This window comes from Mauremys mutica, chromosome 1 (assembly GCF_020497125.1).
Source record: "Mauremys mutica isolate MM-2020 ecotype Southern chromosome 1, ASM2049712v1, whole genome shotgun sequence".
NCBI lineage: Eukaryota > Metazoa > Chordata > Testudines > Geoemydidae > Mauremys > Mauremys mutica.
Window position 1 is genome coordinate 10,687,915 of NC_059072.1, and position 288,358 is coordinate 10,976,272.

Consider the following 288,358-nt stretch of genomic DNA (forward strand, 5'->3'; position numbering starts at 1 on the left):
AAGATTGGTATATCTCCAACGATTTGATAATTTTTTTTTATCTCCAATCCTGTGGCATCACACATAGAAAGCGTTAGTAACACTGGCCACTCTCAGAGCAAATCCAGGCACTATTAGCGAGAGAGCGAAATGGCAACAGACATTTCTAGAACGCGCCAAACCAGACATCCCTTCCATGGTGGGCAGCAATCGCGTCACTCGTCCGTTAATCACTGCAGGTTTCCTTTAAGGACAGGTGTTGCACTCCTGAGCATCAGCCAGAAACACTGCAAAGGCCCCCAACACAGGATTAGAAGAAAACAGACCAAGGCTGTTTTACAGCCCGAAACTGACCTGCTGAAACACACGCTAGCAATGCTCCCCCTGCCATAAGCAGAAGAATGCAACTGGGAACCCCTAAAATCAGTGCCAACCTTAGAGCTGGTCTGAGTGACGTTAGCTAGTCCCACTTCTGGCAGAATTTTGTGCAATCAGTTAATTTGAAAGCTCTGCCCAGCTGCAAAGGAAAAGAGAATTCAGCAATCAGGCTAAACAACAGCTGGCTTCATCAGGGGAGGAGCTCACCCAGTGTCGTATCCGGATCCAGTTGGCATGGGTCAATTTCTGCCAATTCACGCACCCAGTTGAAATCAACAGGTCTCAAAATAGGAAAGGCGAATGGAGGTTGCATCAAGCTCTGAAAGAAAAAGCAACTCCTTGACTTAATATTTAATCTCGAATGTTACAAGAGATACAAACCGCAAAGCCTCAGAGGGGTGTGCATGTAGGATATTTTCTTTAAAATGGGATCAGCCCCGGCAGACCCTCAAGCCCACTGTGCTGCTCACTGAAGATCCCTGGGTGGCTCAGCGCATAGGGCCAGGGTGCTGGCACTGAAGAGCCCATTATCTGCTTCATATGCCAGGGCAGAGCCCCGACAGCCCTTGGGCTGGCAGAATGGCTGGTTAAATCAAAGGGATTTTTGCCTATGTAAAAACTTCAGACCAATGTTTTAAAAAGAAAATCACCCGAAGCCCCGACAATTTATTCTTTTCTCTAAAAAGGACTTGATTTTATTTAGGCTCCAAATTTAGGTGCGTTTTTTTTAAAAAAAGGCTTTCACGGTACAAAACCCCAAATGATACTTCGGTTCTCGCTTTTTAAAAGGGAAACCATTCACTTTAAAAAAGGCATCACACTTCTGGCCCTAAACATTGTCCTCTCCTGTTGCAAGGACCATCTTGTTCATCTTCTGTAATGGAAAGCGATTAGATAATTATTTTTCCTCTGCCTTTTAGGTTTATGGTCAGGTTCAGTTTCCCTGTGTAACCAGCCTCTCTTGTTTTTGTGGGTCTTTAACACAGCAGCAGCAAGAGCATTTTAAAAGATAGGAACCGGATCGTGAAACCACAATAGTTGACAGGAAGTCACATGGGCAGGTGTAGTGGTAATACGTTACTTTAAATCTTTTAACAGTAGGCTCAAGTTGACGGTCTCCCTTTAATTTCATCTGCAATATTGTGAACCCAGAGACTGTTGTGTGCTGGTGCAGGAGATGCAGAAAATGAAAGTAACCTCCTTAATTCGAAGGCAGTGTGGTCCGAGGACAGGGTAATAGACACTAGCCCTGGCTCTGAAACCGAGAGCAAAACTCTTCAGGGTGAATTTTAAAAGGTATTTAGGCACCTAACTCCCATTGAAAGCAGCAAAGAGTCCTGTGGCACCTTATAGACTAACAGACGTTTTGCAGCATGAGCTTTCATGGGTGAATACCCACTTCTTCGGATGCAAGTATTCACCCACGAAAGCTCATGCTGCAAACGTCTGTTAGTCTATAAGGTGCCACAGGATTCTTTGCTGCTTTTACAGAACCAGACTAACACGGCTACCCCTCTGATACTTAACTCCCATTGGTTTCAGTTACAAGTGGGAGCTTGTCCAGGATATCAACAGAAAGTCTCTGAAGCTTGGGCCGTGCTTCCTCAGGTAGGGGAAGTATGTAACCCAGGCCTCCTTGTTGTGTTCTGTCCACTTCTAGTGGCACCGAGACCATCTAGAGATGGATGAGTCTGCTACAGCCTCAGCTAAGAGGCACATGGCTTTTATCTCGTGCAGTAGAGGCTCAGACACTAAGCTTTAGTGGTCCTAGGTTTGATCCCACCCAGGGTCTGTCAGCGTTACACCCACATACCTTTAAAAATCTGGCCCTTAATCTCTGTGCTCTCAACAGGTAAAGTTTCCAGAAGCAGCACCGAAGTCCCATTTTCAAAAGCAAAAGGCACTTAAGGAGCCTTACTATGAGTGAAAGCCAATGGGACAGAGGTGCTTAAGTGTCTGATGTAGAAATATGGGCAAGTGTTACCCAAGATCCTGCTCTGTGAATCGAGGGGAATATTTACTCTCTCGGGTAGAGCGGGTTCAGATTTATGGAGGAAGAGGGCTATGCATGGAGTCTTACGCATTTCCATATCCAGGCTGAGAAAAGTGCAGACCAGCAGGAATGGTGAAAAAGTAACAGACATTTTGGAGTCTCAGGTGTTAATCATCCAAGGTATTCACAGGTTAAAGGTTTGGGGGGAGGGAGGAACAGAGTACCCAGTACAAGGAATAGATAAACTCTCTTACCTAAGGTAACCCTTCCCCCTTCTCTCATACACTGAAAGAGTCTGAAAAGTGTTTAAACTGGTGTATGTTCAATATGTAAATATTACTGCTAGTGGAGCAGCAATGTACGTGGCACACTTTGCATATTTGTGCACTGCCTTGGGGGACGGGGGGAATGAAGGTAAGGTTCAGAGCCCAGTGCTGTGAGAGCAGCCCCCATTGAAGGGCTAGGAGCACTCCCACAGGCAAGGTAGTCTTTGCCTGCAGCAGGGGGATGAGCATCTGATCCAAACTAAAGGGATGAACATTTCAGGCTATAGCTTGCCAACGGGAAACGGCAGATTACCATTTTTGGTAGGCCCAGAAGACTCTTGCTGTGTTCTAAGGTGAAGCGTGATGGTTAAATCTGACCAGCAGTGGCCAAGTGACAGTCCTTGAAGCGTGCTGTTGCATTAGAACAAGCAGCTTTGTTTTCATATTTAAACAGGCTCAACCTGCCATTGTGATGTTACAAAAAGCCTTAAGGAGCTGGTCTCAGCATTTCCAATAACTTTCATAACCACATTGATTCACAATTGTTCTAATGGACAACTCATCCATTTGTAAGCTTGTGCGTCTGCCCCTTTACATAATGTTGAGTCTCTCTGCTTGTTTGTGCCAAGAAATCTTTAATTGCAGGATATTATCATAAAGGCCTCAATTCAGCAAATCATCCCTATTCAGCTAACTTCTACTCTACATATGTTCTTAGACCATGCTCATCACCAGAGTATCGGAGTGCCTTCTGCCATGTGACTAACATCTGTCTCGTTCTCTCACGCGAACCACAGGGGAAAACCACGTTTAAGCATGCTAGGGTGTTTGTTGTGTTTTTTAAATATACACGTTGCTATTTATGTTAGAGGAGGCAAGCTCAAAAAAAAATGTGCCTTGCACTTGGAGCAGAAAGTAGTTCTCAGCTTTAAGCGCATGCTTGAGCCCTATTGAAATCAGGTATATACTTAACTGCATTGCTAAATTGGGTCCAGAGCCCTGATATCACAGATTGGAAGAACACGATGCAGGTCCAGGGCTTGACACTGTGAAATTACAGGTCTTATTCAGAGCAAACATTACTCAGCAAGCAGTGACTGAACATTTGAATGGGAATTGTGAAATGTATTTATTTTTCCATACACCATATTTTTAAACCACAAGAATCTTAAAATATAGATTTTTAGATACAGATTTCCTATGAAAAATTGAAAGTGATACATAGTAGATCATGTTCTTCAAAGTCCGCTAGGAAATAGAACTAGAAAAATGCAACTTTGAGCGTATTTGGCCTTAAAACTTCATAGTATAATGTAGCCATAATTGTGTGTGTTAGACCAAAAAAGATGAAAATCTTCCCCAAAACAATAGCTTTAACGTCAAGACACAATCTCTATTTGTACAGTGTTACCTTTACATTTTGGTAAGAAGTTCTTGCAAGACTTCTATTTTCAGAATCAGAGAAGGAAAGTGTAAATAATGCACATTTTATGCTCATAGTCATATGCCATGGTCCAGCTGACAGTAGGTTTATATTACTGCCACCACAGCAAAATCATACCCAAAACAGACTGTGGGGAGGGAAAATACATGTTTAAAGAAGCTATTTTGTGGTTGAATGTTTCACATGTACACAATACAGCTATCTAGCGTGCTGTAGAGTGGCATCTCTCACAGGGACAGGAGTCTGATTTACACTGGAAATTACTGAGCAACTGGATTGTAGAGATTATAATTCTTGCATTTTCCTACAAAATATATTTTGAAGACACCATGTATTTCTGTCAATAAACATTCTTGTGTGTAAAACGAGACTTAGTTTTTGGTTGGGACGAAGGGGGGGACTGCTTGTGTTAGAGGAACATGGCCACAAATTAAGCATAAATTGCAAGTATATATCCACTATTTAAGATTGCTTTGAGTTAAACATCCCTGCCACAGGATTCGCTCACTGTGAGTGGCGCCTCCTGCTGGCCACCCTGGGAATTAACTTTCAGGCTAGCGCTCTCCCTCCGGTGGTATCTTCTCCCCATCCTGCCTCGCTCTGTAGCCCCCACTCATTCCCAGATCTGCAGTTTCCTCTTCATGGCTTGGCTCTCCAGCCAGATCACGAAGGTCCTCCCCTTCGGGGGAATTCAAAATCCAGACCTGCTGGCTGGCATCTCCAAGCCCTTGCCACTTCCCATTGGCTGGGAGGGAAACCCGGACCTGCCCTCTACACTGTGTTCCAGCCCAGGGACCCTATAACAAGCAGCCACAGTCCCCGTACAGTCCTACCTCTTGCTGGTGTTTCCTTGGGCCTTTTCCTACTTATATGGCTTTTTCCTTCTGTATTTTCCAGCCTCCAACTCCCTCCACTCAAAGAGTGACTGCAGCCCACTTCCCTGCAGCCCTTCCCAGCAACAGCCCCCATCAGCAGCCAGCTACCTGGCTTTATGCAGGCCTCACCTGTTCCTGCACAGGTGAGCCTGTTCCTCTAATTAGGGCTTTCCTCTCAGTGTTTAATCTGGTAGGTTAATTGGCCCATCTGGCTTCCATGAACTCCTCCTAATCCTGTGTGGGATGGACACCTCACCACAATCCCCGTACAGCATCTGAAACCCAGAAACATGCTGGGCTGACTGTTCCATGGAGGGTGGGAGGAGTGTCTCGTGTACATGTCACTGTTTGCATTCTATCCCACCTATGCATCTCCCCCCTTATGCTCTGACTGTAGATCACTTACAAATACAAAAGCTGTGATTGATTGTTAAGCACCAGATCCATGGCCCATGGACACAGCTAAACACTGATTTCACTACTCAGCTCTCTTTGTGGCATATAAGAATGCTAGACAGACTTGCCCCAATTCTTTTTGCGGAAACTGTAATATACATTCAATATGTACCAAAAAGAAATCACAATTTCCATGTGCCCCCTCCAAAAGGTGCATTCAGTTCCTAGGAGAAAATGGTACTGGAATGAACACACAGTAACCAAAATATCACATCCTGTTTGTATATATATTTTTATTAAGAAAAAATGAAAATACATTCTTTCCATATGTACATTACATACAGCGGAATTCTACATTTGTCATTGTTCACCAGCTCACCCATTCATTTATTCACAGAGCACTGCTTACGTATTTATCAACCCAGGAATCATAACATTGCCAAGGGCCAGAGAAGGGAAATTAACATTCCAAGATGGAAAAAAAAAATCTGAGTAGCTGAGGCGATGGGTCAGGAAGAGGTGATAGATGCGGATGGACAATCCTGTCAGTATCTCAGAGCATTCATTATTAACGTGATTTGTATCCTAAGCGCTGTCAGCTCTGTATGAGTATTCAGTACCGACCTCTACCTGCTCATGAAAATGTCGCTGCAACTCACAGGATGCGTCTCTGCAGGACCCTCGTTGAGTCAAATCTTCTCCTGTAACTCACAGTTCAGACCTCCTATGGCAGGGGTTGGGGGTAAGGCAAATGATCAGTGAATGTCCACCTCATATGGGCACAAGTATACTTAGGACTGACCTAGAAATGCAACTAGGCACCATGTCAGCGATCAAAGAGAAATGTAGATGTGCCAAATTCTTGACCAGGGGAAGTTCAGATTTCAAAGCGCCATATGGGAGACAGCTTTTGGGGGCTTAATGTGGGTGGAGGGTAAGGAATGAGGTTCCATTTCAATGACTACTACAACAGTCAAACATATATTCTCTTTATGTGCAGGCACAACTCCTATTAGCATTAATGGGAACCATGCAATGTAAGATTCAACCCCTTTCCCAGATTATGAGGTCTACAAATCATCAATTCATCAGATGCACAAGTGCTAATAACTCAGGATAGTGGGATGGAGTATAGAGGCCCTTTGCCCAAGTGGTATAAGGGGAAAAGTTCATGGTAAGCAGTATTAAAACCTCTGCAGTTACTCTCCAAGGTACTGTAAATGACTATACCCTCTCTATAGACGTAGGGCTTGGTGCATCTCTGTCCCACAACTGTTGGGTGTGGCGATTTTAATGACATCCACTGAGACCACCACAGCTTAGCCCAAGCAGCCAGTGAACCTAGAGATACAAAACTTGCTCTAGGTGTTTTAAGGGGAGAGGGAAAACATTTACAAAGACCTGAGGCCAAGTCACACCTCAAAGTTTGCATGAGTAAAATCCACCTGATAATCATATGCGGAAGTTGCTGGAATGCAATCTCGCAATATCCCACAATGAACTAGAGGGTCCCAGTTAGTTGACTGAATACTCAAACATCAGGCCATTGATTTAAAGCCAGACTCTGCAAACAGTGCACAGAACTCTTATCAGCGTCACTGTGAACTCTGCAGGAACAGTTGGCAAGATTAAGCCCTACCACCAGAGCACAGGGTTGTAGCTGCCTAGAGAATGACACGGGAGATAAGCAAGGTGCTCGCTCTCACCCCAAGGGGGCAACCTTAAGACATTAATCTTCAACAGACCAGGACAAAAATGAAGACATTAGGTTTTCAATGCTATTCTGCCTTTTAAAATATCCTGGTAATAGAAAGAATCATCAAGTACAGTTACAGGATGGAAAGTGTTAAAAAAATCCAGCTTCTTACTCAACATAGCTGCTCCCCATGTTTCACTAAATCTCACATGTAGAGTTTAACCAAAGCAAATGAATGAATTCTGTTCACCACTGCAGCAGAATCAACACCACTGTGGGAGAGCAAGCTGGCTACTCTCCTGTCTCATGCAGCAGCAAAGCTGACAGCAGAAATAGATATCAGAGGTAGAAAACAGCTGGTGTTTAGACCCCAGAATCTCTGCAGTTAGAAGTCATTTTATTTGCTTGTAAATTGAGCAAAGTTTATCAGAGCTGAAGTCGAACACTTTAAAAAAAATCACTTTTCTCTTGCAACAGAGTTAAGTTGTTTCCCAAAGATTTCAAAGATCACCTTCTCCCCTAACACAAGATATTCTGTGAAAAGGCAGCTTTAGCACCCTGCCGTGGTTCTGTGTTTCAAGGAAGTGTGCATCAATTGGTTCAATACCTTGAAGAGCAATGTTTTAGATAATTATACTAAATGAATTTTTAAATCAACATTGAGAAACATGTGCCATTTAGTATCTACAAAGCTTGGAACAGCTTAGGTGCATCAGTGGGAGCTGAGATTTTATAGGTAATAGGTAATAATTGGAGATATACCAATCTCCTAGAACTGGAAGGGACCTTGAAAAGTCATTGAGTCCAGCCCCCTGCCTTCACTAGCAGGAGCAATTTTTGCCCAAGATCCCTAAATGGCCCCCTCAAGGATTGAACTCACAACCCTGGGTTTAGCAGGCCAATGCTCAAACCACTGAGCTATCCCTCCCCCGTTTTGGTATAGACCTTGTCTTCTATTTTCAGTTAAAAGTAGTTCACCTAAGTTAGCCCACTTTGTTAAACTTTAAGTAGAAGGAACCTTATAACATCTTCCAGTTGGCTCTCCCTTGCTTCCAGTTGTCAGATGTATTTTCTAGGTCCTACTTTTCATCTTCCAAGATGGCCGCTTCTGGTGGGTTTGTTGATTATTCTGCATTACATCTGATAGGGCCTAACACGTTCTAAAGAGATTTGCTTCTCTTTGCAGCTGGGCACAGCAAGCGGAAAAGTGTTGTCTAACATTATACATCAATGTAATGCACTCGTGTGGAGACGAGAGGCAGCAAAGCCTGCCTGAAGTGCAGCCCTGGCATTTGGAAGAGGCTGCTTTTGCACTAGTTTCATTTTAAAAAGGGGGCAGGTGGGTGATCTAGGGAATCTGGATAGTGGGAGGACACACTCTTTCCGAATGGTGCAAATTTATAGACTGGAGGTGGAAAGGGAGGGGAGAGGTTTCAAAAATCTTTGCATATGGAACAGCCCACTTAATAAAGCAGTTTATGAGGCCCACCCTCCCTCCTGCCCCTGCTGTTTATATTCCTATTTGCAACAGGGAAGGAGGGCAGAGGAGACTGCAACTTACAATAAACCTGAAAGCTGATAATTAACTGTTTTGACTATTAATATCTACATTACATAGGCAGAAGGGTCCCCCTGCCCTTTTCATAACCCCCAATCCATTATTTAGCTTGTTAACTTCAAGACAAGATCTCTGTCCTCATACTTCTGCAAAGGAGCTAGCACACTGTTGATGCAATATAAAATCATACACCACCCTTGGAATAAGGTCTTATTACAGTCTAGGGCAGAATGTTGGTTGTTTGGAGGGATGTGAATAGCCAGCTCTCTCCTGTGCAGTGCTATAAGGGGCAGAACATAACGCTATTGCTGGGGGGGGGGATCAGCGTGCATGATTTCATGTCCTCTGTTCTTGGGCCAGCAGACCTCGAGGAGAGTGTGGCTCAGGGCTGGCACAATCTGTAGCGACTCCTTATTTTAGGAGTGATGTTGAGGTGCTCTGGACAGAAAGGGTCACAATGATGCCCTGATGGAAGGGAATGAAAGTGATCCACCACAGCCTCCATTCAAGAAGAGTCCCCTTCAGTACATCAGCATCAGGAAATTAGGTGGGCACTAGACCCTGGCGAAGAATGAATAGTCACAATGGAGAAGAACATGCTGAAGAGTAAGGAACTGGGAAGGCGGCCTGGATGATCAACTGCTGTCCATTGGAATGTGCAAAACAAATAGCAGCCGCAAAGATTTTCATCTTCCACATGTGAGACTTTAAAAGGTCAATTGTAAAGCAGTTTATCCTGACCTGCGTTGACTTGGTTAATGAGCTACGATGCCACACCGATGTTGAATGCTGCTAATTAAATTCAAGCGGACCTCAAATAGTTAAACTCCAAACCAATCAATGGAATCTCAGCAGGCTTGTTACAAGGAAACAGATGCAGGACTGTTTCTCCATCTTGCTCTCCCCCTCACTGATATGCCAAAGCCTGAGTTGAAAGTTCTCTTCCTCTGATGCGATAGGTGATGGCATGCCAACACCTACAAGGAAGGAGCTCACTGGGGTTCCAGGTGTTAACTTCAGAAACAGAACCCCAAACTCGGGTCACTGCAGGTAAAAAGAGCTTGGAGGTCACCTGCACCTAGAAACTCGCATCAATGCAAATGTTTACATTTATTTTTTAATCGCAGTGTTTGTGAAGGGTGCTGTACTGGCAACCCTGGAAATTTAAGTCCTCAAGTTAACCTCAGGCACAACATAGGCAACAGCAATACAAGGCTCCTGCACACTACTCACTGTTGGAAAGTCACAGCCCTGTTCTGGAGACCTAGCGGGGGATAATCCAGGCTTCATCTCCATTCAATCCTTTGCCCCTCTGCTGAGAATGTCAACACAGACCATCTGAACTAACTGGAGTACAGGCAAGTCTTACCTTACGGGGGGGGGTTCCGTCCATGGTTAGCGCGTAAAGCGAAAACCGCATATACTCAAAATTATATCCCCAAGCCCTTTAAATCCCACCCGCAGCTCCGGCAGCCGGGCCGGGGTGGCATTTAAAGGGCTCCTCCGGGCTCCCCGCGGCCGGCCGCCGGAGCTGCGGGCGGGATTTAAAGGGCTCTACCGGGCTTCCCGCCGCGGTGGGGAGCCCGGAGGAGCCCTTTAAATCCCGCCTGCAGCTTTGGCAGCCGGGCTGGGACTGGCATTAAAAGGGCCCGGAGCTCCACGGTGGCTGGAGCCTCGGGCCCTTTAGTTTGCCCCAGGGGCTACCAACCACCTCTGCAGCTGGGAGCCCCCTGGGTGATTTAAAGGCCCTGGGACTTCTAGCCACAGCTGGTGCCCCAGGACCTTTAAATCTTGAGGCCATGCCTCTTCTGCTTCAGGCCACGCCCCCAGACTCCCGCCATACAGCATAAAGCTGAAATCGCGCATGTTAAATGCGCGTAAGTTGCGACAGACCTGTCATTTGTATTGGGGTTACTTGAGACGATAGTGAGGACTTCATTAGATGGTACCATAACCATTCTCTGATGGATTTCAATCAGTGTCCTAGAGGTGAAACACTCTGTGCCCCAACTCCTGAGCCACACAGGGTTCTATGCGCCGTTTTAACAGTTTCCCCAAATTATCTTTTTTGGATCATCAGAACACAGGTGGTTTCCAGAGAGCAAAAATCTTGCATAAAAATTCTGATTACCACAACCTGAAAGTTTTTAAAGCAACCCTTTCATGACAGTACAGTGATTAAACACCCACTGTGCCCATGTTAATCAATATTAAAGAACTCCTCACTGTAATATGGCGTTACCACACATTTACACCTATCTAATGCACCAATATTCACAGCTGTGGCATAAGCTACACCACTGTCAAAACTACAGCCAATAGAAACAAGTCATGCACTTCCACTTAGCTTCCCCTCCCCTTCTCTCGGGCATGAGGCCTCTCTCTAGTTCATCACACATGAAAAATAGTTTTGTCAACTGGTCTAATTCTCCATGGACTAAAGAATGGGCTGAAAGGCAGTGTTGTCTAGTGGATGGAGCAATGAACTAGAACTCAGGAGACCTGGGTTCTATTCCCAGCTAGGCCTCTGGCTCGGCCTTGGGCAAGGTAAAATCTCTCTGTGCCTTCCCTATAAAGCACTTTTGAGATCTACCTCTGAAAAGCATTATGTAAGAGCTATTATTACCGAGACTGATTTGAAATAAAGACCATTCCTCAAACTGATTAAATGTAGTTTTCCCATGATTATACTAAGGCAGATCACAACGATAAATATTGGTATAATACGCTTCCACTAACTGCTACTGTGCAGCAAGACAAGTGACTTGAGCACTTCAGAATCCAGACCTGAATCCCCATTTTGCTGTTAAGTACTTATCTCTATAGTGGCCAAACCTGTACCCCAAATCTGAACCACCCACGAACTACAGAGCACGGATTCAAAATTTGTACCTGAGCCTGGATTCACACTGTGTCAACACAGATACTTCTCCACTCTCAACCACATTGCCACCTGGTACCTCTGTAACCGATCATTTCGGCATTTTCCAACAAGAAGAGATGTATTATCTTATAACAGTATTACACAAGCCAACACAGATGCAGGAGATTTAAATTTTTATTCTGTGCAGAGTTAAATATACTAAACAAACTGCATTAAATAAGACCTCTAGAGCAACGTGACTCTCCTTCCCAATTCAGGTCCTATCGTGACATGTAGGATTATAAATAATTCTCTTGGCATGTTCTTGCATCATCTGTAATGACGACTGAATCCCCACCTTATTTTCCTCTTTTAATACTTGCGGAATTACTCAATATGATTTTTGTGGATTTTATGCACTTGGTGCTTTAATTGTTACAACTGAGCTATATATGAGAGAGGTCAGACTTCTGAAAACTACACTAACCTATCACATCCCACCCTTTCTCAGCCTCCCCAAAGGGAACCCTCCTCTGTAAGGGCATGTCTACCTGGGGAAGTTGACTGGACTAAACCCCCACATGGATACTATTCTGGAATAAAACTCATCTTACTCCATAACAATTAGTGCACTTCCAAAGCAGAGTAGTTTTCTGGAACAGAGTGTCCACATGGAGAGCTATTCTGCAACAGCGATACTGGTCAAATTTCCCACTACTGACAAGCCTTAAGACGCCTCTCTGAGGATGACTAACATTTTAACCTCTCCCTTTCAAAGAAACCAAAGAATGGCACCACTAAAAACACATAGGTTAACATGGTGGAGAAGTTGCTGAAAGAGTAGGGCAAGGTCTTATCCCTGGTTGTTTCAGGCCAGTGTCAATGTGTCACCACTTATTTTCAAAGTTTAGCAAACGGACATCCATCAGTACTGTTAGATAGCACAGACTAGCAACAAACGTTATTGGAAGGGAGAAGGAAGAAACGCTGTTTCCTGAACACTTAAGTGGCAAAATGATTAGCCATCAAACCAAGAAATCTTTTAAAAAGACCAGAAACCTGGAAGCGAGTGACCGATTCCTCAAGTGTCATTAGTATTACATGAGCAAAACAGAGCCTACGGCTAGCAACACCAATTTCCAACCAACCAATCCTATTTCTGCAGGTACTTTTAGTGCAGGGGTTCTCAAACTTCATTGCACCACGACCTCCTTCTGACAACAAAATTTACTTCACGACCCCAGGAGGGGGAACTGACGCCTGAGCCCACCCGAGCCCTGCCCCTGGGGGGGTGGCGGCAAAGCCTGAGCCTCACTGCTCTGGGAAGCAGGTCCAACCTGAAGCTCAAGGGCGTCAGCCCCAGGCAGGGGGCCTGCAACTTGAGCCCCAGGACTGACGCCCTCAGGCTTTGGCTCAGGCCCTGGGGAGTGGGGCTCGGGTTTCAGCGACCCACAGTTTGAGAACTGCTGTTTTAGTGTATATACAGAATCCTCATTTACCAATTCAGTGAACTGGCACTAGCCAAGTAAGAGCAATAATTAAATACCTTAAAGCTGATGTCCTCATGCTGCAGACAGTATAAAGCTGCACCCATTAGAGTATCTTCTAAATTCATAGTCACAAAGAAATGAACCACGTCCAGTGGTTTTCAGAGGAAAGTGTTAGCCACTGATAATGCACTTGGCCAACTACGCAGAGCTCAAAAAGTGCTTTAGTAAAAATGACCAAGACTCGGGATTTCAAGGAGGGCACTTTACTGAGCTTTATGATTTATGGCTTCAATACCATATTTTCCTATTATTCTCTATCCCCTTTGTAATGCAGCCCATCATCTTCACTCTTTGGCTCTGAATCAAGCAGAACTTTTTGTTAAGCTGCCACAACACTGGCTAGATCTTTTCCCGGGTACTTTCCGAGTTAGCTGCCACTAGTCTCCATGCACATTAACATTGTCCCTCAGCCAAAAGTTAAAGCTAGTCTCTGCTACTGTGCTACACTGGCACAGCTGCACCACAGTAGCGTGCCTGGGGAAGACGTGCTATGCCGACAGGAGAGCGCTCTCCCAACAGCAGAATTATTCCACCTCAGTGAGAGGCGAAAGCTACGTCGGTGGGAGAGCATCTCCTACCAACCCAGTGCAGTGTGGATACCAACGTAACTTACATTGCTCAGGGAGAAACAATGAGGAGTCCTTGCAGCACCTTAGAGCAGATGTGGGCAAACTACGGCCCGCGGGACTGTCCTGCCTGGCTCCTGAGCTCCCGGTTGGGAAGCCTGGTCCCCGTTGGCCCCCCTACCCCACCGCTGCACAGGCTGCACTCTGGCCCGCTCCTGCTGGGTGGCGTGGGAAGCGCAGCTGGCTCTGGCTGGGTGTCATGGCTGTGAGCTCCTGCTGCTGGTAAGGGGGCGGGAAGCGAGGGGGTTGGGTAAGGGAGTGGTAGGATGGGGAGCAGGGAGGGTTGGGAGTGAGGCCTCTTAGGGGCGAGGATGTGGATGGGGTTGGGAGGGCAGTCAGGGGACAGCGAGCAGAGGGGGTTGGATGAGGGGGGCAGTTAGTGGCAGGGGGTCCCAGGAGGGAGTGGTCAGGGGACGAGGAACAGAGGGCGGTTGGACAGCGGGCGGGAGTCCTGGGCAGGGGCTGTGGATAGGGGTCAGGGCAGTCAGGGGACAGGGGAGTTGCATAGGGGGCAGGGGTCCCAGGAGGGGGCGGTCTGGGGACAAGGAGCAGGGGGAATTGGATGGGTTGGGGGTTATGAGGGGGGAAGTGGGAGGGGGTGGAGGCCAGGCTGTTTGGGGAGGCACAGTCTTCCCTACCCGGCCCTCCATACAGTTGCGCAACTCTGATGTGGTCCTTGGGCCCAAAACAAAAAAAAGAAGTTTGCCCACTCCTGCCTTAGAGACTAACAAATGTATTTGGGCATAAGCTTTCGTGGGCTAGAATCTACTTCATCAGATGCGTGGAGTGGAAAATACAGGAGCAGGTATAAATACAAGAAAAGATGTGATTTGCCTTACCAAGTGTGAGGTCAGTCTAATGAGACAATTCAATTAACAGCAGGATACCAAGGGAGGAAAAATAAAATAACTTTTGTAGTGGTAATGAGAGTGGGTTCGCACCCCTGAGCAATAGAACTTACATTGCCTTAAGCAGTAGCGTAGACAAGCCCTTAGTTGCTTATTCCTGCCTTTCCTGTCTACTCCTAAACCAGTGTTCAGTCTGAGAGCTTCCCCTCCTTCCACTCCATCGTTTTCAAGATTCCTTAGCAGCCTCTTGAAAGTTTTATAAAGGCTTTTGAAGTCCAGATGCAATTATATCCTCCAGGTCTCTCTCATCTGCTATTTTAAACTCCATGCCCCTGAAGGAGCAATCGTCTTTGCTTAATTCAACCCCACTCCACCACGTCTCAATCTCCCCCCACACCCACATCTTGCCTCTGCGTCTCCATGGTCAAGAATAGACGTCGTCTTTGGAGATAACCAGGGCTCAAACCGATGGGAGGAATCTGCTGTAGAGCAGCATCAGGAATTCCCATGTCCCAACACCATATCGGAGAGAACTCCACCCTGTAAAAGAGAGATCCCTCATGGCAGCACACAGCGCTTCCCCTCGGCCACAGAGCTGGCTTTTTTGCATGCGAAGAACAAGGCAACAATACAGTAGCTGGGATTTGATTTCAAACTGTGTAAATAAAGGGTCACCGACCTCAGAATAGTAAAGGAAGTTTACCTATTTTACTCTTTCCCATTTATGCTGACGTAACTTTTCCCACTACACTCAGCTACCCTCAACAATAAAATTGGACTTGGCCATGGAGTATGCACATTCACATAGCAATCAGATTAACTTTCTGGTGCTCCTGCACCAATGCAATGGGTATTTGTTTCCCACATTGCTCGGGTAGTGGGGAGGCATTCAACTAAAAAACCTTTGCACTATAACGCCACCCAAAGTGTATTAATATTAGGATTTGTACATTTCTCATTACACAGCAGTTTTGTTTGATGTAGAAGCTTTTTGACTGTGTACCTTTAAATTACTGTAATCTGCTCAGGTTACACAAGCAGTTTATTCCCTTACACCAAGCCACCTGGTCTAAATTCCTTCGCCAACACCTACTCCCAACTCACTAAAAGACATAGCATTTCTCAGCACTGCAAAACTCTACTTGCCCAATCATCGAGATAAGGCCTGGGGCAGATTACCTAGCACAGGCATGCAGTATATTTTATGACAAATTTTGCCGACAGGAGAAAGCTCTCCCATCAATTACTCCAGGCCCTGCAAGTGGTGGTAGAAGCTCTTCCGCTGACATGACACTGTCCACACCGGTTGATGTAACTTACATTGCTCAGGGGGGTGGCTTATTCACATCCCTGAGTGACATAACTTATACCAACTTAAGTTGTACCGTGTACATAGCCTTTGTCTCTAATCACCTCTGAGTGGAGTTTACACTGGTGCCTGTTCTGTAATGCTTTATTATCTGTGTGGTACTCTAACCCAGCCTACAGAAGGCTATAGCAAATTTATGCCTCGTTTTATACTCCTCATCTCAAGAGAAAACTATCGAAGGAAAAAAACGTTAAGTCAGACATGCAACCTACTACATTAGATATGGGATTCATTCAAGAGCAATGTAAGACTTCCTGATTTTTGTTCCTAGAAGAAACAGGTGAAAAAGAAAACTCTCAATATACCAAGTCTGTTTCCTCCAGCAACTGGTTTTATAAAGTACATTTTTACACACGGGATTACAAATCTTTTTAGCTTCTGGGAAGAAAAAAGGAAAAAGCAATGAACATGAGAGGTGACAATATCTGCCATCCAGAGATAATGGATTCTTTACTGCTATTCGTTCTTAGGAACAGAGCTATGTAAACTTAGAGATGAATTACACTCTGCTCACTAGTTTTCACATTACTGATGTCTCTGGCAAGAAAGATGGTTTCCTCAAGCAACTCCATGCTCAGGGAAAAGAATGTCTAAATTGGATGCCATCTCCGTGTCATAGTCAAAACTATCCTCAAAGAAAGAAATCAGTGCAGAGGCTTTTCTATAGTACATCAAGGCAGATCTACCTAAAGTCTGATCTCCAGGATCTGTTTGCAAACCCTTCGCAACTGTGTCTGCACCCACCCATTTTTCAAAATAAATGCTTCAACATGGGTTTGCAAACAATTCCATACACAGTACCTGTGGCCTTACTCATAAGTTAACCTGCAATTTACACATACACACAGAATCACAGGCAACTTAACAGATCAGTCTTTATTTAAATTTCTACTGTTCCCATCTAAACACTACATATATGGGGTACTGTGCATGGGAGCAAAGGGCAGAATAAGCATATCTTCTGATTACAAGGAAAAAAGAGTTTGGATTATGACCAACTATACATCAAAACTCTCTCAGCAAGCGTCAGGATGTAGCTAGTTTAAATAATTACCACCCTGCAGACAGGTGTAGGCAACATTCATGTCTCACCACTGTAGGAATGCTGCCACTGAGACCTCTCACAACAGGTAAGAGTCAAATGGAATGTTGGTTAATTTGATTTCTTTAAAAAATTATCCAAAAATCTTCCTTTTGTCCCTTGCATTTATATGCCTCATGCAAAATATGTTTAAACGTTTTACAATGGTGCTTTTACCTGAAGATACCATTTTTGAAAGAATCCAAAAAAGATACAGATTTACCTAAAACACACAACAAACATGGACATCTATGGATTTCTGCCTTCTGACCCACTGGCAAGTGGGGTGATACAGAGATTGTTTCCACTCCCCCAAGTTCATGACCCATGTCTAAGATTATACATTCAACTTTGGATTCAGTTTTGGCAATTTGCAGTAGGTAAAGGGCCTTGTTGTCTGAGGAAGATTTATGCACAGCTTCTCAGGAATATTAACATAAAACAAGCTTTGTGTGAACAAAAACTTACCTACTGAACACCATGCCAAGGACCAACATTCTGAAGACCAATATCAGTAGACATTGGCTCAGTGTGTCTCGAAGTCTCTACTAGTTAGAAAGCACTGGGAACAGCAGACATTTAAATTATAGCTTCTGATTCTTCAAATTGTTTGTTCAAAGATTTTTGCCTTAATAGTCTTTGTTTTACAGACTTCAGTTGGTAGAAAGTGTTCACTTAAGCAAACGGGACAAGGTTTACTTTAGAATGCCCAATTCACATTTCCATGTAATGAAGTGGCCTACAGTTGCAATGTGGATAATATGTGGTAGTAAATTTACAAAGTAGATATCATGTATACTACCTGTTCTTCCATGTGCTCCACACCAGGAAGCAGGCTCGGTGTTAGAAAGTGTTTTGAGGCACTATGTAATCAGCAGGATCAAGTACTGAGATGGTATGAAGTAAAGCATGTGTTTACACTTATGCTGTTATCCAGTGAGTGCACTATACAACAAAATGTCTTCTAAAACGACCTTTCCAAACAAGGTGGAGGATCTCTTCTGTTTGGACTTTTGTATTTCCATAATGCTTGGAGCTAATAAGTTCCTGGAATGGCACTCACAGCTTAAGCCCATGCATAATACAACCCCAAAATCTAATATCACAACTGCATTTTAACAGGCTATTACAGGAATTTCTGTACATTCTCAGGAAACTGAGCAATACTTTTTTTATACTATCTATTTTTATCAGCTATACAAGAGATGCAGAGTATACTAGTGCAAAGCACCAATCATATAATTTTGATTATTAACCTTCAAGAGGGCACGGAAGTAGTGGATACCCTTTAGCAAATCCATAGGTTTATTCAAAGTGAGTATTTCCTATCTGGCCACAGGGTGTCTCTATTGCTTCACAAATATACAGCTGCAAATGAATTTGTTGTGTTAGGTTGTACATCAAGCAGTTCTTAAAAAGGAAAGGAGCTGTGGAAATGGCAGCTGGTTAATCACCAGCTGGAAGCAATGAAGTGCACACTGGAGAATTGATAAACTTGTATGTACACAGCAAAGGTATGTCAATATTTGATCTTCTTCAAGTACTCCCATTAGCTTGGGATTGTCAGTCATTGTGTAGGAAGTACTAAGCTAGCAACTTTAACTTTCTGCACTTGCAGGCATCCACAACCTCCTCACCTGCCCGTAGCACAGAGCAGGCTTAAGCCCATGACTGAACATTTGCTGTTGTGTGTCTATCTATATACAACAGAGATAACTTTAAAATTGAGAATTTTAGTCCCAGTAGTTTTCAGCGAAAATCACATGCACACACCCTAGCCAATTATGTTTGCAAATCTCGCATCAGATCACACAAAGATCATGCTTTACTTCAATGAAGTGAGTATGTTGTCACTTAATCACAGCTTGATTTGCAAGATATGCTTCTCAATGCGGTTACTACCCCAAAAACATTTGGTGTTTTTATTAGACCCTCCACTAAATCTACTCTTGGTTACTTTTAATATAATTGCTTCACTTTGGTTCAACTTTATTTAAATAAAAATTAAGTTAAAAGGTAACATGAAAAAAACCCACAAGCTAGAAAAATGAAAATTAGAAGAGTAAATGCTTGGATAAACTGCTTAGAAAGATTTGGGGGGGGGGGAGGGGGAGAGGGAGGGAAACAAAAAAACCACCAAAAACCAAGAATCACCCACTTGACGTTGTGAGCAAGTTTGTTTCTGTGAACAGAATGCATAATCATAGTCCCAACAGCACACAGCATTGTAAACCTCAGTACTTGAGGACTGAAAAATTTAGTTTAGTTACAGAACAGCAGTGCTATGGCACAATGCTAATGGAAGCAACAAGATTAACCTAGCCATTACCTAGCAAAGAACCAGAAGGTTACAACATGCAGTAAAAAAAACTGTGGCATGGCACTTTTTCATGTTACTGGAGAATTTTTTTTTTACATTGTTCCTTTGAAACATTTAACCAGATTGTATTTGCTAAACTATGTATTCCCTTGATTTTTTGATTTGCTACCTGTTAACTACATTAACTTACTTGCCAAACAGTAAGTTAGCGGTAACTTAAAAAAAAAAAAGCTACATCTATAATCCTTTCAAGGAAAAAAAAAGTCAAGTCTAATCACTTAGTTTTTATAGCAAATCCAGCCTCTAATGTACTGTTAATTTCTGGGTGTTTAATAGCTTAATAAGCTAAATATTATTACAAATTTTTTAATCATGATTTCCAGTGTACTGAAACTGGAAACAAAATGTGAGGAAGAAGGGGACTAACTGAATGAACGCACAAGAATACTAGAACTATGAAAAAAATATTCACTGTCATTTCTTTTCATTTAAAAAAAGTCTAATCCATCATCCCTGCACACACAATACTTCCAGTAAATTCAGAGAAAGTTACTCAGACACAGGAAATTCAGGATTCATGTCCTATGGGCTGTTGGCCCTCTAGACATGAATCTCTACAGTCTTTATATAATTTATCAACCAGTTTGAACTGCATGCTTTCTGGCACTGAATTTAAGTATATGCTAACACTAGGTGCATGTGTCCTTCCTTATACTTTACAGACACAGTGCAGCTCCAAGCCGTTAGGCCTACATACAAAGAATGTTTTCTGCAAGGGAGAAAATAAAGTCCACTTACTGGACATATGCATTCAGCTTATTTTAATAAATCCATCCTTTAAATGAGGGGAGAGGCCTTTGTGCACAGAATAATTTTAAGATGCACTTAAATGAGCTGTGCTACATAGGACAAACAAAAAACAAGCTGTTGAGAACAATCCTCATTAAATTTCACATTCACACACAAATATATGCACAGAGCCAACATGTACGTAAACCCAGACATGCTGCTTTGGAAAACTGCATCCAGACTGAAGTGCTGTAGAGGTGCAGCGTGTGCATGGGGGATGTGGAAGACCCAATTCTGTAGAACTCTACAAGGACTTGCAAAGTTTGTCATGAAAGCAGCACAAGAGAGGCACAGACACAAAACCATCCCTGAAGAAATTGTTGTACCAGCACCTCCTGCACTATTTTCAAAGGTTTCTCCGAGGTTCAAACTTGACTGCCAGCTTTAAGTAGAAGGCTTCAGAGAATGGAAGCCAGGCATTTACAGTAGCACCAGCTAAATATTTATGTTCATACTCTATAGCAAATCCAATTTCGCTCTAGTGTTAGTCAGTTTCTCAGACTATAAGAGGGTGGCAAATTTGAGACATACCCTCCTTCACACTGTACATTACAATTACAGGACTCAAGTCAATAAGGACACACATTACCTTAACGTACAGCAGTGTCCTGCTGCCAAGCTACATAACTGCTGTGAATAAAGCCAGTAGGGCAAAGCAAATGTCATGACTAGTTACAATCAAGCAAGATGCATTTAAAAAAAAAAAAAAAAGTAAAACCATCTTCAGTTTCAAGGAGCCTGAAATATCTTAGCATTTCCCCTAAAAGCAAAAAGGATGACTGCATGATTGATTTCTTCTTATTATATTTGCTAACTCAAGTCAAAATCAGAAAATATATATACATACACACACACATATATATATATATATATTTATGTCAGTTACATTTTATTAGCCTAATTCAACAAGGGGAAAAACCTCAGGTATTCATTATACAAGTATAAAGCCCCATTCAAAGACCCAGGGGTCACTATATTACTGCACCCAGCAGTCAATCAATGCAGTAAAAAAAAATTAAAATACTGAAAATGGATGCTTTTTTCTTCTTTCACATGTCCAGTGATTTTTCTGTCACAGTGTGATGAGGTCTACCAGGTTGCCTTTAGGAGGAGTCATGTTGTCAGGAAAGAAATTTACTAACGTATCAAAGAGCTGAGTTCTTTGCGCATAGGTATGGTCAACATCCGAAAATCCTGGGGGAGTGAGAAAGACAGGAAAAAAATAAGTCAAATTTAAAACATGAAATAAATTAAGCAATGAAATATGCCAAGTATATACATTTTAAAGGAATGTGGAATACCTGCAATTGTCTCCTCATCCTCTTTTCTGAAATACACATCACTGCACTGGCTGGGACCAAAAGTCTTTCCCAACCTTGCGTCACACATCAACATTAACAGTCCAGGCTGTTTATTCAGACCTGCTATCCACTGTCACCAGTCTATCCATTATACATACTCTAAACCAGCCTGGAGTTGGTCTGCCCCACATGCAAGCCAACATCACTCAAGGGCAATGGATTTCTAGGTAGGGCCCTATCAAATTCACGGCCATGAAAAACCCGTCACAGACCATGAAATCTGGTCTTTAGTGTGCTTTTACCCTATGCTATACAGATTTCATGGGGAAGACCAGCATTTCTCAAACTGGGATTCCTAACCCAAATGAGAGTTACGCCGGGGGGGGGGGGGGAGAAGAGGGGAGGTGGAGGGAAAAGGTTATTTTAGGGGGGTTGCTGTGTTGCCATCCTTACTTTTGTGCTGCCTTCAGAGTTCGGTGGCCAGAGAGTGGCGGTCGCTGACTGAGGGTCCAGCTCTGCAGGCAGCAGCGCAGAAGTAAGGGTGGTAATACCGTACCATGCCACCCTTACTTCTGCACTGCTGCTGGTGGCGGCTCTGCCTTCAGAGCTGGGCTCCTGGCCAGCAGCCACCGCTCTCCAGCCGCCCAGCTCTGAAGGCAGCGCTGCCACCAGCAGCAGCGCAGAAGTAAGGGTAGCAGTACTGCAACCCCCCCTACAATAACCTTGCAGCCCCACCCCCCATAACTCCTTTTTGGGTCAGGATCCCCTATAATTACAACACCGTGAAATTTCAGATTTAAATCATGAAATTTACCATTTTTAAAATCATATGACGGTGAAATTGACCAATACGGACCATGAATTTGGTAGGGTCCTATTTATATGTACTGGAACGTCCTCTCCAATTTCTATGATTCACACCACTGGTATCCCAAAGGGGTCACTTTTCAATCATAATTAATTCTTACTACATGAATCCAGACTTGTCACATTAAAGGAAAATTCCCCTTGTTTCAGTCAAAAAGATACAGGACACAAAGAAAGGTGCAACATATCCTCATTGTTACAACATAGATATTAATCTTAACAGGATTAAAAAGAAAAATACCTTTGTGTATTACCATAATCATGTACTGCAAAATACTGGAATACCATGTTATCCAATTAAGAAATAAAGACAGTTTTAAAAAAAAATCATAACTTTAGAAAGCATCTAAAGCTGAAATATTGTACATGAACAGGGCAAAATCAAGGGGAAAATGATCTACTAAAATATAATTTAAGTATTCAGTTTCTTTAAAACCATATACACGCTCTTTATGGGAAATCTAACTCTGTGGCTCATACACAGTGAGAATGTTACAGTAGATAATTCCTTGGCACCACTGTGATAAAGGCTAATTTGCCTTGTTACATTAGAACAAAAAAATTGGGAACTCTCAACTGCTGGTGTCAAGGAGTTTTTATTTAAAATTCATCTTAGAAAAATGTAGTATCTGTTGATAATGCTTAAACAAGACCAGCACAACCTCCTCATCCATTTGGACAAACTGTGCAGTCTTTTTTTTCTACCCTATTAATTGTTGAGATGCAAATTGCCAATTTGGCTAATACCAAAATTATCAGTGCTTACATAGTATGAAACCAGGAACTGCTAAGGCAGCACAGAGTTAGAAAAACGAAAGCCAAGTAATGCCTCTGGCCTTCTCATAGGTCAATCTCCAAATTATCGTTCAAATAACTCTGAAAAATATCTTGTTATTGGATGTCAGAGGAAACAAATTATGTTTTGGGATTTCTTGTTTTTGTAAGTTTACAACATGGGACAGAATGTCAAGAATAATAAAGATGACAAAGAGCCAGTTTTGCAAAGAACAACCAACCAAATTGCTCTAGGAACTGCACTGCATTTTCACACCAAACAGAAATCTGTAACCATGCTGCTGGATTCCAAAATGACACGACAAGTTCCTTTCTTTTGACCAAGGCTTCTGCTTATTTGGGTAATGGCACAGCATATGGTGTAACAAGAGCTGCAAAATGATCCACTGATACCTGAATTTGAGACCACTGATGACTGGCTGTTTTAAAAATGGGCTTGGGGCAATAAACACTATTGAATAGAAATGTTCCTTCTCAGATATTTAAAGGCATTTTTCGGAGAAAAGGTGAGCAAGGTAATCTCTTTTACTTTTCTTTTATTATCTGAAGAAGAGCTCTGGGTAAGACTGAAAGCTTGTGTCTGTCTCAAACAAAAGTTGGTCCAATAAAAGAAACTATCACCCATCTTGTCTCTCTAATATCCTGGGACCAACACAGCTGTAACAGTGCATAAAGGCACTTAACCCTTTTACAGTCTGAATGTGCTAACATGTTTGTGGCCTACACCTGTTGCACCTCAACAGCAATAGCAGAAATCTTATCACAGTAATAAACCTGGCTACACTTTGTGGTCTTGGCATAATTCATCTCTGGTTCATTATAATACTCACCCAGAGTGGTGAAATCTGAACCAGACTTGAACAGTGCTGAAGCAAGAAGCTGAAACTGTGGGGAAAAAAACAAGAGCCACACAAATTATCCAGATGTTTACATAAGGCAAACAAAAGCTTCTTAAAACAGCAAATTGCATTAAAGGTGCCTGTGCTGTGTTTACCTAGCACAATGTTCATTCAGATGTATGGTACAGTGGTTGTCGTAACAGAGGCAGGCAGAGCCATACAGGATTTTGCGACTGCATTTTTTTTTTTAAACTATAAATATAGATTTTACATGTGTCCATCCCTCCTTTTCCCTTCGGTTTTAAGTGAATTCGGTGTTTAAAATTTAGCATGAATGTCATGAAAGGCAACAGTCAGAGCCCTAGAGATCAAAGTCCTACTTTTGCAAAGACACATCATAAAGGTAATGCAAGCGCCTCCTGAACTACCCCTCCAGATCATTTCTGTCTTGGAATGGCCCCTTCGAGGTATAAGTTATGAGTGTGACACTGTCTCCAGGCCCATTCAATCCTTGGTTGCCCAGCTGAGACAACTAAGGGTGCCAATTAGCACTGAATGAGACAGATGTTCGTGATGTGCAGAAGGAACTTGACTACAAACCACCAACTTTTGTTCATAGGCCACGCAACCTTTAAATAGTTAATAACTTCTGGTCACTACTAGCCTGGGCCTGATCATCCATATCCCAGTGCCAATTCCCATCCATTCAGTCCCATAAGTTTTGGGTTTTTCATTAAAAGATTCTCAGGCTGGGAGCATGAGACTCAAGAGCGAGAATGTGATAAGAATAAACTTCAATGTAGTAATATCCATCCTTCATGTCTGTACCCTTCAGCTATCGGGAAGCAGCTATGTATAGCAACCCCCCCTTCACCATACCGCTAGTCGCCAATTAGCAGAGCTATACAAACAAACTGAGTAATTAATGTTTCCATAAAGATAATCAGTCCTTTAAGGCCCTTTATCATTTCTATTGACCTTCCTCCTGTTCGCCGGCATCCCTCTGGTACTGAGATGTGCAGATTCCAAAGGAAGGGTGAGGTATAAACATACATAAAACAAAAGTAAATCAATCATTAAGCTTAGTGCGCTTGCAGTGCTAAAGATGAGCTTCACTGCCACTGCAAACGGCAATGTATGAAAGAGTGATTCTGGCCCTGATTCAGCAAGGTACTTATTTATTATTTGTATTATCCATGGCCCTAGGAGCCCCAGTCACGGACCAGGACCTGCTTGTGCTAGGTGCTGCACAAATCGAACAAAGAGAACTTACAATCTAAGTGTAAGACAAGAGTAAACAGACAGATACAGACAGAGGAATATAAGGAAACAATGAGACAATATTGGTCAGTATCAGAGGCTGTGGCCTTAGCCCACCAGCAGCCTAACCACTGTCAAATTTTTTGACGGCATCACTTTTAAGTGGAGTTTAAAGAGGGATCTGAAGGGGAACAATAAAGTGGCTTTGCAAATATTTGCAGGGACCTCTTCCCAAGCTGGAGGAGACCAGCTTTACCCCTGCAGCTCCGGGCATACTCAGTTGCTCTGTGGGGATGGCACGTGTGCAGCCCAGTCATACTTAGGAGCTATGAGAGGCTCAAGCAAGCTCAGTGTGGACGGACTCTTCGATTTTAGCAGCTACCATCTCAGATGTCTCTACTGAGCATGTGCAAACTACAATTTTTCAAAAGTTCTATAACTTAGCAAAAATTGGGCAGATTTTTGTTGAGATTTCAAAAGGCACATCCCTGACACAAGATCACCACCTCCCTGTTACCCAGGCCAAATTCAAGTTCTTGTTCCAAAGCATTGGGGAGCTGGAGCTCTTTAAAGAAAAAGGTCACCAGTATTTATTTTTTTTCCCCCAACATGGGCAAAACATACTTTTCCCTAGCCTTGTTCTCAGAAATGGCTGACCTGTTTCAGTTGGAGTTTTCCCAAAAATTTCTGAGGCAGACAACTGGCACGGAAAATTTCAGCTCAAATGGTTACAGTTTGGCAAAGTTACTCACAATCGAAAAAGTGGTCTTATAATGGGACGTGTCGGGAAATAATTATAAGCAGATCTACCCAGTCCTGCCTATACGTAGCACCGCCTACAGCCTAGCATAAAACATTTCCTTCTTTAGTTACAATGCATTGCTCCTTCCACATCTTCTGAGTGTGACTGATTCTTTTCATTTATACAGTTACCTTGAACCTATTTATAGAGTGATCATGTGTCCGCACTCAAGTTCACTTTCCAGTGTTAGGGAACTTTCACTCTCAATCTTGCCCTACAGGATTATTTTACTCTCCATTCCTTAGATACTTGTGTTCTGTGTTTTCTCTAGGTTTGTTTATATCCTCCTGAACAGTAACATTCCAGGTATAGTCACATTAAAGCTCAAGAAACTACTGCCTCTGGAACATAATAGATGACCTGCTAATGTTTATATGCATTAATAGCACTGGTTTTTTTTGACTCACAGCAGCACCAGACTGGGAGCTTATATTTAGCTTCTAATTTTATCATCCTTAGGTCTGAGTCACTCCTTTTCAGATGCATGAATTTGGGGACAGCTGTGTTGTTTATACGGAATAGGAAAAATATATGTGCACATTTTATTTTTTTTAATCAGTACTAGGAAATTTCAGTATCTGGTATGCCTTTCATCTCATCATTTGCCAGGAAGCCACACCACACACTGTGCAATAATCAACAACTTTCTATTTGCCCTGGAGACCTGCTAGTCACCTCACCTAGGAGCACACCACAACTGTCGGTCTCCAGGCCAGTAAGACAGAGACCCATTTCTATCTGAGAAGCTGATGAACTGCCTGGAGGGATCCACCATGACTTCAAGTGGGATCATCGTTAATCTGCACAAGTCAGAACCACATTACAAATCCGTTGTGTTGGTGAGTGACAGCACAGCTGGGACCTGTACATGGCCCGTGGGGGCAACGTCATGAGCATTCATGTGCTAAATGATGCCAAGAGGTTCTCAGCTACATTCCAGAATTAAAAAAAATAATAAAAAATTCCCTTAACCCGATAAATTCATAACAAATGCTAAAATTCTGGAGGTGCCATGTTGTGTCTCATTCACACTACATTAAACAAAATTAGTTACCAAAGCCAGAGCAAGTTTCTCAAGACCAAATTGTGTTTTCTCTTTGGCACAACTCAAAACAACTGGAAAGATATGAAATGAAGTTTAAAAAATGAAATTACTCCTCCTAAGCTAGGATTGTTTTATGCAGAATTTTATCTTGGTGCAATCCTTTACAGCAATGCTTACAAACCTCTGAAATCTGTGTCAAGTATCAGATGGGTAGCCGTGTTAGTCTGGATCTGTAAAAGCAGCAAAGAGTCCTGTGGCACCTTATAGACTAACAGACGTTTTGGAGCATGAGCTTTCGTGGGTGAATACCCACTTCGTTGGTGGTTCACAACGTGACCACCAACTGACACTGACCACCACAAACAATCACACTACACTATATCAGGGACAAATCCAATCAGTTTGCTGCTTTGCAAAACTGTGACCAGTGAATGCGAGTTGGTTGGAGACAGAGCAGAGATGGGGAAGGTAAAGGAGAGAGGAAAAAGACAGCCGTAAGAGGAGACCTGAAGAGAATCAAACTTAGCAGTCCTACAATGCTGAGCTATATTCAGCACACAGAGTCAACAAGATATACTGCCTTTGCTATGAAATAGACCACATCTCTGTTATAGGTGGTGCCAGGAATTGTACAGGAATCTGTGCTGGGAAACAATGAAACTTCTGCTTCAATTTTGATCCAAAATATGGCATCAGTACAGAGAAGAACACATAGGAGCCATTTGGAGATGTCGTGCCAGTGCCAGAAGCCAACTCAATGAGATAACTGGAAGGGAAACTGACGTCATGGAAATATACCTAGTCAGTATCAGTGCAGTGTGGGCATAAAGCCATCTGACTGGCAGCTCTGTTCTGATACAACAAGCCTATGAGAACTGAAGCTATTGGAACAGAAGAGATTGTAAAGGAAGAAGTTGCAAAAGCTTTTCAGCAGCTGCTCTAACTCTGCTAAACAGTAAATATTGATCTGGCAAAGAGACCCAAGAGGAAAGAGGTCAAAAAATTCAAGCATTAGGCCTGCAAAGAGAGGAGGTGTAGTGAAATTTACAACTATTATCCTGAAAAGCCAGAGAGAGAGAGAGGCTTTGGGCCCTGCACATCAGGATTGAAACCCTTCCCTGGAATCACAGGTTCACATGGTAGCATGGTCAACTCAAACATTTCACGCTTGCAAGGTAGATAAATTGAATAGCATGCAGTTTACTGTGAGAGTATCTTTCAGAGACTTTGTGTAAGTAAGTATTGTGAAATATTTTGGGATCCTCTATGCACTATATGAAATTTAATTCAAATACTTGTCAGGTTGAAAAATAGCAATAATTTCCTGTTATTTTTCTTCCTATTCCTGTCCCAAATGAGAGAAAAGATGTGAAGGTAGCTAGTATGAGTCAATTTCAGTGTGAAACTCATAATTTAGACATGTTGCATGGATGTGTTATCTATTAAATCTGGCAACATAACCTTAGCATGTCAATTATGTTACTGAAAATGAATTGCACTTTATGATAAAGTAATTAAACAACCATTTCCAGGATCCTGATACCAGCAAATTAGTTTCCAAAGCCATGTCACCCTATAACCCCAGCACCATATTGCATATGGCCTTCAGTAACAACCCCACAAAAACAAAGCTTTTAGAGGCTATACTTAGACAATTTCTATTTGCTTAGAACAATTGTATGATCTAGCCAGCACACTAAGGGGCTTTGAGCCAGAGACTCCCCAAGTTCTTATCACAGCTTTAATACTGACTTGACATGTGAACTAGGGCAAGACATTTAGTTACTGAGCCCAATTCTCGTCTCATACCAGCTTTACAAGGGTAACTGTCCACTGACTTCAGTGGAGCTACTTCTCATTTGCACCAGCGTAAGGAAAGTAAGGAACACCCTAACCAGTTAAAATGGGGCAGCTGAGACAGAGTGATAAGGGTTACATGTTTGTACAGCACTTTGAAGGTCCGAAGTACTATACTTAAGTACACATAGAAGCAAAACCCAAAAGCTTATCCTAAACTTCATAAATTCAATAAGTTATATAGGGCTGCTATTAGACTTCCTTAATCCCTTTTGTAAAGTGACATATGTAATGGAGAGAAGCTGTCTGAAATTCCTATCAGCTCTTGGGAACTTATGGCTTCATTTGTGCCGTGGGAACAGACTTACTCCTGGAAAAAACAAATATGTGCACTGAAAAATGTGATAAGGCCATATAAAAGCCTTAGCGATCAACATACATAAAAAAAAAAATCCAGAGTGAGAAATATATATTCTGTAGAAGAGCTCAATTTTTTCCTTCAGAACTATTTAAATATGTACAACCCAAATGAAAAAATATCCTGAGAACATCACCTTCAGGGGTGATGTCTGATATCAGAGTATCCCTTTCACATCTTCTTAATATAACATAATAGCAGCATTTCCTTTTATTGGGTGCAATATAATGCACTTTCCATAGCACAACCAATTAACTATAAGCCTGTGCCATTTTATACAGAGTTTATATTTCATTACAACCCCCAAACACAAGACAGCCCATTAGAATTAAATCTAAGGCCCTCTCTGCATGCAGTTTTTTTACTGATAGTTATTTTGATATGGGGTGTGGACTTTTTTAAAAAATAGCAATAGTTATACTAGTACATCCCCTAGCTTAGATGCAGTTATATTGGCATATTATTACACTGGTGTAGCTATTCCCATATATAAGGGGAATAAGCTATACTGGTATAAGTACCTTCATATCAGTATAACTGCAACTACATTAGGGAGTCGTACTTCTAACTATTCTGTACAGTTAAAGAAATACGTGTGTGTAGATAAGGTCTAAGAAAACCTAAGGTAACTCTAAAAGTTCCACAGTATGAACCTTACATTCTATTTTTAAAAAAAGAGGAGGTAGTTTTCACTCTTACCTCTTTTGTCTCCTCAGGGTCAGAATGATCCACAGTTACATACAAGTCATTCTGTAAGTATTTCAGTGCACCGAGTGGGTCAGTTTGGGCCTTTTCTTCAAACCTGTAAAGTGGAAGGAGATAAGCAACTTGTATGTGATTGTAAGACATGCTCAAAACAAGCACTGTTTTCATTTACTTTGAGCTCAGTTACTAAACACTACTCTTTTATGGGAGCAAAAGTCACACTTGCAAACTGTTCAGTGATAGCTGCTTAAAGCACATGAATTCTATGACAGCTCAGCCCCCTCCTGCTAAAAGTCTGGGTTCAGAAGCAGCATTCTAAGGTGCTCAGGGGAAATCAAAGCTAGTGACTTTGATCCTTTTGCTAAAATAACCAAGTATCTCAAAGCTGTACAAGTTGTTGTTCATAAGGTACTCTGTACTAAAACATTAGGCAAATAAGTGTGGTGTATCCATTTCACAGAGAGATAAACTGAGGCATGAGGAAGTAAAGTCACTTGCCCAAACAGCAGATTCAGAGCTAGAACTCAAAATTTCTAACACCCACTACCTATAATCAAGACACAAAATGTCCAAAACCTGATCTAACTGCCTTTAAAAAACCAATAGCACATTTTCATCCAAAATATTCCCTTAGGAATGAATACAAGGGATGCAAATGTCTTAAACGTATGGTATTCAGGCACCCACCAACCAAAAGGGAATCAACCTAGGACTTCAAGTTGGTCTGACCCAAAGACAACTGAATGGACAAATCGGACAATCTTGCTTTGGAGATTGATTTTCTCAGTTACACAGACTTTTCATTAGGTTGCTTGAAGAATTAGTTTCCCCCCCCCCATGTCATTAACTGAAAGAACCCTCTAGTTCTATGGTTTGTAATATCGATCGAAGCAGCCACTCTCAAATAGACAACATGTTTACAAGTCACAAAAGAAGCTGCTGTGACTCTTCTGTACCAAAAGCACTTAGCAATTGTTATCTACCTTGTTCATTGTGGATCTTGGGAGGTCAGAACTTGGGATAACCTGCTTCAGAAAGCATGGGTCTTTTTAGAAGCTAAATGGAGACTTCACTGTAATAGTAGTAAGGTTTCCTTCTTCTATAGGCCACTCACGCACTTTGACAGGTCTTACATTCCACCCAGTAGAGGGCAGTGATGACACATCAGCCAATACAGTACTCAGTTTAAAAAGATGCCAAATCGAGAATGCCAGCAATTTTTTTTCAAACAGATGCAGTTCTATATCTACATTTTTCAACAGGCTGAACCTCAATGCCAACCCAATTGTGCTATGCTAAGGAGGTCCTTCAGTTTGGTTTAGAGTATCTCTTTTGATCAGGGTGGATAATATTGGTTTAAAATTAAAAAAAAAATCTGTTTCTTTACATTGTATTTTATTTGAATTAAATACATTGGGTTTTTTTAAAATAAATGTATTGGAAATTGTGACAACATATGTTACGGCCTAAATTTACTATGACTTATTAAAATAAATTAAATAATATTTCAAGTATCACATTTGCTGCCAAAGTTTTAAAGAACATCAAACTACTGAACTGATTGAAGTCACTGGATAAGCACCTGGAACCAGAGTTTGCTGAAGTGCACTAGCCACTTCTGCAACTGCAGAGAGAATATTTTTCTTTATTTCAGTTTATTCAATTCAATGACTGGTTCATTCTAAGTTGAGAAACCGATTGCGAGTTGAAGCAAGAAAGCTTGTTCTTCTCTTCCACTCTACAAATAAAAATGAGGTAAGGGGATGAGATCTACTAGTTCTAAAATCTTGAGGGTCATGGTGGCCAGAAACAACCAGTTGAATTCACTAACTACAGATATACTTCCTCTACTTAATCAGTTTTAAAAGCAAAACATGTTTTGACTCTTTCTTATGTATCCAGCACATTTAAGGTAGCTTTATTTAACTAACAGAACAATTTAAAAATACTGTTTTTGTCATGAATAATAATGATAAAAACCCAATAATTAACAAATGCATCGTTCGCCATTTTCTCAAAAGTAAAAATTAAGAAACTGAATACATTTATGTTAAGCAACAACTGCTTAAATAAAACATGCATATTGTATATCCTTTTGGTTAGCAAAACGTCTCAAATTTAGTTGCAAATCAATATGTATTAATGGTTACCAACCAATGAGAATCAACCTCTCTTTACGAAAATAAAGATAAAAATGCAAAACAGGATTATAATAAATTATTTATAATCAAGTTTATGGCTTACTGATTTAAATCAGTAATATAAATGATTTTGGTTTAAATCAAGTCACTCTGTCTTTGATTATCTCCTTGCTTTAAAAAAAGTTCACATCTTTTAGGAAGCTGCATGGATGGTCCAAAGGCAGAAGTTACCATGAATTAGCAGTCAAGGGGTAGGAGAGATTGTTTGATGTAATCTTGACAGTATACCAAATTCACCAGTAAGTGCTGGTTAAGCTTCAGCTCTATTTCATATGACTAGAGGCCTCAGATATTGTACAGTATAAAACAGGACATTCAAGCCCAAATTTTCAAACCTGAGCATGCCTGACTATGCAAATCTACCTCTTCATGCACTGTTTTCTACAGGGCTATTTGAAAAAAAAGCTCTTACTGAAAAGCTAAACGGAAACTTTAGCTAATAGCTGCATGATATGAGCACATACTTCTACTGCACAGTACGACATCAAAGAAATCTCATCCCCACATAAGTACTTGTAGACTTTCATCTACTTTCTTCTTAACCTTTTCTTTGATAAACCAACTAGGTCCATATGAATCCGAGAAACATTTTCACGTGAACCAATAAGGGGGTAAATTTTCAGATGTGCTGGGGAATTTGGACACATGGCCTTGCTAACACCACTGGAAGACATAATTGCCTACTAGAACACTGCTTTAGGAATGTAGAAGCAGCAAAGAATCCTGTGGCACCTTATAGACTAACAGACGTTTTGCAGCATGAGCTTTCGTGGGTGAATACCCACTTCTTCAGTCTTGCATCTGAAGAAGTGGGTATTCACCCACGAAAGCTCATGCTGCAAAACGTCTGTTAGTCTATAAGGTGCCACAGGATTCTTTGCTGCTTCTACAGAACCAGACTAACACGGCTACCCCTCTGATACTTTAGGAATGTGTCATTGACTTCTTTAAGAGACAACAAGAATATCAGGGTTTATTTTGAAAAAAGCAGCAAAAAAATAATAGGGGAACCTATAACAATTTTCAAAGATTCTCCCTATTTTCCCCATTAAAATTCTCTAAAAAGCGTTTGGAAAGGCTACAACTTGTAATTAATCATCTCAAAAGAAGCCATCTCAGCTATTATACCTGTGCTTTCTTATGAGGTATTTGCAGTGTCTCAACAGGTATTCCTTCGAAGGCCGACAGAGCTTCAGTGACCAGAAGTCATCCAGCCTCATCTTTGGAGAGCAGGATTTCCCAGGATTTCCTCCAAACAAATAATGAACCTATATAGGCCAGAGACAGTTTTTAAGTTGATATGTGCACATGTATTAAACATTTACTGTACATTTGGCAAGTCACGTCTCTGAAGATGTTATTCTACTACATATACAGGGGTGGTTTTTTTTGAAACCCTATTCCAAGTTATTACTAGGCTTGCTTCACTCTACTGAATCTGCTGATCAATAAATTGAGAAATAGTAATTCTCCTCAAGCTTACTGTCTAGCACGATGAAAAATATAAGTCTGTGCTGTCAAAGACTAGTATGTGTCTTACTTTAAGATGATATCTTGAAATGAACTCTAATATCCATAAACCATACAACTTCTTTCAAAATGTTCTTTAGGTTACTGTATCTATTGAAGAGAGAAGCCCATATTAATGCAACAGCCCTTCAAAGTGAATATGATAGTGGCTATGTGGAAGTAACAGTAGAAATTCAACCTTTTTATTGTATATCGTCTCCGAACACATTTTGCTCATTAGGCTTTTCTGGCACTGCTGCTCAGAAAGACTTATGGCATAATGACCTCTCGACAGTGACAGATTGCCAATATACTCATAAGAACATAAGAGCATAAGAAAGGCCGTACCGGGTCAGACCAAAGGTCCATCTAGCCCAGTATCTGTCTACCGACAGTGGCCAATGCCAGGTGCCCCAGAGGGAGTGAACCTAACAGGCAATGATCAAGTGATCTCTCTCCTGCCATCCATCTCCATCCTCTGACGAACAGAGGCTAGGGACACCATTCTTACCCATCCTGGCTAATAGCCATTTATGGACTTAGCCACCATGAATTTATCCAGTCCCCTTTTAAACATTGTTATAGTCTTAGCCTTCACAACCTCCTCAGGTAAGGAGTTCCACAAGTTGACTGTGCGCTGCGTGAAGAAGAACTTCCTTTTATTTGTTTTAAACCTGCTGCCTATTAATTTCATTTGGTGACCCCTAGTTCTTGTATTATGGGAATAAGTAAATAACTTTTCCTTATCCACTTTCTCAACATCACTCATGATTTTATATACCTCTATCATGTCCCCCTTAGTCTTCTCTTTTCCAAGCTGAAGAGTCCTAGCCTCTTTAATCTTTCCTCGTATGGGACCCTCTCCAAACCCCTAATCATTTTAGTTGCCCTTTTCTGAACCTTTTCTAGTGCTAGAATATCTTTTTTGAGGTGAGGAGACCACATCTGTACACAGTATTCGAGATGTGGGCGTACCATGGATTTATATAAGGGCAATAATATATTCTCAGTCTTATTCTCTATCCCCTTTTTAATGATTCCTAACATCCTGTTTGCTTTTTTGACCGCCTCTGCACACTGCGTGGACATCTTTAGAGAACTATCCACAATGACGCCAAGATCTTTTTCCTGACTCGTTGTAGCTAAATTAGCCCCCATCATCTCCATTCTTGACCTCCAAGACGCTGACTCTGAAGTAGACAAACAATTATCTGCCAGAGGCAGAAAAACTAGTGTGTGGTAGGGCCAAATTAAAGCATAGCTACTATAGGACCTAGGGCCCAGGGTCCTGGAGTCACATGACAACAGATTCTCTCTTTTGGTTGCAAAGAAAGTCTTGAAAACATAACTTTGCAGACAGCCTGAAACAATGGTGCTCTGACGTACTAACTACCCTAGTCATCCTAATGAGTTAACAACTTGGAAACCCATTACTATGGAAGTGCCATCACCACAGCAGAGGGCATTGGGGGGGATCCTCACTGCTACCATTGAATCACGATTCTGATGGAGAGATGTCAGCAGCTCTCTGGGTTTGTGAGAGCAAAGTCCTCTCTTCTGAGTTACACCCCAACTCATCTGAAGACAAGGACCAGTGTTCTAGGGCAGTGGTTCTCAACCAGGGGTCCAGAGGCCCCTGGGGGGCTGTGATCAGGTTTCAGGGGGTCCGCCAAGCAGGACCAGTGTTAGACTTGTTAGGGCCTAGGGCAGAAAGCCGACCAAAGTCCCACTGCATGGGGCTGAAGCCTGGGGCCCTGAGCCCCGCCACCTGGGGCTGAAGCAGAAGCCTGAGAAATTTAGCTTCGTGGTGTCCCCTGCGGCATGGGCCCTGGGCAATTGCCCTGCTTGCTACCCCCTAACACCAGCCCTGGCTTTTATATGCAGAAAACCAGTTATTGTGGCACAAGTGGGCCATGGAGTTTTTACAGCACGTTTGGGGGGCCTCAGAAAGAAAAAGGTTGAGAATCCCTGTTCTAGGGAGGCCTAAAGAAAGCTCAACGGATAGTGATTGTGGGCTGATCCCAGTCCAGCAGAATGCTTTTAAGAGTAGAGGTGTCAGGAGCTACCCACACAAACAGGGATGGGTCAACAGGGACTGTTAAGGCCCCCGATTGTCTTAATATGACCATAGTATATGGACAAATACTCAAGTAGACTCTGGAAGGACAGATTTGTTTTCATTATCTTATAATACAATAGCCTGGTTATGAGATGTTCTACATGGCGAATTACAAGAGGCTTGTTCACTTCAGCTCCTACCTTAACTGGAGGCAAAGCAAAGAGCTAATGGGATAAAGTGTCAAATTGGAAAGGATGCATCCTGAAATGAACCAGCCCCACCCATGATTTCATAAATGATTGCTATTATTGCACTGGAACAGATAAAGCACCGATGAATATTATAATCCACTGCAAAAGAGAGAAGAATTAATTGCACACAGTCAGTTCTAAGGAGTTGCTATGAAAAAAGGAAGGAAAAGCCAAGACACTGAAAATTAATAGATTTGAGAAAGCCCTTGTTCCCACCTCCCCCTGTTTTTCGTCATTTAGGGATATACAAAAAGATTTATATGTATAAATAACAAGTATGCTGTACAGTTCACATTCTGCTGGTTTGCATCCGGCAGTACCACAAACTCAACGTTACAACTTTTAGTCTCGGACATCAGAAGGCTGTACAGGTAAGTCTTTCTACATACCCAAATTATTAGAAGCTGTGGCACTAATGACCAGTTAAATGATACAGCACTGGTAAATGCATTACAACATCTCTGCTCAAGGCCTCTATTTTTGCCAGCACTAAGGGCAAGTTTTGAAAAATAAAGTCATGTTGTTGAAAGCACTTCAGGATAACTAAGATGTTTCCCTCTAATTATGAGGCTGAGTCCATGACCTCTTTACAACAAGGAGATGTAAAGCAAAAGGAAAGTGGAAAGCAAGTAGTATTGATTTTTTCCCTTTGTTTACTGGATTTTTAAAAAACCCACTTATGACCTGAAAACTCATCTGTTGAATACTAAATATTCCATAGAGGGTTCTGCAATTGCAGAGACTCAAAAATTTCTCCTCCTCCATATATTTATTCCCCCTCTCCTCCCCCCCCCACCAAAAAAATCACTATTTTAGAGTCCATAGAAGGGGGATTCCTCATTTATATCAGGGGAGTCCAAGAAAGGTCATTTGAACAGAAGCTTCTAAAAGTATGTATGGCTTCTCATATAGAGTGAATTCAAGATAGGAGCCATGATTCAGCAATCCTGTAGAATTCTGCTCTCAGTCTTGTATGGTTTAACACATTTAGGATATGTCTACATTGCAATCTAGAGGTGTGATTGCAGCATGGTTAGACACATGCTAGCTTTAACCATGCTAACATGGCTAAAAATAACAGCGTGTATGTAGTGGCACGGGCTTTAATGCAGACTAGCAATGCAAGTAAATATATGGAGATATACCCATCTCAAAACTGGAAGGGACCCTGAAAGGTCATTGAGTCCAGCCCCCTGTCTTCACTAGCAGGACCAAGTACTGATTTTGCCCCAGATCCCTAAGTGGCCCCCTCAAGGACTAAACTCACAACCCTGGGTTTAGCAGGCCAATGCTCAAACCACTGAGCTATCCCTCCCCTGATAATACATACCCAAGGGTCACCAGCATGCTTGAAAGCCTGCGCTGAAGCCTGCAATGCTGCATCCACACTGCTGTTCTTATCCATGCTGCAGCTGAGTTCTGGACTGCAGTACAGACCTATTCTTAAGTGACAGCCGTTGATTTTACTTCACCAGTTGTCTATTCTGCACCAGTATTTTGAATGACAAGTTTCCCCTGCACAAGCAATATTTATGTTTCCTAAATTAATACAAGACTTTAAAGTTTGGAGAATTTGAATTACATGCCCAAAAACTGCCTGTGTCTCACAATGCCATTTGCTGGGAGCCCACAAGATGGGTATGTGAAACGGAAAAGATTGCAACCACCCTCTTTTGTACTATGCAACTGAATATGATAGCATAAGCCAGCCAGCATGTGCTTCTCTGTATGGACTGAGCAGACCAAGACGGAGTGCTGCATGCATGGACTTAGCCTCCATGGGCTTTACCTATGTTTTAAACATCAGAATGATTGTGAGCTAACCTCACTACAGAACTTTATAGGCAGCATTTGTCCCATAGGCTGCATTTGGCTGCCTCTAACTTAGCACTGTCATGCCTATTAATATTATAAAGCAGGGGTCAGCAACCTTTCAGAAGTGGTGTGCCGAGTCTTCATTTATTCACTCTGATTTAAGGTTTCGCATTTTAACCATTTTAGGTCTCTTTCTGTAAGTCTATAATATATAACCAAACTATTGTTGTTTGTAAAGTAAATAAGGTTTTTAACATGTTTAAGACACTTCATTTAAAATTAAATTAAAATGCAGAGCCCCCCAGACTGATGGCCAGGACCCAGTGTGAGTGTTACTGTAAATCAGCTCGCATGCTGCCTTCAGCACGTGTGCCATAGGTTGCCTACCCCTGTTATAAAGGAAGAAGCAGCTCAGTAACTTGTATGTTGAATTGATTCACCATCACCAGCAGATCTTCCCACCACCCATAGGGCCAAACTCAACTATTAGACGAAGCTAAGTGCATTACACCATGTCATAACATCATCAGCTTCTTCTGCTTTATCACAGGCAAAGACACAACCAGCTTATTTTTTAGATCTGCAGTTATGCCCACTAAATACAACTGAAATCTAGCACTCTGAAAATAGACATCCATACCTTGTGCAACTCATCATACACCAGCTGATGGGCAAACCTCGGGCAGGGCTCCTCCTCCTGAAGGCTTTTACTTGGATTATCTTTTGCTGCTTGATCGTTCTTATAGACACAAGACCTGGAACACAGGGTAATATTCAAACATTCTCCCACTAGCAAACGAGAATTAGCTACAGGGTAGAACAAGCAGTTATCGAAAGAGAAGATTGCATAAAATGTGGGTGGTTGATTAAAACTCATATTGTGTGCAAGGTAGGTATCTGGCTCCTTAACAGAGGGCTGTGGGAGACTATCAGAGAAAAGGCAGGCGACAAATGGTCATTCCAGGGAACAGGAGGTCTTAGTTTCAGTTTGCCCCACCTAATCCCAAATAAATGTACCATATAGGAAATGACTTCCTTGTGAACCAGTTTTATAACAACCGGATGGCAACCTTACTTCAAGTCTGGTGTCGTATGAAACACTGTCACTTCCGAAGGGTAATATGTGATACAGCATCAGAATATAATTACATTTGCTTTCCACAACCAACTCTCTGTATAAGTTTTCACAAGTGATGTTCCCAAGTATGCGGATTCTAATATCTAAACTGTATTGTTAAATTTCTTCACCTAAATTTGGGTTATTGCTGATTATGTACTATATGTATTTTGACTTTTAAAACAAACTTTGTATTTCTGGATAATCTAAGCACTATATCCAGATGTACAGACACATTTCTTAACCCGTGTATTATATAATTTTTTTAACATTAGCTTTTTAATTTCTACTGCAGCTACGTTTTGCCTTATGCATGGTAGCTGTTACAGTACTCAGTAGGCAAATGGTTAATTTGAAACTGCTATAACATTTTAATTACATAGGGCAAAATTTTCAAAGTACTTAAGTGACTTAGCAACCCATGACCCATTAATTTCAGTGGGACAAGGACTTCACCCATTAATTTTCTGGGGTGGGGTAGTGGCACCAACTGGTATACATCATACTAAACAGAAGTAAGAGGAGAGATTTGGATCAAATAGGCTATCTGGGAAGCGACCCTGGACCGTACATTTTTAAAGGTCTCGATGGAGGCCAATACCCCACCCACCCAGTAAAACTGCAGGGAAACCAGGTTATCCAACTCAGCAGGATGAAAGCCTGAGTCAACCCTGCCTGCATCTGAAAGTGTTGCAGGGGGAAAGAGGCTTTTTAAATATACTACGTTCCTACCATCCCACAAGTACAAAATGGAATAACCTCCCTAATTTTTAAAAATTAACAACTGCACCTTGCTTTCAGAGAAGCTTTTAATTTACTTACCAACTGTTCCTCACAATGTCATAAATCCAGAAAGAGTTCCTAACATTCTCTTCCCGTTTCTCTTTGTCTTTACTGAGCCCAGACAACACATGTATTTCGTTCAGTTCCGGATCAATGGTGGCTCTCTGAGTGAAACCTGTCATAGGAACTGTTCAGTAAGAGAGAAAGTAAATATTACATCCTAAACAGAACAATGGAAACAGACACCGGAGAAGGCAGAATTGAAGGAATCGGATATATAATATGAAAATAAAATATAACCTGCAACCACAGAGTCTGCTTGTGAGGCATGGGGACCTCTATTTAGCTAGGTATTCCTTATTTGGCAGGGATTGGTTTTCTCTCATGTCCTGTACACTGCTGAGATATACTTGGCATTAAATAAATACTTAAGTAAATCCTTTGATTTACACCAAGAACTTCTTTGCCTTTTAATTCCAAGGTAATAAGGTGCCTCATCTCTGCTAGAGGGAGAAGACTGCAAAGAACTACGGGCAACTGCTTCATTTTGATAAAAAAAATAATTGTGCCCTACTGAATATTATTATTATTTTTTTTTTTTTAAAAGAAGACAAGGCTAAGTGGGTTTTACTACACAGAGTTGCACCAGTTGAAGCTCAAGGTGTGGTTTTAAACAGTTAAAACAGTGCAAAAAGACTGTTTTAAACCAGGCTTATTTTGATTTAGTTTAAATCTATTAGCAACAAGTTTAGGCTACACTGAAATGAATGTGCCTGGACAGGGGGTTCTGCCAGTTCTTCTGTGAACTACGGCTGCTATATCTCAGCAAGTGAGGTACAAGATTCTATAACTGGATACTTTCTTGCTTTAAAGGGTTTGCGTGGGTGACTGTTCCCTTTTAGCAATTCTCTTTGTGGGAATTTTCTTGCTATTTTAAGATATACAGAAAGGTTACGCAGAAGGTATGTGCAGACTCCTTCCCCCCCCTCAATACTATATACACACCTGCAGATAATTTTAGAGACAACCAAAATACGTATAAAAGTCAAATCAACATTCGCAGTTTGTACCTGCATAATAAAGAGATGAAACTTAATGGAGAGGCGAAGGCCATACATAGTAGAAAAAGGGCCTCAAAGATTAAATGTGTAGCAAAGACCTCAAAAGTCTGTACCAAAGAACTAAAAGGCAGCAGTCCCTTTACATTATTCACAGATTTCAAGGCCAGAGAGGACCCCTGTGATTATCTAGTCTAACATCTTATATAAAACAAGCCATAGAACTCCCTCATAATAATTCCTAGAGCATAGATTTCAGAAAAACATTATGTGCTAGTATATCGTGTGTGAAAATGCTAATTACACCTCTTTTGATTAATTTTCTTCTATTTAATATTAAATGTTTGCCTTTTAAAACCATTTAAATCATTTTAAGATGGCACAAAGTAGAAAGAAAGCTGAAAATCATACTAAGCATTCACCTCTTGAAAACGTGTTTTATGACTGGCTCACCGTAATATAGGAGGGTCTGTTGAGGAACCAAGGATATAACCCATTGTTCCTGAGTCCAGGGCCTTAACTACAAGAGCATCCTATACAGCAAATAGCACTTGTTTAATGAAGATTATCATCTGTCTCTCTCTCAACACTTCCTAGAGGCAGGTATGTAGAAGTAGCCTCATTTTACAGAGAGTATGGCCAAGCACATAGCCACTGCCTTAGATATATTAGTGGAAGAGACCGGGATACTTAAGTTCTACTTCCTGCTCTGGCAGCACTGATCTTGCATAATCTTTCAGTTATCTCATCTGTCAAATGGGGCCATATGATACCTGGAGCCTTACTTAATGATAAGGGCTGTGATCCAAACAGTTTAATGGTAGTCAGAAGAGGCGACACTTGAAGTCACGGTCTCATGACTCAGAGACTAATGCACTTAGATAATAGGGGGTAGATAATAGCAGCGGTAGACAATAGGTAGACTGCAGGCCATATCCGGACAGCCAGATGCTGTTGAATGGAGCCAGAAATCTTTTTATTTACTTATTTTTTACTTTTATTTTCTCTGGAGTCTGGACCTGGCCTATACCTCGACCAAGAAATTTGGACCATGACCAGAGGTGAAAGTAAGCCGGTATGGTACGGTACGCCACACCGTGCCAGCAAGAGCCGGTACGTCATGCTGGACTGGACTGGCTTCTCCGATGGTGATTTAAAGGGCCCAGGGCTCCAGCCACTGCGGGGAGCCCCAGACCCTTTAAAGCACTGCTGGAGCTCCGGCAGCCAGGCTCGGGCGGGGATTTAAAGGGCCTGGTGCTCCAGCCCCTGTGAGGAGCCCTGGGCCCTTTAAAGCACTGCCCTAGCCCCGCTGCCGGTGCTCCGGCGGCGCTTTAAAGGGCCCAGGGCTCCCCGCAGGGGCAGGAGTCCCAGGCCTTTAAATCCCCACCCATGCCTGCTGCCAGCTCCAGGAGCCAGGCTCGGGCGGGAATTTAAAGGGCTCAGGGCTCCCCGCAGAGGCTGGAGCCCCAGGCCCTTTAAATCACCACCTGAGACCTGCTGCCACTACCCCAGCGGTGGGCAGGGCTCTGGAGGCGATTTAAAGGACCCGGGGCTCCCTGCACTGGCAGGAGCATTGGGCCCTTTAAACTGCTGCCGGAGCCCCGGGGCTCCTGCAGCTGGGCTCGGGTGGGGATTTAAAGGGCCCAGGGCTCCTGCAACTGCAGGGAGCTCTGGGCCCTTTAAATTCCCGCCCGAGCCCTGCCACCCCGAGGTGGCGGCAGCAGGGCTCCCACAGTGATTTAAAGGGCCTGGAGCTCTGCAGCAGCCAGAGCCCCGGACCCTTTAATTTGCCTCTGAGACCCAGGGCTCCCAGCCACCTCTATAGCTGGTAGCTCCAGGGTGATTTAAAGGCCTGGGGCTCCCAGCCACAGCTGGACCCCACAGCCTTTAAATCTTGTAAGGCCCCGCCTCTTCCAGATGAGGCCACACCTCTTCCTGTTGAGGCCACACCCCCGTTCAGGACTCCGGTGTACCGGTAATTCCTGTAAGTTACTTTCACCCTTGACCATGACAAAAAATAATTGACTGCCCCTGGACAAAAGGGTACTGTGAGGAAGCTGTATTTTTTGCAGTAAGAAAAACTGATATGAACATCAAGGTATTCCTCTCTTTTCTACCTTCAGATTTAGAAACGTGGACATACTGAAGATTCCTGAAGGTTTCATTTTATGTAGTTCCCCGAAACAGCGTCATCAAATTAGCAGTTTGGCAGTCCTAACTGTTTGTTGTGTAATTCTTATTTCCTGTTTCCCCAGGCAACCATCCTTTCAAATGCACTCATAAACCAACACGTGATCTTTGTTTATCGATTCTGTTTGTCTCATTTTTCTTTCTGGGTCAGTTTACAAAGGCTGGTGAAGGTTCCTGGCTCTCAGTCAAGTTGCTTGGCAGGCGAACTCTTAAGGCGCTTACATGTTGCAAATTCTCCCTCCAATTAACTATGAAACTGCATACATGTATATACAATCTTGTTATTCCTTGGAAGGGAAGTCCTGTGCTAACTACTTTTTTACATTATTATTAAATATACAGAATTGCATTTTACAAGCCTGTTAACAACAGACTTTAGTATTATGCTTCACTATTTTCATACACTGGGTCAGGAAAGTAACCTACACTGATTTAAAAAAACTGGACAGTACTCATTTCTCTACAAAAAGACAAAAGCCATTCAGTAAGTCTCATATTCAAATCTGTAGTCAGATAAAAACAGACATATATAATACATCTAGTTCACACTTGAACACGTACAACCCACCAGTGAAACTGCACATTTGAGCACCACTCAAGGTTCTTTCCAGGCTCCAGTTATGCTCCTCAGTGGAAAGCACAAGTCCTTGGAGATCTTTAACTAACCTAGTTTTTCCCCGCTCCTACCCATAGCTTTTGTCTCAATTTCCATGTCACGTTTACGAGTGAAAGGTTGCCTCTAGCTGGCAGCAATGCACATTTGAGCTGTTTCTGGCTTGTGCATCATCTTTAGTGATAAATAGAATTTGGTCAGAAATGTCATCTATACAACACTACTATCTTCTGCCTTGCAACTGAGGGGGAAGTTGGCCCAAAGGCCCAGTACCTCACTCTCCCGTACCTGTGTTGGCTCTGTAGGACTACCCAGAGTAACAAATAGCTAAAAAAATAATGCATATATACATAACAGACTCTGAGGTCAGAGCTGCATTATAGTACAATTGAGAGGAATATGATGCATGTATTATACTATTGTTCATATTGGAAGTATATAGACTTGTTTATAGAGAGGTAGAGTCAGTCAGTAAAATGTGATTTGTGGGGGGGTTAGATATGTTTAAGAATCTCTTACTCTGACATTTCTTTGCTTTTAAGGGCTTATGTGGGTGGCTTTTCCCTTAATAGAAACCAGTTATGGTTGCTTCCAATATTTGTCTTTGTGCGAACATAAATATATTCAGAATAAAAGAGGGTGAGAAAACTGGGATCCTTGAAGAACAGACTATTTAGTTATAGCCTCCCTCTTTAAATGCTGTTGTAAAACACCTGCATTGTCCCTCTGGCCTAGGAGTGATTCTCCGTAATGTATGAAGGATACTATATAAAGTTAGTTTATTGTATTTAAATGAAGAAGAAGAAAATCTTTGAGAAAAGGTCATCCTGTAAGAGCAAAGAAAATACAAAGCTTACTGGCAAAGGTAACGAACAAAAGCGAGTAAGACCAGATGAGATCAACTCAAGGTGAAATTTCAGGGCTCACCTAGAATGAGAATCAAAAATGGATCAAATTCACTCACTCCCCTACCCCCAAGTGTCAGTCAACCACCTCCTGACAAAAGGTTCAAAATGGAGGGAGTTTGGAGATGGATAGGAGTTAGGCCGCTCGCCACAGTATTAGTGTTTTAACATGGGGAAAGAGGTGGAACAGATAACCGCAGAACTAGAACCTCACACCTTGACCACACACACAAGCTGTACTGCTTCAATTCACTCAGCTTAGAAACTGAAGTGGTTAAACACACAAGTTTGTGTTGAGACAAAGCCTTTTACTCAATCCTTTACAGAGGAAGAGAATGAGAAAGTAAAAATATTATTGGAACAGAATGAAAAAAGGCTTGGGACTGAACAAGTTCCTGAAAACAACAAAATTGATCAGACAGCAGTGGAACTGGGGCACACTAATTGGAAGATGCTGGGTAGAGCAATATTTCAGCCTAGAAAACATTAAAACCTTTAAGGGTGTTTACCAGATGTTTGTTTGATTCCTATCAATGAGCACAAAAGCATATAAACCACCAACCTGTACGAAAAACTGTTCCGATAGGAGGTACAACTTCAATATCTACATCTGCAGCACACAATGTATTAAGTACTTGATGGTAATTAAACTATAATGTAGTAACCTCAGTCATTTGAGAAGTATACATGAGTAGTGAGCTTCTGAAAAGATATGTTCTTGGGTATTCAGCCAACAAAAGTCTCTTTAAAAGGACATTTAAAAATGTAAGTGCATGTAAAAATATTAACCCTTACTAAGGCAACGATTACTTGCTTGAGATCTACCATTCTGATGTCTTAGCATAGCACATGATGACCAATATGGGGACAGAGTCTCTCCTGCACCAGAATACATTCAGGATAAGTATCAGAGGGGTAGCCGTGTTAGTCTGGATCTGTAAAAGCAGCAAAGAATCCTGTGGCACCTTATAGACTAACAGACGTTTTGCAGCATGAGCTTTCGTGGGTGAATACCCACTTCGTCGGATGCAAGTAGTGGAAATTTCCAGGGGCAGGTGTGTATATATATGCAAGCAAGAAGCAAAAGAAGCTTCTTGCTTGCATATATATACACACCTGCCCCTGGAAATTTCCACTACTTGCATCCGACAAAGTGGGTATTCACCCACGAAAGCTCATGCTGCAAAACGTCTGTTAGTCTATAAGGTGCCACAGGATTCTTTGCTGCTTATTCAGGATAAAGAGAGTGCGTAGCTGTTCTAATTTACCACAAATGAGTATGATCCCTCAAGGAGTATATACGCTCAGAATTGCTGCTCAGAAGTTCTGTTCCATCGCTCCCTACCTTCCCCCCCACCCCACTACACAGGGTGGGAGGCCGCTGACACTGGAGCAAACTCCAATGGTTTCACACCTGCTGAGAATTCCCCTCAGCCAGTGGTATCCCTCACATGGTCAACTACAGCCAGTTAACATCTCCTCTGAGCCGCTCAGGTGGTCCAAAGGGTACAGAAATAGGGCTCAGGAACTGGCCCATGACGTTTTGTGCCATTCCTTCAGAGAAGCCACTGGGCTCTCAATGCTTAAATCAACACTAAATCAAGGAAATAAGCCCATCTAATAGATGGAGGATGTTTTCATGGATTATCTCCATTATTTGTCAGCTCAGTGTCCAATTGCTCAGAATAAGAATAGAGCAACAGGTGACTGTGATAAAGTTTTACATGTCAGAATTTTCCTCAGAAACTGTTTATAATATTATGGTAAAAACAAATATTAGATTAGCAGCAGCATGTATGGTGCAACCTTCCACATCTCGGAAACTGGCATATTTCTGAAACAGGAGGATGTAACCTGAGCTCTGCTGCAGCGAGCCTTGATGTTCAATGGGAGAGGTACATCAACCTACTGGCAACACAGTGAAATACACTGCGTTATCCATGCAAGATATTCTTTGCGATGAGACGGCCTGGCCTTTGGAATGGCCAGAGATAGCCAAAAATAAATGGGAAGACAGTGAATGGTTTGGTTCTGTTGATGTAGTAAAGTAAGACTCGAGAATCATCCAGTATACATAAACTTCTCTACCAACATATATGTGGCTTCAGAGATATGACAGATACATTAAGAGTCTGATTCAAATGGAACTCAGACCAACTTGGCAAAAGACCTAGTATGCGCTTTCAACATTACCATGTCCCTGTGAAATATTGTGTAGGGAGGTCAGCCATAAATCCTTAGTGCTCACTCATTCTCCTGGCCAAAGTGATAGCAACTATAATAGCCATCTGCAGAGTGAGATGAAGAAAGAAGCATTCTGAAAGAGGTTCAAAAGGAATCACCATGAGTTTCAAGAGGACAATGCTCAAGTCCCAGGGAGGGGCAGGTTTTCTGACCTGTGGATAAATATGTAGCAGACCTTTGAGGAACTTCAATATCATCAGGTGGGAAAAGACTAGCACAACTGCATGGCAGATGGGAACACTGAGAATGTGCGAGGTGAAACTTAGTGAAGCTCAGTGAAGGGTTAGAGTGTTTTACGTGCAGCAAGTCATTCAGGATCTTCAGTATTGTAGCTTGCCGAGGATCCAAGCCATGTTGGGATGCCCACTGAGAGAACTACTTCCATTTTGACAAATCATTTTTCTTGGTGGACATCCCTGCTCTGCACCAGAATTTCCTGAATTTGTCCAGAGCAGTCCCTATCCATGGTACTTAACAAACCAACATCCAGCCTATCAGATGGAGGGCCTTTGGAGCTGGATAGAGTATCTTACCATAGTGTGGTAAAATCAGGTCCAGGTAGTTCTAACACTTGGCATTGTCCTTTGTGATAAACAGATCTATCACAGGAACCCCAGGACATTTATGTGAATTCTCATGTCTTTTGTGAACTAGGTCAGATGCCACACCTGTCCCTGAGGTGTCTGATTAGAGTCTGTCTTCTAATGTTCTTGGGTTCTAGACACCATCCCAGTTCTGCAAGGATGTGAGGTGGCATCAAGTCCTTTCTGTCCATTGGGTGACTGATGGGAGAGAAGACTGACTTGAGCCTGAGTTGCAGGTGAGGTATGGCAAGCAACATCACATATATGCATGCCATCATACGGCCTAACATTCCAAGACAAGTCTACAGTGTAGCCAGGCTTGATTTTATCTTGAGTAATACCAATTATAAGGACAGGAACCTGTTTGGCAAGCACACTCTCTTACCTGCTCTCATTAACTTTCAGGGGGATGAGAAGTGATTTTTCTTAGTTGAGTAGGAGACCCAGCTGGCTGAACAGAGAGAGAGAGAAAGCGTAATCTAGGCTTGTTACAGTCTACTGCTGGAATCTGCCCTGATCAGCCAATCAATTTAAGGGTAGATGTGGATGTCCCATCTCCTCAGGTGCATGCACCACCACCACCACCAGGCACATTTTGCAAAAACTCTCAGGCCAACGGAGTGTCTGAAGGGAAGTACCTTGTACTGATAGTCATTTGGCTGCAGAGTGAATCTCAAGTACTTTCTGTGGGTCAGTGGATGGCAACTTGTAAGTATGTGTCCTACAAGCTGAGAACCATGAACCAGTTTTAAGTCTGCTGAAAAGGAATGGTGGAGGCAACTTTATCATTCTGAATCTCAGGTGGCATATGTATTTATTCATTCTCCTCAGGTCTAGGATAGGAGGAAGACTCCCTCTTCTTCAGGAGAAGGAAATACTAGGAGTAGAAACTTACTCCCCTGTACACCTGAGGTACCAGCTCTATGGCTCTCAGATGCAGCAATGGGGCCACTTTTTGCAATAGGCTCTCATGAGAAGGGACCCTGAAGAGGGCTAGGGAAGCAGGTAGGATAGGGAGTAAGTGTGGAAATGAAGCCAATGGCAGCCATGGGAAATGATGTCCAACATCCAATTTCTGTTGTAAGAGTAGCCCAAGCCCAGTGGAAAGGGGCAAGGCAATAGCAAGCTTCTGATGCAACATCAGAGATCCACATTCCTGTCAAACGTTCTGCCTCTGTGATGTTGCAGGGGGAATGATTGAGGACAACAATGGGTGTCTCCTGCAGTAGTGGGATCTTTTTCTTGGCAGGTACTCTGGCTGTCTGCTCTGGGAGTAGGACTAGATCTTCTGCTGTGATTGACAATTACAGTACTTTCCATAAGAGCCTATATTACATACATATACACACAGGATCATAACATGGCCCTCAAGCCTTTCAGCAAATGGAGCACTTCATCTAAAGAGATGGAAGCTCTTCAGGCATAAGGCATATTGCTATAGAGCTACACCCCTTCAAAGGGAAGATCCTCTTCTGGGATGCCTGATACTAGCTGCCATGAAAAGTTAGTGTCTTATTTAATGTGTTCCTGGCCACTTACAGAGCTGTCCTGGCCCCCATTTGGTCCTCTTATGATCCCCTTCAGTTCCTCCCTGTTCTCTTGTGGGATTTTGGACAGGAAGGGACTTACTCTCTTCTAGGTGAGGACGTTACACTGTATGAACAGCCTGGTAGTTTGCAACACAGAGCTACAATGAAGTGGAGGAATATACTTTGCTGACAAAACTTGTTTGGATCCTTTTGCTTTGGGTTGCCTTTTTGAAGTGAACTTTTCTTGGATTGCCGATGCCATCAGAAACCCAGGATCTGGGCATGCACCAAAGTGACAGAAGTGCTTTGGCAGCAGCAGGGTATCTATTTTCCCCACTTGCTTAGATGCAAAGGCCAGAGTATCCAGGGTCTGTCACAGTCCCTTCACTAGCTTGAATAAGCCCTTGTTGAGTAGAAGGGAGATCCTGGCTGCGTTCGCAGAGCTCACTATATCGAAGAGTTTACAAGACTTCACCTGGATTACTGTGGTTTCAATGGCAGGGGCTCTGCGGTCTGTGAGAGGAGGTCCTGGAAAGCCTTCGAGTTGACCACCTGTGCCAGGGCCACTGCTTCATGTGGTTTCTATGACAATTCCTTCAGTTGGGGCTGGATTTGTTGCTGTCCCTTCATTGTTTGAGTCGGTGGCCTCCCTACTGATGCTGCTGGGGAGCAGAATCTCTTCCTCTTCACTGCGGAACAGCAGGAGGATTTGCTCCAGTACATATAGGATGATAGTCCCCAGTATGGCTAAGGGAGCATGCTATGGGGTACTGGCTAGGTTGAAGTTGGCCAGCCCAGTGCCATTAATATCTTGCTTGAAACAGGGCTTGGCATGGTAGCCCTCCGACAGTAAGAGATAGGAATCCCTACTTGATGCCAGCAAGAACAAATAGGTCACAGAGTGATGAGGCGTATTCTTCCTCAAATGGTAGGGACAGAGTGGTGTTCTCCTGGGGCCAGCAGCTGTTTTGGTGTGGAGCGTGTCTCCAGTTCTTCCTTGAGGTATGACCCTTGACAGGCTCAGCTATTGGTGCAGGTGTCAGCAGTGAGATTGGCACCGGACCAAAAGCCCCTTGCGCCTCACCAGCTGACCAGCTTGCCTCCTCCAATTTCGGAGATGTAAGGAGTTTGGAGGCTGTGTCTTTGGAAGAATGGCATTTAAGTCCTCCTTGAGAGGTGGTTCCATGGGGCGCTTGGAGCCATGTTTATGCTCCATCTGGTCTTGCCTCTTGATGCTGCCCTTTGGTGTGAGGGCACCAGCACGGTCAGGTTCAGTGCTGAGGTAACTCGTGCCATTGCTGAGGCTGCCCATGCCGAGATAGTTGGTGTTGAGGTTGCAATGTTATTGGCATCTTCTTTGATGACTTTTTCTCTCCGGAGGCCCAGAGTACGGTTTCTGCTTCAAGGGAACACTGGCCAAAGATTTTTCAGCTCCAGTCTGGCTGTTGGCAATCTCCTCAGAGTTAACAGTATCCCACAGACTGGTCTATAAGATATAATTTGAGCCAACTGTCCCTGGACTTTTGAGTCCTCGGGGAGAAAGACTGTTACAGAGCACCTATCAGGGTTATGGTGCTCTCCCAAGCTGAAAAGGCATTAGATGTACATTGGGCTAAAAATATAACTGAATTGTAAGACTCTGGGATCTGATCCTACAACTGAAAACCAGGAGCAAAATGAAGTACAATGCATTAAAGATACTAACATGTAAAACAAGCATCCTTAACCACATTTAAAGGGATGAATCAAGTTTATATTACAGTGGCCTGTCACAGAATTATTTTTACTAAACCAGTGCCTCATTACTAAACATTCTCAAAAGGGTTCCAATCCAGACTTGATTTCTTTGACCAAAATAATTCTTTGACAGCATTTGTGGTTTCGAATATAATAGGCCTTTTTTCTGTTCTTGTTAAAAGCAAATAACTAACATTTCCTTTCACAAACAAGGGAAATGTTCAAAGTTGTTTATTTACTTTCTCAGACATGAGGACAGCAAACTGGAAATCTATTCATAAATGATTTCTAATGAGTCATTTAGTCACAGTCTGCTATTCAACATTAAAGGGGCTGGAGGGAGGAGGGAAGAGGGCTAATTATTATGTTCTCATTTGTCTGACTAACTGAAATGTGCAATTAATATACTTGGCCAGAGAAATGTGGCTCATTGTGCTCACTAGTCATAAGACAAGTCTGGTTTCTAAAATCTGAACTCATCACAGGTGTTCATTAAAAAGCCCTCCACCCCCCCTCCAGACCCCCCCCTCCACACACACACACTAAAATGTTTGTCATTTCGATTTTCAAAACTGCAGTTCCCCTCAATAACCAAGTGCTAGCAGACTAGTAAAGGATATTTTCCTTTAAACTGTGGGCAAGGTCTTTTTTTTGGAGGGTGTGGGGGGGGTGTCCTACTGCAGCGCCAAGCACAGAGAGGGCATTTAAATAAGATTGTGAATGGAATGCAATCTGGATCTCCCTCAGGAAGACAGTGAAGAGTAAAAAAAATCACTTTGCAGGAAAAGTATCATGAACTTTTATCCCTTGTTTGAGATTTATTCAATCTTTAGACGACTAAATTAACCCAAGTGAGCAAACTAAATGAGCAAAGAGCAATTTATGAGAGTATGATGGAAATAACCAATAACCAATGTACTTGCCTTAAAAAAAAAAAAGTGATCAAAATAAGGGGTGGAAGCTGTGTGTTTAAACATAAGTGATTTGTTTCCCAAACAAACAGAAGGCAAAATTAGCCACTTGCATAAATGAGAAACTCTTACAAATATACATAATATTCTCAGAGAAATGAAATGGCACACCGCAAAACAACTGTTTTAACTTCCCTGTTGAGGGCTGAATGTGACAGGGAATTTCACAGTTAAATAACAGGCACTAGTTCTAATGAGTTATGGCCCTTCCTTTACTTGGCAAGGAAGACAAAACTGCTGTTTACATACTTTAACACAGTTTGTGCACATACAGAAAATTTCTCCCTTTCATAAAAAGGGAAATGTACATCAGCAATTTTGTAACTTTACCCTAGAGAGGAAAGTAAGTGTCAGAGCGAGAAGATAAAAAATGATTATAGTGTTTCTGATTCTGTTATAATCATTCTTGCATGTAGTGTTGTTGTAGCTGTTTTGGTCCCAGGATATTAGAGACAGAGTGATGTAATATCTTTTACTGAACCAACTTCTTTGGGTCTTTTTCTGAAGCAGAGCTCTGTGTAAGCTTCTCTCTCTCACAAGGTTGGTCCAAAAAAATAAAAATAAAAATAAAGACATTACCTCACCCACCTTCTCTCTCTAATAATCATTAAGTATTTCTGAAAGCACCTGTCAACAACATGGTATTCTTGACAAGGTTTTAGAACCAAAATGATTCTTTATAGATCATAATACAGAGATGGTTGCAAGCCACATGATCCATTCAAACCAATTTGAATTGCAGGATTTCTTCAAGGGAAGGAAGAAAAAAAACTAAGGCAAGACTTACATATGAAGTCTTACTAAAAATTCCTAATAAGGCAGAATGGGCCCAATGCAAAGTTCACTGAGGCCAATGGGAGTCTTTCCATTAACATCAATGAGCAATAAATGCTTTGAGTGTGGAGTGCCACTTTATGTGTAAGTCACTGCCTCAACTGCACCTCTGATGAAATCCTGATCTAGGCCTAAATTTCCTTTTGCCTAGACAACTGCAATTCTTCCCCCCCGCCCCCACTGGCTTCCCTTCAACTCCTTTCTCCACATTGCAAAATACCTGCTACCTGCCTTTCAACAGAGAAAAAGTGCATCAAATCACCCACTGATTCTCACACAATTCCACTTGCTTCCCATTTATTCTATGAACAGTTTTGAACTGATCCCTTCTCCCCGGAAAATTCTACACGGACTTGACCAAGCCTAACTCACAAACCTGTTCTCCTCTACTCCTTTAGTCCCTTCATTTCATTTAGCATAAAATTTCTCTGTCCTATTACAGAAGCTGGCTACTATCAAGCGGCTTGTGCCATCTGGAATACCTTCCCTATATCTCTGCCTCATCAATTCTACAGCTCATTTCTCATCTTGGCTGACTTTATATATCCCCTGGAAGAGAGACGCTTTACTGTTTTGGAATATTCCTTGTATGAAAGACGCTGTAAAAATAAGGGGGTATTACACTTCATTGGTTTATGAAACAAACTATATGTAGAACTTCTTTTGTTTTCAGTATTTGCCAGAGATTGGGACAAAATATTTTAGCAAATACTTTGCTAAGATTCCATTTTTATAGGCTGCAAGGTGATGAGCATTGATCATTTGCTAGAACGAGGGAAATAATATAAGTCGCATAGCTAGAAGGCCATCAAGACTGTGGTGAATGGTAAAACCTAACAAATTGTGATTTACTTGTAAGCCTTAAAAATAGTACTGGTGAAGATGCCAAATTCACAGCCCTGGGGAATTAAGTCAGCCATTTATTTAACTAACAGGTACAGAGTGGGCAAGCTCTAGTTGGATGTCATTATTGTTAACAAGCCATTGTGATCTAACAGGACTTGAGCCTCTATCCTCCGTCACTGAGGTCTTATCTTCTGCTATATACCTTAAGTCTTTCATCTATACCAACAAGACAAAATTACACAGTAAACCTCTTACCCATCCCTGAATCTTTCTTGGTGCCATCTGATATGATATCCACGTGATCACTGTCAACATCATAGCTGAAGAAATCATTCAAATAAGTCTTCGATCTCTGCCCACCAAATACATATAAACAGCGATTTTTCTGGAGAGGAAGGAAAGCAGATGCTTAATTTTTGAACTGTGCTCAAGAAAACAAATTCTTAGCCAACCAGCTCTCAGTAAGCATTTGCAAAAAACATCAATGAATCATGAAAACAAGCAATAGTTCAGGCACATTTTTAGCTGGAGAAGGGAAAATTATTTACATCAGTTTAGCTATTTTGGCATATGGGAAATGTACAAAAAAATATTAAAATTGAGCTCACTATATTTTTTGATTCCTGTCCCCACAAAGATTTCCCCAGAAAAAGCAGTTTATTTAATTTGGCAAATAGTTTGCTCTTAAACAAAACATTTACTGGGGGAACCTTTCAAACACAGTATGCTTACAAATCTACTCATCTTTCAGCCTTTTATGATGCTTGATTACATGGGTAAACTATGAAGACATTCGTTTAAAGAAACTATGAAACTATAAGCCCTAAAACCAGAAGGGACCATAACATCACCTACTCTGACCTTTTGTCTATCACAGGCCATTACATTTTACCCCATACCTGTATATTGAGCCCAATTATTTTAGTTAAACTAAAGCAGTGTTTCCCAAACTTGGACCACCACTTGTGTAGGGAAAGCCCCTGGCGGGCTGGGCCGGTTTGTTTACCTGCCCCGTCCGCAGGTCTGGGCAATCACGGCTCCCACTGGCTGCGGTTCGCTGCTCCAGGCCAATGGGATCTGAGGGAAGCGGTGTGGGCCAAGAAAGATGTTGATAGAGATGTAGAGGGTTCAGAGAAGACCCATGAGAATGATTAAAGGATTGAAGAACATGCCTTGTAGTTACAAGCTAAAGAGACTGAGCTGCTTGAATCTAACGAAGAGAAGGTTAAGAGCGGACTCGATCGCAGTTTATAAGTACCTATATGGCAAACAAAAATTTTATAATGGACTTTTCAACCTAGCAGACAAATGTATAACAATATCCAATGGCTGGAAGTCAAAGCTAGACAAATTCAGCATGGAAATAATGCATATTTTTTTAATGGTGAAGGTAATTAGCCATTGGAACAATTTACCAAAGGTTGGGGCAGACTGTCCAACTCCGGCAATTTTTCAATCATAGCTGGAATGTTTTAAAGGTAGCTTTAATTCAAACATTTATTTCATGGAAATTCTATGGCTTGTGTTACATAGGAGGTCAGAGAAGTTGTCCCTTCTGGCCTTGGAATTTATGAAGTAATCAGGTTTACAAGAGTATTCAGCACCTGCTAACACCTTTCAAGAACAGAAACTTCTGGGTACTGAACATTTTTGACAGTCAGGCCCTTATTTTCTCAATAAACTAAACACAGATATATCTGCAAGTCACCACCTGCTGCCATTAATAATATGCATCATCTATCAGGCCAAAGGATCCCAAAATGCTTTACCAACTTTTAGCAAAGATCACTTGAGACCCCACGGAAATGCAGCATCCCTGAAGGGGGAGGGAGAGGACGGAATGCAACCGTTGTTTAATGGCAGCGCACTTCTGACTACCTTTTCAAACTAAATCACAAGGTGAATTTTAAAAGTATACAAAACACACACATTTCTACCACTGTCTCTTACAAACAGTGCTGGTGTTAATGATTATAAGTGGCTAATATCTGTTTTACTTCTCACCCAAAAGAATAATCTGAAGAAAGATTCATGTGCTCAATGAAGTTAAACAGGTATCGCCTCCTAAAAATCAGGATTTACGACTTAAAATCCAAAGTTAACTCTTACCGAATGGAACAACATGCAGTGTCCTATTCTGGATTGGATGTCCTCAGGTCCAGCATTACACGAATCTTCTCGCAACAGTTTCCATGTCTGACATTGACAGTCAAAAGCAAACAATCCACTAAATTGAGGTTCACTGGCTCTGCTGTCATCTACACTGCCATTACATGTCAAAATCCTACCTCCAAACGTATAGATCATGTGTTTTTCTGAATCCATACACATCTGTAGGAAGCAAGAGATACATGTTAAACTAGATTTGTTTAATCCAGAATACATTAATATCAGCCAATAAAAAAAACCCTTAGCTCATTGAGGTAACCAGTAGAACAGCAGTATTCAGCATGAGTTATCAGCAGCACATCCTCCTTCCTTAATCTGTAGTAAATGAAGCCATTTGCAGCTAACTCCATGGGTAATACAGATGCAGCACACAAAGATAACTGGCCCCTAGTTTACAATGTGACTTGGCTGCCCACATGAAGCAACACTGCATGCCAGGGTCTAGTGTCTCCATTCTCCCCATCTGCGTAAGATGACGGCAACCACAGGCTGCACTTTGGTCACCTCTGAGTATTCAATAGTGTTTTCAAAATTTGATGTATAAGAGTAAAAATGAAGACATCAATGGTTTGCTTTTTTACTCTACTGTTTGCAATAACCTCTGTCATAACATAGAAAAAGCTACTGTCTGATAACGGCGAGGCAGGGGGAAGTCAGGATTACTGATGACTGGCCAAGGACTGCACACACAGCTATCATTAAAATTGCCTCTGGTTTTTGTTACCCCATGCTCAGCTCTGCCCCTCTTCCTCCAACAGCCTTCCTTTTTGTCTCATTTACCTGTTATTTCTAAAACAGCAGGGCCCTGTCCTTGTAAGGTCTCCTAGGTCTTATGGCAATATAGATGTTAAGGGATATGTACTGTTATTAAACAATCTCTAAAGCTTGAAACATAACTGTATTTTACAGCACCCAAAAAGTGCCTCTCAGTACAAAGACGACAATGTGGTCCATGCCTCCAAAAAACTTATTTCAGATATGAAACAACAAACAGAGTTAAGAAAAAGCAGGGGCCGCAGGGAAGGAGGACAGATGAAATTACAAAAGCATTAGGTGGCTCCTCAGCACAGGTTAGGCACAAAAGCTTGGCACAAAGGGTAGCAAAAAGAATCAATTTAATTTTAATTTTTCAAAGTACAATATTCCAAAGAAAATCTGGCAGCCAATTCCATAATGAATTCTTATGCCTGTGAAGTGCATATACGTGTATATACGCACGCACCCACACACACCCCCCATCTTCATTCTTTTTAAGTTAAAGGTAGGCCAAATTCTGATCAAAACCCAAGCTTTTTTTCCCCAATATCTGAACTGTCTCTTGCACTGTTGTCCACAGTAACACCCAACGCTGGCTACAATATGTTTGCGGTTCCACAATCCCAGTGATGAGCAACTGTTACTCACTGACAAGACATCACTGTGCAAGACTAGCTTTCCCAGACATAGCTGCATTGTTTCTTGATCTTTATAGGAGATTACAAGATACTAACAAAAAACTTCATGTTCTTGGGAAAAAAATAGGGTAGGTTTTTCATATTTCAACATTAACATTGCTAATTAGGAGCATACATTTTTTAAAAAAATACATCATATCCATTTCTCCCAATATATATTTTTAGTTGCATTACCCGGTGCACACACTTCTCAATTCTAGTAATGGGCTATGGTAAGAAATGTTGTTTTAATCAGAGCCCAGGAAGTAAAAGTGCACTCAATGTTTATCTCTGCACCTGACCTGATGATCGAACACCAGCTTGGGACCTCCATCTGCTGCAGTGTCTTCACTTAGCAACATCCATGTGTTCGTGTCAATGTCATAACGGTAGAAATCGCTTTTCAGAGATTTACTGTTCCTCACGGAGGAATCCAGGTAACGGCCCAGTGTGTAGATTTGCCTTCGCTGAATATCGATGCACATCTTGTGACAAGATCTGGCACTAGGACCATTCTATTGAAAAAGGAAGTTAAAAAACATTTTAATAGGCACAATACATTTATTAGGGCCCCAGATATTTGTGCAGTCAGGGTAAATAAGTACTCATTCAACAATTATATAGCCTTATAAAAATCTGCTGTGGAGAATACATAAAATTATTGATTTCCATCCCCAGTGATATTCCCTACAGCAGGGGTGGCCAACCTGTGGCTCCGGAGCCATGTGTGGCTCTTCAGAAGTTAATATGCGGCTCCTTGTATAGGCACCAACTTCGGGGTTGGAGCTACAGGCGCCAACATTCCACTGTGCCAGGGGGTGGCTCACTGCTCAACCCCTGGCTCTGCCACAGACCCTGCCCCCACTCCGCCCCTTCCCGTGTCCTCCCCTGAGCCCTGTCGTGCCCTTGCTCCTCCCCCTCTCCCTCAGAGCCTCCTGCACACCATGAAACAGCTGATTGGGCGGTGCGGGGAGGAAGGGCGAGGTGCTAATCCATGGGGCTGCCGGTAGATGGGAGGTGCTGGGACAGGGAGCTGATGGGGGGCTGCTGATGTATTACTGCGGCTCTCTGGCAATGTACATTGATAAATTCTGGCTCCTTCTCAGGCTGGCCACCCCTGCCCTACAGCATGGACAAATGCTATTTATACACTGTAAAGGTCCAGTTCACTTTAGAAAGGCAATGACATTATGACCTATACACGTCTTTTCCAGCTAATTTATGACCTGCAGTCTTTTCAGAACTTTCCTTAAAAGAGTGACAATTTCCAGGTGCATGTGAAATCTACTTAAGCTATTAAAATGACAGTAGTTGATACACTCAATGCACAAGTTCAAATATCATAGTCTATAAATACCTACATGGAAAGATGATGTAATAACAGCGGGCTCCTTAATTAAGCAAGAAGGACATGACAAAATCCAATGACTGGAAGTTGAAACTAGACGAACTGAAAATTAGGTAGCAAAGAGTCTTGTGGCACCTTATAGACTAACAGACGTTTTGGAGCATGAGCTTTCGTGGGTGAATACCCACTTCGTTGGATGCATGTAGTGGAAATTTCCAGGGGCAGGTATATATAAGCAAGCAAGAAGCAGGCTAGAGATAACGAGGTTAGTTCAATCAGGGAGGATGAGGCCCTCTTCTAGCAGCTGAGGTGTGAAAACCAAGAGAGGAGAAACTGGTTTTGTAGTTGACAAGCCATTCACAGTCTTTGAGATGCACTCTCAAAACTACAATATCCGCACAAGGAAATAAGGAAACAGATCAACAGAGCCAGACGTGTACCCAGAAGCCTCCTACTGCAGGACAAACCCAAGAAAGAAACCAACAGGACTCCATTGGCCATCACATACAGTCCCCAGCTAAAACCCCTCCAACGCATCATCAGGGATCTACAACCCATCCTGGACAATGATCCCACACTTTCACAGACCTTGGGTGGCAGGCCAGTCCTTGCCCACAGACAACCTGCCAACCTGAAGCATATTCTCACCAGTAACTGCACACCGCACCATAGTAACTAACTCAGGAACCAATCCATGCAACAAACCTCGGTGCCAACTCTGCCCACATATCTACACCAGCGACACCATCACAGGACCTAACCAGATCAGCCACACCATCACCGGTTCATTCACCTGCACGTCCACCAATGTAATATACGCCATCATATGCCAGCAATGCCCTTCTGCTATGTACATCAGTCAAACTGGACAGTCTCTAAGGAAAAGGATAAATGGACACAAATCAGATATTAGGAATGGCAATATACAAAAACCTGTAGGAGAACACTTCAACCTCCCCGGCCACACAATAGCAGATCTTAAGGTGGCCATCCTGCAGCAAAAAAACTTCAGGACCAGACTTCAAAGAGAAACTGCTGAGTTTCAGTTCATCTGCAAGTTTGACACCATCAGCTCAGGATTAAATAAAGACTGTGAATGGCTTGTCAACTACAAAACCAGTTTCTCCTCTCTTGGTTTTCACACTTCAGCTGCTGGAAGAGGGCCTCATCCTCCCTGATTGAACTAACCTCGTTATCTCTAGCCTGCTTCTTGCTTGCTTATATATAACTGCCCCTGGAAATTTCCACTGCTTGCATCTGAAGAAGTGGGTATTCACCCACGAAAGCTCATGCTGCAAAACGTCTGTTCGTCTATAAGGTGCCACAGGATTTTCAGGCATTGTGGCTTGACCTTGTAAAGACTCAAGCACTGTCACAGTTTCACACCACCTTTTTCTTGCTGAGTTCAAAGACTCAAGCAATGCTATTGCGGTTTCAGGACTTTTGTCGGCTTAATATTGCCGGAAGAGTGCCTTGCCAAAACTGGGAGCCATAGTCCAGCAAAGGAATGAATGCTTTTCTGAAGCCCCTTGCAATGTTCAATTTTGTGGCTGATATTAGACAACCTACAAACGGGTGGTAACAAGCCAGATATGGTGGGATTCGGTTTACCAAGCCCTCTCCAATCACCACATTCCAGCATGGTTCAGGTCTACGTAAATCATGGCCAGGTGGGGTTGGGAAAGTCACTGAACTGACCTTGTGGATGGCACTGGGTAGCCGCTGATGTCACACAAAACAAAGGTCAGGAGTGTAGCATTTCCGCCATTGAGCCAACCTAAATATGCCAGTCAGTCTTCAGTGAAAATGTGGGGCTAGTTACCTTCCTTTGTTCTTTCAATGGCCTAACAATAGAGGGTCATTTAACATAAGTACTCAACCACTGACATTTAATACTCTAGACAACAGACTAGCTCCCAACCAGGAAAACCTAGGTCACCCGGGGAACGAAGTCACCTTGTAAGGGGATCTTTGGTCATGTGTTGAGGCTGATGAGGGAGTCACGTGACAGATGAGACAAAGGTTCTTTACAAAAGGGAGGAACTGATCTATTCAGGGCCATTTTTCTCCAGCTCAAGAGAAGAGGGAAGCAACCCAGCAAGTGAGATCTGGATGAGGCAGGGGACCACAAGGACTCCCCAAGGAAAGGGTGAGCTAGCGAAAGGCATTATGTTGAGGATGTTCACTGTTTTCTAAGTTATCGGTATTCTAATTCCTGTGCTATTAAAGAGAAAGCATGAGTTAGATTTCTCTGCAAAGTCTGTATATTAAGTATTCAGACCTACTAAGTGGCCCCTTGAAGAGGGAAACCAGAAGAGTGGAATGGAGTTTGAGTGGAGTTCTAAGCGAGGGCATGTGTAAGCTACAGAAAAGACTGAAGCATCACTCCTAAGAGCTGGAAGACAGAAGATCTGTGTGCTGAGAGCACACCTAAGGACCCCAAGACTGGGGCAGTGACTGGGTTCAGTTCAGAATCCAGAGGCTTACAACACCCACGGACCCACCACTGGGTTTCCTCGTAGCAGTCTAGCGAGTTGTGAGAGGGGCACTCAACTGGGACCTGTGAAAAGCCTTAAGAAAATTTCAGCAGTACATCTGACATGCAGCAAGGTTCACTACTTTCATGTCAAAGCTTAAATACCCTTCTCTGGACATATTTCTTAATCCTCTTTCCTCACCACACTTTCTGCACTTCTCCCATTCTCATCTTGAGGAAGGACCAGTACTAAAGGGGAAGGAGGGAAAGAAACTCACTACAGCATGATTATCTAGGAGAAACATTGACAACTGTAGCTTCCCAAATGACAACATTTATATTGAAGGGGCGGGTTTTCCAACTCAACAAAACCGAGATTTTATTAGGGCTGTCATAGTTAACTCAAGAGATTAACTCAAAAAATTAATCACGATTAAAATTCATCTCAATTAATCAGTTTTAATAACACTGTTAAACAATGGAATACCAATTGAATTTAAATAAATATTTTTGGATGTTTTTCTACATGTTCAAATATACTTATTTCAATTATAACAGACTACGAAGTGTATAGTGCTCACTTTATATTACTTTTGATTACAAATATTTGCACTGTAAAAATGAAAAAAATAGTATTTCAACTCACCTCATACTAGTTAGTACTGTAGTGCAATCTCTATCGTGAAAGTGCAATTTACAAACATATATACATAGAGAGAGAGAGAGAGAGTTACATAACTGCACTCAAAAACAAAACAATGTAAAACATCCGAGCCTATAAGTCCACTCAGTCCTACTTGTTCAGCCAATCTCTAAGAGAAACAAGTTTGTTTACATTTACGGGAGATAATGCTATCCGCTTCTTATTTACAATATCAACCTGAAAGTGAGAACAGGCATTTGGCATAGCACTTTTGTAGCTGGCATTACAAGGTATTTACGTGCCAGATATTCCAAACGTTCATACACCTCTTCATGCTTCAACCACCATTCCAGAGGACATGCTTCCATGCTGATGATGCTTGTTTAAAAACAAAAAGTTTTAATTAAATTTGTCACTGAACTCCTTGGAGAATTGCATGTCTCCTGCTCCATGGTTTTACCTGCATTCTGCCATGTATTATGGTAGTCTCGGATGACGACCCAGCTCATGGTGTTTGATTTAAGAACGTTTTCATGGCAGATCTGACAAAATACAAAGAAGGTTCCAATACCAGCTTTCTAAAGAAAGCTACAGCACTCGATCCAAGGTTTAAGAATATGAAGCGTCTTCCAAAATCTGAAAGGGATGAGGAGTGAAGCATGCTTTTAGAAGTTTTAAAAGATCAAGACTCTGATGCGGAAACTGCAGAACCCGAACCACCAAAAAAGAAAATCGACCTTCTGTTGGTGGCATCTGACTCAGAAGATGAAAATGAAAATGCGTTGGTCCACATTGCTTTGGATTGTTATCAAGTAGAATCCGTCATCAGAATGTTGGTTGAAGCATGAAGGGATGTATGAATCTTTAGCGCATCTGGCATGCAAATATCTTGCAACGCTGGTACAACAATGCCATGCAAACGCCTGTTCTCACTTTCAGATTACACTGTAAACTAGAAGATAATGCTACTATCTCCTGCAAATGTAAAAAAAACTTGTTTCTCTTAGCGATTGGCTGAACAAGAAGTAGGACTGAGTGGACTTGTAGGCGCTCAAGTTTTACGTTTTATTTTTGAATGTAAGGGTTTTTTGTACATAATTCTACATTTTTAAGTTCAACTTTCATGATAAAGAGATTGCACTACAGTACCTGTATTAAGAGAATTGAAAAATACTGTTTCTTTGGTTTTTTAAAATTCCAATGTTTGTAATAAAAAATAAATATAAAGTGAGCACTGTACATTTTGTATTCTGTGTTGTAACTGAAATCAATATATTTGAAAATGTAGAAAACATTCAAAAATATTTAAATAAATGCATTAAACTGTTTAAAAAAAACTAATTGTGATTAATCATGCTGTAAATCGCTTGCCAGCCCTAGTTTTTAATACTTCTTAGAGGTACCCCCCAGCCTCTTTGGCAGGTCATCCCTGTAACACAAAAGTGAAAGCCCATCTCTCATCACATTTATGGAGTTGTGACACTTACAGATGCTCTTTGGCAAGGGGAACTGTAGAACATTTTATGCTTTGTTAAAGAGGCCATTTAGATGGAATGTTAAGATCAATGTCTGTATTTCAAGTACATGTTTTATGGATCCTCCATTTGTTAGGTCATTGCCCTTGCAAGTGAAATCCTTTTTATACTGAACCTGATGGTTTAAGTGCCATTTTTGTTTTCACATCAAAGGCTTTTGATGTATAGGCTGAACATACTTCGAAAATTCATGCAGTAATTTACACAAGCATCAATGTCATCAAGATATTGTATCAATTTGTAGTTGAGACAACCAATAAAGCTACGTACATAGACACTGACATAGTGGGAGAGTCCCTGGCCTCAAAAGTTTACAGTCTAAAGGTACAAGAGGAAGTATTTATCCTCATTTTACAGACGGTGAATAGAGGGCACTGTTAAGAGTACACAATTTACCCATGGTCACAACGTCTGTGACGGAGCCAGAAACTGAACTCAGATGTTCTAATTTTGAAATTAGTGCTTTGTCCATAAGCCCATCCTTCCTCTCAAGTGATATTTCTCTGAAAAGTAGAAATACCACCAAGGTAGAGGCAAAGTGATCCTTGAAGTCTCATTAAAAATAAATAAATAAATAAAAATTCTGTAGTAAGTACTAACTATATGTGCTGAATTAGCAGCTTCTGGAGACCTAATTCCTCTTTTTATGTATTCAGATAACAGGCACAGCAAGGGTAGTAACAATGAAAGCTTCCCCAGACAGGTCCCTAACAATATTTAATCCCTAACCTGAAGGGTACACCTCTAGGGAAAGGAAGTTAAGTTCCATAGCTTGTTCTATCTTTTCTAGTACAAGCCTTGCCCACCAGAAGAGTGCTTAATTGGTAGCTTATTCAAAAACTCAAATTGTGCATGCATGAAAGCATTAACTACAGTGAAAAGGGGTATAAGGAATCAACTGGAAGCTTCCAGTCACAAAGTCTACCACTTTTTGGTAGCAATGCAAACAACTCCTTTAAAATGGCTTTTATTTTGAAATGTCGTTTATTTTGAAATCGAAACCAGAGTGGAAAGGTCTAAACCTGCACTTGCTTGAGGGTTACTATATTTGTCTACACAGGCCCTTGTAATAGGAACACTTCAGTGGGGGGACACAAGGTCCATTTATGAAGATATGTATAGATGCTCTGGACAAAAGAAAATGAATAAGACACTTTCAGCAACATGTGATGAAATGAATAAAGAGCCTGTGGGCAGTTGAGAATGTTCATCCAAAGAAGTCTACTTCACATAGCTACAATAGCAGGCCTGTTGTCCAGACAAAGGATACAGTCAAACAGCTTGTTATGCAGAGAGTGACCTGACTGAATTCAAATTGGGAACGAGTTTGTTGATTCCGGAAGTGTTTAAAAATCTTGACTCCTTATTTATTTAAGCAACAGGGAAGGAAGAGAGACTGTAGTAGATATAACTTTCCTTTTAACTAGTACTGGAAAAGACCAAATATGGTGAAAGGGCTACAGAATAAATTTTTTCCAGAGCCTCGACTGGCCCAAATTCCATGAGTCAATGTCACAAGACGGCTAGACCCCACTGAGATTATGACCTCTCTTGAATCTGGGCAGAACCATTAAAACTGCAAACTGATTTATTAAGTATTTAGTACTATCACTACACAGACCCACTTTCTATTATGCACATCCATTGATAAAGCGGGACATTTTACACATACTCTCCCCATCTATGAATGGGAGAAGAGAAAAAACTTACTACCGAAAACATGCATACCACACTCTTTGGAAACAGATTTTCCAGTGGAAGACAGCAAGTAAGGCAAATCTTGATTAGATTTTATCCATCACAGCCTCCCACTCAAAACAGAATTGTCAACTAAAAAGGCATCTCTACTGTAAGGAGGCAGTGTGCTCTGGAGAGCAGAGCATGGGACCAAGAGAGACTTTGTGATCCTGGCTCTGCCACCAGCATGGTCTGTGGTCTTGAGAAAAATTTAAGTATCATGGATAAGTAAATAAACAAAGGTGTTTAAGGCTAGCGAAGTAGGTATTAATCCACGAAAGCTTATGCTCCAATACATCTGTTAGTCTATAAGGAGCCACGGGACTCTTTGTTGCTTTCTACTTATCTATTACTTTGGATAGCCGAAGTGCTAATCAATTAGTAGTAAAGGGCATATTTTACATTAAACATTTCCTCTAAATACCTAGATATACAATAGTCTCTTTTAAAAAAGTTATTTGCTCATGTGAATTACAAGCCTTGTTAGGGTAGCTTCAAAAGAACATGTTAGCTAGTTTAACAGAGACATAATTATGAAATAGGCATCTCACTTTTGACTACTTGCCACAGACAGTAACATTTAGTGACTTTCAGCCTACCAACAAATTAACAAATGTTAGCTTTGGGAACCTTTTCCATTTCTCTTCTGAGACTTCTGGTATGCACACAAAGGAACAGACAAGAATCCAAGTAAATTATGTGACAAGGATAAACACCTGTTCAGGAGATGATGTTGTAGCCATCTTGGTCTCAGGATATGCTAGAGACAAGGTGGACAAAGTAACATCTTTTACTGGACCAACTTCTGTTGGTGAAAGAAATAAGCTTCTGAACTCCACAGAGCTCTCCTTCAGGTGTGGGAAAGGCACTCTGCCACGGCAGCACTTTAACATGGATTGTGTAGTCGCAGCACAGCGCTGATAGAGAGAGCTCTCCCAGCACTCTAAAAAACTACCTCCACGAGGGTCGTAGCTACCAGCACTGGGAGCACTGCTCCAGCGCTGGTGCACTGTCTATACTGGCTCATTACAATGCTGAAACTTGCAGCGCTCAGGCGGGTGGTGTGTTTTTTCACACCCCTGAGCAAGAAAGTTGCAGCGCTGTAAAGTGCCTGTGTAAATAGGCCCTCATATAAATTATGCATGAAATTAAGGTACAAGTGAGAGGTACTATGTATTCCTCAAAATAGCCTTGAATTTGATCGGTAAGTGTGCAGATAATATATAAAGAAGATAGTCAGCTCTCCTTCTTCCACATCTGTAGTGGCTCCACAGGGCCAAGAGAAAAGAGAAGTCAAGTCATGTTTTCCTAAGTAAAGCAAGGGGATAATCTGCTGTGACTAAATTTTGAATACGAAAGGAAAATCTCTACACTCGGACCATATCTGCACTTGAAAGGATTAAATATCCTCCAAGACTTGCAAATGAATAATGTTCTCAAGCGATACGGAAGCATTGCCATCAATAGTACTAGAAGAATGGTCTGCTAGCTAGGGCAATAGCCTGGGTCTCAGGAGACATGGCTTCAGTTCTCTGTTATGCCACAGACTCCCTCTGCAATCCTGGACAATTCACAGTCTGTGTTTCAGTCTCCCACCTGTAAAATGGGGTTAATAGCACTGCCCTCACAGTGATGAAAAATTGTAAGGCAGTCAGATACTGCTGTAAAAGGGGCCATGAAAGTATCTAAGATACACAGGGCCTTCAAGCTCACTGTGTCTCCAACAGTGACCAATGCCAGAGACTTTGAGGAATACCAAGAAACCACTCAATACCCAACTGTGCCATGCAATGCTGAATCATTGTATATTTTATGAAAAATATCTTCTGAATATGCACTATACCACATTATAAAATTCAGTGAAGACTTAACTTCATTTAACTTGCAAATATAGAAAGTAATTATCCCACTTAAGGACTAACTTATGAAATATTTTCAAAAGTTCAGCTATTTTTGCTCTCGAGCACCATAGTGGGCAATACCTCTCGAAAATAATTTGCTCCTATGCAAAAAGGAGAAAGGATTGTAACAACTCCTTAGGGTCTGCTCAAATGATTATCTATGCCAGAGTTACTATGCATCATTGTAGCAACACATAGCCCTGGCATACTCCAATAAAGCACAAATTTTTTTTTTTGCACTTTGCATCTTTTAAAAATAAATGTTCACACTAAAATAGATTCCTTGTAAGAAGGCAGGAGAAAACCAATTCGCCTTCCCCTAAAGAAAAGGCAGCTTGGGGAATTTTAGCTGATTTTGGATGTCATAACTTTTTGCTAATAAAGAGTTATAGGCAATGATAATCTGCTGTACATGGATTGAACCAGATGAGAAACCTCAGGAGCAGGTCTGGACATTGTTTAAAAATCGGGGGGGGGGGGGAGGAGGAAACAAACAGCTGACCATTTATCCCTTTTAGGAGCTTTAAAAAAGACTGAATGGAATGTGAACACTGTCTCCAGTATAAAGTTCAGAAATAAGCATCATGAGATAAACACTCTTGTCCTGAAGCGAACTAGGATGAGGACATTTAAAAAAAATAAATCAACTCTGCCTGTATTTCCAAGAGCAGGCTGTGATTCCACAAATACTCCCACCTGTCTGCACTCAGCTGCAGAAATTCATTGTTCTCCATTTCCCTTAACAGATTACAATTCATAAAGACACAGAAGTATAATTTTTTTTCCCCTGGGGACTAGAATGGATAAACCATCCACAAGTGAAATCCTCAGAAAAGAGGAGTGCATACTATTCTTGATGATGCTACCTTCATCCAAATTTATTCTGCTTTACAAAAATATTGTTAGTGTTTAACATGTTGTAACGAGTCAAAAATTAGGACACTGCTGCCCCACAATGCTTATACAATGCAAGATTGATCCAAGACAACAATTTTGGTCAAAAAGGACTTTACTTCCTTCTAGGCCAGTCAATGCTATTCCAGATTCAGCAGGACTAGCTACCATTATAAAACGAGCTCCCATGTGTGACGAATGTGGGAATTTTCTGTAATTTTTTTATGAACTACGTTTATAACTCTGTACCTACGACCTTGACACTGCGTGGGTGCAGAAGGATTAAAATGCTGCTCTTGGGGCAGGAGACATGAGTGGTTTGTGTTACATAACTATCTGGGGTGATATGAACCCAGATAGTCCTCAAGGACTGGCCGGAACCAACACGTATCACTGGAGGATCTGGAAAGATAATGGGAACCCAATGATTGAGCAATGGATACTCAACAACTGAAGGCTCCCAGCAGGTGAACATGTGAATTCAGCATGGCTCCATAGCAGAAGAACAATGGACCAAGAGGCGACCAACCGCACGCTGTGATCAGAACTGGCCTCATGGAGACACAGCAGGTCTCATCTGAGACTGACTGACAGAGACAAAGAAGATGGATTCTGCAGCAGCTTGGCGGAGCCGTGGCGTTGGCCAGTCTGAACACTGTGTTCACCTTTGCTTCTCTATGCTAACCTAAGGACTTCCTGATGCTTCAGTCCAGTTGACTAATAAATCCTACTCTGTTTCGAAAGGCCTGCATAGAGTTTCTGCAGATATTTGCTGAAGTGCATTGATCCTTGAAGGGGGTAAGAGTCTCTGAACAAGGAGTGTTGGAGCATAGAAGCTCAGTCTCTGAGGTAGTGAGGTGCTGCAGCCTCACTTAGTGCAAGACTGCGATCCCTTGGGGGTATGGCACACTAAGGCTATGTCTACACTACAAGCTAGGGGTGTGATTTCCCTGCTTGCGTACATATACTTGTGCTAGGTCTCATAAGGCTAACGCAAGTATAAATAGCAGTGTAACCGCAGTAGAATGTGTAGGGGCAGCAAAGGCACGGCTTAGCCATGCTGAGTACATACCCACTGGTTTCAGGCAGGTTCATATTTGGCACAGAAACTGTACTGCTGCTCCATGCCTACAATGCTATTTATTACTCATACTTGCTAGATCAATGAGAGCTAGTTTGAGTATGTGTACATGAGCTGGGGAATCACACCACCAGCTCATAGTGTAGACATAGTTTCCTGGGACTGCCCCTTGAAGTTATCTGCAGGCCAGGGCATACCACAGATCCTGTACATTCATGACACCATCCCACTCAGCTCAGAAGCTATTTCAAGCCCCTTGAAGCCAAGGATGCTAAAGACCTAGCAGAAGAATTGATGCTGGTGCATCCATATTGCAGCATAGAGCACTTCTATTAGCCCACAAGGCCAAACTACAAAATAAACACAATGGATACATAGGGAAGATTCTGGTCTGTTACAATGGTGTAAGTCAGGAGTAACTTATGTTTTAAGTGGTTTTATAAAAGTGTAAGACAAGAATTCAGCCAAGTTTGTTTTGAACTTGGAAGTTACCCTCGTTACAGCCACAAACATGAACTTTGCAAACATGCCACAGATATGAACGTAAGCAATCAAACACGTGACATCCTTTTGCAACAGTTCAATACCTATAATGATTTCACCCACAAGGTGCTTTTGTCCACCTGGACTTTTAAAAAAAAATTTCAAGTACTGTAGTTTTAGAGGTACTCTAAGCTATGATCTTGTGGTATAAAAAGGGCTGTGAAGTAGCATGTAAACAAGAAGTCTGGCTAAAATTTGTGACATTTAAGGTTCTCTCTACATACTCCTTTGGAAAGAATGCTTCGATGCCATTTCCACAAACCATTTGGGGATTTTTTTAGATTCAGGTACAAAAAGAAAACAAGTACAATTTTTGCAGATAATTGTCCACTGACGCATCTAGTCACAAGTGAGGGGGAAAGGACGAAGAAATATTCTTCATTCAGGCAGCAAATGCAGTACTTTGGCTCTGACTGATATACTTACAAGTACTCTCATATGCAAATAAATAGGTTTAGTCACAGCTAAAGTCCTTTCCGGGCATCTGACTCAGACATACAGGAACAGGATTAAAGTCAGAGGCAGCTTTTAGCATGCAGTTATGATTTGTTTAGCAGCTCTATGATTTAAGATAAAAATTTAAAAAAACAGAGGAAAGCAGTTAGTATGATACAAGAGAACCTATTAGACTTTTTTATTCTGTGTACATACTGAAGTTTCTTTTGAATATTCAAAGTAGGAATGAATGATTTATAGTCTCAGTTATACTCCAATACTACTCCTGGGGGAATTCTGCGCAAATTTTTTTAAAATTCTGCATATATTTGTCAAAAACAACACAATATAATCACAGCAGTTTCATTATTTTGGTAAATTTATTTCAAAATACCTGTCAGCAAATATGTCTGCAACAATACAGGGGAGTCAGGGGTAATGGAGGAGCTGATGGAGAAGGAAAGAGCCTGGGAGTAAACCTGGATCGTTGTTGGGTGTTGGTGGGAGAAATATGGAACAGGTTTTTTTTGGAGGGAAGGGAAGGATTGTTAGGGAGCCTCCTTCATGCAGACCCTGGCCTTGTACATTCAATCAGGCACATCTGCCCCGTCCCCATGTGTCCTTGCACCCCTTGCCCCCATCCCCATGTGTCCCTCCACCCCGACACCGACTCCCCCATTCCCATGTAGCCCTGCATCCCACTTAGCTACTTCCTGTTGCCCTGACCCCTCCCCCGTCCCGATGTGTCCCTGTGCCTTCACTCAGTCACCTCTCTTCCCCCATGTGACCTTGCACTCGCCCGTCCCCAGGTGGCCCAGCACCCCCCTCCTGCACCCATGCGTCTCTCTGCCCCCACTCAGGTACCGCACCTTCCCCATGTGGCTCTGCACTACTTCAGCCAGCCCCCTCCCATCATCCCTGTGTGTCCCTGCACCCCTTCCCCATATCTCTCTGCCCCCATTCAGCCACGATCTTCCTCCTGTGGCCCTGCACTCCCCTCAGCCACCCCACCCCCTGGCCTGCACCCGTATGTCCCTGCACCCCCTCCCCAAGTGGCCCTGTGCCTCCACTCCCATTCAGCCCCTGCCCCAGTCTGTCCTCCCCCAATAACCCTTATGAAGCCCAGTCTGTGACACCACCCCCCGCAACCTGCCCCATGTGCCCCACACTGTCTGTCCCCTCATTTCTCTGGTCTCCTGCCCTGCCGCACCGCAGGGCGCTGAAGGAAGGCAGCGTCTTCTCTTCCCTATCGGCAGCTGGGGCTGCTCTGTTCTAGCGCCACAGCAGCCCCTGGTGCCAAAAGGCAGAACTGCAGTAACTCTCCAACCAAAGTTATTTTCTGCAAAAAAAATAATGTGCATGGGCAGTGGTGTACAATTCCCGCAGGAGTATAATACAAATGACATCACTGCTCATAGATTACACTAAAGACAAAGTCCTACTAGGGCCATCTTTTTCCATCTCCCAGGAGGTAGTGAAGGACTGATCCAGTACAGCTGAGCAAATGTGTTTTATACAATAATATTTGCTAGAATTAAATTAACAGGAGGGTTAGGGGTAATAACCAGCTAAGAATCTGAGTTAACTCAGAAGTGAAGACAATCTACAGTTCAAGAAGGATGTTGATAAGTTGGAAAGGGTTCAGAGAAGAGCCACAAGAATAATTAAAGGATTGGAAACATGTCTTATAGTGATAGATTTAAGGAGCTCAATCTATTTAGCTTAACAAAAAGAAGGTTGAGTGATTTGATTACAATCTATAAGTACCTACACTGGGAACAAATATTTAATAATGGGTTCTTCAATCCAACGAAGATATAACATGACCAAATGGCTGGAAGTTGATGGTAGACAAAATCATACGGGATATAAGGTATACATTTTTACCAGTGAGAGAAATTAACCATTGGAACAATTTATCAAGAGTCCTGGTAGATTCGCCATCACTGGCAATTTTTGAGTGAAGATTGGATTTTTTTTCTAAAGAGATATTCTCTAAGAATTAATTTGGGAAAGTTCTATGGCTTGTATTACACAGGAGGTCAGACTAGACCATCACAATGGTCCCTTTTGGCCTTGGAATCTATATGTCCCATATTTTTGAATATTGCAACAAAATGCTTACAAATCACCTCCAAACCAAGAATCATTTACTAGGTGAAATTAGAACCCTGTGGAAAATGAGAACAATTGCAACCTATACAAACAATCACAACCTATTAACAAAAATTAGGACATGTTTAATAATCTGCTATAAGCCATTTGCCCAGATCCAATTCCAACAATACTGTACAGCACTTTGCCCTGTTAGTTCCATGGCAGTTAGACTGGCAGGTTAGGGACCAAGCATGTGAGCAATCATTGTGATGTTCTCACCATATAGCCACAGTGGCAGTGTGATCATGGGGAGGAGAAAGACAACTGTAGAAATGAGGGAGACACTCTCTCAGAACAAAGAGAGAGAGTGCGCGCACGAGCGCATTGTAAGGGGAGAATGTCCCTTCAATGTGTGACAGTGAGTGGGTACTGGATTAGCAAGGGTGTGGTTTTTCTTTAAGATACCTTTTCTAACCAACTCTAGGGGTCACTACCCAGCCAACCAACTGCATGCATTCGATTGCCACCGTCAAGTGTCACAGAGGGTGAGAAAACACTGCCATCTACAGTAACTCCTCACTTAAAGTGATCCCGCTCAATGTTGTTTCGTTGTTACGTTGCTTATCAATTAGGGAACATGCTCATTTAAAGTTGTGCAATGCTCCACTCTTACATTATTTGGCCGCCTGCTTTCTCCACAGCTGGCAGCCTCCCTACGCCTCCCGCCCGCTGGCAGACCCCGCGGATCAGCACCTTTCCCCTCCTCCCCCCGCCTCCTGCCCGCAGCAATCAGCTGGCTTGGGGTGTTTTGGAGGCGGGGGGGGAGAGGGCAAGGACTCGGCGCACAGGCTCCCCCTCCCTCCCCTGCCTCCCGAACATGGCAAGCCAGCTGATTGCCCAGGGCAGGAGGTCCTTGCTCCTTCCCCCTCTCTCCTGCCTCCTAAATGCCACAAGCCAGCCGATTGCCCTGAGCAAGAGGGAGGGGGGAAGAGCGAGAACTCAGCATGTCTCCCCTCTCCCTCCTCTGCCTCCTGCCGGTGTAAATCAGCTGGCTTGCGGCGTTTTGGAGGCAGGGGGAAAAGGAGGGAGGATGCAGCACGCAGGCTCCCCCTCCCTCCCGAACGTGGCAAGCCAGCTGACTTGCAGCACTTGGAAGGGAGGGGAGAGGAGCCAGGACGCAGCGTGTGAAGTAAAGGGAGAGGAGATGGGGGGGGAGAAGATGCGGGTCAAGGGTGGAGGCTTGGGGGAAGGGGTGGAGTGGGTGGGCTGAGGGTTGAGCCCTGGTGCTTGCAGAGTAGGGGAAGCTGCCCTGGAACTTAAGCCCCCTATTTACGTTAATTCTTATGGGGAAATTGGATTTGTTTAACATCGTTTCACTTAAAGTCACATTTTTCAGGAACATAACTACAAACGTTAAATGAGGAGTTACTGTAGTGGGAATATGGAAGCCCGAGGCTGGGTGGTATGGTTGTGGGGACGTTGAATTCTCAATCTCTGTTATAGCTGGCAAGGAGAGACCAGGTAATAAAATTTGTAAGGAGGTTTAATTTCTGTTCCTTTGGTTTCACCTCAGGAGGTCAAGTTGTCAGGAGACAAGGAACTTGGCCTTCAGTTCACAATTAATGATTGGATGGTGGGAAATTAACCAACCATCTATCATTTATTAAAAGATGAGACCCCCTCCCTGACTTTGTGTACATTACACAAACTTCGGCAGATGCTGCTGCTTGGACAGTTTTAGCATAGCTGTCGTCATAAACCACAGGGAGGAGGGAGAGGGAATTCAGTGGAAAGGAGGTGTGACCATGTTGACCGCAGCAAGCCTTAAATGTAGGAGTTCTTCTCCAAAACTGGATCTAATACAGTGTTTCAACTGACATGAGAGTCAGAGGATGAGATTAACATGGGGCTGGTATGTGTGTATCACTTGCCCCATGGCACTACCAAGTCACTTCGTAAGCCAATGAAATTCCTCATTACAGTGGCATTAGAATGTACAGATTGATGGTTCTCAGCAACTTTGAGAATCTTTTAAGGCAGCTCAGGATTTCCTGGCCACCATGACGACCATGGGGCTATCCCAGATAGGTACGGACCCAATTCATATGGCTGGTCACATTTTGGAACTAGTTTTTGGACTTGGAGTGAAGGTTAGGCAACTGGATCCTAAATCTGTATCATGGACCAACCATTTTATCCTGCATTTTGAGGCTGGGGCTCATCCCTCCTATTGGGGCAAGAGGCTTGTTTTGATTATCTGCTCTGAAAGATTAATGGAACCAGAAACACTCTAGAGAGCTGAGGAAGAATCATGTTCCACAAACAGACCACTCCTTTATTGGGTTGGTAGGATACACATAATACTCCCCTTTTGTCTATCATTGATGGGGTGCCGTCTTGGCCAGCTTCATTTTCACAGGTTACCCTGATTTGCAGATGATCTGCAACAGATGAAGACAGCTAGAGCACTGAAAGTAGAAGGCCAAGGCTGATTGGTTGCAGCATAAAGACTTTTTAAACTCTTACAATGTGGCTGTGTAGGAGACAAAGAAAAACCTTTTCCTCCATCATAGCATCTGCGAAATCTCAGATAGCAAATTTGTTTCAGGTGATAGTCCAGATTTACCAGATTATCTCCATTCAGTAGCTGATCTGAGTCCCTCCCACTGAAGAAATTGTCCGCTTTTTGTGTGGACAAGATTGATCATTTAGGGATTGGCTGTCTGTTTCCGTGATAGCAGAGTAAGGTCTTGAGGGAACAAGGGCCTTCTCTTCTCCAGAGTTTCAACCAGTGATGTTCCATGAGACACTGGAGGTGTTGGAAGAACTTTATCCCACCACCTGCACTTTGGATCCATGTCCTTCCTCGCCAGTGAGGAAGTACTTGCCCACAGTACTTTATTTGTAGAGATTGTCAATGCCTCTCAGAAAGAAGGTAGGTTGCCTGCTGCTTTGAAGGAAGCAATAACGAGGTCTTTCCTTAAAAAGCCATTGCTCTCACTAATCATCAAAAAGTATCACATCTTGCTTTCTGGGTAAGACTGCTGAGAAGGTTGTGAAATAATACCCAGATGCATTTGATCTCTGACTCTTGTCAAATCGGAGTACAGACCTGGCAATAACACAGAGACTGCATTGGCCAATGATCTCCTGGCAATGCACAAAGATGTCCAATGCTGGTATTAAATCCATCAGCTGTTTTCATTACCATGAGTAGGGCTCCGTGTCATGACTTTCCACGACCTCCATGACTTCTGCAGGGGCCAGAGCTCAGGTGGCCCCAGGGACAGCCACACCAGCTGTGGCCCCCGGCCAGCCAGAGCAGCCACAGTCCGTGGCCCCGGGCAGCTGGTGCCCCTGGCCTCAGGCATCCCCCCCAGCAGCTCCCCCCAACCTCCCCCAGCAGCACCCCTCTGATACTCACCCCCAGCAGTGACCCCTTCTACCCCCCCCCCTCAGATTTAATCACAGGTATTTTTAGTATAAGTCATGAACAGTTCAAGGGGCATGATTTTTTTATTTTTGCACATGACCTGTCCATGGACTTTTTAGTAAAAATATCTGTGACTAAATCATAGCCTTAATCATGAGGTGTCACTAACTCACCTGTAGACTCTGGAGGGGCTGATGTTCAGCAACTTAGTTTTCTTCTGAAGGAGAGCTCAATGTGTAGTTGTAGGCAACTGCTCTTCCACTCAAAGAGCTCTCAAGTGTGGGGTGTTACCGGGTCCCGTTCTGTCAACTCTAATGTTCAATATGTATATGGGGCCAGTAGAAAGTTTAATAAGCACAGGGCCGCCCAGAGGATTCAGGGGGTCTGGGGCAAAGCAATTTCGGGGGCCTCTTCCATAAAAAAAAGTTGCAATACTATAGAATATTATATTCTCGTGGGGGGCCCCTGTGGGGTCCAGGGCAAATTGCCCCACTTGCCCTCCCCCCGGGCAGCCCTGAGTAAGCAGGCACAGGGTTTCGAGTTTTGAATAGACTGATGACACCCAACTGTATGTCTCTATCATCTGATTTAGGTAACGCAGTTCAGCACCTCAGACACTATCTAACTGATGCTGGGGCTTGGAGAAGAGTGAGTGGCTGAGGCTCAAAACAGACAAGTCTGAGGTGATGATGGCCAGTTGGGATATGCCGCCGGAGGAGGTAACATCACCCTCTGTGGACTGAAGGAGCATATCCACCATTAGTTAATAGTGTCTAGAAATTTAAGGAGTGATATGATTGTCCAACACTGCCAGGGGGGCTGTGACTCAGTCAGCTTTTTACCATCTGCATCGGGCTAGGAGGCTGCTAGCTTTTCTTTCAGATGTGGACCTTGCCTCTGTTATCCATGCTTTTGTTCCCTCAAGATTAGTCTACTGCAATAAACTCTACATGGGATTACAACTTAAGCCATTTGGAAAGTGACAGTGCAGAACACGGCAGTTCACTTACATAAAGTGGGGCATCTTGCTGGAAACAAATGACACCTGGGCTGCAGTATGTGCACTTGCTGCTCACTGAGTGGAGTTTAAGGTTTTTGTTATGACCTACGAAGCCCTATATGGCCTGGGACTGCCTCTCTCCCGTGCCATACTACCACAGCTGTGGTCAGCATGGGTGCTCAAGCTAGAGCCTCTCATTGTAAATAAGAAAGACTGGCAGGCAAGGTTTCTCCATGAGGGCTCAGACTCTGGAACGTGCTCTCCTCACAATAGTCTGAAATAGCCCCAATCTGGCAACCTTCCAGGCATGCTGCAAAATATAGGTTTGATGGAGCTTTTGGAGACGGCTGATGGTACATTTTCTAGATGAAAAGTAGCTGGCTGGCTGACCAAATTCCTGTGGAACTGATTTTAATGCTGCTGAGGTTTAATCTAATTGTGTTTATTATATGATTACGTTAACATGCCTAGAGCTTTGGGTAGGCATCAATTTTGAAATCTAAACAAATAATTAAAATAAATCAAATAACTGCAAGTTTCATTGCAGATAACCCTAAAAAGTGAACAGAAATGTAAGATCCCTAATCTGGTTCCAAAAACATCAGTTTAGAACCTAAAAATGGAAGGTGACAAGAAGACTCTAGATCACTTGTCTCATATCAAAGTAACCCATCTGCTCAGTCATACAGGCTATCAAGAACATATCACTCCAGTGTTTCACTTTCTTCACTAGCTCTCTATGGAACATCAGGTGAAATTCAAGGTTTCAATCCTCATCTTCAAAGCACTGTTACACAAGTTACCCTCACCAAGCATGATCATGCCCTTCCATGACAGATACATTGCACTGGAACAATGGAGCTATCAACTTAAAGCATTAAACTTTTGCACTCAGGAGACTGTTGTCTCAGAAACTGCTCAGAAGTTTCTAACTCACTCCAGTAAACATCAGAACCACTGTGATCATCAGCACCATCAAGAACAAAATACCACTTCGAACAAGCCTTACCATAACAGCAAACGAATAAAATATCACAAAGTCCTGCTCCCTGAATAAAAATCTAGACACATTTTCATTTAATAATTTCCTTTGGGAACAATTAACTTATTTACCACTGTAAAGATAAAGTTCTAATGATCATGGCAATTACCCCTTTGCCTGCTCTATCTGAAACAGGAGGAGACAAGACACACCGAAGAACCAGACTTGGGGGAGGGGGAAACAAAAGAAAACCACCACCATCCTTGAGGTAAATCAGATTATACTTCAACTCAAAGTGAAGTAACTGGCCATAGCCTAACTAACTTACAGCATGATGAATCATGTACGAAAAATGCAAAACCCTATGAAGATTAGAAACATCCATTTCTAAAACAAGTCAAGAAAGAGATGAGGTAGATTGGATGATCTAATACAGGGGTTCTCAACCTTCTGTCTTTCTTTGCCCTCCCCCCCCCCCCGAAACAAAACTACAAAAACCCCACGGCCCACCTGAGCCACAATAACTGGTTTTCTGCATATATAAGCCAGGGCCGGCATTAAGGGGTAGCAAGCGGGGCAATTGTCCCCACGCCACAGTGAAGCTATGTTGCTCAGCCTTCTGCTTCAGCCCCAGGTGGCAGAGCTCAGGGCACTGGGCTCCAGCCCCATACAATACAGTGGGACTTTGGCTTTCTGCCCTGGGCCCCAGCAAGTCCAACACTGGCCCTGCTTGGCGGACCCCCTGAAACCTGCTCGCGGCCCTCCAGGGGGCCCTGGACCCCTGGTCGAGATCCACTGATCTAACAGATGCTTTTCCACCTCTAACGTCCATGCAATACCACCCCTCCTCTCAAAGAAAAAAGATGTTTTAACAGGTACTACAGTTAATAAACTGTAATAAATAAAGCGAGTTAATAAACTGCAAAAGTGATTAAACATTTAACAGAGGTGTAAATGACCATGACAGTTCACAGAAGGCAAAATATATCCTCTGCCCTCAGGAGCTGAAAAATTTACATATATAAACAGAAGACATTGTAGGGCAAGAATGTAGGAGAGGGAGGGTCTGGGGAATAACTATCAATGACAAGAGAAAGGGGAATTTCCCAAGGAGGAATGCACTGAGCAGAGAGGATGCTCATAGCACTTCCATTTTTCTACACAGTTTGCATGTGTAACTAAGCCAAAATCACAAGAATGTTATGAATAAGTGTTATTTTACCGATTGGGAAGATGTGAAGAGCAGTGAAATCACACAGCAAGTCAGCACAGTACTAGGATTAGAACTCAGGAGTTCATGGCTCCCAACATTAAATTCAAGCCTCTTGGCCCTGTTACTTCTTACGGTGTCTAACCAAATCACATGCTTGCCATGGAACATTCATGGATTAAGCCCTATTAAACATACTGGAGCTCTTTCAAAGCCTAAAAGCCTTGCGGGGGGGGCGGGGGGGATGCAATGCTCTTTCAAGCAGCATTTGCTATAGGGAGATGCCAACAGACTTAAGAAACTGAGTTGGCTGGAACTTTAATACCTCACTAACCACGAACTGAGTATAATAATCTTAATACACAATTATACCCTATCCTGCCAGCAAAGTCACAAGAGATTGAGAAAGAATATTGTTAAATTGAAGGTACATTTCAACAAATTAGCTTAGTATCTGTCTACAGCTCTGAAAATCAATGGTTCCTCCATTTTACCAAATTGGAATTGCTATTAATGTTACTTCTGTCAAATCTCACTGTAATCTGTGCAATTTTAGTTGTTGCATGAGTCCAACACAAAGCCTCTACTAGGTGAGAAGAAATGCAAAGATGACAAACTTTACAGACATATCTGAATGCTGTTTGGAGATACTTTCCCCGACAGGCAAGCAGTGTTTAGTCTGGTTGACTTTTGTTAGTCTTCACATTGGCTTATAGACCACTTATGGTGCTGAAGAAATTTGTTCTCATCAACTGTGCACACACATAACAAGGAAAATAGCCTTTGGCACCTGCCACTACTCAGAACAAGTGCCTATCAATCCTAAAGTTAACATACTAAGATTCCCCTCTAGCAGAAACTGGCAAGACCTGTTCCCCTCTTAAAAATTGCCTAAAATAGCCAGTTGAAAATGCTATAATACTTTTAAAAGAAATCCAAGGGTCTACTGCTCTGCACTAGGAGGCATTTAAAACCATCATGGGGAGGAGTTTCAGTTTATTGCAGAATCCTTAAGATAAACTGGTAAGTGATCTTCCAAATAAGGTCAGAGAACTGGAACAAGACTACTATTCTGTGGTGCCTCATCAGGAACAAACTGTAAGATACAACTAAAAAAGTGGTCTCTGTTAAAAGACAAGCTTTTCAGAGCAATTACACATGCCACATGTGGTGTTACAAACATAAAAGAGTGGCTCTCAATTTAGCATGTCATAACTTATGCTACGACATATCTTTTATGCCACTTGAGTATGCAACCTTAGCCTAGACACAAATGATTGAGCCCTCTCAGAAGACGGGTGATCCGTGTGGAGAACCGGTTCCTTCTCAAGATCTCCCAGGACCAAGGTTTGGGACCCTTCACGGCATGATGCATAACACATTTATTTAAGAATTCTCTTCTCTGTGAAGCTGCTGTGAAACTCTCCATGTTTCAGTGGAAAGATGCTTATTTTGGACATTTGGCATTTTGAAAGTGCCTGAAGTCTGGAATGCTATTATGCAGTTTTATCACGGTCAGAAGTGGGAATTGTAAGTGCAAAGTGATGGAGAGCAGTGGAGTGGAAGTGAATAGCTCTAGGTACTTGTTTGGGCTGGAAGAAGCAGGCGTGAGCTTTTCTTCAATGTTGGAGGGTTAGAAAACAGGGAGGGGTTTATAAAACAGGGAGGGGTTACCAGAAACCACCATAGAGGTTACAAGTAAATAAAAAATAAGCAAGGGCAATAATAAAATTAGGCCCTGATCTTGCAAACAATTGCATGCATGAGTAACTCGTGTGTGTAAAAAGGTATTCACATGCATGTTTGCAGGAATACACTGCCAACTCTCTGGGGCAGTGACCATCTCTCCCTGTGTGTTGGTGTGGTATCTAGCATAACAGGCACCTGATACTAATTGAGGTATGTGTGTGCAAACTGCAATAGAAGTAATACTAGATTATTAAATTATTTTGTTTATTTAGATTTAAAGTCTACAAAAATGCCTACACAAGTTTAATGCACCTTAACAATTAAAAACTCACAATCACAGTAACTCTAATTTGACATGCTTGAAAAAAAGATAGAAAGGCTAATATTAGGGATAGGTTACTTTCCCATATACTGTGAGCAGCATGACTATGAACTTTTCTCTTATAAAAGTTGGTATTGTGCCCATGGTGACAGATACCACAAATGTGTGTGAACAGGATTTCTAGATTTTAAAAGATTACATTAAATCTGTCAGATAGCACAAAGCTGCAGCTGTCTATAAGGCCCCTTTGTGCTAGGCACTGTACAAAGTCATAGCACGAGAAAATCCTTGTCCCAAAGATCTTACTATCTAAATGGAAAAGTAAGACAAAGGTTGGGAGAAAGGGATTACCACCACCTTTGTCATCTCCAATAAGCCTATTCCCATGCTTAGAGTTAGGCGTGTGCCTAAAAATCTTGCTAAAATCAGGACCCTGCTGAGGAATGATGTTCTTATGGTTAAGGTACTAGGCAAGAAGCCCAGAGATCTGGGTTCAGTTGCTCACTTTGCTGCAGACTTCCTGTGCAATTCTCAGTAAATCACTTAGTTCCTCTGAGCCTCAGTTCTCAGTCGTTTGCTTATACATTGCATCCCTTTCTCTTACCCTTTTCCTGTCTTGTCTATTAAGACTGTAAACGTAGGATTTTATTCTTTGTGACAGTACAGCATTTATGACAGTGGAGCTCTGATATCAGTTGGGGTCTCTAGAAGCTACTGTAATACAAATAAATTATTGCAGGAATTATGGTACTATTGATAAAATATCAAAAACAAACTATCATTGTATTCAGTTTGCTGATTTACTTAACAGAGCCACTGGGACTCCCAAAAAAACTTCAGCGTTCTGACCCAATTCAGAGGCTTTGGGATTTCCAGGAAGAGAAAATTTATAAACTTTAGATAATGATCAGCTTACAGCAACTGCAGTCTTTCATACAGCTACCCAATGAGCCAAAGATTTTCGCCTCTAATTACTTTCACTAAATTCATGTATGACCTCTTCCAGGAAAACTAAAATCTGATATTTGAAAGTTATTCGTTACAGTGCCAGTTTCTAAGCAAACGCAAAAACAAGAAACATTTCATACTTATCAATTGATAGTAAAACTAGAGACCAAGTAACATATTGATACTTAATGAAAGAATTAACTGGATATTGAGGGAATGAGGATAAAATGACAGATGTGATAATACAGACTCTAAGACTAGAAAACTTTGAAAATCTGAGAGGATTTGGGTATCAGACTTCCATTAAAATTAATGGGTACTGGGTGCCCTGACTCCCTAGGAAGGTTTGAAAAATCTCAACTTAAAAATGTATTAATGTTAAACATTGTATGGCTGCTAATTATATCGTCAATTGAGTACACTGCCTACAAACACTCACCACAGTTCAACGCAAGACCCATGATAAGGCTTCTTTAAATTCACATATTTTCCTCATGAGGTAACATGTTTGTCAAGTTACCATATATGCAGAGAAGCCTGTTACAGGGGGAGAAGTAAAAGAGGGAATGGATGCTGGGTCTAGGTGGTGATCAGGGGCTCCCCGGAGATGGAGGGATCTGCCTCCACATGGTACTCTCAGAGTGGGAAGATGAGCCATTGGGTCCATGCACTGAATCCATGATAGGAAGAGGGGTAGTTAGCTCAGCCCTGCTCACTCCACTCTGCTTCAGCTGCTCTGGCAACAGCTTGCTTGTCTACTCCCCAAATTCTGAGCACAGCATCATCTGCTGCTGCTGTGTTCCTGTGTGGGTCTAATGCTTTAAAACATTATGTTCTGTTATTTTGTCCAGGCGCCCAAATTTTGCTGACTGCGTCAGCCATAGAAAACAATTTTCAGTTTGTAACTCAGCTAAACATGAATGGAATTTAAAAGGCATTTCTCTAGCCTGACGGCTCTCTCACTAATGAATTTCAAAGGACTGCTGCAAACAACTGAGCCAATACAGCTTCTTAAAAAAAAATTTAAATAAAAAAATACAATCTTTCATAAAAAACACTAGGCAACCTAAAATATATGGACCACTACCGTCTCCCCTATAGTTACACCTCTTTGTCTTAGAACTGGTTACTTTATATTACCCTTGAGATTATACTGGATAAATGGGGATATGTTTATTGCATTCTGCTCATATTTTAGCGTAACAGTTTAATTATTTAGTGTGAATAGCTAACAAGTGCCAAATTAATAAGCACTAAAGGCATAGAAATAAAATACATACATACTACAATTTGAAGAGAAAAGAAGTTCTCTTGGGATCTCTTTGAATATTTTCAGCAATTCCATGTCCGACTATTCCTTATAGCGACTTGTTTATGAATATTCTGACCTTCTTGTTAGAGGAATATCTGGAGTGTTTTCTTTAGCGTACCTATTCAGTTGAGATTCTAACCTTTCCATTTTTCACTCGTTTTACCCAGAGCTCATAAGAAAGAAGGGCATTATTAGCGTGTAAGTACATATAATATATAGTATATACTGACAGTATAGTATATTTGAACTCTGAATATGCCCCATTTCAATAATCAATAAAAGCCCCACACACTGTAAACCTCTCTCTGCCTCAAATTCCCCTCAAGACTTTGTGAAGTCTTCCCAGATTTCCCCATAAAACTACCCTAATGTCTCCTCTCTCCCCCAAGCCATTTGTTCTCCTCTTACTTCTGATTATCCCCTCAAAAACCAGTCACTCCTTTCCAAGATCCATCCTCCTTACACTCCCCCAGTCTCCCCCTTTCCTCAAAATTTACCTGATTCTCTGCTCCTCATCGCCAAACCCTTACTTTTCTCCTCAAACTGTTTTTTGCACCTGTCTCCTTTCCCTCTTCTATATTCTGCCCTGTTTTCCCTTTCCTCAATAGCTGCCCCCCAGCACCGCTAGTGTCTGTCATCTCAACGGTTTCCTAGGGACTGTCCTCCCATAACTATCCCTTAGTACCTTGTCACCACCTAGTGTCCATCATCCATAGCTGTCCTCCTCCTCCATATCAGTGCCCCTCATAGCTCCTCCTGCCTCGCCCGTTAAGGCGAGAAAGGGGAAGTGGAGGAGCACTGGCTAGGGTGGCAGCTTCTATCATTTTCCAGCCAGGCCCCTCCTGCCCTGCAGATGCTCAAAGCTGGCGGGAATGGTGGCCAAACAAAGAAGGAACTGAGCCCAGTGCAAGCATGAACCAGAGCTATGGGCTCCTATTTGTCCAGCAAGAGGACATGGCCTACTTTCCACTCATCCCTTCCTTCCCACAGCACAAGGCAGCAACTGTATCCTGCCTATTGAGCTATTAATAGCTAATCAGCAGCCAGCAGGAGGAAAGAGGGGAGAATTAGAATGCTGAGCACTACTGCAAAAACAACTTCTGAATCTCTTCTCTGCCCCCTCTACTGCTTTCACACCCTCCCCTTTACAGCCCACCAAAAGTTTGGGGTTTTTTTGGCGGCGGGGTGTGGGGGAGATATTCACCAATCCCGCCTGGTATTTATGCAGATGCCTGTGAAACTTCATTATCTTCAGTTGGGTTGCACAAGTATGCGAACCATGATGCACCAGAAGTAACGCATTTCAGTATGGACAAATGGGAAGTTATACCTGTACAAACAAGGACTGCAGGCCATAACTACAGAATGGGGGGCTGTATCCTGGACAACAATGACTCTGAAAAGGATTTAGGAGTTATAATGGGCAAGCTTCTCAACAGGAGCTCTCAGAGCAATGCTATGGCAAACAGAGCTTATGTGATCCTTGGATGTATAAACAAGAAGTTGCGAGTAGGGAGGTGGTGAGACGGATACTAGAGTACTATGTACAGTTCTGGTGTTCATATTTTTTAAAAATATGTTTAAAAATTGTAAAGAGTCCAACTGAGAGCCACGAAATTGATTTCATCGCTGGAAAAAAATGCCTTACAGCAGAAGATTTACAAAAAAATGCAATCTGTTTAGATTATCAAAAAGACAACAGAGGTGACTTCATTACAGTGCATAAGAACCATCACCTGCAGAAAATACTGGGCTAAAGGGATTTTTAGAAAAGACAAAAACAATGGCTGGAAGTTAGAGACAAACAAACTCACATTAGAAACAAGGCATGCATTTTTAGCCATTGGAACAAACAAACAAGGGAAGTGGTGGATTCTCCATCTCTTGATGTCTTCCAATCAACAAATGGATGCCTTTCTGGAAGATACACTTTATCTAAACGCAAATACTTGGGTTTAGTACAGGGTAACTGGGTGAAAGGTAATAGCCTGTGATATACAGGAAGTCAAACTAGATGATCTAAAGGTCCCTTCTGGCCTTGAACTATGAATCTATAAAGCTTTTTGTTGCTTCCTACTAGCCCAAACTGCAGCAGCTCCAAAAGCTTCATGCATCAAATATAAAGCAAAACAGGCTGAAGGTCATGGTACAAGCAAAAACACTAAAGCTCTTAGGATTCCAAAGCCTCTGGCACTCCTCCCTTTTATTTGGGTTCAATTTCCAAGTGTCCGTTTTATTTCTATAGCTGAGAGAAGCTGAAGGAAATAATTTATTTCTGTACTGATGTAGCTTGAGAACCAGTATTCTAATGTGACATTAGGCAGACTGCTTGTTCAGTGCTGTCAAATTATTTCCACACATGCTACCTGCTGAATTCTATCTTTTTGTATGAAGAAGAATTTCTAGACAAAAGGACCACAAAATCATATACACACACACACACACACACACTATAATACATCAATGATGTTTTCATCCACTGGACAGATGACAAACTTCCTCACAGATTTTCACAACTTCAGCAACCACCACCCGTGCATTAAACTCTTCTCTGGAACACTCCAACACCAGCATCAAATTCCTGGACACCACGATCAGCTTCAAGAATGGAACCTTACTGAGAACTATATACGAAAAAATCCCTCAGATCACCTACCTTCACAGACCCAGTAACCACCCTAAAAACAGACCAAGAACTCTTATCTACAGCCAAGCACTCAGATATCACAGAATATGCTCTGAGGAGAAAGTCCAGGATATACACCTAAACATACTCAAAACTACCTTTACCAAACGAGAACACTCCACCAGAGAAGCAGATTGTAACATTGAAGGAGCCACCCAAATACCCTGAAGCCTGGTCTACACTATGGCTTTAGGTCGAATTTAGCAGCATTACCTCAATTTAACCCTGGACCCGTCCACACAACGAAGCCCCCCCCCACCTTTTTTTTTTTTTTTTTTAAACTTAAAGGACACTTTAAATTGATTTCTTTACTCCACCTCCGACGAGGGGATTAGCGCTGAAATCGGCCTTGCCAAGTCAAATTTGGGATAGTGTGGATGCAATTCAATGGTATTGGCCTCCGGGAGCTATCCCAGAGTGCTCCATTGTGACCGCTCTGGACAGCACTCTCAACTCAGATGCACTGGTCAGGTAGACAGGAAAAGGGAGCGAACTTTTGAATTTCATTTCCTGTATGGCCAGCGTGTTTGCAGAGCTCATGAGCATGATGTGCACACTGCCGGGGCACATTGCCCAGCCCATACTTTGTGAGAAGTCTATGACCATGCCCCTCTCGTCACTGCTCTGCTGTCACCCCCTCGCCTGGTTTTGCGCGAAACAATTGTCTGCCGTTGCTCTGACAGAGGGAGGGGCGACTGACGACATGGCTTACAGGGAATTAAAATCAACAAAAGGGGTGGCTTTGCATCAAGGAGAAACACAAACTGTCACACAATGGCCCCCTCAAGGACTGAACTCAAAACCCTGGGTTTAGCAGGCCCTTGATTTCACAAAACAAATCGGGTCAATTTCTTGTTTTGATCCATCTATCTTTTACATCGCAGGCTGGCAGCAGACGGTGCATTACAATTGCCAGCCATCATCATTTCCTGGCTGCTCACCAGAAGATGGTGCAGTATGACTGCTAGCCATCGTCATCTCCTGAGTGCTCGGCAGAAGATGGGAATGACCTGGCTGAGTCACTCCCTTGTCTGCCCAGGCGCCCCGACCGATCTCAGGGAGGTCAGCTAAAAGAGCACCCAGGAATATGACGATGGCTACCAATCATAATGCACCGTCTGCTGCCAAAAGGCAATGGGCTGCTGCTGCGTAGCAATGCAGTCCCACGTCTGCCAGCTCCCAGGAGACGTACGGTGACGGTGAGCTGAGTGGGCTCCATGCTTGCCGTGGTATGACGTCTGCTCAGGTAACCCAGGAAAAAAGGCGCGAAATGATTGTCTGCCGTTGTTTTCACAGAGGAGGGAGGGAGGGAGAGGGGGGCCTGACGACATGTACCCAGAACCACCCCTGACACTGTTTTTGCCCCATCAGGCATTGGGCTCTCAACCCAGAATTAACAATGGGTGGCAGAGACTGCGGGAACTGTGAGTTAGCTACCCACAGTGCAACACTCCAGAAGTCGATGCTAGCCTCGGTACTGTGGACGCAGACCGCCAACTTAATGCACTCAGAGCATTTTGTGTGGGGACACACTATCGACTGTATAAAAATGATTTCTAAAAAAACAACTTCTATAAATTCGACCTAATTTTGTAGTGTAGACATACCCTGAGAGAACCTGCTTCAATACAGACAAAATCCCATCCGAGCGCCCACCCTTAGTTCTCATCTTCCACCCCACACTGGAACCCATACGGATATCATCTAACAACTACAGCCAATATTCAATGGGGACCCTATCCTGAAAGAAATCTTTCCTGAAACCCCACCCTCACCCACCTTTCTGGCCTTCAAACTGTTGAGATGAGTTCCTGTCTGCATCCTGTAAAACTTGCCCATACCAGTATTGCCCTGGCCTCTTCTTTTGTCATTCAGTGTTGAACGCATTCTAAACTAATATGCATTTCCTCACCTTTTGGGGGCGAAGCCAGACTTTAAGGCACCTGCTCCCCTACATGGTGTAAACTTCGCTTGTGCCAATCAGAAACGAACACAAACAGGTTTTGGGCCCCGTCCCCTATGACACTTCTATGATGTCATAGTTGGTACTTTATGGCCTGCCTGCCATGTGCAGGCAGGGAGAGGAGAAAGAAAAACGAATCCTGTGTATACCCGTAACCGAGCCTGATCACCTCGAAGCCTCTCTCTCAGCTCTTGTGTTTCAAACAGAGCTTCTACGTTTGCTGGTCGTTATGCGTTGGTTTGTATTTGTAAGTATCAGTTATTACTAAATGCTGCATCTTTGTTTATAAATATTGTTAGTAGATATTTTAGTCATTGTGTGTTTTAAGTTTCATTAACTCTATTAGCTAATCATACGCTGCTCCCTTACCCCGTGTAATTATCCCCAATAAAACTTTACATTGATTAAGTTTAGTGTGTGTGTGTGTCTGCAGTTTGCATCGTGACCCACACTCTCCTTGCATCCCTTACCAATATAGTCTGTTGCCATGTGCAGCCTGGTAAATAACAGGCCTGCATTTTCTTTCGCCCCTGCGAGTCCGTGGCAATCTACACAAACAACTCCCAACCTCATCATCAAAAGCAAGCTCTCCACAGACCAGGACACACCAGCTCAAAATGGGACCAGACCCTGCCAGAACAGATACAAAACCCACAGACATATCTCCACTGCACAAAGATCAACATCCCCTCCGAACACACTTTTCAAGATCCATAGGTCCTACACATGCCTATCACAACACGTGGTGTACCTCATGCAGTCCACTAAATGCCCCAACAACAACTATGTGGGTGAAATCAGACTCTCTCTATGCTCTCGAATCAACTCGCATAGGAACATGATAAAAGACAAACACCCATCACCTCTGGGTGAACACTTTTCACAAAGCAATCACTTTATATCTGACCTTTATGTCATCCTCAAATGAAACCTGCACAACACTTTCAAAAGATAAGCCTGGGATCTTATTAAAACCATGATTTTGAATTTAAAGACCCTGGATTTACAGATGGTTACAACAATCTGTAGCCTATCAACCCCCCTTTCTGTCCTGTGACTAAAGAGGTGTTAACAGGCCACATCACCTTGAATGGTCCTTTAGCATATATGCTAACTACTTATGCTAAACTATCTGTTTATTTAGCTGTGACACTTGAGTACCTTTCCCAGACCTTAACAAAAGATCTGTGTAATTGGAAAACTTGCTTCTCTCATCAACAGAAGTTGATCCAATACAAGATATTACCTCACCCATCTTGTGTCTCTAACTTGTGGGTTATTCTGCTATTGACAAATAAAACAACCTCTTCCCTCCTCTACTCTGAAAAGTATTTGAGACTGAGAAGCCACTTTATTTCACATTCTCCCAATATAAGCACTTCAAAAGTCAGGTAGAACTTCAGAGTCTGAAATCTGAATCTTAATGCACGCAACATTCTAACACGAGTATTACAGAAGCATGACGAATTTTGTAACTGTAACAGAGGACACATTTAATCAGATACTAGTAATATGAGTGTTTGGGGGAACTTACCTCTTTTTCAGTATCTCTAGATATACAGGTCCACTGGTTTTCCTTCACACTGTATGCCCAGAAGTCAGCCAGATCCTGAGTCCCATCCCAGCCACCAAACAAATAAACAGTTTCTATAAAAAATGAAAGAACATACATGGATTTTAAAAAACACAAAATCAGTTAATTTGAGTGCCTTGAAGAGGCATGATCTTAAAACATACTTATGATCTACCTAGGATGAAAAGGCAGTGCAAATTGATCAATTTGTAAGTCAGTGGACATGGAAACTGGTACTAATTTCAAGCCAGTTCCTTTCTGAATGCAATTCTCTCTCACCTGATAATTGAAGGAGCAATGGAAAGGAGGTGGTTTATCTAATAATTTAGGTTTTCAGAGTGGCTTGACGCAGTCCCCTTAGATATACAGCCAATTTTCTAGGCTATTCAAATTTTATTTATAATGTCTATCTCTATCTCAGAAGGGAGAATCAAATCCAATATTTCACTGTAAAAGTACTGAAAAAAAGGACAAAAATATTCAACCAATATTCATGTTCAGGGTACTGTGAATAAGTACAGCTTGTTCAACAAGGTGTTGGGATTTTGTATGGGATGTGGTGCAGGCTATCAACTAGAACCTGAAACTGGGTTCTATTCTAAGATCTGGCAGGCTTGCTATTCGACACTGACTCAGTTACAAAAGTTCTAGCTTAGTCTGCCCTTTTGTAAAACAGATATGCTTCCCTTAACAGTGAGGTACTGACAATTTATGAAGTGCTCTGAGATTTTTTGACAAGTGAGGAAAGCCACACAAACAAGCTAGTAGCAGAGCCAGAAAATTCCATGACTTCAAGTTCCAAGCCCATTCCTCCAGAGCTTGCTACCCATCAAGAGTTAAATGTCAGCGTATGAGGCATATTAAACCTATGACCCCACCCACCAATTAATGACCAACATAATGGTCTCCAACAGGTGTCCCAGGCAGTCATGCTCAGATATAACAATGTGTGTGAGAGAGAGCCTCTGCACAAAGGAGAAGTGAAAAAGAATCTCCATACTCTGATAAAAAGAGTAGGAAGCATCTAGTGTACTGGCTTGGTAGCTTTGAAGTCTCAGATCTTATCAAAATTTCTTTTGAGTTTAATACCAAAAAGCAAATTGATTAGTGAACTAGAGTTCAAATTTATTTTTCTCAAAATTTAAGAGTGTTTCCGGGGGGGGGGGGGAAATAGTAGGCATCTTTCAAAACCCTTTAAGTATTCACTTAAAGTACTACTTAAAAAATTATGCACTAGTTTACTATAACAACTGTCTGCCAACTTTCAATCCGGTACCAATTAAACAGCACAGTTAAAAATGTGATATAGAATTTAAATGGCTATTGACCCTTGTCTATAATTGTGCTAGTGGGCACCACCATGAAAAGGTTATCCTGGTTCATTAACTTTAATTACCCTTCCTCTTGGGCTCAGGGCTCCCAATGTTCCCTGCGAAGAGCAAGTCCCTTTGTGCTCATAAATTCTCACAGTTCACAAAACCCACATTACCACAACAGCTTCATTGATAGCCGAAAAAAATAAAAGATTTGGCACAGACCACGTATCCTATTGGGTCTCTGCCAAAATGTCATGCCTGCCTATGAAGGCTTTGTTGCGGCAGTTGAAGTTTAATAGCAAACCTGAATAAATCTAATGAAAGCTAAACCTTTTTATCTACCTTAAGAAAACCTGATAAAATGAAATAATCTTGCAAGCATTCAAAAGGAGTGAAATATCATCATAAAGTAAATGCCAACTGTAAGCACCTCAGTGCTTACAAGCGGCAATGAAGAGATAAATGTACATAATGTCAAATTTGCTTTTATTCTTACTGCATAACTACATTCCAGCTCAGCGATAAAGGCTACACCATTACCCAGTCCAGAATGACTGACATTCCTTCCCTTTCTACTGGCTTTTTAGCAGATGCACAAAATAAAACCAAACATCTTTTATTATTTATTGTATTGCCAGCACAATTTATGTACTGTAATTTATTTATTAGAGGATTTTTTTAGGACAGTGGTGTTTCCAAATACAAATTTATCTGCCGCCAAGAGATTCATGGGTTGTTTTTTTTTAAATGGGTTTCTTCTAATGTTTGCAACTATTCTTCCAAGGTTTAAGTAACATGTATTTCTATCCTTCACCACAAATCCAAAGTAACTCAATTTTGCAGCAACAGTTTCACTTCCTAGTCCCCTTTATATATGTGCACTATTCCACCATCAAATTGGGTATCTGTGACATCCTCCATGATGTTCGGCTTGCCATTAAGTCATCAACTTTTATTACATTCACAGTTTCTGCCATACTGCATTTATCTCTGTTCACATCATAACAAAATACCACAATATTTTTAATACCACAGTGTGTTAACAGTTGGTAAATGATGATTATGCTGCATTGGCTGTTCAGAGCAATCACAGTATCTGTTTTCCCTAACCACATTTACACATACAGCTACTAGGCCTATGATTGCAGTGAAAACATTTCAACAGGATCCAAGACTTGAGAGAGAGGACAAGTCTGATGAATGTATTTGGAGTAGTCTGATGGCGATACTGACCCTCTTAGTCTTGGCTTAGGCAACATGTACTTATAGGTAAAGAGGATGCACTTTGAAACTTTCAGTTTACCTCTAGAAAACACAATACTAGTATCCCCCATTTTAAGTAAATGGACTAGCTAGTCAAGACGGGGATCACACGTTCCTCTGGGTATGTCTACACTACGAAATTAGGTTGATTTTATAGAAGTCGATTTTTAGAAATCAATTTTACAGTCAATTGCATACGTCCACACTAAGAACATTAACTCGGTGGAGTGCATCCTCACTATCGTGGCTAGCATCGACTTACAGAGCGGTGCACTGTGGGTAGCTATTCCACAGTTCCCGTAGTCTCCGCCGCCCATTGGAATTCTAGGTTAAGCTCCCAATGTCTGATGGGGCAAAAACATTGTTGCAGGTGGTTTTGGGTACATGTTATCAGTCGCCCCTCCCTCCATAAAAGCAACAGCAGACAATTGTTTTGTGCCTTTTTTCCTGGGTTATCCGTGCAGATGCCATAGCACAGCAAGCATGGAGCCCAGTCAGCTCACCGCTGCTGTTTCGAGCTGGAGGCTTTTGCCTCAGGCTGCTCTCCCAGCTGGCAGCACCGCGCGGTCGCACCTACCCCAGCCTACCCCTTGCTCCCATGGCTCATGAAGGCTGGACAGTAGTAAGGAGCAGTTCAACTATAGGCTAAGCAAGTGCAGAATGGTGGTAGAATGTGCCTTTGGATGTTTAAAAGCTCGCTAGCACTGTTGGTCAGACCTCAGCGCAACCAACATTCCCATTGTTATTGCTTTTTGCTGTGTGCTCCATAATATCTGAGAGAGTAAGGGGGAGACATTTAAGGCAGGGTGGGAGGTTGAGGCAAATCGCCTGGCATCCAATTTTGAGCAGCCAGACACCAGGGCAATTAGAAGAGCACAGCAAGGCACGCTGCACATCAGAGAGGCTTTGAAAACAAGTTATGACTGGCCAGGCTTCGGTGTGACACTTGTGTGCATTTCTCCTGGATGCAAACCCACCCCTCTTTGTTGATTTTAATTCCCTGTAAGCCAACCACCCTCCCTCCTTCGAAATGAAGTAATTATTGTTTTGAATCCATGCATTCTTTCTTTATTAATTTTAAAAAGTGAGATAACAGACAAGGTAGCCCGGGTGGGGTGGGAGAGGAGGGAAGGACAAGGTCACATTGCTTATTGAAGCCACACTAAAAATCAAACTGTTTGAATGACAGCCTTCTGTTGCTTGGCCATCCTCTGGAGTGAAGTGCCGTGGCTGGGTGCCCAGAGCCTCCCCCCGCGTTCTTGGGCATCTGGGTGAGGAGGCTATGGAACATGGGGAGGAGGGCAGGCAGTTATACAGTGGATGCAGCAGGGGTCTGTGCTCTTGACTGCTTTCCTCCAGCTCCATGAGATGCTTCATCATGTCCGTTTGCTCCCCCATTAGCCTCAGCATCGCGCTCACTTAATTCTTTCCTGGCCTCTGCCACTGAATGCCTCCATGCATTAAGCTGTGCCCTATCAGTATGGGAGGACTGCATGAGCTTGGAAAACATGTCATCACGAGTGTGGTTTTTTTCGCCTTCTAATCTGTGATAACCTCAGGGACGGAGATGATAGGGGGAGTGTAGAAACATTCTACGCTCTACGATTCTGGGGGGGACTGCATGGTCACCTGTGCTGCTGAGTGCTGCTAAGTTCGCTACACTGACCAAAGAGGAAATGAAATTCAAAAGTTCCCAGGGCTTTTCCTATGTACCTGGCTAGTGCATCAGAGTTCAAAGTGCTGTCCAGAGCGGTCACAATGGACAATGGTCTCCCGGAGGCCAATACCGTCGATTTGCAGCCGCACTACCCCAAATTCAACCCAGCAAGGTCAATTTTAGCGCTACTCCCCTCATCGGGGAGGAGTACAGAAGTCGATTTTAAGAGCCCTTTAGGTCAACGGAACAGGGTTGGTTGTGTGGACGCAGTCATTTTTAAATCGATCTAACGTGGCTAAATTCGACCTAACGCTGTAGTGTAGACCAGGCTAAGTGTTTGAAGACTGTCTAATGCAATGAGGCTCCAATTCCAATGGACACATCTCGGTAATCTAGTCAATTTAACATTAAAACAGTAAAAAAGGTAACGTGTCCCCTACAAGAACAAAAAGGTAAAAGGAAGCTTCACGTGCAGCCACTGTAGGGAAACAATTCGATCTCACAATGATTTGTGAGACAGAGGGAGAGAAGATAAAATTGATCCATTCCCAGTGGTGCTATTCTGATAATACAAGTTACAATACAGAAGTGCAGGGAGTGGCAAACCTCATTTTCACTCAATTCTTCAGATATTTAAGATACAATTGAGAGTCAGACAGTATTCCAGGACAAGGTCTGCAAGTCTGATGCAGCATTCCAACCTCTGTGTCCAGAAAGGCTCACTGGCAGCCTTATCGTTCTGTCTGACATGATTAAAGATCACTAAAAGTCTTAATTCTAAGATGGTACAAAAGAGTTAAAACTACATATAAGAATAGGAACAAACTCGTCCCAGGCAAGGAACCCTACATTCTCACTTGCTCCCTCAGAACTCTCAAGCAGACCAAATAAACACATAAAATAGCAAATGTCCAAGTTAAAGCTGCTGGTCTTCAATGACAAAGGAGCAAGGCAACTCTTCAAGGTTGCGTGCTGCTTCCATTAGGCTGCTTTTCTAAATATCAAATATCTGTACTCTGATCAAGATGAGTTTTGCATGCAAAAGACGGGAGAGGAAACGTCTGTGTATCTGAGTTAAACAAAAGACTGATGGAATATCAGCTTGTATAGTAGATATTTTTCTACCATGCATCTGAGATGTGAACAATCCTTATTTTTAGTACTATGGTAGCACCAAAAATGTGCTAGACACTGCACAGGGAAATGATCTGTGCCTCACAGATTACAATCTAAAGACTAAAAACAAACAGGGGAGAAAGCAGTAATGTCTTATTCTTTGTGCTCCCATGTCTGTAACCACCTACTGTCTCGTCTTATACTTAGATTGTAAGCTCTTTGGGAAAGGGGCCATCATTTTTCCCCTCTGTGCCTGTACAGCACAATGGGGCCCTGTCATGACTGTGGTGCTCCCACAACACAAATATAACAACGACATACAAGTAAAGTGATCAGAGAGAAGGTAAACAAACCAAATTAGATTTTTTTTTCTTTTAAAATGTCATTTCTTGCAGGCATTGCAATGGGTACTGGAGGACAGATCTGAATGGAGAGGGCAGTGGCCTGGCATGTCAAGGTAATTATATTGTAGTAGCACCCCAAGAGCTCAAATCAAGATCAGGATTCCACTGTGCTACATATTGTAAAAATATACAGGAAAAGACTCTCCCTGCGCCCAATAATATCCATTAGAGGTAATGCTGCATCACTCTCCAACTTCCCACTCAACTCCTCCTTTCCCACTCACGGTCCAAATTTGGAATTTCTCTTCCCAAATCAACCAGTGAACATTTGCAAGAGGCTATAGCACTGTTACATCCATCCAAAGCCCTTGTCAGCTATAATTTGGAGGTCAGAATTCCCTACTGTTTTTGCCATGCCCAAAACTCAAAATTAAAGTATTTCTTAGAAAAACTATATTCAAGAGCACTTCTAAATTGCTTATTCTGGCAAAAAAGCAGTCCCTAAGAGGCCTACTCTGCTCTCCCCTTTCTTCCCTTACTCTCAATACTGTTGCTATCGTCAACAACCCCCCTTTCCCCAAGAGTGAAAGAAGCTGCACTACTCTGTCCATCCTTTACCACCATGCCTCAACCTAGATACTGCTTACCAACTTCTCTCTAAGCTTCCCTTTTTCAGAAGAGTATTTAGTAACCATCTCCCATCACGTGCTACACAACAAATCAGTCAGATTGCCTATCTCCAGAGAACTTGTGCATTTACGCAGCCATTTTCATGTCACTATTAGTCTGCACAAAAGATTACACTCCTCACTGATAGTGTAAATCGAGGGCAATGTAACTAAATCTCATACTAAGATGACTTCGGGTAAAATTTTCAAAAGTTGCTTAAGTCGCTCAGAAATCTAAATCACACTGAATCAATGCGATTTAGGCACTTTAGAAAATTTTACCTTTTTTATTTTACAATATACTGCAGTGCATTTAATAGCACTGGTACATTATGAAGCACAGATCAAATTAAAATTGAACTAGACTTGTCAAAACAAACACTGTAATGAGTTACCCTTGCTCTTTCATTAAATTTGTCACTTAGAATCATAGAATCTCAGGGTTGGAAGGGACCTCAGGAGGTTAAACATGGCTTCTCAGACAGTTTGAATTACCTAGATTCTACCGTACTGAAGAGCAGTCACTAGGTTCACTCATACATCCTAAGATACCAATGAAGTGGTTCCTGCTCCCCCAATTCTCTCAATATGCTTACCAACTTTTCAATAGGGTAGGCTAATATAAACTACCCCAGGTAAATACTTAAACTGACAACTAGGGGGAGGGGGGGAGATTAATGTTTAGTCATATTAATTGTGTTACAGTAATGGAACCAAATGACATGCAAACGATGCTTCTCCCAATACCTTTGATTATACCAGGGGTTCTCAGACTTTTGTACTGGTGACCCCTTTCACAAAGCAAGCCTCTGATTGTGACCCCCTTAAATATATAAACAAGTGTTTTTAATACATAACACCATTATAAATGCTAGAGGCAAAGCAGGGGTTGGGGTGGAGGGTGACAGCTCGCGACCCCCCATGTAATAACCTCGTGACCCCCTGAGGGGTCCCAACCCCCAGTTTGAGAACCCCTGGATTATACCTTGTGCTCCCTTCTTTTCCCTCAACCAAGTAAACTCATGTCTTATTCTCAGCTTTCAGGTAAGCGTCCTGAGACGGAAGCGCTTTTATTTGAGTAAAATCAGCATTTTCTTTCCTTCTTTTCTCAACTTAAGCCTCTCATCTGCCTCCACCGTCCCTACGCCAACCTTGGTGTCATCCTCTGCTACTTTTCCTGTAATGCCATTGTCTGAATCTGACTCACCATCTCTCTGCAGCATTGTCCATGTGTACTGCTGCCTTGATTCCACCTCTGCTGAAATCTTTAACTAGGCCTTCATCTGTGGTCAGCTGACTATCACAACTCCCTTTCCATTGACCTTCCCGCTGCTTAGCTACCTAGTGTAATTTGCCTACCTTCTCCAGTATAAAATTGTGGGCCTTCCTGGAGGCTAGCTTGACTTCATTCCCATGAGAAACAACGGGAGGTGGTATCCATTTTCAAAGAGAGCAGTTCTTTGTGGAATTCTGTGAAGGAGACTGTTCATCTGCTTCTCCATAAAGGAGACGCTTTCACTCAACACCGGGGGTGAGAGGGGGGGGAAAATCACCATTAATCCAAATGTAGCCTATGCATGAGATTTTAGTGAGCTTTAGCTATGCAATGTCAGCAGTCGGTTTTATTTAATTGAGATCATTAGGAATAAAAGTACAGTGATACACAGATAAAATTAATTAAAAATATTTCCATTGTGAAATGTAACTTTAAACCAGTTAATGAATTTACTTGTAAATTATCAGAACATTCATTCTGTACTCAAGAAGCAAGTGCTATAATTTGGGGGACACTACAACGTATGCTTCATATATAAAATGATTGAATCCCTGCTTCTAGTGCAAAACTCAACTCAACCTTAACTATGGGACTGCAAGGAATGATTCCATAACAAAATGTGCATTGTATTCCTGTCAAAGACACGCTATTATTCCTTAAAACCTATGTTTGGCATCCTGACATTAAATAGCAGAATTCATCCGCAATATTTTTTTTTCTGTTTCTATGCTGAACCTGCCTCTCATTTGCTCAATAAAATGGCCTGACAAAGCATGATTACATCATTTTGATAAAGATACCAGCAGTAGATGTCTGAATCCTCTTACAAAATGCATCAAGGCAATGACTCTGCTACTTGCAGCTCTGTTCAGCTGGGAATACAGCACTGAAATCAAAGCCTGCACTCCTCTGTTTAGGTATTTTGCCAGAATCTACATAAGTAAGAAGGTATTGTAGTTCTGTTACAGAACTAGGCAGAGCACTTACCTCTAATGTCCTTGGGTGATGACCCATGTTTCCTTATATTAGAGCTTCCAAACTGCAGTCATAACTTTCTTCCCCTAAAAGGTACAGAAAACTGTCCTGCCTCCCATATAAAGAGTGATTTAAAAATAGGTCCATCTTACAGAAAAAAATGAAAATGGACATTTTAATCTGTATGCACCTGTGGATGTATAAAGTTATTGTCCCTGATCTAAGTCGGGCATGGCCTGGTTAATGAATATACTTCTGTGCAAATATATTGAGTGTTCTGCTCAGGGCCGGCTCTAGGCACCGGCAAAGGAAGCACGTGCTTGGGACGGCACATTTTAAGGGCAGCATTCCGGCCAATCTTGGGGCAGCCGGTCTCAGGGCCGGCTCTAACATTTTTGCTGCCCCAAGGAAAAAAAAAAGTGTAGCATTAGAGCAGTCCAACTAGTTTTAAAAACATTTTTAGTATCATTTGATTACCTTAAAGGAGAGGTAACCTAGTAACCCACAGAATCTTTAATTAACATATTAATGTATTTATCCCCTTTCATCTCCACCCACATAAAAAAAGGTCTATTCCCAGAAATATTTATAAGAGGGCAGAGTTAGTGTTGACTTGTCCTGCATGACTAAATTGTTAGAAGCAACATACCGACATCATACTTGCCCCAACAGAGTAACATAAGCTTTGGTATTCTATTTTAAGCCTGCGGACAGTGATGTCTTTCACTTTTGCTGGCTCATTTTTATTGGAAACTAAGCAAGAGCAGAATTGTATATAAGCTACAAAATACAGTTGAAAGCAGCACAGGTTAGGCCTGGGCATCAGGGAATAGGGGTTTGTTTCTGATACTGACTTACTGTGACACATGGAGAAGTCACTTAACCTTTCCCTACCTCACTTTTCACAGATGGTAATGAGGATAATGCCAATCTTTGAAAGTCACTTAGATCCAATGTTTTGAAAAGTGCTAAGCGCAAATTATTATCCCCTCTCATCCCCAGGATCTATGTGATAACAGTTCAGCAAGTGAGGCAAGACGTATGTTCCTTTTTTTCCTTTTTCCTTTAACATTAGGCATGCGCGAGGCTGCCTAGAGAGACTAGCTTCAGTTTGTAAAATACACCCCAAAGCCATGCCTAGCCAAATCCCCACACCTTTGATAAATGGGCCCAAGCACAAAAGGAAGCTTGAGCAGCCATTAGTACAAGCAGCAGGTTTTACAACACAAACAGTATCAGCAACCTTCCTGGCCTTCTCATGAGCCAAATTAAATACCAGAAACACCCAGAACTTCCTCATGAGCAAAACCACCACCACATAAAATATACTGACTTCGCAGGCCCAAGCAGGCCCTGAAGCAAAACTGAGTACAGCCTCCCAAGAAGCCTACAGGGAATCTCTTCTCCAGAGCTGTAAGAATGATCCAAAGTTACCCTCTGTCACTAGAAGGCATAAAGCTTGGCGGTGAAATTGACTAAAAGAATGGGAGGAAGTTCAGTTCTCCCTGAAAACAAAGTACATCAGTTTAAGAAACTGGAAGACTGACTCCGTTTCCCTGCCTTATTTAATATCAGAATGATCATAGGTCAAAGCCTGAGCTAGTCAGCTTGCTCTGAGTAAGGGAGGAAGAATCACACTTACCAATGCATTCATTCCAAAAATGTTTAATACATTTCATGTCAAAATGCATCTATCCCTCTTACTTCTATCAGCATCACTCCTGCTGCTTTGAAATAAGCACCCGATCTTGAAAAACTATATTCTATAGCCACTAGGGTGCGCTTCACAGCTTTCATTTCACATGGTAGTGCTCCTCTCAACACAATCTCTAACAAGGAAAATTTATCCTCATAGATCTTCCTCAGATTCTTCTACCTCTCTCCGAGAAGAATGTTTGCCAGCCTCATACAAATGGAGTACTTCCTCTCTGGGGCAATAATTATATATTGAGTGACAAAGGTTTAGAACTTTATCAAACCAGGAAACCATAATGGTGAAGAAGCAAGTTATTTTTACGACTGTCAAGTGATTAAAAAAATCAATCATGATTAATTGCACTATTAAACAATAATAGAATACCATTTATTAAAATATTTTTGGATGTTTTCTACATTTTCAAATATACTGTTTTCAATTAAAACACAATATAAGTATACAGTGCTCACTTTATATTTATTTTTATTACAAATATTTACACTGTAAAAAACCCAACAGAAATAGTATTTTTCAAATTCACCTAATCCAAGTACTGTAGTGTAATCTCTATCATGAAAGTTCAATTTACAAATGTAGAATTATGTACAAAAAACTGCATTCAAAAATAAAATGTAAAATTTTAGAGCCAGGAAGTCCACTCAGTCCTACTTCTTGTTAAGCCAAATCGCTCAGACAAAGACGTTTGCTTACATTTGCAGGAGATAATACTGCACAGTTCTTCTTTAGTGTCACCTGACCAGGGCCGCTTCCAGCTTTTTTTGTCGCGCCAAGTGGCAAAGAAAAAAACAAACAGATTGAGCTGCCGCCGAAGAGGAAGAAACAGAGTGAAGGACCCGCCGGCAAATTGCCACTGAAGACTAAAGCGGAGCGTTGGGCTGCTGCCGAAGACCCCGACGTGCCGCCCCTTTCTGTTGGCCGCCCCAGGCACCTGCCTCCTTCGCTGGTGCCTGGAGCCAGCCCTGCACCTGACAGTGAGAACCGGCATTCTCATGGCACTGTTGTAGTCGGAACTGCAAGATATTTATGTGCCAGATGCACTCAAGATTCATATGTCCCTTCATGCTTCAACCACCATTCCAGGGGACAAGCATCCATGCTGATGACTGGTTCTGCTCTATAAGAATCCAAAGCAGTATGGACTGACATGTTCATTTTCATTATCTGAGTCAGATGCCACCAGCAGAAGGTTGATTTTCTTTTTTGGTGGTTCGGGTTCTGTAGTTTCCGCATTGGAGTGTTGCTCTTTTATAACTTCTGAAAACATGCTCTACACCTCGCCCATCTCAGATTTTGGATGGCACTTCAGATTCTTAAACCTTGGGTCGAGTGCTGTAGCTATCTTTAGAACTCTCACATTGGTACCTTCTTGGCGTTTTGTGAAATCTACAGTGAAAGTGTTCTTAAAATGAACAAGATGTGCTGGGTCATCATGCGAGACTGCTATAACATGAAATATATGGCAGAATGCAGGTAAAACAGAGCAGGGGACATACAATTCTCCCCCAAGTAGTTCAATCACAAATTTAATTAACGCATTGTTTTTTAACAAGTGTCATCAGCGTGAAAGCATGTCCTCCAGAATGATGCCCCTTCATGTTTTGGCCATACGAATGTTTAGCATATCTGGCACAGAAATACCTTGCAATGTTGGCTACAAAAATGCCATACAAATGCCTGTTTTCACTTTCTGGTGACATTGTAAATAGGAAGAGGGCAGCTTTATCTCCTGTAAATGTAAACAAACTTGTTTGCCTTAGCGATTGGCTAAACAAGAAGTAGGACTGAGTGGGCTTATAGGCTCTGAAGTTTTACACCGTGTTGTTTTTCAGTGCAGTTATGTAACAAAAACAAAAATCTACATTTGTAAGTTGTACTTTCACAACAAAAAGATTGCACTACAGTACTTGTATGAGGTGAATTGAAGAATGCTATTTCTTCTCACTTTTACAGTGCAAATATTTATAATAAAAAATAATGCACTTATTTCAAATACAACACAGAATACAATATATATGAAAATGTAGAAAAACCATCCAAAATATTTAATAAATGTCAATTGGTATTTTATTGCTTAAGAGTGCAATTAAAACTGATTAATCACAACTATTTTTTTTAATTAATCACGAGTTAACTGCAATTAATCGACAGCCCTGGTTATTTTTAAACATATTCTGTCCTCATGCCCATGCACCTTAACTTGTTACAGCCTTCAACTCCCTATCTATACACCCACAACCAATAAAGCCACCCTGAGCTCCCCCAAATTTTCAATAATAATCCCACATTCCTCCTTGCCCCTCAAGGGGTATCACACTGTAGCTGGGGTATGATTTGCAGCTTGCACGGACATACCCACGGTACCTTTAATCTAGCTAGCCTGCTAAAAATAGTAGTGAAGATGCAGCAGGCAGCATAGGCTTCAGTGCAGGCATCACAAGTGAGTACCTACCCAGAGGGATGAAACAGGCTTGTGCAGCCTGCACTGCCATATCCTCACTGCTATTTTTCACAAGATGGCTAGATTAAAGCTAGTGCACGCACACAAGCTCCAAATTGCAGCCCAACCTGTGGTACAGATGTACCCAAAGGCTTGGCACTTGCCCCTCTCTCCCCACTAACTGTAAGTCACCTTTATTACTGTCATAAACAGTTAGTTAAGGGTTAAGGTTTTTTTCCTACCTGTAAAGGGTTAACAAGCAGTACCTGTGGACACCTGACCAGAGGACCAATCAGGGACAAGATATTTTCAAATCTCTGTGGAGGGAAGCCTTTGTCTGTGTTCTTTGTGTAAGTGTTCGTGCTCTCTTTGGATCTAAGAGAGGCCAGTCATGTCTCCAAGTTCTCCTGGAGTAGTTCCTACTATCCAATAGTGAGTATTAATTAGAAAGGCGGATTAGTCTTATAATTTAATTTCTACATTTGCAATTGTGTGTTTGCTGAAGGAAATTCTTTATTTCTGTTTGCTGTTACTTTGCTTTTACTGAGAAAGAAAGGAGGGGGGATTCTCTCCAGAGATTGATAAGTTTAGACCCTGTGTATTGTTCCATCTTGGTATTACAGAGACAGTTACTTTCTTTTTATTCTTTAATAAATCTTTTCTGTTAAGAACTTGGTTGATCTTTCCTTGGGTGGATTCTCAGGGAAAGGGGAGGAGGGAGGCATCCCTCTGTAGTTGGATCCCAGTATCTCTCCTAGGAAAAGGGAGGGGGGAGGAAGCAGGAGGGAATGGTTTATTTCTCCTAGGTGTAAGAACTCCATGGATTTGGGGCTCTTGGGATCCCCAAGGATTTTGGGGAAGGACTGTGTCCCAATACACGTACATTATTGGGTGGTGGCAGCTTTTACCAGATCTAAACTAGGATTTAAGTTTAGATAAATCCATGCAGGTCCCCATATTGGAACCCAACAGCTCCAAGTGGGGGTGAGACCTATGACAATTACATTGTATTAATCATCTGGGTTAGATGGGGAAAGGGTTAGAAACCATGTTTGTTAGGAGTATTTAAATAAGGAGTTGAGGGCAACACAAAGTCTTCTGACTGGTAACAGCAAGGTTAACCAGCAATTGGAGATAGTGTATGTTATGACATATCAACCTATCAAGATATGGTCAATCAAAACCCTGACCATCCTACTTGTATCCCCCTTTCCTTTATCTTTTGACAGACTAAGTTCGTTGGGGCAGGGACTGTACCATTCTTGTGTGTTTACACAGAACCTAACACTTTTCCCCTCCATAGCAGTGCACACACAGTAGCTACAGGGTAGGGATTTGTATATTTATTACAATTAGACAGCCACAGTGAAAAAGTTGTTACAAGGAGGAAGGAGAAAAATTGTTCTTAACCTCTGAGGACAGGACAAGAAGCAATGTTAAATTGCAAGTTTAGAATGGACATTAGGAAGTTTTTCCTAACTGTCAGGGTGGTTAAGCACTAGAATAAATTGCCTAGAGAGATTGTGGAATCTCCATCATTGCAGATTTTTAAGAGTAGGTTAGACAAACGACCATCAGGGATGGTCCAGATAATACTTAGTCCTGCCATGAGTGCAGGGGACTGGACTAGATGACCTCTCGAGGTCCCTTCCAGTTCTATGATTAGGCAAGTGGGTTTGGGGATTTCCTCTAACGCTTCCCATTCTCCATCCATTGTACTGTAGTTTAAATAAATTACCTAAAAAATTGAAACCAGCATGATTATACTGCATATTTTATTTGTCAAAATAATGCAGAATTTTAAAATGTTGTGCATAGTTTTTAATTTTTTGGTGCAGAATTCCCCCAGGAGTAAGTTCTTAGAAAAGTGGCGCTCATAGCACATGGCCAATCATTTTAAGACGAAGACGAAGAACGGTTTAGTTTTAAAGATCCCCAGGCCCCTTTCTCAGGAAAAAGCCCTGGCTCTTAATCAGAAGGTCTCTAGGTTATCAATGTGAGTTAGGGACCAGTAACACTTGGCTGAGATTGCTTCCAGCCTTCAGACCTGCAGCAGATAGGGGCGGAAAGGGCACCCATAACACACCCTCTCCCAACCAAAAGATCAGATCACCTACGGAAGAAGTCACTCCTGCATCACCAAAACAAGCAGCCTAAAATCTAGAAAAGTGGGCTAGGACTCCACAGAGGGAAAGCAGAACAACAATCTAGATGCACTAAGAGCAGAATTTTGTACCAACACTAATAGAAAAAAAGAATATACAAAGGAACTAAATATGTTTGCATATTTATAGCTGAGCTGGTACCAGCTCAATATAATTAAGTCCCAAAATAAAAATAGGACAGAACTTTCTTCTTAAAGAATAAAATGACCATTCACCTGTCTGTACATCAATGACCATCTGATGGCCTCCTCTCATTCCTGGTCTGCTGTCCTCTCCATCACCTTGTTAAAGACAAAGGAAAGATTTTTCTATTATACATGATTTTCTAAAAAAAATGTAATTCATTCATTCATGCCATATAAGCTGAGCAGAGGCAGCACAACTTAAATAGCCCAGAGTTCTTCAAACATTCAAAATATACATAGCAATTATCTGGAGAACAGTATGTTTATACTCAATGCAACCAAGATTTTTTTTTTTTATTGTCCAATTGCTTTTTGTATCTATCTTCCAGAGAAAAATCATTGTCATGTGTAAATTAGTGAACACAATGCTCTCTATCAGTACAGGGAGTGTCTTGCAAGAGGAGACCTTAACAGTCCCTGGATGTGAAAACATATCCTCAGGTCCATAAAAACTGAGCTTGAACCAACCTTTGCAGCCCCAACAGTGGGGACAGCCAAAGGCTAATTCAGCTCCCAGCATGGTAAAAAGCAGCCCCAGAATTGCTTGAAGACAAGTCAGCTGGAATGGCACCTTAAATGATATTCCACCACCCCAGAAAAGCCATCTTGTATAACTTTTGGTTTAAAGCTATTGTTCTGTGAACGGTTCCTTATTGAACTGTACATTCATGTACATTATTTTAGTATCTGAAGATAAATGCATTGTGCCAGAGTGAAAAGTAAATGACATCAGCTGCACCTGTAAAAAACAAGATTAAGCTGTCTTATAGCCTCCCTTTTATCACCTTCATGCACTGTATTCACCAACTACTATAGTGGCAATTACCAATGCATGGGTAACTTTAAAAAGTGTTTCCATTCAGACTCTTACCTTTGGTACTTTTGGGGATAATCTGACCCCAACGCGGTTTGTATTCCTGCTGACTGATGTACTGATTGAACAAGCCATCTGCAAACACAGAAAAACCAACTTATTGCTGCATGTAATGTTTGCACTTACATTATGCTGTAGCAGAACATTTTCAGATTAAAATAAGATGCTCTCATTCAAACCTAAGTACTACTCTAGAGCTCTCTTTGAACTGTCATATGCATGACAGTTATGAATAACATTTTCGTAAGTCATACCTTATTCAATTTGTATTTTGACAAAATAAAAAGAGTAAACATTAGTCACTACATCAATCAAGAATCAACCTGGCTTGACTGCCATGCCATGCCAGTTATCCATAAATCTCTAGCATGACATGTTTTAATTAAGAATGGGTTCCTATTTCCATTATTTAAACAAGGGAGGAAGTTGCAAGTGCTTATAAATTCAGCCATTTTAGCTCATGTTGAGCTGAAACTGGGTCAGATGGCGTCTCCAGAGCTTCATCTAGGAGAAAAAGGTGAAAGCAGACAGTTGTAAAAGAAAGGAAGAAACAGGCACTGGATCAAAACAGAAAAGTAAATTAGTCTTAAATCCCATCTCTCTCCTCAGTTTACCGGAGAGTGTTTTTGTGTTGGTGGCCCCTTTTTGGGGGGGGGGGGGGAAGAGGAGGGGGCAGAGATGCAAAAAGGGGACTGGGCTGTTGGGATCCCTGATAAAGCAGATTTGTACAGAGTATATACATACATACATACACACACACACTTCCTGAACCACACGATGAAGTTTATAAATCTAAACAAAAAACTAACACCCGCTTGTTCGTAGAGAGTGTGAGTGTGAAGACTGTCAGTCCTAGGAAGAGGGTGAGTACTTTTCCCCATTCAGGAGCCCAGGCATTTGGGGGTAAGGCAGGGACTTTAAAAGTTATGAACTTAGTTGATAGATGTCCACTTCCTAAAAAGACAGCTGCAAATTCAGAAGCGTATTACCCCAGATGCCTCTAAGTGGAAAAGTTAAAATCAAAACTGTATAAGCTCTAAATTACGTGTAGTACATGATGAACTTTCGCCACATCATATTTTTAATTTTCTTCTGGTCTTCATTTGTCAGGACTGAGATCTAGGTTTAATTAAAGGCTTAATTCTGCAAGTCAATGAGTGCTTCCTGGAAGAGGCTGAGCAAAAGGTTCTTAAGTCTGGTCTCCCCAACCAGTACACATCATTTACAAACTCAAACAAGAGTTACGTTGGTCAATTCTAGCTATAAAAGTTTCAAAAGTTTTCAGGCATTTTGATTCGCTCCAGAGATAGAACATATACTGTGCATGTGTTGTTTGACACTAGTAAAAAATTCCACGTTAACAGAATCAGTCCCATTTTACTAGCCACAAACCGGTAGGAAAAAAATAAATCATTCTTTTATGGAACATTAGGATGGTTTGGTCTTCAAGAAAGGAGCTTAACAGCAACATCAATCCCTTTGGCAGCGAACAGATAATTAGACACACAAAACAAGAGGATGAATTGCACCATATGACCTGAAAAGGGTGGTTTAACCTCTCTCCCATACTCAACACCCACGGGCTGCACTTGTCAAGACAGAACACTTCTCCCCTGCTGTGCCTTCAGCTTCTTTTAATAATGCTTCTTTTCTTCCATGGGACACTGGTTTGGAGATATTCCAGCTCTCTTCCCAGAAATGTTTCTTTCAGCTGGGAGCAGTTCCACATTCATTCTACTTGCGCTATAAATCAGCAGGGGCTTGTTTTGGAAGCTGAACCACTCACTAGTGGTTTGGCACATAGGAAGAAGGGGGCCTAGGTGGATTTCCTTCTGGGTATCTGATCTATTTCTAGTACCTTGCTCATAGTTCTTGTTTTATCAGCTAAGCTGACCTGACATGTTTGAAGAAAGAGACAATGTACTGCATAGGCCCGATGGAGGATCAGACCTAGGTCAGATTAGGTTTTTATCATCTGTTTCCAATCAAACAGTAACAGTGGTTTAGAATGATATTTTCAACTCCATCGCAGAAACAATTTTAAGAGCACTTAGTTTTAAAGGAAAAATCAGATTCCAGAGCCCATGAGGCCTTTCACACAGGCCAATGTCCACGTCTACTCTACAATTATGTCCAAAGAAGATGATTCATTATGTATCATTATCTATTAACTCCTTTACACCTACACTGTAATGCATTTTGCATATAGTAACATCCAACTCCTAGAGATCACAAGTTATTCATCAGTGAAGTACAATTTACTAATATTAGAGACTTTATTTTGTAAGCCAGTTCAATGTTATGTAGCAAGAGATTTTACAGAATAACTGAATGAAGGGAGTATGCATGGCTTAGTATTACCCCTCAAAACTGCAGTGTGTCTGAAGCTTCCAGGAAGATTCAACCATTCCCTTCTTATACACCCTAAGCACTTTGAGCACAGTCAACAAATATGATAAGACTTCTGGCTAGTGACTTAGTGGATGATCAAACATCAGATACTGACATGAACAAACAGCCAGATGGAGCACCTCCTTGAAAAAAAGTGAAACCAGAACACTACTTGTAGCTTGCACACAGAAATCTAATCTGTAAGTAGGTTTTGCAGTAGTTTCATGCAGTTCCATTAAGTAACTTGGATTCTGCATTTGCTGTACAGGAATATTAACCAGACTTGTCTGTCAGAGCGTAGGCTGTCTGGAAGATGCAGGAATGAATCCAAATGTGAGGTATGAGCTACATCTGAGAAGCAATGGAGATTTAGGGAACCTTTTAGTTCTGAGAGGAAGTCAGCCAGTTGCCAGAGTTTCAATATGCCCATTTTCTGAGCATAATGCGCATGAGGAAGTCCTAAGAATCTGTGGGAAGAGTGTGACTGCCTGCCAAAAAGTTCTCAAAAGAAATTATCCAGTGAGGTAGGGTGGAAGGCAGTGTTCAGCACTAGCAATACAAAAATCTACTTCTACTTCCACTAATCTTCATTCTCATCCATGCAGACCCATTCTTCCCGTCTAATACGGTGACGGCCTGCAAGAGGTATGGCATGTCACATTTTTAAACCCAGCATTACAAATATTTGCCCCCTTTTTTAAGTCAATTTGTGCTAAACTAACTCTGTGCGGCATCCCTGTTAAAGAAAAATGAAGTGGTGAAATGAGGTTAAGGCCATGAACCTCAAGATCAGCATGAGGTCAAAAGTTCATGTGCCCAGGTTTAAGCTATGTAATGGCCAGGAGAGTTCAGAGTCTCTGAAGGCCTTCAAAGTTAACTGGGCATTTGTATACATTTCTCTTTAAATGTACGTTTGCACAGCACTGGAAGTATACACAACACTATACTGACCAAAACAAACTTTTTTGAAAAGCTAATACATAGGACAAGGGTTCAGGAATGAAAAAGCCCCAAACTCTGCATATGAAGAAATTATTGTAGAAAGGTTTCACAAAAGTTTTAAGCAGCGAACCTGAGGAGAGTGAGGTGTACGAGAAGGCATTTCAAACACAGAAGACAGCATAATAGAGTAAAAAAGAGCATGTTGAGCAGGTAGTGGAGGAAGTCCAGAATGAAACATGGCAGACCAGAATCAAGATGTTTGGCCCTGAAGGCCAATGAAAGGAAGGATAGTCCAGTGGTTCTGGACACTAGCCTGGGACTCTGGAAGTACAGATTCAATTCCCTGCTCTGCCACAGATTTCCTGTGTGACCTCAGGCAAGTCACTTAATGTGCTTCAGGATAATACTACTTCCCTACTTCATAGGGATGTTGTGAGGATAACAACACACAAGTAATGCAGCTACACGAAGAAGGAAAGCTAGATGGCAAGATGGGTGAAAAGTAGGATTAAGGAGCAGCAACCTAATGTGAAAGCCAGGGGAAGCCAGCAAAGGGGTTCAGGGGTAATGTGGTCAAAGCAACAGAAGGGGAAGCAGTAAAGGATAAGCCGTGAGTAATGCAAGTTACACGAAACCAGGAGCTTCAGTTAGCCAGGTACTGGATAATAGGATTATATCGTAAAAGTATTGGTATCAGATTTAGAATACTCCTTCAGAATCAGTGACAGAATGTAGAATAGCATGTGTAAATAAAAATTCATGCTAAGTCATTCAAATAGATTGCTAGTGAAAGGAATAGCTCACTCTATAGTTATAATAAACTGGGACAAGAACAAAGGATGCAATGCCACAAAATGCTTAACATTGCAAGTATCAAGTTAACTACAGCTATGTCTACACTACCACTTATGCTGGTATAACTTATGTCGCTTGGAGTGTGAATCAGCCACCCTGTGAGCAACATAGTTACACTGACCTAAGTGCGGGTGTGGACAGTGCTAAGTCAGTGGGAGAACTTCTCCCATTGATGTAGCTACCATCACTCGTTGGGAATGGATTAATTAAATCGACAGAAAAGCTCTCTCTCATCAGCTTAGAGCAGGTACACTAGAGAGCTTACAGCGGCACAGCTGCATCAGTGCAGCTACGCCACTAAGCTCTCCAGCGTAGCCATAGCCTAACACCAGGTATAGACCAGAAACATTTGCTAACGTCAGTTTACAAAGTCCTTTTTTATTTTAAGCAAATTTCTGTATTGGGTAAAAGCTCTAGTGTAGACGCAATTATACCAACATGAAAGTGCCTTTCCCAGATTAGTTTATTTCACTCAAGGAACCAGTATACACTGCGTCCACTAGGAGCATTTGCCAGTATTGCTATAACAGTAAATCTCTTCTAGTGTAGACCTGGCCTAGAGCTAGACAGCCAGAGTATTTTTGCACATTGCATACGTGCAACTGAAGCAAGCAAGCAAGCAATTGTTCAAGGCCATTGCTCTATGCCAAGAGATGTCAGCAGCCAATGCAAACCTGACATTTAAAACTGTGTCAGGAACTAGGCAGGTTGACTGTTCATCACAAAAAAAAATTAAGCTGGAAAGCAACGGTGATTTGTTAACCAGTGAAATACTGGATCTAGGAATCTGTCATACTTGTCCTTTGCCAATACTTCTATGCCTGGATAAGCGGGAGAACGCTGCAGAAGTTATGAATCATTTGTTCAAGTAAGAAAAAGTACTCAAGTACTTCCTAGAAAAAGCACAAATCTAGAAGTCTGGAGAAAACAGAGCAGTCCCAGAGGAGTGGAAAGTAGCACAGCAAAATCCCACACAGTGAACAGAACATGCTATTTGATATACTTGATTTATAAAGGAGACACAAACTATGAGGCTATCTTTTGTTACCCTTCTTTTCACTCCCATGTACCCCAGGAACCAATCACTACTTTGATAAAAACTGCATTACTGATGTTGCCAGCAGGCACATACACACTTCTGGAAGTTGTGTTTATTAGCAGCTATTACAAAGCAGGAGAGTTTAGCCCAGAAGGACAAAACTCTGGGCTGGACTTGCCATCATGCTACATTGTTATTATGCCACCGAAGTCAAAGGAGTTACCCAAAGATTCTCTTTTTATTATGCCAGTATAAGTTTCACCTAGACAGAGCAAATGAACATAGAGCACAATACTGAGAGTCAGGAATTGCTGAGTTCTAACCATGGCTGTGCTCCAAGCTTGCTGTATAGGGCAAAGACACTTCAACTCTGCTACTCAAGCTCCCTCTGCACTCTAAATAAAGCTCTAAATAAGGGTTAATATTAAATTTATTTATAACAAATCTAGCCGCTGGGCCTCTGCTCCAAACGTCAGAGCCTGTCTCCCACTCTCACCTCAGAGTCTTCCTGTAAGCTGACTCCTATTACAAGGCATATTGTCCCTACACCCATTCACAAAGCCACTGCCTTCATTCAAATCCTTCCCAAAATTTTATTTCTGCTGTGTTGCCCAACTAGGTAGGTTTAAAAAGAACAATCCACTAAATTTAACAAAATCCACCATAATGAAGATATGGCCTTGTTAACTAGGTGAGTCTTACTGAAATCTTGTCATTCCCTTAAACAAAAGAGAAGTTGGGAGGAGTGTATTACCTTCTCTTGTAGTGTTATAACAAGGGAAAATGTTAGTAAGTCTTGTCAAGCTTTGCTAACTCTTCTCACGCAGAGCATAATCATGTGTCCAGCAAGAGCCTACAAGGCATCATGCTTCATATACTAAATAGCTCCCCTTACATAATGCAAAACAAAAGCTATCACAATACAGCTGTGTATATTTTAATGTACATTATGGAAAGAGTTTATACATCAATAGGCTTTCCAGACAAGATGCTGCTTTGGATTCACTTACCATTTACAGCTTTTTCTATCAATTCTTCACAAGCATCAAAGTCTCCTTTCAGCACTAGTTTGTCATGCAGATCTGTCAACATTGGGTGCTCTAGCGCAATCTTGGTTTTCTTCTGCAGTGATTCAAAAGCCTCAGTGTAGTTGTGCTGGCGAAAATGCTTTAGACATAGACGAATGGCTTCCTGTTCACGGTACTACTGGAACACAAGAAAACCTATGAGAAGGGTAGATTTCCCTGGCTGGTACTAGCAGTAATTTCTTACAAATTTGTTGGGATGACAGGGAAGTGGAAGCTCTCATACATATTGCATATGTTAACTGTTCATAGCCTACAAATCTATACTAAACATAATATACTTTCCATGGCATCTGCCTCCCAAGGAGATGAGACAAAAACATTGTGCTATTTCTTTCTTTAAGATAATTTAATTTTTTGATACAGTTACAAGATGTGATTGCACACTTCACCACAAAACCAAATCTTTAAAATCACTGCCATTCCTTTTCTCTCTCTTTGGTCTTACTGCTGCTGAATTCTACGCGAAAATGGAAAAAAGTGGAAAAAACCCTTCACTCCCAAAGTTATGCAAGCGTCATACAATCATAAATTATATAACAGAATACTTTAGAACGGTAAGTAGGTCACAGCTTCTCTAAGCCAAAGAGCATAAGGGAAGAGTATTAAACAGGAATATATACTATATACACACACAATGACCATTAGTCGCCATTACTTGAAAACAAAGACAAAAAGCATGAAAACCCATAGCCTCAAAAGCCCAGCTGTCTTGCATAACTGTATTTGGAAAAAACTGGTGTGCATGCCAAAACTAGCACTGCAGGCTATTCCCTCACACCAATTCCTCATCTCATCCCCCAGTATATCAATGCTGCCCACCTGCCATCCAACAGTGCAGGATTTTGACACTAGGGTCTGGAGGAGATCCAGTGACTTACAGTACCCAAAACTCAAAAAAACAGCATGCAGCATCTGAAAAAGCTACTGTTTTAGTTGTCAGAGAGGGGGAAGATATATCATCATTAGGGCTGTCAAGCGATTAAAAATATGAATCGCGATTAATCGCGCTGTTAAACAATAGAATACTATATAAAAATTGAATGTTTTTCACGTTTTTAAATATATTGATTACAATTACAACACAGAATACAAAGGGATAGCTCAGTGGTTTAAGCATTGGCCTGCTAAACCCAGGGTTGTGAGTTCAATCCTTGAAGGGGCCATTTAGGGACTTGGAGCAAAAATCTGTCTGGGGATTGGTCCTGCTTTGAGCAGGAGGTTGAGCTAGATGACCTCCTGAGGTCCCTTCCAACTCTGATATTCTATGATAACTCACTTTATATTTATTATTATAAATATTTGCACTGTAAAAATAAAATAGTATTTTTAATTCACTTAAGTACTGTAGTGCAATCTCTTTATCATGAAAGTTGAACTTACAAAAGTAGAATGTACAAAAATAACTGCATTCAAAAATAAAACAATGTAAAACTTTCGATCTTACAAGTCCATTCAGTCCTACTTCTTGTTCAGCCAATCATTAAAACAAGTTTGTTTACATTTGCAAAAGATAATGCTGCCTGCTTCTTGTTTACAATGTCACATGAATGTGAGAACAGGCGTTTGCATGGCACTCTTGTAGCCGGCGTCACAAGATATTTACATGCCAGATGCGCTGAAGATTCATGTGTCTCTTGATCCTTCAACCACCATTCCAGAGGACATGAATCCATGTTGATGATGGGTTCTGCTCAATAAGAATCCAAAGCAGTGCGGACTGACGCATGTTCATTTTCATCATTTGAGTCAGATGCCACCAGCACAAGGCTGATTTTCATCTTTGACGATTCGGGTTCTGTAGTTTCCGCATCAGAGTGTTGTTCTTTTAAGACTCCTGAAAGCATGCTCCACACCTTGCCCCTCTCTGGTTTTGGAAGGCACTTCAGATTCTTAAATCTTGGGTCTAATGCTGTAGCTAGCTTTAGAAATCTCACATTGGTACCTTCTTTACATTTTGTCAAATCTTCAGAGAAAGTGTTCTTAAAACGAACAACATGCTGGGTCATCATCCGAGACTGCTATAACATGAAATGTATGGAAGAATGCAGGTAAAACAGAGCAGAGGACATACCATTCCTCCCTCAAGGAGTTCAGTCACAAATTTAATTAACGTATAATTTTTTTTAACGAGCTTCATCAGCATGGAACCATGTCTTCTGGAATGGTGGTCAAAGCATGAAGGGGCATATGAATGTTTAGCATATCTGGCACGTAAATACCTTGCAATGCTAGCTACAAAAGTGCCATGTGAATGTCTGTTCCACTTTTAAGTGACATTGTAAATAAAAAGTGGGCAGCATTATCTCCCATCAATGTAAACAAATTTGTTTCTCTTAGCTAGTGGCTGAACAAGTAGCAGCACTGAGTGGACTTGTAGGCTGTAAAGTTTTACATTGTTTTATTTTTGAGTGCAGCTATGTAACCAAAAACATAAATCTACGTTTGTAAATTGTGTTTTCATGATAGAGAGATTGCGCTGTAGTATTTGTATGAGGTCAACTGAAAAATACTATTTCTTTTGCTGATCAGTGCAAATATTTGTAATAAAAATAATATAAAGTGAACACTGTACCATTTGTATTGTGTTGTAACTGAAATCAATGTATGTAAAAACGTAGAAAAGCACACACAATATTTAATTCATTTCAATTGGCATTCTATTGTTTAACAGTGCAATTAAAACTGCAACTAATCGCAATTAATTTTTAGTTAATCGCATGAGTTAACTGCGATTAATCGACAGCCCTAACTATCATTAGCTTTAAATATGGTAATAGCAATAATTAGATGGAAGGAATTTAGGGTGACATTTTCCAAAGTGTGTAAGCAACTTAGCACACCCACTTTCATTGAACTTGTGCTCCCATCTCTCTTTAATTAGATTACAAGTTTGGTAGTAAGGCATCTGACTAAAGTACCACATGACATTTTGATTAAAAAACTAGAATACAAAATTAACATGGCACACATGAAGTGGATTAAAAGATGGCTAATTAACAGGTCTCAAAATGTAACGGTAAATGAGGACTCATCATAAACAGGTGCATTTCTAATGGGATCATGTAGGGATCAGTTCTTATCCCTACACTATTTAACACAACCTGGAAGAAAAGAAAATCAGAGAGAAAGTTTGCAGATGACACAAAAATTGGGGGAGTAGTAAATAATGAAGAGAACAGATCTCTGATAAAGAGCAATATGGCTCACTTAGTAAGCAGGGCACAAGCAAACAATGCAAGTTTTAATATGGCTAAATGTAAAAGTATACATCTAGGAACAGGAACATACGCCCATACTTACAAGATGGAAGATTCTATCCTGGGAAGCAATGACTCTTAAAAGCTTTGAGAGCTGTGGTGGATAATCAACTGAACATGAGCTCCTGGTGTGATGCTGTGACTAAAGACCTAATAAAATCCTTGGAGACGTAAACAGGGGGATCTCAGGAGTAGAGAGGTTATTTTACCTCTGTATTTGGCAATGGTGCAACTTCTGCTGGAATACTCTGTCCAGTTTTGGTGCCCACATTTCAAGAAAGATATTGATAAATCAGAGAGGGTTTAGAGAAGAGCCATGAAAATGATTGAGGGGCTGGAGAACATGCTTTACAGTGAGACTCAAGGGAACAGTCTCTTTAGCTTAAAGACAAGGGTAAGTAGGGATTTAATCATAATCTATATGTGCCTTTATGGTGAACAAATATTTAATAATGGGCTGTTGAATCAAGCAGAGAAAAATCACAACATGTTCCAATGGCTAGAAGTTGAAATTAGACCAATTCAGATTATAAATAAAGGTGTGATTTTTTTTAAAACTCTCTGATTAACCATTGGAACAATTTACCAAGGGTCACAGTGGGTGCTCCGTCACTGGATATTTTTTAATTCCAATTTAAATTACAGGTATGCTTTTGTTCAAAAAGTAATTATTTTGGTGAAGTCCTATGGCCTGAGTTATACAGGTCAGACTAGAGATCACAATTGTTCCTTCTTACCTTGGAAGCTATGAATAAGTCACATGGGCACTTTTGAACATCCCACTGTTAGCCTTTATTATTGAGAAATATGCCAGCTTTATCGAATTTGATTTGGGTTTTATTCATTCACTATTAAAATTTCACCTTTTTGCCTCTTAAAATGTAGGTATCAAATATTGATAAATTTTATTTTAAACATATTTTCAGTAGGTGAAGTCAGTTTCTGTATTTTAGTATATGTTCAAAATGCCTAGAGTTGGATGAATTTTGACAAATTTTGTGACAAAAGGTTTACAAGTAGAAAGAAAATATCTACAATAGTCATAAGTGCAGTGTTTATCATTCTTAATCCAAAATTATTTGCAACAGTCATCTGTGAACTGGTAGTTACCTGAAAATGTTGGGAGTGAATGTTATCTGTGACTTTAAAAATCAACTACCAGCACATATGTGAAAGAGATTAAGTTGTGTGCTAACAAAAAAACACAGAACACTTACTGGAATATGCAAATAAAGCAAGAAGATCAGCTTCACAATATAGCTGACTGTATGAAAAAACAACATAGAATCATAGAAGATTAGGGTTGGAAGAGACCTCAGGAGTCCATCTAGTCCAACCCCCTGCTCAAAGCAGGACCTACCCCAACTAAACCATCAACTTAAAAACCTCTAAGGATGGAGATTCAACCACCTCTCTAGGTAACCCATTTCAATGCTTCACCATCCTCCCAGTGAAACAGTTTTTCCTAATATCCAACCTAGACCTCCCCCACTGCAACTTGAGACCATTACTCCTTGTTCTGTCATCTGTCACCACTGAGAACAGCCTAGCTCTATCCTCTTTGGAACCCCCTTTCAGGTAGTTGAAGGCTGCTATCAAATCCCCCCTCACTCTTCTGCAGACTAAATAAGCCCAGTTCCCTCAGCCTCTCCTCCTAAGTCATGTGCCCCAGACCCCTAATCATTTTTGTTGCCCTCCGCTGGACTCTCTCTAATTTGTCCACATCCTTTCTGTAGTGGGTGGGCCCTTTCCGGACACAGTACTCCTGATGTGGCTATATATACACACACACCATATAACATATACCATCTTGGTTTCTAAGAGTTATGATATTGTTTAGAACTTTAAAAGTGTTCACTTGTACATCAGTAAAATCTACCTAGTTTTAAAGTGAAACCTATATAGAAAATTCCTAAATTACTCAAGTGATGGAAGGATAAAAAAAGCAGACTGGAGCATATTCAACTCCCTAGTTTAGTCATAAGGCCAAATTCAACCCTGGTGTAACTCCTGAGGGCATGAATACATTTGATGTATTTAGTACATAAAGACTAAAATTAATGTTGGATGCTAATTTTGATGGTCAATATTTACAATGAAATGCCCCTAAGAGCATAAATGGTTATTTTAAAACACCAAGCAGAGTTCCAGCACGGCTTTTATTGGGAAAAGCTATGAGTACATTACACTCTTTATATATTTCATTGTCTCCCACCTTTCATGTTGCTCATTTTCTTAGACTGCAAGATCTTTTATACATGGACAGTGACCACATCTTCACTAGTACAGCAACTAGTATAACAGGGCCCCATTCCTGGTTTGGTCTTTTGGGTACTATTATTAAGACTCTACTTAACTTGCAATATTTGTGGAAATTGTGGATTCCACAATATTAAGCTTCCATCGCAATTTTGTCAGTGGGGGCCCTCGCTCTCAGCCCTGGATGGCCGACAGCGGAAAAAAATAGCTGAAAAATACTAATGACCTTATTATTTGTGGTAATAAAGTCCATTAAGGTCCATTACTACTTTCCTGCAATTTTCCATGGCTTGTCTGCAACTCAGCTGCAATTTTTTTTTGACAATCATCCCACAATTCAAGTAGCGCCTTAATCATTATATAAATAATGAAGACTATTTTTTACACCACTGTCAAGGTTCAAGTAGATGAGCCAGACTATATCTGTAGATTGGGTTTTAATAAACTTCTCATAATTAACAGAACAGGATAGGGAGACAAAAAAAGAAATCATGTTAAAAACAGTCCACTGCAGCTAACCTTAAAGTTTAAGTAGTATCAAAAGTGTTCTACTATTCACTAGCAAATGCAGGAACAAGAACAGGAAGTATACTCAAGCAAAAGCAAACTAGAAAAATGCTCTGATGTTGATGAGTGTGGTTAATTGAACCAGGAATTCTGAAGGGGAGTTTCTATTTATTTTTATTTTTTAAATATAAAACTTCATTTAGAGTCCATAAAAGCAACAGGGTTTGAGGCTGACCTATCAAAGTAAAGTATTATAAAGATGTAATGGCAACATTGAGAATTCAAGAACCTAGTGACAGGAAAAAGGACAGATGAAAGAGGAGGTGAAAAGTTGCATGGATTACTATTGGGATTGACCTTTATCAACCGTTATTGTTTCGGAAAAGAGACGAGGTCTGTGTGCATAAGTGCATGGACGCACACACACACTTTGTTGATGTTTTCTGTGTAAACTGCTCTCTTGTACACAAGACTTCAAATGATCAAATCTCACCATACTGACCAAAGACAAAAGTGTGTATGAAAACGTGTACATCTACACACACACCTTGGTCAGTATGACAAGATTTGATATTACTCTATAAGAGAGCACTTTACATGGGAATGTATATTGAAAACCACCACCAAGATCCTTATATGTTTAAGCTTGAGTGTTTTGTCCTGGAACAACGACTTTTACTATGTTTGCATTATAGCAGTGTCCTAGAACAGCTCACGTAGTCCCTCTCCCACCATGCTGAAGCCTATGCCTACAATTGTCCTGGTATGTGTGAACCATGTGTCACGGAGTGTGGGGGAGTCCGGCCCTGCACCCCTCTTCCCGGTCTCACAGTGACTCTCAGCCAGCGAGTAAAACAGAAGGTTTATTGAACAGGAACACAGGATACAGCCCAGCTTGGGTTCAGAGCCAGGACCCCTCAATCTGGCCTTTCTGGGGGATTCAGGGTGCTTGGATCCCAGCCTAGGATCCCCTGAAACCCCACCACCCAGCTCCCAAAACGAAGACTGACTCCACTCCCCACTTCCCTTTGTCTAGCCCCAGCCAGAGGTGAGACCTCCCCTCCCCCAGGCCAGGCTCATGTTACAGCTGCATACCTGTCTCTCGCCTACCAAGCACACAGAGTCCCTATTCCATCACACCTCTCCCCCCTCCGAGACTGAACTGAGCGGGGTCACTCTGCCCAGTGACCTGGGGAAGTTCAGGGCCTCCTCTCCGGGACAGCGCATCCGCTATCAGGTTGGCACTTCCCTTCACGTGGACCACGTCCATGTCATAGTCCTGCAGGAGCAGGCTCCACCTCAGGAGCTTGGCGTTGGCTCCTTTCATCTGGTGCAGCCAGGTCAGGGGAGAGTGGCTCCAGTTTCTTCAGGGCCCACACCATGGCCAGGCATTCCTTCTCGATGGCCGCGTAGTTCTGCTCCCGGGGTAGCAACTTCTTGCTCAGGTATACGATGGGGTGTCTCTCCCCCTTTTCATCCTCCTGCATCAACACCGCCCCCAGGCCCATGTCTGAGGCGTCGGTAAACACCATAAAGGGCTTGTCAAAGTTTGGGTTTGCCAGAACTGGGCCTCTGAGCAGAGCCTCCTTCAGTGCCTGGAGAGCCTCCTGGCACTGCTCGGTCCAGACCACCTTGTCTGGCTTCCCCTTCTTGCACAGCTCAGTGATGGGGGCGGCTATGGCACTAAAGTGGGGCACAAACCTCCGATAGTACCCCGCCATCCCGATAAAGGCCTGGACCTGCTTTTTGGTCTGGGGAGCGGGCCAGTCTCTGATCACCTCCACCTTGGCCGGTTCCGGCTTTAGGCAGCCGCTCCCCACCCGATGGCCCAGGTAAGATACTTCAGCCATCCCCACCTTACACTTCTCAGCCTTGACGGTTAACCCCGCCTCCCGGAGTCGGTCCAGCACTTGTCTAACCTGGAACACGTGATCCTCCCAGGTCTGGCTGAAGACGCAGATGTCATCAATATACGCCACAGCAAAACTCTCCATCCCCCTCAGTAGCTGATCCACCAGGCGCTGGAAGGTGGCCGGCGCTCCCTTGAGGCCGAAGGGCAGGGTCAGAAACTCAGAGCCCCAGGGGAGTGATGAAGGCCGATTTCAGCCTGGCATCTGCATCCAGCGGCACTTGCCAGTAGCCCTTTGTAAGATCCATGGTGGTGAGGTACCGAGCGCCTCCTAGCTTGTCTAGGAGCTCATCAGGCCTTGGCATGGGGTAGGCATCAGATACAGTGATGGCATTGAGCTTTCGATAGTCCACGCCGAACCGGATCGACCCGTCCTTCTTGGGGACCAGCACCACTGGGGAGGCCCAGGGGCTGGCGGAAAGCTGGATCACCCCTAAAGCCAGCATGTCCCTGACCTCCCTTTCCAGGTCCTGGGCAGTCTTCCCGGTAACCCGAAAAGGGGAGCAGCGTATCGGGGTGTGTGCCCCAGTCTCCACCCGGTGGACGGTCAAATTAGTGCGCCCAGGCTGGTTGGAAAACAACTGTCGGTACAGTTGCAGCACCCCTCTGATCTCAGCATGCTGAGCCGGGGTCAGCTGATCTGAGAGGGGAATCGCCTCCAGGGGGGAACCAGCCTTTGTCCCTGGGAATAGATCCACTAGAGGGTCATCCCCCGGCTCCTCCCAGTGGCCACACACGGCCAACACCATATTCCACCGGTCATAATATGGCTTCATCATATTCACATGGTACACCCGGCGGTGATGAGCCCGGTTCGACAGCTCCACCACATAGTTTACCTCATTTAGTTGCTTGACAACCTTGAAGGGCCCTTCCCAGGCAGCCTGGAGTTTGTTTTTCCTCACGGGGATGAGAACCATCACTTGGTCCCCGGTGGCGAAGGCGCGGGCCCGCGCCGTGTGGTCGTACCAGACCTTCTGCTTCCTCTGGGCTCGGGCCAGATTCTCCCTGGCCAGGCCCATGAGCTCGGTAAGTCTTTCCCGGAAGGTCAGGACATACTCCACCACCGACTCTCCATCGGGAGCTGCCTTCCCCTCCCATTCGTCTCTCAGCAGGTCCAGGGGCCCCCTTACCCGCCTTCCATATAACAGTTCGAAAGGCGAAAACCCAGTAGACTCCTGGGGTACCTCCCTGTACGCAAACAGCAAGTGAGGTAAGTACTTGTCCCAGTCCTGTGGGTGCTGGTGCATGAATGTTTTTAGCATCATCTTTAGCGTCCCGTTGAACCTCTCCACCAGCCCGTTGGTCTGGGGGTGGTACGCTGAGGCCCAGCTGGGTCGGACCCCACATTTCTCCCACAGGGACTGGAGCAGCTCCGACATGAAGTTGGACCCCTGGTCCGTTAAGACTTCCTGGGGGAACCCCACCCAGCTGAAAATGGTCAGCAGCGCATCCGCCACGGTGTCTGCTTCGGTAGAGGACAAGGCCACCGCCTCGGGGTATCGAGTGGCGAAATCTACCACCACCAAGATGTATTTCTTTCCTGACCGGGTCGCCTTGCTGAGAGGTCCCACCATGTCCATGGCCACCTTCTGGAAAGGCTCTTCTATGATGGGCAAAGGCCTCAGAGCTGCTTTCCCCTTGTCCCGGGCCTTCCCCACCCGCTGACAGGGGTCACAGGATTGGCAGTACTGCCGGACATGGGTAAAGACCCCAGGCCAGTAAAAGTTCTGTAGCAGCCTCTGCCTGGTGCGCCGGATTCCCTGGTGTCCTGCGAGGGGGATGTCATGGGCCAGGTACAGGAGCTTGTGGCGAAACTTCTGGGGAACCACCAGCTGCCTCCTAATCCCCCATGACTCCACCTCCCCGGGGGGAGCCCATTCTCGGTACAGGAACCCCTTCTCCCACAGGAACCTCTCCTTGCAACCTCTCCTCATGGTCTGCGCTGCATTGAGGTCAGCCCGGTCCCTGGGCTTCTGCAAGGAGGGATCCTTCTGCACCTCGGCCTGGAACTCAGCAGCTGGGACAGGGATGGGGCCCTGCTCTCTCTCACCGGCTGGGTCTGAGGCCGCAGCCTCTCTGGTTCGTGTCTCTGGGCGTTCCCTCCCCACCAGGCATTCAGGCAGAGTACTTTCCCCGTTGTCAGGGTGCAGAGCCCTGCGCCGACTCTGACTATGGGTCACAATCAGGGTACCCCGGGTATTGCCGGGCCAGGTCTCGAGGTCCCCCCCATTAGCACCTCTGTGGGTAAATGGGGGTGCACCCCCACATCCTTGGGGCCCTCCTTGACCCCCCACTTCAGGTGCACCCTCGCCACGGGCACCTTGAATGGGGTCCCGCTCACGCCCATCAGGGACAGGTAGGTATCAGGCACCATCCGATTTAGGCCCACCACCTCGGGCCGGGCCAGCGTCACCTCTGCGCCTGTGTCCCAGTACCCAGTGACCTTCTTCCCATCCACCTCCAGGGGAACCAGGCACTGTTTCCGGAGGGGCAGCCCCATGGCCACCCTGTAGCAGAACCTTGTGTCCGGAGCATCCAGCTCCCCAGGGGCGCTGACCTGGGGCCCTCCTCCCTCCTTCCCAGGTGGGACGCTGCCAGCCCCCCTCTCTTGGGCAGCTCCACCAGCTCACACTTGCGCTGCGTGGCATACATCTTCCTGCTGGCCACTCGCAGGCCGGGGTGCTCGCCGCTCCCCACAGGTTCCAGGGGGACCCCTAGTGTGCCAGTCCTTCAGGTCACCACCTCTCTGCCAGGGTCGAGCAGCAGCCTCCTCCGCCCCTGGGATCGCTCGCTGTGATCCCCCGGGGGACCCTGTTACTGCAAAGTCCTTCTCTCTGGTCACACTCGCCCAGGGGTGAATCGCCCCTTCGTTTTACTGCTCCCCAGTCACTTACTGCAGGAAGCGCCGTCCGCGGGGTGCAGTCGATCCCACCGCTACCACCAGTTGTCACGGAGTGTGGGGGAGTCCGGCCCTGCACCCCTCTTCCCGGTCTCACAGTGACTCTCAGCCAGCGAGTAAAACAGAAGGTTTATTGAACAACAGGAACACAGGATACAGCCCAGCTTGGGTTCAGAGCCAGGACCCCTCAATCTGGCCTTTCTGGGGGGTTCAGGGTGCTTGGATCCCAGCCTAGGATCCCCTGAAACCCCACCACCCAGCTCCCAAAACGAAGACTGACTCCACTCCCCACTTCCCTTTGTCTAGCCCCAGCCAGAGGTGAGACCTCCCCTCCCCCAGGCCAGGCTCATGTTACAGCTGCATACCTGTCTCTCGCCTACCAAGCACACAGACAGTCCCTATTCCATCACACCATGCTTCACTAGTGAAAACCAAATACAAAAAATAAGTCCACCTACTTCAAATAACCAAGTGTTCAAGTGTATACAAGACCCTTTAAAGAAAGGGTAACATAGGGAAAAAATGTTACTGGAAGAGGGTGTAAGGCAAAAAAGATCACAATTTAACAAATGTGCCTCAAATTCCATAGACTCGCCGGTACACAATAAACCATACAAATTTAAAGCACAGGATAGTTTCAAAAAGTCTGAATTTAAGCTTCCGCACTTGCTTTATATATAATTAAAAAAAAGGAAAAACAAGCTTGTTTAAACAGTTGATATCTGCAGAACAGAAGAGAAATAGTGCAATTCCACAAGAGTAAGTTTTACAGTGTCCTGAGATTGTGTTTGCTTTGAGAGTGGTGCAGTCATTTAAAATGCAGGCCTACCTTGCTGTACCAGTTGAGGCAGGGTTGGACCACATCTGGATCATCAATGCCATTAAGTTCAACATACCAGATACTAAAATTGAAGCTGGGCCCCCATGATAACAGTGGAACTGGAGAGGGGGGGGGAAAAAGAAAGGTACATAAATGTCAAATACTTGTTAGATTATTGATCAAACCTACAACACTGTAGCGAAAGAATGCATTTTTAGCCCAAGAAGAATAATGATTTAACAAGAAAAAAATTCTCTTCCTTTACACACAAATTTCTGGTTATTGATTTTCTGTAAGGTTAGAAAATTTACCAGCCATACATCATATTAAGCTGTGCCTCAAAACAGTTTGCAGGGGAAAAAAAAGATGAAGACAGCAGATCTTCACAGACTAGACCAGGGGTAGGCAACCCATGGCACGGGTGCCGAAGGCGGCACGCGAGCTGATTTTCAGTGGCACTCACACTGCCCGGGTCCTGGCCACCGGTCCGGGGGGCTCTGCATTTTCATTTAATTTTAAATGAAGCATCTTAAACATTTTGAAACCTTATTTACTTTACAATAGTTACTTACTAAACAATAGTTTAGTTATATATTATAGACTTATAGAAAGAGACCTTCTAAAAACGTTAAACGTTTAACAGGGAGTTTCACAAGGGAGTTCTCCAGGTGAAGGAGGAGCTAATACAGCATCTGTGGGGTAAGTGACTGTCTGTAGTGTGTGTTTGTTTGTGTTTGGGGGTTACTTGCTGTGTGCTGAGCTTGTGTTTGTCAGTCTGTTTGTTTGGTTGTTTGAGGGACCGTGTGCTCTGGCTGGCAGTTGGAGGCAGGTTTGAAAGCTCGAAGCCTCTGGTAATTGGCTGAGCCTTAATCAGTGGGCGGGGCATTCAATCAGGCCAGGGCTTTATAAAGCCGCGCACAAGCGACCAGGGGCTGCTAACAGGGAGTTTCGCAAGGGAGTTTAGAAGGGGAGTGGGAAGGGAGCGGGAGTCCCTCGCCGGCCGTAACCCCTTCCCTGTGGCCCCCCCCTAAAATCCTAAAACCTATAAACCAAACTACATTCAAAACCGCTTTCTTTAAACCACCCTTACATTAACTAGGAGACAATGCAGGCAGAAGCCCAGCAGCAGAGTGGGGGCTATCCAGTTTATTCCACTGAGTGTTGCATGTATGATTACCTGCCCTGTGGGCGGGTGGTGTATGTGTGCAGTCGGTGCAAGGAGCTCCTGGCCCTCAGAGACCATGTACGGACTTTGGAGGCCAGGGTGGCGGAACTGGAGGAGATAAGAGAGGCAGAGAGGTATGTTGATGAGGCTTTCCGGGACACTGTAGAATTGTCCCACCTCCGCTCAGACAGCTCCTGTGCTGTTGAGGAGGAAGAAAGGCCCAGGGAAGCAGAGCAGTCAATGGGAGCAGAGGGAAACCTTCCCATAGTTGGGACCCTCCTTCCAGATGGTGCTGGGGTTGCCTCTCGCACTGAGGTTGCCTCTCCGGGGGAGGGAACTCCAGTTTCTAGGAAAAGGCAGGTGTTAGTAATGGGAGATTCAATTATTAGAAATGTAGATAGCTGGGTCTGATGATGACCGGGAGAACCGTATGGTGACTTGCCTGCCTGGTGCGAAGGTTGCGGATCTCTCGAGGCATCTAGATAGACTTATGTGTAGTGCTGGGGAGGAGCCGGTGGTCATGGTACATGTAGGTACCAATGACATAGGGAAGGGTAGGAGAGATGTCCTGGAAGCCAAATTTAGGCTGCTAGGGAAGAGACTGAAATCCATGACCTCTATGGTGGCATTTTCAGAAATGCTCCCAGTCCCATGCGCAGGGCCAGGTAGGCAGGCAGAGCTTCAGAGTCTCAATGCGTGGATGAGACGATGGTGTAGAGAGGAGGGGTTCACGTTCATTAGGAACTGGGGAAACTTCTGGGATGGGAGGAGCCTATACAGGAGAGATGGGCTCCACCTAAACCAAAGTGGAACCAGACTGCTGGCACTAAACATTAAAAAGGTTGTAGAGCAGTTTTTAAACTAGGAGATGGGGGAAAGCCGACTGCTGCAGAGGAGCGTGTGGATCGGACACAGACTTCTCTTAGGGGAGAGTCTGATGATAGAGAATCTCCAGGTTATAGTCAGGAGCAGAGGACTGAAAAGTATAATGTAAGGGCCGGATCAGATGATAAACAGTCACATAAAAAAGAATCTGGCACATCAGAAAAAGGCAGGCTAATAAACAGGGACAAGTTTTTAAAGTGCTTGTACACAAATGCCAGAAGTCTAAATAATAAGATGGGTGAACTAGAGTGTCTTGTGATAAAGGAGGATATAGATATAATAGGCATCACAGAAACCTGGTGGACTGAGAGCAACCAATGGGACACAATCATTCCGGGGTACAAAATATATCGGAAGGACAGGACAGGTCGTGCAGCGGGAGGAGTGGCACTATATGTGAAAGAAAGTGTAGATTCAAATGAAGTAAAAAATCATAAGCGAATCCACAGGTTCCATAGAGTCTCTAAGGATAGAAATTTCATGCTCTAGTAAAAATATAACATTAGGGATCTATTATTGACCTGACCAAGACAGTAATAGTGATGATGAAATGCTAAGGGAAATTAGAGAGGCTATCAAAATTAAGAACCCAATAATAGTGGGGGATTTCAATTATCCCCATATTGACTGGGAACATTTCACTTCAGGACGAAATGCAGAGATAAAATTTCTCGATACTTTAAATGACTGCTTCATGGAGCAGCTGATACAGGAACCCACAAGGGGAGAGGCGACTCTAGATTTAATCCTGAGTGGAGCGCAGGAGCTGGTCCAAGAGGTAACTATAGCAGGACCGCTTGGAAATAGTGACCATAATACAATAGCATTCAACATCCCTGTGGTGGGAAGAACACAACTGCCCAACACTGTGGCATTTAATTTCAAAAGGGGGAACTATACAAAAATGAGGGGGTTAGTTAGACAAAAGTTAAAAGGTACAGTGACTAAAGTGAAATCCCTGCAAGTTGCATGGGCCCTTTTTAAAGACACCATAATAGAGGCCCAACTTCAATGTATACCCCAAATTAAGAAAAACAGTAAAAGAACTAAAAAAGAGCCACCATGGCTTAACAACCATGTAAAAGAAGCAGTGAGAGATAAAAAGACTTCCTTTAAAAAGTGGAAGTCAATTCCTAGTGAGGCAAATAGAAAGGAGCACAAACACTGCCAACTTAAGTGCAAGAGTGTAATAAGAAAAGACAAAGAGGAGTTTGAAGAACGGCTAGCAAAAAACTCCAAAGGTAATAACAAAATGTTTTTTAAGTACATCAGAAGCAGGAAGCCTGCTAAACAACCAGTGGGGCCCCTTGATGATCAAAATACAAAAGGCGCGCTTAAAGACGATAAAGTCATTGCGGAGAAACTAAATGGATTCTTTGCTTCAGTCTTCACGGCTGAGGATGTTAGGGAGATTCCCAAACCTGAGCTGGCTTTTGTAGGTGACAAATCTGAGGAACTGTCACAGATTGAAGTGTCACTAGAGGAGGTTTTGGAATTAATTGATAAACTCAACATTAACAAGTCACCGGGACCAGATGGCATTCACCCAAGAGTTCTGAAAGAACTCAAATGTGAAGTTGCAGAACTATTAACTAAGGTTTGTAACCTGTCCTTTAAATCGGCTTCGGTACCCAATGACTGGAAGTTAGCTAATGTAACGCCAATATTTTAAAAGGGCTCTAGGGGTGATCCCGGCAATTACAGACCGGTAAGTCTAACGTTGGTACCGGGCAAATTAGTTGAAACAATAGTAAAGAATAAAATTGTCAGACACATAGAAAAACAAACTCTTGAGCAATAGTCAACATGATTTCTGTAAAGGGAAATCGTGTCTTACTAACCTATTAGAATTCTTTGAAGGGGTCAACAAACATGAGGACAAGGGGGATCCAGTGGACATAGTGTACTTGGATTTCCAGAAAGCCTTTGACAAGGTCCCTCACCAAAGGCTCTTACGTAAATTAAGCTGTCATGGGATAAAAGGGAAGGTCCTTTCATGGACTGAGAACTGGTTAAAGGACAGGGAACAAAGGGTAGGAATTAATGGTAAATTCTCAGAATGGAGAGGGGTAACTAGTGGTGTTCCCCAAGGGTCAGTCCTCGGACCAATCCTATTCAATTTATTCATAAATGATCTGGAGAAAGGGGTAAACAGTGAGGTGGCCAAGTTTGCAGATGATACTAAACTTCTCAAGATAGTTAAGACCAAAGCAGATTGTGAAGAACTTCAAAAAGATCTCACAAAACTAAGTGATTGGGCAACAAAATGGCAAATGAAATTTAATGTGGATAAATGTAAAGTAATGCACATTGGAAAAAATAACCCCAACTATACATACAACATGATGGGGGCTAATTTAGCTACAACGAGTCAGGAAAAAGATCTTGGCGTCATAGTGGATAGTTCTCTGAAGATGTCCACGCAGTGTGCAGAGGCGGTCAAAAAAGCAAACAGGATGTTAGGAATCATTAAAAGGGGATAGAGAATAAGACTGAGAATATATTGTTGCCCTTATATAAATCCATGGTACGCCCACATCTCGAATACTGTGTACAGATGTGGTCTCCTCACCTCAAAAAAGATATTCTAGCACTAGAAAAGGTTCAGAAAAGGGCAACTAAAATGATTAGGGGTTTAGAGAAGGTCCCATATGAGGAAAGATTAAAGAGACTAGGACTCTTCAGCTTGGAAAAGAGAAGACTAAGGGGGAACATGATAGAGGTATATAAAATCATGAATGATGTTGAGAAAGTGGATAAGGAAAAGTTATTTACTTATTCCCATAATACAAGAACTAGGGGTCACCAAATGAAATTAATAGGCAGCAGGTTTAAAACAAAAGGAAGTTCTTCTTCACGCAGCGCACAGTCAACTTGTGGAACTCCTTACCTGAGGAGGTTGTGAAGGCTAGGACTATAACAATGTTTAAAAGGGGACTGGATAAATTCATGGTGGCTAAGTCCATAAATGGCTATTAGCCAGAATGGGTAAGAATGGTGTCCCTAGCCTCTGTTCGGCAGAGGATGGAGATGGATGGCAGGAGAGAGATCACTTGATCATTGCCTGTTAGATTCACTCCCTCTGGGGCACCTGGCATTGGCCACTGTTGGTAGACAGATACTGGGCTAGATGGACCTTTGGTCTGACCCGGTACGGCCTTTCTTATGTTATGTTATTACTGGCATGTGAGACCTTAAATTAAAGTGAATAAATGAAGACTTGGCACACCATTGCTGAAAGATTGCCGACCCCTGGACTAGACGCTTGCACACAGGTGGAGGAAAGTAGGGTCAGAATGCTGGAATCTGAATACAACAGCTCAAATGGCCAATGGGTTTTGACACTGATGGACATTACATGGGCAAACTGAGGGCAGTACATGATATTTAAAGTGTGTGTAAAAGCAGCAAAGAATCCTGTGGCACCTTATAGACTAACAGACGTTTTGCAGCATGAGCTTTCGTGGGTGAATACCCACTTCTTCGGATGCAAGTAGTGGAAATTTCCAGGGGCAGGTATATATATGCAAGCAAGAAGCAAGCTAGAGATAACGAGATTAGTTCAATCAGGGAGGATGAGGACGTGTTCTAGCAGTAGAGGTGTGAAAACCAAGGGAGGAGAAACTGGTTCTGTAGTTGGCAAGCCATTCACAGTCTTTGTTTAATCCTGAGCTGATGGTGACAAATTTGCAGATGAACTGAAGCTCAGCAGTTTCTCTTTGAAGTCTGGTCCTGAAGTTTTTTTGCTGTAGGATGGCCACTTTAAGATCTGCTATTGTGTGGCCAGGGAGGTTGAAGTGTTCTCCTACAGGTTTTTGTATATTGCCATTCCTAATATCTGATTTGTGTCCATTTATCCTTTTCCTTAGAGACTGCCCAGTTTGGCCGATGTACATAGCAGAGGGGCACTGCTGGCATATGATGGCGTACATTACATTGGTGGACGTGCAGGTGAATGAACCGGTGATGGTGTGGCTGATCTGGTTAGGTCCTGTGATGGTGTCGCTGGTGTACATATGTGCGCAGAGTTGGCATCGAGGTTTGTTGCATGGATTGGTTCCTGAGCTAGAGTTACTATGGTGCGGTGTGCAGTTACTGGTGAGAATATGCTTCAGGTTGGCAGGTTGTCTGTGGGCGAGGACTGGCCTGCCACCCAAGGCCTGTGAAAGTGTGGGATCATTGTCCAGGATGGGTTGTAGATCCCTGATGATGCGTTGGAGGGGTTTTAGCTGGGAACTGTATGTGATGGCCAGTCCTGTTGATTTCTTTCTTGGGTTTGTCTTGCAGTAGGAGGCTTCTGGGTACACATCTGTACTACAGAACCAGTTTCTCCTCCCTTGGTTTTCACACCTCTACTGCTAGAACAGGGCCTCATCCTCCCTGATTGAACTAACGTCGTTATCTCTAGCTTGCTTCTTGCTTGCATATATATACCTGCCCCTGGAAATTTCCACTACTTGCATCCGAAGAAGTGGGTATTCACCCACGAAAGCTCATGCTGCAAAACGTCTGTTCGTCTATAAGGTGCCACAGGATTCTTTGCTGCTTTTACAGATCCAGACTAACACGGCTACCCCACTGATACTTAAAGTGTGTGGTTTATTTCATTTTTGCCAACAGTAGAAACACCATCCCTGGTTAAGGAAGAGGATATCAGATTTGGGTTTTTTTACTTTACATGATTTGCAACATTGTCTTGGAAGGAAAACGTGTTGTGCTTTTTCCAGGTTCACAACTTTCATCCATACATTATTTCTATCTAATTGCAAATGAAACCGATTTGGCTTCCTGGTAGTTTCCTTCCACAACTGTGTACCTCTCTCCCTAAAACTCCCCCCATCAAATATTTATTACTCTTTCCCACCCCATTTCTAACATCAGGGATGTCAGGTTAGCTGGCAGCCTGCTCAAGGCTCCTCTTGTGCCCTCACCCCATGTTTGGGCAAACACCCTGGAGTGACATAACTTCAATGGATGTGGCTTTTCCCTCAACAGCAGGCAGCGCTAGTAAGAACTACTACAGGGGTTCTCAAACTGGGAATTGGGACCCCTCAGGGGGTTGCGAGCTGTCAACCTCCACCCCAAACCCCACTTTGCCTTCAGCATTTATTATGGTGTTAAATGTGTTTTTAATTTATAAGGGGGGGGGGTCACACACAGAGGCTTGGTATGTGAAAGGGGTCACAAGTAAAGTTTGAGAGCCACTGAACTACTACCATAGCAAGTCTAGACCATGACATACTCCTGGGGGAATTCTGTGCCACTGCGCAATGCAGAATGTGCGCAGAGTTCCAGGTTTCCCCTACAGAACTGGGGCTGCAGACCCCCACTAAGGGCCTCTGGACTCTGCAGAGCCCAGCTTGCAGTGAGCAGAGTGCCCAGCATGGCAGGCATGGAGGCTCTGCATGGTCTAGCTACACGGCTTGATCCTCCTCCTCCTCCTCCCAGGGACAGGAGAAGGTCTGGGAGACCCAGCTCTGGCAAAGGGTGAGGAAGGGCAGTCACACCACACCAGATACCCCAGCGGGACAGTAAATAAGGTGGGGGGAGTAAAGGCTCTGGGGGTGCAGGTGTCTGGGCCAGAGTGCACCCCACAACGGGGCTCTGGAGGAGGAGAGGGGAGCAGGTGTCTGGGCCAAAGAGTGCTCCGGGACTGGGCTTTGGGGGATGGAGGGATGTGGGTTTCTGGGCCGGGGCACGCCATGTGGCTGGGCTCTGGGGAAAGGGGAATGCAGATGTCTGGGCTCTGGAGGTGCCATACAACCCCCTCCAAAAACCCCTAACTGGAACTGAATTGTTGTAGGGGTTTCTTTAACTCTCTACTGCTGGGGATTTTTTTTTTGTTATGGTGTTTCTGTTGACATACTTGTTGACAGGTATTTTGAAATAAATTATCAAAATAATTGGAGTGATTATAGTGTGTTATTTTGAAATATAGAATATGAAGAATTTTAAAATATTGTGCTCAGACATTTAAAATGTTTGGTGCAAAATTTTCCCCAGGAGTACACTATGCTCAAGCCCACAGCAGTAGCGACCTGCCAATGAAGGTTAAGGAATAAATAGTACATGCATTTAGAAAACGTGAAGCACAACTCAAACAGTTATGGAACATGGAGAACGTCCTCCTTAATTTTAGAGGTACAATAAGATAGCTTTGGGGTTTAAACTATTTGACAATATCCCTTTAAAAGTGAAAACAGCTATTAAAATGTTACACTTTAAGGAAAAATGACATGCTCTCTCTTAGTAATAGCAAAGGATGCCAAAATTCAGTGCAAAATTTTAACAGACGGTCTGTAGGCAGATCTAATACGAATAAAGTGTAATGCTGTAGATCTATAGCATTTAGCTGGGTTAACTATACAACACAAGCCAAGACAGAGGACTCTACACTGAAGTTGCAGCATAGACCTGAAACTATGGAGAGATACAGGAGGTACAGAAACTCCATCCCAACCAATCATACTAGCGAGTAAAGGTATCATTTTATCTTTCCTGTTACAATCCTAATATCCTCGGACCACTGGTGGTAATTAAAAGTGTCTTATTACACTCTTAAGAACAGGATATTGACACTGATGTCCTAGCCAAATTCCCACTGATAGATATTTAGTTGTGCAATTGTAACTATCTGTAGTTTAAACTGAGACTTCACTTCCTCTCCTAAATAGCTTAGTTTTAAAAAGTGTTTATTGGTAGATACACAAGCTCCATACAGGAAGCCAAATATACCAAGTCAACACAATATATTAGGTTTAGAGTTTGCTGGGAATTTTCTGTCCAAAATCATTGACTGAAAATGTATTTTCTGGAAATTTGGCTTTTTTTTTTTCCTTCTTCCAGTTTTCCTCTAGGAAAAACTGAAACAAGATGTTTAATTTTGGCAGTTCGACACAAGTAAAACTATTCTGGTTTGCTGAACTGCATCTTCCTATACTGCCACGTTGCATCATGGAAGTTGTAATTCAGATGCCCCATGCCCCCATTCTCCCTATGAAGCAGGCTCCCTGACCACACTACATCTCATGATGCAACATGATCTCCCCTGACCACACTGTGTAGTGCATCATGGAAGTCACACATGGAAGTAACACAGAAGCTGTAGTCTGGGCAAGGAGTCTAGTCCACAGGGGAAAGAGGGCATCAGGTACCTGCTCTACAACTCCTATGAGGCAATGCAAAACTATAGGGAAATGATTTTTAATGTTGAATTGACTGAAAGTGATACATTTTGGGTCAGTTAAATAAACTGACATTAAACGTTCCAATTCAAGAATATCCAAGTGTTTTGTTTCAATTTAAAATTTCAAAAGCAAAACACCACCATTTCCAAATCGAGATTATTCCACACAAAAATTCAACATTTTGTCCCAATTCAAGGGGGGGGGGGGGTGAAATTGGCTTTTATTTTGATTACAATGCGATCCATTCCAAAGGAACACCAGAACCAAAGTACCTGATACCATAGCAAATAGCTCTCACAAAAACAAAATCACTGCATGAAAGGGAACAATTGCCAAACAAAGGAGAGGGATGAAAGTGATTGCAGGAAAAGGGCAACCTCTCAAGCGCAGGGAGGGGAGAGAAAATGTCCTTGCCAAAATTAAAATACTCCTTGCTGACTGCCTTTCAAGACATGACAAAAGATGGTTTAGGCTCCGGGGCTATGTCTACACTGCACTACAGCTCAGACATCAAAGGTATGAATTGCAGTGCACAGCAAAGTGCTGAGCAGAACTCCCATGTGGACACTGCAGGCACAAACTAAAAGATTCCTAATTTACTTTAGGACCATATTAATGCGAACTAGGAACCTTTTTATTCACTCCCACATCATCCACATGGAGGAATTTAAGTGCAGTACTTCAGTATTCACACACACCCCTATAGTCCAAACTGTGGGGCAGCATAGATAAGCCGTGGGTTTGCTGGACTAAGGAAGTCCTGGCCCCAGTCCAGATGGATCTCACAGAGAGCAGCAGATTTGTCTCAACTGACTGCCCAGCAGTTGCAGGCTCATTTAAGAATATTTGTATGTGACAAGAAACAAATGATGGGTGCAGTGTGAAAAAACAAAAACAAACTGGATGCAAAGCAACTACTCAAATACGCAATCCCTAGACTTTACTATGTCCTTTCAGAACTTTCCAGATGAAAATTGTTACCCAAGATTCTAGGAATGGCCATCAGAAGATTATTACTTCATAGATTTCTAGGGGAAATCCAGAGGGTCCTCAGCAGGCTCTGATTTTTATTCCACCCTCTCTTTCCCCATTCCTATTATTCACTTCACTGAAACCTTCTCTCTTCACTTACAAAGTCTCAGACTAAATTAGTGACAAAGAGTCCTGTGGCACCTTATAGACTAACAGATGTACTGGAGCATAAGCTTTCATGGGTGAATACTCACTTCGTCAGATGCATGTAGTGGAAATTTCTAGAGGCAGGTATAAATATGCAGGCAAGAATCAGTCTAGAGATAACGAGGCTAGTTCAATCAGGGAGGATGAGGCCCTCTTCTAGCAGTTGAGGTGTGAACACCAAGGGAGGAGAAACTGGTTCTGTAGTTGGCTAGCCATTCACAGTCTTTGTTTAATTCTGAGCTGATGGTGTCAAATTTCCTGCCTCTGGAAATTTCCACTACATGCATCTGATGAAGTGAGTATTCACTCACAAAAGCTTACGCTCCAATACATCTGTTAGTCTATAAGGTGTCACAGGACTCTGTCACTTTTTACAGATCCAGACTAACACTGCTACCCATCTGATACTAGACTAAATTAGGACATTTTCTGAAACATAAAAAAAAGAGGATACCTCCAGAGTCCTGGATACCTTAATGTCCCTCAATTGAACATGTCTTAGTGTGCAAGTGCTTTTCCTAGCTATTGCAAAGGAAAAAAATTTTGCTGCAACATTTGCATATGATGTTCAAATGCTAATCCGTGACACCACTAGTATGGAAAGTGTTACAGAAAACACAATTCTACAACACAAAGTTGAAGATTTTTATACGTGCCTCCAGTCCACTGTTTTTGACTATTTTCATTACCAAAGATGCCCTATTTAAAACTACGAGGAGTCCTTGTGGCATCTTAGAGACTAACTGGGACACAAGGACTCCTCGTTATTTTTGCTGATACAGGCTAACACGGCTACCACTCTGAAACCTATTAAAAACTGTTCTCCTCACTACACTGCCTGGCTCTTAATCTTTGATTTGCCAAATGCTGTGCCTGCAGGATATGTATTATGCCTATTTTATTTTGAAAAATAAACATTCCCATAAAGAACAATTTGTTTTTCATGTCTTCCAAAAACTTTTACAATCTAGACTGTTGGGATGGCTTCCTCCACTCTTTGCTAAACTTGCAAATAAAACCCTAAATCACTTCATAGAGTACAGTCCTCCCCAGCACAATGTTCAGATACTTTGAAAGTTAAAAACCTAGCAAAAATCCAAATAGAGAAGATATTACACAGTTGCTCCCCAATGCAGCACTAGAACCTGCCCCCTACTCCATCTCCTACTCCGAGTGGGGCATACTACAGCAGTATCAAAACTATACTTGCGACCCGATAATTTATTGAATTTGTAACATGTCTGACATAAGCCTTCAGGTCATCTGTTCAAATTCATCAGTTGGGAAGTGACCCACCATCTGATGGCCTTTCAGAGTTCCAAGAGAGTTACTCTCAGTCCAATTCCTAGTGGATAGGTGTCACATCCGGGGAAACCCAAAAAAGATACTGCTTGGTGATGGTTAACACATTCGAGGCAAAAAGGATTGAACAGGCCCTGGAGAGCAGAAGTCCCCTGTAGATAAGGTGATCTTTTCAGGTCAGGACTGATGCACAATGCAGGTGAAAGTTATGCTCCTGCTGTCTTAACTATATTTGTCCTTTGAACAGAGGACTTTAGTAACAGGTCCTGCTCATCAGCAACCACTACTAACATTCTTCTCTTGATTAGAAGTGGATTTAATCCAAGAGCATATATAGCAATTTATCAAATTCTCTCACACACAGATCTGCATGTAAAAAAAATTAAGGGTTAATAAAAGTTTAATATGATTGTTTTCATTTAGTTTCTTCTCTACAAGAAAAAGCATTGTCCCCCACACTACAATTTTAGAGGCTATAAAACACAAAATAAATAGAACCAATAGCACTTAATAGCTTTTAGGATATCTGTCTATCCACCCCAGCCCCCAAAAAGCTTGGAAAGAGAGAGGAAAAAATCAAGTAAGAGTCATGAAGACCTGAAAATGTTAGAACTGGCATACCATTCAGCAACCTCTCTACTAAGCAAGGCAGACCATCAAGAACATTCCACCCCTGAGCATCACCCTCAGAACTAGTTACCTACCCAGTTCCAAGTCCAAGTCCAATCCAAGGCATTAGCGATCATTTGCTAAATGATTAAGGGGCTGTGTCCCATCTATCTCAACAGTTGCCACTTGTCCCTCACACTGAAACATGAGCTGATGGTTGGAAAGCTGTCAGAGCACAAGGTACACCTCACATGGACCGAGACAGAACTTCTCAATGGACAGCCGAAACTGTGGACCTGGCTTCTAGCAAAGATTTAACAGCCCAGGTTTAACACCGGACCCAGGAAAAAGACTTCTCCTTACACAGGTGTTTTAATGGAATAGCAGGTTCCCCACCTCACCCCACTTTAGTCAGTCTTAACGAGTCCTGTGGCACCTTAGCTTTTTACACCTCACCCCACTTTACTTGGAATCATACCCTGAGAGGCCATGAAATGGAGGTTCAGGTTGGACAGCTAAAATCCCATTTAGAGATCATTCTCATCATTTACGTACATGTCCCGATATTAAGGTGACAGGTACTTCAGAAATGTGAACCATGAATACCACAAGGATGCAAGACCACAAACAGCTCAATACCTCTCATTAAACATTCAACAAGGTCTTAGATTTGTTCACAAATAAAACAGAAAAGAGGTGAGCAGTGGTGTTTACACTATCAGAGTTCCATTATGCAGGATCATTCTATTTCACAAGTATTTAAAAACAAGTAGCATTAAAACAGAAGTTATACCACATACGGGAAGGGCAGATGATAGATGCCTTGCTGGGGCTACAAAGCCCAAGAAAATTTCATCAGATATTTTAAAGTTGCTCCAAATAATGAGGGTGGAGAGAAAAAAAGAGTATGAATTGAATGGCTAGATAACCTGTCCTTTAACTCTAATACAAAAGGACATTTTAAGATTCCTTTTCCATCACTCTAAGCACATCTCCTCAGTCTTGAATCTCGCTCTGGCTCCCACTCTTCTACATTAAGGGCAAGCTTCTCATCTTCACTTTCACAGTTTTCTGCCCTCATTTATACAGCTCCTAGAGATGTGCACAGCATTTCGGATAAAGTGTCATATGGTTGGGGTAGCAACCATTTAAATTAGTCATGACATAAGGAGAGACAGACGGTGGGATGCAGTTTGAAAGAGTAGTGAGATTCACACAAAATATGGTCATGGGGGTAACCCTATTTTTGTTATGTATTGAGCTAGTTTTCTTGTAAATTTATTTTATTTGTAATATTTGCAAAAGCAACAAAGTAGCGAGTTTTGAGGAAGGATCTGGAGGAGGAGGTTAATACCTATGCCCCATCTAAGTTCTTTTCCCAACAGTTCCCTTTGTCTCCTTCACCCACCCCGGACTACATCTCTTCTTCTGTGTTGCCCTTCAAGCCTGTAAAATCTTCCCAAGTATTTGAGAAGTAGCCTCTGTAAAAATGAAGTCCAAAGATTTATTCTGCAAGGGTATTCTCACCGCAGTGGTCATGCCCTATTATGTGTATGTTCTGTACTGGATTATGCTAGGCCAGGGGTCTCCAATGCAGTGCCCTCGGGTGACATGGCACCCGCTGAGGCATCGAAGTGCGCCCGCATACTGGCCGCTGGACGAGCATCCGCCGAAATGCCGTCGACAAGCTGCGTCATCCAGCGGCAGCGCCACTGAAATGCCGCCGATTTTCGACAGTATTTCAGCAGTGACGCCTCTGGATGACGCTGTTTGTCTTTGGCGCCGCCTATTGACGTCGCCACTTGGCGGAACTTTGGCGGATGCTTGTCCGCCACCACGGTCCTCCGTGGCTCATCTGGCGCTCGCCAAACGAAAAAGGTTGGGGACCACTGTGCTAGGCACTCCCCTCCTTTTGGGGGTAGAGCTTTAGTTATCTTTGGCTCATACTAGCCACGGTAAAAACCTTCAGAACAGCTCTCTGCTTAAAGATTCTCAGCATATTTTGTTGCTAGTACTACAGCAATCAGTACTGCACATGTAAACAGTTTAGACCAAATGAGTCACTGCTACACAGTAACAAAAAACTGGTGCAGAACAGAAATCAATATACTTTTTGTAGTAGGAAGAGAGCCTGAGGCATAAGCCCTTGTATTAGAGGCCTGGTATGAGGCAGAACCTGCTCACAGAATCTGCAAGAACAGGGCTGATGCTGCAAAAATACACATTCCTAAGAAGTGCTAAGTACAGAGTACTCATGCAGACACATCCCGATATCAAGTGGTACCAGAACATCCAGATAAAAAGGATGGTACAAAAACATTCCCCAAGGATAACAGAAACACACTGACCCCTTCTAAAAGATAAGGTTAGGATGACAGTACGTAACTTGTTTATATCAGGGTATAAAGATGCATCTCAGAGGGAATATCTGTGGCCAGCCCAGGGAGCAGTGGAAAGTCCCGTCATGGACTGAGCTGCGTCCATTATCACAGATACACATGTCTTAGTATCCTCGTAGAGTCTGCCAGGTGCTATTACTGTGCTTCGTCGACAATAAACCTGGCTGGATGCCTTCGCACCTTAACGACTCTTGTGGTCGTTCGGTGGGTCGCTCAAGGTCTGCTGTGCCAACTGTCCACACAGAGCTGCGACAGCACACAGAGAGAACACACACGCAGCCAAACATCTGACCACACTTTTTAACAAGATCAAAAGCAGTGAAGATATTTAGGGCACTTACAAAACATACAGGTATTTTAACTGGCACTAAGGTGCTTTTGTTTTCATAAAATGATGTAAGAACAGGCCTACTGAGGGAGCATGTGATAGAGGATGGAAATAAAAACATCATCCAAAATATTATGACTGGGGAAACGTGAATGAAGTCTGAGTTCATCTATTTCAAATGTAATCTTAAATTATCTACAATTCCTACAGCAACCTCAACTATACCGTTGCAGGCCGACATTATGGTACTTGGCCACACAACATACACGTACAGTAACTCCTCACTTACCGCTGTAGTTATGTTCCTGAAAAATGTTACTTTAAGCGAAATGATGTTAAGCGAATCCGATTTCCCTTTAAGAATTAATGGGGGGCTAGGTTGCAGGGATTTTTTTTTCCGCCAGATAAAAGACTATTTTATATGTATGTACACACTCACAGTCAGTATAAAAGTTTTAAACGAATTTAATACTGTTCACAGCAATGATGATTGTGAAGCTTGGTTGCGGTGGTGGAGTGAGTCCAAGGATGGGATATTTCCCAGGGAATGCCTTACTGCTAAATGATCAACTAGCACTCAGCTGAGCCCTCAAGGATTAAGACGTTGATAATGGAGCCTCACACTCTACAAGGCAGCACAAATGGACAGAGACGGAGACAGCATGGAAGAGAGAGACACAGACACACACCCTGTGTGAGAGAGAGAGAGAGAGATGCACATTGCCCCTTTAAGTACACTGACCCCACTGTAAGTACATTGCCTTTTTAAGTAGATTAGCAAATTGAGAGAGCAGCTTCTGCCAGCAAGCTCCCTCAGTCCTGAGACCTGTAGTGCCCCCCGCAATGGAGATAAGGTACAGGAGATGAGGGTACAGGAGTGGAGGTAGAGGCTGACACCCTGACATTAACACCCCTCCCCCCCTGCACAGCAAGCAGGAGGCTCCTCGGAGCAGTTCCAAGGCAGAGGGCAGGAGCAGCACACAGCAGTGGGGGGAGAGACAGCTGAATTGCCCGGCAATTGATAGCCTGCTGGGCAGCTGCCACACAGGAAACTTAGGGGAGCAGGGAGCTGATAAGAGGGTCTGCCAGTGCACCCTGGATTCTAAGCCCCCACCAGCTAGCTCCAACAGGCTGCTCTTTCTGCAAGCAGTGGACAAAGCAGGTGGCTACCAAACAACCTTACAAGGGAGCATTGCGCAACTTTAAATGAGCATGTTCCCTAATTGATCAGCAACGTAACAATCAAATGTTAACCGAAACAACTTTAAGTGAGGAGTTACTGTATATAGAAACACATGCTACAAGATACAATTTAGATAACATTACAGCCAACTTATTTACAAAAGACTTACCAGAGAAGCAACAGTAAAGCAAGTATAGTTCCATTCCATTATACCAAAGCTTATGGCACATGCGGACTAATTAACTCATGCCAGTTATTAGGTATGTCAGACACTCCTCTTGATAAGTTTTCAGTATAACCACAATCCTCACAACACCCTCAATAAAGAGCTTTCCCCAAGCAAACCTTCCTGAAACCAAGGAAGGCAGAAGGGCCAGAAATTGAAGTGTTGAGATAAGAAATGAATATATGAGCTTTCTATTGGTATATGGAATATCCAAGTAAGCTACTTCCCTCACCCACGCCTAGTCTTTCAATGAACAACCAGGCAAAACAGAGTTTTATTATAAGGGTTAAACATGTCCCACTGCTCTGTTGCATGGCCTATGAAGTCCGAACAATGTCAAGCGGTCAGAATTATAAAATGTAGCTCAACTCTAAAAGATGTTTTTAAAGTTGCCTTCTTAGTCAACAGGTCTACTCCTTTCAAGTTAGGAGCCATGTTTGAACACAAACATAAGGCATTTGGGGGTTTGGTTGAGTTCCCCCCGCCCCTTCCCCACACCGTTTTCCTTCTGCTAACTCTGCAGAGCTCATTCAACTACAGAAGCGGACGTTTGAGTCTTCGTGGCATGCTTAATAGAACTGTTAACCAAATTCCAACCACCGAGCCAAATTAGGTCTTCATTTACACTTGTGCAACCCCACTGATGACAATGGGTGACTTCACTGATGTCAGGATTTTACCCAGTAGGCTCATATAAGAGCAAATTTTGGCTTACAGAATTTTGATTTTTGGTGATGTCACAAGGAACACTGTGCATTCCTATCCCAAGTTAAATTACCATGGCTAGCAAGTAGGGTAAAGTTTACTCGTAAACTGAGCAAATTTGATCCGTAAGCATGAAAGATAACGGATTTCACAATAGCATTTTCACAGTAGAAACACTTTCATGTCACATTATTATATGAACAATGCTGCATAAAACAAAATAGAAAGTATTTTAATAGGTTTCAGTCTAAAAGCCACTTGTAGTTTTTAAATGCCTAATCTTTCCCAAGTGGCTATGTAGACTCTCTTCAATTTTCCACAACCAAAATTTACTTCTGGGCATGCAGAAAGCATAAAAAAATCATCCCAAAAGAGAGAGGAATCAAGAAATTAAGTTACTAAAAAAAGGAGCTTAGAATGGAGAGTCCCATATCAAATCGATGTAGAAGGGTAACAAATGAACATTCTCTGTTTGTAAGGAATCCATTTCAGCAAAAAACTGATGAAGGGGCTTTGGTATTCAGAAGCATTATAGGCAAGGTTGTTCTCATGCTAAGACTTCTAGCTATGCTTTTGCAGTCACTAGTAGTCCAGTAATGAACAGCCTGGCGTACAAAACCAACAGAGACTCATTCCTCTCTCCGATATATTCCATCCAAAGACAGACCAGACCTAACTGTACTTAGTTTTTGCCTACTGCATCTGTTTACAAGTCCAGAACCACACAGACCCATTCTTCTAGGTCAGGTGTAGGCAACTTATGGCACATGTGCCAAAGGCGGCACGTGAGCTGATTTTCAGTGGTACTCACGCTGCCCAGGTCCTGGCCACTGGTTGGGGAGGCTCTGCATTTTAATTTAATTTTAAATGAAGCTTCTTAAACATTTTTAAGACTTTATTTACTTTACATACAACAATAGTTTAATTATATGGTATAGACTTATAGAAAGACCTTCTAAAAACGTTAACATGTATTACTGGCACACGAAACCTTAAATTAGAGTGAATAAATTAAGACTCGGCACACCACTTCTGAAAGGTTGCCGACCCCTGTTCTAGGTTATCCAGCCACTGTTACCTCAGCAGTGACCTCTGACACTCCACAGTTCATTCATTCCCAGGTCCATGCACACTTCTGTTATGTCATTGTTACATATCACTAAAGTAATGAAAAGGTGAAAAGCTGAGAATCGTTGCGAAAAGTAAAATGTTGAGTGTTAATGAGAGCAAAATATTCTCTTTAGAAAAAACAAACACACACTACCTGGTATCAAGGCACACCTCAAAGCTCTTTGACTGGCATGTCCTACGCCTGTGGGAATTCTGCACACAATATTTTAAAATTCTGCATATTTTATAAACAACAGGTCTGTCTCATCTTACGTGGGGGTTCCGTTCTGCGGTTAGCGCGTAAAGCAAAAACCGCGTACAGTCAAAATTACATTGAGTTGAATGGCGGGTGGAATCGCCCGCACTACAGAAACGGTATTTAAATTGTTATTTTTCTCTTTTTTTTTGTTGTTTTTGCCGACCACGTAAAGCTGAAATCGTGCATGTTAAATGCGCGTAAGATGCGACAGACCTGTATCATCATGCTGGTTTCAATTATTTTGGTAATTTATTTCAAAATATCTTTCAGCAAGTTTCTCGGTAACAATACAGATCAAAATAAGATTCTGAAATTTTTTGAGAAATCGATTCTTACTAGGCATATTAGTACAGAACTTGGAGTAATTAATTTAAATTACAATACAGAAGTGTATTTCCTGCACCCGTCAAAACCAGTGCAAAGGCTTGGGGGAGCCAAGAGTAATGGAGGAGCTGTGGGAAAGGAAAGGAGCCTGGAGTGAACCTGGAAGTTTGTTGGGTGTGGGTGGGAGAAGTATGGAAAGGGGGGGGCCCCCGCAGGATTGTTAGGGAGTTCAGAAGCCTCCCCCATGCAGACCCTCGCTGACCCCAAGCCTCTCCCATTCAGTCAGGCACACCTGCCCCTCTTCCTGCACCCCCCATCCTCATATGTCCCTGCAGCCCTCCTTCACCCCTCCCCATATGGCTTTGCACCCCCACTCCTATTCAGCCCCTGGCTCGATGCTGTTACCCCACCAGCCCGAGCCCACACCCTAGTCTGTTCCCTTCACTAGCCATTCTGAACCCTAATCTGTGACACCGCTGCCCCCAGCAGTCCCGTGTGCCCCACTCTGTCTGTCCTAACCTGGCTCCGCAGGCAGGGTACTGTGATTCTACTCCTGGGGGAATCCTACACCATTGCGAATGCACAGAATTTCCCCTCCCCGGCCCCCCCGAAGAAAATACACTATGCCCAAGAAGTGCTGCAGTTCCACCTTTCACCCACCAGAGGCCATTGTGGCACCAGAACAGCCAGCTGCATTCATACTATTGGCTGTTCTGGTGCCACAGCAGCCTCCGGTGGGCAAAAGGAAGAACTGCAGCACTTCTTGGGAAAAATGTGTTTTCTGCAGGGAAAATAAATTCTGCAGGACACACGAATTCTGCGTGTGTGCAGTGGTGCAGAATTCCCCCAGGAGTAATGTCAAATCATCCTACATCTGATCTATGAAAAATGCTGGGAATAAATATTCACTTGTGGGCATTCCAAACCCCTCTCTCTGGTACATGCATAAATTAATGAAGTACACACATTCCACACAACTGTTAGATATTCATAACCTATCAAATCGGTTTCCTTCAACCACAGAAAAGCACACATTCAGAATTAGCTTGCAATTATGTATATCAAGCGTTAATTTTTAAAACTGTCATTTGTAAATCTGAGCTCAAAAAAGCATCTGAACCATTTTCTGAATGGTAAAGCAGCATACATTTAATGCGCCAGTAGCTCAAAAAATGACCAAAAAGTTACTGGCATTACTTTTTTCACCTTCATCACAACAGATGAAAAGTAATACCATAATGTAACATTTTTATCCTGTGACAAAATAAATAGGCCTCAGCATGTTTAAGGGCAATGCAACTTTGCTAATACATTCAAATAGTCTATACTCAATGCAGCATTTGTGCTGCTTTACCTTGCTCTTCTGTCACGAAGTACCTCAGAGCCAAATTTTGCAGATTATATGGCCAAGAAGATCATTGGGGGGAGGTGGGGGCAGTAGTAAACAAAAAAAATTCCCATAAAAGTGTGCAAGTGTATTAGGGCTTCTGGTTATCAAACAAATCACAGATTTAAATTCTTGGGCCTAAGTTCTCACTTCCCTGGGTGCCTACACACAATGGAGACAACATCTTTACAAAACTCTACAGCAGAGGTATGAGTGACAGAGAGAATGGATTCCAAGAGGAGCCTCAGTCAGTCAGTCTCAGCCAAGTCTGGGTGAGCGAGGTAAGATAAAACAGGACCTCAAGATACTCAAGCTATATAATTCATATGCTGTGAGTTGTATTAGTAACCTGTCTCATTCCTCCACTGTTCTGCAAGTATATCCTTGCTGTTTTCCTTTCAAAGGATAGTCACTACTGCAAAGCAAATAAGAACATCAGAATGGCCATTCTGGGTCAGATCAAAGGTCCATCTAGCCCAGTATCAACAGTGGCCAATGCCAGGTACCCCAGAGGGAATGAACAGAACAGGTAATCATCAAGTGATCCATCCCGTCACCCATTCCCAGCTTCCGGCAAACAGAGGCTGCCAAACACCATCCCTGCCCATTCTGGCTAATAGCCATTGATGGAATATCCTCCATAAACTTATCTATTTCTTGACCTGAGGATATGTCTAATACCACAATATAAGACCAGAGGCCAGCTGTGGCTGTGCTGCCGATCAGCCTTATTAGGCTCACGGGACTATAAACTGGCTATGTAAACATTTAGGCTCAGGCTGGAGCCCAGATTCTCTGAGACCCCATGAGAGAGGAGAGTCTGAGCCCTGACTCCAGCCCAAGCCCCAACATCTAAACTGCAATTTTATATCTCCACAGCCCAAGCCCTGAGAGCCAGACTCAACCGATCTGAGACTCAGTGCCGTGAGTTTTTTTAATTGCAGTGTAGACATACACTGAGGGACCAGATAGCTCAGCTAATTGATAAATTGGAATCTTTCACCTCTAGGTCACTCGTTGAAATGCAGCAAAGAAGAACAGTGAACAAATGTTATTGTGCTTGGTGGCCCAGGTGAAATGAGGAAATGACTCGGTCCAGTTCTCAGTGGACAAATGCTCATATCACAAAAACCACCAACACAAGAGGCCCTAATTGATACACCTGTTGACAGAAAGACCAATGACTCAGTACATCACGAGGACTGACCTGCTGTTTCCCTCAGATATTGTCTCTTTATTCAGGGTGGGTCTACCTCAGGGGTGAGCTGGAGCCGGTTCGCGCGAACCCGTTGTTAAATTTAGAAGCGGTTTTAGAACCGCTTGTTAACTAGCTTCCCTGCGAGGGAAGCTTTGATGGGCTCTGCCTGGGAAGCCTGTAATTCCTCCTCCCGGCCGCCGGGGGGCGCTGCGCTGTGCTGCGAGAGCCATGTGAGCTGCCTCCTGGCCCTGTTGCTGCTCCTGCTCTTTGGACCTCTGGCCTCGGGGCTCCTGCTGCTGCTGCCTGGTGAGTCCCCGGCTGCGTCCTGCTGCTCGGGCTGCTCCCCCCTTGCGAGTATCTGCGCCCCTCCCCCGCCTTCCCTGCCCCCAGCCACCCCCTGCCACAGCCACCCCCTGCCACCCCCAGCCAGCCCCTGCCCGCAGCCAGCCCCAGCCTGCCCCTGCCCCCAGCCACTCCCTGCCAGCTCCTGCCCCCTGCCCGCAGCCACCCGCAGCCAGCCCCTGCCCCCAGCCTGCCCCAGCCACCCCCTGCCCCCAGCCTGCCCCAGCCACCCCCTGCCAGCTCCCGCCCTCTGCCCGCAGCCCCCCTCCGCCCGCAGCCCGCCCGTCTGCATCACCTGCCCACAGCCAGCCCGTGTCACTCCCTGCCTCCAGCTAGCCCTGCCCCACGCCCCTATCTGCAGCCAGCCCCACATCCACTGGTGCCCTGCAGTTCCCAGGGCAGTAACCCTGCACACCTGCTTTAATGAGGGGGGGGCAGGGAGCAGCTGGGACCCACACATGTGCACACCCTAGAGTGACCAGACAGCAAGTGTGAAAAATCGGGATGGGGGTGAGGGGTAATAGGAGCCTATATAAGAAAAAGGCCCAAAAATTGAGACTGTCCCTGATCACCACCCACACATGTGAAACGGAGCTCATTTCTAGTTCAGCCCCATCTTTTTAAAAAAAGAACTTTAGGTAGGGTTAAAATACATCTGTATTTTCCTGGACATGTCAGGCTTTTTGGTTCTTAATCACCTCCTGGGAAAATATGGACGTATGGTAACCCTATTGGTACAAAAAATACATGCTGTCGCACATCCCTTAAATCAGAACTTTTTATAGGGAACCCGTTGTTAAGATTTTGGCAGCTCATCACTGGTCTACCTGTTATGGAAGGGGTAAGGAAAGCTTCTGTTCCTGTTAACCATGCTGTATCTGTTTTAGGAATAGAAGAATTCAACCTTGAAGGCTGTCAATGCTCAACTTTTTATCAGCAGTAAACTACCTGATTTTTTTTTTTTAAAGCTCTGTACTGTCATTCATAACAGGACAGTAAGCAGCTTCCCCAGCAATATTACTTGGCTATATGATTACATTTCTTTACGTTTGTATTCTACTTTGCTTGCAGTCCATAGGATTTAAAATATTACACTATTACTCCTTGGTTACAAGGCTTCACTGTGTTCTAGTCTAACCAGTCTAAGGTCATGAAATGGAACAGCTATTTTGGATATTTTGCCTGAGTACAGCATAGTCACAAGTGCCCAAGACTGGCACAAGTATAAGAAGAGATTATTTTCTACTCAGAATGCTGAAAAAATGCATTTACCTATCTTAATGAATCGACAGGGGAACATCTGTTCATCAATTTTATGCTTCAAGGTGAATGTTTCTTTGTTATAATCATTCTTTAAGCCACTGTGGAAAAAATAAATAAAGTTACTAAATCTTACCTTGTATTTTAGAACTAGCTAGTAAATGCAACCTAGGTCATGTCTGAAATGTGATGGTTTCGTTTTACTACTGATTCATAAGTATGCATGCTGGACCAGTGTCTGGACTGCTGTCAGCCACTTTACCTCCCAAGGAGGTAGCATGTCTAGTGATATGAGTAGGGAACTGGAGTCAGGAGACATGGATTCTGTTCCCATCTATGCCGACTCAAAGTGTAACTTTAGGCAAGTCACTTCTCTGCAACTCAGCTTTCCCATTTGTAAGCCATAGACAATACTTGCCTACCTCACAGGAGCATTATGAGAATTGATTGATTTAAAAGTGCTCTGTGATTTCCAGATGAAAAAGTACTACATAAAGTGCAAGGTATCAAGATTCATAATAAATTTTAACTATACTAAAGTCCATTTTTATAAAAAATGATACATGAAGCAATAATTCCTGACAAATTGAGAAGTCAAATGACACTGAAAGACTGCTCAACTATACCAGCAAACTACTAGCATACCTTCCTCCCTATTTCAAACCTTCCCTCTTCCCATCAAGTTGCCCCACAATTCAAGCACTAAGCAATAGCAATTTAAAGTTACTAAATTAGGGTAGCTCAAATTTGAAGATGCTTTTGAAATCCTACAACATGATCCTGCAGGATATCTATGCTAGGTTCTTCATGCCCCATGGTTTCACTTGGTAAGGCAGCACTAGTCTGATTCTTTGATCAAGGAAGAGCAGCCAACGAGTACTGACTACTTCAACAAACTAGCAACACACTCCCTATAACTGGGCTTTCCTGTTGCTGGCCTCCAATTAACATTGGCTCTTGCTGTATGGCTCCTCTGCACTCAAAGTACAGTGACTGATCTAAACATTATCTGTCCCTTTAGGAGGCAGGAGACTTGCTAGGTGGGCTTCTCAAATTTACATTAGTAATTATTCTAAGATCTATGATAAGTCTAAAACTGATAATAGGCTGCCTTCCATAAAATACCTACCACTGGACTACCAAATCAAGTGATTTTAAGACAAAGAAGAAATTAGTTTTGTACTCTGTCCTTTGACAGATCAATCAACATGAAGGTAAAGCAGCTGAGTAGTTCAGACCTGTACTATTACAATGAGTTTCTATACCTATGCAATCGAGAACACTTACTACAGAACTCCTAAAGAGCTATTAGAAGTTTTCCACAACTGTAGTTCAAATTTAGGTGCGAGTCTCAGGTATGCAGAAGAAAGGAATCTCAGCCCACAAGCATTAGCGCCCTGGCTCTTCAAAACCTCCAGGAGTTCACCCTCCACAAATCCTTTGTGGTTAGAACAAGGTAGGGAAGGTTTCCCAGAGCTAAATTTTGACATGTATGCTCCCTGGCCTGACCATATCACATCAGTTATCTGCCCATGGGACCACAGGAGGCACTAGCAGGCTTATACTAGCAGCCTTTTTGCACTGTTAACCAAGTGCCATTTGGGAGAAAAGAGGGAAGGGAAGAACACTGTGGTCCAGTCTTTGATTTAGGATGATTTACAAGTTGTTGAAATCATCTCTTACCTGGATAAAAGGTCTGTCATGTTTTCTTCATTCATCCCACCAAACACTTTAAACTTCTTTAAATTGCAGACATGAGTCTTCTCATATTTGCCAAAGGTGATACTTTGGACTATGGCAGGTCTTTCGAGTTTCAGAATCAAATACTGTGGAAAGAGGGAAAAAAAGAGGATGAATTTTGAGCACAACAATAAATGCTGCAGAGTGTGCACCTAGGAGGAGGAAAATTACAGCCTTCATAGGTAACACCAAGGCTGAAGGACAATGATTAATGTTGGTACTCCAAATTATATGGTCCCTGCCTGTGAATGAGATTAAACAAAGGAAGATGAGGGCTGCATATTAGGAAGTACGGCTTTAAAAGAAATCTACATAACCAGAAAATAAGTCAGACCCCATATGCTCTTCAAGACCTCATGTATTCCTTCTGGGAGTTGGAAGACAGACTTCAGAAGGCACTGCAAGGTATGGCCAGGCTCTGCATAACTGTGACTCTGCTATGCACTAATGCTTGAACTGAAGCTTAACTTTGGAGTACATTCTGTTGATTCAATCTCTCTTAGATGCTAACCTACAACTTCCATTAACTATGTCAGTTCAGAGACTACCTGGTCCTAGAGAGCAAAGTGAGCCACGAAAAGCTTGGCTCATCAGTAATAGGTGAACCAACTGCCTGTAAAGCATATCAAATGATATTTGGCCATTTCATTTGCTATAGGGAGCCTCTCCTAGTCCATAAGGAAACTGATCCGAAGAGTTTGGCTCATGAGGCTCTCCTTTCAGCTGTCCTCTGGGCACAGAGGGGTTGGCATAATCACATTTTCTGGCCTTATCAGTCACCTTAACCAGTCCTGCCTGAGGGAAAGAATCCTACTTCTTAAGTGCCCCTGAAGGGAGATGTTCCTACTGAATAGTCTGGTTGGACGCCAGGAATCAAGACGTTTTAATTTTGCATAGCTGAGAGTAAAAACTCCTCCCTTCTCTCTCAGAGAATCAAAAGAAGGTTTTTTCCCCCAACAAAAGCAGAACAATCTAGAATTTACTCTTGAGTAGCAGATCTTGTTCTGCTCCCAACGTTCACAACAGGGAGATCTACAATAGGATTGTCACACCCACACAACAGAACAAGTAAGAGGTTGAAAAATGTACAATAAACTCAACATGCACTACCTTCCCCTTGATTTTGCCACAAAAACCTCCATAGAAGCTACTGTATGAACAGATATGTACAATATTCTAGAAACCTTTCCACTGCAAACTACATGGGGGAGGTGCCTAGTCCAACCATAAAATGGTGCTGCAGATTCAAACATGATTAGCATTTTAAGTTTAACTATTTTGATAGTAAGTGACAGACTCCATAGAATTTAAATACAAGTGACTGCTTTCAAAGATCCCAGATTAGAGACTGGAGTCTTATCTATCCACAAAGCAGGTACAGCACAGAAAACAGCCATGCAAACTTTGTTGAAACTGCCCTGCGACCATGCCTCAAACTTGACCTAGAATTACAACTTCCAGGGTGATGGAGGAATTTGTTCTCCACAACCAGTCAGACAGACAGACCTTGGTCTTTTTGCTGTGACTCCATCATACAGTCACCTCTAACTGTCCCTAGAAACTGGAATGAGACCAACACCACATTGTACCTAGGGCAGTAAAACTGTGAATTTAGACTAAGTTCTTGAGGACAGGAACAGGCCCTCACTAAGTGTTTATACCGCACCTAGCTCAATGGGACCATGATTTCAATGGGCGCCTCTAAGTCTTACTGTAAAACACATGGGCTAGAAAGAATTAGACAAAATGAAAAAATATTTCCATTAATAATAATTGAAGTCTACAAGTAAGCAGAGTAAGAAAGGAACACAGTTTGATTTAAGGATATTTACTTTGTATATTTTGACATGATGTTGACAATGTATGTTTTAATGTTATAAAAATTTTAATTTTTGAATATCATCTGCTGTCATTAAACAATTATGGTCTGACCTCATACATAATTTCCCACAACTGAAAACTGAAATAGCCAACATTAAGAAAAATGCTTTAAACCCATAATTTTGAAGTAAATTATAAAAAATACAATTGAATGCTGCCAAACGTAAATACACATCATAGCAATAATTATGTATTTTTAAAAACTTACATATCTATGCACTGTGTCACAACACTACTAACACAACAAGAAGCAGCATTCAGGCTAAAGGCATTACTATAAAGCATCTGGTTAATACTAAATGAGGGAATCTTTAAACATGATTGGGTAAGTTATTTTTTAGTTAAATAATAGCATTAAGAGACACAAAACCAAGGAAAATCAATCTTAAAAGTTTATTCACAATTTAGGACAAAAGAGGTATACCAACACTTTGCCAATAGCTAATTACAATGCGAGGTGAGGACAGTGCTTTTCCAGTAGTTCTCTGCAAAGCCTCATATAGCTCAAAGCCATATTTGAACACAAGTCTCTCTCTAGCCACCTGCACATTTTTTATTTTACATGCCTCTTTTCATCAGAGTATCTCAAAGAACTTCACAAACCATATAAATTCAGCAGCACTGAACTCCAACTTCTTCTGGAATCGACAGTGGTCAGCAAGCGGAGCAAACTGGCGTGTGGCATGCTGAAGAACAAAGGAGTAGATGGGGGACTTTTGGCCTAGGACACTAGCACAAATCCCATGTGATCTTATGTTCTTTTCCAAAAATCTCGTACCACAAGTTATATATTACACAGTTTTACCTGAGAAAGCTGAAGGACTGGAACTGACCTTATCAAGATCTGAACTTGTGGTTTCAAGGAAATTAAAAATTCCATATCAGATGCTTAGGTTACTAAGATACACCCTCTGGCAAATATTAATGCCAGATTTTCGGAAGAGCCAAACTCATATGTAGTCTACGTGCTTATTAAATGCTGCAGTTTTTATTATTTTTAGTCCAAAGGAAGGGAGAGAAACAGTGGGGAGAAGACATGGATTTTAGTCAAAACCTGTCTCTGCACAACATGTGCAGGGCATCTTAGTTGGAAGGGCAGAGACCTCTAGAAATGAGGTGTGGTAGTTAGCGGACACGCTTACTAGCTGTATTAGAAGCTATGCAGAAGGTTTCAATTGAGGATGAGCAGGCTTGCAGGTTCCACACACTCACCATCTGAGAGAAGAGCCAAATAGAGCTCACAGGGTGAAAGTTATAAAGAGGAGCTGGAGACAGCCCTGTGGACTCAGTGACTGATCAACACAGGATCGAGAAATGCATCTGCTGTGAAGGCTGCGTTCTAATACCTCTACTGCTTTAGATACAGGCTGCATATTCCTAATCTTGCTGGAAGAGGAAACAGTAGACTATTACCTCAGGGACTGAAATTGCTGCTGATTGTGAAGATCACCTGACTGTTGTGCTGAGAAGGTTCTGAGGTGTTTGGAAGGGAACTGAGGCTCCCATTTTCCTTAGGCTCTGGATGATCCAGGTGACTGACTAACTGACACACACTACACAGAGTGATGCCACCCTACAGAGACTGAAAAAGTCTTAGAGAAGATCAGAGCAGAAAGTATAAAAGGGTATATATATGCTCTGTTGAAACCTTGCACTGAATTATATGTAAAAGTAACGAAGTGGGAGAGTTTGAACAAGGAGCACCAATAGGTTCAGTGCCTAACATTTTTATTAAACCAGTTATTCAAAAGTATTCCAAATGTTTTTGTTTATATTACATGTTTGTTCACTAAGAAAATCATATAGTACTCTCCCTGAGGCTGACTGACAACTGCTAGTAGCACCAACATTCAGGGGATTGCATTATAATTCTGAGGATTAACTCTGTTTAATAATTTTTCTGAGAAGTCCTGAAACCGCAGAAACTTCAGCCTGTGCTTCAGCAGAGAAAAACTGAGGTACAGGGGAAAAGGGAGTGTAACAAAATTATACATATTACCTTAGCAACCGCTACCCAGTCACATAGGCATCAAAAAATGTGACCCCAAGTGTCATAGCGGGAACTGAGTTCTTTTGAAGATCTGGCCCAGGCCACATGTTTAATCTACATGGTGTGTTTACCGCATACAGTTGAACAAGTTTTAACAATATACTTTAAATCACTCCCTGATATGATCTGCACAGCAGGAGCAGAATCAAGAGGTAAAATTTTAAGATTAGGCAGAAGATCAAAATCTTTCTTTACTCTGCAGGGATACAAAAATCTTTTGAACCAGACAACTGTTTATGTACTTGGTAAACTGAAGTTGCCACTTAGGATGCTTTATTTTTTACAAGGATAGAATACTTCTGCTCTGTATTAGCTCCAACTGTGATTTCTCCAGAGCCAATAGGCTGAATCAGACATTAAAAGTCTTATCTACCTAACATTATCCCTGCAATTTGATTCACAACATACTCTGCTAGTTTTTCAACATAAACAAGCAGTTGTCATGATTTCACCCTAGAGGTAAATGCATTTCATTAACACACGAGGTACAGTATATAAAAAACAAATACAAGATCATAAAAAAAAAGTTAAGTCAGGCATAGTGACTGTGGACATAGTTCACTGCATTAAAGGCCTACTTTATGTTTATAACAAGGATTACATCTAAAAACATGTTTTTATATATTAACTGTCATCAACCACCACAGGAATCCATATTGTTGTATGTACACTGCACTAATTCAGAATAGAACCACAGCTAAGATTCTCTTTTATAAAATGAAAGTCTGGTCTCCAATACTATCAATTTTATTACATTTCCTCTGTAAACCTAGAACTAGTAAGAAAAGAGAATATACCAGCTTCTGCTTAAATAGACTACTACATCACAGGTTTACCATTGTACATATCATTTCTGGGTCATTCTATTTCAAGAGTGGATCCAGAAAGTATCCAGTTTAACAAACAGCTGAAGTGTATTTCCTTTTTCTGGCACTCATTCATAATCAACTCGTGGCCTTCAAGGCCACAAGAGCCATTTAATTCTACCATAACCACATAGCTGGAAAACCCCTTTACTAAATATAACCCAAGGGGTAGTATGTCAGATGTTTCAGTTGTATGTTGAGATTTTAGACTTCCACTTTCAATTTCTTTTTCAATGAACAACCTGACTAACACCCTACTGCACCAATCAAATGACATTTAATTTCCCTCCGCTACTCTGCAAATTGGTGGATTTTCTCCCGTTCTACTCAGGTTCTTTATCAAGCCCATCATATGTGCTTTTCAAATGAAGAAGTTTCTTATGGACAATTCTCTCTCTCCAACAACAAGCAGGAGGAAAGAAAAGAAGGAAATGCATGTTTAATTCAACATAAAGAACAATTAAGTGGTGAAGATTCATTGAGCAGCACAGAACCAGTGCCACAAAATGGCATTAGAAAACACTGATTTTGAAGGTGCAGCCGTTCTGAAGAGACAAACCCTACTGGTCAGGACTAGAGCTGGGTGAATAACGAATTTTTCAGTTTGCAGCCAATTTTGAAAAAAAAAAAAAAAGTAATTTGAGGGCAAACCAAAAATGACATGTTTTGACTTGTTGAAAATTTTCAAAAAGTGTAAACATTATTGAAACAAAAAATTGAGTTGAAATATTTCAGTGATGTTGAAAGTAAATGTTTTGTTTAGACTTTCAAGCATTTTGACAAAAAGCAAGCACAGGATTCCCAAAACAGGAAGAAAAGGAAGTAGTACCTTCCTTATAAGCTTTAGCCCAGCGGTTGGAGGCCTCAGCTGGGATATAGGAGGCCTGAGTTCAATTCCCCCCTCCTCCCATATGGAGAAGGGACTTGAACACGGGTCTCTTTCTCCCCCCCCGATTTTCCAGGACAGTGCCCTAACCACTAGCCTATTCTGGAATGGGGCTCTCAATCTCTGCTCTTGAAGCTGCTCCACTTTCTGTAAATAAACATGCACAATAGTTGTAGCCATGATGGTCCAGGGATATTAGAGAGATAAGGTGCGTGAGATATCTTTTATTGGACCAATTTCCATTCAAATTAACAGTTCATAGTCAATTAATAGTCTTTGGGCCAGGGAAAGAGTTTGGGAATGACTCCACAGACTGCTAGTTAGAACACTTACCTAGGACGTGAGAGACCCAAGTCCCTGCTCCAACTATGTTTTATTTAGAGAAAGCAGAGCAGCTTCAAGAGCAAAGATTGAGCAAGCCCCATTCCAGAATAGCCTAGTGGTTAGAACACTCTCCTGCAAAAGTGGAGGGGGAGTCCCAACTTCAAAGCTCTTCTCTATATCAGGGAGCAGGAGGAGCTGAACCCAGGTCTCCCACATGATTACCCTAACTGCTGGGCTAAAGCTTACAACTATGCACCGCCACCGATCCGCTGTTATGTCAATCTTTTACTTGCTTTTGTCAAAATGCCTGAGATTCAAAACAAAATATTTTAATATTGAAACAAAATGTTTCATTTTACACAAGAATGGCCATACTGGGTCAGACCAAAGGTCCATTTAGCCCAGTATCTTATCTACTGACAGTAACCAATGCCAGATGCCCCAGAGGGAGTGAACCGAACAGGATAATGATCAAGCGATCTCTCCCCTGCCATCCATCTCTACCCTCTGACAAACAGAGGCTAGGGACACCATTCCTTACCCATCCTGGCTAATAGCCATTAACGGACTTCACCTCCATGAATTTGTCCAGTTCTCTTTTAAACGCTGTTATAGTCCTAGCCTTCACAGCCTCCTCAGGCAAGGAGTTCCACAAGTTGACTGTGCACTGTGTGAAGAACTTCCTTTTATTTGTTTTAAACCTGCTGCCCATTAATTTCATTTGGTGTCCCCTAGTTCTTGTATTATGGGAATAAGTAAATAACTTTTCCTTATCCACTTTCTCCATATCACTCATGATTTTATATACCTCTATCATATTCCCTCTTAGTCTCCTCTCTTCCAAGCTGAAAAGTCCTAGCCTCTAGTCTCTCCTCATATGGTACCCGTTCCAAACCCCTAATCATTTTAGTTGCCCTTCTCTGAACCTTTTCTAGTGCCAGTATCTCTTTTTTGAGGAGACAACATCTGTACGCAATATTCAAGATGTGGACATACCATCAATTTATATAAAGGCAATAATATATTCTCCTCCTTATTCTCTATCCCCTTTTTAATGATTCCTAACATCCTGTTTGCTTTTTTGACCGCCTCTGCACACTGTGTGGATGGCTTCAGAGAACTATCCACGTTGACTCCAAGACCTTTTTCCTGATTCGTTGTAGCTAAATTAGCCCCCATCACATTGTATGTATAATTGGTTATTTTTTCCAATGTGCATTACTTTACATTTATCCACATTAAATTTAATTTGCCATTTTGTTGCCCAATCACTTAGTTTTGTGAGATCTTTTTGAAGTTCAGTCTGCTTTGGTCTTAACTATCTTGGGCAGTTTATCATCTGCAAACTTTGCCACCTTACTGTTTACCCCTTTCTCCAGATCATTTATGAATAAGTTGAATAGGATTGGTCTGAGGACTGACTTTTGGGGAACACCACTAAAACCCCTCTCCATTCTGAAAATTTACCATTTATTCTTACCCTTTGTTCCCTGTCTTTTAACCAGTTTTCAGTCCATGAAAGGACCTTCCCTTTAATCCCATGACAACTTAATTTATGTAAGAGCCTTTGGTGAGGGACCTTGTGAAAGGCTTTCTGGAAATCTAAATATACTATATCCACTGGATCCCCCTTGTCCACATGTTTGCTGACCCCTTCAAAGAATTCTAATAGATTAGTAAGACACGATTTCCCTTTACAGAAACCATGTTGACTTTTGCCCAACAATTTTTGTTTTTCTATGTGTCTGACAATTTTATTCTTTACTATTGTTTCAACTAATTTGCCCAATACTGATGTTAGACTTACCGGTCTGTAATTGCCGGGATCTCTTCTAGAGCCCTTTTTAAATATTGACGTTACATTAACTATCTTCCAGTCATTGGATACAGAAGCCGATTTAAAGGACAGGTTACAAACCATAGTTAACAGTTCCGCAATTTCACATTTGAGTTCTTTCAGAACTCTTGGGTGAATGCCATCTGGTCCCAGTGACTTGTTAATGTTAAGTTTATCAATTAATTCCAAAACCTCCTCTAGTGACACTTCAATCTGTGACAGTTCCTCAGATTTGTCACCTACAAAAGACGGCTGAGGTTTGGGAATCTCCCTAACATCCTCAGCCGTGAAGACTGAAGCAAAGAATCCATTTAGTTTCTCTGCAATGACTTTATCGTCTTTAAGGGCTCCTTTTGTATCTCGATCATCAAGGGGCCCCACTGCTTGCTCAGCAGGCTTCCTGCTTCTGATGTACTTAAAAAAAACATTTTGTTATTAGCTTTGGAGTTTTTGGCTAGCCATTCTTCACACTCCTCTTTGGCTTTTCTTATTACATTTTTATACTTAATTTGGCAGTGTTTATGCTCCTTTTTATTTACCTCACTAGGATTTGACTTCCACTTTTTAAAAGATGACTTTATCTCTCACCGCTTCTTTTACATGGTTATTAAGCCACGGTGGCTCTTTTTTAGTTTTTACTGTGTTTCTTAATTTGGGGTATACATTTAAGTTGGGCCTCTATTATGGTGTCTTTAAAAAGCGTACATGCAGCTTGCAGGGATTTCACTTTAGTCACTGTAACTTTTAAATTTCTGCTTAACTAACCCCCTCATCTTTGCATAGTTCCCCTTTTTTAAATTAAATGCCACAGTGTTGGGCTGTTGAGATGTTCTTCCCACCACAGGGATGTTAAATGTTATTATATTATGGTCACTGGCATTATTTTGGCATTACTGAAACATGACCTTTTCAGTTTAATTGAAACTATTCAGCATGCATTCACAAATAGTTTCTCAACCCGAAACTGCACTTTTCAGCAACTCAATTACTTATCTAAAAAATTTCACCCAGCTCTAGTCAGGAAGTCAGTTTACTAAATATCCCATGACATTTTTTTAAAATGTGTCAGAGCGGTGTCTGTCTGAACTATAATTAGGGCAAAACAGTAGGACTTATATCACAGAAAGGGAAGCTTTACTTTCACTTTTTAGTTGGGTATAGCATAGTTCACTTCCTGTCCTAAGCAATTTTGGCATTTTGCTATAGTTAAAACTGTGTTCCAACTCAAAAATAGTTGGATTTCAATGGTAGATAAAATGAACCCCATATGTGTGAACTCTAGACTGCTTTAGGAGAATAGATGCTCTACTCACAAACATGCAGGAATACAGGAAGGGGCCTATGAAAAAGGTGCTAAGCCCTCAGTTTACATAGACTTCAACAGGACCTGTTGTGCTCAACACCTTTGAAAAATCAGGCCATAAGACTTCTACTACACTCCCAGTTTCTGTTCCACAATCTACATGCACTTGTTTTTCTTATTTCTATACCCCTTACTACTGTAATATCTAGGCATGGATATAAAATATATTTAGAAATTTCCTCTCCCCAGCTTATCAAAGGCAGGGCTGGTGGGCACCCAGTTAAAGCTGCCCAACACTTTCAATAGAAGACTCTGTTTTTAGTTGCTTATAACTTTGCCAAACTTTAACCGTCTGGGCTGAAGTGTTCCATGCCAGCTGCCTGCCTCCAGCTGAATACTTCAGAAAATTTCAGCCAAAACTGTTTGGCCATTTCTGAGAATGAGGCTAGTGAAAAATAAGTTGTTTGAAAAATCCTAACAAGCTTTTCTTTGAAAAGCTATGGTGCCCCCATGTTATGGAGCAGGGACTTTAAATTTGACAGACAGTCTTTAAATCAAGGATGTGCCTTTTGCCATCCCTGTAAAAATCTACTCAGTAGGAACTCTGATTTTAATAGCTAAATTTCCTTAACATGCTGTCTGTGCTGTGTAGCACTCTCCCTGCAATTGCTAGGCAACTGCAGGTCATACCCGGTCCAAGGGCATGAACTAAAATCAGCAAGTCTTTCCTGTGCTCTCAGTGACCACCCTGCTGGCCCCAAGTAGTAAGCTGCTGAATTCAAATGCAGAGGGAACAAAAGTCAGATTTATAGTGGGAGTAGATTGGGACAAGCATGTTTGTGAGGGGCACAGGGACTGGAGATTGCACATGTAGAAAGGGGGTAGAACAGACCAGATTATGAGCCAAGAGGAGAGACGGGGACCCAACAGAGCAGTGGTGAAGGAGATGACAAGAGATGGATCTGATAAGAAGCTGGGGTGCAGGGGGAGAAGTGGGACTGGCTGGGCAATGACCTGGGTGGATACACATATCTGATGAAGAGCTATCAAAACAAGTTTTTACATTACAGAACATTTACTTCACTAGATTGTGTTTGTCCACAGGAATTTTCTTGCTTTAGACTCTACACAAGAACCTGTTAAATTATTTCTTTTCTGAGAACTGGGCTTATGACTCAGATCCACCATTCCACACTGATAATATATTGGCCGCATGTCTTGAGAGTCCCATGGAATTCAGCCTAGAAACAAACAGAATTCTGATGCCAACATTTATTTCACTACAGGCATATCAAGAGATTCATAGGTTGTCTGCTAAGCATAAGACAAACAGCAGAGTGGAACAAAACTAAGTTTTCCCAGTTCCAAACCATGTCAATCTTTCTCTCACACACGCATGCACCAACCCTCCTCAAGACTTGCACAGAGGGACGTCTATACATAAGGGGTATCCTGATCTTATTAGGAGGTCTGAATAAAAACTATAGTCAAGAGAAAAATATTTTAAATTGACTTAATAGCTGACTTCATAAGAAAAATCAAGCTCACTTCCAACTAATCCACTGTTTTGACAGAGCTTAACAAAATGAAGGCAAAATGTGTCAGAGAAAGAAAAAAAGCTCACTGTAGACCAGAGTGGGCAAACTACAGCCCAGGGACCACATCTGACTCTTCACATGTTTTAATTTGATCCTCGAGCTCCCGCCAGGGAGCGGAGTCCAGGGCTTGCCCCGCTCCAGTACTCCAGCCAGGGAGTGGGGTTGGGGGCTTGACATGCTCTGTGCAGCTCCTGGAAACAGCAGCATGTCCTCTCTCCGGCTCCTATGTGTAGGGGCAGCCAGGGGGCCCCACATGCTGCCCCTGCCCCAAGCACCGTCCCCCCAGCTCCCATTGGCCGGGAATCACAGCCAATGGGAGCTGCAGGAGTGGCGCCTGAGGACAGGGCAGCATGCAGAGAGGCCTGGCCGGGCCCCATGTAGGAGACTTAGGGATGACATGCTGCTGCTTCCAGGAGCTGCTTGAGGAAGTGCCACCTGGAGCCTGCACCTCTGCCCCAACCCCCTGCCCCAGCCCTGATCCTCCTCCCGCCCTCCGAACCCCTCGGCCCCAGCCCAGAGCATCCTCCTGCACCACTAACCCCTTATCCCCACCCCAGAGCCTGCACCCCCAGTCAGAGCCCTCCTCTCTCACACACACATACCCCCTGCCCCAGCCCACACCCTGAAACCTTCATTTCTGGCCCCACCCCAGAACCCGCACACCCAACTGGAGCCCTCACTCCCTTCCACACCACAACCCCCAGTTTCCTGAGCGTTCATGGCCCCCCATACAATTTCCATACCCAGATGTGGCTCTCGGGCCAAAATGTTTGCCCACCCCTGCTGCAGACTATCCCTTCCCCAAACCGGCGATCCCTTTTTACTACCTGTTAGAAAGGCCACCCCTCTGAGAACTATTAGGCATAAAGGAAAATGTCCCTACATTCTTAGTAACCATATTAAGCTTAAGAAATGGTTCTTACTCAGCTGGGTTTCAATTTGACCCTATGGTTAGATTATTACTTCTCAGTGGGTTTTTTTTAAGTGACAGTTATGAAATTAGGAGGCTAAATGTTCAATTTACTGATGTCTGTTCTGAACAAAGGAGAGAGAGTAAACTTCTAATTACCCTTCACAATGAGAATAAAGGTGACCTAAGTCGGTCAAGAACTCTGAAGGATCTGAGCTGTAGAATCAAAGGGAAAAACACCTAAGGGAAAGGAGCTTAATGTCAAACAAACAATTTTTGACCCGAAGCCATGACAGACACAAGAGTCTCCAGTTGCAGAGAACTAGATTCTTGCCAAACAATCTAGGAAAGAAAGTGAGGCTGAATACTCTGAATATACCACATGACATTTCCTTATTAATTGATACTACAAAGTAAGAACATGCTGCCTGCCACAGAGGCTGTAAGGAGGGAGAAAGCAGAAGATGGTTTGCTATCAAGGAAGTTATTTTTCAATCTCAATACTCATTACCCTGTAACCATTCTAGGATGGATTAAGGTTGCTTGGAAGTGGGGAACAAAATAATTTTTTTCTACATTTACAAACCAACACATTTGTGCTGTACAAGATTAAAAAAAACAAGTAATTTTAAACTGACTGAGCAGATGTACTAGCCCTGGGGATCAGAGGAAGTTGGTATGTGAAATATGCATTATTTGGTTTTCCTTGAATCTCTGGCCTTGTGAAGTCAGAAGACAACACAGAGATAACAACCAAATAGGTAAAAAAATAATGCTCCCAAAACCAGAACAGGTGCTCATACTACAGTGATGTGGCCATGTATGTACCTAAATAGCAATCCCCGAACAGAAACCTTGACCAACAGGATCCAAAAGGAGTCATTCTTCATCACAGCTTTTGACAACTGCATACATTGTGAAATGTTTTCTGAACTCCAAAACCTTGTGGTGGGGAAGAGTTCTTGTAGATGAATTTTTGTGCCAATGGAGATCATTGAAAATTCTAGGACCTTTCAGCAAAAGTCTTATACACTTGAGGGCTGGAGACAAGGTATTCACACTGGATGATCTCACCGCTGTAGAATACTGTCAGTCCTGTTCATGTTTGTTAGCCTTCAGACTGAAACAGAACATTCATCTTTCCAGCCACGCATTTGCCCCACACAGTCTAAGTCTTGCAGCATTTTCTCTTTTGATTAATTTTCTGATGTTTCTTGGGTGGGTAAGTGAGGGGTTACTATTGCTGCACATTATGAACATTCATAAACCTCTTTTGTGTGGCAGCAGGTACATTATATACTAAATAAATGAATTTAAAAGCAAATCAAAAACAAAAAAGAGAGAAGTTGTGATCTAGTGAAGTAAAAGTGACAAGGAAGTTTGTAAATAGTACTGGTCCTGGGGGAAAAAAGAAAATCTCTCGTTGCCTAGATCAGGAAAAATGTAAACTCAGAGTAAAACAACCAGGCTAGAAAACCGAGTAAACAAATGCAGCCAAAAGCACCGTGAGGTCATATAAGTAAGGTTAAGATTTTGTCACAGTTATTTTCAGTAAACATCATAGACATGTCACTTTTGTTTACTAAAAGTAACTGACAAAATGTGGTGGAGTTCAGCACCCTCCGCTGCTGTTCCCACAGTGACTAGACAATGTGGGTGGGCATCTCTGCCACCCAACAGCTCCAGTCCCATCACCTTGGGGCTGAAGCAGAAAATGTCATGGAGGTCTCGAAATCACAGATTTTGTGACTTCTGTGACAATCTTAGCCTTATATAAGTAGGACAAAATTTGTGAGCTTAAAGTGGTCCCAGAAGACTGATAAAAAGGAGCACTCTCTACCAATATTACTAGACTGTTTAAGAGGTAAGCGGAATAGCAGATTTTGCAAATGTGCAAATCTATTTGCTCAACAGGAGAGCTTACATTTATTGGAGAAAAAGCCAAACAAATATTTTGAAAGAAAAAAGTGGTAGGATGAACAGATTTTCCTTCTCTCAGAAGTTCCAGAAACCAAAATATCATGGTAGAAAGATGAGTTAGACACAAAAAGTTGTGACATTAAGACAAGTGAACAAGCAGAACCACGTTTTAGCACAGTAATCAGGCGAAAGAAGGGGAAATACAATTTACGGTTTCTAACAGCTTACATGTTTAGAAGTCTGGCAGTGTAAGTGATGAACATGGAGGATATGTGGTCTATTCTAGAGGACAGAATATACTCATTGAAACAAGACTGGCGAGCACAGGAACTCTATCACAGCTCCTCAAGGTGCTGATGAGATGGGGCTTGCATGGCAGATTCCCACCATTAGCTCAATGACAGCAGAACTTGAATCACTTTTAGTTTTATTCTTGAAGTCTGAAATGAAGAATAAAGAGATACCTGCCAAATTCACTTGTGGTAACATGACATTCTGCCCCAAAAAGGAAACGGCTTAAAAAAACAAAAAATCAAGGAGGCAAACATGCCCTAGGTGGAAATGTAAATATTCCTGCCAAGAACAGAGACAGAAAAGATGCAAGAGAGGTAATGTTTTATGTATCAGATCACTCAGATCTATCAGTCAATACCAGCATGAATAACCCAGCTGTTTAGATTAATAATAGTCAAGATGTAATATAAATTGCAATTTAAAATTTGGGCCTTTGGAAGCCACAATAGGGCTGAGGACTAATGTAGAATTAAAATGCTTACCTGGGGAGGGTAGTTGCTTTCTGAAGACCACCTTGAAGACTGATCATTAGGCTTGTCCACTAAAATGTTCCTAAAAAATCAAAAACAAATGTACGTTTACAATACTAATTTTTAAACCCAAAACGGTTAACTCGCAAAGAAAATACTACACTTTAGCCAATAGTTCCTATAGTTTGAACACAAACGCATATGGTCCTGTCAACAATGCATTTATGAAGCTACCTAAGCTGCTAAGCAGTAGTTCTTTTTGAATTTGCTGCATAAATTGTGTGGCAGAATCTAATTCTTTTAAAGTCAAGCCAAGCCTCTAGTGCTTGCGGTTGTGAAGATAATCCCAAAATTGTGAAATAGATGAAAACCAACGCATTTCTGTTTACCCAAGTCTGCTGACAACTTGAAACCTTAACTCAGAGGCATGTACTGTCTCATTCACCTCAACGGGGCATGAATTTTAAAGCCCAGTGAGGTGTTATGATAACATTAACCATTTCACTATCATTTTAGCATAATCTAGCTAAAATATACTTCTATTTGTTAGACACTAAGTACTGGAATGGAGAGCAATGGAGCTGCTAGCTTGCTTTCAAGTTTTGCCACAGTGGGGAAATTAGAAATTCATCTCTCACCCTCAAATTTAAAGTCACCTTCACCCCTGTCAATAGGTCTAGACTGATGCACGGAACACGAAGTCTCATAAAATGCTTAACCTGCATTGCCTTCCCATGCATTAAGAGACACCAGTGACCACTGTGTCTTCCTTTGTAATTTAGCATACTGAACTACTTTGAGCTGAAAGAAAGATATATGAATATGTGATGGTAAGAGGCACAAAGACCAAGTTAGGTGCTTGAACCTCATCCTATTCCATTTTTTCCTTTGCTCAGGTTGGAGACCAGCTGAGTTCTCTGATCTGGGAAGCCCCGAGTAGGCAAAGGAGGAGGATGTAAAAAGATTTATTATCTCTTCATCTGCTATGTAGGAGGAACTGTACACATATTGACTAGTATAAAATATTGGAGAAGGGAAAGTTTATGTAAAAGCTTAAAGGAAAAAAGGTTAATTGAGAAGTTTAACAGGGTCATTCAAGAGTAGCAGCTCTGTCCACATACTAGAAACAGGAAGAAACATCAACATGTAAGGAGTCTCCAGACAGTCCAGTACCAGAGTTATGTTTAGAAAATATGAAGAGGGATGGACTAAGATAGTTGCCTGATGCCTGAGTTTGAGGACATACCAAAGTAATCTGGTTACATCAATTCCCTAAGCCAGAGGTGCTCAACTTAAGGCCTGTGGGCTGTACATGGCCCACGAGAATATCTGAAGCAGGCTGCGGGCCTTATGAATATAATATACTAAGGACCGATTCATCAGTGTTTTGTCACGTTTACATCATTTTAGTATACACAAGTATGTAAATAGACAATACTGTACATAGAAACAACTTATCTGAATACATATGGAACAAGCTGAATTTAAAATATAAATTAATACAGGTGACTTTAGACCTTATTAAATATGCAGAATCTGTAGACTAAGGGGGGGATATGACAGAAGTCTATAAAATCATGACTGGTGTGGAGAAAGTAAATAGGGAAGTTATTTATTCGCCCTCATAACACAAGAGCTAGGGGTCACCATATGAAAATAGGCAGCAAGTTTAAAACAAACAAAAGGAAGTATTTCTTCACACAGTGCACAGTCAACCTGAGGAACTCTTTGCCAGAGGATGTTGTGAAGGCTAAGACTATAACAGGGTTCAAAAAAGAACTAGATAAGTTCATGGAGAATTAGGTCCACCAATGGCTATTAGCCAGGATGGGCAGGGATGGTGTCCCTAGCCTCCGTTTGCCAGAAGCTGGAAATGGGCAACAGGGGATGCATTACTTGATCATTACCTGTTTTGTTCATTCCCTCTGAAGTACCTAGCATTGGCCACTATTGAAAGACAGGACACTGGGTTAGATGGACCATTAGTCTGACCCACTATAGGTGTTCAAAGTTGTGCTGAGGTTTATGTGACCCTCCTGTGATAAGGTTGGGCACCACTGCCCTAAACCCACTGAACTCCCAAGAAAGCAGAGTACATGATTGCACTCGATGGACCCTCCAAAAAACACCTGAAAATTTTAAGAGATACCTCAAAGGAGCGTTTGACTCACAGATTAGGGAGGCCTCTCTGACTCCAAGTGAGGACACGGCAGATCGTCAGGAAGAACCAAAGCCAAAGAAAATCAACTGAGCATCAAGGTGAACAGTAGGGAGTTGATCTGAATTTAAGGCCAAGACAAATGAGCTGATATATATGATTCTAGCAGAAAAAAAGGGAAGTTACAGTGATTCGATCCCTCAAATTAGTGTTAAACTGGCCAAAGAGAAACAATGGAGAGACAGAGCTGCAGAACGGCTTGGCACTGATGGAGCAGAGAGAGAGAGAGAGAGAGAAAAAAACAGATGCAGTTTAAATCTGAAAGAAAATAGGAGAAACATTTGAATTAAGAAGTTGCCTGAAAATACAGAGGGAGAAAACCCAATAAGGGCAGAATATTTTAAACATGTACCTTTCCAGATTAAAGATCAATATCAAGATAAGTAAGGACAGTTTCTTATTAAAGGCACAACTGGCGGAATATTAACAGGGGGCTCAATGTATGCTCCCAATCAAAAGAAAAAAGCTCTAAGCTTTTTAAAGGATTTCTTTAAAATATTACATTTTGGAGAAGGGAAATTATACTTGGAGGAGACTTCTACTGTACACCAAATTCCTTACTGTCCCAGATTTGAAGATGACAATATAGGAGAGAAGGAAACAGGTGCAGCATTAACCTTTCTATAACAACTCAGTTGCTCAGATTGCTGGAGAGAACTGCACCCATAGGAATGAGATTATACATGTTAGTCACACCCTCGTTTATACACTAGAATAGATTTAATATTAATCTCTAAATCAGTGGGTCTCAAACTTTTTTACTGGTGACCCCTTTCATATCACAAGCCTCTGAGTGTGACCCCCCCCAATAAATTAAAAACACCCTTTTTAATATATTTAACACCATTATAAATCCTCAAGGCAAGTGGGGTTTGGGGTGAAGGTTGATAGCTTGCGACCCCCTGAGGGATCGTGACCCCCAGTTTGAGAATCCCTGCTCTAAATCCTTAGTGAAGCAGATATAGTCTGCAGAAATTGGTGCCATTACATGGTCAGCTCATGCCCATTCAAAGTAATATTTGCTAAAAGGGATGGACGGATCCCAAAGATCATTTTTATGGGAAATTAACTGTTTGCTACTCCAGGTCAAAGATCCGGTTGCAGCAATTAAAGAGGATATTGTTGAATACTTTCAAATAAATGATAACGTCAAATATAAAGCGAGGCAGGAAGTAATATTTAAGAGTCAGTTGATGAGCTCTTTCAAATGAGGCTCTGGTTAAGAAAATTTAAAATTAACAGGAGATAAAAAGGTTAAAAGGAATTCATAAAAACTGATTCAAGAAAGCATATTAATCGTGAGGAAACAATGTTTAGACACCACCGAGAAAGATTTTGCTAGAATACAGTGGAACTTTGTTTGAAGACATGTCTCAAAGCATACATTTTATGAAAAAGGAAATAAAGTGATAAGTTATTGGACCAAATGCTTAAAGAGATGAGAGCAATACATTATTTCACCAACTAAGAACAATCAGCAAAAGATGGCTACATACCTTAATGAAACATGTGCAGTTTTTCCTGCTTCTTATAAAAAAGCTATGTTGTAATAAATGAAGGGGGGGAAGTAGCTTCCTTTTATGGACACCCAGCCAGCCAGCTAGCTACAAAATCCCTGTTAGTAGCTGTTCTCTACTTGTTTTACCTGGAAAGGGTTAAAAAAGCCCAGAGGTAAAAGAAAGGGAGTGGGCAACTGTCCAAAAGAACCAATGGAAAGGCTAGAACTTTTTAAAGGGAAAGTTTTTTCCCAAATGTATCTGTCTGTTGTTCTCCGGAGAGAGGAGAGACAGAGCAGCAATGCTGTAAGACGCTTTAAACCACGTATGAAAAAATCATCAAATCATACCTCAAAACTACTTATCTGAAACCCCAGATATGTAAGTAGATCAGGGAATGTCTAGGAAGACAGGTTTATCTCTTATTATCTGTGCTAACACCAGGTGCTTTTGTTTTGCTTGTAACCCTTAAACTGGACCTCAAGAAAACCATTCTTGATGCTAGATTTTAAAAAAGAGCAAATATAATAATTAAGCAATAGCCTATGTTCCAGATATATTTTCTTTGTTTTTTAAATAAAATTTACCTTTTTTAAGAACAGGATTGGGGGTTTGTGTGTCTTAAGAGTTTTGTGCATATGTTGTTTAATTCCTTTGTTTTCTTTCTCAGCTCTTCTCCGGGAGGGGTGGGGAGGGGGGGCGGCTTGAGGGTACCCCACAAGGAAGAATTCCAAGTGCACCTTCCTGGGTCCAAAGGGGTTTTATTGCACTTGGGTGGTGGCAGCATCTACCCATCCAAGGTCAGAGAAAAGCTCTAATCCTGAGAGTTTAATACCAGCCTGGAGTGGCCAGTATTAATTTTTAGACTCCTTGGGGGCCGCCACCTTCTGCACTCAAAGTGCCAGAGTGGGGAATGTGTATGACATATGTACTTCACACACTCCAAGCTATGAAGTGATTCAAGAACATCTGTAAGTAGCTGGTTTGCCAAAGATAAACAAAACAGATAAGCTTTAGATAAAGAAATAACAGAAGTCTTCTTATAAACAAACAATCATAAGTATGAAGAGTGGTAAAACTCCAGAACTTGATGGCTTCCCAGCAGAATTTTTACAAGATATTTAAAGAGGTATCAACAGGTCTGTGGTACCTTTAATGCCATTCTGTTAAGGGAGGAACTTACTCCGTGAAAGAAGCTACTGCTGCTCTCCCTAAAGATGGAAAAGACGTTACCATATGCAGCTCTTTATAGGCCCTTGTCACTGTTGAATCGTGGTAAAGAATTTAGCAAAAATACTAGCTAACCAAATGCAGTCCATGCTCTCAGTTTACATAAACTTGGATCAAACTGGATTAACTGATAGACAAGTGTGATGTAATATTCTCAGAGTATTTGGAATCTTTCATGGTGCCCCACCAAAAGAGATGCATTTCTTGTATCACCTGATGCACAGAAAGCTTTTGATAGAATAAAGTGAAACTTTCTGTTTGAAGTCCTGTACCATAAATTCACAGGCCCCCAGTCCCTTAAATGGATAATCTCTCTTTATACCAGCTATAAAACTGTTAAGTGAATCAATGGGGTTAAATTTTATTTGAATTACATGTAGAAACTAAGCAGGGATGTCCATCGTTTCCTTTATTTTCCGCACTGGCCGTGGAGCCTTTTACACACAGGAAAAGCAACAATGAATTCATCACAGGGATAAAACTTACAGGGACACATCAGAAATTAGCTTTATATTCTGAAGACACAGTATTTTAACTAAATGAAAAATTCCTGGCTTTAAAGTAATTTATGCCAAACCTGAAATGTTAGGTCTATATTCGCTAGGCTCTAAAAAGTCATCCCTCCAGAAAACATTTCAGTACAAATGGACAAGTTCTATAAAATACCCGGGGATTCAAATATAAAACAAAACCAGAAGAGCTGTATAATTTCAATGTCAATCACTACTTTAGCAAATAAAAAAAAATAGAGTGCAGAGAAAATTATACAGTTTCATGGTTAGGTAGAAAAGTCAAAGTCAAAATGACTTTTTTGCCAGAGATATCTTTCTTGTTTCAAAATCTTCCTATAATCGTCTCAGATAAAACTAGCAGAAATGGAAAGAACATTAGAACTTATATGAAATAATAAAAGACCAAGAGTGAGTGGAGATACTTTGTAAGCACCCATTAACAGGGTGTACTAGCTGTTCCAATTATGCGGTAATATCAAACCAGACAACTCAAAGCAACAGTGGTTTAGTGGTGCTCAAACTGTGGGTCAGGACCCCAAAGTGGGTTGCAACCCCATTTTAATGCGGTCGCCAGTGCTGGCATTAGACTTGCTGGGGCCCGGGGCTGAAGCCCAAGCCCCACCGCCCAGGGCCAAAGACCGAGGGCTTCAGCCCGGAGTGGCAGAGCTCAGTCTTCGGTTCCCCACTCCTGGGGTCGCATAGTAATATTTGTTATCAGAAGGGAGTCATGGTGCAATGAAGTCTGAGAACCCCTGCTCCAATTCACCCAAACACTTGATCTTTATTCAGCAAGAAAATTGTGGCAGTGTATGTGTGTGTATGTATATATGTTTATGTACACACACACACACACACACATATATATATACACATATATATATACACATACACACACACACAGCTAGGTTACCAGGGTTTAAATTTAAAAAAAAAAAATTATACCCTCCAGAAAGGTAAAATTATCGCTCTGCAAAGGCTATGCTACGATTTGGGCTAGAACTAGAGAAACAATTCTCTTCACCAATGTTTAACGTTTGCAAATTATCCAGATTTGAACTCAAACCACAAACCATTGAGTTTTAAAGATTAGGAGAGCCAGAAAATACATATTGTTGGCAGGGTGTTCTAAGAATTTTATCTTATTTAGAAATTAAAAACTGGTCTAGATGTTTCATATAGAAAACTAACTTTAGTACAAGCAATGGCTTCTGATCCATTAGGAAACAGAGTTATATATACACCTCTACCCTGATATAACGCTGTCCTCGGGAGCCAAAAAATCTTACCGTGTTATAGGTGAAACCATGTTATACCAAACTTGCTTTGATCCGCTGGAGTACGCAGCCCCGCCCCCCGGAGCACTGCTTTACCGCATTATATCCGAATTCGTGTTATATCGGGGTAGAGGTGTATATAGGCTTAATCATCTCTCATCCGCTAATAACGATGAGACTATTAATAGCATCTCAATGAAAAGGGGGGGGGGGGAGTCCAAAAACAGCGGAATAGTTCCAAAAAAACAACCAAAAATATAGGAGATTGTTATGGAAAAGTTATCAATTATGTACCCAGCAAATTAGAGAGAGGACAAACAAGTACTTCTGTATTTAGACTTTGAGTAGTGAATAAGTGGTAACTACTCTCCTGCAAGACAACAGCACACCTATAAGCAGCGTCAGTAATCTCACTCAGTTTAATAAAAATCACCAGAAACAACATTTCCCGATGGGGTAAAGATGCTCTCTCTGTAATGTTGTAACATCTTGTTAAAGGGATATTTGATATTACTGCATAATGTTTCTCTTAAGAAAAAAACCCTCAGTCATCATGATTATCATTTTGTTTGATATTCACATAGCCAAGATATATAAGGCTGTTAAAACTTCCTAAATAAATAGTTTAAAAAAGGAGTAAAGTCACAAGAAAAAAAGCAATGTTCTTGTATCCCCTCATCTGTCAGAAAGATAACTTTTATATACTGTCTAAAATGGCATAGAAGGATAACAAGAACTGAAGGATGATTAATTCCTGCAATTGTCTAGTGGTGCAATAATTCATTTTTTTTTTAATTTTGGTATTTTTTTTTTTAGTAAATGAACTATTAACTGTTACCCAAAGGCCTTTTTTATAGAGCAGTAAGTAAACCACTATTGGCAAACAGCGATCTATACGTTGGACAAAGAATGCCTGCTCACTCAGGAAACAGGCCATTTGATTTTAAACAGCACTTAGTAAACTTCCAGGCTCGTTAGAACTACCTAAAGACCTGTCATATGGTTGGACAAAAATAATAAATCCTGTGTCAGTCCTGATTATTCTGCATAGCAAGTCATATTTTTAAGTTTCAATGTCCACATTTAATGTTTTGGCCATTTTTACATTCACCTCTACCCATACAGAATGCGACCCGATATAAAACGAATTTGGATCTAACGCGGTAAAGCAGCGGGGAGCCCCGGGCCCTTCAAAGCACCACCCGAGCCCCGCTGCTTTACCACGTTATATCCGAATTCGTGTGGAGCCTGAGGCCCTTTAAATCCCCGCCCGAGCCCCACTGCCAGAGCTCCGTTGGTGATTTAAAGGACCCAGGGCTCCCTGCAGCGGCTGGAGCACCAGGCCTTTTAAATCCCCGCAGGGGAAGCCAGTCCAGTCCAGCACGGCATACTGACTCTTGCCAGTACGCCATACCGGACCGAACCCGATATAACGCAGTCTCACCTATAAAGCGGTGAGATTTTTTGGCTCCCGAGGACCACATTATATCGAGGTAGAGGTGTAGTATCACTCCACCGCCTGACCACTGATTTAAGGGTTGTTTCCCTCAATTTGTAATAAGTCACAAGAAAATAAAATGGTTTCTGCCAAAAAATAAAATGAAGTAAGGGAATGTGTGTGCATGCACATGATACTGTATGAAATGTAAGTGTAATCTAAATATATCCACATTGAGAGGCATCAGTCAGATCACATTTAGTAGCAATGGACAAAGAACCAACTCACTAACTCAAGGAGGTGCAGAAGTTGTGTTAACTGTCTGGTTTCCATACATGGGGAAACTAATTGGGAAGGAGATAACATTAATTAAAATTCTTGCTGGCCGATTCCTATCCAACAGTGATACAATGGTTATAAAAGTCGTACCAAATCCCAAACCAATTTCACAGTAGTACACAGATAGTCAGTCTGACTCTACATAGTTAAACACCTCAGCATCTAGGGAATGAGCTGGTGAAACACTGGATTGTTTGACTGCCATATTGGTGATATTGCAGAAGATTCCAGCATGATCATTTGAAAGCAAAAAGGTTTTGGTTTTTTGCTATATTCCCCTTTACTCAAAAATCCTTTATGTAGCACATTTTCTAATCTGACATTTTTCAGAGTTTAGGAATTCCTGGCACGTAAGGAAAATTGGCTTTAAAATGCTGCAATAGCGCAAATCCATGCCCCGTTTTTCATAATCATTTCACTAATTTAATAGTTATTTCATTTGTGGTAGGACCCAATGATTCTTATTAAGGATTATGGCTCCCTACTGTATCAGACAGTTACAAACAAATCTCTACCTCAGAGAGCTCACAATTTACATTTTTGACAAAAAGCAACAGATGAACAGGCAAATGGCATTTGGGGGAGTACAAGGTAAAACAGGTGTATTTGCGTAAGTTAGCACTTACAGGTGGCTGTTAAACTTTTACAGAAAACAGTCTAATAGAGTCAAACTGTTACTGTTTAACATTTGTAATTTGAGGCCGATATCCATAAAAGCAGTAGCTCCGGAGTCACATGAACCTGTCAATCAATTTTTTTAAATAAATTCTCCTACATTAATAGGCTGCACAAAGTTTGTTTGGGTTTTTTTTTTTTTTAAGATAATTTTCTATAGTTGGCTATGGGAGAATATTCAAAAACTTGGAGAATTTAGTTACCTTCAGCATCTGAATGATTCCTGAATATTGTAAATCCTCACATGGTAATATCTAGCTTTGAGAATTTGATTGCCATTTATTTTTTGTTGTTTTTTATTTTAGATGCTTACCAAAAAACTATTTAATAAGCAAAACTTCTAACAAAAGGGTTTTTTTAAAAATACATACATTCTGAACCACTCTAACTTGGCTCTTTTTAATTTTTAAAGATGTTTGGATCATAGCAATAATGCACCTTATTAGTAAGTTTCTCTTAAAAGTCAAAAATAATTAACATAATCCAATGACAAAATTGACACAGTCACAGATTAATCAGAAGTGGTTTAATTTGGTAACTGGTATCTGTGGTGCTACCCCAAAACTCTCAACAAATTTAAGACTTTCTGTGGTCCCAAACTGGGTTTTTGTTCAAAGTACATTTCTTAGGTGAACCATATCTGCTCATAATATTATGCACTTTTATTATTTCTACTGAGACTGGTCAATTATCAGAAAAACTGAATTCCACTCCTACTAATCCCTAGGAGCTGTTTACTTGGCATCATTTGGACCTGCTTTAAGTTTCTATTTCTCTCAATGGGATGCGTGAATATTATTGCCTATGTCATCTCCAGGGATCCAGTCTGGGTCTTATCTGTATGTTCCTACATTAGGAGCACTATTTTATGGCTCACCATGCCATGTGTATTTAAAGAACTCATTTTTCTGCTTCTAGAGATTCAGCAGCTCTCATTGTTGCATGATTCCCTCTTTGACATTCACCTTTAGCATGTCATCCAGTTTTTTTATTTAATTTGACAAAAAACTGTCACTCACTAGATTTCAACATTTATCCCCTTTTGCCTATTTCTTTTAATAGCCACAATGCCCCCTTCTGTTTCTACTACTCATAACTTTAGGGTTATTTGAAACTCAGCTTTTTTGTTTATTTACAAAATGCAAATACAAAGAAAGTTCTATGGATACATGTACAATGCTTCAGTATTGCACAAGAAAACTGAACATCAGCTCCTCACCCACTCCATTCGGCAAAAGCCTGACAGCAGGTCTTGCTTTCTGCCCAGCAAGGAAAAAAAATTCCAAACTTGAAGACACTCCACTAAGAACATCCTGTCCTTGACCCGCAGACACGCAAATCTAAGCACAAGGAGCTCAAGTACCTCAGATGACTTGAACTGTCACAGCAGTGCAGAGGGAGAGGCTGTTTCAGACAGCCAGGAACCAAGCTAATATGCATTGCAATTATGGCCTTAAAGACATGGGACCTGCCAATTTGAGAAATCACATCCCTCCTTCTGTCATATTACCAAAAGTTGGGTCAGCAGATGTGCACAAGCTGAGGCCTCCTCAATTTAAAAGAAAGGAAGTTATTATTAGCAGCATGCTATCTGGAAGTGGCCCTGAACTCTGAGTTCACTCCTCTCCCTTCGACTTGTCCAAAATAGCCCACATCTGTCCACCTGCAAGGCATGCTGCAAATCCCATTTATTTTCAGAGGGTTTGGGAGAGACGTGGATGGAGTCTGTGCACTGAAGATTGAAATCTCTGGCAGAGGTGGCTTCTCCACTTCCTCTTCTTGACTTCAAGGACTCTGCTGAATTTATTTGTGTAGTTAGTAGTTTGCTTGTATTTTATGGGGCAAAAGCAACTAAAGATCAAGAGATTTTTCTGTTTCATGTATACTTAAATACAAGAAATTAATTCAGTTAGCCAAACAGGACTAGAGATTTACCCTCTATATGGGAAAGCAGTTAGTTAAAGGACTTGTTTCCACTTAAAATGCTAGAGTGGCATAGCTGTGCCACTGTAGCACTTCAGTATAGACACTACCTATGCTGACGGGAAAGTCTCTCCCATCAGAGTAGGTTAGAGCTAGAGGCGGAGCTAAATCAACTGAAGAGTTCTTCTGTCACCCTAGACTATCTACATGGGGAGTTAGGCTGGCTTAAAAACCACAACTCAGGGATATGGATTTTTCACACTCCTGACCAACCTAGTTAAACCAACCTGATTTTCTAGTGTAAACCAAACCAAAGCTTAAAAAATAAAATCACAAATCAAACTCTTGCATCTTAATAGCCACTTATCCCTCAAGTAGTCTTCATTCAGCATTCAACCTGACAGCTTATCCCATCACACTTTCATAAATTAAGAAAACAGGACCAATTTCTGTCAAACTTTGCAACCTACAGAAGTTTGCATTTTCTTGAGCATTCCTGTGAGTACATTATATGACTTGCAAATTTCTTAACACTGTAGGAATTGGAATGGGCAAAGCAGGATCAAAGATTTGCCACAGCAACAGCAGCTAGACTATACACTGAAGAATACAGCATAGTACTTCACCTGTAGCAACTGTGGGTAACATGAATAAAGTGAACATATTAAGGGAATTCTTTACCATATGACAATCATACAAGCTTTGTCTTTACAGACAAAAAGGGAGCATTTTTACCACAGGATAGCAGATGCACATTACCTATTCCACTACAAAATCATAATGGAGATACGGCACTGTTTAGTTTTTACCATCTGGTTGACTTTGGAGTAAAAATGACAGTGCCTTGTCTCCACCAGGATTTTACAGCAGGACTGTTAATGTGAATTTCCTCCCCCGTTAAGATAACTATGGCTACGTATTCGCTGCAAAAAAATGTTAGACTATTCACCATCAAAAATAGGTTGCATTTGGCTTGCAGAGGTATCACTAATTCTATCTTCAAGAATAATATTGATAAATTGGAGAGGGTTCAAAGAAGTGCCACAAAAATGATTAAAGGATTAGAAAACATGCCTTATAGCGAAACTCAAAGAGCACAATATAGCTCATTGAAGAGATAAAGGGTGACTTGATCCCAGTCTATAAATATCTACATGGGGAAGAGAAATTTGATAACAGCGCTGTTCAACCTAGCAGACAAAGGGTACAGCAACATAACAGGGTTCAAAAAAGAACTAGATAAGTTCATAGAGGATAGGTCCATCAATGGCTATTAGCCAGGATGGGCAGGGATGGTGTCCCTAGCATTTGTTTGCCAGAAGCTGGAAACAGGCGACAGGGGATGAATTACCACCTGTTCTGTTCATTCCCTCTGAAGCACCTGGCATTGACCACTGTCAGAAGACAGGACACTGGGCTAGATGAACTTTTGGTCTGACCCGGTATGGCCGTTCTTATTATATGACTGGAAGATGAAGCCAGATAAAAGTTTGGGCTGTATTTCTAGTCTGAATTTATCACTGAGGGAGAATTAACTATTGGAACAACTTACCCAGGGTTGTGGTGGATTCTCCATCACTGGCCATTTTTTAAAATCAAGATTGGATGTTTTACTAAAAGCTATTCTTTAGTTCAAGCACAGCTACTGGACTCGAGGCAGGAACTGACAAGGAAATCCTATGGCATGCGTTATGCAGAAAATCAAACTAGATTTTCACAAACAGTCCCTTCTGGCCTTAAAAATCTATTAATCTATTGAAAGTACCTTTCCACAGTCCTCAAAATGAGAAAAATCTACATCAGCAAATCTACTAGCGGAGCAAAGAATTAGCTGATGCCCCCAAAATATCGACACAAAAGGATGATCACATACATTTCTTCAGTAATCCACTGCTCCTATTTCTCATCTCCACCAACCCAAAATCCAGTTGGGAAGCATGACGTACGTCTACCCTGCCACCCTCCCAGCCTTGCCCCTCAATCATCCAGGATATACAAGAGTGTTGCGATTCTGTTCATAAATGTTTGTAATAAGAGAGATTTAACCATTTCCTCAGCAACTAACTGATATTAAAAGAAAAAAAAAAGATTAGATTAACTCCAAGGTAAAAAAATCCATATTTTAATTAATGGAAAAATACAAGTAAAATAATTACAGACTAAGAAATTTAGTTCAAATATACTTCCCAAGAGTTCCATGAAACAGCAGCACTCACTGTAAGTTGCTAATGACAACATTTAACAAAACAAAGCTAGCACAGTATTTGCTGCTACAGCAACTTCAGTCCAGAATTGCATACAGGCTGCCTCTTATAAAAGAAGTACCGTAAGTTTCTGTACCTTTTAAAACTTGTGTTGTGACCCAATTATGCAGTTTTCTTAATGAAAGAACCAAATTTAGCTTTACAGGGAATTTTATAGGCCCATTTCTAATTTCTTAAGGATATGGAGCAAAACAAATAGGTGGCTTGTATTGCTACAATGTTTTCCATAAACAAACTTGCTGTTCAGAATAGTAGAGCTTGTGCTCACATTGTGCATTACAGCTAAGAGGTTCCCAAGAGCACCTTCAGAGTTAATTCCTCATTAGTTCTTTCTTTTCATGAACCCAAATAAATTTACTATAAATTTATGTAGCTTCAAAGCTGTGATGCACTATTAAACCTATTTACAAGACTTGTTTTATTTTTAAAAGAATTAATCAGATTAATGAGGTTTACATTTTTCTGTGTCACCTTCAGAATAAAGATGAACACAGTATCAAGTTAGACAAAGGGATAACTAGTGTTCTTCCTGACTTACACCAAATGGAGTTACTCCTAATTTACACCAGCAAGAAAGGAGAATCAGGCCCCGAGTCTTTTTTGACTTAAGCTCTATCTCTTGCATTCTCAAACTTCTACTAATAGTTTAGGCTTAACACAGAGTCATGACATATTTAAGACACTACAGGAGCATCTAAGCTACGCATTTCCATTCTTGTGTTTCATCTATACAGAAACCATCTCTTGGTATTGCCAGAAAAACAGAGTAATGCAACAGACAACATACATCTGTGTGAATCTCCGGTCATTCTTTGAATAATTTTGTAAGCTCTCCAAAGAAGTTGGGCAACTGTCAAACAAAAATATCCATAAAGTAAGCTTTTAATGAAAGTTAAGAAAGAATTTTAAGACATTCAGCAGTGATTCTGCAATACTGTAGCTTGCTCTTACACAAGCATCACAATACTATTAACTTTTCACTACATAGGAAGGTGAATTCCTGCTTTCATAAATCTGATTTAAGAGCTGTTCACTTATATACAATCTCTGCCATAACCACACCTGTTAACATATACCAGCCTTATAGCTTCGTTCTTAACTCTCCCAAATACACTGCATGCTCAAGACTTGCCTATAAAGCATTTAGAAATAAACAAGTACAGTAAGACTCATTTACAGAAACTGATCAGTGAAATTCTAAGTACAGTGAAGTCAAATTTAATTCCCCAATGTGCTAAAACGTGCAAACTAATTCTGAATAAAGTGCATTTCCACCTGAGGAAGTTGTTCTGTGAAAACATGATCCTCGCTCTAGGAGTTACCGTATTTAACAATCATATATGCTATTTTAAATAAATTGTTAGTATACAGTTATGTTCAATTACAATGAAATTATGGTTGTGTTTTACTTTGTTCAATTGGATTTTGAACTCAAAAAATTCACCCTGAAAATTAATTTCATACCAGGTTGTCTTCAAAGTGTACTTCGAAAAATTCTGCCACATAGTAAGGTTTTGTTCCACCCCTGTTATTTTTACCTGAAGACAAGTTTTTTTGTGCTTTGAAATCTGCCCTAATAGCTTGAAAAGTCTCTCCCCCCACAACTAGTCAATAGAAAATCATTATTCAGGTAAAACGTAATAACCCAGGGGAAGAAGTTGCAAGATCCCCTGGCATCACAACCCACCTTTAATTTATACTTGACAGTTTTCTTACCAGGTACATCTTCAGAAGTAGTACAGATTAAGGTGATTAATTGATCAAACTCAGCCATGAAAAGCAAATACCTGAAGTAAGTTATCCTTACTCTCACCCAGAACCAGCTTTTCTTACATCTTAATGGTTCTTTTGCATCACCAATGAAGAGATGCTACTAGAAATCCAGCAACTCTAAACTTTGCAGAGTACAATAAAGTAGTGTAAGAATATCTGTGTAATAAGTAAGAGGAAAACATTTTCAAGTATTACATGTGAAAAACAGGAGACCATAATTAATCAGGAGCTGGAAATTCTTCATAAACCCTGCAGGTTTTGAACCCATATTACTAATTTGGTCCCTAAATAATCAGTTGGCATTGTTACCCAGTAGGAAAAGCAGCCATCTTTTTAAGAAAAAAGTGTTTCAATAAAAATTTAACCCCAGAAAAGGCTGATTATCAGACTAACAGAATCATTGGTCCCACCATATTGAATCAGATCAATGTACTAACTGGATCAGTAACTTGTTTCCAACAGCAGCCTGTACCACGTACTTCAGAGAAAAAGCAAGAATCCCATTGCCAATTGGAAAGTTTCTTTATGATCTGGTCACTCAGTGGCTGATTCTATAATGAAGTGTTAGGCTTTTGACTCTAATAATGTAACTGTATATGTCCTCATTATCCAGAAACTGAGCTTTTTTTTTTTAATCTCGCTAAACTCTTGGCCTCAATATACTGCAGCCATGACTGCCAGAGGTTAATTGTTTATTGCCTAAAGTCTAATTTACTTTCATCAGTTTTAAAGTTTCTACTTTTCAATTCCATTGGCTGTCCCCTTGTTCATCCGTTATTGGAAAAGATAAGTAAGAACAATTTTCTTACTTATCTCTAAACCCCAGATTAATTTTGTATATTTCTATCATGTCCCATTTAGTCACCCCCCGTCTTTAAACAGTCCTAATATTTCAATCTCTCCTCATACAAAAGACTCAGTTACATAACCATTTTTGTGACTTTCCTTGGACCCTATCTATTTATACTCTCTTTAGATGGGGTAACCAGAATTGAACACAGCACTCCTGGTGAGAGTTACCTTCAATCTAAATAATGACCATTTTTTTTAATTCCGTTCTTTGTATATCTAAACTTTGTTTGCTTTTTTTGAACACTGCTAAGCATGGAGCAGCTGTTTTTAATCGAGCTGAATACGATACCCAAGTCTTTCCTGTGTGGTTACAGTTAGTTTGGAACATAGTGACGTTTACAGTTTATTTAAATTATTCCTCCTCATGTTGACCTGGCATTTAATCACAATGGATTTTCATTTGCCATAACGTTGTCATTCAGTTAGCTTTGCTAGATCCCCTGAGGTTCTTCTCACATTTCTAATCTTTAATATCCTAAAGAATACTACTAATTTATTTTGCAACAGCATAAAAAAGCCCTAATAGGGATTGCAGTCCCACTGCACTAGGTGATGTATAAACACAGAGAGTCCCTGCCTCAATGAGCCTCAATCTAGGGCTCTGAACCTGTAAGCACTTAGGTTCTTAACCTGGACAGAATGGATAAAGGAATTTTATAGCTGGACTATAGGATGGCTGCTAGTCTTTATAGTCTCAGTAACTGTTTCCATTTGTAGAAACACACTTCGATAATACTTTTTCAACTGGAGAACAATCAAGAATATTTAATTTGAATACAGTTACTTTTTATGTAAATTGTGCAGAAATGACTAGTTTTAACAGTATTATATCAATAATTAACAGATTTTAACACCAGAAGGGACCCACGTATTCTGGCCTCCTGTATGACACAGGACACAGAATATCACTACAGTAATTCCTGGAACAAGTCTAATAAATTGTGATTAAGCTAGAGCGTACATTGTAGTACCCATCATTTTGGAGGAAACCTACCATGTCTCCAGGTTTAAAGAGATCCATCTGGGGATATTTTTAAGAGCTTCCAGTATCATTCACTAGTGTTCCAAGACGATCACATGCATGTAAAAAGACCAAAAAGATAGGGGATTGATAGCAACAATGAAATAGCATCCTGAGAAGTGGGTTACTGACATGAAGGATGACGACCAAGATTGACACACTATCAGGTAGTCATAACTAAAAAGTAGAAATCACTGGCCAGCCACATTGGTCATGAGTTAATGGAAGTGACAATCCTGCTTATTTTCCAAGAGGAGTCTGTTCTAAAGGTGTTGAAATTTCATTTTTTAATTTTGGACTACTTCATCCTAATCTGAGAAACCAACTGGATGTAGAAAATGCAGGGGAGAGGAAAACAGCCTTCCTTTGCTAAGCAATGAACAAAAACGAGGTGGAAGTTTAAATATAAAGATCTAATAAATAAGATATATAGCACTTGCTAATTTATATTAATTAACAATGAAATCTCTGAAGAAGTGTAATTTAGTAAAACACTGATTAAAGAAAGCAGGTATGTGTTACCAGAAAGTATTACAACCTTTCAAGCAGTTAGCTTATACTTTTAATACATCAAATAGGTAAAGACTGTTACAGAAGAGTTAAAAATTGGTTTCTAAAATGTGTACTGATTTGATTTGAAGTCAGTATACTCCAAATACAAAGCTAACGGTGATATAGCTACACAATTAAATGGAACATCAAATAGTGCACTATCTAAGCTGATTCAATTAGGAGTATTGAGGGGGATATTTTCCTAAAACCCCTCCCTATTTCCATTTCTTTTTAACTTCAGCCTTCATCTATGTTAATACTTGGTAAATACATACATATGCATTTAAATGTATACAAAAATACAGTTCCTCGGTGACCCCCTTTTTCTGCAGGCCATTCACTTCTCAAGGTCCACCCACTGCCATCTGCCTTCAGAGATTTGCATCTCCATTAAAGCAAAGTAAGATGTTCACAATAGGGTTCCTGAGATATTGTTGCTCTAACTGCTGCTGCTGCCGCCATTTACTTATTCACAGGGAGAGCCTGCACCTTCCACAGGCCAATTCCCAGAACCACTGGAACACATGTCCCACTTGCTCAGAGATAGGAGAAGGCACTCAGGTTCTGCATCCCACATAGTCCTTTTTCAGATTAAACGAACACCAGCGCATCCAATTCTCTCAGGTTTACAGACAAATAGCACAAGCGCTAACAACAATCAAGTCCATCATATGTGATTGATCTTGGTTCCTCCTGGCTAGTGAAAGATCTCCTGGGGCCCACCAAAAAAGACTAAATATTTCCCTTAAAGAGAAAATGCTACCTCCCACCCTAAAGAAACTGTATTCCAGCTAGTCCTAAAGAAATTAGTACTCTGCACAGGTGACCTTGACTAATTATCACCTTATGTTAAGCCTCACCTTCCTATGGTATCTTCTTGATTAGCTTGCTTAGAATCATCTCCAGACCCACTTAACATCCTTCACAGCCTTGGAGCCACCTCAGTCAGGGTTCAGGCCAAGGCATGGCATAGACACATTACTTGTTTCCCTTGTGAATGATATCCTTCTGTCCACAGAAATGCATACTTAACCTACTGGGCCTATATGTGGCATTCAACACAGCTGATGACCACCACATTCTTCTATCTCCCTTCAAGAAACTATAAGTGTTCATCCTAAAACTGTCAGAATCTTCTCTCAGACCAACCCAGACAGGTGTGATGGGGAACTGTTCCAACACTCCCAGAGGATTCATCTACCAAGTCCAGTAAAGCTCTATCCTGTCCCCCATCTTACTGCAGCAACCGTAACACTTGGGAATCTAGCAAGACCCCACAGTATAAAATGTCAGCAATATGAAGATGATACTCTGCTCAACACATCCTTCAAATCAGATTTAAGCAGCACTATCTCCTAGACTTCCCAATGCCTTGAGAAGACCCACCATCCAGGTTAAAGTGAACCCAGGTAAGGCTGATGTTAGGAAAAAGTGAACACTTTGAAGAATTTGCCTACTCCATAAGAGCCATGGACCAACTGATAATGAAGCTGCTTGCAGCTTTGTGAACCTCCCAGACTCTCCAGTGCTTTTAATTAGTTATTCCATGGATAGGACCTCTCTAACTTTTTTCAATTCCTTGGTTACCCTGACGTATTCATGTAAAGATCTTTAAAATGTTTTTGATGCTATAATCATCAGGTTCCAGCTTCAGTCTGTGACTGAGAACTTTACCAAGTCTAAAACGGAAGTTATTAAAAACACATAGGGTTTTTATATGACTACTAGGAAACAATAAATCAAGTTCTAGAACAGTCTTGTGGGGAAGGGAAATGGGTGGAGTCACTGAAGAAAGAGCAAGGCATGACTAATGGACAGAATCACTTCATTTAGTATTGATTTTACCCTCTTCCTCCTTTTCCTGAACTATTAAAAGCACATGGTTTGGTAGAATCTAGGAACAACTTCAAGGTGGGTTGTGCATCTAATAATGTGATAAAGCTGACATCTTATTTTGCACTAGTCAGTGTCAGAATTCACTCTATGGTTGTTTGATTCCAACAATAAATGTTAAAGCTGATCAATACTGAAAACAGGGATTAACATTAGTGCATAGGGATTAACAAACACTATCAAATAGTGTGAGTTTTTATCTGACTGTTTCCAACGTCTTCCTATGCTTTTAAAACACAATCAACTGAATAAACTAAAGAAATAAAAATAGATAAGTTTTCTAAAGTAAAATGTAAACGTTGACAAAAGCTGTTAAGTAGTAAGATGGAAGAAGTTCATGCTCATATCGAGTAAAAAAAAAAAATAATCAGTTGCTCTGGATAACTCAAGGTCAAATTCATTATTGAAGGAAACTTGTCTATTGACATAGAAGACCAGAACACAGTTTTTTATGACCCAGCAAGGAATATGCCACTATCAAAATATTGCCAGGACAAGTGTCTGGTTCCAAGTTTCCAGTAGCAATTCCATGTCAACTGAATTCAGGAGTGGTCTCTGCTCATCTTCAACACCCAAAAGTACAGTAAAGCTTCATCAGTGATTATGCCATAAAAAAAGGCAGACTTGAACTTCAAGTTGCATCTTTCTTTTATAACGTTTAGAAAAATCCATTTATTTAAATTGTTCAAGCACTTTGCCCTGGATATACTCTTTCAGAATGATTTAAACTTGCTGGTTCACTACTAGCTGCAGCAACAGAAAAGCTAGGGAAAGAACTGAGGAATAAAAGAATCAGGTACACTAATTCATATCACTTGCTGAAATTGAGAATTGACCCAGTAGGTACTATACAATCTCTAAAGGGAAAAAAATGTGTTCCTATTTAATAGAAGTGATTCTATACATTAAAAGGAAAACCTCATTTGCATAGAAGCTGCTGAAGATGCCATCCAAGAATGCAGATAAAAGCATGATACGGTTTCATTTACTTTGAAAATAAAAATGAAATAAGGATGAAAATTTAGGTACAACCATCTAAACTTCTGACATATCAATGGAGAGCACACTTCAGCTCACTGAGAAAGTATTAAGACCTAAAGAAATCTAAAGCACATTGTGGTAGTTCAAACATTCTTCCACAATTGCCATTAGCAGCATAATTGACTGAAAGAGGGCAGACGGATGGATGAAATGCAGAGACTGAGACACTCAGGAAAATTGTTTCTCTACATTTGCATCCAACTGTCATTAAGTATGTTGACATTTGCACTGCGTACAAGGATCAAAATACAGCATGCTTTTTGCCTAATGGACTCTACATAACAGCACTAAACATATACAGTAGAACCTCAGAGTTACGAACACCAGAATTATCATCAACTGACCAGTCAACCACACACCTAATTTGGAACTGGAAGTATGCAATCGGGCAGCAGCAGAAAACAAACAAACAAAAAATAAATACAGTACTGTGTTAAATGTAAACTACTAAAAATATAAAGGGAAAGATTTAAAAAAGATTGTATAAGGTAAGGAAACTGTTTCTCTGTTGATTTCATTTAAATTAAGATGGTTAAAAGCAGCATTTGTCTTCTACATAGTAAACTTTCAAAGCTGTATTAAGTCAATGTTCAGCTGAATACTTTTGAAAAAACACCCATAACATTTTGTTAAGAACATTTCAGAGTTACGAACAACCTCAATTCCAGAGGTGTTCATAGCTCTGAGTTCTACTGTAAAAGCCAACAAAGGCATTTTCAGAGGAACCTGACAGACTGCAATCTGATGACACTACTGTTGCAGTCCAAATAGAAATCTGCTTTCACCTAATTAATAAAGAACTGGAACTACTTAAGGAAAGTCCAAAAACAAGTTTCAGGAACTTTTCATACTTAGTCTTGACTGATCACAAATCAAAGGTTGAGTTCAGAACAAGAAAAAGCTGATTTGTGACTAATGGAACATAAGTGAGTTCCTCCTTTTACCATTTAAAATTAAGATACAACTTTCGACTCAGTCTATGAAGAAGCTTGTTGCATCAGTTGTTTAGAAAAACCGTGGAGATATAATCTCAAAAAACAAGACAGCTGAATTCAGAATGTTACCGGTTTTCAAAAAAAGAAAACAAAATGTCACTCCAGCCAGCTCAGAGTCAATCAAGCACATTCTTAGCACTTTGATTGTTCTGATCAAAACTTTTTAATAGGTTAGATTGTGAAAAAGCAAGTGTATCCACATCTAAGGGTAAATACAAGAATGGTAGATACTAGTTTACTCCTGGGGGGAATTCTGCACCAGAACATTAAAAATTCTGCATATTTTATTTGTCAAAGCAACATAATATAATCATGCCAGTTTCAATTATTTCAAAATACTTGTCAGCAAATATGTCTAACAATACAGGCAACAAAAGAGAGTCAGGAAATGTTTTTTGATGAATAGATTCCTTACTAGGCATATTAATACAGAGCTTTGAGTAATAATTCATTTAAATTACAATACAGAAGCATATTCACCGCACCCCGCAAAAACAGTACAAAGTCTTGGGGGAAGTCAGGGGAAAAGGAGCAACTGAGGGAGAAGGAAGTAATTGCTGGGAAGGAGCCTGGGAGTGAACCTGGAGGGCTGTTGGGTATGTGTGGGGAAAAAAAAATACAGAAAAGTACCTGCTACGGCGGGTGAGCCAGGTACCCTCTGTTCTGGTGCCATCGCAACCCCTGGTGGGCAAGAGGCATAACTGCAGCACCTCTCCAGCAGAATGTATTTTCTGCAGGGAAAAAAAAATCTGCAGGGGACATGTGCAGTGGTGCAGAATTCCCCCAGACTAAAACAATTCTGTACAATTTATGACTGCTAATGGGAAGGGGGTAGGTTTAGAAGATAAAATTTAAAAAAGTTAAAAATCACTTAGAAAAGTTAGATGCCTGCACGTCACCAGGGCCTGATGAAATGCATCCTAGAATACTCAAGGAGCTAACAGAGAAGGTATCTGAGCCTCTAGCTATTATCTTTGGAAAATCATGGGAGATGGGAGAGATTCCAGAAAACTGGAAAAGGGCAAATATAGTGCCCATCTATGAAAAGGGAAATAAAAACAACCCAGGAAACTACAGACCAGTTAGTTTAACTTCTGTGCCAGGGAAGATAACGGAGCAAGTAATCAAGGAAATCATCTGCAAACACTTGGAAGGAGGTAAGGTGATAGGGAATAGCCAGCATGGATTTGTAAAGAACAAATCATGTCAAACCAATCTGATATCCTATCAAAGAAAGCTAACGAGTCTTGTGGATAAGGGAGAAGCGGTGGATGTGGTATACCTAGACTTTAGTAAGGCATTTGATACAGTCTCGCATGATATTCTTATCGATAAACTAGGCAAATACAATTTAGATGGGGCTACTATAAGGTGGGTGCATAACTGGCTGGATAACCGTACTCAGAGTAGTTATTAATGGTTCCCAATCCTGCTGGAAAGGTATAACAAGTGGGGTTCCGCAGGAGTCTGTTTTGGGACCGGCTCTGTTCAATATCTTCATCAACGACTTAGATATTGGCATAGAAAGTACGCTTATTAAGTTTGCGGATGATACCAAACTGGGAGGGATTGCAACTGCTTTGGAGGACAGGGTCATAATTCTAAATGATCTGGACAAATGGTCTAAGGTAAACAGGATGAAGTTTAACAAAGACAAATGCAAAGTGCTCCACTTAGGAACGAAAAATCAGTTTCACATATACAAAATGGGAAGAGACTGTCTAGGAAGGAGTACGGCAGAAAGGGATCTAGGGGTTATAGTGGACCACAAGCTAAATATGAGTCAACAGTGTGATGCTGTTGCAAAAAAAAGCAAACGTGATTCTGGGATGCATTAACAGGTGTGTTGTGAGCAAGACACGAGAAGTCATTCTTCTGCTCTACTCTGCGCTGGTTACGCCTCAACTGGAGTATTGTGTCCAGTTCTGGGCACCGCATTTCAAGAAAGATGTGGAGAAACTGGAGAGGGTCCAGAGAAGAGCAACAAGAAAGCTTAAAGGTCTAGAGAACATGACCAATGAAGGAAAGCTGAAAGAACTGGGTTTGTTTAGTTTGGAAAAGAAAAGAGTGAGAGGGGACATGATAGCAGTTTTCGGGTATCTAAAAAGGTGTCATAAGGAGGAGGGAGAAAACTTGTTCACCTTAGCCTCGAAGGACAGAACAAGAAGCAATGGGCTTAAACTGCAGCAAGGGAGGTTTAGGTTGGACATCAGGAAAAGTTCCTAACTGTCAGGGTGGTTAAACACTGGAATAAATTGCCTAGAGAGGTTGTGGAATCTCCATCTCTGGAGATATTTAAGAGTAGGTTAGATAAATGTCTATCAGGGATGGTCTAGACAGTATTTGGTCCTGCCATGAGGGCAGGGGACTGGACTCGATCTATGACGTTTTATGTCTGAAGAATATACATGCTTATGAAGTGAAACACAGTACACCTTTTCTGTTTCACTTAATAAAAACCCTGAAGGGAATTTCCTAGTTTTATCGCTTTACAGAAAAAAATATGGGATATTTAGTGGTGGAAAAAGTCACAGCAAACTTGTCAGCAACATGAGACAGCCCTTTCTTCCCGGGGGCTGAGCCTGCCAGCTCTTTGGCCAGTCTACAGTGAGTCAGAGCAAGAGATGGAAGGAAAGTCCAGTTTTGATTCTTGTCTTGCAAGCATCAAGCTACTCCAGCACCATAAAACAATGACTAAACTAGGCACTACTGCTTCTTGCTTGCCTATATATACCTGCTCCTGGAAATTTCTACTACATGCATCCGACGAAGTGGGTATTCACCCACGAAAGCTCATGCTCCAATACGTCTGTTAGTCTATAAGGTGCCACAGGACTCTCTGCTGCTTTTACAGATCCAGACTAACACAGCTACCCCTCTGACACTTGAAATACAGTGATCCAGCAATGAGTGTATAAATTTGTTCTAGACTCAATTTACCAGGCAACAACTTTTAACTTTCCCAAGAACCAACAGAATCAATGACATGATTCCTGGATTCTTGACACCCTCGCTGCTGCCCATGGAGTTCTGAATAGCAACAGCAAAAGTGTCCTGAACATCATTAACTTCATTTGACTGCTTGGGAAACTCAGGAAAAGCTGTAAAAGATACTGGAGCTGTCCTTCTGCAAATTCGAGAGAGTACTTCCTTGAGTGATATTTGGAAGGCTATCTATAAGCACAGAGACAAAACCTATTTGTAAAGAGTCTGACTTCAGATTCTGCTAAACTAGTAGTTATTGCAATCACTAACCTCCGCCAAACAAATAAACAAAAAGTCCCCAAAGAAGCTGTCCCTATTGTCACTGCCAAACAGGTGAGTGGACTGCCAACTACTGGCTGTAATTCCAGCCTCCTGGCCCCATCCCCATACTAACAGAAAGCAACCAGAGAGTTATCTGAATGTTACCAATAGGTATTTGTGTAATATTCGGGGAGAATACCTAGAATCATGTTAACTGTTTAAAAATTAAACTTCAGTTCCAAGCCTTCTACATTTTAACCACTTACCAATTTAAGTCAACAATGGACTCACATCCCCACTCGTATTCAAAAAACTGTTGCTAGCAGGGCTCTAACTGGCCAGCAGGGACAAGGATTTTGCATTTCATAATTTTGTTTTACATTTAAAATCATGCTGAGTGCCAAAGGTGAGTCTAAACTGCCAAACAGGTGAGAGGACTGCCAAGTACTGGCTGAATACGTTAGCCTGCAGCCAGGTAAAGGACTGCTCCTTGCCTTTACATTTAGTATCACATTTGTTAGGTCTCCAAACATAGCAGTTATTGTGAAATCATCAAGTGAGGGGTTTTAGTCCATTACCACTAGGAACATTCTCAGCCCAACTATTCAATATTTATCAATGATCTGGAAGAACACATGCAAACTTTAACAGCAATAATTTTATACAACAAAAAAATTATAAGAATGTATGGACGTGTCACCAATACAGAGTAATCCAGATTGCTAGTAATCTGGGCACACTAAAACATACATTTTAATGGGGGCTGTCAATTAATCACAGTTAACTCACATGATTAACTCAAAAAAATTAATCACACTGCTATACAACAGAATACCAATTGAAATGTATTAAATATTTTTGGATTTTTTCTACATTTTCAGGTATATTGATTTCTTACAGCACAAAATACAAAGTGTACATGCTCACTTTATTTTTTTATTACCAATATTTACACTGTAAAAATGATAAACAAAAGAAATAGTAATTTTCAAGTTACCTCAGACAAGTACTGTAGTGCAATCTCAGCCATGAAAGTGTAACTTACAAATGTAGATTATTTGTGTTACATAACTGCAGTCAAAAACAAAACAAAGTCCACTCATTCTCCTTGTTCAACCAAACAAGTTTGTTTACATTTACGGGAGATACTGCTGCCTACTTCTAATTTACAATGTCACCTGAAAGTGAGAACAGTTGTTCGCATAGCACTTCTGTAGCCAGTGTTGCAACGTATTTACATCCCAGATACGCTAAACATTCATATGCCCCTTCATGTTTTGGCCACCATTCCAGAGGTCATGCTTCCATGCTGATGATGCTCGTTAAAAAAATAATGCATTAATTAAGTGTGACTGAACTCCTTGGGGGAAAATTGTATTTCTCCTGTTCTGCATTTTGCCAAATATTTCATGTTATAGCAGTCTCAGATGATGACCCAGCACATGTTGTTCATTTTAAGAACACTTTCACTACAGATTTGACAAAATGCAAAGAAGGTACCATTGTGAGATTTCTAAAAATAGCTATAGCACTGGACCCAAGGTTTAAGAATCTGAAGTGCCATCCAAAATCTGAGAGGGATAAAGTGTGGAACATACTTTCAGAAGTCTTAAAAGAGCAACACTCAGATTTGAAAACTACAGAATCCAAACCACCAAAAAAGAAAAATCAACCTTCTGTCGGTGGCATCTGACTCAGATGATGAAAATGAACATGCATCGGTCCGTTCTGCTTTGGATCGTTATCGAGCAGAACCATCATTAGCATGGATGCATATCCTCTGGAATGGTGGTTGAAGCATAAAGGGACATATGAATCTTTAGCACACCTGGCACGTAAATGTCTTGCAACACCAGCTACAACAGTGCCATGCGAACACCTGTTCTCACTTTCAGCTGACATTGTAAACAAGAAGCGGGCAGCATTGTCTCCTGCAAATTGTAACCAAACTTGTTTGTCTGAGTAATTGGCTGAAGTAGGACTGAGTAGACTCGTAGACTCTAAAGTCGTACATTGTTTTATTTTTAATACCTTTTTTGTACATAATTCTACATTTGTAAGTTCAACTTTCATAATTAAGCTATTGCAATACAATACTTGTATTAGGTTAATTGAACAAATATTATTCCTTTTGTTTTTTTACAGTGCAAATATTTGTAATCAAAAATATAAAGTGAGCACTATACACATTGTATTGTGTTGTAATTGAAATCAAAATATATTTGAAAATGTAGAAAACATCCAAAAATATTTAAATAAATGTTATTCTATTATTAACAGCATGATTAATTGTAACATTAATCGTGATTAATTTTTTGCGCTTGACAGCCCTAATTTTAATACAGTTAATTGTAAGGTGTCACATCCTCAAACACAAGTCATATTTACAGAATGGGAGATTGTATCCTGAAGAGCAGAGACTCTCTAAAAAAAAAAAAAAAAACAGAGCAGCATTGTAGATAGCCTCTAACCAGGAACACCTGATGAGATGCTGTGGCAAAGAGGGCTAAGAGGATGCTTGGCTGTATAAGCAGAACTATTCAATGGGGAGTTTTTGTAAATAGCACTGGTGAGACTACTAGAATACCTTGTCCAGTTCTGGTATCAACCCGGATGCTTCTCAAATCTTTTTAAAGCAAACAACTGCAAGAAAGATTTGAGGTCTGGACAACAAGCCTTACAAAGAGAGAGTTTAGTCTATATGGCTTATCAAAGGAAAGGTGAAGAGATGAGTTGGTCACAGCCTAGGAGTACATACACAAAGAAGATATCTGACACTAAAGGAATCCAGACTTGCAAAGGCATAACCAGATCCAATGGCTGGAAGTTAAAAAAAATGTAAACTTGAAGTAAAACATTTTTTAAGAACATGAGTAATGGTAATTAATCAATGGAAACAGAGGATGAGATGACTGACATCCAGTCTTGACTTAAACTTCAACCAGAATTTAATGGCCTGTTTCATCCAGATGGTCAGATTGCTTACATACAAGAGCACTTTATAGAGAACCATAATGGTCACTCTGACCTTAAAAATCAATGAAAAACTCAAAACTGAACTGGTACACGGTCGACATCACTAAGAATAAATCCAGGTCATAATAGTTTTACGCTACTTATAAAGTTTATTCATTTTACTGTCAACAGCCATCGGAATTTAACAGGTCATAACTAGTGAGCAGTATGACCTAGATTCACATTCACCGAGATTTCACCACTTCGGTATTCATTAACGATGCTATGTGACTACAGTAAAACGCAACTTTGAGCTACTTTCTTCAAGCCTGGATCGAACCTTAAAGCCGACTTACAAACAAACACACACCCACACACACCAAACACACCCCAAACCGAGGAACAGAAAACACTAAACTCCTAACAACAGACAGAGTGTGGCGCGAACAAGCCCTTTACTGCACGGTTGGCAGCATGTCAGCGGCTGGAAGCGCGAGGTGAAATGAGGTAAAGGACGGAGGCCCCCGGAAGAGGAGCGAAGCGGCAGGAATAGGGCACAGGGATGTGACAGTCCCTGGTGTTGTCCCCCGGTGTCAGGTGGGCCGCATGTGACCGACGAAGTGACCAGCTCACCCCCTTCCCCGGGTTAAAGCTAGTTCCCCCCCCCCCCGACCCCGGTGTCCCCTTCCTGCAGCCGCCGCTCATCTGCCATCAGGACACCGGGGTCCGGACCCCCGCGCCGGCCTCTTCTCCCCCCGCTGCCCGGGGCGGGGGCACCGCGCGGCTCCGGGCTGGGAGCGCCCCGGCAGAGCTGACCCCGGGCGGGGGAGGTGGGGAGCGGCCACCCTGCCCCGGGCTCCTCCGCCCGCGGCCCGGCTGGGTCAGCGCCGGAGCCGGAGCCGGGCCCCTCTCAGGAGCCGTGTCCCCAGCCCGCCCTCGCCCTCCGGCCCTGCCCCCGGGGCCCGCGCAGGCCCAGAGCGCGGCGGGGAGCGGACGCCGCGGTCTCGGCGGCGGCTCGGTCGGTCACTCACTCGGGCAGGTAGGTGGAGGAGAAGCTGCTCCAGCGGTGCAGGGTGTAGCCCAGCACCCGGCTCTCGGGCCCGGCCGGACCCGCGGGCCCCGCCGCCGCCGCCATCTTGTCAGCAGCAGCAGCAGTGGCGGAGGGGGGGAGGGGCCGCCGCTCTTAAAGGGGCCGCCGCCCCGCCGAGCCCGAGGGGAGCGGGCCGGGCTGGGAGGCGAGAGGCCCGAGGCCCGCGGTCCGTGTGTCTGTCATTGGCAGAGCGACAGGCGGACCCTGCAGGCGCCGCCGGACCCGCTGCAGAGAGACGGGCGGACGCTGCGGACCAGCCGCCAGACCCGGCCCGCAGACCGGCTGTGACAGCCGGACACACACACACACACACACACACACACACAGAGACGGGCAGACCCGGCCCGCAGACCGGCTGTGACAGCCGGACACACACACACACACACACACACACACACACACACACACACACACAGAGACGGGCAGACCCGGCCCGCAGACCGGCTGTGACAGCCGGACACACACACACACACACACACGGCAGAGAGACGGGCGGACCCGGACTGCAGCCCCCGCGGGCGGCCTCAGGCGCACACCGCGGAAAGGCAGACGGTGCCGACGAGCAGCCAGATGCTGCAGACACAACAAACCAGCAGACAGACCCACACTGCAGGCAGCGATTGTCGATGGGCAGCCAGGCCAGGCCAGGCCGTCCAGGGAGTCTGGCTTTCCTGGCTTGTCTCGCTACCTGCTTATATTGTGCGCTGGCATGTGGGCACCTCCAGACCAGGATGAGGACAAAATTGAACCCTAGGCCTCCTGCCCGGACAGACAGACAGACGGGGGGGCTCACAGACACACGCTGAGATCCAAGCCCAAGTGGTTTCTGGCAGGCCGAGCCCTGCTCCGGCCCTCGTGTCTGCTAGGAGGCCCAGCAATATAGTGAGGAATTGCCTGGCACTGGGCAGTAAAGAAACGAATAAAACAAATAAACCACACAAGCAGGGCTTTGTCCCTTAGGATCATTTCTCATTAGCGTGACCAGACAGCACGTGTGAAAAATCTGAACGGGGGTGGGGGGTAATAGGAGCCTATATAAGAAAAAGACCCAAAAATCGGGACTGTCCCTATAAAATTGGGACATCTGGTCACCCTATTTGTCGTCAGCACCCATTGCTGGTTCATGGCTGCTGTGTGCCATCTCATTTATTTCTGCTGATACCACAGATGTTAGAGATGGAAAGGGCAAGGCCTGTTAGACAATCGAGTCCATCTCCCCTTGGCCACTGTAGGACGCATTTGATAGTGTCTTGTCTAAGATCTTTAGGGCAGGGGTCCTTTTTGTTCAGTGTTTGTACAGCAACTAGCACAATAGGGTTCTGGTCCACGATTGAGGCTCCTATCTGGTGCCACGGTACAAATAATTTTTAAAAGTCCCATGTGAGGGGGTTTCCACCACATCCCTTGGTAGACTTTTCCACAACCTAGTGCACCTCAATGTCAGAGTGATATTCAGCCTAACTTTCCCCTTTCTTAATTTCATATCATTCCTTTACCCACAGCTACTAAACTAAAGAATTCCTCTCCCTCCCTAGTCATCACTTAGCCTGGCTGGGATGATTTACTTCGTGTTGGTCCTTCTTTGAGCAGGGGGTTGGACTAGATGACCTCCTGAGGTCTCTTCCAACCTGATATTCTATGATTCTAAGTAGGACACATTCCGTTCTTTTATTCTTTGCTGATAAGTCAGTCCTTCCAGTGCCAAGATCTTTTTTATTCATCTTCCCTAAATCCCCTCCAGTTATTTAATATATTAATAGTATTTATTATTTATATTATCATAGTACCTAGGATCCTTAGTCATGGACTAACACCCAATTGTGCTAGGCACTGTACAAAGAGAACAAAAAGGACAGTCCCTACCCCAAGGAGCTAAAAATCTCTTTCTGATAATGTGGTGCCTAGAAGTGAATGTATTATTTTAGGTGAGGTTGGTCCACAGCCCTTTAGAGAAGACATTTTACTTCCCTGTTCTTGACTGTTGTTTTTTTCATAAGCAGTCCACCTCAGCATTGGCCTTTTCTTTGTGACCAAATCACCACTGCAAATTCATAGCTAACTTGCTGTGTAGCACCATTACTGTTTTTCAGGTTTCTCCCTTCCATTGAATATCTGTATTTCAAATCCTCCTGCCCCCCCAAAGTTGAAACTAGACAAACTGAGACTGGAAATAAGGCATACATTTTTAATGTTGAGAGTAATTAGAAATTGAAACAAGACTTGTGATAGATTCTCCATCGCTGACAATGTTTAAATCGAGATTGGATGTTTTTCAAAAAGATCGGCCCTGGGAATGATTTGGGGGCAGTTCTATGGCCTCTGCTATACAGGAGGTCAAACTAGATGATCACAGTAGTCCCTTCTGGCCTTGGAATCTATGAAAACATATTAGTCTGCATTTCTGCTGAATTTAACTGCATTGTTTGCTGAACTTCTATCCATTTCTTTAATCCCCCTCTGTGTTATTTCTGAGTGCTCGCCACACTTCCTCACAGTTTAGAGTCAGCTGCAAATTTCATAAGTGTGCAGAGTTGGGCTTGCAGGATGTTTTCGGCAGACACAGAACACAGGCTGGTACTAACTATCTAGGTACTTATATGACCCATGTCACTGTTTGAGCGCCTCACAATCATTAATGGATTTTATCCTCATAACACCCCTGTTAGGTAAGATCCCCAAGATACCCCATTTTACCAAGGTCTCTTGAGTTCCAGTCCAACACCCTATTCACTAGACCAGGGGTCGGCAACCTTTCAGAAGTGCTGTGCCAAGTCTTCATTTATTCACTCTGATTTAAGGTTTCATGTGCCAGTAAGACATTTTAACGTTTCTATAAGTCTAAAATATATAACTAAACTATTGTTGTATGTAAAGTAAATAAGGTTTTTAAAATGTTTAAGAAGCTTCATTTAAAATTAAATTAAAATGCAGAGCCCCCCGAACCGGTGGCCAGGACCCGGGCAGTGTGAGTGACACTGAAAATCAGCTTGCGTGCCGCCTTTGGCACGCGTGCCATAGGTTGCCAACACCTGCACTAGACCTTACTTCCTACATTGACTCTTATCATTCAAGTGTGCTGCAATATATTTCAAGTAGATACGACAGTGAGGAGTATGTGGGGGATAGAGAGAGTGAAATTCATTCTTGCTTCCTCTTCCAGCCGAGACAGCTGCAGCCTCAGATGGTGGGGCCAAAGGAGGCTTTACTCCTTGAGTAAGTTCTTTGGATGTGATCGTGGAGACATATGCAGAAGTCATTGTGCACTGTCTGGTGGATCCCGTGGCGCTATCAGCTGATGTTATGAGCCTTGTTTCTGTGATGCCCCAGTAAAAGTTTATGTTTTATTTAGGGTCTGGAATGATGAATGTAAAGGCACCATTGAACTTATCCAAGTAAATAATACAATGCAACAGCTCCTCCACATATTTTACATTGGTTCTGAGCAGAATTACTGTAGGTCAGGGGTAGTCAATTGTTTTTTGTCAAGGTCCAAATTTATTGGTCAAGATATAGTCAATGTCTAGACTCTAGAGAAAATAATACAAAAATAATAACAACAATAATAATAATAAGTACATAAAAAGATTTCAGGGTCCATTCAAAAGCATCTGGCAGTCTGGATTTGGCTCATGGTCCGCCTATTGACTATCCTTGCTGTAGGTATCCCTGGCAGCTATGCACATGTTTTTCATGTGACCCGACAGAACATTTTAGTGTGGGCTGTGGTGAGGAAGCGCATGTGCTGCTGCTCTAATGCACACAAGACTGAGGATTGCTGGGATTTCATTAGATGCAACATGTGTGGGAAAAGTGGACATGTTCATAGGCAAAGCCTAAAGGCATGGCACAATAGAGAAAAACATCATTCCTAGCCTCAGAATGACCCTTCTTTGCCAGAGGGTCAGAGGATGCCAAACAGCTCTGCAAGGATTGGAGAAAGCCCCATTCTGAGTGGCAAGGCCTTCCTATTTTTGGAGGAAGGACTGACCTTGTACTTTGCTGATACAAGAGTGGGAAGGGGTCAGGGTAAGGGAGTGGGAACCACTGAGAACCAGGACAGTAGAGATGGGACATGAGCACTAGTAAAGTGGGGGACACAATGAGAGATGGCGGGTGGGGGGAGAATAAGAGAAACTGGGGAAGGAAAATCCACAGGCGAAATTTGTTATGCAGGAATCCTAGCCACCGCAGAGGGACTAGCAGGCTATGGGTCTGGCAGACCTGACAGCTGGGGAACAGGATTTGATGTGCTTAACTTCAGGAATAGAAGAGTTTCTTGAAATCACACGTGGAAAGAGAGGCTCCAAGGAGACAGCTGGGCTTACAGTGACTGAGAGTGCCCTACAACTGTCCAATCCACACAGCATTTTCACAGTTCAAACACATAAGTTTTCTGTATTAGGTGCTATTGCAGATGAGGAAGAGCAGAGAGAGGAGTCTGTGGGTGCGTTAAACGTGCATTCATTGAGGGAAAGGGCTATTGGGTCTGAGTTACTTCAGAATGAACTACACCTCTACCCCAATAGAACGCGACCCGATATAACATGAATTCAGATATAATGCGGTAAAGCAGCGCTCTGGGGAAGGGGGAGGGGCTGCGCACTCTGGCGGATCAAAGCAAGTTCGATATAACACAGTTTCACCTATAACGCAGTAAGATTTTTTGGCTCCCGAGAACAGCGTTATATCGGGGTAGAGGTGTATCAGAATTGGGATCAAGATCTGGGGACTCAGGAGGTCTCCCAGTTTGCGAGAAATGAACGAGTCGGCAAGGAAAAAGTGGGTAAAGGAAAAAGAACAAGAGAGGAGGGTAAGTCAGAGGGTTTAATAGCAACGTCAAGGCAGTCAGCTAGATGGGGACCACAAGTAGCTGTGAACCTTTGTTTAGATGATACTGAAAATTGCAATTTAGAACATGTGCCCCATCCCGAGTGTGCACCAGAGGCAAATGATCTCTCAGTTTTGGGATGGGCAGGATTTGGTTCTACTGGGTATCCAGGAAATGAGACTATGTTCTAGGTGTGACGTTTTGTAGCTCAGAGGGACTGGAGGAGAGACCCATCTGATCTGGTCCACCAAGCGAATGGAATAGGGGTAGTTTTATACTTACGTGATATCGGTGCAGAAGGTGGTAGAACTACAGCCAGGAGGGGGTTATTACTGGATTTCTGTTATTGGAGTGTGAAGTATCATTGTGTTACATCTGCGGCCCGCAGCGTTGGAAGCTGAGGAAAGATCTTTTTTTTATAGAGGTTGCTCCTTTTATATTAATGGTTCGACAGTTGTTTTTAATGGGGGATTTTAGTTATTTAGCTGCAGTGGCTGACAGAGCAAAGCAACTCAGAGGATTATGAGCTGTTGAAACTTACAATCAGTGTGTGATTCCATTGACTTGATGTTTTGGGGCATCCTAATTTAAGGAAGAAGGGGGCATTTACATTATTTGGAGGGGAAATGGTTGATTGATTGGACAGGGTGTTTGGGAAAGCTATCTCAGTGAGCGGATGCTGCAGAGTGCAGCCTGTAGACTTTTCTTATCACTGCATTTGGTCTGAGTTAAACTCAGGGAGTACAGAACAGTGAACTTTGGCCATGGTTATTGGAAACTAAATACCTGTTTATTTCATAATGCAGTGGCATGTAGAAAGGTTGAAGGCATCTTTATGGAACAAGAGACAGTTTGCGAGTTTTATGCATCCCAGACAGAAGGGTGGGAACTGACTAAGAGGAGCCTGGTGACCTCTCTACATTCCTTTTCATGATGTCCGTATACATCTGATTACAAGCATTGTTTAGTACTGCAGAGCCATTTGAGAGATCTTCATAGTCGACTGCAAGCTGGGGAACACGTAGATGCAAGGGTCTTAGAGACAATTAAGAAGGAAATGGTTCAGTACTGAAGGAGATGGCTGGAATCAGATACATTTGCAAAGGACTTCAGGACAAAAGGTGTATTTGCGGGATGTGAGGAAAAGAGACTACAGCAGCATATGATGGTGTTATGGAATCCTAGTGCTGGGCATGTCCACAGGGACTCTGCTGGCATGTTGAGGATAGTTCAGGAATATTACAATGAGATCTCTCGGGAACAAACCATTCCTCCTTTCCAGCAGCAGCAGTTTTTGGATAGTATCACAGATTTTCCAACATTGGCAGATAAGGAACAGGACTCACTTGTGAGGCCAATAGAAGAAATTGAGGTTCATGCAGATATCTTGTTAGTGCAGAAGGGAACTGCCCCAGGAGTCGATGATTTGACAGAAGAATTTTATGAGAGGTTTATGGATCCCCCCTCTATGGTACTCTAATGTGCTTTCAGTGACAGATTGGGCATTCTGCGCCAAAAAATAAAAAATTCTGTGCCAAAAAATTAAAAATGATGGCACACAATATTTTAAAATTCTACAAAATTCTGTACGTTTTATTTGTCAATAAATAAATGCGGAGGCTCCAGCATGGCATTGGCTACATGGAGGTGGGAGATCACCCTGAAGGCCCCTGCTACCTCCCGGACAAGGACTCAGCGGTGAGGCTGCACCCAATCCTGACACAGCACAAGGTCTGGGCTTGCCCCAGAAACACCCTGGGGCCCTGCCCCTCTGAGCCAGGGGTACAAGGTGTGGGTAGGCAGACTCAACCAGGTAGGATCCAAGTGTGAAGGTGCTCAGTCGGGGGGGTGTCCAGGTGTGGGGTGAGAGGGTTCTGTGTAAGACAGTCTGGATGCAGGCAGCTCAGTGGGGGGGTCTAGGTTTGGGGGGATCTGGATGCACAGAGGCTTGTTGGGGGCGTTCCAGGTACAGGGGCAATGGGACTCTGCAGGGACTTCCAGGTGAAGGTGGTTCGGGCTCAGCGGGGGAGGGGAGGGTCTGGATGTGGGGGACCCAGCAGGCAGGGGTCTGGGTGCTGGGGGTGGGGGCTTGGTGGGGTGGGAGTCTATTTATAGCTAGTTCAGGATCAGTGGCATGGGAGTCTGGATGTGGGACTCAGGGTGGTGCAGGGGGGTGGAGCTCATCAGGGTGGGGGTTTGAGTGCAGGGAGCTCGGGGGGGGTCTGGAGGCAGGGCATCTGGGTGCAGGGGGGCTCTAGATGCAGGGGTTGAGGTTTAATGGGGTGAGGTTTGGGTATGGCTTGGCGGGGGTGTCTGGGTATGGGAGGTCTGGATGGATGGGGGCTGGGTGGATGGGGGAGCAGCTCCCCATACCATGGCCCCTCCCCCTGCAGCTGAGAAGCAATGGTGGAAAAAAACATGGGAGGATGCTGAGCTTCCTGCAGCTGGGAGAGGTTTCTGGGGGTGGGTCTGACACAGTCCCAGCCACTCCTTTCAGGGGAAGAGGAAGTTCTGTCTTCTCCCACCTCCAGCCCAGCCAGGACTAGCGGCTGATCCCAGCACAGGGTAGGAGCCACTGTCTGAGGTGTCCCCAGGCCCACGGTGATTTACCTCTCTGCCAGCTGCTCCAGGTACCTGAAATGACATACCTGTGTTGCTAGGGATGGGGGTGTGACTGCTCTTGCAGCTTCCCTTTGCTTCCCTGTCAGAAAGCCACTTTTCTGCGAGGAAGCAAAGAAATCTACAGGGGACATGAATTCTGCGCACTCACAGTGGCGCAAAATTTCTCCAGGAGTAATGGCTTGACTAGAAGCACATTGGGCTCTTTTATGAAGCCCTTTTGATTTTTTGGCAAAAAAAAAAAGGATATTTGGAAAATATCAGGAACTGGAGGCCTATTGCCCTTTTGAACATGGATTACAAAATTTTGACTTCTGTTGTAGCCAAGAGATTGGGGAAAATAGCAAGGAAATGACTGTATCCCAGTCAGTCTAAGGCAGTTAAAGGTCATACAGGGGCAGACACTTTGTGTAGTGTGCGAGAAGTATTTGAAACTGGGCGATGGGGAAAATGGCAGGGTTATGTTTTGGCCTTGGATCAGGCCAAAGCTTTTGACAGAGTGAACCTGCCTTAATTATGGTTTGTCCTTCCTCAATATGGCATTCCCTCACAGCTTATTAACTGGCTACAGCTCTTTTATGTTCATGCACTATGAATCCCTTTAGCGAATGACAGGGAAAAGGGGGGCTTTACAGATACTTTCTGGGGTACAGCAAGGTTGTCCCTTGAGTCTGTGGTTATATTGTTTTTATTTGCGCCCTTTGCTGTAGACTGTATTTGGTAACAGGGAATTTAAATGGGTGGATTAAGGGGGAGAAGAATTTCACTCTGTCAATGGCAATTTTTGCCCACGCTGATGATGTCACAGTGCTGGTGGACAGGACAAATGACAGGAATATATTTTTTGACACTTTACTTAATTAACCAGCTGCAGCCAAAACAGCAATTAACATGTAGAAGAGCAGGGCTTTGGGGATGGGGATTAGGGGTTGCTCTTTTGCTCTTCCAGATTCATTGCAGATTGTGATGAGCCCTCCTGGGGCTATGCAGATATTTTGAGACTCACCGTCAGTGGTGAGTCAATAGCTGAGTTGAACTGGGAGAAGCACTTTGCCTCCTGCCAGGGCAGGGTGATGAAGTGTAAGATATGTTTCATTAAAACATTCCTGTTACCCCTTTACATTTATGCATTTATGGGGCTTTTCCAAAGAGGATGGATCTAGACTGTAGCAGAAGACAGAACAAGGAGCAATGGTCTCAAGTTGCAGTGAGGGAGGTTTAGGTTGGATATTAGGAAAAACTTTTTCACTAGGAGGGTGGTGAAGCACTGGAATGGGTTACCTAGGTAAGTGACGGAATCTCCTTCCTGAGAGATTTTTAAGGTCAGGCTTGACAAAGCCCTGGCTGGGATGATTTAGTTGGGGATTGGTCCTGCTTTGAGCAGGGAGGTGGACTAGATGACCTCCTGAGGTCCCTTCCAACCCTGATATTATATGATTCTATGTGTATCCTCCCCCTGGAAAATTGTTGGTTATTTTTTCAGATGCTCTGAGGGAATAAATATAACCTAATGAAGGGAAGCATAGGCTACCTGCCAGCTAAAGAAGGGGGTTTAGGCATGATTTTATACATTTCATAGGGTTTGTGCAGCTAGGGGCAGGGTATGGCCATTAATTTCCAGCGTTACTGGGAAATGTCACAGGGGAAGAAATGGAGTAACTGGTGGGAAAAAGGCAATGCAGCTCACAAAATGGTATTTTCTCCTGTAATAGCCCACTTACATGCAACTTGCTTTAAGAAGTATTTCCCACTGGCAAAGTTAGGCAACAGCATTCCAGCCCAGTGGCTTACAGTTTAGGAGAGTGCTGTACCAGAGGGTGCTTAAAGAACTTTTTCAGAACACCATTTAGCATGACTGAATTGCCCAGAAGATTGTCTCAGTGGGGCATTATTGTACTTTCAAAATAATAGAGTTCCCTTCCAGAACAGGGCTATATGGTGGTGGATATCTTATGTATCAGAGGGGTAGCCATGTTAGTCTGTATCCACAAAAACAAAGAGGAGTCCGGTGGCATCTTAAAGCCTAACAGGTTTATTTGGGGATAAGCTTTTGTGTGTAAAAAACCCACTTCTTCAGATGCTAGAGGTAATGGGGGAAGCATATAGTATATAAAGATTGTCCCCAGGAAGCGTGCTCTGATTCAATAGAGACAACAGAGCACCTTTTATTATTCTGTTCCTTTAGTGTCCACATTTGGGATTTGTTGGCTTCAAAACTGTGAGTCCTGCTGTTGTGTGGCCAGACTTATGTACTGGCTTTTGAACTTTTTCAGACACGAGAGGACTCAGCATCATGCCTCCATCAAGGACAGACATTTGCCACATTTTTTTTATTTGAGACTCTGGCAGTTGACAACACTGGTTTTATACTACTTATGGCAGAGCCGCTGGTCAGCTTGTCTTTGGACACAGAACAACACACTTGAAACTCTGGTGCACATTACTGGTGTGGTTATTTGGTCACTGGCAATGGTGGAGAAAAAAGAATGAGTTTGGTAGAATGGTGGGTGGCACGAAGGCCTATGATATCAGATTGATCTTCATGTTTTCAGGACACAGAGTCTGGAGTGGAGAGGGTTTGGGTGGTTTCTTTGATAATCTGTGATTCTGATTGCGACAGTAATTTGGAGGGTTTGTTTGGAAGTTATTTCAATAAACATGAACAGAGAAAGAAGGTATAAATTCTTCTGTCCTGTTTGGGCACCAGTAGGACAAGGTCATCTGAGTACAGTAGATAATTTATTTCAGATTTATTTATTGATGTGTTTGGGATGGATTGAGTAACACTGAAATATCACTTTTAATTTGGTAATTAAATAATTTTGAACAGATTGAAGGTTTAATTCCAGTCTTACTCCTCTTTCTTTTTGAAAGCATCTGTTTGCATGTTGTAACGTTGCCAGTTTGGGTTGGATGTATTCCTGGAGATTTCATCACATGACATAATCTTTAATTAAAGATTAATCTTTAATTCCTGGAGACTCCAGGCCAATCCTGGAGGGTTGGCAACCATAATGTTGTTTGTTTTTATCCTGCAGCAAATGGATTTGTACATGGATTTAATTATGTCATATGTTTTGCCTTCTGTTCTGTTTTACAATAATTTAAAGTCATAGCTCATGGCGCCAGACTGAGCTAGAGGCTTTTAAAAATATTTTTGCTGGTGTGTAAGTAGGTGAAGGAGCCTGATAAACTGGTGAATACTTCCCTCCTGGACCATAACCTTTGCTGCTGTATCTCGGGGTATGTCAGTGGAGCTATTTGATGTCAGTTTACACCAGCTAAGTTTCTGGCCCCACATTTCTTAATATTTTGTGATCCATGTCAAACTACCTTTCTTTCTTTCTGAGGAGTTGAATGGATTAGAGAACTGTTAGAGAAGAATAGGTACGTCCCTGGCGTAGGTGTTGGAACAAGTTGGAAGTGAATCTGCCTCCTCCTTTTACCCCTCTCTTTAGTCTTTGAAGACATGTGTTTGCATGTTGTTTATTTTTATCCTGCAGTTGATTGATTGGTGCATAGATTTAATTATGTCATATGTTTTGCCAACAGTTCCATTTGGCTGCAGTTGAAAGTTGAGCCTAAATTGCTATAGTAAATCACAAGGTTTTTTTTATGTCTATGAAAAACACAAATATCTGTTCTCATTTTTTGTTGTTGTTTGTCTGTATGTTTATTGATAAGCAACTGTGTTGTGAATGTGTGCCCCGTGGTTTGTATTTTGGGAAGGGATTCAGTATGATTCTTATTATGTATTGTGGCAGATGTATTGTTAGGTAGTATAGTACTTTCCTGTTGAAACTACAGAATAACTTATTGATGTTGCTAACAACACTGATACGTCTGTAGCTTTTTGGATTGAGAACATCATCATATTTCTGGATTGGGATGATAGCTCCTCTGACCATATCTTGGAGAAACATCTGTCATGGAGAATGAGTTTAGACAGTTCTCAGACAGACTTCCAGATTTACACAGTGGTGATTTTCATCGTTTTAGCTGACATATTACCCAGACCACAGGATGTATCAGGTGTAAGTACCTGGAGGCTTTCTTTGAAGTCCTGTGTAGTTAAGTGAATGTCTAGTGGGTTTGGCAATCTTTAATGGATTTTTCTAGGAGAGGTTGTTTTAGAAGTCCGTTTGTTCTGGTGACACAGAGAAGGCGATAGATGGAAGAGAGATGCCCATCAAGGCCTGAGAGATACAGAAGGGGTTTAGGACCTCAACAAGGAAGTTCTAGGGTACATCTGTATTGCAGTAAAACACCCACGGCTGGGCTCCAGCTCCAGCCCAAATGTCTACACTGCAATTTTATAGCCCCACAGCCCACGCCCTGCAAACCCAAGTCAGGTAACACGGGCCAGACATGGGTGTTTTATTGCAGTGAAGACGTTGTACCCCTAGAGGCCTCTGGAATGGAAAAGGGAGACAACTTGGGACAGGACGAGAGGCAAAAGAAACAGACATCTCCTGAAGATGACCAGCTAGAGAAATAGATCTGGTCAGCTAGGCCACAAAGGTGCCTGACTAGATTAGGTTAACACAGAGAGTGTATATTTTAGCTTTATTTTAGGAAAATGAGTCAGAGTGCAGCAACAAAAGCCAATTGAAAAAAACAAAAAAATTCACTCTGCTTCCCTGAAGGCTAAAGAATATTGACCAAGTTTTTGAAAAGTTACTAGTGACTTTGGGGGCCTAATGTGAGACATCGTAAAGAGGCCTGATTTTCTGGCAGAGGGTTCTCGTAGTACCAGGACAGGCAGGCAGCCTGCTTTAGCCCCCCCCCCCCCCGCACCATTGACTGGGAACCGCCTGAGGTAAGCTCATGCCCGAACCCCCTTCCCCAGCCCTGAGCTCCCCCAAAAGCACCCTCCTACACCCCAAACCCCTCATCCCTGGCCCCACCCCAGAGCCCTCACCCCCTCTTTCACCCAACTCCCTGCCTCAACCCGCAGCCCCCTCTCGCACTCTGAATCCCTCAGCCCCAACCCCCAGCCTGGAGCCCCCTCCTGCAGCCCAAATCCCTCATCCCCAGCCCCACCCCAGAGCCCGCACCCCCAGCCAGAGCCCTCCCCCCTCCTGCACCTCAACTCCCTGCCCCAGCCCGGAGCCCCCTCCCGCACCTTGAACCCCTCATTTCTGGCCCCACCCCAGAGCCCTCATCCCCAGTTAGAGCCCTTACCCCCTTCCCACATCCTACCCCCCTACCCCAGCCCAGTGAAAGTGAGTGAGGGTGAGGGAGAGCAAGCCACCGAGGGAGGGGAAATGTCGTGAGTGGAGGCGGGGCCTCAGGGAAGGGGTGGGGCAGGGGCGGGGCATCAGGGAAGGGGCAGGGCTAGGGTGTTCAGTTTTGTGCTACTAGAAAGTTGGCAACCCTAAGTGACAGTAGTTTAGCTAGTAATGCCTTTGTAACTTGTTTATGTTCTCTATATTACAAGAGGAAGGAGTATGTAATATATAGGACTAGGGCAGTATTCCTTTAAATAGTTGGTAAGCCCCCTGGTGGAACTTGCTGTGTTCTATGCTTGAGGAGCCACCAGAACCCACCCAGAGCAGTGCTGGGTATACGTAGCCAAGCCTTGCATACTGTGGATATTCAGTAAGCATAGTTATTTGAGCCCCACTGTGTCCATGTGGTTCCTTCATATTATGTTTGTTGTGTAAAGAGCAAAAGAGACAACATTAATCTAGTCCAGTACTCTATCTCCAGTAGTGGCTAGTTCCAGACGTTTCAGAGGAAGGGGCAAGAAACCCCCAAAAGAACAGCTGTGGAACAACCAGCTGTTAAAAGAAGTTTCTTCCTAAACCTCGTCACTTGATGTTTTGCTTACGTCCCACAGTATGAGTTGGCCCCTGGCTGGACCATAGGGGGCAGGAGAAATGGCATATTCACACTTTGCACCCTCTGCTGCTGGCTGATGAGTGTGGAAACTCCAGATGGTTCCTTCGTGGTGGTCCTATTCATGTCAGGACTTGGGGAGAGTGGTGTATAAAAAAAACTGTTACTCTTAAAGTGATAGCTTGTAATTTTAAGAGTTTTCCTGGTCCTGCTCACAGGCTGGGGGGCTCTGTTGGGAAGTGTGCAATCTAGATCTTCAGCAGTTAGTCTGCAAAGAACCAGCCTGGAGTAAGGTGGGAGTGAGTTATGCCTCTTGATCTTAGGGAGTAGCCTGCTTTGTCTCTCTCTGTTTTAGGTTCTTATATGTTAGGGTTGTGGATTCTAAGAAACAAAGTAGTGTTACACTGCAACCTCCCAGAACCAATATTTTATGTTTTTATCTAACTTCTCTGTGTGAGTGCTGTGAACATAATAGAATCATAGAATCATAGGACTGGAAGGGACCTCGAAAGGTCGTCTAGTCCAGTCCCCTGCACTAAATATTATCTAGACCATCCCTGACAGGGGTTTGTCTAACCAGCTCACTCACTGGTCTCTCAGGCATGGGATGGAGCTGGTGGTGAGGGCCAGAGTGACAGCAAGACATGCCCTCTGCTGGTGAGATGAACATACTGCACCGACACCAGAATCTTGTTTTTCTTAAATATGCTCGAAATCCACTGAGAGCTAGGGGATTTGACAGTTGTTTATGTTTGCCCTTATACAAACATTTTGGCCTTAGTCATAAACTTGCTTATCTTGTCTGCATGTTTTGAGTTTCCTCATGTAAAATGTGTGTGGGTATTTGGATGCGAAAATAAATGACAGAGTGCCAAGTAGTGACAAAACCATTAGGAATACAAACAAACCCATGGCCTGCAGCCACTCCATCTAGGTCTCTGATCCAGCTAGATCTCAAGAGCCACAGAGCTGGTCAGCAGTTGGACTGGAGACCTTCATGGAAAATCTAAGCAGGTGATTCATTACATAGCATTCTTCCCACCAAGTCAGGACTGAACCAAGGATGTTTGGTGGAGCTGTGTTGTTAGAGATACCATCTTTCAGACGAGAAGTAAAACCGAAGTTTTGTAACTAAAGATCCCATGGCACTGTTCATAAAAGTAGAGTATTCTCCTACTCAAACACTGTTGTTATGTGTGATTTGGGTAACTATTTTCTGCCTCACTAGATTCCCTCTGCAAAATCCTTGTCTTGTCTTCAGTGTAAAAGAAAGGGCCCCCCTTTGGAAATGGGGCTTCAGTCAAATAGGAGGTGCAGGCCCATTTGCCTAGAATGAGTGCAGTTTGGAAATGTGCCTTCAAGAGGCCTTGGTCACAGCGGAAAGATGCTATTTTTATATTCCTCTTTGATGGCACTGTTTAAGGGAATTCACACTGGGTGCCTAACACAGTACAGGAGACAATGCAAAATAAAGGTAGATTCCACAGAAAATGCATGATTAACCATCAGGTAATACAACAGGCATTTTGGTTACAAAAGAGAGTTAAGGATATAATACCTACAGTGCATTCTCTGTGGCTGGGACCTCATGGTATTTGCACACTGAGAGGAGGTGAGAGAACAGGTCACATGGCAATACCTCTCTTACCCCTCCTTCATTCCTCTCCTCCTTATCTCTGAGATAGATAGGAACTGGTTGCACCTTCATTCTCATACCATGATAAGCTGCGTTAGCTCATGTAGGCCCTGTCCAGCAATCGGAACCGAATCAGTAAATTATTTAAGCGCAGGCTTATGTCCCGCACACTACACAATGCAGATTCAGAGACTATGTTAAAGTCCTAAATCACTGAAAGATCTCACTGGCAATCACAGGGATTCTGGTGAGGTTGAAAATGCCTCTACATTCATTCCCCTTTCTTCATGTGTGTGTACATACTGAGGGAGTGTTCAAACCAATTTCAAATTGCTGCCTTTTCAAAATGTGACATTAAAAATTAATGCCAGTAACAGCCCTCTTTCACAGACTTCACCTCCATAAACCAATGGGGCTGCACACAATGGAGGGCATGACATGGGGTCAGAAAGCGGATGTTAGCATTTAGAGTATTCAAGCCAAGTATTCTCCGCAGTGTCTTTTTAAACAGGCAGGCAAGATATTCCCAACTGTACTGCAAAGGCAAGACAAAAGAAGCCAAAAATATTAGTATTGTCTGTTCTCCTTCCAATACACTCATGAGTCAGTGCAGCTCACAGGAGCTCACAGGTATGCAGTTCACTGCATACCACCAAGACAGAATATCCCGCTTCACAATTAATCGCTTTAAATGGTTTTCTCTTTAAACACAAAGTATGTGTGTATGGTACGATTATCTGTTGTGAATTACCCAAAGAGGATGCTCTGTCCTACAACTCAGATGTAAAATATGCTAGGTAATTCAATGGTTGCTATAGTGCCATAATTACACATTTGTATGAACTATATTGCTGAGCTCCTTATTAGACCAGAACCAGCCTCAGTCTTTATATTTTAAAGGTTTTCTATTACATTCCTTACTTGTGCACTGAAATGAGTTATGAGTATTTGTCTTTGGTGCCCCTGGGAAATAGCCAAAACGTCTGGCTTTGCTGGTATTCAGACCAGCGGGTTTGGGAAGAAATGTCACAGCTCAGTTTTCTGAGCTGCTGCAGTCCTATAAGGTTCTGAACCTTGGAGACTTCAATATGCAGGTTGATGTTGGCTCAAAAGGAGAGAGAGAGACAGAGAAAGAGAGAGGGTTGTGATCTGAGCACGGGTCTAGGAGCCAGGAACTCCTGAGTCCTAGCCTTGACTATGACACTGTTGCCCTCTATGGCTTTGGACAAGTCACGTCACTTTGTGCCTCAGTTGCTCCATTTGTAAAATGAAGATAAATATTTAATTACCCACTTTGCAGGGAGATAGTGAGGATAAGTAGCTAATCTTTGTGTAATGCTTCTCTTCTTCTAAGCACTATTATTACTGTTATCAGATAGGCCAGCACGTGTCTCCTTGGAAGTGAGGGACTTTGGGAGCTTTATAAGAAGAGCTCCAACAAGACTGGTCATGTGCTTAACTTTGTCATTAGGTCTGATCTAAATATTTCAGATGTTCAGCCTCTGAGTGTTATCATCTAGTTTGTTGACAAAGAAGTAGTTGAGGGCGTATGTGATAGTTGTCTACAAGTATTTGAAAAAGATGAAACCCCACAAAGGGTGAAGAATTGTTTAAAGTGCAAGAGACTAATACTAAGAATAATGGAATGGATTTCAAAAAGAGAAAATGTAGAGTGAATATCAGGGAAAATTTCCTAATAGTGAGCTCTATTTGACTCTCTTGAGAGCAGGGATTATGCATGTGTTGGCAGCATGTCTAGTACAATGAGGCCATGATGCTAAATGAGGCCTTTGGACACTACTGTGATATACATATTAATTAGCAGTAGACTGTGAAATAATCTCCAAAGGGATTTGATGGAAGCCCCATTGCTTGAGACATTTTTTAAATTATATTGGACACAGACAACACACTAGAAAATATACTGTAGAGATTAGTCCAGTTCTGGTCTTTAGGCCTGGGCTACACTATCGGGCGGGGGGGGGGGAGGCGGGATTAGAACTAAGATACAAAACTTCAGCTACACTATTTGCGTAGCTGAAGTCGAAGTATCTTAGTTCGACTTACCTGGCTGTCCTCACGGCAGCGAGTCGACTGCCCGTCGACTCCACTTACTCCTCCTGCCGAGGTGGAGTACGGGCGTTGATTCGCGGATCGATTTATCACATCTAGACGAGATGCAATAAATTGATCCCCGATACATCGAACAATACCCACCTGTAGCGGGGTGGTGACCAGCTCCAGCCCTGACAGGGTTGGAACCAGTCCTGGGAAAGGGCTGGGAGAACAGCCCAGGCTGAGTGGGAAGCAGGCTCAGCTGGGGCCACACCACAATTAGGGCCCAGCTGACCCTATAAAGGCTTGAGCCAGAAGCTCAAGCAAACAGTCTCTCTCTGGCTGTAGAGGGAGAAGGGCCTGGCTGCAGGGAGCTGGACACAGGGTACCTGAGTGGAGCAGGGCTGGGGAAAGGCAGAGGAGCTGGGGAGCTCCAGCCTGGAAAGCCCCAGGCTGCGGCCTAGCCGAGGGCTAACAGGTACTGGGGGTTGCAGAGGGCAGCCTAGGGGTAGGCAAAGGCAGCGGGTCCAAACCCAACCTTGCCAGTGATGAGTAGGCTGACACTGCAGTCTGCCCCAGGGCGCGGGGCTAGACAATGACTGGCAGTAGCCATATACTGAGGCAAGGTGGGGATAGTGGGTGGGGGTTCCCCGGGGAGGGGAGACCCTAAGACTGAGGGGTTACTGCCAGGGGGCAGCGCCCCAGATAACAGGGCACCGGGTCCGGGAGAGACACGGGGGCCAAGCGGTAGCGGGATACCGGCCTGGAGAGGGCGCTCCAAATGGCTGGATAGCTAATTCCCTGAGACCACCAGCAGGAGGTTGGACTAGATGAGCAGGGGGTTGGACTAGATGACCTCCTGAGGTCCCTTCCAACCCTGAGATTCTATGATTCTATGATTCTATGAGGCGCCACAGGGGTGAGTCCGCACGCTTACACCGCCGATCCAGTGGGTAGTATAGACGTACCCCCAGAATGAATGAAGTAGGCTTGACCCAGTAGGAATTTTTCATCTCTGATTTCAATGATTCTGTGAATTATATTACGGATAGAATTTCAATCATTGTCACATCTCCTGATCAGAACAGGTGAGATCTCAGTCATGCTTTCTAGAAGTTAAATATCTCTGAATCACATTGTTTGGTAAGTATGTGCTTCTTAGACCAGTGCATTAACTCTCTTGTGTTCTTTTGTGCTTAATGTAGAATAAGTGCCTTAGAGTGGTGCAATTAAGAAAGCTGATTTTGGGCTTAAGCTTTAGATGCTTTAAAAACACAAGTAAAACATTGGATTTGGTTTACTGTTGCTGGAATGAGAATCTTAAAAAAAAATTCTGAATAGTTGCTATTTATTTTCCTGATTTCCAAACAAATATTCCCCCCGGCCCCCCGTTGTATTTGAAATTAATGGCACATCAGTGCTCTCCCAAAATTGCCTTGGAAAATATCACTGCATTCGCAAATTCCAACTTTGGAAAATCTAGAAATCTAGCCAATATCCCTATCTAAGAGGGAAACTGTTTATGTTTCCCAGTAGCTATTTTAGAATTCAGCCAGTATTCCTCATGCTTTTTTGCGTCCTGGAGACAGTCACAGTCTTAAGGTATGTCTACACTGGCAGAGTTATATCGCCGGCAGTTATAGTGGTGCTTGGAGAACGCTGAAGGGAATCCGCTGTTGTGTGTTCACACCTCCTGGAGGCCAATCGCAGCGCTGTAATCAACCAGGGTATCTACACTGGCACCGCAGTGCTATAGCCCCAGCGCAGAAAGCTCTACGCCTCTCGTCGGGGTGGGTTTTTTACAGTGCTGCAACTGCGCAGTTTCTGCGCACTAAGTGTCTTGGCAGTGTGTACACCTTGGGAGAAACTTGACAATGTAGACAAGGTCTTAGATCCTTTGTGCCACTCTGTACCTCAATGCAGCACCCTGGAATGCCCACATTCACCATTGTCATATACGTATGATATGCTTTGTACAACGTATAACTTGTGAGGTATCATTTAAAAAGTCTTGATCTGTTGAACATTAATATCCTGTAGGACTGTAGGTGCGATCATGGTACATGGAGTTATGACATATTGCTGTATGTGTCACTGAAATATGTTGTGAGGTTGGGAACACCCACAACCAGCCTGTCAGGTACAACAAGGGAGTAGCCATGGATAGCCAGACAGTGTTAATGGCTCATCAACAACCATCAAAGAAAGCATCCACTATCATAGAGCACATATACCATGGAGACTGCTTGACCAAAGGGAACTGCCTGGTCCCCACAGCACAGCAAAAGATTTTTCCAGCAAGCTAGAAGAAACTATAAAAGAGGGGAAGTGACATCATCAGTTGGCCTCTCTCCATCCTCCCTCCCTCCAACTCAACACCTGGAAGAAACATCTGGAGGACAAAGTCTTTGGACTGGGGAGGGTGGTCCAAGGCAGTTCCAGGCTGTGAATTGAGGATCTGTGACCTGTTTTTACCATGCGTCAGGTGATTCAAATCCTGTTTAGTTTATAGAATTCAGATGAAAAATTTATTTTTGTTTTTTAATTAACTAATTTTGATCTCTACGCTTGCTACTTATAATCACTTAAAATCTATCTTCCTGTAGTTAATAATTCTGTTTTATATTTCACCTAAAACAGTGGGGTTTGGTTGAAGTGCTTGGGAAATCTCAGCTCGGTTTACAAAGGCTAGTGTGTGTCCTCTCCATATAGAGGAAGGGGAGGACTGGGTAATGAACTTACATTGGCCAGGCTTCTGACCAGTGTAAGACGGTAGGGTTCTGGGGTGCAAGGCTGGGGGAGAATTGGCTGGAGCCTCTTGGTTGATCATTCTTGAGTGTCTGGGAGATCATTCATGTAACTCAGTTGGGTGTGTCCCTGCCTGTGGATGTCTGTGTAAGTGCAGTACCTGCCAGAGGTTTGTGGCTTGACCCAGCATCAGTGTGAGAGGGATACTCCAGGTTGGTGGGGAAGAGGGTTCAGCAATCCCACAGTCCCAGTTGCACCCTGGGGACCCATTAGACCCATGTGATCCTTTGGTGTTTTCCAGCCTATGTTGCTAGACCCTGGCTATTTCCTGTTCCAGTCAGAGACTAAGTAGTGGCCGCAGGGAGGTCAAGAAACCTGTCATCCCTAGCATTTGCCATCTAGCTGTGCCTTGGGCATGCAAGCTCAGAGCTTCCTAGGTAGCAGTGTGTTGAAGCTGCGTATACACCCTGCCTATGTCCTCTGATAATAGTGTATATTCCCTGAGGATAATAAAAGGCAGTGCATCCCCAATCACCACTCTGTTCCTTCCACTAAATACAAAATATGTTATAAGATTGAAGTACTATAGAGAGGAAGCAGGCTGGGTAGTGTCCATCCAGACTGGCAATCATCTTGAAGAACTTTGAGCATTGGCCTGCTAAACCCAGGGTTGTGAGTTCAATCCCTGAGGGGGCCATTTGGGGATTGGTCCTGCTTTGAGCAGGGGGTTGGACTAGATGATCTCCTGAGGTCCCTTCCAACCCTAATAATCTATGACTCTATGAATCTAAACCATGGTTACTATGGTAAGTAACCGTCCTTTCTTCTCCAAGCATTGCCTGTATGGATCCCCACAGCAGCCCTCAGACCTAAGGGAGTTGGCTCAAAGGAGGAAACCCTGCTAGATCACATAGGAAGTTGATGAGAGCTTTGGCCTGCTACCAAAGGTAGCCAGTTGCCTTTTTCCTGACTGGAAAAAAGGTTGATGTCTGATCTCCTGACTGAGCAAAATGTCTTTGCCATAAATCAGGCACAAAAGAATAAAAAGAGAGCAGTATGATTCTTCAGTGCTTTGCCTGTTGTTTTGAGTTTCCCTAAAATGTAAACAGTTCCAAACATGTTGAATTACAGCCACCCAGTTATAGTATTTCCAGGTGAAGAGGCTAATGTGAACTTTTGTTTTCTGTCTTTGAAGCCTCAGATGATTTTTGGTACTATCTATGCCATATAAATTTGCTTAATGTTTTAGCTACTCCTGGTTTATCCTAAGTAGGTAGGATGTAGGTAGGCACTGCATGGGGATGAATTTCACCCAAAGCGAACAAAATTATTAAATAGTCACATCTGGTGATGAACAAAAGTCCAGTCACCAAACATCTCACGGTACCAATACTTCAGTACTCTAATAGTGGTTCCCAACTAATTCAACAAGGATAAAATCATGTAGCAAGCTACCATATAGCTTGCTTTCGCCTCCCTTTTTATACCAATCTTATGTTTCTGGGAGAGGGAGATTTTCAAGCAATATGATGAAGTTTGCTTGTTGTGTTGAATCTCAAATAAAATTAATCACAACAAAATCAGAATGTCATATATGTCAGAATCTTTACCTTGACTGGGTTAGTCATTAATCAGCAAGACACTGTTTCCTCAAAGTACTTATTTTATGCAAGTAGTTCCACGGACATCAGTTAAGCATGTGAGTAAACCCACTGACATCAATAAGATAACTTGCGTGCTTAAAGTCAAGCACGTGCCTTGGTGACTTGGGCCTAAGGTGAGTTGTGTCCTTGAGTGAGCATGGAAACATCAGTTTAGCCCATTTAGAAGTTTTAGACCAGTGTAAGGATCCAGAGCTAGGAATATCAGAACCATGAGAAAAGAAACGGCTAGAGGAGGACTGTCTGTATAAAGGTTATTGTGAGGGGGTCTACCAGGCCCCTTTTATGCCCCCTCCTGGAGACCTCACAATCCTACCACACCCTGCCCCAGGAAAGGAGCAGTGAAGGTGGATCCTCCAGGTCTGCCTAGAGAGGCGTAGAGAAGCAGCCAATCACAGTGCAGCAGGCCCAGTTTAAAAGCGCTGCAGGGGCTGAATAGGGCAGTTCCTGGGTGGGATTAGAAGGCGGGTAAGGTTGTGAAACTCTCCAGGTGAGGAGGCCTGGGAGAGACCCTGCTCAGGCACAGAACAGACAGAGAACCCTGAAGGGGCTATGTGGGAAGTGGCCCTGGAAATAGCAGTGGATTATTAAAGGAAGCAGCACATGGCTGCTATTTGTAGGGTCCCTGGGTTGGGACGTGGAGTACTGGGCTAGCCTGGGTCCTGCCCCTGGGGAAGTGGCCTAAGCCTGAAGAAAGGGACAAGTTTCATGCAGAAGTCCAAGCACAGGGCTGGAATTTAAAGAGCTCTAGAATGTGACTGAAGATGGTCAACTATTTTGATTAACTTTGTTATGCCCTGGAAGGGGAGTGAATGTGAGAGGTGACTTGGCTGGAGAAGTGGGTCTGTGAGAACTACTGAGGACAAAGATTCTCCTGGGAGAAAGTCTTGGGGGCACTGCTCTTGAACAGGGCAGGGACAAACTTAAAACTACCCCAGAAGGGGCAGAGAACTGAGCCCAGGGACAGGGCTGCAGATACCAACCAGGGCACAGTGAGAGGCCCAGTTGAACCTTTTACCCCAGAAGGGGTTTGTTCATTCATGTTAACTGCATGACTTAGCCAGAAGGCTGAGCCATTGAAAACCCACCTGGTCAGGGCAACAGCTGACATGGGGCACCACAAGCAGAGAGAGAGTGAGTGCAGGTTCACACCCAGCATGAGCACCTCCTGTCTGAGGTGAGTGTACCCTGTCACAGTTATTAATTACATATTTTACAAGTTCCCCTTAACTATATGGAAACTAGTTGATTCTCAGAACAATCAAGGGTTAGATTATCATAGAATTAGTACCACAGTTGTTCCCTGTTAAGTGACTGAAACTAAGCTCATACCACAGACCTAGTAAGAGAGAATGACAACAGTATTTACATATTTTTCCATTTAACAAATAGCATTGCCATTTTAAGTTACGTAACAGCAGTAAATTAATGCAAAAAAGTTCCCTAACATTTGTTTGAGCTAAGTTTTTTCTCTCACTCTTGAATCTCTGCAAATTTCATGATTTTAAACAAAGACTTGGATTCTTTAGAACCTTTTCAAAGTTGTTGGTTATTAGGTATGCATCTTAGCTGCGTAGTTTCCTTGCTGGATTGAATGCAGTTCTCTGCCTCCGTAAAAGGGGAGAATAATCCTGGAGAAACAATAGTATTTCCTGGTTTGAATAAGTGAGCATCTTGTTTCATGCACTACAGAATGGAACGCCTGCTTTTAAAGTAATGGGGACACATAAGTACAGGTTGGGGTGAAGGTCAACACATATAGCCATGTTTTTGTCCACGCAGCTCCCTATGCACATTATAACTTCTCTGAGCTCATCTGCAAGGCCCAATCCTGTCCACACTTAAGTCCTTCTTAAAGGCCTACTTCTGCCATGCTGCCTACAGTGAATCACGTTGATTTATATGTAAGGGATTGATTCTCATTTACATTGGTCCTTTGACACCACTCTGGCAGTGTAAGGGAGCCTTAGAGTGAGTGTAATTAAAATCAACGCCCACTTTAATAAATGAGGATCAGACCCAAAGTTAGGGTTGCCAGGCATCTGGTTTTTGACCTGAACGACCGATCAAAAAGGGACCCTGGAGGCTCCAGTCAGCACCACCAACCGGGATGTTAAAAGTCTGGCCAACGGCACAGCGTGGGACCAGGGCTAAGGCAGGCTCCCTACCTGACCTAGCTCCGCACGGCTCCCAGAAGTGGCTGCCAGGTCCCTGAAGCCCCTACATGCATCGGCAGCCAGGGAGGCTCTGCGCACTCCCTGCACCCTGAGCACCGGCTCTGCAGCTCCCATTGGCTGGGAACTGCGACCAATGGGAGCTGCAGGGGTGGTGCCTGAGGGCACGAGGCAGCATGCGGAGCCTCCCTGGCACTGCGCATGCATCTAGGGGCTGCAGGGACCTGGCAGCCACTTCCCGGGAGTCGTGATAAGCACTTCTGGGACTCCACACCCCAACCCCACTCCTGCACCCTAACTCCTTGCCCGAGCCTGGAGTCCCCTCCCACACCCCAAACCCCTCATCCCTGGCCCCACCCCAGAGCCCAACCCCCCAGCTGGAGCCCTCACCCCACACACCAACCCCCTTCTCTCAGCCTGGTGAAAGTGAGTGAGGGTGGGGGAGAGCGAGTGACGGAGGGAGGGGGGATGGAGCGAGCGGGGGCGGGGCCTCAGGGAAGGGGCGGGGCAGGGATGTTCAGTTTTGTGCAATTAGAAAGTTGGTAACCTGACCCACAGTGCATATAATTTGCCTATTTTTCCCATTCCCTCTGGCCTACTTGTATATCGGTCCTTAACTTGTGAGCTGTTTGGATCAGGCACTGTCTACCTTGAGTGTTTGGAAAGCACTTAGCAGATAGGGCGTGCTGCCGTATAACAATTAAAATCCAGCAGCATGGGACCCTAAAAAGGCACCGCAGTCATGGTACAGCAGACTACACTTCCTCTGACAAAAAGAACATACTAAGAAGCAGCAGCCAATGTGGCTCCTCAAAGGGCTATGCAGATCTGAGGATAAAAAAGACATCCTGAAATGGGAAAACACAGAAAGAAGGAAATGAGTCAATTACAGTTTGTATTGAAGAGGTAAAGGTGGAGGGAAAAAGCAGAGGACATTTCCAAAAGGGTACAAGAGCTAAGGGGATGTATAAGTAGATCAGGGCAAGATGTACTAGAGAAAGTACATGCCCAAATCTGAGGTGCTCCAGACTGGTAAAAAGTGACCCAGAGGGCAGCTTTACTTGGGGTAGCTCAGTAACTGGACTGGACACTTTAAGAGACCCTTAGGGCCTTGGGTTGGCACCCAGTGGAGTGGGTGGGCCCAGGTCCCCCTATACTCCTTTGTAGTGACAAGCTCGGGGGGAGCAATCTGAGGATGTAGGGGGTGATTGAGGCAGCAGCTGGGCCCCCCCCGGGACGATTAACATGGCAGAAACTGCAAGGCCACAAGATGACCACTACGCAAGCTGGTCACCAGGCCTTCCTGCTACAATACTATCAGGAAATAACAAACCCTCTTGAATATAGCCAATGATAACAGCAGGCAAAGAAATACTATGAAAAATGTGTGTCTGTATATCTTCTATAAAAATCAGGTGGTCCAGAAGATGTGTGTCCTAAATTGCTAATTGAATAAAAGAATTCAGAGCAATTACTTTTTAATAGTCCTGGAAATCTGGAGAGGCACCAAAGGATTTGGGGAGGAAGAGAGGAAATGCAGTACAGATATTCCATGAAAGGAAAGAACAGTGATCCTGGTAATTGTTGTCCAGTAAATCTAACTTTATACCCAGGTACAATCATGGGAAGAACAGGAAGGGAAAGAAATCTGCAAGCATCTAAAGGCTAAAAGATGCATGATCATTAAGCAGCAGGGGTTTATAAAGTTAGTAGATGACGGGAACCCAGTTGATGTAATATACCAACATGTTAGTAGAGCATTGGATACAGTCTCTTTCAAAAGCTTCCTTTAAACATTAATTCCGATTGGCTTGGGTATGAGCACTGCCATATGGACTGAAAACCAGAGGCTGGGATAACTATGAATCGCAATCTGTCAGACTAGGGAAGTCACAGGGATCAGCCTTAGATGCAAACTGAGGCCTGGTCTACATTGCGGGGGGGAAATCGACTAAGTTACGCAACTTCAGCTATGGTCCGCTGGTCACGCGGATTTAGCAGTGTTTCTGCGGGTGATCTGCTGATCCCACGCCTTCAGTGTACCCACTGCCGAATTGCCGCCGAAGCAGCGGGACCGGCAGACCTCCCGCAGGCATGCCGCCAAAGCCTGCCTGACTGCTGCCCTCACGGCGACCAGCACGCCGTCCCCTGCTGCGCTGGTGCCTGGAGCCGCCCCGGTGAAGGAAAGAATGAGCATAAGAAGATGCATGGTGGATCCCGAATCTCTCAGGCCCCTTTGGGATTCACTCCCCATTTTGATAAAAGGACGGTTTTAAGAGGAACCTCAGTAAGACCAACTGGAACAGCTTGGCTTTATTGCCTTCCACTGACTCTGGGAGGTGAGTGCTGCCGCTGGGAGGGCTTGAACTGTATGGCTTCATGAGAAGCTGGTAAGAGGATATTCTATTCCAATCTGTCTCTCTGCCCAGTGCGAGTTTGTGCTAAGTACTGTGGTTTGATGGCTCCACAATGGATGGCTTCCTTGTAGGTGGAGTTGGCATTAGGTTTTGCACAGCCCTGCAGTAACAGAGACATGTTGTGCCCAGGACACATTCTGGTAAACCACACAGCATATTTCAGTGAAGAGGTTAGCTAGGGCCGGGGGATTGTTGATGCTTGACAGTTGTGGTTTGGGGGTTTCCAGCGAGAAGGTGGGGTTGGACCCGGGGAGCCAGAGAGGATTTCAGCAGAGGCTGGAAAAAGGCATTTGTCACTGGGGTGTGTTAAAAAGGATTTTGCAGTAGCGGGGGCAGGGTGGTGGTTTCAGGAGCTTGTTATTGAGAGGGCAGGGGGAAGTTTGGAAGCTATTGAGGCAGGGTGAACGTCACTAGGGCTAGGGAGACTGAGTCCAAGTTCATCTCAAGATGCAGGGTCACAGCAAGTCAGCAGAGGGGGAAGGCTGTAGGTGCTGAAAGCAGGGTCCCCAAACTCATGAGGCCCTGTGCAGCCACCCACACTGGACACATGCCCAGGGACAACTGTGGATGCAGGATAGCTGAGCTAGGATTAACCACCATTCAGAATGCCCACTGAATCCCTTTTGTAATGGCGCCTTGGTGCTCAGTAGATCCAAATATCTCCCTTGGTGGGAGGGTAAGAAAGCCAGAGGAGGATTCACTCAAGCTTCATGGCTTTAATCTTTTGGCTCTGAGCTCGGCTCAGTGCAAGAGGGAGAGGGGGCTGTGAGCTGTCAGGGTGCTGGTGATGTCTCACTGATTCTGCATTGGCCCAGTGCTAGGGTGAGTTACAGCAACCTAGGGGCTGCTCTGATTTCTGTTACTTGCGTCTGGCCCAAAGGGACCTTATGTAAGTGGAGGATTGGTGCAGTGGAATGTAGCTTTGCCATGCCACAGCCCTGACACCCTGCCCTTTTCATCCCCTAGCACAGACGTGGGCAAACTACGGCCCATGGGCCACATCCAGCCCACGGGACCATCTTGTCTGGCCCCTGAGCTCCTGGCCGGGGGAGCCGACAGGGAGCAGGGGGGTTGGATAGGGGGCGCGGGTCCCGGGAGGAGGCAGTCATGGGACAAGGAGCGGGTGGGGTTGGATGGGTTGGAGGTTCTGAGGGGGGCAGTCAGGGGGCAGGAAGTGGGAGGGGGTGGATAGGGGGCAGGGGCCAGGCTGCTTGGGGAGGCACAGTCTTCCCTACCCGGCCCTCCATACAGTTGCACACCCCGATGTGGCCCTCAGGCCAAAAAGTTTGCCCCCCGCCCCCGCCTAGCATGCTCCCTATAGCACAGTGGTGAGGGTAGCTGGCACAGGAGCCAGCTCTGTTGGCTTTACACCAGAGGGGAGAGCCCTTCTGCCGGGGAAATTCAGTTCTGGCATGTTGTGGCCAGAATCCAATCCCTGTGCATCTCCTGAATGGCACAAATAGGCCCCACTATAACAGAATCTGGCCCTAAAACTGCCTTTCAAGAATGCACCCTCATTAAGAAGCTAAACCACTGTCGTTTGAGGCCATATCTTGTAACAAGACATCCAAGAGTTGATTGTGGTTGTTTTCTGCATTGGCTGCGCTGCATTCCTGGGGAAAGGACACAGCAATTAAAGTATGAATCTCATTATAGCTTAGAAAGTGTTTGGCTTTCTGAGAATCCAATTATCACAAATGTTAAGTAACCACCACAGTCAGCAGTGTGGCTTGTTTTTGGGAGGTTGGAGTGATTTCCCTTGAACCTACAATTAAACGTTAATTCAAATTTTACAAAAGTAGTTGAAAAATTGGAGAGGGTGCAGAAAAGAGCCACAAAAGTTATTTGAGGGCTGGAGAATTTTGCCTTACCGTGACAGACGCAGGGTACTTCTACACTGCGATCAAAGACCTGCAGCCCAGCCCCAGCTGGCCTGGGCCAGGTGACTGGGGCTAACGGGGCTCGGGCTGCAGAATTGTAGGGTAGGCATTTGGGCTCAGGCTCTAGCAGGCTGTGATGGGGAGGGTTCCAGAACCCGGGATCCAGCTCATACCAAATGCCTACAGTGCAGTTTTATAGCCCTGCAGCTTGAGTCCTGCGAGTCCGAGTCAGATGATCCAGGCAAGCCACGGATCTTTTATTGCAGTGTAGACATCCTTAAAGACCTTGATCTGTTTAGCTTATTAAAAAGAAAACTGGGAGGTGACTTAGTTTGTAAGAACCTTGCCAGGGAGAAATACCGCGTACTAAAGGGCTCTTTAATCTAGCCAAGAAAGTCAGAACAAGAACCAGTGGCTGGAAGCGGAGGCCAGACAGTTCAAATGAGAAATTATGCACAATTTTTTAAGTGAGGGTGATTAACATTGGAACAAACAACCAAGGGAAGTAGTGGATTCTCCATGTCTTCAAATCTGGCCTGGGATGTCTTTCTGGAAGATATGCTTTAGCCAAATACAACGTGTGAAATGTATTGGCCTGTGATATACAGGAGATCAGACCAGATGATCTAACTGTCCCTTCGGAACTGGAATTCTATGACTCTCCATAAATCAAAAATGGCCAGCACTCGAGGTTAAAAACATCTGTTGAGTTCATTCAAAGCATTTCTGCCCTGTGCAAATTGATTGATGTTTCCCGCTTCGCTCCAAAAATAAAGATTTTGTTTATTCTGCAAATTGTCAGAAGGAGTTGTCACATGACCCTGCTGCTGTGTCAAGCTAAAGGAGAGTCTAGGCTGCACATGGGATTATGCTACTTTGGATCTGTCATAGTGGGAGGGAATTTCATATAGTGGTTGAAGCAGGCACCTGGAATTAGGGCTGCCAGGTGTCCAGTTTTCGACTGAAATGCCTGGTCAAAAAGGGACTCTGGCAGCTCCGGTCAGCACCGCCAACCAGGCCATTAGAAGTCCGGTCGGCAATGCTGCAGGTCTAAGGCAGGCTAGTCCCTACTTGTCCTGTCTCCGCGCTGCACCTTGGGAGTGGCCAACAGTAGGTCCGGCTCCTAGGCGGGGAGGCCAGGAGGCTCTGCGTGCTCCCCCACCCCGACACTGGCTCTGAACTCCCATTGGCCAGGAGCTGCGCGGCCGGGGGCGGGGGTGTGCCTGCAGGCAAGAGCAGCGTGCAGAGCCTCCTGGCCTCCCTGCCTCGGAGCCAGACCTGCTGCTGGCCCTTCTGGGGTGCAGCACGTTGCCAGGACAGGCAGGGAGCCTGCCTTAGCCCCACTGCGCTGCTGACTGGGAGCCATCCGAGATAAGCCTATGCCCCAACCCCCTGCCCTGAGCCCCCACAACCCAGAACCCTCTCTTACACCCCAAACCCCTCATCCCCAGCCCCACCCCAGAGCCTGCACCCCCAGCTGGAGCCCTCACCCCCACTGCACTCTAACCCCCTGTCCCAGCCCAGATCCCCCTCCCACACTCTGAACCCCTCGGCCCCACCCCAGAGCCTGCACCCCCAGCCCAGAGCCCATACCCCCTCCCACACCCCAACCTCCTGCCTCAACCCGCAGTCCCCTCCCGCACTCCGAATCCCTCAGCCCCATCACTATCCTGGAGCCTTGTCCTGCACCCCAAACCCCTCATCCCCGGCCCTCACCCCAGAGCCCACACCCGCCCTGCACTCCAACTCCCTGCCCCAGCCCAGAGCCCCCTCCCGCACCCTGAACCCCTCATTTCTGGCCATACCCTGGAACCCGCATACCCAATTAGAGCCCTCACCCCCTCCTGCACCCCAACCCCCTGCCCCAGTCCAGTGAAAATGAGTGAGGGCTGGGGAGAGCAAGCCACCGTGGGAGGGGGAATGTAGTGAGTGTGGGGTGGGCCTAGGGAAGGGATGGGGAAGGGACGGGGCTAGGTTGTTCGGTTTTCTACGATTAGAAAGTTGGCAACCCTACCTGGGAACAAGGACTCCTGGGTTTGTTTCCCAGCTAGGCCTCTGGCTCACTCTATGACTGTGCATAAGTCACTTTTTGCCTCATTTTCCTCAGATGTAAATAGGTAGTAAAATAGTAACCTAATACATAGTTGTGCTGGGAGCCTTAATTAAGGTTAGTAAAGAACTGATTTCCTAGGATGAAAGGTGCTATTTAGGTGCAAAATACCATTAAAAAAACCCCTCATAGCACTATACACCATACTTTGCACTTATGTAACTATTTAGCACTTATATAACATTTTACATCTTTAAAGCATTAACTAATTTTATGCACTCAAGCAATTAACCAGCATAAACTCAAAAACATCTGACAGTGACTGATCCTGGTGCTTTTAACTGATTTAGATTTACAGAATTCTCCATGAGAACGCCACAAGATGGGTTGTGAAATTAAGTTTTCAAGAAAAAACAAAAATAAACATGAATGCATTAAAAGAAAATCAGATGGTGCAGGCAAGCCAAAGGAGTGAACAGATGGAAGCAGTGCACTACATTTTAGCAATACAAATGACTGACTATACCAAAACAGGGACTGCAGCGATAAAGTATATTTACATACCCTTTCTTGACCTGTCTCTTTACTAATAGTGAAACTTGTTAAGGAATTCTCATCTTCTCACTTAATGCAAATTAAACACACACTACACTCAAGCACCATCTTGACATTAAAAAAAAATCATAGCTCTAGCACTTAAAAGCAACATTGTTTAAGTTTTAATTCCACATTTCAACTGAGCCGCCTGGCTTGTTTCAATCAGTGTGGTATGTATTTAAAGAGGGGGCAGCTTCCAGTGTGTTTCAGTTTGCTGTTAACATTAGACTTTCTCCCTGTGGTTGTCTCAGGGTGAGCGGGAAACACTGGGGCATGTCTACGCTGCAATCAGACACCCACAGCTGGCCCATGACAGAAGACTGGGGCTCGCATTAAGGGGCTGTTTAATTGCGGTGTAGACATTTGGGCTCAGGCTGGAGCCCAGGCTCTAGGACCCTTTGAGATGGGAGGTCCCAGAGCTCAAGCTGTGCCCCGAGCCGAAATGTCTACACGAAAATTAAACAGCCCTTAGCCCGAGCCCCAAGAGCCTGGTATGGGCAAGCCGCGGGTGGTCTAATTGCAGTGTGCACATACCCATAGAGGCCATTGAGTGGATGGAAAACCCTGCACAACTTTTCTTCCCAGTGATGATTGGCGACCTGACTGCCAAAGAGGAAGTTTGTTTTGGAAGTGAGAAAAATAAAATGAGGTTTAATTCCAGGATAACAGTGAGGATAGCATCTGTACAGCTGGAAGCACTGGATTAGAGAACCAAGCCATCTTCACCACTGCAGCATTCCCAGCAGATCTCCAAGCACTGGTAGAACTTCACAAAGGTCCAGAGGGAGATGGGGTCCAGTGAATATATTGCATTTCCTTTCTCCCCTCAGCCCCATTTCCTAGTTTGTGCGACCAGCATTGCAAATTGCATTCCTGATTAGTGCCTCACATGGGCTCTGATTCTACACCATCAAAGTAAATGAGGGTTTTCCCCTTAGGGTGACCAGACGGCAAATGTGAAAAATCGGGACAGAGGATGGGGCGGTAATAGGAGCCTATATAAGGAAAAGACCCAAAAATCGGGACTGTCCCTATAAAATCGGATGCAAGACTTGCATCCGAAGAAGTGGGTATTCACCCACGAAAGCTCATGCTGCAAAACGTCTGTTAGTCTATAAGGTGCCACAGGATTCTTTGCTGCTTTTACAGAACCAGACTAACACGGCTACCCCTCTGATATAAAATCGGGACATCTGGTCACCCTATTTGCCCTTGACTTCAATGGGAGCAGCATCAAGCCCCAGTGTTTTACGTCTGAATTGTTTTCTCTGTACTTGATTTGGGCTCAGTTCCTGCACATGGAACTGCAGGAGTGGAATGTTGGGTCCAGGCAGAAATCTAATCTACCTATGCAGAGCCAACTTCATGAGCACCGTAAACTCCTTGGAGATGAGGAGTGTCATGTCTGAGTAGCACCAGGCAAAGTGTCTATGCTAAATAAATAACCATGTACTATTTGATGAGCAATGCTAAAGGACACTATTACCGCTTAGTAATAGTCACTACACTATGGCGGGGAAAACAGCCCACCAGCCCACCACAGTAGCATTTAATTTCAGAAAGGGGAACTACACAAAAACGAGGAAGTTAGTTAAACAGAAACTAAAAGGTACAGCACCAAAAGTAAAATCCCTGCAGGCTGCGTGGAACCTTTAAAGGACAGCATAATAGAGGCTCTGTTTAAATGTATACCCCAAATTACAAAACATAGTAAGAGGACCAAAAAAGTGCCACCGTGGCTAAACAAAGGAAAAGAAGTAGTTAGAGGCAAAAAGGCGTCCTTTAAAAAGTGGAAGTTAAATCCTATTGAGGAAAATAGAAAGGAGCATACACTCTGTCAAGTGACGTGTAAAAATATAATTAGAAAGGCCAAAAAAGAATTTGAAGAACTTTTTGAGTCTTTGGCTAACTGTAACAGCAAAAAGTTTTTTAAGTACATCAGAAGCAAGAAGCCTGCTAAACAACCAGTGGGACCATTGGATGGTCGAGATGCTAAAGGAGCAGTCAAGGAAGATAAGGCCATTGTGGAGAATCTAAATGAATTCTTTGCATCGGTCTTCACAGCTGAGGATGTGAGGGAGATTCCCACAGCTGAGCCATTCTTTTTAGGTGACAATCTGAGGAGCTGTCCCAGATTGAGCTGTCATTGGAGGAGGTTTTAGAACAAATTGATAAATTAAACAGTAATAAGTCACTAGAAGCAGATGGTATTCACCCAAGAGTTCTGAAGGAATTCAACATACATAACTACTACATGTGGTATGTAACCTATCCTGACATGCAGGAAGCATGCTCGAGTAGAGAGGGCTGGAAGTCAGGACTCCTGAGATGTAACCCTACCACGGACACACGTCTATGTGCCGCAGTTTCCCCATCTGTAAAATTCTCCCTCATGAGGATTAGGGCCTAGATAGTCAAAGGTATTTTGGTTCCACTGAGTTCAGTAGGAGTTAGGTAGCTACATGCCTTTGGAGATCTGGGGCTAAATGTATAGGAAGTGCTCTAGAAGGGTAAAATATGATCACTGTCAGGAGGGAAGAGAAAAGACGACACTGATGTAATCAGAGAAATATTATAGCTGCCATGATGCCAACCACGGTGCACATGTAATGACAGGTAAACTACCAAATGTTTGAAGTCTTACATAGGATATTTATCCAAGCCTCGTACAATCCTCTTTGGGCTGCCGAACAAGGCTCTAGGGCACTTGGAAACAGGCTGCCTTGGAAGATTTCTGGTGCTTCCTCCCAATGATGGCCTTAAGCCTGTTCCTCCTAAACTATCACAGAGAACTCTGCATGGCCCGGACACTGTTAGGACCAACCTTAGGGACAGGGATGGTGTATCACAAAATGGAGGCCACCTCTAGGAACATTTGACCCAATGCCAGGCAACACTTTTAAGGCAGGCCACTAACACCAAACTAGAATGTGACAGCACAGCCATAAAGCTTCCAATCCCTTGGGTCACGTAGCAGTGTCTGAAGGCATCCATCAGTTTGTTAGGGCTGAATCACAAGAGGGATTCAGGTTTCAGAGTGGGTAGCCGTGTTAGTCTGTATCAGCAAAAAGAACAAGGAGTCCTTGTCGCACCTTAGAGACTAACAAATTTATTTGAGCTTAAGCTTTTGTGGGCTAAAACCCACTTCATCAGATGCATGCAGTGGAAAATACAATAGGAAGAGATATATACACAGAGAACATGAAAAAGTGGGTGTTGCCATACCAGCTATAACAACAGTAATCAATTAAGGTGGGCTATTATCAGCAGGAGAAAAAAAAACTTTTGTAGTGACAATCAGGATGGCCCATTTCCAACAGTTGACAAGAAGGTGTGAGTAACAGTAGGGGAAAAATGAGCATGGGGAAATCATTTTTACTTTGTGTAATGACCCATCCACTCCCAGTCTTTATTCAAGCCTAATTTAATAAATTATGCACAGTCAGAAGAACTGAGGGACTCAAGCCCCCTAGCTAGCAGACCAGGTCCCTTACCAGGCTCTTTAGGGCTACTATCCCGTCCTGCTGCTTCATGACTGCAGTGGGCTCCCTTTCCCCCCGCCCCCCCCCGCTAACCCCCCCACCCTCTGGGCACAGTCCCCTATCACAGGAGAAGACCGGCGCTGTAGACGAATCTAATCAATAACTCTTCAGACAACCTTTCCATATCTACTTCTTACTGAGTGAGAAGCACAGAAAAAGCCTGGAACAATTCAGCAGAGTAAGCAATGGGATCACAGAATGCTGGAAAGCTAATTGGGAGGGAATTAAAAATAATCTAGCAAGCAAGGCGCAGCGGGAGGAAGAATTAAGTCCACTAGTTTGGGAGAAGGCTGGGGGAATCCTAAGCAATGTTATAATCAAGGGGCAACAGACTGAAATTCAGAAGTGTGTCAGAAATAAGAATCAGCCCAGGCAGTTTCCCAGAGGCTGCTCAGAGAGAACAAGAGGAGGTAACCAAGCAAACATATTCCGAATCAGTTACGGCTTTCTGGGAAAAGGGAAGAGAAGCTAAATAGCAAAACCAGTTAATACCAGTCAAAGGAAATAAGAAACTTTTACAAATACATCAAAGGAAAGAAGTTCAGGAGGAAAGTATGAATGTGGAGGGGAATGAAATGAACGACAGCTCAAAAAGAGGGAGATACCAGAATCCTCAACAAGAACAGTTAGAAAGGAAGGAAGATTCTCTACAAATAACGATGTATAAAGAGAAAACAAAGGGATACTTGGAACTAATGTGGACAAATCAGTCTGTCCAGATTACATACATCCTAGGGCATTTGTTCTCAGCCATTATTAAGGAAATTAGCTAATGATTCTAAATGCTTATTTGCTGACAATGAAAATTCACAGACAACTGCATGAGTGGAACCTTGGGTCCACACATAACTCTAATCCACCTGTGCAAATCCAACTCATAGGAAGGTTCGGTGTGACAGGAGAAAGGAAATGCAGTACCAATTGTCAAAAAGAGAGAAACAAACCTGGCAACAACTGTCCTATACGTTTAATCTATCTTCCCAACAAAATACAACAAGCATTATGAGAAAATATAATTAAATATTTAGGGCCCGAGCCTGATCTCACTTACACTGGTGACTTTGCTGAAGTGAATGGCTTACACTTCTCGAAAACTACTGTGAGACCAGAATCAGGCTGCTGGAATGACAGGCACAATTTTGTTAGGGAATTATTTTTTTGAGGGGAGGGGTGCGAGATTGTTTGATAGAATGACAAAACTAGTTGGCAACGGGAAAACAACAGATGTAACATATTTGGGTTTTGGTTAAAGCATTTGCTACTGTGTCTCAAAATCTTACTTGAAAAAAAAAATTCAAATTGGAGTGACCACACACGTAGACTGGAAACTGGGTCAAAGACACTTAGAACAGAATTAATGCTTAATGGCAGAGTGTCAAATCAGGCCCCAAGTATCTAGTGAGGTACAGCAGGAATCAAAGCTAAGAATCAGATTTTTTTCATTAATGATCTGGAAGAAGGATAAACAGTACCCTTAATTAAATTCATATATGATAGTAAATTGGGGAGGAATATGGCAACCTTCCCATGGTCATTCTTGTTAAGTGCTCCAGCACAACCAATGCCATCAATGTCATGACTGAACACCAATCAATGGCCTTGTGGTCTAAACAAGAACTCAAACATTTTCCTGCAGAGGCCTCGGGCATTAGTGCACCTTGGTCCTCCTATTACTCCTGGGGGAATTCTGTGTGCACGCAGAATTCATATCCCCGCAGATTTCTTTGTTTCTCTGCAGAAAAATGACTTTCTGATGGGGAAGCAAAGTGAAGCCACAAGAGCAGTCACGCCCCCCTCCCCAGCAAGGCATGCATGACATTTTGGGTGCCCAGAGCAGCTGGCAGAGAGGTAAATCACAGGAGGGAGGAAAGGGATGCTGAATCCACCCCTTGTCTGACCAACTCCGGTGCATCCAGACCCTCCCAGACCCACCTGCTCAGCCTCACTATCCTGCACCCAGAGCCCCCCCACCAAGCCTCCTGCTCCCGAACCCCCACCCTGATGAACCTTACCCCCTGCATCCAGAGCCCCCCTGCATCCAGTAAAATGTACTGACCAGACACCAAAAGTTGGGTTACTATGGGGCATTAACCTACACCAGCCCCTGCTCAGCCAGGGCTGCCCCCGCCTGCAGACAGGCTCCTTGTCAGGCTGTAGCAGCTCCGATCCCAGCCCTGGAGCAGAGGGAGCCCAGCTGGTGGGGATGAGGGAGACGGAGATGATTCAGTGAATGATGGGAGAAGAGTGGAGAGGAGCGAGCAACGGGGGTGGGGCCTCAGGGTTCCAGTTACCAGCACTTAGAAAAGTGGCAACCCTGGCAACCCTACAGCTGAGCTCCTCACACCCATATCCCCCTCCTACTGAGCCCTATATCCTCCCATACCCAGACCCCTCCACCAAGCCCCAACCAACTTCACCTGGATCCCCCTGCAGAGTCCCATTGCCCTTGCACCCAGAACCCCCCCCCAACGAGCCCCTGTGCATCCAAATCTCCCCTGCACCCAGACCCCGCACTGAGCTGCCTGCCTCTCACCCCACACCTGGATTCCCCCCCACACACACTAAGCCGCTCCACAGTTGGATCCTGCTGAGCTGAGCCTACCTGGCGCGCCTGCCCGGAGTGTGTCTGGGCCAGGCCGGCCCTTGCACTGTGTCGGGGTTGGGTTCAGCCTCACTGCCGAGTCCATGTCTCGGGGGGGCGGGGGGATGAAGGGTGATCTCCCACTCTGTGCAGCCATTGGCTCTGTGCTCCCCACTGCTGGAGCATCCACATTTACTTATTGACAAATAAAATTTGCAAAAAAATTTGGCACAGAATTCCCTCAGGTGTATGTACTCCTATTCTCTGCCTGTGGGACACAACAGTCTGGTCTCCCGCGGGCTGTAATGTTTTGGTCTGGGTTCGGTTGTTGGGTTTAGTGTGTGGGAGCGGGGTGGTGGAGGCCTGGGATCTATAGAAAATCAGACTAAATGATCTGGGGGTCCCTTCTGGCCTTAGCCCCTATGACTCAAGTGAAAATCTCAAGAGAAACGGCCCTTTTCAGGGCAAACACAGAGAGAAACATAGGCTCAGACCTCTGTGCATGGCACCTCAATGTAAAAGGCCATTCTCCTGGGAAATGGGATTACCTGACCAAGCTATTAAGTAGCCAGAAGATTCATGTCTTCACATTACACTCGTTGCATAAGCAAGCAAGGACATGTCACATTTCAGGATACCACTTAGCCCCAAGCCAATAACACAGATTGGAAACAATCCTGAGACAAGCAAACTGGAACACCTGGTATGGGGACTTGAACTCTTCAATACCAGGATGTTGGTGGTCGGGGACTCCCTCTTAAGGGGGACAGAGTCATCCATCTGCCATCCAGACCAGGAATTGCGAGAAGTGTGCTGATTATCTTGGCTTTGTCATGCCAGGAAAGATATGGCTCACAGTGGACTGCATCAGAACCCCACATAGGCGATGCAGTTACCTATTATACAAATGGATATATTTTGTACAAAGTATGTCTTGTGCGGTATCATTCCAAAAGTCTTGATCTGCTAGATGTTAATATCTTGTTGGATTGTATGTGTTATCGTCGTATGTGAAGTTATGAAGTTTGGCTATGTATGAGTTATTTGAAACATGTTGTGAGGTTGAAAATACCCACAAGCAACCTTTCAGGTACAACAGTAAAAAGGCCAACCTATGTTAATGGCTTATTGAGGAAATGCTCACAAGCACAAGGATTACCCCAGAACTGTGTACATTAGAAACCTCTCAGAGAGAGCACTACATAATGGGAACTGTTTGACCCAGGTCACAGCAAAAGAGCTTTCCAGCAAGAAGATATAAAAGGGGGAAATTACATCATGACGGTACCTCACTCTCCCTGCAACAACACATCTGGAAACACCTGAGGGGCAAGGACTGAACTGTGAAAAATGATGGTCCCAGGCTAGAAGGATCTTTAGCCTGCATATGAAAACCTGGGAAAACCAAGGCAACTTGTGCCTTAAGAGTCTACCAGCCTGTTTATCACTCAGGGTGAGAATTTGTTAATTTATATCTACCTATGTTGTGTGTTAAACTCAGTTTGCAGTTTCTGTTTATTTACTAAGATAACCTGCTTTGATCTGTTGGCTAGCCCTTAAAATCTCCTCTTGTACTTAATTAACTTGTTTTTGTTTTAAACCCAGTTTATGTAATTCATGACTGGGGGTGCAAAAAGCTGTTCCTCTCTCTCCACATTGAGGGAGGGGGCGAATTTCAATTAGCTCACGCTGTACACTTCTCAGTGCAGCGCAAGACAATACAATTTGGGGTTCACTCTCCAGAGCGGGAGTGCACTTGAGCGCTGGGCAATCCCTTAGCTGAAAGCCTTCCCGTGCAGTACTGATCTCAGTGTCTGTGTCTTTCTGCAGCTGGGTGTGTCCCTATCTTTGTATGTGCTAAAAAAGGCTTGAGGGACTGGCTCAGCAGAACAGGGTGAGAGGGCCCATGCTGGTGGAACAGGCTGGCTCAGTGGTACCCCAATACACCAGGTAGCTCCCGGAAGGGGGCGCAACCCATGGCAACATGCTCTTGATCATTTTTTACAGCTCTTCCCTAAACCCAATCCTTCTCCTCATTATTAGATAGCTCTTAAAATATAAAGCTTTCTGGATATTATTTATCCCATTTTGCATGGTGTTACTTAGTTCTAATGGCCTTTTCAGACCTAACTGGGATGGATATCAGCTACAGCCTCTTCTGCCTATTTAATATTTACTCCTTTTGTACAGCAGATTTCCAAACCCCCTGTAATCTCACCTCTTCCACCATTTCATCACCAACAGTCAGCTTTTCTGAACTCACATTTTATATTGATTTCTCTAGTACTTATTCTCATTAATAGTATTTCAATCAGTATTGTACATTTATAAAGCACTTTTTACCCTGTGTCGGTTGTTTAACCGTACCCAGCAATGCTGTACAACTGTTCAGAAGAGAGCTGAAGAACACTATAAGCAAGTTAGTTATCCAGACTGGGGTTTGGTAATGGCATTGGGGCTAACCAGGGTGGATAAAAATCAATGATTTAAAAATAAATGTTAAAAAATGGATTTTTTAATTTAAATCGGATTTTTTGATAAAATATTTTTTGAGGAAAAACCCTATCTAAAGATAGTTTTAATTAAGATACATTACAGCTCAAATATCTCTCATCATGGAACAGGGATTATAAATTTGAATTCTATAGTATGAGTCAGTATATTCATGTAATGTTTAAGAAAAGTTTTTTAAATGAGTTCCAATAGTTCATGGATTAGGGACCCAATCTTATAGGGTTCCACAGACTTCTGTATAGATTATTTAGGTTAATCTTTCTATCTACCCAATGGGACTCAGTGATCAGTCTAGAACAGGGGTAGGCAAGGCGGCACGCGAGCTGATTTTCAGTGGCACTCACACTGCCCAGGTCCTGGCCACCAGTCAGGGGAGCTCTGCATTTTAATTTAATTTTTAAAAGAAGCTTCTTAAACATTTTAAAAACCTTATTTACTTTACATACAACAATAGTTTAGTTATATATTATAGACTTAGAGAAAGGGACCTTCTAAAAATGTTAAAATGCATTACTGGCACACGAAACCTTAAATTAGAGTGAATAAATGAAGACTCATCACAGCACTTCTGAAAGGTTGCCGAACCCAGGTCTAGAATCAGAGGGGTAGCCGTGTTAGTCTGGTTCTGTAGAAGCAGCAAAGAATCCTGTGGCACCTTACAGGTCTAGAAGATACCATCAGAGATGCTTAGTTTTGCAGTTCTCAAACTGTAGATTTGTGTCTCCAGAGGTAACATGCTTGTTTACAGCAAAAATGTTTTTAAATAAATAAATTACATATAGAGGTGAGAAATAACAGACCTCAACTCTATTGTCCCTCTGCAAATTTGCGTATACAGAGTCAATTCCCTTACAGCTCTCTAAAAGCGCAATGTTTCAAAAAGTTCAATGAATAGAAGATTGTTGAGGGCAGAATGGATCTGGACAAGAAGTCTGCAGATAAATGTAAGAAGTGAGGGACATATGCTTGTTTTGTTAAAATATTATATGTTTGCTGTTGAAGAAAAAAATCCAGAATACTTAACATTGTTGTTTTAGTTAAAAAAAAACAATTTAAATGTCTGTGTGGTGATGTTCTCTTCCTAATACAGCATGGCAAGAAAATCCTTCAAATATTAATGATTAACCTGTTGAATTGGAGATAGTTCACCTCCCAATGACTTCATAAATATCTGATTCAGTTACCATTGGTAAATGAAATAACCAATCATTCATTTTCTGATATAGCTGTAAAACTAATCTGAAAAGTTTTCAAAATAAATCACTGTTTAAAAATCTATAGTGTGTACCTTCTAAAAATGAAACTTACATCTATGTATTGCTGAGTTGTGAAGAATATGTATGAAGGTTATAACAACCAACAAGAATGCACCCTTAGGTAGAAAACCACGATTAAATCGAGTCTTGCTGACTAGGGGCTATCCATCCTGGGGCTAACACCCTTACCAACAATTTGATCATGGGATGGGCTGTAGGGCCTCAGCCCCACTCATATCACAATGTATTTCTTAAGATTAAAGACAAATTGGCCTTTGACCTTGTCATGTGACAGTGAATCACAGAAACAATCACAGTCTATCACTGAGCAAGGAACTTTATTAGAAAATGAAAACCAGAATTATTTCTGAAGTTATTCTCTCAGCTTCAGCACAGAGCTCCTTCCACCACCACGCTCGGTGGCCTGGCCTCTTGCTACACGTAAAGAAACAACACATGCATCTTCAGAACCTTATGACATGTCATTCAACTAACAGCAAGACAAAGGAGTCTTGTACTAAAACATGTGCTCCTTCCTGACCCAGCCTTCAACAGCGGCCAGCCACATCAGCATCAATTAGATTGGTTATACAAGAACCTTTCAAGGCTTTGGCTTGTTTATGGACCTCTCTGGCATGTCAAACGTTTACTGACCTTTCCTCTCACTTTCTTAGAGGTCTAAAGTAACATCCAAGAATCATCTGACTATCCTGAGAACCACATTCTGCCTGTGGTTGCACATGAAAGATTCCCAAGGATAATCAGGTGGTCCTTGTGATACTACAGATCTCTGGGGCAATCAGGGGAGAGAGATCAGAAAGGGATGGCAGCCTCCTGTATAATGTTTTGTTTCTAAGCACACCGGAAGGACACAGATTGCTCCCAAGTCTATTTTCATGCCTTCCGACCTCTAGTTCCAGCTAAAGCTCATAGGCACAAGTAAAGCAAGCTGGGAATTAAAAAGGTGATGACCTAAATAAAGGAGAGCGGGTGTGTGTGGGGGGAAGTAGGGAAGATCTGGACTCTCTCCTCCTTCACTCCATCTCAGCAGCTGCAAGTGACGGGGAGGGAGGCATTGAGTGGGAAGAGAGAAGTGCCCCCACCTTCCATGAAGTAGCCAGGATGGAAAGGACAGAATGAGAGATGGTCACATTGTGTACTAATAGTGCATCATATGTAACTGCCAAAGCTGTAACATTTTTGAGGGGCAATATTCCACAGCCCCTGGCTTATTTAGAACCAACACACAGACACCAATCCACCAGGGAGCGTGGGTCTCATTCTGGCCCGGTTTTGTGGGATTTTTTTATATGAATACTTAGGACCTCAGAGTTGATAGTTTAAGAACAGCCTGCAAACATGTGCCTTCTCCTTCAGGGCAAAACACCCACCAACTCCTCTGCCCCCCCCCCATGCTGCATTGAGACAATGCATCAGTGAGTGAGGATGCAGCGTCTCAGTGACACACACAGTGATACATGGGGCCTGCATGCAGGGCCGCCCAGAGGGGGGGGCAAAGGGGGCAATTTGCCCCGGGCCCCAGGCTCCGCAGGGGCCCCCAAGAGAACAGCGGAGGCTCCCGCCTCCGCCCCTCTCCTGGAGCCTCAGCGCATCAAGCGCCGAGTCTCCGCCGGGGCCCCTGAGCCCCGCCCCGCTCAGAGCCGCGTGGTGAGGGGGCGGGGCTGCGAGCTCCAATGGGGCCTGAGCTCCCTCCGCTCGGCGTGGAGCTCCCAGCCCCGCCCCCTCACCACGCGGCTCTGAGCGGGACGGAGCTCAGGCCCCGCCGGCCACGCACTGCAGCTGTTCTGGCGAGGCGCTGAGACTCCGGGTGAGGAGGGAGCCGGGGGTAAGAGGCTGGGGCTGGGGCCGGGGCCGGGGCGGGGGGGAAGCGGGACCCGCCGCCGAAGCGCAGCCCGGTCTTCGGCAGCGGGGGGCCCCTTCCGTTCCAGGACCCGCCGCCAAAGTGCCCCGAAGACCCGCGGCGGGGACCCCCCCCCGCCAAATTACCGCCGAAGACCGGGCTGCACTTCAGCGGCGGGTCCCGCTTCGGTGGTAATTCGGCGGCGGGGGGGCCCCCGCCGCGGGTCTTCGGGGCACTTAGGCGGCGGGTCCCGGAATGGAAGGGCCCCCCCGCCGCCGAAGACCCCGGGCCGCCGGAATCCTCTGGGCAGCCCTGCCTGCATGACAGTAACTCTTAAGGGGCGGGTCGGTGAAACACTGCTGGCTACACACATGCACACACACACCAGACTAAAAGAACAGGAGTACTTGTGGCACCTTAGAGACAAACGAATTTATTTGAGCATAAGCTTTTGTGGGCTATGACCCACTTCATCGGATGCATAGAATGGAACATATAGTGAGGAGATATATATACACATACGGAGAACATGAAAAGCTGGGAGTTGCCCTACCAGCTCTAAGAGGCTAATAATTAAGATGAGCTATTAACAGTAGGAGAAAAAAAACTTTTGTAGTGATAATCAAGATAGCATCAATTTAGGCTTAAATAGAGACTGGGAATGGCTGAGCCATTACACACATTGAATCTATTTCCCCATGTTAAGTATCCTCACACCTTCTCGTCAAACTCTGAAATGGGCCCTCTTGATTATCACAATTTTTTTTCTCCTGCTGATAATAGCTCATCTTAATTATTAGCCTCTCAAGAGAGATGTATGAGAGGGGGGGGTAGGGGTGTGTGTGTGTGTGTGTGTGTGTGTGCGTGCTCGTGTCCCCGTGTGGACCCTAAAGCCTTAAAGATAAGGTAAATAAAAAGAATCCAGCAGCACCATATTTCTTTTGAACGGGGCTCAGTCAACTTGAACGTTTGCACTGCATAGTTCTGACTGATTGCAGTTGAGTATGAGTAGTTTTGCCAGGTGTCCCATATTCAGCAGAAGGACATATCGTCACTCCAACCGTGGGGCTGTGGATCAGAGTGGGTGCAAGCAGAGACAGCAGCCTGAAAGATGTCTCTGGCCAGGCTGTGGCTGGATACAAGGGAACCTGCCATAGCAGGAGGCAGCCTAGAAAGGTTTGAAGGGGACTCTCAGGGCAGGAGCACTGATGCAACAGCCCTACAGGGCTCTTAAAGGGGCAGTTGCTGGAGTTAAAACCTATGTCAGGGGATTAGCTGGGCAGGGGGGGAAGTCAGTGTGACCTGACCAGGTGTTGAGTCCAAAGGTAATCCAGACCAGGCTGTAGGGCCTTTCAGCCAAATTTTCACCCACAAGTGGGAACAGGAAACAAGAGGCAAATGTTAGCTCTGATGATAGAAGGAAAATGCCCCAATGAGACAGCAGACTCTGAAGATGAACCTAGCCACTACCTGCATTCAGCTACCTCATTGCCTAGCAGACTGAAGGACTACAAGGGTGTAGCGATGCATGACAGCTCAGTGGTTTGAGCATTGGCCTGCTAAACCCAGGGTTGTGAGTTCAATCCTTGAGGGGGCCATTTGGGGGTTGGTCCTGCTTTGAGCAGGGGGTTGGACTAGATGATCTCTTAAGGTCCCTTCCAACCCTAATAATCTATGATTCTATGACTCACTGCTGCGGCACCTCCTGCTGGTGTCCTGGGAATTAGCTCATTTCCAGCCTTGGAGCACCCTCTGCAGGCCAGTGTCCCACTGCTGCTGGGCCCCCACATCCCTCCCTGGACTCCAGTGCGCCCCATTATGTGGGGTGCTGCCCCCTGGCAGTAGCCCCTCACTCTCAGGGTCTCCCCAGGGAACCCCCCCCAATCATCACCTTGCCTCAGTCATAGGCTACTGCCAGTCACCAACTAGCCCCTGCTCATTGGGGCTGACTGCAGTATAAGCCACTCATCACAGGCAAGGTTGGGTTTAGGCCTTCTGCCTAGCCTTGGGCTGTCCCCTGCAACCCCAGTACCTGTTTGGCCTTATACTAGGCCGCAGCCTGGGGGGTTTCCAGGTCAGAGCTCCCCAGCTCCCTTGGCCTTCCCTCCAGCTCTGCTCCACTCCAGATACCTTCTCTAGCTCCCAGGAGCCAGGCCCATCCCTCTCTCCAGACAGACTGTATCTGTGCCTGGCTTCACGGGACTTTATAGGGCCAGCTGGACCTATTTGGGCATGGCCCAGCTGCAGGTGCTTCCCCAATCAGCCTAATAGCTGCTTTCTCCTGCCACAGCCCTCTCCCAGGGCTGTTTTTAACCCCTCTGGGCAGGAGTAGGGTACTCCAGTTGCTAGGTCTCAGGGTCCCCCCTGGGACAAAGTAAACCTTGTACTCTTCTACTGGACTTCCCCCTGTAGTTGAAAGAGCCTGAAACATAAGACCTTGTTTCAGAGGCCTGGTGTGAGGCTTAAGGCCTGAACTAAAGTAGTGGTCAAGCTTTGCTGATATAAAGCAAAGAAGTAAAGTGAGGAGAAGTGAGGCTGTGCCTGCTTGCAAGCTCACAGAATCTGGCAAGAACGGGGCTGATATTGCAGAAACACACATTCCTATTAATTGCTAGGTACAGAATACTCCTGCAAACACATTCCAGGAGGACAGTACCAGAACACCCAGACACTAAGAATGGTACAGGTACACTCCCCAGAGATAAGAGGGAGACACTGACCCATCTTAAAGATAAGGTCAGGCCGACAGTATTATGGATAGAGTGGCTTTGATCGAACCAACAAGTACAAGGCAATGGGTGGTAGCTAGCCACGTCAAAGGGTGGCACCTAACCATGTCAGAGGGGTAATATGTAACTTGTTTGTATTGGGGTATAAAGAGGTATCGCTGAGGAGGTGTCAGGGTCAGTGGGAAATCCTGCCACTAACTGAGCCAGTCCATTGTCCCGAGCATACATGTGTTAGTGTACCTGTAACCACTGAGCCAGGGTGTTAGCACTGTGCTTCTGGCAATAAACTGGCCAAGTTTCTTTGCTGAAAACCTAATCTATGGATTCATTGGGCAGTTCAACCAAAGTCTGATGTCTCCATTATCTGCGCAGAGCTGGGGCAGCACACAGAGAGAACACATGCACTCAGCCAAACATCTGATGACACCTCTTGCAGACCAAGTCAGAAATTGCTGTGTTTGTCTCGCTCTAACTGACTCAGTCATACTGGGGGTATTTATGTGCTTTCCTTTCTCCCAGCCCTAGTATATAATCTTGTCACTGTGAACCAGCCAGGGACTAGAGCCAATAGCATCTAGGGAGTCAAGTGACAACATCGCTTGCCCACCTACCTGAGCAATTCCATTAGGCAGGGCCAATTATAAATGCTTCATGACACAATACCACTGCAGCAGGGGGTGAAAAAGCAGACATGTGTTCCATGACTCTGCCTCCCTGCCAGCACTAATCCTACCACAAAAGTGAGTCTCCCAAGCCGAGGGCAGTTCAGGAGAGAGAATCATAAATGAGCTAGCAGTTGTTATGCTAGTGACAACAGCGCCTCCTCGAACACTGTGTATGCATCTGAGGACAGGATTGGCCTTTATTTTCTTTAGCTTCTATCCAGTTGCTCTACAGCCTGAGTCAAAATATCTACAGCTATCGATAGTTTTTGTCCAAAGACTTTGCAGGCCAAATTCTTCCCTGAGTTGCATTCATGGCCATTGGAAACAGGTGCACATAAAGCACCGCAGAGTTTGGTTCTGTATCATGCCTCACCAATGTATTATCCCTCCCCTCATTTATGACATCCATCATTTCCATAAACTCTGCTTTCTGAAAGCCACTGCTTAAAAGTACCTTAAAATAGATACATTAGAGAGGTAGACATTTGAATTCCCCATCATTAAGCTAGTTTGACTACCCATCTGTTACTCCGCTAATATGAAACAGACCCATTGCTGACCTGGAAAGTGAAATTTTCAATCATTCTCCTGGCATCTGTATGGAAGATACCTTTCCTCTCATAGTCCCCACTTTTTCACCATCCCTTATAATATCAAAGGGATCACTGAGGCACAGATTCTCCCTTGGATCCATAGAGATAGTTCATGGTCAACGATTCCATACTCTGCCATACACCAGTTGTTAACCTGATCATAGCAAATCGTATAAGTTAGAGATGGGAAAGACCTAACGACAGACCATCCTATGATTCTGTCCCTTCTTCCTGAAAATACAGGACTGTTCCGTCTAGCGCTTTTTCTAATATTTTCTTCAATCTGATTTTAAAAGTCCCACATTATGGAGCTTCCATCTCTTTCCCAAGGAGGCTCTTCTAATTGACCTTACGGTCAGGAAGTTTTTCCTGGAACTCATCCTAATTTATTTCTTTTTTTAATTTTGTCCCCTTAATTATATCCCTTGTATCAGCCTAACGATGTCCTCTCCTTTCTTGGTATTTGCCACCTTTGCCTATTTATGGGCTTAGTCACTTAGCCAACCTGTACTTATTTCATTTGTTTAATTTTCCCCATAATTATTCTTGCTGTTCTTTTCTGAACACCCCAGCTCCCATTTGACCACATCTTTTTGGTAATGTGTTACTCAGAACTGATGCCATATCAGAGGTGCAGTTGAACCAGATCTGCGTGGAGAGAGACTCCTCTCATGTACTCTGTGATGAGAGGACTCTGGATATGCATCCCTAAACTCTGTGGGACTTCTTTCCCCAGCCATCTCCTATTGCAAATGCATATCCATGGTTACTCCTCATTCTTTTTCAGTATTTTCAATTCATTGATAGAGGTTACATTTCTCCAAGCTGAATCTCATTTTCTTATTTTATGCCCATGTTTCTAATCTTTCTAGGTCGCTTTCCATTATTTCCCTTGCCTCACTGTTGCTTGCAAATCCTCCCAGTTTAATATCATCTGGAGCGCCGTTAACCTGAAGTATGTAGGAAGGGATTAGTGGCTAACATCTGTGAGGATGAACCTGTATTCTTCAGTGCCTGGGCTACCATTGGCTGAAACAAGCCACAAGGCTAGTTATTCTGTTCTTAGAAAGTCCATCAATATACGACATTGGACAAACACCAAGAAATAAGCCCAGATGTCACTTGTGTTAACTCAGAAAGACCCTGATCACCGAGTGTCCCTGCCAAGCAGTGTGGTGTTGGGTTGGTGATGTGGGTGGCAGGGTGGGAAGTGTAAAACATGTCTGTGTTGTGGCCTAGCATCAATTCACTTTCTTGTAACTGATTTCAGATAGTATATAATTAGTTTCACATCTAGTGGGTACTTATCATGCCTCCATATCAGCACATTCAGTGAAAAGTTCATAAACCAAGTGCTCTCAAGAAGCCTTCTGCTCTGACAAAATAGCAAACATTTCCACAAACACACTGATCCCCAAGTGGCTGGGCAGCAGCAATTAATTATAACCATCTTTCTGTTTATTTGAGGTTTCTTAGGTCAGTGGGAATTAATGTTCTAATTGGATTTCCAAGAAATAGTATAGGTTGGCATAGCTTCTGTTTGCCAGAAATTATAAGCCAGCAAATTTAACCGCTCTGTGAAACCTAGTGTACTAGAGAACTGGATGTGGAAGAAACAAGAGACCCAGGATCTGAAAAATTAGTGATAGAAAAGACCTTTTAGGTTACATAGGGAACAATCCTTGGAAGATGGACAATGTTGTATTCGCCAGTCGAGTTGTAAAGGACTCCACCAATTCTACTGAGAAACCATCATAAACTGTACTAGATCTGACTGCCAGAGAACACCTCATTGTCTGGACAGATTCATTAAGGAACACCCTGAGGAGGTGCTGAAAAAAAAAGTGCATTAAAAAAATCTATTTGTTCAAAATACAACAAAGCTCACTCAAAACAATAATCTCCCAAAGACAATCAATACATTGTCACTCAGGACAAATATGCTGGAGGCAGTAGGCTAATAATAAATAAGACTGTAGTGATGTCTTAATCATGGCTTATTGAGTAATCTTTCCTATGGTCATGAATAATCAGTTTCTTTAAGAGGAGGGCTCTCTAGCATTTCAGTTACAAGAGACAAGTTACTGGAAGAAACGTAAGCAGACTGAGAAATGGTGGGATGCCAAGAAAGAAGAATTTATCCGTCATGCTGCCTCACAATTTAGGAAGACAATTAGAGCTGCCAAACCTTAATAGTAAAAAATCATCAAGGTCTAAAAATGATCCGGATGACAACGAGAAGATGAAATGTAAAAGCGCCCTTTAGCCTACAGGAGATAAGGACATTTGGAAATGATTCATCCAGACATGGAGAAGCAAATGGTAGGAAGGTGACGTTGCTCAGGATATATCTCCTTAGAATGATCATTCTTTGTTCCTCTTTATAGCTTGAGAAGCAGGAGAGACAGGTTGTCCTAATCTTGATCCACTCAAATTCAAAGGTCTAGAAGTAATTTTTGGTCATCTAAGTCACTCCTGGGAGGGTCTTAAAACTCTTTCCTTCTCCAACCCTTTTCATTCTTGATTCATCTCCCCCTCCCCACCCAAAAAAAACCAAAACCAAAACCAAAAACAACAACAACAAAAAAACAGTTCAGTTGTAAGAGCAAAATTCTCCTCTCAAAGCCACGTGGCAGCTCTTGGCTGCAATGTTTTAGTCTCCTCTCTGGGAGGTCAGTGCCTGAAGGGAAGGCAGAAAAACCAGAGTTTAGATCCATTGTGTTGCGCAAAGAGGAGAATTTACCCTAGCCAGCTCTCATTTGGCTGGGTTAGTAACAGAATATTATTAGCACCTGGCATAAAGAATTGCTGCTGAGTGCCCTTGTAGCTTTCAAAACACAAAGAAAAATAAGAGGGAATGCATGGATGCTTGTGTGCCATTGTACGCACAATATCCTTGAATAATCTGACTCACTGTATTAGAAGTAACCTCGTTACACAGAAAGGCAACTATGAATTGAAACAAACCCTCCTCCCAGCTATTTTTATTGAAATCCCTCAGATTGAGGGACATGCTACTGCAGCAGCGATACAGGCTGTTATGCTGCAATCCAGAGCAGACCAAGGGAGAGGCAGGCGCTTCCGCTGCTAGGAAACAAGGCTGAAAGAGATCCAGCGGATAACAAGGAGAGAGATTCAAAGTTCAGCTAATGAGCAAGATGACTCACTGGCTCAATAAGACAAAGTTGAGAATGGAAAATTTAAATCCTCACTCAGAGGAGCATTGCTAGCGGGGATGTTAAAGGAGGAGCTGTGAGGCTGGAGACGCAGTGTTATTCTGAACACAATGGAAATCATTGAGCCTTAAAACAGGGCAGGGGGCATAAAGGGAAGGGGTAATAACTGTGAAACAGAGCTGGTGCTCTCCAGAGGGTGGCCTAGCAAAGCTGTGTTAGTGCCAGAAGCAGCCAGGCCCTGCTTGTGGGGCGGCCTGTGCCTTCCTGGAGAGTCATTTGTCAGACCTGATGTCCCTTCTCTCAGATGAACAGGTTGTTCTTTTTTATGTAGAAAGTAGCTGTTCTCACACTGGGGCATGGAGCAGCAAGAGAATACAGGGATTCTCTTCCCTCACCTTCCTACAGCAGCCTGAATGGACGGCCAGCTAGCACATCTGGTAGTGCTCTGCTGCAAAGGGGCATGGCCAGCCCTGTTCAGGGAGTGGCCAATCCCCATCACGGCTAGCATCTGGCAGGAGGCCTAGAGCGAGAAGGCTTGTGGGGGGAGAAGAACGAAAGATCCACACCCTTTAAAGGAGGTGCAGTGAGTACTGGGCATTGCACTGAATCCAGTCCTCTGATCCCATCCAGGCGTTCTACCTGTGTCTGTGTAAGGGGAAAAACTCAGTGGGGGTGTTCTGGTTGGCTGCCAAAAGAAAGGGGAAGGGTCAATGGGAAATCAGGATCCTGAGACTGACAGTTCCCAGGAACAATGGGGAAAGGCCAATGCTCCAGGTCAGCCTGATTGGCAGGGCGGGCAGGCTAATCAGGGAGTCAGGCGGACCTCCATGAGAGGTGGAATTGCCTGGGTCGGACGGAGTGGAGCCCAGCTAAGGAGAAAGCAGGGGCCCGAGCTGAGCTAGGGAACAGAATTGGGCCAGCCAGAGGGGCCAGAAAAGCAGCCCAGGGAGCAGGTCAGTGCTGGGAGCAGAGTCACAGAAGCAGCCCACAGAGCAGACCTGTGCTGGGAGCAGAGCTGCAGCAACCAGAGCCAGAGGGGCCAGAGGAGCAGCCCAGGGAGCTGGAGGTAGAGCAGCAGCAGCCGTGCTGAGGCAGAGTGGAGCCGGGGCTGGGTGCAGTGAGCAGCTGGGGAGAGCAAGGGCGACCGTGGCAGGGAGATGCCCCCAGCCAAGAGGTCTCGCAGGCCAGACTTGGAGGGGGATCGTAACCCCAACAGGGAGGGGGCGACTCTGGGAAGAAGGGTCCTGCCACCTAGAGCCTGAGGACGTGTGGCCACTGCCAGAGCAAGTGTCCAACCTGCAGCCTACCTGCAGCACAGCCAGGGCCTGGGCCGTGTGAGGAACAGACTGAACTTCCCTTACATTCCAGAGGTGCTGGTTGTGGTGTCCCCGTGCCACAGAGCGGGGTGACGTGTTTTCCTTTAACCTGTCCCGTTTTTTCCTTATTTTTTTTTAAATCAATTGCTGTTTAATAAATTGTATTTGCTTTGAACTGTATGCGATGATCAGTGGGTCAGGGAAGCATCCAGTGCAGAGAGAGCATCCTGGAGTGGGGACACCCTAGCCCCTGCCATAAGTGACCATGACAAGGTTGGGGGGGGGGTCAAGCCCTCCAGGAATCCTGGGCCCAGCCTTGTGGGGGTTACGAGGACTCTGCCACACAGGAGACTGGAAGGGGACTCCTCTAAGTCAGGCAAGGCTCCGGGTAAATGGATTGGGAGCGGGGACTCAGATCCTTTCGCTAGCCAATTTCACCTGGGTACTGTATAAGCCAGGAAAGTTCCACACAATAGCAATGCGCAGGTAGGATGCCTTAGGCCACTTCCACCTATGTACCACAGCCCCACTGAACAGCGCTCAAGAACACAATTCAGCCCAGAGCTTCCATGTAGCGCTTTTTATCGTGAAGGGTCCACTCCGTATGCAAGAATCACTTCTACAGCCGGGCAAATAATGGAGTTTTTGGTTTGCTGGCTATTCCAACTTTTTTTTAAAAAAATCATTTCAGGTCAAACAAAAAATGAGTTTGTTTTTTTAAATTAAATTTTCAGTGAATTGAGCAGGAGTCAAAAAAATTCTTTTTGTTTGTTCAACCCAAAACAAAACCCCATTTTATTTTGATTTGGGCCATTTTTTGTTTTTCACATTTAAAATAAAACGTTTTAAAAATGAAATATTTAAATTTTAGAATTTTTTTTGTGTTTTCCCCAATTGAAACAATTTGCTAAAAATCGGCACAAGTTCACAAAACATTTCAGTGTCGCTGAATCTGTTTTTTTAGTTTTTGTCAAAAAATCTCACCCAGCTCTAATCCCTTCTCCTGCCTCCAAAACTGAGCCACTTCTTGGGGGGAACACAGCAGCTGTTTAAGAGTGCAGAGAAACACTGTGCAACAGTTTATGGCAGAAAATGAGGAAGAAGAATGTCTCCAATCTGAAGTGCAGAGGGAATTTTAGGGGCAGGAAGTGTGTCTATCTGAACTGGAATCTGTCCAGGATATTGTGGTTCACATCCTTGCTTCAGTGAAAGGTGTCATGGACATAAGTGGGGGCAGAATATGGCGCCTCCTGCAACACAACACTGCCTACCTGACAACAGAGCTGTTTCCCTTCCCTTTGTTTATCTTGTTTATTTAGATTATAAACTCTTTGGGGCAGAAACTGTCTCTTATAATGTGTTTGTATAGTGCATAGCAGAGTGGGGCTTTGATCACGGTTGGGGCCTCTAGGCACCACAGCCAGGCAAATGACAAAAATAGCAATGAATAAATAACAAATCCCTGGCACCACTTCTCCAGAACCCTGAGTTTTCTCTAAAGGTCTCAGCTTGTGACATCAGACAAGCTCACGGCCCAGGGTGATGTATCTAACCTTCACTGCTAGGCTCTAAGTAGGATTTAATTTGCTGTTGTCTTTTCTTAGCCACCATGGGAGATCTAGTCACACACTGGGGAGACTTCCTGGAGATCAGCCAAAGTGAGATTCCTATTGACATTAACTCAAGAGGCACCTGATCATGGATTTGTACATGTTACTCATCGGGGGAGCATTAGCCCACTTCATGTATTTCCTTGCTAAATTCTTGCTGCTCAGCAATGAGGAAGAGAAACAGTCAAAGCAAACTTTACATCCAGATCCAAATTGCCCCACAATTCAAGGGTGTTCAGATCCAAGTTTGTCTGGACCATTAATAAAATTGTTAAAACATTTTTATTATGGTAGCACCCAAATTCTTGAGTCAAGATCATACTCTGTTGGGTGCTATACCAATAGATAAAGAAACCATCCCTCCCCTAGATGATTTACAATCTAAAAGGCACAAACAGGCAAAACAGTTGTGGGCATGGATATAACATACAAGCAAATGAATCTAGTGAGGAATAGATGCAGCTTTGTTAGTTACATTTTGTTTTGTTTGTGGTGGTTTCTTTGTTTCTGGATCCTTTATTATACTCATAGGGGCAAGTCTAGATTTGGATCCAAGTTTCCCTCAAGTATGAGGGTGCTTGGTTCTGGCCCATTTCTTCTGTAAGTCACAGCTAATGAGCCATTTTTATATAGGTGGTTTCCAGCTCTGTCAAGGAACAAATTAACTCTGACGTTCAGTTAAAATCATCCACTATTTCAGTTTTAAAAAGCATCATAACAAACAAGAGGGTAGTTTGCCTGTCCCCTGGATGATCTCTCAGTGGGAAACAGCTGCTGGAGTAATTGCTTCTGGTAGACCTAGCTGTCTGTTTGCATTCAGCCCTGGCTGAGATCTTACTACAGGCATCTCAGAATTCTCTGTTGAACTCCTTCAGATCAGAGTAGAGATTGCACGTGAACTGATAAATGGATGGATTAGGATGAATTCTTTTCCCCCTGGAAAGATGAGCAAAATTCAGATGTGTGCACTGAGCTTTTTATAGAGAAGGTAATGGAGAAGGTGAAAGGGGAGAGAAGAGCATGGGGAGAGGACTGAAGAGGGAGGATGATGCAGAGTTTGAGAGTGGTTGCAAAATGGACAAGATAGGAGCTAATGGGAGAACCAGTGTGTTCTTCACCTCCAATTTAATAGGAAAGCTCTTATTAGAGAAAAGGTTTGGTTTTCGTATTCATTTTTCTGTCTCTTCACCTGGAAGACTGGGTTTGCTTTAGTTATTACAAGTTTGATAATCTGAGGCAGCCCCATGCTGTCAATGTGTTTCTTCTAAAATGGTCTGGAAAACCGTGTGGCATAAATGAAAATATGTGAGCAGCCTGCTCGCCTGCAGTGGGCTGGGAATCGGAAACCTTGCTCTCTGTTCCCAGCCCTGATTTTGACTCCGCACAGGTAGAATCACTTGATTTGTCTGTGCTTCACTTTCCCCAGCTGGAAAATGGGGGAAAACAGTCTTCACCTTTGTGAAGTGCTCTGAGATCCTGGGGTAAAAGACACTTGTACCTGCACCCATAGAGCATTATTGTGACTAGAGCTCATTGGAGACCATCCACATAACAGTCTCCTGGCTCCACTCCTACACACCACTCGGGAGCTCTCCCTTAATGTATTTGACAAAGCGTATTAGGCTGGTCTGTGTCTGCTCTATATTTAAGTGATATCATCACTACCTTTCTATTTCACAAGGCAATAATACAATTCCTGAGTGGATAAACTATGATGTTCCTTATAGTTTATCACAGTGAGGGTTCATACAGAGGAAAGCAAGGGAGTAAAGCAAGTAATAATTCAATAGCACTTACATCGTGTTCATACGCTTCAAATTGCTTTTACAGGCATTAACTAATCACTTACCATTATTATTGCTATAATTAATCAAATTAACTCTAGTACTGCTATTGTAATAAAGTTGTAGGGCTCACTTGTGGCCAGCTCTCCACTGATGCATGTCGCTCTTACAAAAAAGTGCCCCATTTGCTCTTGAATGTCTGTGCAAAACAGACAGGACGAATTTCAACTGAGATCTTTTAAAAAAAAAAGTTTACATAGTAAATGGCATATAAGTAAATATCTGGAAAAAAATCTTTTATCGTGAGCAGTTCTTGGCTAAGAATGGACTATGTGTGAGAGGCCATTAAGGTTAAAAAGGGATATAGAAACTATATTACCCAGAGATATTCACTGGTAATGCATTTCCCTGCACTACTATATTACTGACATTCAACTATGTAGCATGTGTGGATTCCAAGATATTATGCCCTTTGTGTTTAGCGCTTACAACAAATCTCTGTATTACAGGGCTCTTTAGTGGAAAATTAATGTAAGATTTACCTATTGAATGCTACATCTTGGTGTCAGTAATGACACCTTAAATTGCAGCAATGAACATCAGAGTAATTTATACAGCAAGTATAAGTTACATTTAATCAGTCACAGGAAGATGGGGAAACAATCATATCAGTCAAGGACAGTACATCCTTCGATTCAGTTTACTTACAGGAAACAAAGGGCCAAACCCTGCTCTTATTTGCACCCAAGCAGCTCTCACTGAAGGCAATGGGAACTGCTCAGATGCTAGTAAGAGCAGAACTTGGCCAAGGAATGTTATTTTAGAGGCAAGACCATGACTGAGAACTAACTGATCCAAAGACCTATGAAGTCAATGGGTCTCTATGGATTTCAATCGGCCTTGGATCAGACATCCTTCGGCCCGCGTCGCTTCCCGCAGCCCCCATTAGCCTGGAGCGGCAAACTGCAGTCAGTGGGAGCCGCGATCGGCTGAGCCTGCGGATGCGGCAGGTAAACAAACCGGCCCAGCCGGGGCTTTCCCTGAACAAGCGGCGGACTGGCTTTGAGAACCACTGTTTTAAAGTAAATCAACACTCCTCTGTACTGTTTCCAACCTCCATATCAAACCACTTAGCTAGTCAGAATCAGAAAGTGAAACTGACTGACTATAATCCAAAATAAAACTGACCAATTTGTTTGGTCTAAGCAGAAAGATTTAAAAAAATGCTTCCAGATTTAATTATCTAAGATGCCATTAGTATGATAGTTAAGATAATGTGTTCACCAAAATCACAGGATGTCTCTTTAAAAGCACTGCTTGGAAGTATGCTGAGTCAGAAGAATTACCTTCCTCAGTGGAAAATTTGCCTGTTTTGAGGACTGCAGGATTGGGCCCAGACTGCCATGAAACAAGATTTTTGTTGCATTAAAAACAAACAAAACTGCATGACTTGATTGGTGTTTACAAGGTGTAAGTGCAGCTAAAGGCAAACTCCAAATACAGAATTTGCTGTTACAACTAAAAATCCTGTAAACGAATCCATCCCCTCAAAGTAACAGTGCTGAATATGGGGGAGTTATAGCATATATATATAGCATATGGGGGAGTTATAGCATATATATATATATAGCATATCGGAGGAGATTCAAAAAACCTCCAGTCATGTCCTCCAGTACACTCATACTGTTGAAGTTGAGTTTTTAAAATCAGTTGTAGAGCTAGGATAATAGAGGAGGCCTGAATTCTAAAGCAATCTAAGGACTCATATAAACGTAAAAGTTGTACTGCTTTAATTATATCGGTTTAGGAAACTGAAAAACCCTCCTAGTGTGGAGACAGAAATACCTGTATAAATGTGTTTATAAACAAAATATCTTCTAATATGGAAAGGAGAATAAGCTATACCACTTTAATGCACCTTTATTCCAGTATAATCGTGCCCAAACTAGGAGTTCTACTGGTGTAACGATTTTAGTAAACACCCACCTTACCTACCTCTAACCAAAATCGGTTAGGCCTGTACAGAATCTCTGTACACACCAGGCCTAAAAAGATCAGCCACACCTGCAACCAAAACAAAAGCACCGCATGTGTCTATGTCCTTGTTAATTCTAGGTTAATCTGTTCCCACTGCAGCACTGAGGAGCTTTTTAATTCTATGAGACTGAAATGCTGAAAAAATGTCCTGTTTACTTTTTTCTGCCAGTCTGAGATGCATGTATTTAAAAGTAAAACCAATGAAACTCCTGCAAAAGTCAATAGAGCAAAGTCATCAAAAGCTTTTGATGTGTACAGCGGGGTGCTTGAAATCATATCATACTCACTTCCTAATTGAGAAGTCCCCAGGGGCACCAAAGAAACTCATTAAAGCTTTGAATAAAGTATGCCACTTATGATGCCATTAAATGCAAATGGTTTTTTGTTTCTACAGTCAGAACAAAACTGTAAAGAGAAACAAATAGGATGAACTGGCTTATTTTAAAACACTGATTTATGTAGTGCATAACTAAACTTTTGGAGGTGAAATCCTGGCCCAGTGAAGTCAATGGAGTTTTGCCACGGAGTTTGATGGAACCAGTATTTCACGCTGTATAATGTTGACAATCACATCCTCTCTGTCATCCAATCACATTGGAGGATGGACTGATTTAGGACAGATTAAAAGAGCTAAATGTGTTTAGTCTGGCTAAGCAAAGGTTTAGTGAAGAGGAGAGAAGGCCCAGCATTTTTATCTATTTCACAAGCACACAGCTCATCCTTAGTCAGCTCATGCTCCTGGAAACATTAATTTACACTGGCAATGCTCAAAGGCTTAACAGAGGTATTAGTTCATCATTCCCTGTTATTGTGAGCATCTCATTTGCACATTCCCAGTCTGTTAACTTGATACTTATTCTTACAACGTGATGTAGGTGATAAATGGGACTAGTGGGATAAAATTAAGAAAGGAAACTTAATTAATTTAGGCTGAGTAGCTCTCTCCAGAGAGTGAGATCAATTGAGCTGTGGAATATTCTCCTCGAGAAATTGTGGAAGCCATATTGCTTGGAACGTTTATAACTAGTGTGACAAAGTTCCTCCTCTACCTTGGTGGGTCCTGCGCTTATTGGTAGATTTGTTCACCTCAGAGATCTTCCCCTCTGGTGGAACCCACAGTCTGGGTCAACTCCTCCTGTGTTGGAAGTTGTAAGGTTTGGGGGGAACCCAGGTCCTCCCTCTACTCCGGGTTCCAGCCCAGGGCCCTGTGGATTGCAGCTGTCTATAGTGCCTCCTGTAACAGCTATATGACAGCTACAACTCCTGGGCTACTTCCCTATGGCCTCCTCCAAACACCTTCTTTATCCTCACCACAGGACCTTCCTCCTGGTGTCTGATAACACTTGTACTCCTTAGCCCTCCAGCAGCACACCCTCACCCTCTCCGCTCCTTGCGCCTCTTGCTCCCAGCTCCTCACACGTGCACCCACAAACTGAAGTGAGCTCCTTTTTAAACCCAGGTGCCCTGATTAGCCTGCCTTGATTGGCTGGAGGTGATCTAATCAGCCTGTCTGCCTTAATTGGTTCTAGCAGGTTCCTGATTATTCAAGTGCAGCCCCTGCTCTGGTCACTCAGGGAACAGAAAACTACTCATCCAGTGACCAGTATATTTGCCCTCTACCAGACTCCTGTACCCCACTGGTCTGGGTCTGTCACACTAGACAGGACGGAGCACTGGAAAATATAAAGACCAATCCCATATTGGCAAGGATACGGACTGGGTGACTTATTAGATCACTTTAATCTCTGAGCTGTATGCTGAATGTGCGATGACTTCATGCCCTGAAGAGTTTGCAGTCTAATGGCTTTAATCTGACTGTAAACCATCTATTTTAAGCACGTATAGGCCCCCCATTACCGTAGTATCTGAAAACCTTACAATCTTTTTAAGGTACTTATTCTGTGAAGTAAGTCAGTGCTATTATACTCGTTTTACACATAAGAGTATAAAAATGGCCATACTAGGTCCCGTATAGTCCATATAGTCCAGTATTCACCAGTGGTCAGTACCAAATGCTTAAGAATGAGCAGAACAGGACAACTATTGAGTGATCCATCCCTTGTCATCCACTCCCAGCTTCCGGCAGTCTGAGGCTTAGGGACACCCAGAGTGTGGGGTTGCATCCCTGATCACCGTGACTAATAGCCATTGATGGATCTACCCTCCATCAATGGATCTAATTCCTTTTTTGAACCAAGTTATACTTTTGGCCTTCACAACATCCTCTGGCAACAAGTTCCACAGGTTGACTGTGCATTGTATGAAGAAGTACGTCCTTGTGTTTGTTTTAAGCTTGATGCCTATTAATTTAATTGGGTGACCCCTGGCCCTTGTGTTATGGTCACTTTCTCCACACCATTCATGATTTTATAGACCTCTATCACATTCCTCCCTTAGTCGTCTCTTTTTAAGATGACCAGTCCCAGTCTTTTTAATCTCTTCTGATAGGGAAGCTATTTCATCCCCCTAGTCATTTTTGTACCTTTCCCAGTTCTAATATACACAGGGGGAACTGAGGCACAAAGAGGCCAACTGACTTTCTCAAGGTCTGGGGCGGAGCAAGGAACTCTACCCAAGTCTCAGGTAACTGCTATATCCTTCCTCTGACTCAGTAGTGCACTGTTGTTGATACACAACTATTATTCTGTAAACTCCTGTATCCAATTCCCGCCTGGAAATGGTCTTCCTCTAGCCTTGGGGACGTCACCTAAATATTCTGTTAGATGGGCATTATCATTTAATTTTAGGCATTTCTATGGTAGCCATCAGCTTACAGGTCTGGTGTGATGATTAATTATTGTTTCTAAAGAGCTTTGAAGAATAAAAATCCTAGACAGACACTTAGGGAATCTCTACACAGCAAAGAAACCTGCAGTAGCAAGTCTTGGAGCCTGGGTCTACAGACTTAGGCTCCCACAGTTTACAATACAGAGCTAAAAACAGCCATGGAGATGTTCCATCTCAGGCTCTAAAGTCCAGGGAGGGGGTTGATTTTTGTCTGTGCTACCTTAATTTGGGCTTCTTGGATGTATAAATTAGGATACAATTTGTAGTTACACGATTACTCTACTTTTTCCACAGGAACACTGCCTCATTCGGTACATAGGATGGACAGTGCTTACTTCATGAGTACATATTCAATATTTTATCTTCTCATCACTGTTCAGTGTGTGGGCCCAGGCCTTACATACTGCATGCTATTCAAATCTTGCTGTCAAGATAGAATTATTAATTCCCTCATAGGTTTTTCTATGGCACTTATCACTCCAGAATCTAATTTATCATCACAATAATGAAATGAAGGGGTGGTGATATCCCTGCTCTACAGATGGGGGAGCTGAGGCACCAAGAAATTAAGGCCAAAAGGCATTTACTAATTTTGGGTGCTCCATTTAAAATCCCGAGGGCCTGATTTTTCAGAGTACTTGCATTATATAGCACTGAATATGTTCACAGCACAGCTCCCACTGATTTCAGTTGCAGCTGTGAGCACTCAGCACTTCCACAAATTGGACTCCAGAATCTCAAGTCAGGTACCCAGAAAATAAGGAGCACACAATTGTGTTCCTGTGGAAACTTTGGTTTAAGTATCTTCCCAGCATCACATGGGAACTCTGTGGCAGAGGCAGGGATAGAATCCAATTCTTCAGTGTAGTATGCAACTGTCTTAACCCTGAGATCATTCTCTCTTCCTGCAAGTCCCTGACTCATTCAGCACTCTCCTTCCAACAGGTAGAGTTCCTCTGGGCAGTGTCCACTGGCTTTGAGGAGACGCAGATGCTGTCTGTGGTTCTTTGTTTGGTGTCTCCTTCCAGCCATCTGATTTTCACCCTATGACCTTCACTCCTGCTTCTGGTTTCTCATTTGCCATCCCCAGTATTCAGTTGTGACCTGGGTTCACAGCCCCCCCCCTCCTCCCAGCTAAGAGGGAGGGCCTTAAGCTTTGAGTGGGCTTAGACTCATCTCACAGAACCACAAATAGGTACTCTCCTTCCAACTTCTGTAACAATGAAGCAGGGGTCCTACAGACAACAGCCTCCTGGACTACATAATCCTGATTCATCTCCAGATCAGATCCATCCTGTGCACTGAATGAGGCAGGGGTCCTGTGGGAAAAAAAATATCGGATCATGTAGTTAATGACTGTCATAATGCATACGCACAAGGGGGCTGAATTCAGGTTGAGTGAAGAAGGTTTCCTAACTTACTGCCTACCTTTTGACTGCTTGACTTTGCAACCTTTGTAATGTTCTTTTAATGCAGTGCTTTCTGTGTAATTCGTATTTATGCTGCTGGGTGATTGGTGTGGTGAGTCTAATTATTCTCAGAGAGCTAGGAGCTCCTGTGGTTTTTTTAAAGTGTTAAATGTAAAGAGAGGATGACAACAATTATTAGTAAGTAGCAAAAGTAATTGATTCCCCCTTCCTCATACTGTCCAAAATATTCTGAGAGAGAGGACAACTGCATATGTCTGAAGCAAAAGGAGCTGCTGTTGGTGACACCCCAGGTATTACATTGCAGGGTGAGGTTTCACATTCAGAGCAGGTGCTGATAAATACCCACTATTCCTATAGCCTGTACTCTGGAATAGGCCTGGGGAAGATTCTGGACTAGCCTAACCACATCAGTCCCAGTGACACATCCTTAACACCAGCCCGACCACAGGCTAATGCTGCTCTGTTTGTTTTTCAAGTCTCTCCGCTATGTCACAGGTAATTTCATTAGAAACCGTTTCCCCCAGTAACAAGCTGATGTGAAAGTGCAGCAACAGTGGTGCCGTCAGCAAGTGCTTACTCATTGCGGGTGAGGTAAAGTTGCTATCAGTGGTGACACCATTCCCTTTCCCTGAAGGCAGATCTCTTCTTTATCCTCTCACTCATGTTTTCCTGGCAGGCTCCCCGTTTCTGGGATATGCTAATCTCCCAAATGGCATCAGACAAGACTATCAACTGAAGCAGGAATGCCTCCTCTGCAGTATTCAGTTTGCTGAGCATGGTGCACGATTTACAGATGAAACCCAACAAAGCAGGCTGGAGAGGATTTTTTACTGTATCTGGACTCTCTTCTTGCTTCTCAACCAGTCCCACCCTGCCTCGTCCTTTCCCTCTCCCACACTCTGTCAGCATCATTCAGGGCTCTGTCTTGGGCCTCACTTCTCTTTACCACTGCACAGCCTCATCTACTCACATGACTTCTGTCACCAGCTCCGGGCCTTGCCTTGTGAGGCGACAAGCCCCACTTCAGAGGCACTGAGATACAGTAATTCCCAGAGAATCAGGGGTCCTGTGCTGCCAGGAGCTCTCTCTCGTCCATTTTTGTTTTGTGGGTTTTTACGAAGAAGCAGGAGGTAGCTCAGAAGTCAGCAACACAACCCCAGGAAGGACTCCAGACTGAAGGCTGGTGTTTGGTCCCTCCCTCCCTCTCAGAGCAGCACCAAGCTTTGCACAGTCCTTTTGCTCACTATAACTTTGGGAGCACAGGGACAACGCATCCATCCCAGTACTCTGCAGTGAGTAGTGACCCCATCTGGCTGGTACAAGGCACTGAAAATTGCATCAGGATTGCCTCACTGGGAGGGAGGGTCTTGGGTAGTAGATGAGGGGAAGTAAAAAAAAAAAGAAAAAAGAAGGAGGAAATGCAGGATGGCTGGAGGAATGAAGATTCCTGAGGACAAGCTGGGGGAACCAGCCACTCCATGGGGATTGCTGAGGTCTTATCTTACCCTTACCATTGGTTGATGTTGAAGTGCTTTAACAAAGGAAGTATCACAATCCCCAGGTTTCAGATGAGAGAAGCTAAGAGAGATGAACTGACTCTCCCAAGGTATATGGCAGAGTCTCCTGCCTCCTAGCCCAGCACCATATGCACTGGACCATGATGCCTACAATATGTTAGGTAAAATAAGGGAAAAAACCTAGCTATGTGTTTTTCATTGTATGTTTCAGTGTTGCCAACTCACGATTTTGTTGTGAGTCTTGAGTTATTTGGTGTCTTTCTTAAAGTCCCAGCTCCTAGGGCATGTGAGTTTGTGAGAATCTCGGCTTTTATAAAAAAGTAAGTTTCCAGCATCCTGGTTGTGGGGTGGGGGAGGGGGAGAGAGAGATTGAAAACATGCCCCCTAAAGCAAACAGCCAAAAACCCCTCAATATTTATTATTGTTTTTAACATCTCATGATTTTTAAGCCAATCTCATGATCTGTTGACGCTTGAGTCAGGCTTCCCAAATGCCTGGGGTTTGGAACACAGATCTCTGCAGCTTCCAGGCTGTTCCCTGAAATGTGGAAATCCCCCTTGCACAAACAATGCCATTGTTAGACTTGACAAATCTCCACAAGCACAAAAACATGTTTGTTTTCATAAATAACCCACTGGGGGAGTTTCCTTGCTGATGTAGGGTTTGAGATCTTTTTTTTTTTGCCCTCTAAAAGCTATGTTGCCAGCTTCCAAGAATCTTTATAAACCTACAATTACTGAGATTGCGAGTGTTATGTGATCAGCTTGTAACACAGCAACAAACTCGGATTCACAGAATGATAGAAATTGGAGATGAAAAAAAACAGCTAAACTAGATCAAATTGATCCCTCTGACCGTGTAGAATCAAGTATCTTTAGATAAACCCACCTTCTCTCTGGACAGTAGCTGTTCCTTTAATAGGACAGTGCTGTTAACATTTGATCTTGTACAGTGCAGTTGCAGAGAGTTGCCCACAGAAGGGCAAAGTAAAATGAGATGGATGGGGCAAATTGATTCTGCATTAATGAGACACTACTGTGTGGTTGTTGGATTACTCCTGCCTAGGACCAGGAATGAGGCTTAGGAGAGCAGGTAGATAAGTGCCTCATTTAGCAAGAGGAAGAGCATACCTGAACCCATGTCTCTGCCGGACATGCCTTATGGTCACTGCTATTGGCTGAACTTTATAGAGTGCTATTTCACCACAGGAACATTGCATCATGGTTTAGGCTGGGCAGTGGAATTGTATGTACAGGAGGGCACAATGCAATTAATTGTGCAGATTGTAATTTGGGCAGGTCACCAGGGTTAATATCCTATCCTTGCAAGAAGTGCCATGGAGTCTTTGGTGACACATAGAGGGTTGTGTGTTGGGGTTGCGACTCACCTGGGACACAATGCCCTTTAGTATTGGGTTGGAGTACTGGTTTAGTACTAATGCAGTGGGAAAAGCATCACCAATTGAATCATCAGCACCTGTTCCAGCAGCACCCTCTGTTTCCTTAGCAGTTTTCCATCCCGCCACTAATGCAGTTCTACCCTGAGTCCCTTGCGCAACAACACTTAGTCAGATCTCAGACCCAGATGGTATGGCAGTGTGCCATTTAAGGATGGGAAGTTCTGATGTGGTTGATTGGTAGTTTTCTGTGCCAAACAGGACAAGGCACTTGGACACCAGACTGATGGACCTGGTATTTTTAACCTAGACACAGAGAATATACACTAAGATGACAATTTGAGGAAGCCCAATAGTCCAGTAGCCAAGTAATTTTCTCCTGTACAGGAGATCTAAATACAGTTCCTGACCTCCTGGGACACTGGAGGCCGGGAGTATTGAAGAGGCATCCCCTTTCTCTGGGAAAGCTAAGGGCACAGGTGGAGTTTCCAAGCTCATCTTCCACTGAGGTAGTAAAGACCGCATCATAGAATATCAGGGTTGGAAGGGACCTCAGGAGGTATCTAGTCCAACCTCCTGCTCAAAGCAGGACCAATCCCCAACTAAATCATCCCAGCCAGGGCTTTGTCAAGCCTGACCTTAAAAACCTCTAAGGAGGGAGATTCCACCACCTCCCTAGCTAACCCATTCCAGTGCTTCACCACCCTCCTAGTGAAAAAGGTTTTCCTAATATCCAGCCTAAACCTTCCCCACTGCAACTTGAGACCATTACTCCTTGTTCTGTCATCTGCTACCACTGAGAACAGTGTAGATCCATCCTCTTTGGAACCCCCTTTCAGGTAGTTGAAAACAGCTATCAAATCCCCCCTCATTCTTCTCTTTTGCAAACTAAACAATCCCAGTTCCCTCAGCCTCTCCTCATAAGTCATGTGCTCCAGCCCCCTAATCATTTTTGTTGCCCTCAATTTAGTTCCTCGTCGCTGCCAGCCACCACAGCAACTCAGCACTTCTGTTGAAAGACGGTGATTGTTATCTCATTGTCTGAGAACAGGTAAGCCGTTCTGCTCCCGATGCTCCCCGGAGACCCAGCAGCTGCTGGGGTTTTAATAATGCTCCTTTTCATTTGAGCAAGAGCAACAACATAGCCAGCTATTACATCCATCAGAAGCTCCCGTCCAAGGGGCTAGTAATAAGGCACAGAACCCTTTGCCTCTAGCTTGTTGGTTCAAACTGAGCCTCAATCCGGCTGACAGTGAGACGCCAACAGCTGCTACAATCGGACAGCTCTTCAATGGCCTATGAGAAAGGAAGTACTGGCCAGCATCCAGTTACTAGTGGCCTGGTGTTTATATTGAAGAAATCGTCACCACAACTATGTGCTGGCAGCTTCATCAGTGAACCCTGGAGACTGAACTCCCCACATTCCCGGAGGAAGGGAGGAGGCGCACTGGGGCATCTCCAGGTCAACCCTGAGCACATTTGATGGGACAGCTTGTACTGCAGCTGCCTGTATTGTTCCTGTTGGTAATTAGAAGACTTGGATCTCTAGGGCTGTCAAGTCAGCACTAAACTTAGTTTAGAGAAAGAAAACACCATCTCAGTTATTGTCCCCCCCCGAGCTGCTCGAGTTCTGAGTTCTACATGGCACACTAATCTATACCACTCTGTTTATGTGAGTGGAGTGGGGATGTAGATAGATTGGAGAAATGGGGTGGTTTACAAGACAGGAATTTTGTCTTGTAAATTATTCAGGTCACAGGAGATAATCTATATTTGAAGTCTGAGCCTGGGGTGGTATGTCGGGGTCACTCACCACACTGGCTCCTCCTACAATTAGCTCTGATCGGCAGATATGCCCTCTGGTGGTGGTAGCTCTCCCGTCCTTGTCTCTGCCTGCAGACCCACTGCAGTTCCAGTCTCACTGCCTCTGCTTCATGGCACAGCTCTCCAGCTGTGTCACAATCCAGGTTCCCCTCTTCCAGGGAACTCCTTCTGCAGCAGTGCAGCTGCTCCTCGCAGCGGCTTGGCAGTCCATAGCCTGGCCATTTCTTCAGTGGCGAGGGGAGAGGGGAGAACACAGGCCCACCCACTACTCTGGGTCCCAGCCCAGGGACCCTGTGAACAAAAGCTTCCCACTGCCCCTCCTTTCTTTCTCCATCAATCTGTCAATTCCCTGGGCCATTTCCCTGCAACCCCAGCACCTTCAGCTCCTGACTCTGGCTCCTCCCCCGGCCTCTTCCCAGGGCCTCAGGCCTGCAAGTCTTAGCAGTCCTGTTCACTGGCTGGTCTCTGCAGCCCTCTAGGAAGCCAGTCCTCTCCCTTGGACTTCCTGCAGCAGACTGCCCTGCTCTGGCCTGCAGCTTCCTTTTATATGGGCCGGCTGGGCCCTGATTGGCTGGTCCAACCGCTGCCCTAATCGGCTGTTTCCTTGCAGCCCTCCAGGCTGGGTTTTAACCCTATCAGGGCCAGTGCCGGGCAGATGCCCTGTCAGAGGTGGAGTGAAACAAGTTCTACTGTGTAGCATGGTGACTGTCAAAGGTACACAAACCTTGAATATCTATAAGGACACTTGTTTGTGTGTCTTCTTTCAGCATTTAACACAGTTCATCTTCAGAGCACTGTACACACATCCAGTGAGTATATAGTATAGTACTAGAATGCACTTGTGAGCATTATTATTATTACCACTTTATAGCTGGGGAAACAGACACAGGGGTTAGCAACTTGCCCAAAGCAATAAAAGGAGCCGGTATCAGAGAAAGGATTAAATCATAGAGTTTTCAGGCTCCCAGTCCTGTACTTACACCAGTAGTTCATACCTTCCCCCTTTCTTTTCAGTATTTCCTTGTTTTAACTGCTATTACTTTACACCATTTTACTTTACACCACTTGCTGTACTGTAAAATTGGAAAACACCTGTTTATAGCTCCTTGTTTTTTCCTCTTCTACTGCCTTGCACAGTACATCTTTAAAAAAATAAAATAACCCCCCCTCAAAGCATTTAAATAAAAGGAACAGCAAAATGTACTTTTAAAACCAGACTGAACAAAGCCCTGGAGAGGATACTGTGGTGAACAATCTTCCACTGTCTGAGAGATGGGCTAGAAATAGCCTAAAAATAGAGTTAAGTGAATAATTCATAAGAAATAACTTATTTAACAAATTTAGCATCTAGTGCTGTTGAAATATAAAGAACAAATTTCTTCCAGTGTGTTCACTGTTCAATTAAATGTTTTGCAATGTTGTCTTTATTCTAAATGTTTCACTGTAAAAAAAATATTTAAAAAAAACACTCTATGAACCTTTCTGCCTCTGATACACCATATTTGGGTGGCTTACTTATAATTGATCAGATAGAGTGACATGCTGCTGTTTGTTTCCTGATTGGATAAGCATGCAAACACTTTCAGCCCAAATGCAAATCCCATTTTTGTGAATATTCATGCTCATAGGGTTGAAATTCACTTTTCACAAATGTTTGTGCTAGTAAAGCTTGACTTGAACTAGTAAAACTCTTAACAAGTCAGAAACAGGCCCAAATACCATTGTAGCAAATTTGATTAAATAGACGAGTGAATGCATATAGAAAGACGTTGCTGCTATTTGCCCAGCTCTTTCCAACAGGCCTTCTCCAGCTCTAGTTTCTGTGATCCATATGGCTCACTACATACTAGATTTAACAGACAGTCCTAAAAAGTGCTATTCAGACCCAGAAGCATCCCCAAATAGCCCCCAAAGTGCTGCTGTTTGCTGCTTTGTCAGAGACACTGATTCTGTCACAGCCCCTGCCCTCTCCTGGGTGTACTGTATGAGAACTAGAGATCGGCAAAACTGGGGGATTGTTTTTGTTTAGCAACTCGAGGCTATTTCCACAAAGGGACTTAGGCACCTGACACGGGAGCCTCTACTCACCACTAGGTGACGCCTGCTCCTGGCTGCTTTGGGAATTAGTCCTTTCAGCCCAGTGCCCACTTCTTGCAGTTCCTCAGCCTGTTGTCTCAGTCTGTGGCCTCCTTCTATGCTCAGCTGTGGGGCTTTATACAGGCCCCTCCTGCTCCTGTCCACCTGAGCTTCCTCTGTAATTAATCCTTACTGAGCCCTGGCTCCACCTCCAGGTGCAGCCTATACAGTTAATTGGCCCATCTGGCCTCCTTAACCCCTTCAGGCCTTGTGTGGCATGGACACCTCATCACATACCATTCCCCTCAAGCCTGAATTCTCGGGGGTAGAGATGCCTCCTGTCCTGCATTTGCCTGAGCTCGGCCTGCAGGTCAACCCTTTCCTGTTCCAGGCCCCTCCCCCCATGAGGAGCAGTCTGTCTTTCTCCTCCATGGCGACCCAGTTCGCTCTTCACTGCAGTTGTAGGTCCGCTGCAGCTTCTTGCAAGGCCTACTGTAGCACCTTTACCGGCTCCAGGACTCCCTCAGCCCCTTTCCCCAGAGTCTGAGCTCCACCTGTAGCCCACTTCAGTGTTAGTTCCTTTGTCTGTCTGGGCCTTCTCCCTCCCAGTCATTTTATCTTCTAACTCCTTACTACCCACGACTGGGTGCAGGCGCTGACCCCCTGTAAGGTCCATAGTCATCACTACCACTTCTACCATGCTGGTCTCTGCCATACTTCTGTCTCCTGTCCTACTGGGGTCCAGGCCATTCCCTCTGCTACACCACGATTCTTAAGAGGGAAGTGCTTTTTTACATGTCTGGCCTCTTGGCACCCAAAACAAACCCTCTTCCTTGTCTTGCTAGTAAGCCATGTTTCAGCCTCCTCCCGCCTAGCCCCCTCCCCTGGGCTAGCCTTCTCCTCACAGTTCATATAAGGGCACCCCCTCCTTACCTGCCCTTGTCAACCAGAGGCAAAACACGCCCCTTCCTTTCATGTTCTCCCAACAGGTTGGACTCTTTGGGGCTATCTTATTTTCCTGCCTCCCAAGTAAGGCTTCTCAACCCCACACAGGTAGGGGCTCTCCCTTTTTAGGTGTCCTTTCTGCCCGCAGGTAGGCTGACCAGACAGCAAGTGTGAAAAATCGGGATGGGAGTCGGGGGGTAATAGGAGCCTATATAAGAAAAAATCCCCAAATATCAGGACTGTCCCTTTAAAATGAGGACATCTGGTCACCCTACCTGCAGGCTTAATACTCCTTTGGCTGGGCTTTTGGCCTCCTGGGCCCGATATCTCCTTCCCAGTCTCGATCTCTGCAGCTTCTGCTACTTCCCTTTTGCAGAAACCCGTATAAATACCGCTGCTGGTCAGACAGCTTCAGCAAATATTTGTGCAGCTCCATCCCTGTTTCCTACTGTCTTTGCTGGCTCTCCAGCATCAACCTTAGTAGGGCCTGGTCCCGTTCCAGTTGTTTGTCAGCCCCCCCCTGTGTGGGGGGCAACTCCAGGGTCCAGCCTGGGAAGGCATAATTGCTGTCCAGCTAAGCTTCCTCTTTAATTAATCCTTATTGCTCCCTGGCTCCTCCTTCTGGTGCAGCCTGTGCAGTTAATTGGCCCACCTGTCCACTTCAACCCCTTTGGGCCTTGTGTGGGATGGACACCCCATGATAGCACCAAGCTGCCTCAGTTCAGCACTTAGGTGTCACTAAGATCCTCAAAACCCCTGCGAAGGTCCTGGAGGTGCCTAAAGTCCCTAGTCCACTGCTGGGGATGTGCAAAGCTGCCTGAGGCCTGACCCCGCCTAGCAGCTCGGTGCCTAAGCCCCAGCAGGATTCACAAACAAAGCATTCCCTTGCCCACCTCGCCCGTGGGGCCCAACCCGAAGGCATTTCAGAGCACGCCTAACCTACAAATAAAGAAAACCAGGCAGAGGAGGCAATGAATAGCATCATCAGGGCACTCTCCTGGGAAGTGTGGGAGACTGAGATTTGAATTCCTGCTAGGGCTGATTTGGAGCAGGGATTAAACAGACCTCTCCCACATCACAGGTGAGGGCCCTAACCACCGGGATATCTGGTATTCTGGGGTGGAGCACTCCTAATCTCTCCTTTTGACGCTGTTCCACTTTGTATATTCCTTGCAGCAACAACTGGAACGCAGGTCTCCAGGGACACGCCTTAATCCCCAGGCTATAAGGCCGTTCTCACGCTCTCTCTGGCCCAGTTAATGAATTTTTCACAAGAAAAGACTGAACTGGCTTAGGCACCTACCTTCCTGAGGGGTGGGGTTTAACCCTGCCTCTCTCCTCAGCATTTCCCATTGGTTCATCTAGGCAGCTCCATATTGCTCAGCGTGCTGGCTCTTATGAATCCCATTCTTAGGCGCCTTGTATAGGGAGCCTGGGTGCCTAACTCAGAGCTGTGGATTCCACTGGGTGACAGGACACCTAAACGTAAGGTTTGTAATACCTGCATCCCTTTGTCCATCTAGCCTTCCCAGACCAGAGAGTTCGGGTCTGAGTCCCTCTTCAAGTGAAACCTGAGTGCATTTGGATTATACATGAATGGAAAGCAAAATCTCAGATCGTATCTGTGTAACAGAAACTAAAATCTCTCCCCTGGACACTCCTGAAACAGAGGGCATGAAATTCAGAGCCTGATGCTCAGACTCGGCTGATCACGAAGATAGGTTTGAACTGTGTTGCATGTTTGTGATTTAAATAAAGGCTTTTTGACTTGGGCCCATCTCACGTTTGCATACACAATGCTGAATTCAGCTTGTCTCTAAGGAGGAGTGAATAACTCAGGCAACCCTGCAGCAGCAGCAGTAGCCAGTTAATAATAAAAAGATGTCACAAGTATACATCAGTCTGCTGCAGCTTGTGTAGGGCTCTTTGCACAGCCTCTTCCCTGCAGAACCACCAAAACCAAATCAACCAGGGCCTGCACTGGTGAGGCCACACCTGGAGTATTGCGTCCAGTTTTGGGCCCCCCACTATAGAAAGGATGTGGACAAATTGGAGAGAGTCCAGCGGAGGGCAACAAAAATGATTAGGGGGGCGGGGCACATGATTTACGAGGCGAGGCTGAGGGAACTGGGATTGTTTAGTCTGCAGAAGAGAAGAGTGAGGGGGGATTGATAGCAGCCTTCAACTACCTGAAAGGGGGTTCCAAAGAGGATGGAACTCGGCTGGTCTCAGTGGTGGCAGATGGCAGAACAAGGAGCAATGGTCTCAAGTTGCAGAGTGGGAGGTCTAGGTTGGATATTAGGAAAAACTATTTCACTAGGAGGGTGGTGAAGCACTGGAATGGGTTCCCTAGGGAGGTGGTGGAATCTCCATACTTAGAGGTTTTTAAGGCCCAGCTTGACAAAGCCCTGGCTGGGATGATTTAGTTGGTGTTGGTCCTTCTTTGAGCAGGGGGTTGGAGTAGATGACTTCCTGAGGTCTCTTCCAACCCTAATATTCTAGGATTCCTGTTGAAGTCAATGGCTAAACTATCTATTGAGCTAAAGTCACCCTCTGTTGCAGTCTCTGGATTCAGCAGCTTGTTCTGCCCTGCAAAACACCCAGGCCCATTGATTTCACTGAAGAGAACACTCTGTGGGCCAAGGGGTCCACCCTGCTAAACAAGTTATAGTAGAGCACTGGGCTGGGATTCAGGAGACCTGGGTTCTGTTCCCATCTCTGCCACAGGCAGGCTTAGTGACCTTGAGCAACTCACAGCCCCTCTTTGTGCCTCAGTTTCCCCATCTGTAAAATGGGGATAATGATACCAACCTCTTAAAAGTGCTTTGAGAGCTACTAATGAAAAACACTATTATATAAGCACTAGGTATTAATTATTATTATTAACCTCCTTGGGGACCGTCACCTTGTTGTGGTGAAGGGGCTTCTGTGTTCCAATGATCCTCAGAGCTAATTTGTCTGGAGCTTCATGTTCCTGGTAGGGTCTCCCAAGTCGAACAGGTCTGAGGGGAGATCCCAGACAAAGCACGGTCCAATCCCCCGAGTCCTGAATGGTGGATCAGGCAGAAGAGGGTCTTCATGTGGAACCAGATGAAGGCTGCAGTAAGTGGAAATCTCCAGTTGTCTTGGACTTTCCCTGCCACTGGGCCCCAGACCTCTAACTTGTCATAATCGTATGGTCGCTGTAGGCGCACCAGTTTCCCCACATTAAAAGAAATCACATGCAGGCTTCTACCACGGGAAATAACATCTTTCTGCAGGCGGATTTTCAGTTCCAGGATCGGACTCCTGAGTCATCTCAGGACCCATATGTAAATCCATGGTAGAAATCATCCTTGCATCGAGGGATCACCCATCAATCATTATTATTAAATTAGATTGCCATGATTCCCTAGTGGATTGACTTCCCTGGGGGAAAAGGATTGCACCCCAAACAGGCCTAAAGAAAGCCCCATCTCTCTTGTTACCCCTAGTTACCAATATCCTCCCAGTCTCTGACCATACTAGATTAAGAAGCCCTATTGTAAGGGACAAAACTGTGTCTTTGCTCATCTGGCCCCATTTTGCTTAAGAATCTGACTGATGTATCATCAGTACAGTAGCTTATTCCAGCTGGAAGGGCTTTGAAGATCTAATTTAATTTTCACTCTCTGTGAAGTTTGTTTTCTATGGATTTTTCCTCTGGTTGCACAACAGAATTTCCATTCTGGGTCTAGTCACTCACTTGTTCAGGTTCTCACACACTGACAACTTGCTGCAACATCCTAGTTGTGAACAGGGCAAGGGAATCTTTAAACTCCCGCAAAAACCTGTTTTAATTTAATTTTTTTAAACATTTGCCATCATGTTAGGATTTCTAAAAACGCTTTTTTCTAATTAAACCTAAATCTATTGGGCAACGCTTCTTTAAACAGCCCCATACTGCACTGTACGCTAAAGGCGGCCAAACTCTTGCACTGAGATACTGCAAAAGGGAACACATCCCTGAAGGGCTGCCACTAAGGGCTTGTCTTCACGGTTGAAGTATAGACGTTTGGGCTCAGTCAGGAGCCTGGGCTCTGAAACCTTGCGGGGAGGGGGAATCTCAAAGCCCGGGCTCCAGCCTGAGCATCTACACTATTTTTTGCCCTACACCCTGTGCTCTGTGAGCCCAAGTCAGGTGATCTGGGCTCTGAGACTCAGTGCCGCAGGTTTTTATTTTGTAGATCTGCCCTTAGAGTCTTACTCCACTCCCATCCACACAGAAAAACCTCTCACCCAAGTGTGATGGTGCTTTGAAGCTGAATGAGCTGGCTTGTCCTGGGGTATAGACTAAAGCCCGAGGGCTGCTTATACTTGGGCTGGAATCACCACTTTGCAATGCGGACACAGGCTAATCCATTTGAGTGCTAATAGTCCTCCAATGCCTTCCCACAATTCCCCCTGTGTGCCCAAAAGGAGAGAGAAATTATCCCACAAGTCGTAGGGCTCACAGGAGTGAGTTCAGCACAGCATGAAGTCAAGTCAAGTTGAGTCTGGCTTTCCAGTGTGATTGCTCGCACGAGCTAGGCGAATCAGGGTGGTCAGACCTGAGTGAGGATCATGCAAGTTAACCCTGGAGTGAAGCCAGACCCTGAGAATGGTCTGCCGCCTGCCCTAGGGTTGCCAGGTGTCCGGTTTTCGACCGGAACGCCCGCTCACAAAGGGACCCTGACGGTTCCAGTCAGCAGCGCAGCAGGGGCCTGGGGCTAAGGCAGGCTCCCTGCCTGCCCTAGCTCCACGTGGCTCCCTGAAGCAGCTGCCAGGTTCCTGCAGCCCCTAGATGCATGGGCAGCCAGAGAGGCTCTGCATGCTGCCCCCGCCCCAAGGTCTAGCTCCGCAACTGTGTGTTTCACAGTTGAAGACAGACAGACTCATCCCAGCTGATCATCTCTGAGGCCTACAGACGGAGAGAGATTCTTTTTGTTAGCTGGGACCCAAAGCATTCCTGGCTTTAGAGATCAGAGTCTGTATTGTGACATGCACACACACAAACGAACAGGGAGCCTGTGCAGTTCCTTCATATTTAAAATTTTTATGAAAGCTAATGTTAAAACTATATAATATTCAGGTTAAGAAAAGAGTGTCCCTGGGTATAGTCCTTATATTATCCAAAAATACAAAGTTTGTTTTAAAAGTCATAAGATACATATAGTACATAATCTGAAATAACCCAAATTTAGGTAACTAAATTTAACAATACAGTTAAGATATTAGCATCCAAATATTCAGGGACATCACTCATGAAAAGTTATACCAGGAGTTGGTTATAGAAAGCAATTATAGCAATGAGTGTAGATTGTCCCTCAGTAATTGAGCATGTAGGATAGGTTGTCCCTCAGTAAATACAGTCCATCAGAGAAGTAGTCCAGTTACTTTTCTGATTTCATTTCTCAATGGCTCTCCAGCTCATCTCTCCTGGTATTGACGGTGTCCGGTGATATGTTCTAGATGGACACTATTGGGTGGTCTGACACCATGAGTTGCCACATCAGCCGAGCTTAGTGTTGACCGATTCCACATTCTCTCAGCATTCCCTCGTTGCTGGGGTCCCATGCGCCCAGGGCTCCAACAATCAGCGTGTGAGTTTGAACCTCCCAGCCTCTAGGTCTCAAGGTGTCGTCCAGAGGGGTGTATTTCTCCAGCTTTTGAGATCGGGCACTGCAGAAGGCCGAGGTCCTGGTTTCAAAGGGAACTGTGTATTGCATTCAAGAAAAGTAGCTCTGCCTCCAGTCTGTTTGCCTTGCTGACCTCCTCCTCACTATGAGCCTCTTTCCAAAACTGCTGACAATTCCCTCATATATTTTGTGACACTGAGATCTTTGTTCAGACTTCCAGTCGGTATTGCTGATAACAAGACCAAAGGCTCATGTGATGTTGAATTGTACGGTTCCGAAGAGCTGTACTGATTGTTTGACAGGGCCCAGGCAGATCCTCCCCTTTTGCTCCTTGGCTATTTACACTAACAGCACCAAAAAGCTACATCCTCCCAGAGATATGAATCTGTGGCTGTCTGCAGTTCTTTGCGAGTAGTTATCACTCTCCTTTGAAATATGCCTGACGGCTATTGTTTAGTAGAAATACAGGTCCTCATCTCTGTTGGCTTGGTAGACACATTACAGGTGCCTTAGTCATCCCCGTGTGTTCTTTCTCTGATCCCTTTACCTTCCTTTGGGCTTCTTATTTTCACACTATTGCCATGTATGTGAACTGATTTTTTTTAAGTGAATTGAAAAAAAAATCCCCCAAAATATAAAACAAAAATAATCCCCACCAGCCTGAATAGCTGATAACTGTAGAATGTATTAAAAAATTTCCTTCATGGAAATTCCCTAGCACAGCACAGAGATTTCCTGGCATATTAGAGCCTCTTCTGTTTTTCAAGGCTGTAAGCAAAGAATGGAAATTTACAATTACTGCATCAAAGGCTGCTGCTCTTCTGACAGTCTACTTAGCTGGGGTCATCTGTTCCTGTAGAACATCAAACAGTGCAAGGTAGGGACAGGGAGGATTTGATCAGCTGCACCATTTCCTGGACAAAACACAAGTGTTTCCTTTCCTGCTTGGGGAAGGGGACGGAGTCTAACGGACAGAGCAGGAGACTGGGAGTCAGGACTCCTAGGTCGTGATTCTCCATTGTGTGCAAGCTAGGGTGACCAGACGTCCTGATTTTATCAGGACTGTCCCAATATTTACTTGTTTGTCCTGCGTCCCGACCGAACATTGGTCAGGATGCAAATTGTCCCGATATTTTGCTCTCTGGCGCACAGCAGAGGGGGCTCGCGCCCCCCCCCGCCCCAACTCCACCCCGGCCCTGCACCTCCCTCCCCCATTGGATCCCTCCCCAAATCCCCGCCCTGGCCCTGCCTCTTCCCCAAGCATGCCGCATTGCTCCTCCTCACCCCTCCCTCCCAGGCTTGCACTAATCAGCCGTATGGCGGCGCAAGTGCTGGAGGGATGGGGGTAGAAGCAGGACGCGGCAGCCAGCTCAGGGGAGGTGGAGGCAGAGCGAAGGCGAGCTGGTGTGGGGGCGGGGCGGGGCGTGAAACTGCCAGTGGGTGCTCAGCCCCCACCAATTTTTTCTATGCTCCGGTGGCTCTTGGTGGGTGTTTTTTTTTGTTGTTGCTCCGCCGGCACCACCTCTTCCCCGCCCCACCCCCCACGTCCCGATATTTCACGTCTCTCGTCTGGCCACCCTAGTCCAAGCAGAACTCAGATGGAGTGGAGAATGGGGACTGCAGGGTGCCATGGATGGTCTAGAAGATAATACTTAATCCTGCCTCAGTGCAGGGGACTGGACTAAATGACCCATTGCGGTCCCTTCCCATCCTACATTTCTATGATTCCCTGATCTGGAGCTGTACAGCTCTGGGACAAGTTATATGGGGCCCAGGAAATTTAGACTAATTGAGGATTGGGCATAGCAAAGTTCCACTCCACCAAACAACCTTTCTGCCCCTGACATGTTCCCCCTCCTCCCCTTACACTGGGCTGTGTGTGGTAGTGGTGGTGGGATGTGGCACAGGAGGGGATTAGGCCACTTTCTCCACCTGGATACTAGTGGAGAGTTCCCTTTTAAAGGGGGAATTCTTTGCTAGCCGTCTCCAGCCGCTTTAAGGTTACTTTGTGCCACTTAACACGAAGTGGTCTTAGCAGACTGCAGAATCCTGCCTCTACTTCCAATTCCCAGCTCTGCACCACTGATTTGCTGCATGACGCTGCACAAATCACATAAATTCTGTGTGCTTCAGTTTCCCCATCTGGTAAAGGTGGATGGATGATAGCTCCTACCAGGCAGTGTGCTGTGGGGTTTAATAAAGTCATGCCTGGAAAGTGGTTTGGAATTCTGAGATGGAAGGTGCAGCATGAAAGTGCAAAGTAATATTGTTGTTGCAAGGGTAAGTTTCTTTGACAAGTCTTGATTCTGCATTGTGAGAAACATACACAATGATGCAGTTAATAGTAGCTAGCTCATCTGCCTTGACGTAGGCAGGGGGATTTAAATAGCTACAATCTAAACACACATGAATCTTAGCTTTTCCAAGATTTGGATTTGGATCTGATGTTTGCAGACTGGGTCTTTATCCTTATTCATAAATCTAACTCTGTGGTATTTTCATAGGGTGACCAGATGTCCCAATTTTATAGGGACAGTCCTGATTTTGGGGTCTTTTTCTTATATAGGCACCTATTCCCCTTCTCCCCTCCCCCACACCCTGTCCTGATTTTTTACACTTGCTATCTGGTCACCCTTTATTTTCAGAGGACCTCTTATGGTAGTATCTATTCTGCATTCTGCTATCTACATAGTGTAGATACATAGTATCTATTGTGGGTTCTGATCCATTACAGAAATAATGTTAGCCATTACGTTTGGATCTGGAACCAGATCAGAATGTCACAAGACCCTGCCAAAACAACAAATGCAAAATCTTCAGACATATCTCCACTGCTACGATGATCAATACCCCCCACAACACATCTTTCAACAGCTATGGTTTCTACACACACCTATCACAACACGTGGTGTACCTAATCCAGTGCATCAAATGCCCCAACAACAACTATGTGGATGAAACCAATCATTATGCTCGCAAATGAACTCACACAGGAAAATTACCTGTGCACCAACACTTTTCACAAAGTGATCACTCCATAACTGACCTCTCGGTCCTCATCCTCAAAGGAAACCCACACAACACCTTCAAATACGAGCTTGGGCACTTAAATTCAGAACTCTGCCAGACACTAAAAAACCATGGACTCAGAGACACTGCTTTTATGGCTCATTACAACAATTTATAATACATCCTATTACCTGATAACCCTTAATTGCCCACTTCATTTTAAGTGATCTCCTATAGCTTGTGTGAACCCCTTTTGCTTAACAATCTAACCCTCAACTGTCTGCTTCATTTTAAGTGGGCTCTGACAGCATGTGCGAACCCCTTATGCTTGACAATCTGTCCCAACTTGCATTTAGCTCAGATGCTCTGGTTACCTTTCCCAGAGCTGCAGAAGAGCTCTATGAAGTTTTCAGGCTTGTTCCTTCCACCAATAGAAGTTGGTCCAATAAAAAAAAAACAACAATTACCTCACCTACCGTATCTCTCTCATACGGGACCAACATGGCTACCACAACAGTGCTAACAATCTCTAACAACAACACTATGTATTTCCATATTCTCTTTCATCCAAGAATCTCAAAACATTTTACGAAGAGGAGTCAGTGTCACCAGTCTCATTTTAGAAAGGGGAAAATTAAAGCCAACCAAGGTAATGTGACTTGCCCCAAACTCAGAGAGTAAATTGGTGGTAGAGGACGGATTAGAACCCAGGTCTTCTGGCAATTTGCTCATATTACTCACAACACTGCCTTGCTTCCACAGCAAGCTTGTTTATGAATCCCCTCTTCCTGCTAGCTTGAGCTGTGAGTTTGCAGACTGAACTGGGCAATCAGTTATTCCTCCCTTAAGCCAAGTGTGCCGTGATTGCTTCTGAAACCAGCTCAAGTGTTTTAGGCTCCTTTTTCGACTTTGTCGTCCTGGGTGATGCTTCTCTGACAGCAACCCGACTCACAGCTCCACATGACTCACTCCATCTGTATCACGGACACACAGTTCACGCTTATTCAGTGCGTCTTGCTCATTTGCAAGATCAGGGTTCAGATGTTTTCCTCGCAGCAGCTTGGGCTGCTAGGGTCCAACAGGCCCACGTTATTTCCCTGAATCCTGTTGTATTTCTTTGGCAGCTGCTGCTGCAGAAAGCTCAATGACGACAGCTGTTCTGAAAGTACTTGGCAACATGTCGGTTTGCTGCAGTCAGGATCAAGGACACCGGCTGCACCAGCAGCGAACTTGCGGGTTTGCAGCCTTCATTTTCCCTGCGATGTTCTTGGATTCCTTTTGGTGTGTGGGTAGTTTGGCCCCATTCTTACTGATAGTCAAATGGTTCCTTGTGAGCGTTCCGGCACAGCGGGAACAGCTATGTCATCTCCAATTTGATCACACGCTGATAACGAAGGACATTCTTCAAACTGACTTGCCTCAGAAGGCATCTCCCTGACTGGGAGTCTCCCTGCCCTGAATTCTAAAGGAAATGAATAATTGAGAAGGACAACATGGCAATAACAAGCCAGCCTTGTGCTCTATATGAGATCTCATAAACTAAGTGAGATTGAGTCTACTTTGAACTTGGATGGGAGACCTACAAAGGAGAACCCAGGTACTTCAGGACAAAGTGTCTGTGAATCAGCAGGTGATGCTCATCTCTCTTTGGCAGAAATGAACTACTGCCTGGCTTTGTGGGGGGCACTCGTGGCAGGAAGGCCATGTGATTGCAGAGGGGAATTAGAAGATGTAGGGCCCTACTCCCTGCCTTGGGAGCTGTGCTGGGTGACCATGGGCAAGTCACTTCTTCTCTGTGTGTCTCGGTTTCCTTTTCTGTAAAATTGTGTATAATAACTTTACACCTTTATAAACTGTTTTGAGATCCTCACGGAAAAGCATGACTATTATTATTTGGATAAGAGAATAAACTAAGGTCCTGATTCCTGGCTACAAAACATCAGGGGTCTTTCCTGACCTTGCTATTTTTGGTTTGATCTGATGGCTGATCACTCTCTTTTGTGCCACAAATGTGCCTTGGGTATATTGCCAAGTCAATTCAATTCTTCAGCAATTTAAATGTCACAGAAATAGAGGCTATAGAATGATACTTCCTTCGTCTAATTGTCGATGCAGATCGTAAGCTTTTCAGGACAGGGAGTGGCTTACTACGGCTGTGTAAAGCACCTAGCACAGTGAGGCCCTGATCTTTTTGTGGAGCTTTATTCAATACTGTAGTACAAAATAACTGGTAACAATAAATCAGGGGTAGGCAACCTATGGCACGCGTGCCGAAGGTGGCACGTGAGCTGATTTTCAGCAGCACTCACACTGCCCAGGTCCTGGCCACTGCTCAGGGGAGCTCTGCATTTTAATTTAATTTTTAAAAGAAGCTTCTTAAACATTTTAAAAACCTTATCTCCTTTACATACAATAGTTTAGTTATATATTATAGACTTAGAGAAAGAGACCTTCTAAAAATGTTAAAATGTATTACTGGCACGCAAAACCTTAAATTAGAGTGAATAAATGAAGACTCGGCACAGCACTTCTGAAAGGTTGCTGAACCCTGCAATAAATAATGAAAAGACCAGTTGGATCATTCAATCTGGCCCCTTACATTTTGAAGGCCTGTCGCTTATTTCATTCCTACTATATGTCTTATCTATCTTGTTCTTGTACCATAGCAAACATTTCAGCTAAACCTTGTACTTCCCAGTGCTACTTAGAGTTTATGGGGAGGCATTATAATATTCTCCTGGCTATCCTGCAATGCAGTCAGTTACACTTTTTGGATTAAGCAATAGGAGTGGCACATGAAATGGCAAAGATTGCTCCTATAATGCTAGTAATTTATTGTGCGGGAATTTTTAATATGAGGCCCAAGAGATGATGCAATGTGATGCTTCTTATAATTTCATTATATCATGTAGACAGAGGTCTGCTGGCTATAGCAGGGGCTGGAAGCCAGAAGTCCTAGGGTGAAATTCTGCCCCGGCTGAAGTCAATGGCAAATCTCCCATTGACTGCAGCGGGGCCAGGATTACACACCTAAAATCTATTGCTGGCACTGGTTTGCTGGGTGTCCCTAGCCAAATCCTCTCTGTGCCTAATCTATAAAGAGGGTACAAAAAATACATCTGTTTCCCAGGGCTGCTCTGAAGCTAAATTCAGCAATGTTTGGAAAGCGCTCTGAAATCCTCAGCTGAAAGGGGCAACGTACATTCAGAAGATTATAATAATTTTTTAATCTTCTACATTTATGCCACACTGTAAAGGCTAATAACAGATGAACATATTCCAAACCTATCCCACACATTCTTCCCCCAAAGAGCAACTACATGTGAGTGACACCTCAGCTGTGGTGGCAGAGTTCTGCCATGTAGGATTATCTCTCTGTCTATTTTAGGGTACTGCCACCCACCACCGTAGTGTCTGAGCACCTTTCATGTCAAATCAATAGCAAGAGAACTCCCTAGTAGATTTCTGGGCATCTCTGGCACTTCTCCCTTTCTGAGGCTGAGAACCCCGCCTGGGGTGGGAGTTCTGGATGGAGGGGGTTTAGTGCTGAGAGTGTTGTTTTTACAATGGAAAGGCAAACGACCTGCCAACCATTCCCATGCCAGCTCACTGGACAACTCCCTGGTTCCAACGTTCTGTGCTCTTTGTATCATGTGACATTCCAAGTGTCACTATCCAGCACCCGAAGGGCTAACTGAGGATTTAAGGGACAGGAGAATGGGTTCGGCAGCTGTTTTTAGTCTCTCTTAACACCCAGCTGGGCCTCAACATGTGGTAGGCTAACCCTGGGTTTAGATGCTCTGATCCTGGAGGGAGGAACAGAGGAAATACTTACACTTTCAGTACAAGAGCTAAAGCTGCAGGAATGGGTTTTCTCTGAGCTGGCTCGCTAATGGGTCTTGAACCTGCCAAGGGGGCCGAGTTGAGCTGCACCTGGAAAGGCCTGGCCCACTTCCAAATGGCTTCCCAGTGAATCCAAAACATGCTGGTATGTGCACCTTCACTGCTCCCGCCCCACCCACTGAAATCAATGGATACCGCAGATGGTCAGCAGCACCTCACAGAAACAGGTCCTATCTTAATAGCACACTGTGCCCATGTATTTCCAAAAGAGCAGCAGGCGAACATCTGTAAGTTAAGGGGAAGGCCCGAAATAGCCTTTTCAAAAGGTGAATGAGGATGAACTGCTGACAGACAGACAGTCTGTGTGAGGCAGAGACCTCAGAAGAGAGCAAAACTAGGCTCAGAGCAAAGAATCTGCAGAAGTGGGTGAGAGGCATTTGCTCTTCAGGACCTCACACATGCCCAAGGGCACTGGGCCTCATTGTCAATGTGCTGTGGCACTAAGGAAGAGGACCAAAGGAACAGATGCTCTTGCATGGCTGGCTTTAGGATTTGTGAGGGCCACACAAAAGAAAGATCCCAGATTGCCAGAAGAGAAATCAGGGAATGAATTGAATCCTGATGCCAGGGACGGAGACAGTCCTGGCCCATTTAGGCGCTGAGTTTATATCACCTTTGGTATCCTAAACAGGCACTCTCTCCGCTTGCGTTTAAAGCTGGTAATACACACACCTCCTCTCTCTGTGTGTCAGGCAGCCTTAATTCAGAGGGAGTGACGTCTGGTGTTAGAGCAAGAGATTGTGAGCTAACATTACTGGAATCTATTCCCAGCTCTGCCACTGACTTCCTCTGTGACCTTGGGCAGGTCATGTCTCCCTTTCTATGCCTCCATCTACCCATATGTAAAACATGGATATTATCCTTATTGCGGTAGTGCCTAGAAGCACGTGCTAGGGGCTGTACAGACACACAACAAAGAACTGCTCCTAACAGCTTACAATCCAATTACTGTACCTACTCCATAAAGGGTGTTTCTAGACATCATCAGTTAATGCCCGCAAGGCACTTTGAATTCCTTCAGAGAGAACGTTCAAACAAAGGACAAACGGTTGTTATCATCTCTGACTTCCGTGGGTTAAAGTCAGATTCTTCATGTTATTTGAACTTCGTTTTACTGTCTTTGGTAGGATGGACTTGAATGCTACCAGGAGTTTGTAGTTTTCAATATTATCATCAGCCAAACAAGGGACACCCAGACTTTTAGGAGTTCAGCGTTCAGGAGCATTAGGAGAGTCCTACATGGATGAATTGTTACTTGCATTCAAAGAAGCAGGCATGATGTTTCCAATTATTCTTCCTTTCAGACAACAGCTAGCTGTTTTCGTTTACTGGAGCAGCAGTTGATTAGGAAAACAATATTGAATAAACTGCTGAAAAAGGCTGTGTGTAAGTCAACAATTTTTTCTGACACAGCCCCAGCATTACTTCATGATGATGCTGGCAAGTCAATAATAGATACAGTAGAAATCAATTGGTCATAATGTTGCAAATGAGCCAGAGAGCACAAAAAGTCCTTTTGGCAGAAGAAATAAATCTGTTTGTTCAAATAAGTAGCATTTATGACGTGATATGAAAGTTCCAGAAGCAAACATTACTGCAAACAGAAAATGACACTTAGTTTGATAACCAGGGTCGCCAGAAAATAAATAGGCAATCTTTTCTTTCTATATTTTTTCAGCATCATAAAGGCAAAATATTAGAAACACAATCTCAGCTACAGAATCAGAAGCTAAAGGCTTTTATTGCCAAATGCAGCAGGAAGGGAATATGGTTCAGTGCTCATGCAATGGCACCAGGGGAAAGCACTGTCCCTGGGTTTGCCATTGGATCCTCTCTCCCCTGGAGGAGAAAATTGTATCATGTTCATACAACATCCTCTTATAGAATTTACTCAGGAATTATTACTTTTCTGTTGGTTTTTCTGGATCATCATAGGAATTTCCTATAGAATTCTATAGGATATTCAACAACATATAGCAGGATCCCCTTCACTACTAAATTTGATGGGATTTTACAGTATTTTCTAAAGAATCTTATTAATTTTCCATAGACCCCTGTTTATTTGATCCCTGTTAAATGCTAAGATTTTTCCTATAAAAGCAAATTGCATAACATTTTTGCATTTGATTCTAATTTGAAAGTGGACCATCCACTGTCTGTTCTTTTCTAGTTCTTATACCACGTCCATCAGAACATAAAAACAGGGTCAGACCAATAGTCTAGCTAGCCCCTTATGCTGTCTTCTGACAGCAGCCAGTACCAGATGCTTCTGTCAGGAAGCATGGGTCTTGAACCCTAGTACGCAGTGACCTGCCAATGAGTGTGGGAATTGGAGCAGAACTCTGACAGAGGACCCCAGTACTGGGCACTGATTGGTAGAATGCTGCAGGTCTTGATTGATTTTTAAACCTAGTAGAGAAAGAGGAAGTTATCCATGCATCGGGGTTCACTCTGCTTTGGACTGCTTCCCCTGCAATACCTGCTCCTTCTGGTGAGCTCTTGGTAACCCAACCCAGCCTGGCTGCCTACTGACACCTGGTTTGTTCTCCAGCTTGTCTCGGACTCCGATCTCCTGGTAACTTGGCCCTTCCTGCCTCCAGATGTTTGCCCTCTTACCTGCTTCAGACTGACCTGCTGGTATCTGATCAAGCCTGACTCCCAACCACTAAGTCAGACCACCCATATCTCGGTCCTGACAGCGTCAGAGGGAATGAACACAACAGGGCAATTTCAAGTGATCCATCCTCCGTCTGCTCCCAGCTTCTGGCAGTTGGAGGCTTAGGGACACGGGGTTGAGTCCCTGACTACCCAGGCTAAGAGCCATCATTGGATCAATCGTCCATGAACTTATCTAATTCTTTTTTTAACGCAGTTACATTTTTGGCCCTCACAACATCCCCGGCAATGAGTTCTACAAATTGACCATATTTTGCATGAAGAAATACTTCCTTTTTTGTGTGTTTAAACCGGCTTCCTATTAAATTTCATTGGGTGACCCCCAAGTTCTTGTGATATGTGTAGGGGTAAATAACACTTCCCCATTCATTTTCACCACACCATTCATGATTTTATAGACCTCTATCATATCTCCTCTTAGTTGTCTCTCATCTAAGATGAACAGTCACAGTCTAATCTCCCTTCATATGGAAACTGTTCCATACCCCTCATTTTTGTTGCCCTTCTCTGCGTCTTTTCCAATTCTAGTATCTCTTTTGCGACCAAAAACACCACACACTATTCGAGGTGTGGGCACACCATGGATTTATATAGTGACATTTGACATTTTCTGGTTTTATTATCTGTTTCCTAATGGTTCCCAACATTCTGTTTGCTTTTTTTGACTGCTGCTGCACATTGAGCAGATGTTTTCAGAGAACTATTCACAAGGACTCCAAGATCTTTTTCTTGAGTAGTAACAGCTAATTTAGACCCCACCATTTTGTATGTATAACTGGGATTTTGTATTCCAATGTGCATTACTCTGCATTGATCAACATTGAACTGCATCTTCCATTTTGTCACCTAGTTTAATGAGATCCCTTTGTAACTCTTCACAGTCAGCTTTGGACCTAATATCTTCAATAATTTTTATTGCCTACAAATTTTGCCACCTCACTATTCAACCCCTTTTCCAGATCATTTCTGAATATGTTGTATAGCACAGGCCCCAGTATAGATCTTTGTGGGACCCTGCTATTTACTCCTCTCCACTGTGAAAACTGACCACTCATTACTACCCTTTGTTTCCTATCTTTTAACCAGTTATTGATCCATGAGAGGACCTTCCTTCTTATCCAATAACTAATTAGTTTGCTTAAGAGTTTGTGGTGAGGGACCTTGTCAAAAGCTTTCTGAAAGTTCAAGTACACTATATCCACTGGGTAAGCCTTGTCCACAAGCTTGTTGACACCTTCAAAGAATTCTAATAGATTAGTGAGGCATGATTTCCCTTTACAAAAGCTGCATTGACTCTTCCCCAATATATCCTATTCATCTATGTGACTAATAATTTTGTTCTTTACTATATTTTCAACCAGTTTGCCTGGCATTGAAGTTAGGCTTACCAACTTGTGATTGCCAGGATTGCCTCTGGAGCCTTAAAAAAAAAAATCAGCATTCATGGTGTTCAGACCATTCATATAGTCCAGTGTAACGAGACCTTGTATAGTTGTGTTATGTATTGTTTGTGTTTCTAGGGAAATTCAACAATTGGAACAGGCTTTTTTAACTTCAAATAAGGTCTCAAAATGACCTAGTTTAGCAAATTATTGCACTAAGGACACTTTCTTGTGTAAAGAAACTGTTAAAATATATAACTAAATTGTATTTTTTTTAAAAGCAGTATGATATAAAAAAATCTGAAAAAAGAGAGACTTGCACACACATTAAAGAGGAAGCTACTAAAAACTACCCTAGAGTCAAAAGTCAGGAAACTAAAATCCTTAGATTCAGCACAGTGGCTATGTGGACAACCACAACACAGTGACAGAAGTCAAGCAGGCCCCTTACACAAAAACAGAAGCAAAAAGGCAAGAAAAAAAGTATAGTGAAATGGTATAATACAAGGGATTGTTTGAGCCTAGCAGGTAGCATGTGGGAAATGGAAATGTAATACTAGTGAAGCCAATTGAAAGGCGCATAGGGCTAAATTTTCAAAAGAGATGGGTGGTCAGTGCTTGTGAAAATCAGGTCCCCATTATGGTGTTGCACTCAGACATTGAGGTACCTGAAATCACTAGTCACTTTTGAAAATGTAAGCCATATACTATGGCAAGTACAATGTAAGCTGGGTGATAGGAAATCTAAGAGGGGAATTTGAAGATCAAAGAATAAAAGATATTAGAATAAATGTCAAGAAATTCTTTAAATATGTCAGAAACTGGAGACCTGTGAGAGAACTGGTGGGTCCACTGCACCACCGAGGAATAAAGGGAACAATTAAAGAAAGAATTGATCTTTACTGCAACATTTTCTTTGCATCAGTCTTCGCCAGAGAAGCTGGTGAAATATTTCCCCTGTGCCATCTATGAGATACTGCCAGAGACGGAAGTATCAATAAAGAAGGTGTTGGGAAAGAAATAATGGATAAATGAAAGAACAAGAAGCCACTAGGGCCAGGTACCTCAGAACGCTTGGGAGGTATGCTGACTCAATTATGAAGAGAATGAACTGCTAACGAGAGTCCAGTTTCTCATTAAAATCTGCAAATATAACAGAGGACTGGAGCAAAGTGCAGCAGACGTAGTGTGTAGTGTCCTGAGTAGTCATGATGACTTCATGGAACAACTTACAGCAGTAGGTACTACACCCAGTAGCAGTAGTAAGGCCTGGTCTCCACTAGGATTTTACAGCCATATAGCTACATCTCTCAGGGATGCAAAAAAATTCCACATCCCTGAGAGATGTCGCTATACTGACCTAACTCCTGTGTAGACAGTGCTAGGTTGACAGAAGAATTCTTCCACTGACCTAGCAATGGCGTCTCAGGGCGGTGGATTACCTATGCCACCAGAAGAACCCCTCCCGTCGGCATAGGTAGTGTCTACACTGAAGTGCTACAGCGGCACAACTGCAGCATTTTAAGTGTAGACAAGGCCTAAGTGCTTCCGGGATCAGTCTCAAGCTTTGCAGTGCTGTGGTAAGGTGCGACAAAAGGTGTATGTGAACCCGCCCAGGAGCTTTTGCTGAGTATTGTTTTGGGCAGGCGTGTTTGTGTGTGGGAACGTGCAACAGAAAAACCTAGGAAAGACAGAGAGAGAGATAGCCAAAAGGAGCAGCTGAAAGCATGGTGGATAACCATGGAAGAAACCTAGAGAGGTTTGGGTCAGGGTGCAGGCTGAAAAACTGTGCTTGGTGCTATGAGCAAAAGGATCTTTCTTGCTATTTAATTCCATCTGTGTTCAGAGACACAGGGTTTTACATATTCTCTGTGAATAAACAAAACTGCAGTCCAGAAATAGCTGACTCATCAATTTCTCACCCTAACTGACTACACCCAGAATTTTTGGTTACCATGTGAGCCAAGAGGGTCGACACTGGTGTCGGCAGCAGAATTCAGTTTCCAAGGAGAGAAACTGCGTGCTGGCAATGCTGTTGAACCAAGATGGAGGAAATGATGGCAGGGCCTGCAGAAATCAAAGATGGCCAAAAGGAATTGAAATAAAACTTAAAAACAGGAGCTGGAACCTTCACAAAATAATTTAAAACACGACCTGGAGACCAGACTTAAAAGGAACTAATGCAGCATCTGGAGGATTTCCAGAAAGGGCTGAGGGTTGACTCACAGATGGAGGTCAAATTTCTGTTGGAACAACCATCAGAGTATCTATAGAGATTGAGGAGCCCAGCTGCAAAGCTCCCAGGCTGAAATTGAAAGCCAGATCAAGGAAGTGACCAGCAACCTGACTGCCATAAACCAGAAGCTTTTCTATGAAATAGTGGAGACGGGCAAGCTTTAGCCAACTTGGAACTTGCTAACACAGATGAGCTGCAGCAAGGACTTAGGGAGCTGAAAATTCAGCGCCAGAAGGAAAACAAAACGTCACAGATCACAGTGGAAGTCAGCCACCTGGATGAGGAATAGAGCCAGCTGGAGGACTTGGGTAAGATTGGACACTTACAATAGTTTTCTGTCCTGTTTGTAACCCCCAGAGGGGAGAGTTGGACCGACCCCGTTCAAATGCAGACAAAGGAAAAAGCTTCCTGGAAGGATTATTTGAATCTATTCAACATTATAACTCAAATCAATGGCTAGGAGCAGGGGCGGCGCCAGGCCCCAGCACACCAAGCGCGTGCTTGGGGCGGCATGCCGTGGGTGGCGCTCTGCTGGTCGCCAGGAGGGTGGCAGGCAGCCAGCCTTCGGCGGCATGCCTGCGGAGGGTTCGCTGGTCCCGCGGCTCCAGTGGACCTCCCGCGGGCGTGCCTCGGTGGAGCCACGGGACCAGCGGACCCTCTGCAGGCATGCCCGCGGGAGGTCCACCGGAGCCGCGGGACCGGCAACTGGCAGAGCGCCCCCCGCGGCATGCCGCCGTGCTTGGGGCGGCGAAATGTCTAGAGCCGCCCCGGGCTGGGAGGAGATACAGAAATGGGGGTTGTTTGCAGTGAAAGCCTATTTCCCAGTCTGGGGAAATGGGGAAAACACCAAGCGGAAGGGTAAAAGTTTGGAGGTACAAGGATCAACCCTGCACTACTTGTTTAGCTCTGAACAACAATAATGGGACTTTGGCTACTGAGTGTGTAATAGAACTGTGATGTCTATATAGGGATAATTGACATAGGTTTAAACCTAGATCATTGGACCAGACATGCTAAGCAGGCTAGGGAATAAGGGGTCCAAAACTAAACCACCTCACTGGTCTCAGATGGGGCTAGTGATGCGGGGCAAGGACACCCATCCGAAAACTAGTTTGAAAACTGGATGGCTGGTGTTTGAGCAAGAAGTCTGGGTGGCTGAAATAATGGATGAGGTCACTGGCTTGGATTTCGTTATGGCTAACAGCTATCTAATCTTTGCCAGGAAAGGTGTCTTACAAATTCAGTCTATGGAAATTCCCTTGAAAGATATGGCCCAGGTGAGACACATGGTTTGTATGCAACTGGTTTGTAATGAAAGAAATTGCCCCACCCGCAGGGGAAGAAATTGTAACAGCTACATGCTGTGGTAACTCTCGAGCCAGGGAAAGATGAGGAGTGGTTGAAACCTGTTTTTTGAGACCCAGAGTCTTGGGAGATTCTTAGCGGTTAAAATTCTTGTGGATCTGAAACAAGAACTGATCCCAGTTTGTTTTCTGGATATTTCTAACAAGCAGCAAATGATAAAAATGGGAATTGTGGTTGTGAAATGTGAGCCGATGGAGCTGGTAAATACTGGTATAGAGGAAAATTACAAAGGGGAAGGAGGTGAAGGTGAACTTGCAATGTTTCTATTGGACTTGTTCCAGCGCTGTCCTGTGCACGTAAATGGGGAACAACAGAACAATCGAAGACACTTTCTGGTTAGGAATCAGGAGTCATTCTCCTGATCCAGCAAAGATGTATTGGTTGTACTGCACTGGTCCAGCACAAGACTGATACTGTGGGAGACAGACCCATTAAAACAGCCACCTCACTGGTTACCAGTAGCAAAAAGGGAATAGGCACTACAGGCTATTGAGGAAATTTATAAGGAAGGCGTAACTCAGCCTTCAACCAGCCCCTGAGCCTCACTCATGGTTCCGGCTAAGAAGAAGAATGGCAGCAACAGATTCTGGACTATAAAAAATTCAGTTAAGTCCCTTTAAAAGATTTTTGTCCGTTACAACAAAGAGATGATACCCTGGATGCTGTAGAAGGTTCAGTCTGGTTTCCCATACTGGCTCTTAAAAGTGGGAATTGGCAAATGGAAGTGGATCCAAAAGACTGGGGGGAAAAACTGCTTTCACAGCAGGTCAAGGGGTGTGGCAATTTAAAGTGATGGCTTCTGGCTTGTGCAATGCACCAGCCACATTTGAGAGGCTAATGGAGAAGGTATTACATGACATGGCCCTTTCAGCCTGCCTGTTATACCCAGATGATATCCTGCTGCATGCTAAAACATTTACAGTTGGTTGGTGATAAGCTGAAGGTGGCCAGTTTGAAACTGAACCCAAAGAAACGCGAGTTGTTTCAAAAAGAGGTAATTTACCTTGGGCACACAATTAGTGGAAATTCCCTCCTCCTTGAGAAAAAGAAAATTGAGGCTTTACAGAGCTGGTCAGCTGCCTAGACACGCAGAGTTTTATAGGGCTCTGCTCCTATTACAGAAGGTTCACTTGTGGGTTTGTCAATATTTTAAACTCACTGCCAAAGTTGGGTGAGAAAGTGAAACCATTTCAGAGGTCAGCAGAGTGTGATGTCGCATTTTCAGAGTTGAAAACCACTCCGGTGACTGCTTTGGTCTTGGCTGATCCATGTTTAAATATTAATTGCATTGAGTATGTTGCAGATAATATTAATTGCACTGAGTAACAACAAGGGGGAAGGAACACCAACCAAAATAGGGAAGGAACAGGTGAAGGAATATTTTAATAAGTGAGATGTATTCACATTGGCAGGACCTGATGAAATTCATCTCCAATAATTAAGCAATCTCAGCATTGTTAGTAATTATCCCAGAGAACTCATGGAGGATGCGTGAGGTCCCAGAGGACTGGGGAAGGGCAAATATAGTTCCTATCTTTAAAAAGGGGAACAAAGAGGACCCAGGGAATTGTATACCAGTCAGCCTAATTTTGGTGCCTGGAAAGATACTGGAACAAATTATTCAACAATCAGTTTGTAAGCACCAGGAGAAAATAGGGTTACAAGGAATAGCCAGCATGGATTCGTCAAGAACAAGTCATGTCAAATCAACCTCATTTCCTTTTTTGACACGGTTACTGACCTAGTGGAGAGGGGGAAGCAGTAGATGCGATATACCTTGATTTTTAGTAAGGCTTTTGACATGGTCCTACATGACATTTTCATATGCAAATAAGGGAAATGTGGTCTAGATGAAATTACTATGAGCTGGGTACACAACTGGCTGAAAGACTGTGCTCAAAGAGTAGTTATCTATGGTTTGCTGTCAAACTGGGAGGGCATATCCAGTGGAGTCCATAGGGGTCAGTTTGGGGTCCTGTACTAATCCATATTTTCATTAATTACTCGGATAATGGAGTGGAGAGTACGCTTATAAAATAGGCGGATGAAACCAATCTGGGAGGGGTTGCAAGCACTTTCGAGAACAGGATTAGAATTCAAAGTGACCTTGACAAATCAGAGAATTGGTCTGAAATGAACTAGATGAAATGCCTTAAAGACAAGTGCAAAGTACTTTGCTTAAGGAGAAAAAAAAATCCAATGCACAACTACACCATGAGGAATATCTGGTTAGATGGTAGTATTGCTGAAAAGGATCTGAAGGCTATAGTGGATTACAAATGGAACATGAGTCAACACCGGGATGCAGTTGTGAAAAAAAAAGTTAACATTCTGGGGTGTATTAACAGGAGTGTTGTATGTAAGACATGGGAGGTAACTGTCCTGCTCCACTCAGCACAGGTGAGGCATCAGCAGGAGTACTGTGTCCAACTCTGAGCATCACATTTCAGGAAAGACGTGGATAAACTGGAGAGAATCAAAAGGAGAGCAACAAAAATGAGAAAAGGTTTAGAAAACCTGACCTATCGGGAAAGGTTAAAAACACTGGGTGTGTTTAGTCTTGAGAAAAGACAACTAACGGGGGACCTCATAAGTCTTCAAATAGTTTAAGTGCTGTTATAAAGAGGATGGTGATCAATTGTTCTCCATGTCCACTGAAGGTAGGACAAGAAGTAATGGGATTACTTTGCAGCAAGGGAGTTATAGGTTAGATGTTAGCAAAAAATTTCCAGCTCTATGGATAGTCATGCTCTGGAACAAATTTCCAAGGGTGCTTGTGGAATCTGAATAATTGGAGGTGTCTAAGAAGTTTACTTGGCCATGCATCAGCACTGGACTAGATGACCTCTTGAGGTCCCTTCCAGCCCCTCATTTCTATGAAATACCTGAGTGTCACCAATTTCTCGTCTGAACTGGAACAATCTACTAAACCCTGATGTTTTGGCTAGCCGCTTGGGTCAAAAGAGGCAAAGTAGCACCACAAAATGAACAAACAGCATAAGAGGTGAAAGTCACACCTGCATTTCACATACAATAAAACAAACAAGTGAAAATCTTCTTGTACCTTTTAATCCCATCTCTTTAGCTATGTGTTGTGTGTTTAGACTGTAAAAGCCCGTCGTGCATGGTTGGGTGCTGTATTTAAAAAAAAATCACAACAATGAAAGGCTTGAAGTGTGGCAGGTAGTGACAGTGCATAATAAAAGGAGCTGCTCTGTCCCAGGGGAGCGCTAAGAGTCAGGTCCCAGGTAGCAAGAGGCTACGCACTTGCTACTGTACTACATTGTGGGGTGCAGCTCTCTCGCCCTGGCACTGCTGCTCACCCACAATCCTGACTCCTTCCTGTCTCATTAGGTGCACTATTCACCTCTAGGGGAGTAGGGAGGGGGCATTTCCTGTGCTCCCCGGTGTCAGAACTGTAATTCTCTCTAGCCACGTATGTGGACCATATAAGCAAAAGTACGAGTAAAGACCCCATACTCTCAGAACCAGTCCCAAAATGAATTCAATGCTGTTAATACATAGCTCATACATAGTGCCTATCAATGAATCTCAAAGCACTTCTCAGGAAATACTATCACCATTTTATAGTGATTGTTTTAATAATCTAATGTGTTGCTAGTAACCCAAGTAAAGAGTTTGTTTATTTTTTAGACTTATATGTCCAACCTGAGTGTCCCTTTAATGCACCTACAGCGTAAATGAATTTCTTCTCTGAAGTCTGGAAGCAGCGGGCACGTGTACAAAAGGGAAATGCAATACACTTAGGATGCTATCCCAAGACACTGCTGCTATCATTCGTCCATCTGGTCAAGATGTGAAGGACAGGTTAACCATCCAGCAGTTGGACGGTCTGAAACCAGTGTCATTCGATTTTGCATTTCATAATCTCCACTGCACATTCTCCACCAAAGAAATTATTTTTGTAGATTAATCTACCAGCTGCAGAAAAAAGTAGATTTGCCCACAATTTAAGGGAATGTACTGGATGGTTGTTTTGGAAGTACTACAGGATAGCAAGAAATGAGAAAAAAGAATAGATTCCAGAAGAGCTCCAATGGAATTTAAGTCCGAGAGTGTTCCGCAACACTTTATCTCTAAAATGTCATGATGTACTGGCCTCAAAGCCTGGAGAACAGACGCTTCATCTAGTACAATTATTTTAGGAACCTTGCATCATAAACAGCGTGTGTGCCAAAACAAAAACGTAGCATAGGAAAGCATTTCTCATTGATGCCTGCACCTCCTCCCAAACATTTACATGATGACATGCAAAACACACAGGGTCAGATCCTGGGTTTAAACACAGCGCAAGGCCCTTGCAATGGAAGACTAGCAGCAGTATAAGCTGTGACAGGGGAAAGAGATTGCTCCCTTCCCTGCACAAAGGGGCTTGTTGATGGCCCCAAAATGGGCAGTGTTGGCAAGGAAGGGTGTGTGGCTAAGGTAGGCAGGGATGTGCTGTTTAGGTTCATTCCCCTATGCAGCCTCCATCCACCTGTTTCCACTGGAGTCCTGGCTGCAGACAACAGTAAAGCTGCCTTCCACACTGCTGGAAAACGCACAGAGGATAGTATGAATATTCTCTGGAGCACAGGGGGATTAACTGATGAAGGGAGGGATAATTTATAACTCCCTGTGACAGCTTCTATGAATTTGGCCCTGGGTTTCAAATCAACCTGCTCTCCCTCTTTAGGCTTTTCGTTAGGCCTCGGCTTTGCAGCAGAATTCTCTCAATGCAGCTTTGGAGCGTGTGGGTTCCTGCAGAATTCCAGACCATTCTCACCACGTATCGCAGAGTCAGTACCATTTGAGTTGGGCACGCTTCAAATCCAGCTGGAAAGCAGCGGGAGGGGTGTCATTTCTTCCCCTTGCAAAAGACCTGAAGCTAAAACTGTAAATCCAATACTTAACAATGCTCTGAAGTTTTACTGCAAGGAGCCTGTGTTGAGTGGCTTACTCTCTGGGACAGCCACTCAGAACGCAGCAGGAAAGGGAATTGTTGATTTGCACATAAATGTCTAAATGTTTTCCCATTTTTCATCAAAACTGGGGTTTGATCAAAAATTTGCCGACAGCCCTAGGCACCAGCGGCACTATCTCATCACTGCCAGTTGAGCGGGATGAGGGCAGTCTAACCTAGTGGTTGGAGCAGGCATCACGACCCAAGGACTAGAGTCAGAGCCAGTAGTCAGGAGCCAAAGCCAAGGGTCAAACTGGAGGTCAGGAACTGGAGCAAGCAGGGTAGTGGACAAGGAGGAGTTCAGGGCAGGGGCAGAACAGGCCAGGCAGGAGCAGGAGAAGTGAAGTAAAACAGGATCAGGCATAGTGGTGAGCATGAGCCTGCTGCTGGCTTAAGAGCCAGCCTACTGGCCCCTGCCGCTAATCCGGCGGCATGGCCAATCGGGCAGCCTACTGCAGGCCAGCTGTACTGATGAGGCTGCCAGGAGATTAGCTCTGCTGTAGGCTCTCTTCCTGCCAGTCACCCAGCTCATTCCAATCAAGGGCCAACAACAAGAACTTCAGAGCATGCCCCACATGTAATCACACCGTAAACCCCTCGCCTGGGTTACTCGGGAGCAGGCAACACTTGCCTGGGTACCTAATATTGGCGACAGTAAAGGAGATCTTGAGTATTCCAGTGATGATGTTGGATAGATGGGAATCCTCTATCCACCCTTCTGCTGCAGTCCTTTTACTGATAAGGAAATTAATCTTGGTGGGCTCTTTAAACACAGACACTGGCACGCTTTGGAAACTTCCAAGAATAAACCTGAGCTAATCTATGCAATGGGTCTAACCCCAATGCGCCAATTATAAACTCTATACAAACAATACACCGTTAGATTAGGGTTAACACACATTTACTTAACAATTTAGAAAAACATGCCACAACAGATTGAGATTAATTAAAATGTGTCAACCGCTTTAGGTCAGGAGGGGATGCGTCGATAAGTCAATTAATAAATGCAGTTTACAGCAGTAAATAAAAACTTAACCAGCTTACATTTATGCTGCCAGCAGCTGCCCCATTCCTGAGTGTACTCACCCCTTAATTGCAGAGTGCTAGTTGCTCGCGTGGGCTCCCTTGAAGATTTGAAGCCAGGGACGGCGCTCTGTTGGTGTAGTACAGTACGCCAGCCAAGGGAACCAGAGCAGAGCAACTCGAACTGGTGATCGTTCCAGGCTGCACAGCCCCTCCGAAGAAGGGAGCTCTTGTAACCAGAGGTCAGCAACCAGGGATCCCAGTTAGCCAGTAAGAGCATCTCTTCTCTTCTCAGCCACAAAGAAACCCCTCCGAGTGTCTTGGCTATCGCAAGCCCTTTCCCAAACAGCAAAGATGGTGGTTACTCACATTGCCGTCTCTGCTGGCCAACCTCAGTCAGTTCTGGGCACAGCAACAGCCTTTGCCCTGGCTCCCATGAAGCCCCAGAAGGTTCTCAGCAGCAGCTTGGCAGTAGCTCCTGGCTTGGACAGAGCTCTAACAAGCAGTCTCCCCTCCTCTGACCAGGGGCCGGTAACACAGTCTCAGCTCCCAAGTCAGACCAGGGGACTGCAGCAGAGCAGAGGGCTGGTGTCCCGCTTGGACGGCGCTCTGACGAGATTCCCAGCCACGCAGCAATGACTCTTTTCATGCTGCCTCTACCTCCAAAATGAGATTCTCTGCTCCCCTGGAAGTCTCTCTCTTCCCCAAGGCATTATGGGAGTTGTACTCTCCAAGGCTGGATTGTATCATAGAATCATAGAATCTCAGGGTTGGAAGGGACCTCAGGAGGTCATCTAGTCCAACCCCCTGCTCAAAGCAGGACCAAACCCAACTAAATCATCCCAGCCAGGGCTTTGTCAAGCCTGACCTTAAAAACCTCTAAGGAAGGAGATTCCACCACCTCCCTAGGTAACCCATTCCAGTGCTTCCCCACCCTCCTAGTGAAAAAGTTTTTCCTAATGTCCAACCTAAACCTCCCCCTCTGCAACTTGAGACCATTACTCCTTGTTCTGTCATCTTCTACCACTGAGAACAATCTAGATCCATCCTCTTTGGAACCCCCTTTCAGGTAGTTGAAAGCAGCTATCAAATCCCCCCTCATTCTTCTCTTCTGCAGGCTAAACAATCTCAGTTCCCTCAGCCTCTCCTCATAAGTCATGTGCTCCAGCCCCCTAATCATTTTTGTTGCCCTCCGCTGGACTCTCTCAAATTTATCCACATCCTTCTTGTAGTGTGGGACTCAAAACTGGACACAGTACTCCAAATGAGGCCTCACCAGTGCTGAGTAGAGGGGAATGATCACATCCCTCGATCTGCTGGAAATGCCCCTACTTATACAACCCAAAATGCCATTAGCCTTCTTGGCAACAAGGGCACACTGTTGACTCATATTCAGCTTTTCGTCCACCGTAACCCCTAGGTCCTTTTCTGCATAACTGCTGCCCAGCCATTCGGTCCCTAGTCTGTAGCAGTGCATGGGATTCTTCCGTCCTAAGTGCAGGACTCTGCACTTGTCCTTATTGAACCTCATCAGATTTCTTTTGGCCCAATCCTCTAATTTGTCTAGGTCCCTCTGTATTCTATCCCTACCCTCCAGCGTATCAACCACTCCTCCCAGTTTAGTGTCATCTGCAAACTTGCTAAGGGTGAAGTTCACACCATCCTCCAGATCGTTAATGAAGATATTGAACAAAACCGGCCCCAGCACCGACCCTTGGGGCACTCCACTTGATACCGGCTGCCAACTAGACATGGAACCATTGATCACTACCCGTTGAGCCCGACCATCTAGCCAGTTTTCTATCCACCTTACCGTCCATTCATCCAGCCCATACTTCTTTAACTTGCTGGCAAGAATACTGTGGGAGACTGTATCAAAAGCTTTGCTAAAGTCCAGAAATAGCACATCCACTGCTTTCCCCTCATCCACAGAGCCGGTTATCTCATCATAGAAGGCAATTAGGTTAGTCAGACATGACTTGCCCTTGGTGAATCCATGCTGACTGTTCCTGATCACTTTCCCCTCCTTTAAGTGGTTCAGAATTGATTCCTTGAGGACCTGTTCCATGATTTTTCCAGGGACTGAGGTGAGACTGACTGGCCTGTAGTTCCCTGGATCTTCTTTCTTCCCTTTTTTAAAGATGGGCTCTACATTAGCTTTTTTCCAGGATCACTCAGGATCTTCCCATCTGGCACAGGAAGTGCCTACAACATGTCTTGTTTATGCCTTTAATTTGTCTATTTTTTGCCCTTGCTTTTCTGCCTTTCAGATTCTGGCCATCCACACATAGAATCATAGAAGACCGGGGTCGGAAGAAACCTCCAACCCTGATGTGTAGCATCAGGTTACATTGTGCTTTGACATTTATACTGTGGGTCCTGTTTCTGCAATGTGTTGCATATGAGCCCTCATGGAGCCCCACTTACTTCATCGGGGCTCCATGAGGGGTCTGCCTTTGTGCAACACGTTGCAGAGTCAGCACCTTAATTTGGGAAATATGAGGTTACATAATGGCTATCATGACCACATGTAGGTCAGACTAGATTACATTAGATGGGGCAGATAGTCCAGCAGACCGTAAACTCTGGCAACATGGATACTTAGAATTTCAGCTCAACTCTTGTCTTGGGGCCCAGAATTGCAGACCTGGGATGTGGGAGTATTTGGGAAGTGTCCCCCGCCACCAAATGCAGGTTACCTGATCAGCATGCATCCTGGGAAATAAGGGATCACTCCAACCACAGCTGAAATGCAGCCACTTCCAGGTGACAAATAGCAGCTCTTGAAAAGCATATAACAACATTACACAACAGTTCAAGCCAGAAGGTGAAAAAGAATATGGTGCCTATTTAGAGCTGTAGCGGGGACATATGCAGACAAAACATTACCTGCATCTGCTAAAGTCAAGGGGAGTTTTACCATCGATGCCACTGGAAGCAGGCTCATTCATTTGATATCAGTTGTCATTTGGCCAGCACGCTGCAATTAGCAAGCCTACTCTGGTATGCAGCCTACTCTGATATGCCTGGGATCTTTAATAGCCACAAATGGTCAAGCACTTTGGTTTTTACATCTCATCTGAAAGGCAGCACCTCTAGCAACTCAGCGTACCTTAAAAGAATGCTGAGACCTTGGTTCAGTGTTGACTCAGAGGGAAGAGCACCACCTACTCAGGCCCAAATCCTCGAAGATAGGTGCTTAACTCCTATCGAAATAAATGAAAGTTAGGCAGCTAATTACAGACCTTTGAGGATCTGGGCCATTGCCACCTGCTAAATCCCATCGCTGCTATCTGCAGCACCTTGATATTACTGCAAGATATCCCAAGCAATTACTGAACAAACCAGAACCATTTAAGTTGTAAAATGTGACAGGATCACAATACAGAATGGAATAGATGCAATGTGGAGGGGTAATGTCGGAATGAGAGCAGAACAAATCCAGTCAGCCCCTGGACTTGAGTTTTGTCTGCTTTTTTCCCCCCTCTTGCATTCTTCAGATTACATTGTCCTTAATCTATTTCATTCGCACGTTTGGTACTCAACAAATAAATATTCTAGATAATAA

General features: G+C 43.4%; 1 protein-coding gene across 6 annotated transcripts; it reads right to left on the minus strand.

Annotated features, from left to right (window-relative positions):
- Positions 1-20,946: 20,946 nt before the first annotated feature.
- MKLN1 (muskelin 1) lies at positions 20,947-190,531 on the minus strand. 6 transcript variants are annotated; one of them, XM_045028871.1, is made up of 18 exons: positions 190,394-190,531; positions 161,678-161,747; positions 147,270-147,412; positions 145,599-145,687; positions 122,548-122,657; positions 110,807-110,999; positions 104,567-104,644; positions 103,726-103,791; positions 88,538-88,650; positions 57,071-57,283; positions 55,276-55,497; positions 53,422-53,551; positions 39,695-39,842; positions 38,396-38,510; positions 33,250-33,389; positions 29,915-30,017; positions 23,885-23,939; positions 20,947-21,285 (listed from the first exon to the last, which is right to left on the minus strand). In XM_045028871.1, the coding sequence occupies exons 1-18, from the start codon at positions 190,495-190,497 to the stop codon at positions 21,164-21,166; spliced, it is 2,214 nt and encodes a 737-aa protein (XP_044884806.1). In that variant the 5' UTR covers positions 190,498-190,531; the 3' UTR covers positions 20,947-21,163. The 6 variants fall into 6 exon arrangements, with proteins under 6 accessions (XP_044884806.1, XP_044884813.1, XP_044884814.1 ...); XM_045028878.1 differs by lacking the exon at positions 190,394-190,531 and adding an exon at positions 180,093-180,166; XM_045028879.1 differs by lacking the exon at positions 190,394-190,531 and adding an exon at positions 166,984-167,001.
- Between the last annotated feature and the right edge of the window lie 97,827 nt (positions 190,532-288,358).

Excerpts from the sequence above, each read along its gene's own strand:
- MKLN1 (XM_045028871.1), bottom strand. The coding sequence starts at position 190,497 with ATGGCGGCGGCGGCGGGGCCCGCGGGTCCGGCCGGGCCCGAGAGCCGG. Across the intron at positions 103,792-104,566 it reads TATCCCCAAAAGTACCAAAG|GTGATGGAGAGGACAGCAGA; the intron begins GTAAGAGTCTGA and ends GTCTTTAACAAG. Across the intron at positions 23,940-29,914 it reads ACCCTGAGGAGACAAAAGAG|TTTCAGCTTCTTGCTTCAGC; the intron begins GTAAGAGTGAAA and ends TTTTCCCCACAG.